Raw genomic sequence first — 286,844 nt, 5'->3', positions numbered from 1 at the left:
TGTGAATCATCTGTGCTGGCTGTAGTTGCACATGGTCGTAGTTTTAGTTGGTTTTTATTATTTTATTGAAAGGCTGGATGAAGCTGAGGCGGCGTAGATCTTACACGTCCAACTGGTGACATGGCTCCTGATGTTTGAAAGGATTAATTTAACTGCCTTTTGACCAATATGCCTAATATATTTTACTTCTGTTGTTGTTCATTATTACTATACTAAAGTTTTTTATATATTTTATAGAGGTGGATATGTATGTTCAGGAATTTTTTTTGAAAACAAAAAAAGCCCTGAGTTTTGAAAAGTGCTTTCTGAGCCCCACTAAATTTATTCAGTATAGAAATGTCCATTATTTTGCCTAACTTTTAACAGTTTAATGTATTTTTAAGGCCTGTAAATCACAATTTAAAAAATCTCTGTCAAACAAAGACAACAGTGAATGTTATAATGCTGTTCTGAAATATTAAGTCATAAAAATGCTTTTATAACTTACCAGTCAGACGGCACCAGCAAAAGCAGAACAAAACAAACATGTGAAACATTTTCTTCACCCGTTCAGTGTCTGATCTAATAAAACTTTCAGATGAAAACACTCATCTGTGTGAATCCTCCCACAACGAGTCTGACCCTCCTAGTCCAGTACAGCCTCTAGTTACATTAAAAAGTTTTTTTCTAGCTCTTATTACAGTTTTAAAATCTGGTTTCACAGACAAGGCTTAAGTCTAGTCCCAGACTAAAATACATGTTTGACCTGTTTTAACTGAAAGCACCTTGCACTGACATATCTTAAAATATTGTTTTGTCTCAAGACGCACACTAATGTTTTTTTTTATAAGGCACACTTATAAAAGCTAAAAGCTTTAATTTAACTAAGGGCTAATCCTGGCTTATCTAAACCCTGTCTGTGAAACCAGGCCTAACTGTTTTAACAGTGGAAAAATCTCTTTTTTCTCATTTAACATTGATAATGTAGTTGAATTTTTTAAGTAGACTATACATAAAAGGAGAACGTTGTGTGAATCTCCTTGGATTAGGAACGTCAAATAGGTTTTATAGTTCAGTTGAATAATCAATTATTGTGTATATGAAAAAAAAAACCAGTTATAACCGTTTGACCATCTCTCATTGCCAGTCTCATTGAGGTGTGACTCTTGCAGCTCATCTATCGAGTCAAACTGAAACTGCTGCGGTCGGTTTTCTTCAGAAACGTGGTTTGATCTGTTGGATGGACAAAAAGCTTTTGCACGACAGGGGCCATTTGTTTCATCTGTGTTCAGTTTGAAAGAGCTTTTTCCTGTCCTGCTGAACCTCACAGTCTGACTTCCTCTTGATAAACCTGCTTCACAGAGTAATAAAGTACTGAATCAATGCATCAAAACTAAAAGCAGGGAAAGAAGAGAAACAGTTCGGCATTCTTCATCCGGCCAATTTGAATTATTACCCATCATGCATTTTTAAACTAAAGATTAACAGCTGACTAAGGATTTTTGCTGCTTGATCAATTACATTACACTAAATGAGAACATTTTGTCACAAATTCATTTCATTATGCTCATCAAATGTAAATGTTAAAATCAGTTGTTATTTTATGCACTTTTCAGTAAAGTTAATGACTTTTTATTGTTTAATATTATGTTGGCGATTTAGAAGAGTTTCTGTGATGTTTTTGTGCTTGGGTTTAGCTGTTGATAACTATACCAGACACTAAACCTTTCCCTGGCTTGTATATGACTGGGACTGGTATTGTATGTAAGTTTTGTTTTGAAAGTATGTTTTGTTTTGGTTTTTTTACACAAAAATGCAAATATTTCCCCCCCAGAATAATATTTCTAAAGCCCCGATTTCAATGATAGAAGATTGCTGAGAGCATGTAGTTACAACATCTACCAGCAGGTGCTAGCAGGATAAAGATTAAAGAGATTAAAGAGACGCTTCTTCCTGGACAACATGGTTTAATGAATTACACATGTTATGGTGAATATCTAACTTTGACCGTCAATATTACTAACTAATGGAGTTATGCAGTGATCTTATACTCGTTTGTGTCTGTGACAGCTTGATGTTTAAATTCATCCAGATGTCCATAACCAAAATAATAAAATGCTAAGTTATACTATAGCTACATTTAGATTAAAAGTAAACTACAACCTTTAACTGTTTAGTTAAAGTGGTATGAAATAACATTTCACAGCACTGCACAAACGGACAACCGGTCATTTTAAAATAGTAAAAAAAAAAAAAAACAGTGGTGGCGGTCTTCTTATTTTAAGAAGGCATGATATGATGTGGAGAGAAGGGTTGTTAATTAAACTAGATCTTTTAGGAGTAGGAGGTAGGGCCTATAGGGATTTCCTATATGGGCGCTCTATGGGTGAGAATTGGGGAAGAAATATCTGGTAGCTATTTTGTAGAAAATGGCACCCCTCAGGGTAGTGTTATTAGTCCTTTGCTCTTCACCGTCATGTTAAATGATGTATTTTCAGATGTAGAGCTTTTAGATTTTTTTCATTTCATACTATAAAAACACTATTTAATGAGATCTTCTTTACAGCAATAAAGAGGCAGATGACATGGGAATCAGTACTTTACCTTGCAGCAAAAATGTTAACTTGAGCACAATTCCAACTTGTTTTTTCTGCTATTCTGTAGTTAATCTAGAAGCTAAAAATATAATCAAGATGGGATTGTATCAAAGTGTACAGCAGTACCTAGAAGTAATGTATGATGACACAGTACAAATATTTACAGATGCATCCAAAGAACCAGCAGGTAAAACGGGGGTGGTTGTATACATTCCTAAATATAATGTTATAATACAAAAAAGAACCTCAAACCACCTCTCAATCTTCTCTGCAGAGATGATGGCCATCATAATGGCACTACAGTGGGTAGAAGAAGTGAAGCCATATAAATCTGTTATTTGTTCAGACTATATGTCCTCCCTAACTAGCATCCAGACTGGGAAATCTGCATGCAGACAGGATCTTTTAGATGAAGGTCATCAGATGATTTTCAGGATAACTCAACAGAAGCTAATATTACAGTTCACTTGGGTTCCAGCGCACACAGGTATTGAGGGCAATGAGAAGGCAGATGGGTTGGCAAAAGAAGCACTTAAAGCAGAACAAGTAACTCAGCAAATCAGAATTGAAAACAATAATTAAAGATGGTTGTAGTATACTTGAATAACATGAGGAAACGTTTGTCTGCTTGTGAACCTTTACTGAACAAGGCAACATCGACGTACATCTAGCTCAGTCAACACCAGTGAACATACTGGCCAAAAACACATATATCCCACCAACAGCCACGCCCTCCCCAGGCTCTTAGCCTCTTAAAGGAACCTCACTATTTCCATAGTCAGTCAATACATTACACCCCTTTTCCCCAGTCCACAAAGTCTGAAAATCTTCTTGGAGGGCGATGCTCTCTTACAGGGTACCTCCGAGAATGAGGGGAATCAGACATGCCCTCAATTCCACCTCCAGTAAGGTCAACATCAGGATTTCCCACATCTAACGCAGGCGGCGGTAACTCAAGCATTTCAGCCCCTGTGGACTCAGGCAGATGGACAGTATAGCCATCTGGCTCAGGGCTTGATTGGTCGGACAAGGGTGCTGTCCTGTCCAGCAGCTGATCAACATGTCGTCTGTGCATTTGCCCATCACCCGCTCTGACCTTGTATGACAGGGGACCTGTGACATCCACAATGATTCCAGGCATCCACTTAGAATCTCTGGAGTAGCTTCTCATGTACACCAAGTCCTTAGGTTTAAACTCTCTGACTGTGCCAGGACATTTTTCAGCATTCAGCTCCTGTCTGCGAAGCATATCACCATCATGATCAGGGTGCAGACGATCCAGGGCAGTGGTGAGTCGCCGATTCATGAGCAACTCAGCAGGACTTTTCCCAGTTGATGAATTGGGTGTGACGTGCTGTGACAACAAGAAACGAGCGAGTCTGGTCTGCCACTCGCCCTTGGTGATGCGAGACAGGGCCTCCTTGGTTGTCTGCACCATGCGTTCAGCTTGACCATTTGAGCTTGGGTGATAAGGTGCTGTAGTGACATGTCGAATGCCGTTGCGCTCGGCAAATTCTTGGAATTCTGCAGAGGTGAACGAAGCACCATTGTCTGACACTATGACGTCGGGCAAACCATGTGTGGCAAAAAGCAGTCTCAGTGTGTTGATGACGGCCGATGATGACATGGAACTCATCAGAGACACCTCCAGCCACTTGCTATGTGCATCAACCACGATGAGGAATATTTTGCCCTGAAAAGGGCCTGCGAAGTCAATATGCAGCCGGGACCATCTTTTTGTTGTCCACTCCCAAGGGTGAACTTTTGCCTTAGGAGGTGCATGACGTGACATCTGACAGGTTTCACATGCTTTAACAGTCTCCTCAATGTCTCGGTCCATGCCCGGCCACCACACATAACTCCTTGCGAGTCCCTTCATGCGTACAATGCCCGGGTGCGCGTCATGCAAAATAGCCAGTATTTCTCTCCTCGCCAAGCAGGGAACAACCACACGGCTTCCCCATAGCAAACAGTTCTTATGTGCAGAGAGTTCATGGCGGCGCAAAAGGAATGGTTTGAACCGGCTATCCATTACATCAGCCGGCCACCCATGCAGCACCCAGCGCATTACTTGTGCCATGACAGAGTCCTTTAGTGTAAGGTTAGCAATTCGCTCAGCATGCATGGGTGCTTCTGGCACCATTTCAAGTAGCAACACTTCCAATGGTGGTGGTGTAACAGCATCAGATGCCGGCAAGGGTAAGCGACTCAGGGCGTCAGCATTGCCCATTTGTTTGCCCGGTCGGTAGCACAGCTCATAGTCGTGAGATCCAATGATCAAACTCCAACGCAGCATCCGTGGTGAAAGGACGGCAGGCATTGGCTTGGAATGGTGCAGGAGTCCCAGCAGGGGTTTGTGGTCTGTAAAAATCACAAAATGGCGGCCTGCGAGATATTGGTGGAACTTTCTGACTGCAAAAACAACTGCCAATGCTTCCTTATCAATTTGGGCATAATTCCGCTCAGTGGTGGTCATTGTTCTGGAAGCAAAGCAAATGGGTCTCTCCTGGCCGTCACATTCCATGTGGAATAATAAAGCACCAAGCCCATAGGGTGAGGCGTCGCAAACCACTGCCAAGGGTTTCTTTTCACCATAGTGCACCAGCACTTTATCCGTTTGCAGCAACTCTTTTGCCTGAGCATATGCCATCTTGTGCTTCGCTCCCCACTGCCACGTAGCAGACTGGTCTAGAAGGCGGTGCAGGGGTTCCAGGACGGTGGCCTTATTGGGAAGAAAACAGCTGTAAAAGTTAAGCAGCCCCAAGAATGCCTGAAGTTCTGTTTTGTTCTGTGGGGGCGGAGCATTTTGGATAGCTTCCACTTTCTCACGGGTTGGCTTGATGCCATCTTTATCCACTCTAAACCCCAATAACTCCACTTGAGTAGCAGCAAACATGCTTTTCTCTTTTTTTAGTCGCAGCCCAGCTTCAGCGAGGCACTTCAGTACGGCTTGTAGCCGTGCGTTGTGTTCTTCCATGGTTTTGCCCGAAATCAGGATGTCATCCAGGTATGGCTGGACTCCTGGAATTCCTGCGAGCAAATTGTCCATAAATCTTTGAAATATTGAAACGGCCGTTGACACCCCAAATTGCAACCGTCGAGCCCGGAAAAGCCCACGGTGAGTGCTAATAGTCAGTAAGTCGGCTGTGTCATCATCCACTGGAAGCTGCTGATAAGCTTGTTTCAAATCAAGTTTAGTGAAAACTACTCCTCCAGCTAGCTTCGAGAACAGCTCAGATGCTGTGGGTATTGGGTACACGTCAGGCTTAACAGCTGTATTCACAGTACAGCGGTAATCACCGCAAATCCTCAAACCCCCATCTTTTTTTGCTACAGCCACTATAGGTGTGGCCCACCTTGCATGGCGAACAGGTTCAAAGATTCCTTGAGCCACCAATTTGTCCAACTCCTCGTCCAGTTGGGGCCGTAAAGCAAAAGGAACTGGGCGGTCCTTAAAGAACCGTGGAGTAATTGTGGAATCAATGTCAATAGAGATCGGGGCGGTCCGGCAAACCCCAATGTCCTGAAAAACCTCTGAATATTCAGTCAATATTTTTTCTATGGACTGCAGCTGTACACTGTGCACTCCTTCCACTGATATTCCCAGGGCATCAAACCAGTCCCGTCCCAACAGACTAGTGCCCTGGCCCTGGATGACGAACAAAGGCAGTGTGTTTCGTGTTCCTTTGTACGTTACCTCCACAAATATTTTTCCCTTCACTTCCAAGGTTGCCTGTGACCACTGCTTAAGTATTCCATTGTTTGCATGTATTTCAGGGGGTTGGAAGGGCCACAATGAGTGATAGGTATGCTCACTAATCAAGGAACAGGCCGCTCCTGAATCCACTTCCATTGTGTGTGCTTGTTTGTTCAATATAACAGTGGCCAGATATGGCCTCTGCCCCCCTCTTTCTGCTTTAGTAGTGGTGCTGTAAACAGAGTATTCATTATTTTCCTTGCGTGTTATAATGTTGGTGTAACGTTCTTCTGAACTGGTTGCATCCTTGTCATTACCATGTTTAGTCTTTGCAAGAAGACTTTAGCCCAATTTAATTATTATTATTTTATTTTTTTCTGGAGGTTTGAGCTGAGGTTGAAGCTGGAGGAGCTAAACACGCAGCACTAGCTAAAGCTTGGGCTCTGATCTCCTTTTTTTTCCCAATATACATTTATTTATGACTTCCCAATGTGATCACACCTCAATCCAGTAGATGGCGGTAATGCACAAAGATTGCAAGCTGCCAATAAAATTCACTGAAGAAGAAGATAAGGTGTTTTTCGGATATTTTTTTTACTATTTAAAGTCGCAAACCTTTATGAGAGATGTAGTTACGGAGCTCAGGGACAACATGTGCTGTTCGTGGTTGTATATAGCCTAACCGGAATAAACTAATTCAGTGGCTTAAACGTGAGTGTTTTGAACATAAGCCTAAAACTAAATCAGAGTGTTCCTGCCAACGATTGTACAGTTTCCATCACCTCCCAAAACCTCGACGAATCAAAAATAATATGTCTGAAGAACTTAAAAACACCACCAAAACACTTGTTTGTGTGCTCGTTTCACATCGTGGATAAGAAGCCAACACAGCATAACCCGTACCCAACGCATAAGGTCGTTTACGACGTTCTTAAATAACACCCGACTGACTTTATCACTGTGTAGATACTGATATGCCTCTGAGCTTTTCAAATTGCTCACAGGCTAACGTTACTGAATCTACAAAATAGCTAAAAATGCTACCATACGTGATACGGCCAGTCGGCCACTTCTTCACGTCATCCTCCCAACCTACCGCGGATGGTATAAAGGTACTCTTATTTCACCCTTTTTTATTTCGTTGAGGTTGTGTTCCCACATCGCTATATCTTTAATGACTGTCAACTAATGAATTAATGAGTGTCACGTCCATAGACAGTATGGTCCATAGACAGTAAAAGAAATGGACACAGCGACCCCATTGGAACTCAATTGAGACAAGTGAAGCCCATTTTTAGCGATTTCTTAGCACTTCCTTTCCTGACGCGCAGACTCAAACCGTGCAAAGCGTTACACGGACCACGTGAGCATCCCGTCTGTCTTCAAGTAGCTGTGCCAAGAGAAATCGGAATCATCCCCTTCCGAATCTTGCAGAGACGGAGAGTGTGAGTAGGAGCTGTCCATAAGCTTGGAGCAGGAGCAACTTTTGCTAGGTATTCTGATTAATTATTTTGTCATTTTGCCTCCACGTTCCCCCGATTGCCCGCGAGCTTCTCCTCCTGTCCATACGGTAATCTCTCTACTGTGCGACAGAGAGTCGCGTGGTTATGACGCAATCGTTAGCCTACTTTTACAAAAACTGCTTCTACGGGGCCATAACATAAGCTACAAGGTAATGGAGCATTTTATACATTGTCGTGTTTCTTTAGAAATAAATAATGGACAAATGGAGTCTTTAAACGCCTCAGATGTAAAGTTATTCGCTGTCAAAGTGACGCCAAAATGAATGGGAGTCAATGGGATGCTAACTGCAGGTGAAGTTCTGCTACAAGATGGCGGCACGCGGCCGACTTCAACTTCCGGTCGAATTCCTTCCCCCCTGGTATGGTCACGTCCCACTTGTTTACTTCGAATCGGAAGACGCGCCCACTTTTGACGCAAGGCCTCATGGGACGTGTTGTTGTAAGTTATAATATTTTCCAACAAGAAAGTAGAAAATGAATGCAAGTTAAGGATATATAACAGGGATATGGCACGAGTAACATCAGTTAGATTCTCGGGAATGTGGCTAGATACTAGACTTACAATATATATAAGATAGTGAATAGGTGTAAAAGAGTGTTAAATATAATGAAATGTATGGCAGGACAAGAATGGGGAGCATATAGAGGGGCACTTCAAACAGTATATAGCAATGATAAGATAGATCACAGTTAGAGAAATTGGATAGAATTCAAGCACTGGCATTGAGAATTTGCTGTGGAGCATATCCAACAACACCTATAGCAGCAATGCAAGTTGAGATAAATTAAATGCCGCTTAATATTAGAAGACAACAGTTAATGGCTGTGTATTGGACAATTCTTAATAGTCAGAATGAGGTACATCCAACAAGAAAAATATTAGGAAAATGTTGGGAACAAGGAATTAAGAAACATAAGAGTTTTGGGTGGGTGGTAGAAGACGATATTAAGGAGATGGGGATAAACAATTATAGATGTGTACCAAGAGTAATATATCCGCATACTCCTATATGGATTATTCCTCAGCCAGTAGTAGATTTAACATTACTGAAGATAAGACAGAATGAAGGAAATAATGAGATGGAAGTAATGAGAGCAAATGAGTATTAAGAATAACGTATGGAGATAATATACAGATTTACAGATGCTTCTAAAAAAGGAAGTAGAATAGGAGTGGCAGTCAATGTGCCAAAGTTAATGGTGAAGAAAAAAGCTAGAATTACTGATCATTTGTCAGTATATACTGGTGAGTTGATGGCTATCCTGCTAGGAGTACAAATAATTAAGGAAAGGAAAATTAAAAATGCAGTCATATGCTCAGATTCTTATTCAGCAATAATTAGTATTGATAATCAAAAGTCAGAATCAAGACCAGATTTAATCATGGAAATTCTTCAAAATCTCTTTGAATTGAACCAAATTAAAATAGAGGTACAGTTTATGTGGGTCCCAGCTCATGTGGGAATTAAAGACAATGAGGAAGCAGATAAATTAGCTAAACTAGCAGTAGATGAAGAGATGGTAGAAATTGAGTTACCACATAGTTTAAAAGAAATTAAATCAGTAATAAAAGAGAAAATGAGTAAAAAGTGGCAACAATATTGGGATAATGAGAGTAAAGGGTGACATTTATATGCAATGCAAAAGAAAGTGGGAAAAGGTAGAAAAAGAGGGAGAAATAGAAGGGAGGAAAGTATAATTACAAGACGGGTGGGACATACCGGTTTGAATAAAACATTACACTTAATATCTAAGCATCCAACGGGTTTGTGTGAGAAATGTGGACAGAGTGAAACTGTAGATCATGTGATTATTAAGGAATGCTTAGGAATGTTTCTGATCCAAGCTCCAAGCTACCGGGGGATGGCAGTAATGCACTGTTAGCCAAAGTGCGGTTGCCAATAAAACGAAAAAGAAGAATAAGAAGAAGACGTGACTAGGTCACACAAAGCTAAATGCATCTTTGCACCTTATTGGAAAACATCCATCTGGAAATTGTGAGACATGCAGTCAACTAGAAACTGTGGAACATGTGATGTTTGAATGCACTAAATACTCAATACTGGCTTTAAGGAATGGACTGGAACTTGAAGGAATTAAACAAAAGGACATTACAACTGTTTTCTCAAATAATTCTGGAAAGATGGTACTTAAATTAATCTCATCTTTTTTACGACAAACTGGACTGAATTCAAGGATTTAAGTAAATGAAATTAAGATACAGTAGGTGGCGATAATGCTCCAGATGGTTGCACGTTGCCAATTATAAAAGAAGAAGAAGACGTGTTGTTGTTTTTTTTAAGGAAAAGTGGCGAAGATGAAGCTTCTCTTTAGTTGGATCTTATTGCTCTGGTGTTTACTCGACCATGGTAAGACATTTAGGCTTATTATCTCTATTCCGGCCAACGAAGAAACCGAAAGTGACTTTTATATTAATTCTAATCTCTTTATATTATACAGAAAAGCCTTTATTGTTTGTATTTCGCTGTTCGTATTTTTGCTCGACCATGGCAAGACATGTATTTGTTAAAATCTCACTTCATGTCAGCGAAAAAAACACACAAAAAACGAAGTACGAATATGTGACGTGTGCTGCTTGAAACAAAGGCCCAGATTTGGTGAAGCGTGATTGAACAAAAGGCAAAATACAGAAAGAAAGAAAGAGAAAGTCGTGTCGAAAAATATTAAATATTAACCACTTTTATGGTCATATCTTAATGTGGTGACAAGTAGCACAATTTTAGTAAAGTTCAAAGTAGAAATATTTAATGGCTAATGTTAATAAATTTAAAAAAAAAATTGTTTTACATTTACTTTTCTCCCCATACAATTAGGTTACGTCGTGAAAAACGGTTTTGTTATTTTGAGATCACGAGAAAAATTAGTCGTGATCACGAGAAAGCAACTTTTGTGGTCTCGAGATCACGAGAAAAATAAGTCATCGTCACGAGAATACAACATGGAAAATCATTATAATCCATGGCCTGGAGAACAACAGAAGCAGTTAAAGCAACACTACCTAAGTGCTGTGAACAGTGAAGTCCCTGTTAGTCCAGCAGAAAACCCCCTTAAATATCTTTAGATTATGCTTTTGTTTATTGTAGGCCTACTGAATATACTTTTGTTGAATGATACACACACTGAGGACAACTGAAGGACTCAAACTATTAGGCTAAAAAAGGTGAAAAAACTCACTGATGCTCAAGAAGGAAACACAATGCACATTTTATTTTGTTTAAAGATCTTTTTTATTCAGTACTGCCCTTCATAAGCAATGTGTATTTGCATGTTTCCCAGAAGACAAAACAAATACAATTTTCCCTGATCACCCATTTCAAAAGGGCTCTTTGTGCATTGTTTCTTTCTTTAGCATTAATGAATGGTTCCAGTTTTTGTAATAGTTGCGTACGAGTCCTTCAGTCGTCCTCAGTGTGAAAATCTGGATCTCAAAATTATACAGTCACTGCTGGAAAGGTTTTAAATATGCGAGAGATGCTGGGAAATTAATTTATCATTGATCATCCTGGTAACGATACGTCAGGGGTAGTCAAACTGGTTCTGTACTGGTTCTGTTATTTAAGTTATTTCTACTTGTGGACTATATGTAAATGTTTTTGTTTGGCGTTTAATGCACTGTTCATTTCTTTTTCAGATTTTCTCTGTGTTGTTTCAAATGGAGTGTCGGTGTCAGTGATGGAGGGAGATTCAGTCACTCTAAACACTGGTGTTGAAATAAAACAAGAAGAAGATATAAAATGGTATTTCAATGACATTTGCATTGCTCAAAACAGCAGAGATCATAGGAAGATCTGTACAGATGATCATTATGAAGATGCTGATGAGAGATTCAGAGACAGACTGAAGCTGGATCATCAGACTGGATCTCTGACCATCACAAACACCACAAACACAGACTCTGGAGTTTATCTACTTGAAATCATCAGCAGCAGTATCATTAAAAAGACCTTCATTGTTACGGTTCATGGTGAGTCATTCTGTTTAAAAGCAAGTCTTGTACTTAAAAAAATAGGATAGGCAATTTTTTTTCATCAGCATTTTTTGTTATACTGGTTGAAACTCTCTTCACATCCTGATAGCAATCAATAATAGAAGTGGTCTAAATGTTAAAACATTTACATATATCTTCTGTGGAAGTCTCAGGACCAAAAAAATGTTCTTCCAGTCATTGCATTTGGTCCGACCTTTCTGTCAACATATGTAAACCTCTGCGCACCTGCTCACGCAGACATCACACGTCATCAGTGCATTCTGTAAAGCTATGCAGAGTTGTAGTCAGTCACCGGGTGCCACAAACAAACATCACAAACAAACAGCAGCCGCATAAGATCGTCAATAAGACTCATGAATTTTTGTCTGATGAGTGAATGTGTAAATCAATGATGTTCTTTTGCTGTTTGTACTGTATACAGTTACATTATGAATCAAGACATACATCCGGAAAATATTCACAGCTCCTCATTTTTTCCACATTTTGTTATTTAAGTCTTATCCCAAAATGTATTCAATTAATTTTCCTCAAAATTCTACAAATAATACCCCATAATGACAACATGAAAGAAGTTTGTTTGAAATCTTTGCAAATGTATAAAAAAAACACACAAAAAAACACGTACATAAGTATTCACAGCCTTTACTCAATCTTTTTTGAAGCACCTTTGGCACCAATTACAGCCTCAAGTCTTTTTAAATATGATGCTACAAGCTTGGCACACCTATTTTTGGGCAGTTTCTCCCATTCTTCTTTGCAGAACCTCTCAAACTCCATCAGGTTGGATGGGGAGTGTCGGTGCACAGTCATTTTCAGATCTCTCCAGAGATGTTCAATCGGGTTCAAGTCTGGGCTCTGGCTGAGCCACTTATGCCCCTTTCATAGAGAGATTCCGGAAAATACACGGATAAAGTGACCCGGATTTGACTCTGGTTCGTTTGATTTTGCTTCATTCACACTGCCTGTGATTTTCCGGAATCAGAGAGTGCGTTCACACACAACCCGTAAAGACACGTGACATCGATTTGACGTCTCAGCAGCATCTTAAGTGGTGCATTTTTTTTTTTCTCTGATTCGATCATAAACTTGCACATTACATACCGTTTCACAGCTGGTGAACGATCCCGGCTTAAGCGTCATCACTACGACACGGTATTATTACGGCTTTTGTTCACACAGCGCGCGTTCCGGGACTGAACACGGCAATGTTACTAGGTCCCCAACCAGGCATCGATGCCGGCATCAATCCAGGGTCGTGTTTGCGTTCACACAGAAGGCGTTCTGGCAATTTGCCGGGATCATCGCGCTGTGTGAAAGGAGCTTTAAGGACATTCGCAGAGTTGTCCCTAAGCCACTCCTTTGTTATCTTGGCTGTGTGCTTAGGGTCGTTTTCCTGTTGGAAGATGAACCGTCGCTGAGGTCCAGAGCGCTTGTGAGCAGGTTTTCATTAAGGATGTCTCTGTGCATTGCTGCATTCATCTTTCCCTCAATCCTGACTAGTCTCCCAGTTCCTGCTGCTGAAAAACATCCCCACATCATGATCCTGCCACCACCATGTTCCTCCAGACATTACGCTTGCCATTCAGGCCAAAGAGTTCAATCTTTGTTTCATCAGACCAGATAATTTTGTTTCTCCTGGTCTGAGAGTCCTTCAGGTGCCTTTTGGCAAACTCCAGGTGCGAATGTCATGTGCCTTTTACTGAGGAGTGGCTTCCGTCTGGCCACTCGACCATATAGGCCTGATTGGTGGAGTGCTTCAGAGATGGTTGTTCTTCTGGAAGGTTCTCCTCTCTCCACAGTGAAACGCTGGAGCTCTGTCAGAGTGACCATCGGGTTCTTGGTCACCTCCCTGACTAAGGCCCTTCTCCCCCGATCACTCAGTTTGGTCGGTCGGCCAGCTCTAGGAAGAGTCCTGGTGGTTCCAAACTTCTTCCATTTACGGATGATGGAGGCCACTGTGCTCATTGAGACCTTCAATGCTGCAGAAATGTTTCTGCACCCTTCCCCAGATCGGTGCCTCAATACAATCCTGTCTCTGAGGTCTACAGACAATTCCTTGGACTTCATGGCTTGGTTTGTGCTCTGACATGCACTGTTAACTGTGAGACCTTATATAGACAGGTGTGTGCCTTTTCAAATCATGTTCAATCAACTGAATTTACCACAGGTGGACTCGAATCAAGTTGTAGAAACATCTCAAGGATGATCAGTGGAAACAGGATGCGCCTGAGCTTGTCATGGCAAAGGCTGTGAATACTCATGTACATGTGATTTCTTTTGTATTTTATGTTTACTAAATTTGCAAAGATTTCAAACGTCTTTCATGTTTTCATTACGGGGTATTGTTTGTAGAATTTTGAGGAAAATAATGAATTTAATACAGTTTGGAATAAAGGTGTACCATAACAAAATGTGGAAGAAGTGAAGCGCTGTGAATACTTCCTGGATGCACTGTATCTATGTACCCACAAACAACAGGAAAGTGCTGTGAATTTCATTTATTTTAATTTTGGCTTATTATGAAGTATTGTTAATTTCTTCTTCAGGTTTGTCAGGTGTTGATGAAGACAGAGTGTCAGTGATGGAGGGAGATTCAGTCACTCTACACACTGATGTTTTAACAAACCAACAAGACAGAATTAGATGGTATTATAATGACATTCGCATCGCTCAAATCAATAGAGATCAGAGTAAGATCTGTACAGATGTTCAGTGTAATGAAGGTACTGAGAGATTCAGAGGCAGACTGAAGCTGGATCATCAGACTGGATCTCTGACCATCATGAACATCCCAGACACAGATGCTGGAGTTTATCAACTACAGATCAGCAGCGGCAGCAGCGACACTGAAAAAACCTTCAATGTTATTTTATATGGTGAGTCATTATGTTTAAAAGCAAATCATATACATTTAAATCACATCATTAAAGGGACTATGTGTAGCTTTTTAGTTATTTTATTATCTAAAATCAATATTTGTATTAATAAATATGCCCTCAGTGGTGTACAAATACCTATGCCAATGATCAGACTAATCCTCGTAAACGAAGAATTTATTATCTTTATATACATGGGACGGGTAGGTCCACGGAGGCTTCCATGTAGTTCCGCCATCTTGAAAAACTATAATAGCAGAGAGGGACAAAAAGTACTAGACCAACGCGTTTTCGTTCAGAGCCAGCGTCACGTGACTGAAGCCAGCAGAAGCGGAGGAGCAGAGCAGAGAGAGGCGCTTGTCACTGCCGCGGCAAGTTTAAAAGGATGCACTGCACGGTTATTTATACACCGTTCATTCATACATACATATGAGTCACAGGATGAGTCCTCGTCATCGAAAAAGTCCAAAATAGACCGTAAAAGGAAACGTGACCGGAGATTACAAAAACAAGGGTTAATGTCGGGATAGCTAATGCAGGAGAAAGCTTTCAAAAGAGACCCTGAAGTTGCCTGCTTTCTTCTCGACAGGCAAGTCAATGTTACGGTCTTAATTACAAGCTTTTTTTTTTTTCATTGCTTGGTTGTGTACTTTATTATATAGACAGTAGAACATTTATAGTTAAAAGTTAAACAGGCTCTTTGATGAATAGCAGCTATTGAGTAACTTAAAGTAACGTTAGAGAAGGCTCTGATGATGATGATATCTAACAATGCTCGTACTTCAAAAAATATAATGAGTAAAGAAGGCATTACTACTAATTACCATAGTTAATGTTTTTCACAGTCAGTAATTCATACTGTAACATTCTTTTTTTCGTTGTTTCAAGTTTCAGTTTGTTTTAAATAGCAAACCTGTTCACCCGAAGAAAAACTCGAAGTGCTATTATAAGACATCCTGTCATAGCTTTTTAGTACATAACGGCTACCGTAGATGCAACGCGCATTTGGAAAAGTGAGGCGCTGGAGAGCATTATTCGTTTGAATGCAAAATACAATTTCACCACTAGATGGGAGAAATTCCTACACAGAGTCCCTTTAATGTGTTTAGTGATATTTTTTTGCTGACATTCAGGGGTGTGTTTTTTTTTTTTTTCTCTTTACCTGTATATTAATTCAGATACATTATATAGATAATTTCTACAAAAACACATTTACTGTTAAAGTGGAATTTGTAGATTTAAATATGAATTACTGTGCATGTTGCAAAGATATCTTGTGTAATACAATAATTAAAATGATTAAAATAGTTATAGATCATTATTATAAAGGATTATTATTATTTCCATCTAAATAATGTCATAATGACATTTTTAATTTGTCACTTAAAAAAAAAGTACAGCAAGATGACACGCCATCTGTCATGTGTGGACAAAAAGTAATGGGGAGAAACCCCTATTGTAATAAATGCTTCATTGACTTCATCATCATCATCATCATCATCATCATCATCTTGCTTGTTCTGAATCAGATCTGAAGTAATTAGTATCTCTACTTGTAGTCTTTTTATTGGATAATTTTTTTTCTCTGAAGTTATTAATAACATTATTACTTTTACTTCTACTTGAGTAATTACTTCTATAAGTACTTGTACTTTTACTTGAGTACAGATTTGGTTACTGTGTCCACCTCATGTGTTTATAAGCACAAAACGTGGATAAATGTTGCTTTTCAGAAAAGTCAAAGCATCTTTTATCGCTTTCATATCCACAGTTCTCTGTTCTCAGTTCCCCAAAAAACAAGATCCTGCAATCATCTGTTGGTTTGTGTTTCAGGTGTTTCTGCTGCTGAACGAGATAAAATGAAGAGAAAGTCAGTGAATGAGGGAGAATCTATTATTTTATATACTGGTGTAATAAGAAAACTGAATGATTCGTTGACGTGGTATTTTAATGACACTCTCATCGCTGAAATCACTGGAGATCAGAGTAAGATCTGTACAGATGATCAGTGTAAAGAGAGATTCAGAGACAGACTGAAGCTGGATCATCAGACTGGATCTCTGAACATCACAAACATCAGAAACACAGACTCTGGAGAATATAAACTACTGATCAACAACAGCAGATTCAGCATCATTAGGAGCTTCAGTGTTTCTGTAACGGGTGAGTATCATTTAAAAGAGTATGAAAAATGTCTCTTTTCTTATTCATGCATCCTCGTTTCCTTTCCTCATTTCCTTTACTCGCGTCTCAGGAGGAAGCATCAATTGGAGTATTGAGAAGCACCTGCGGTCTTCCTACGAGTCCGCACTTTTGTGACGTAACGCTAGAGAGAGAGAGAAGATTCTCAGAAACGAAATAAGGTTTGGGCGCTTTTTTGAAGGGAATAAATCGCTAAAGGGGTCTGCAATGTCGCTTAGTTGGCAACAGGGCCGGCCCTGACCAATTTGCTGCCCTAGGCAAGATTTTACTTGGTGCCCCATGCATCACAGCCCATTTCACCCCGTCATTGTGTTCATGATTATTTAGCATATATACAGTATACATACATACACATACGTATATATATATATATATACACACACACACACACACACACACACACACACACACACACACACACACACACACACACACACACACACACACACACACACACACACACACACACACACACACACACACACACACACACATTACAGCCTAAACACAAATACCAAGAGCATTACATCTAACATTCAAGTCCCCGTTATTTTTTTATAGCACGTTTTACAATACGGATTTAATGTGAAGTTGTGAACTTTGCTATTTTGAATAAACCTGTAAATAAATATCATTACTAATTTTGGCAAATAAATTTAAAAAATGCCATATACAGTACAGGCCAAAAGTTTGGAAACATTACTATTTTTAATGTTTTTGAAAGAAGTTTCTTCTGCTCATCAAGCCTGCATTTATTTGATCAAAAATACAAAAAAAATAAAAATAATATTGCAATATATTATTACAATTTAAAATAATTGGTTTTCAGTTTATTATACTTTAAATGATCATTTATTTCTGTGATGCAAAGCTGAATTTTCAGGATCATTACTCCAGTCTATCACATGATCCTTTAGAAATCATTCTAATATGATGATTCATTATCAAAGTTGGAAACAGTTCTGCTGCTTAATATTTTTCATAACCTGTGATACTTTTTTAGGATACTTTGATGAAAAAAAAAAAAAAAAAGAAGCAAATGTTTTAAAAATATAAATCTTTTGTAACAACAATATACACTACTGGTCAGTAATTTGGGGTCAGTCTTTTTTTTTTTTTTTTTTAAATAAATCAATACCTTTATTCAGCAAGGATGTGTTAAATTGATAAAAAGTGATAGTAAAGAAGATTTATATTATTAGAAAATATTTTTTTATTTTGAATAAATGCAGTTCTTTTTAACATTTTATTCATCAAATATATTAGGCAGCAGAACTGTTTCCAACACTCATAATAAATCAGAATATTAGAATGATTTCTAAAGGATCATGTGATAGACTGGATGTCACATGTGACACTGAAGACTGGAGTAATGATGCTGAAAATTCAGCTTTGCATCACAGAAATAAATGAAATTTAAAGTATAATAAATTGAAAACCAATTATTTTAAATTGTAATAATATATCACAATATTGCTTTTTTTCTGTATTTTTGATCAAATAAATGCAGGCTTGATGAGCAGAAGAAACTTATTTCAAAAACATTAAAAATAGTAATGTTTCCAAACTTTTGGCCTGCAGGCTACTGTATCCCCCCCAAAACTGCACAACTGTAGAGTAAAACACTAATAAAAAAAAAGTGATAATAAAAAATGCGTCTTAAAACTGACATGATTGTTACAAAATCACACTGTCTGGGGCCTCTGGAGAACTCAGAACAACTGCTAACATAAAGTTTAAGGTAAAAATAACTGCTATGAAATTATAGTATCTTACTCCTATGCAATTAGATAAACTGTTCATTCATCACTTTACCTCTGTCTTTATCCCCTTTTATCCTCTTCTCTTCTTTTTGGCACTGTATCTATCGCAGACTATGCTCATTTATAATGTGTCATGTAAATGCGGCCATCCGTCATAATCAGGAAACTTACACCGTGTCTAGAACTGGCGCGAACTGCCAGGCCCGTTTCTACGAGCCTGAGTGTGTTAACAAAAGCAATGCTGTCTACATTGGATGCGGCGTCGCGCACGCTACACAACAAATTACCAACAACTGATCGCGCGCGCGCGCTCTGTGTCTGACACACTTTTTGAGTCTGACTTTTTTTTTTGCTTTATTTGGTAGTATTTCGAATTAATGGTTTTAAAAAAATTATATATTTTTTTTTAAATGTAAAAAAAAAAAAAAAGCACTTGTTCACTCATTCTGGCGCCCCTTTGGATGAGTGGCGACCCTAGCATTTGCCTATTCCGCCTATGCCGCGGGCCGGCCCTGGTTGGCAACACTGTGTATCTCCATTTCTCCAACTAGGGGTTGGGCCACGGGTCAAACAGAAAATACACGCTGCGTTAATCGTGCATTTAAAAACATTAGCGTCCCGTCAAGAAGCTACTATCACTATTCACTACCTCAATCACACATGAGCACACAGGCCTTTATCATCTATACACTCTCACCGTTCTTCTCAGGTGTACGCTGGTCTGACACAGGATCATTAATACTAACTCAGAGTATTACAGCCTCACCCCGAGGGCGGCTCTATAGTCTTCCAACACTATCACTGTCTCTGCGGTGGTCTTTTGAGCATAGAACCTTCTATTACTACCTCAATCACACATAGATGTTCTGCTGTTTTCTTTTGAGAGTAAAATCTGTTTCTCAGCTGTGCAGCATATACCTGACACGACTCCCAAGTTGTTCTTTGTAGAAATTAAGTTTTATTCACAACTGGGAGATCACTGGCCAGAACAACCAAGTGAGTCTCCTGAATGGAAAGATACATGTACATTTATATCATACAGTTGAGTAAAAATCAGTGTCACTCAAGTCGTCTTCACTGTGATTTGTTCTGGTGATTGGTTTGTAATGATCTAAACTAATTATTTGACTGATAGTTCTACTGTGTTAAGCACTTTTTGGTTAAGTATATATGGCCTTTGACCTGAGCATCCTTAGTCTGCATTTCTCTATACATTTAATGTTGAAAATACTCATTACATAATATATTTCTATCACAATATATACACACAGGGGCAGATGTAACGAAAGTTACTTCCAAACAAAGTCCAAACAAAAAGATGGCAGTTAACTGAAACAAACAAAAATGATAAAAATGATAAAAATCTTCCATTAACAAAATAACAAAACAAAAAACAAAAACACTAAGGTCAGCAGGACGAGATGTTATTATGGCTAATCAGGGCTAACTAACCCTGATACTTTAACCTACTTTCACTTTCACTCATTTAGCCTCCACCAAACAAAAAATTGTCACTGAAATAAGGCCATGAAACCCATACTGATTATTTCTTCACAAGACTTTTGAAAATTGTATCACGTAGCCTAGAATATTTGCTCCAAAACTATGTGAAAATCATCCTGACTGCTCATTCAGATAAGACAATATATTGATTTAAAATTTGTAAGACGTGTTTTGTGTAAGAAAGCTTTATGCGAGTAGGCGTAAACACATCCTGAATATGTATGGGTTTTCACACCTGAGAAAGACAACGACCCTCCCCTAATGGCTCTATTAGGAGCTATCAGGCCCTATGCCCTGAGCAACCTTGCACAAAGAATGAGGAGATTTAAAAAAGAATGGCTTTTAGATTGTTTGGATTTATTTACAACACAACATAATCCAAAGATGCACAACAAATGACAAAAAAGCACACTATTGAAAACAATGATCCAAAGACATAGCCTGGCAAGCCAGACCTACATCAAGATGTTGGGTCTGGCAACTCACCATAGACACGGCTCAATCCGAGGGGCGGGATAAACGACTGTCTTTCAAATTCCCTCTGCACGCAATAGGACAGCACTTCACCCAACCAGAGTGTTTTCCCAACAACTGAGCTTGTTGATAGATTCAACTTTTGCCATATCTGGCCGGCAAAACTACGAACATATCTTCCTTTTTTTTAAGAATGACTTAAGTGCCGTTTTTTGCTCTTTTCTCAAAGAAAAACCTAACTCCAAGTCCTCCAGAGTCGCGAACAAAGCCGATTCGAAAGACTGTTCTCCTGCAGCCGTCATTCTTTGTTTTCAAGTGGCAGGTAACCGTCGCAACTCTGTCGTCATTATGTTAAGCCCGCCCCGACTACTCTATACACGACGTGATTGGCCTGACCCAATTTAGGTTTTTGCAGCTCGAAAGTCAATGGAGAGTTGCTAGACTGCCCTGGCTGCAAAATACACTTTGCTGCCGCTAGGGTGCGTCTAGATTTCTAGGCTACCAAAGACAGAGACCTTTGTGCCATTCCTAAAAACATTGTACATACCTTTCATTTCCAAGGTGTTTGATTTCCACTTTACCATGTTCATGTACAGAGACTCATGAGAATGTTGAAGTCAGCAGGACTCATCCCAGTAATAAATAAATAAATAAATAAAACTGTGAACATACTGATGCTGCATGATTTTTGGGAGTAGATTTTAGATTTTTCTGGTTAAAATTGCTTTTTAAAATTCACAGAAAACACACACACACACACACACACACACACACACACACAAACACACAAATGTTTCCAACAATATATAATGAACAGGTTTGTTGTGCCTTGTAGGCATAGGCTATGCACAGTGCTGCATAAAATAATAATAACAATAACCTATAGCAGCCTTTAAATCTTTCAAAAGCAACATTTCAGAGTAACAGCTACGCTAGATAAAAATATATTGATTATCATATGTTACTTCAAATGTTTCCATTCGTTGTGATGACATGAAATGAGATTAGAGTAAAAACATGATGCCTTGTGTTTGGTGCGTTTTGCTTTTCAAACGCACCGCACGCTCCACATTCAATCGCAGAGCGCGCTCCAAAATATGAAACATTATGGTTACCATGTTATACATATCTACGTTTGAGCAGATATCCACAAACACAGTATTTAACAGTAAACATGGGTCTACATATTATAATATTCACCATATATCTAGCAACAGTTCAACTGCAATGTGAAGTTTATGCAACAATAACATAAACTAATAATTAAGAATTTCTTACCTTACATCTTTCTTGTCTTCAAATCGCCGCCGCCTTCTAAGGTAAATCCAATGTAAGCTCACGGCGTGTCTTCCAAACTCGACGAAAAGCAGAGACTTTTGAAGTTTGGTGCTTTGTTTTTGAGGTAATGAGCTCGTTCGCGTTCCATGTGGAGATTTGCATGTCAATCTCTTTTTGCGCGCGTGGGCGTGGTCAAATTAAAAATAATGAGCAAGGGTTTGAGATACTGGACATCTTGTTGGTTTTATACAAATTACTTAAACAGAGAATATTTGTTTTCAGTTTGAATCGGATCATTTAAAAGTACACACTTAAATGTTTATAAAGATATATGGGTCATAAATGTGTGACAAGTATTCGCTGAGTTTTGTTTCAGTTTATAGACGTGCTCAAGAAAAAAAAGTTCACCGCGACGGAGAGGCAGAAAGCACACCCTGTTTATTTATTTTACAAAAGCACAATGTTTTGATTTGATTGTAAGTGGACATATACAAAAGTAGACATATCACAGATTATTTTTTCATATTTCTTTTTTCTGTATGACCATAAATGACGGAGTAATTTAAGTTTATTGTGCTACTATGTGAAGAAAATCCAGCGCCAGCGCGTTTGCCGACCCCAGCGGGTTAAAGCAACACTTAAGAACCTTTCCTCTTCGGTCCCCCTACAGGTTGGAAGCGGAATTGTCCATTGCCACTCTCCTAAATAATTTAGCCTACCGCAGCTTAATGTTGCACGCTCGCTGTTTATCCAGCACCAGCTTTGGAATGAACGATGTCCACAGACAAGGTAGTGTATGTTGCTTTATTTTATGAAAGTATGATGCATTGCGAAGAAATGAAGAAAAACAAAATAACTATTGTAACGCTTGCCGTAAAGCATGTCAAATTTGTAGCTTCTTATGTCTCATTCGAACTACAGAACGCTACCCGTTCTGGCAAACTTGCATAGTTTGGTTATAGCAGATATAGGGCTGCAAAGTGAATCCAGAAGTGCCTTTCACCCTGTTACGACTTGATGAACCACTGAAACGATTTTGGAAACATAATTTTAAGGTAAAAAAAAAAAGTTATTTAGTGTTGCTTTAAAGCACAATATAATAAACTGCTCTAACATACAAAACAAAGAGAGAAACTGAATGAAATCAAATGAAAGATCCCCCTTCGAATTGGATCATGATGCTGCAGTTCAATTTCTTTTGGAAAAGCACAGAGTGGGAGACTGAAGCACCGCCTCTCCCTTTGTTTGCTGACACATGGAATGTGGCCTTTCACTCCATGGACCAGCAGTGTATTCCAGAAAGCAAGGTTAACTTACCCTCACATATATCCTGAACTCTTGGTTGATTAACCCAAACCTTGCTTACTCAAGGTATGCTGGTTCCAAAAATGCATCCTGGAGTAAGTTCATCCAACTCAGAGTATGTTCATGGTTAACACACCAGACATTCACAACAGAGTGATGAATCGACGAGTCACCATGGAAACAGACACTAAGAAAAAGTCTAAATACCTAAACTAGACTAAACTGTCTGTGCTTGCAAAGATAGCATGGCTGTTTAAGTTTATTTTGTATGTTTAGTCATTTTGCTTTCACATTGCTGGAAAGGTAAGATATGTCAAATACATTTTTTATTATAGAAATATATTCTGTATAGAGGCATAGAAAACATCCTGTTGTCAATTTTTTTTTTTTTTTTTTTAATCCATTTACCTTTGTTTTAGGAACCGAAAGTTGAGGTTATCCGCTTTGCTTACCCATAAACATACCTGAGTATGTCACATAACCTGCTTTCTGGAATACCCCCCTGAGGAATAGGACTCAGGTAGAGTTAAATGGCAAAGTGTGCATCCTTCTGTACATTCAAGACTTTAATAAACTGTTAACTTGCCCTGTGTTTTTTTTTTTTTTTTAATCTTATAAGGGGATTTAAATAAAGTAACAAAAACATATCAAATTAAACTTAAAAATAACCAATTTAAACCATGATAGAGGCCAAATATGTGTGGGCTACCCACCCGTCACAATAGTTTTAGGGCGTAGTATAAGTAGGCAAATTGGGATGCAGGATTAGACATCAACAGTCATCATACAAACCTCAACAATGGTGACAATCAAAAAATATTCAAATATAAATAGTAAAAGATTTCAGCTGCATAATTTATTTGTGCTGCAATGCATGCTGGGAGCCATGAAGGAGTTTTGTATGCTGGCATGAAGCATATCACCATTGTTGAGTTTCATATGCTGATTGTTGATGTCTGTGAGCATTTAAAATAACACCTTAGTTAAGAACTTCGTGCTCACGGGACATTTTCATTCAGAAAATCTGATATTCGTAATAGCATCTCATGTTCAGTAGCAGAATATTTAAACAAATTAATAATGAAACACTTCTGATCAGTGATTAGACTTCAGATGTGATCAGTGAATCAGACAATTTCCTGATGATGTCACTATTAATTAACAGTCAACATCATCTGAAAATCTGTCTTAAATTCTTCCCAACACATTAAATGTGTTTTCTTGACATATTAATACTGTGTTCAGAATCAAACATTATGAGAACATTCATCAAATACTAATGATAATACTGTATGTGGTGATTACATGAACATTGTTTTGAAAGCGCTCAATTCTACACTTGCTTAACCTTTACATATATTTAAGAGAAAAGTTAGGAAGAATAACTATTGGACAGGAAACAAAACTTTCTCACATTCCAAGGATGATCTTTTAAAACAGATACACAACCTTATTCATTTAAAGTTAGTTGTCATTCTAATGTTTAAAGGATGTTCCAAGAATGTTTTCTCCCAACATGAGGACATTTAAAAAACTTCTAAAAACAAGACCAGAAGACCAGAAAAGTTGCACGAACATTCTATTAATGTTTATTCAGAACTTTGAGAACCTTACCAGAATGTTAGCCAATATCCCTGTTAACTGGGTTACGTCTTTCTATATAATAATAATATATATAAATAATAAGGTGCAAGTGTCAGTGAAATGTTTGGTAAATTGATTATCAGTCGATCTCTTGTAATAATGACTGACTGTCTGTCTTTAGCTGTTCCAGATTCAGGTCCGTCTGTATCCAGAAAAAGTGCTGGTGTTGTTGTTGCTGTTGTTCTGCTGGTTCTAGCTGTAACTGCTGCTGTGATTTACCATCGCTGCAGGAAATCTACACAAGCAGGACAAAATGGCAAGTATTTCATACAGCTGATCTTCCATAATGTAAATATAAGATTTATTGTACATAAAGAATCTTTAAAAATATGTTGAAGTATGCATTTTTTATTCTAATTGACCAAAGTAAGAGTTTGATGTTATTGTTCAAACAGGAAACAGAACAGGGCACGATGATCAACATCAGGTGAGATACTGTGAGCTCTGAATCTGTCTGTCTGCAGTGAATTGACAACAGATTAATATCCGTGAGAACTGAAAAAAGGCCCTAATGACATGATTTCAAACAAAATTTGTTGAACGAAGTTTGTTGTGGGAGTTCAAAACATCTTGTCAAATCAAACTTTCCGGCTCTGGCAAGTAAACACCTTCGAACAACCATTATAAGTGGGTGTGTCTCCGCCTTCTTTGAAGTGCAAATCTCCTTGTTCGTTTCTTCTGTTCAGCCCGTCAAGGTCAGACGTCTGCAAGATAAAGTATGAACACACTGGAGAGCAGCTTTAAAATATGATTCCAATCGGAAGGGACACTGACACTGTTATTCATGTTTAACACTGTTAAGCTTCTGCTTTAAAGCAATACGTTTGTATAAAGAGTTAAATAATAAACGTGACATGACTTTACTGGAGTGCTGAGCTGGTGCAAACATTACCACATTTCTATGATCCGATCTTTCTTAAATGTTGTTTTCTCACCGCTGTCATTTTTGTTGAGTTTTTTTGTTAATTGAGCAGTAAGTGCGCATCACATATTTACATGTTCATCTGAACGTCACTCTCAGCAGTGTGAAAGGCTTCAGGATGTTCACTAACAGTATATAGCTGGTCATGTACTTCAAACCTTTTTTTTTTGCCCCTTAGTGAAGAACGGAAAATAACTTAGGTGGTGCATGTCTATGTGTGTGTGTGGTTTTATACAGAATTTATTACATAGAAACAGCAATAATTTGTGGGTTTTACTTCAGAATGAAGAACAGGGGCCTTTACATTCACAAACATCAGAGATAAAAACACATTTCTGTGTTTGTGTGAATCATCAATCCTAAAATTTGTTTTACCTTCTGTGAATCTGCTTCTTTCTTTCAGGAGGATGATGATGCAGAAGAAACGGCCCTTAATCAGAGGACTGAGACTTCACTGATGGATGATGATAATGGGACGTCCCATAATGAGACTGAGACTCCACAGATGGATGATAATAATGAGACTGAGATTGCACTGATGAGTGAGACTTGAGACTAATAGGATTTCACAGTAACATTATTTATTATTTTACGCTCATGGTATGAGTAGTCGGTACCAATAATGGTAACTTGAAGCTTCTAGTCAAAACAAAGCAACTCATCACCAGCAGAGTGCTTGAGGATTTCCAGTGTGTAACTGGAGGGATTCTTACAGCTGCTAAAGGATCCAGGCAGAAACAGTGCAGGATTATCTCTGTTTCTTAATAGTGTTGCTGTTCCTTCAATCATTAGCAGCAGCGTTTACACTGTAAGACCCAAAAACACACTGATCTGATTTGATCAGATTTGTAGTAATATCATACTGCAAGATGCAAGTGCTCTTCACATAACGTGCACATTTGAAGGCACCTGTTGGTCAAAAACAGTAACTGCAGTTACTGAATTAAATTTTTACTTCTGATACTGTAGAATGACTGTTAAGGTTACATCTTTTCAATTGTAGCATTTACATCTTGTCAACACAGAGGAACATCCATGATGAAAACACCAGTATGTTGCCCTTTGAATGATTTTGTCTTTACACCTTATTTAGCTGCTTTGTAACCTCTAAACTGGAGTTTTAGCAACGTTCACTGTCAAAAATAATGCTTTGAGTTTTGCTTTCTTTGTTTGTGGTTAAAGAAAAGTTTAAAGGAGAAGTTCACTTTTGAAAAAACTTTTGCTGATAATTTACTCACCCCCATGTCATCCAAGATGTCCATGTCTTTCTTTCTTCAGTCGAAAAGAAATTAAGGTTTTTGATGAAAACATTCCAGGATTTTTCCACATATTATGGATTCCATTGGGACCCAAACGGTTCAAGGTCCAAATGACAGTTTCATTGCCGCTTCAAAGGGCTTTAAACGATACCAGACGATGAATAAGGGTCTTATCTAGCGAAACGATCGGTCATTTCAAAAATAAAATAAAAAGTTGACGTTTTATAAGCACAAATGTTCGCCTTGCTCTGTTCTGTGATGCGCGTTCGTGACGTCACGTAATACGCAATTACGTTGAAAAGGTCAAGTTTGATGTGTTTACAAATGTGCGGAAGGAGGACCATATAAACATTTTCAAATGTATTTGTGTCAGTTTATCGTTTAAAATGCCCATTTCGTGTGCGCATCCTGAGTGTTTTAATATTAAAAAGCCAAAAAGAACATTTTCTTCAATTTTTCAAGCGTGACCTTTTCAACGTAATTGCGTATTACGTGACGTCACGAACGCGCATCACAGAACAGAGCAAGCCGAACATTTGTGCTTATAAAACGTCAACTTTTTATTTTATTTTTGAAATGACCGATCGTTTCGCTAGATAAGACCCTTATTCATCGTCTGGTATCGTTTAAAGCCCTTTGAAGCGGCAATGAAACTGTCATTTGGACCTTGAACCGTTTGGGTCCCAATGGAATCCATAATATGTGAAAAAATCCTGGAATGTTTTCATCAAAAACCTTAATTTCTTTTCGACTGAAGAAAGAAAGACATGGACATCTTGGATGACATGGGGGTGAGTAAATTATCAGCAAAAGTTTTTTTAAAAGTGAACTTCTCCTTTAAGGTTGAAAACCTGCAAGGGCTGATCCGTGAAATATTACCATTGTTTCGTTGATAAAAGTCTGAGAAACTCAGGAACTGATCCTGTAAAAACTGCACTGAAAGACACTGTGGATTTAACCAGCTACAAAATGACAAATATCTGTTTATGTAATGTATTGTTATATATATTCCATAACTGTTACTGGCTGCTGTGTAGCTTTTTAATGCAATTACGCATCTGAATGGTGTTTTAAGCTCATTTCACAAATTTGTGTTACTGATAAAACACTGATTTGTTGTTGTTTTTTGTTATAGATTTCACGTTTTCTGAATGTTTTCTTTGTACTTTGTTGTAACAATTTACAACGATTTTGTTACTTTGTGCCTTTTATTATTTATTTGAGTTTTTTTATAGTCAAGTTCCTGCTTTTCACGTAAGGAGAGTGATCGAGAAGTGTGGGACATTCAAGGTGAATGTTCACTACTTCACATCTGTCTGTTATAGATGTTTTGTTCATGTCTGTGTCTTTCAGTTCTGTTCATGAAGCATGTTCAGATGTCCTATGTTTGTTTAAAGTTGTGTATTCTTGATGTGCTTGCATTGTAGAATATTATCACAGTGTGATGGAAATGATCGCCTTCGTTTGAATTTTCTGTTCAGTTCGGTCTCTCCTGCAACGTCCCTGAAGAGCTGCAGAAAGTTTACTAGAACAGGTAAAGTATGTTTGACCCCAGTTTAAATGTCACTATGGAAAAGACTTCTAATTGTGCGAATCTCTCTTCCTTTCTCATGTTTATCAGAGCTGTTTCCAGAGGCACTGTTCAAAGATCTCACTGTTAGTTTTTCCTCATCTTTTAAAGCTGACCCTAAAAAAACATTACTTTCTTACAATGTAAATAAACTCAATTTATTTTGATATTTTCATGTGATGAATGCTATTAAAATGTGTTTGCTCGACTTGAAATGATTTTTGAGTTTATCAGAAGTAGCTAAGCTAACATTGAATCATTTGTAGATGGATCATTGTGAAATGTGGTTTTTACTCAACAAGGACTAAACTTTCACCTTTAACATTTTAAGATTGAACCTAACCAGCTGTTCAACTCAGTTTTTTATTTTTTGTACTCATATCAGATGTTGCAGGCTGATACAGGAATGAACACTAGATGGCGCTCTTATGAGAAAACTAGATAGCACCTGTTCTAGTAAAGTATACCGTATACTCTGAAGAAGATCCCATGTAAACTCTCATTAGGGTATTATTAGTAGACTGTTATGGTTAGTAGAATAAGTTGACGTAGGCTACTACTTGCAAAGTTACTTAGTCATATATAGTCTCAGAATATATTAGACAGTCTACTACTCTACTGAGAGTTAATTAGTTGATATGTTGCAAAGTAACATAGTAAAATGTCCAAAGTGAACAACTAAGATTAAATGTAACCAAAAATAAAGTAGACTCAAAATACAAAAGGCTATGCAAAAAAGAGGTGGACAGTAACAAAGTACATTTACTTGAGTACTGTACTTAAGTACACTTTTTGAGTATCTGTACTTGAGTATTATTTTTTCTGGAAACTTTTTACTTTAACTTCACTACATTTGAAAGACAAATATCATACTTTTTACTCCACTACATTTCTGTCAAGGTCCTTGAGTAGAAAGTAGTAACGTCAGTCAGGGGATGATTTTGGTTGGAAATTAAAGTCGGGTTGATGCCAGAACCCAACTGATGTTGGGTTCTGACGTCAACACAATTTTCGTTTTCAACCACAATACGTCTGTCCAACGTTGGAGATTAAAGTCTGCGTGAACCGGAAGTTGCAAACAACTTTTCTCCAGTGTTGTGACATATTTCCCATTGAAAAGGAATATTGAACAGAGGGCAGGGTTTTACTCTAGCGCTCCACCTCTCCATCTCTGCTCATAACAGACTAACGGTTTGAGGGGAGTGGTTAAGCGTTTCCCAACCCAAGCCGTCAAACCTACATCATCAGAGAATAAACGCCATTCCAGACCGGAAGTCACTCATACTAATACATATGGTTCGTCCTATGTCATTGTATGTCCATGTCAAATAAAATCAATTCAATTCAATTCAAGTAACTTTTCAGACTTTGATTAAAGATTACGACTGCAAACTATTTTTTTTCTGTGTATTAACTTGTACGGATTAATTTTTCATCACAAGACTAGTAATATGCGCTAACAAAGTAATAGGGTCAATTTTGATTTCAGTTGGACTTTAATGTCAATCTGGCGTTGTATTCTGACATCAAACTGATTTTCATTTTCAGCGTTGGGTTTGGTCTTCTAAATGTGAATTTTTTCATTGTTTTGGAGCACACTAGCATATAGATAACAGTAAGGCTAACATATTTATACTAAAAGCCAAACAACTTTAAATAGGGCACTATTTGAGCGAACAGCCATTTGGGTGTCGACGTTATTGAGTGCACTTATTCAATCTCACATTCAATCCCACTACTGGAACTCTGTTCTAGAAATAAATTTGATATTGATATAAGGGTAGCTAGACAGGCATAGATTCAGAGGCATAAGGTAGGCTACTGTAAGTATTACATACAACAATGTAACACTAATAAAACAACACATTGACATTTTCTTTTCTTAGTTTTGATACTTCTGTACTTTTACTCAAGTAAAAATCGGTCTTTACAACATTTACTTGTAACGGAGTAATTTTTGACCAGTAGTATGTACTTTCACTCAAATAAGAAAGTTGTGTACTTTGTCCACCTCTGACAAAAATAATGCCTCTCAATCATTACTAATTGTCCACTAGAAGCATATTCTACTACATTCTACTCATGTTACTTGACTTCTTGATTGTGTTCAGTATGCTGGAGAGATTTTTCCAGTCTTTAGCTACAGCAGACTTTCTTTTGCTTTCATTAAAATGTTTACAGCAAAAGCAAACTGTAATGTCCTTGCTAATTGAATAAACAAGCCATGATCTGTCCAGTTTGTCCCAGTTAGCTAAGGACTGTGACATTATTTAATGAGCCTCTGAAAATCACCTGTTCCCTCTGTGTTTTGGAATAAAATATGCCTTGGTTTGAACTGAAGTGTCTTTAAGTCCAGGTTTTTATCTATACTGCTGGCCATTTACTGGAATTATGACATATTTCCTCACCTGTAAAATGACTCCCTGCTGTTCAATCTGTCCCTCATCAGATAGTTACAGCTAAGCTGTCTGCCTCCAGTACTTTACTAGCAATGTCCATGCCTTCACTGTCATTAGCATGGTCGCTAATGCCTACACTGTCATCTTGACTTCCAGAGATGAATAATTTCAAAACAGAGATTCTCTTTATTTCCGCAGTTCTTGTTCTCTTAAAAGTCATCATCTTTTGCAAGTTGTATTCGTTTTGATGACATTTTAATGTATTTTTTAGACTATGTAGACTAATTGAAGTCGCTCTAAAAGTGGGGGCAGGACTGGCACTTCTAGGTAGAATGAATGAAAGTAAATTCAGGATGATGTGAACACTACAGTGTTTTCCAAACTGTACCTGAATCCGTATAAAAATACAGTTCATGTGAACTGATATGAACGCATTCTTACTAAATCGTGAAATTTAATTATGATTCAATAAAAATCTGTGTTTGTGTGTTCTCTCTCACTCTCTCAGACTGACACACTGCAGACAGAGAGAGAGTCTCATTTCTGCTCAGCATCAGCAGAATTTGACCCCCACGATCTTTAGGACATTTAATAGATAGATCAGATAGACGCAAGTGCCATAACGACTGTGTGAATTCTCACTCTGAGCTGAACTCATAAGTTGGCAGCCCTGGTTTTTATCATAACATTATTTGAAAAAACTGCAAAAAACAAATTAATTTGCTAATGCTAACTAACTTCTTCACAGGCTACACAGCATATTAGTTACTAAACTAAACCAACGTCCCAATTTCAAGGAAAGTCTGTGTACTCGGCAGCCATATTTGCAATGCCTCAGGGTGGCTATGTGGTGCAGGGATGACACATTTTTGTAGGCCAAAACCCAGAAGCGAGTTAGCATTTTAGCACTTCCGGTTCTGTCGTCCCGAAATCGTGTTTTTTGGTTAAATGCTGTCCGCAAAGGCAGGTCGAGAGACGTGAATGCTGCTCTGCAGAGCGCTGTGGTGACTCTGATAAAGTGGGTCGGAGAGGGGTCTTGGGTCTATATGTGCATGTGTCTGATGTGTGTTATCTGTCTGCACGTCGTCAGTTTCCTCTCTTCTCTGCAGGTTTTTTTTCAATGTGTGAGAAAATGGACTTGTGGCGTGAGAAGTCTCAATTGCATGAGTCTCACTCTGAATGCATAAGAGTTGCGGGCTGGCTCTGGTGGTGTGAGTGACTGTGCAAACATGAAAAACAAGTAATCGGAGCTATCTTTTTACAGAGAGCCAAAAGCTACAGAAAATATAAGCAAAACGGATAGCTGCAATTCACAGAAATAACTGAAACATGCCTGAAACAGGGCTTTGTTAAAATTGCCTAAACTTTTTTTTATTGGTTTGGTTGATAGCAAAAACAAGTAACTCTTATCATGGTCATTTTATTATTAATAATAATAATAATAATAATAATAATATATATATATATATATATATATATATATATACTAGCAATAATATTAACCTCAACATCAATGCTTTTTATGCATTTTTTAAGTTTACATTTTATTCAAAACGTGGCCATATTTCTACTAAAATAGACTCAGTTCAAAAAGTCAATACGAATTTTTTTTTTTTTAAGAATTTTACAAATTTGACACCTGAAAAATAACACAGAAGAGGCTTAAGACAGCAAATATTATTTTGTTTAATTTTAAGTACAGTTAAAATACATTATCGATCAAATCAGTACCAAAATGGGATGTCCTCATTCAACTAAACACAAATGCACATACTCATGAACACAGTTAATGTTGTTTTATGAATTATCATCTGACTGTGGGGGGCGAAGGCGTATATCATTGAAATGGATATTTTCACGTCACTTGGCTTTACAATCAGCCTGCATGCTTTAAGTAATTTAAATTATGTAAATGATAACTTTCAATGAATATGGAAAGCCTATTTTCAGCCTTATCTACTGTAAACTTCCTCACTATACAGGGGCTGTGTCCAAAAACTTTTTTTATTTTTGAAGGCAGCATAGATCTATCCTTCACTGCCTTTGATATCCCACAATCCTGTGCTTTTATTGAGCTAAAAATTAAAGATGGCATCACAAAGTTGCAGTTGGAGGTCAGTTTGTGTGTAAATGTAAGTTTTTCACCAACACTTTCCACTTATGATGTCATTTCTTGCATGAAATTATTTTAGTATTAATTAAATATTCGCTTAGTTCTCACCAAAGCTCTCTATATTTTGCTGTCGATCATGAAACTGTTACACTGCCTCAGAAGTCTGTCCGAAATCAGTTTTGTTAGGTGCCTTTCTACACAAACGCTGCCTGCAAAGTCATTGCCTGATAGGGCAGTGATGCAACAAGTCACTGCCTAAGCTTTCAATGATTTATCAGGAAAAAATTGGGTCTTGCCGATACTTTTTTGTTAATGAAAAAAAATTACATCTGCATTTCAAGCTTAAGCTACTGCTATTGTGAACTCAAGTTGCTGCTAAATGTGCATTTCCAAGAAACAAACATATAAATGTTATATGTGACCCTGGATCACAAAAACCGTCATAAGTCGCACCGGGATATATTTGTAGCAATAGCCAACAATACATTGTATGGGTCAAAATTATAGATTTTTCTTTTATGTATCCCAATAATCATTAGGATATTAAGTAAAGTTCATGATCCATGAAGATATTTTGTACATTTCCTAACATAAATTTTTTGCACCCTCAGATTCCAGATTTTCAAATAGTTGTATCTCGGCCAAATATTTTCATATCATAACAAACCATACATCAATGGAAAGCTTATTTTTTTAATGACCCAATTGACTGGTTTTGTGGTCCAGGGTCACATATGTGCATTGCCAAGAAACATAAATATATATTATTTTTGGTGCCAAATCAGGTGCTGGTGCCACTGGTCTCAAATGTCATTCTGGAGCCCTGTTTATATTTATATATAAAAAAGGGTGTGAGAGATCAAGGATAGTTCTTCTTAAAAAAAAAAAAAAAAAAGTCCTCTTACTAGAGCTACAAATAATTACGGAAACTAGCAGAGCTTATCTGCAGGATCACAGCATGAGTTTATGAGGTCATGGAGACATATACCCTGACCTTTATCATCAATCTTAGAATTTCACATACATAATAAGATCGCACAATAATATCACTGTTTGATCCGAGTGAATCTTTTATCTGTCAGATTCAGTATTTTGTTGTAAAACTTTTGTCTATAGCAGATGTCAAATGGTTTCATGTGAGCAGCAATGGAAAAATTCAACCGCATTCTGTTCACCCAGACACGCTATTCACACCTCAGAGACACACACAGACATCAAACACAAGCGTCCGGCAGTAGATACGTGCTCATGCACAAGATGTTCGGCTACACTCTGTACCTATAACGGCAAGGTTCACTCCTTTTACAACTGTTGCATATGTGCATCTACACTTTGCACATACACACATGGTCTCTTAAGCTTTTAAGAGTTAAACATGAAAAAGCTCCAATGGTCCATATGATTTAGATAATTTGTATTGCAAGGCATATTCTTTTATAGGAGAGCATTTAATTGATCAATCTTTAGTTTTTACGTATCGCACTATCAAACCCTTCAGGATGATCCTGCTGCATGTCCGGGTTGGATTTCCTCATGAAACATGATGATTCTCACAATCCCAAAACTCAGCACTGACTCAGAGTCTGAGGCCGTTGCAGGAGATTCACAGTGAAAGCGATGAGACGGCAGCTGATCTGATGGAAAAATAACGATGATTGATGATCATACGGCAATAGCTGCATACTCCACATGATCCTCCTCTTCAACATTCTGTAAAAAAAACACAAATAAGAGATGATAATAATGATAAACAAAGAAATGTGTCCCTCTTAGAAAGACCTCATAGTCAGACAGATTCCTTGTTGTAAGCATGTGATTTTTATGACTTTATATGAATATACAATGCTTTGAAGTAATGCCAAATTGGAAACTAAAACCTGATTTTGCTGTTACAAGATTTAATCTAGATGTCTGCAAAAAAAAGATGCTGCCGTTGTGTTATAAAGCGGATTTGACAATCATCATATGATGTAAAAAGCGCATTTTCTTGTTAACTGTTGTGCAAACCATCAAAAAAGATGCATTCTTATGACTTTCATTTCCTGAATGCTTCAGTTTCCTGTCAGATGGTTTAACATTGTGAGTTTCTGGTAAAACAAACAAACTCTGTCCACTGCTCAAATCAAAGACAATGTTCAATCCAGGCACATGAACAATACCTCCAGTGCCATGTTGGCTTCTGACTAAACAAGTGCCCTTTTTGCAAGATTTCAATTTATATTTAATTGCATTTAAGTTCTAATTTTGCGTGACTGCACAAGTCTTTTCTGCAATGAAGAGGCAAAGTCTTCACAGTCCCCTTAAATTTGTAAAATATAACTTAATTGTTTAAATTTATGTAATATTTTGTTTTTTGGAGGGGGAATTTTAAGGTATTAAATTATATTTATGGAATAGTTATGATAATTTATTACCTGTTAATCACTTTTTGAGCATAATTCTTTAGAGCACAGGCTTAAGTTTGGTCACTTGGCAGAATATTGCTAAAGTGAAACAAGTTAAAAAAGTGGAACTAAAAAAAGTTTATTGTTATGAAAAAATAAAGATTTTTTTAATTTTATATGAAACATATATTTTATATTTTAACATGTTTTACTGTAAAATTGTGAGAAAATCAAAGCCTTAAATCTAAACAAGTTGTGTTCCAAATTTGCAGTTGATATCTTGAAAATGAGCTTTCAGCTTTTATCAATGAGCTTTTATTTGGGCACAGTACCAAAAGTTTCCCACTAGATGAAATCCACTTCCCATTAGTTTCCAATGCGCTAATTTTTAACACAGGAAAAGTACTAGTGTGAACATTTTTTTCAGGACCATTTAACATTTTTCAAAACATGTCTATTATTCATAAAAAATAAAAAAAATCACATAGCAAGTGCCAAAATCTTTCGTACCATTCTGATGAAGTAAAAAAAAAAAATATATATATATATATATATAATTTGATATATATATAAAAAATGACCAAACAGCATGTTCTATGTTAAATATCATTCACTGACTGAAAGTTGAAGTCTATAGTGTTGATAGTAAGGTTTACATATCCTGCACTCTTTCAGTCTTTCTTATTTACTTCAAAAATAAATGACTTTGGCTTTTTTTGGAACTACGTTCTTGGTCAGAGCAGATATTATGTGCATTTCTGGTACTGAATAATGATACATTATTCATAAATATCTGATATAGTTCTGCTGTGTGAGTGATAGATCAGAAATGATACAGATACTTAAATGATACAGACTCATGACATAAATTAAACACATAATCTTACCAATATATGTGCGTTTCTTTTGTGGAATGTCGGATGAGCGTAAGTGATCTTTCTGTTAAGAGTCTGAACTGTTTCTACAACAACAATAATATGCATTAAAACACCACAAAACACAGACTTAGCTATATCTGATTCTTTGAAACAATATTAGAGCTGTCAGCTAAAGTACTTCCAGGAAGGTTTTGATCGCCAAATATTATTTTTAAAGGTCCTAACAGCAAAATAACCAAAACCCACCAACACATTGACCAAGCCAATACATAATAAACAATAGGATAAAAAAATTCTAACTATTTCCATCTTTTCCCCCACTAAATGACCTTTTATGGAAATCTCTCTCTTTGACACATACTGTACTGAAACATACACATGCACACAAACTTTACACCGTTGCCCCGCAATTTACTTTTCGATAATATATTTTTCAACTGAAAACCCTGCATGTCATTTCTCACTAGTTGTAAGTAACACTTGCCTACTTGATCAGTTGTTCTACATTTCTTGCAGATGCAGAAGATCCCAACGACTGCAGCAACAATCACCAGAGATCCAGCAGAGATCAGGACGATGTAAAATAAGGGTAGGCCTTGATCTGTAATGGACAAAATGGAAGTGAATGTGTCTGATCTTCAACAGAAGACAGAGATCAGGTCAGTAAACACACACATATATCATCAGTGCTGTGGTACCTGCACATGTGTGACAGAGTGTGTTGATGTCCAGATGTGTGGTCTGGTTGCTGATGGGATTGTTCAGCACACAGCTGTAGGTGTTTTTATCCTGATATTCCACCTCCAGAGGTAGAGAGAGACTGATGCTGAGATCACACACACTGATGCTGGACAATACACTGATTCCTTTGTACCAAGAGAGAGTCGCATCACACACATTCAACACTGAACACACCAATGAACAATTTGATGAAGATGAAGAGCAATTTGAAGAGTCTCTGCTGATGACAGGAACAGGCAGACGAGCTGGAAAACATGAGAGAATAAACAGATATGGAAAAATATACACAACAATATTATTGTCAGTTCATGTGTTGAATGGGTGTTTATATGGTCCGTCATCTCAAACAATAAAATTATCCAATTCAATATGTAAAAATAAAACAAATATATGAAGGTCAGGAGAAATGATCTCTACTCACCATAGACAGAAACACTGAATGTTTTTGATGATTTTTTCTTTCCCCTTATCTCTACTTGATAAACTCCAGCATGTTCAGTTGTGGTGTTTGTGATGGTCAGAGATCCAGTTTGATTGTCCAGCTTCAGTCTGTCTCTGAATCTCCCATCAGGAACATCATCATATGTGGAGAAGATTCCGGTCTCTTTGCTGATTTTAGCTATCAGAGACTTTTCAGCTCCATATTTCCACAGTATATCTTCGTCTTCAGGTATTTCAGTAACATCAGTGTTTAGAGTGACAGAATCTCCCTCCATCACTGACACTGAATCACCAAACACTCCTGATGAACAAACAGATTTACACAGATTAATGTTTTTGATGGTTTCCTGAATCCTGAAATCAACTTTAGTTGTTATCATTTACATGTGAACTGAAGAATATTCACAACAGCAGCAGAAACACAACATGAAAGGTAAGATATGTGAACCTTTGATCTAAAATCAGTGTGTAAAGTCACATGTCCATTATTTTTCAAGACCATTCCAGACCTGGATATTTCAGTGCAAAATCATGAATAGAGACCTGAATTCAAATTGAGAAGATCTCACAATATTCAAGACTCGTTTGACTATGAAAATAGTCAAGTAAGCAGCAGCTTTATTACTCCAGAAAGAAATTAAACCATAAAAAATATTTGTATAACTCACCAATCAGACTCGAGCAGCTCAAACAGAACAAAACAAATGTGTAAAACATTTTCCCCAGTAGTTCAGTGTGTGATGAAACTATGTGCTATAAACACTCAGTCTATATGTGTGAATCCTCCCACGACACAGTTTGACCCTCCTAGTTTCACACGTTGTATTTGCACATGATATGTTATAGTTTACCTGGCCCATATTAAGACTTTAACTGTATTTATGGGTGAAAATATTCTTTATTTTTATCGATTAACAAACTTTTTGTAAGATTGTTGCCTGACTTTGTTAAATGGCTAAATAGAAAAATGTTGTGTGAATTGTGTATAATCTACATGTCATGATGAAATAGTGTATCTCTAGTGATTTTAAAATGGTTGATGGTTGTGTATATTTATTCAATTCTCAATTTTAGTGAAGGGAAAAACCAAAGTAAAAAGTTAAAACCATGTATATGGTCTCACATTACTAGTTTTACTGACATTCATCTTCTGAGTGAAAGTGAAACCTGCTGCGGCCGGTGTTCTTCAGAGACGTGGTTTGATCTGGTGGGTCTACAAACATCTTGTGTGTGGGCATTCGGTGCAAGTGTGTTTAGTTTGTAGGTCAGGGTCCTTCCTTCCTTCTACTATGAACAGCTTTTGAAAGACCCCCTGTGGTGAATAGCAAGTTTTGTGTGTTGTTTATATGTGGTGCTTTTAACATGCTTCAAGACAAACCATGTGCAAATTCATAGGTCAACACCATGTGACCAGTCCTGTCAACGTGGGTGGTCAGGGGTTTTCCTATCACTCCTATTATGCTCTGTGGGCTTTTCGACACAGTGAGCACAAATATACCTTTAACAAGGGAAAGGAAAAATATAGTGGGTGAATATGATATGATGTTATGATGAACTATGCCTTTCTCCACCAACTTTCTATATGTTTCTAAGGATGCCGATATTTAGAAGACAGCTCTCTGACTCTGAAATAAATAAAGGGTGTAGTTATATTTTGTGATGGTTTCTGTTTCATCTTCAAGGACCTTTAGGGTACATTTACACGACAACGATCTACTAAACACAGAAAAGTTTTTTCTTTGCATTTTTTACCTACAGACAGCAATGTTGTCAAAACAATCCTCATTCACATCAATCCACAAAATCGGCTAAAATGCTATATTCTGCTGCCAGGCCAGTAGATGGCGCTGTCACTTTGTAAAGAAACACTATGGGCCTATCCGCTTGTTATGTCCAGGTCCAAATGTGCTCTGCCTCAACATCAAACGGTGGCTTATATACACTCACAACGATGCAATACTACAGTGATTCATCTTTTATAAATCGTTAAAATATTCGTGTCTTGGCCGTCGCGAGCATGGAGACTGTAGTGTACACCGGAAGTTTGTAAATTGTTAACTTAAATGTGTAATATGATAAAAAATTGGCTGTTGAGGGATAAAGGGATAAAATGATTGAGTGCAGGGGAACTTTAAGTCTTTTTAATCTATCTATCTAAAAAAAAAAATATATATATATATATATATTTTTTTTTTTTAAAGATAAGAAACTGTGGCTGTGTCCAAAATCGCTACCTATTCCCTTTTATAGTGTTGCATGCTTAGTTAGTATAATAATCTGATGTTTAGTTAAAGTAAAATGTTTGTTACATTAATAAGATAGAACGAATGCTTGTTACTTTAAGGGTTGGGAACGGAAGTGACGTGAAGGCTTGAATGTTTTTTTGCACACAGTTCGGTGATGTGAACGAGAAAACAGAAACAATAAAGAAGTGAAGTAAGCTCAAGGTCAAGTCGTATTTACAGACATAACAGATAGGGCACTATTTAAGGGGACAGCCCTTTGTAGTGGTGTCCGAAATCATAGTGGATGTTATCGAGTGCAATCCCACGATGCACTGCAATGTACAACTGATAATTGATGTGCCTCAATCAGCTTCCTAGTTCAGTAGTCACTGATCAGGGAGTCTGCTATTTTAAGGGCTGTCTGAACTGCAAAATCCTTCCAGTGCACTGAATATTCGCTCCCTAAAAAGTCCCACAATGCACCGTGAAAACCAGGAAGCATCGATTCTCACTATGTTCCCTTAACGGAAGTTCTGAAGCGCGAAACATGAATCACGTGAGCCAACTCACTACACATAACCACACGCGATAGATGTTTTCAAAAACTATTATTTAATTATATTTCAGCATAATCATACATCGCTGGACAACTAATGAACATAATTTACTGTCTGAGTAGGTAGTACATTTGAATTTAAAATGTTCACACTGGATGATTTTAGCTCAGATTTTCACTCGCCGACAGATTTTGCGAAATCGCCGTCAAATGGCAGAAATCGGAGGCAAATTTGTGCTTGTTCACGCGAGTGACTAGCCTGGCTAACGTCAGACCAAGTCTCATTTGAGACTTGGTCTGGGAACCACATGTTCATTTGTGCCGTTTATTGGGCACTATGAATGTCTATCAAATGCACCTGTACGTAGCTCATAGCCAATCGCTTCAATTATACCAGATGACGTATGTAGAGAAACAGAAATTCGACGAGGAAAAAGATGATGGGTCAAAGATTTATTTGTACACGATGGCGTTTAGCGAATATTACCGTTTGTGCAAGATAAACATGAGGGTAGAAGGTAACGTCGAGTCTGATGCCATGTTGGATCCATAGATATAAACAAACTGCTTCAGTGTCGTCATCGTCTTGCTGCTCCCTCCCCGTTCTGTGATTGGTTCCCTTTTTCAGGGGAAAATCTGGTCCATGGTGTCCAGGCTGCCTAGCAGCGTGAATAAAATCACGCTGCGAGCAAGGCAGTATGGGGAAACCCAGGCTAGCGAGTGACAATCACGCAGTGTGAACGATCAAAGACGCGATCTGAGAGAATCAACGATGTGTTGTCGACGTCCGTGAGATATTTGGCATGTTAATATCTGGACCTATCTGCGTTTCAAAAAAAAGTTGTTAAAAAAGTACACTCTATATGAATATGGGTAGTATGAATGAAATTCGGACATAGGCTACTACATCCGCCATGTTGTTACTGTCATGTGACCAACCAGTGTGGGCCTTGAAAGTGGGAACATTGCAGTCTAAGGGGATCAGATTCAGAAAGCTCTCAGATTTCATCAAAAATATCTTAATTGTGTTCCGAAGATAAACGAAGATCTTACGGGTTTGGAACGACATGAAGGTGAGTAATTAATGACAGAATTTTAATTTATGGGTGAACTAAACCTTTAACATTCAGGGCCGGAGCACGCTTCTGCCGTTTACAATGTGACTATGCGATGAAGAAAACCGGAAGAAAAGTGCTTTCGCTTACAAACTGATGAACAGATTTATCATTTATGCTGCGCAGTAATTTTCACTTGATTGTGCTGCATGTATCTAAAGATTATTACAGAGGCAGCTGACTTTGATGGAGCCCCACCAAAATATTCATCCAAACATAGACCTCTACATACAGTGAATTAATAGTAAATTATAAATTTGTTCAGCATTCTGCAACAAATATTTTTGGGATTTTCTTGACTATTTTAAGTCGTAATGTAAGCAGGATATGTTAAAATGTAGCACATGGATTCGGCAGGCATGTATTCATGATTCTATTATTCATGAGTCTCTACAGCGCCCCACAAATTTCCAATGTAAATATGTGGTGAAAAATGGAACTGCAGCGTGGTCTCATAGAGAAATATTGGGGCAGATTTCAGACTGCCCCGCTTATTTTCACGTGACGTTACCTCACTTAGGCCAAATCTCGCTCCAGACCAAGACGATAGTATATCAGTCGTTTCAGCATTAGGGAATGTTCTGTATATATTATTTGTAGGTTATTTAAAAATAACCTCACTGCAATGTTCTTAGAACATTATTTTATGGTTGTTAAAAATGTAAACTAAAATGAACGTTGGTTAGTTGGTTCCCAAAACCAAAAAAAATTACCAAACGGGAACCAAATATCTACGTTCTGTGTTTGTCACTGATGTTTCACTTAATGTAGAGGAGAATAAAACTGCAAATTTTAAAATAAATGCAACATTTTTAATGAAAACTCAATATAATTAAATTATTTCTCACCCATTTGATCAGGGATCTACTGTATGAAAATATATGATGATCATTATTTGGTAATATAGCCTATGTAAAAGGAGGGGGCAATATGTGACCCTGGACAGCAAAACCAGTCACATAGGTTTTTTTTTTTTTTTTTTTTAAGATTTATACATCACCTGAAAGCTGAATAAATAAGTGTTTTATTGATGTATGGTTTGCTAGGACAATATTTGGCCGATATACAACTATTTGAAAATCTGGAATCTGAGGGTGCAAAAAAAACCGAAACATTAAAAAAATCGCCTTTAAAGTTGTCCATATATATTTGCGATGCTGCTGCATTCACTCACAAAAATAAATGTTTTATATATTTACGGTAGGAAATGTACAAAATATCTTCATGGAACATGATCTTTACTTGCTATTCTAATGATTTTTGGCATAAAAGCAAAATCGATAATTTTGACCCATACAATTGTTGGCTATTGCTACAAATATACCCGTGCAACATGTGACTGGTTTTGTGGTCCAGGGTCACATATATGAATCAGGATGTGGTGTGTACATGTTCATTAACTTAAAGTCATTCATGAGACTCATGTATGTTTTCCTGATGAGTGAATATATAAATCAATGATGTTCTGCTGTATTACATTATGAATCCAGACATATTTATGTTATCTTTATGATCTGTAGAAGAAGAAAAAAAAAATGTCACAGTACTTTCCTGCATGTTGTGTATAGCCTATATTTGTTCCACTATTCAAAAAGTAATTTATAATTAAATGTTAATTTCTTTTTCCAGGTGTTTTCATTGCTTGGACAGATGTGGAATCATAAATAAACCAAAGACTTCTAACAGCTATCACCATCAGCAGCTATTAGACTATATTAAACTCAACATGATAAAAAAAAGTGATTATTTAATAAGATTTAGTTTGTGAAAAAGCTATATCCTTATATTTAAATATATAAATATATTTAAAAGAAGTTCAAATATGTATATTTATTCAAATTAACCATAGAACCTGAATAATAATACTGAGCTTAGTATATTTGCTCAAACAGGAGGTGAAATAATCAGGCTTGTGTGTTATTTTGCTTTTATTATTGGTTCTGGTTCCTCTGAGTGCAGCAGCATCTATTTATAGCGCACTCTATCGGAAAGTCACACTATTCTGAGATGTGATTTCGGTAACGCTTTAGATTACAGCCCGGAAAGTACTGCGTAATTAAAATGAAAGTACAGTGTAACTTTTGGTAATTACAGTGTACCTATAAACTACTTACGTGTAAGTATAGGGGAACAATATGTAAAGTCTTGGGAATAAAGGTGTAACAACCAGGAAAATACTGCATAATTAAAATGAAATTACAGTGTAACTTTCGGTAATTACAGTGTACCTATAAAGTACGTACGTGTAAGTATAGGGGAATAATATGTAAAGTTTTGGGAATAAAGAGGTAATAACCAGGAAAATAACAAATTATTTAGGCAAATTATTTAGACTAAGTATTTCATGTAGTTACAGGGTAAGTATGACATAGCGGGCTGTAAATTAAAGTGGTGCTTCTTACCCTCTTGTTTCATGTAGTTACAGGGTAAGTATGACATTGCGGGCTGTAAATTAAAGTGGTGCTTCTTACCCTCTTGTTTCATGTAGTTACAGGGTAAGTACAATAAAAACACATGTACACACACACAATCTGATATCACTTGGAAAACCTTTATTTGAAAAACAACTTATTTCAAAACAGATTTACAACATATTACACTTCTTATTCTTTATTATTTTTTTTAAATCAACTTTTCATTTCAAATACTAAAGTCCTGACAGAAAGTAGCATGTTTTGTCCTTTTTTGTTTCTCTTGCATGGCTTCCTCCTCCTCTTGGTCCTCCTCTTCTTTTTCTATCGTTCCACTGATTAGCCTAATCTTAAGAAGGAGTCTTTTTCTATTCTGTATTATGTATTAAAAGAAAATACAGTACACCCAGAAATGTTCTCATAATTTACTCATCTTTTCGCTACCGACCAACTGTCACCAGCGAGTGCATGAGAGTCGGCTTCATAGGGTCGGCTTGAATGGCTTCGCGTTTGGTGAAGCTTTAAGCGTTCATTGCATTCTCGCGGGAGTTTGATGTGAAACTCGCGCGAGAACTAGTGTCTCTGTTCTTCTGCATGGTTTGTTTTTCATTATTATTATTATCTATTATTGTTTGTATTTTGTTGTGAGCAATAATAAAAACATTAAAAAAAAAAAAATTCAACATTCGGTTTTTCGGTGCGCCCACGTCACGCTTTACTCAACCCTCTCATGAACGTGCAGGTGACAGTTGGCCGGAAGCGATAGTCTACAGTTTAAAATTTTTAATATTTGGTATTTTTCTTACAAACGCTTATCGTTTCACTTAAGAAGACATTGATTCATCCATTGGGGTCGTATGGATTACTGTTATTGTTGTATGTGCTGTTGTCAACTTTTAGGAACACATGAGCTTGCATTATATGCATTCACAGAGATTATTTATTTTTCTAAAAACTTTTGTTTGTGTTAATCTGAAGAAAGAAATTCGTATACATCTCGGATGACATGAGGGTAAAAGATGAGTAAATGGTGAGGACATTTCTGTACTGTATTTTCTTTTAACACATAATACAGAATAGCAAGAGACATGTCATGGGATTCTTTCTTAAGATTTATCAGTGGAAAGAAAGAAAAAGAAGAAGAGGAACAAGAGGAGGAGGAAACCAAGCAAGAAAAAAAAAGTGCTGTAAATCCGTTTTGAAATAAGTTGTTTTTCAAATAAAGTTTTCCGAGTGATATCAGATTGTGTGTGTGTACATGTGTTTTTATTGTACTTACCCTGTAACTACATGAAACAAGAGGGTAAGAAGCACCACTTTAATTTACAGCCCGCAATGTCATACTTACCCTGTAACTACATGGAACAAGAGTATATTTATCCAGCATTTAAAAAAAAAAAGTTGCAATAGTTTTACTTGCCTTGAAACTTAATCAGTGCACCTTTGCAATAATAACAAATTAGCCTACTTTATAAATGCACTGATATGTACCCTGTAATAAAAATAAAAAAAAGCCTTTATGTATTTTTATACACTATTATTACAAAAACTCACTAAATTGCTCCCAAAAGTAAGATTCTAAAATACTTAGTCTAAATAATTTGCCTAAATAATTTGTTATTTTCCTGGTTGTTACCTCTTTATTCCCAAAACTTTACATATTATTCCCCTATACTTACACGTACGTACTTTATAGGTACACTGTAATTACCGAAAGTTACACTGTAATTTCGTTTTAATTACGCAGTATTTTCCTGGTTGTTACCCCTTTATTCCCAAGACTTTACATATTATTCCCCTATACTTACACGTAAGTACTTTATAGGTACACTGTAATTACCGAAAATTACACTGTACTTTCATTTTAATTACGCAGTACTTTCCGGGCTGTAATCTAAAGCGTTACCGTGATTTCTGCTTCGGACACCATGCTTCTACTGAATTTGCTGAAATATTCAGCAGAGCTTAATGTGTGTGAGACTGTCATAGATCACCAGACGCTTTAATTCAGTTTGCTTTCATCAGTTTTTAAAGTATTTTAATTATGAAATTCTAAAGTAAATTTAAACTGTATGGAAGGGATAGGTTTAGAGTTGGTGGTAGGTTTTTAGCTATAACCAGACTGCAACATTTCAGCCCAGATCCGGCCCACATCTGGTACACGCACGTAGTTTAATTAATTTTATGCTTTACAACTAGCTGTTATTTCATACTTCATGAGTTTCGAAAGCAATACAAGCTAGTCTTACAAACATTTCATACATAAAACATAAAATAATTTTCTTATTTTTAAAAGATTATTTTAGTCAATGATATCCACAGTTTGTTTCTTCATGGGAGGCGTATGTTGTAGTAGGTGTAACTTGCAGGGGCTTGGTTTGTTCTTAAGGACACAGAAAGACCCTTCTCGAAAATCTTAGAAACCGAAAGTTTTGTAACACCGGTTTATAATATCTCCGTTGTTAAATTGGATGGTCTAGTTCTTGTCTCCTAGCAACTGTGACAGCTGACGTTGATGAGTGTCAGTAACGTGTGTCCTGGACTTTTTTGAGAGTTAATAAACTGTCTGAAAACAAAACAGGGTTCACAAACTGTCTAAATATATCCACCATAGTCCATTTATGTAAATAATAAAGAGTATAAACTATATATAATAGCATCTTAAAGGAATAGTTCACTTTAAAATGAAAATTCTGTCATCATATACTCACCCTCATGTTGTTTCAAACCTGTATGAATTTCTTTCCTCTGCTGAACAGAAAGGAAGATATTTAGAAGAATGTCAGTAACCAGGCAGTTTCTGGTCTCATTGACTTCCATAGTATATTTTGTTCCTACTATCTTCCTTTCTGTTCAGCAGAGGAAAGAAATTCATACAGGTTTGAAACAACATGAGGGTGAGTATATGATGACAGAATTTTCATTTTAAAGTGAACTATTCCTTTAAGATATAAGGCAACATTTGAATGCTTTAAAGTTTATTTTATTTTATTATTATTATTATTATTATTTGTACATTTGTATCATATAGTAAGTTGAAACCCAATATTTTAAGATACATCAGTGCAAGTTGCTTTCAGTTAAAACAGCTTAAACATGCATTTTAGTGTGCATTATATGCATTCATGTCTTGTCTGTGAAACCGGTAGTAAAAATCAATTTGCAGTATCAAGCTGCATAACGAGCTGTGTTGTAGTGCGCCATCTAGAGTTATAACTAGGAATTCACCGTTCCAAGAATGAAAGTGAACGTTTAGTGCAGCAGTGTTGAAATCACATTTCAGATGTAAACATAATAATAATCACTCAAATCATGACTTAATCATAGCTTAGTTCGTTTAAATTACAAACTCACAAGTAATTTAGTGGCAAGCAAACTCACATTTGATCCGTTATGAGAAAATCTGATCTTTTAATAGCATTTGTCAGATGAACATACTGTTATGGAAATCGTTTTTTATTCATTATTTTATTCATATTAATTATCTTTCCCTATAATAAATCATGTACTTTCCTTACAATAAATCAGGTACTTTCCTAATAAGGCAGAGAAATGTTCAGATGGCTATAGCCTGGGCTATGGCCTATAGTTATCTATGTTCAGAGATATAAAAAGAGAGAGAGCCACCCTTCTGGGCGCCACTCTCATATGATAATATGATCCCATACACTGATAATGTACAATATTTCAACAGTTTACTTAAAATCTGAAAAAAATTGTGTTACAGAAAGTTAAATATCCATGTCCAGTTCTTTTGTTTAAAAAAAAAAAAAAAAAAAAAAAAAAAAAACCTTGGTAAAAGTAGCAGGCCATGGTAATATAAATTTGCCTATTTAGCCTAATATATTTTACAAACAGATCACGTTTGTTGTGTACATCACGCTAGTCCATATAGGGAGGTTCCCAGTGTATAGGGTGGATTGCCCTAATGTGGGACACTGCCTAATGTGGGACACCTAAGGTCTAGTGTTTGTAGGTCCCCCATAAATAAATGAATGACAGTGAAGCTATGGGTAAGACAAAGCTGTGGTGTCATGTGATCAAAATCACATGACCTATCAAATGTCCAATCATATTTGAGGGTGGAGCAATCATCAAACAGGAGGCACCTTGTGTGAAGACCATCCAAAGGCCAGTGACATAGAGTTTTAACAAATTTGATATTAAGGAGTTAAATACATTTTAAACAAAGCAATCCTGCTACTTTTTAGCCTTATATGCTTATGAAATGTTTGTCCATCAAAAAATAGTCTAACTTTGTGTGTATAAACTATATATTTTATATTTTTATCAAATTTCCTAGTGTCCCACATTAGGAAATGTGGTTTCCAAATCCGGGACAGCATGATCAGCCTAATGTGGGACAGTACTTAAATGAGTCAAAAATGTGTGGTGGGGCATGGTTTGTGGGACAAACATGGTTATTTACATGGTTTTAGTCTTGTAATGCAATATTACAATTCTGTTAATGCAGGTTTTTACAGTCATGTGAATTTTTTTATTCTTGGGGGGCGGTTTGAAGGCTCTTTTTTGTGTGTATGTGTGCATGTGCAATGTGCATGCATACGTACGTGTGTGTGTGTGTGTGTGTGTGTCATGTGTGTGTAAAAGGTAGGTAGTTGACTTAACATGAAAAATAGCTCTGAATCTGAGCACAGAAAACCAATAAAGCCATTCCACTTTATTTTATGCAATGCATCTGATTAATTCAATGAAATGTATTTCAGATCACAATGGCAAAGGTGAGAAAGACAGGGACAGATTGACAGATGCAGAAAGAGATGCAGAAACTGGGAAAGGATAAGAGAAAGAAACTTAATCAGTGGAGGCAGGAAAGGATGAAAAGAGCCATAGAGGAGTACAGGCAGATTGTTGAGGATGTTGGGGTCCCCCAGCTGAGACTGTTGGCCAGGGCAGGGAATGTCCCTAAATCTACTCTCCAGTGAATCTAAAATAAAATAAGATTTTACTATTCTACATGTATCAATGTGATTTTTGGTCTTTTATCATAGATTTTTCAGTGTCCCACATTGGGGGACACAACTGTCCCACATTAGGAAGCTGCAGATTTTCTCAGACGACTTTCAATAAGAGCACTAATATGTCTATAATTTCTCTTATGAATGGGTTATCTGAATTTTCTCTTTTGATTTGATTAGAAAACCCCCTGAGGATTCCAAAAAGGTATTGGATGTGGATTTAATGTATTGTCTTCACATCGTAATATTCTACAAAAGTCTGAAAAGCAAAAAATGTCCCACATTAGGGCAATCCACCCTACTTTCACATAGTGAAAGTACTGCGTCTCCGGTGAAGGGCAGAAGAACGACTTATACTATTCTCTGAGGGGAAAAACGTGGTGAAAATAAAGCTTCTCCTTCATTTACTCGCAGTGGTCTTTTTACACGACCTCGGAAAGACATTTGTTTATCTCTCTTTCGATCAACTAATTCATTTATAATTCCTTATTATTGCTGATTAATTGAAGTGAACTGTGTTTGTCATAAAACAACGTGGACTTTTTGTAATGGTTTTAAACACGTTTGAGGGCGCGGGGACACAATCGAGTGGTGCGTTTCCCCCAACACATAAAATAAAACATCGTAAACCCTACAAAATCATATTATATGTCCAACAATTATGTTATCGTTCGCGTCAAAGGGTTAAAGAACATGACGAAGCGTCACTACGTCATCGCGCAGTGCGTGGACTAAGCATCCCAAAATATTACTTTCTCTTCGGCGTCGATGTGATGCAGAGGAGGACCACAGCGCTATTGTGTATCAAAAGAAAGATGCAATGATTTTTTTAGGAAAAGTGGGGAAGATTAAGCTTCTGTTTATGTTTCCTTTATTTCTCGTGTGTTTAATCAATCATGGTAAGACATTAAGCTAATATTATAGTCTCTCTTATCTAATCGATTTAGCCTATATTCGACAGAAATGCATTTATCATTTGCATTTTGCTGTGTGTCTGTTTTTACTTGACCATTGTAAGACATTTAGGTTTGCAGACATCCCACCCAAGCTCATTTCAGGGAGTGGCATCATTCAGTCACACAGATCAAGAATCACGTATGAATCTCAACAATGATGACATAAAATGAAAAGCTTCATGCTGCAGTGCATGCTGGGTACCAGCACAGTACAGAACTCATTGGTGCTTCTCATTTGTTATTTGTGTCCTCTGTTCCTTTTCTCGTGTCTCAGCTCCTCCTGTTTAGGATGCAAGGAAAGAAAATAAAGACAGAGGAACATCTTATTTGTACATTTTATTGATCATTCAAGCTTCACAGCGTCATCAGCTGCGCTCAAAGGATCTGGCCTTTTGTTGTTGAATTTTGGTTATTTAAGATATTAATAATAATAATTAAGCAAGACGCCCTGTTGAAATATGTGAGATGTGTGGTTTATTAAAACTGCAAAGGTAAAGCATAAGTTAAAATTATTGTGTCAGATGTGAAGGGGAAGAATTTGGGGAGAATTTTTGTGAAGAAGGGAGAATTTGTGTGAATTAGGTTTCTGGACAAGAAAGACTTCCTCATAGGAGACACGTGTGTATTCATCACCCGAAGCTTCCTCACTCCTCGATACTCGATCCTCACAGTGCAGTTAGAGAGTTGAGATGTCCTTAAGGATAGCTTTCTTTGATCGGTTTATGGGTCATGATGGGCTGAAGGACAGAGGAGTGAGGAAATGAGAAAACATCAATTTGAGTATTAAGAAGGACCCATTGACGACTCCCAGCATGCATTGTGGCATGAATTAATCATGCAGCTGAGCTGAATTGTCTTACTGTTTTATTTTATTCTTACTAATTACTTTTACTTTTGCTGTTATTTTGTTGTGATTTGAGTTGCTTGTTTTGTGATGTTCAGAGTGTATCTGTTTATCTGGATATTTTGTGGATTGTCCCCAGCTAATAGGGAACGTTCCCATAACTTTCAACGTTATGTAAAAGTTATGTAAATGTTATTAAAAATTTTCCTGAAATAATGTTTCTGGAACGTTTAGAGTTTAGAGTTAAAATACATTCTGGTAACGTTGAGTGAAAAACGTTCTTAGAACAAAGTTTTTAGAACGTCCTTGTGATGTTATTTGTTCTTGACTGATGTTCTCATAATGTTGAGTGAAAATGTTTTTCGAACAACATTCCGAGATAACAAAAATATGTTCTTAGAATGTTTTTCTAACATTCCCATTAAGTTATGAAAATGTTATTTAATGTTTTCTGAACGTTCAAAACCTCCCTTTTTTTAAAAAGTGTTAAGAACGTTTTTTTCTTGGTTTATGTGAAGTTAGAAGAACATTCGATTCTATAAATTTGGAAATGTTATGAAAACGTTATTTTTGAATGTTTTCTTAACGTTCCAAACATCTTTTCTTTTTTTTCTTTTTTTTTTTAGTATTAAAAACGTTTTATCATCTTGGAAATGTTAGGAAAATGTAAAAAAAAAAAAAAAAAATGTTTTCTGAACATTCAAAACATCCAGTTTTTTAAAAATGTTTTAAGAAAGTTTTGTTCAAACATTTAGACATAACTTTTAAAGAACGTTAGTGAAGATTATGGGAACACCCTCTTTAGGTTATTAAAAAAAAACTAACTTGCAGGGAACGTTCTGGAAAATTATCTTTAAAATACACTGTAAAATGAAACCTAAAAATAACCTGCAGGGAAAGTTCCTGAGAAAGTTCTCTTTAGGTTATAAAAAAAGAACCCACAGAGAACGTTCCTAGAATGTTCCTATTTGGTTCCCAAATGGGAACATTAGGGGGGAGGTTCTGTGTTTGTTGGGTTCTTTGTTAGCTGGGATTGAACCTCATGCATTACACTAACCAATCAGGACTTTGGAATTTCCATTCAGTAACAGCATTTCATCTGATTCTGAACTAAATTCTCTCATTGTCTTTCTATCACTCACAACTCTGTGCATGCGCTCCATTCCATGCCATCTTTACACCAAACATCCAGCGTCTCCAGACAACCGTTACACTCTAAGGTTTCTCTTCAGTCTGAAGCATCACTGTAAAATGACAGTATTTGAAACTCCGTATGAAACAATTCCTATAACATAATTGTGTGGTGATTTTTTTCTTATTATTGTGTTGTTTTCCACATGTTTTTTTTTTTTTTTTTTTGTGCAAAAACATGTAATTTTTGCCCTTTATGATTCCAGTTTGGACTGTGTACTTCCCAGAGACTCTTACAAAATTGTGTGTACTACACAGCAAAATGTGAATCTTGAAGTAAAGTCTTATCTGTTATTTTTGTAATTCAAATATTTAATGTACTTAGAAACTTTATACTCTGGAAAAATGTAAACACTCTGGACAAATGTGTCAACAGGTTTTGGTATTTAAAAATTACTTTGAAATCCAGACCTGTAGCTGTAAGAAATTAATTGCTTAAATTTTATGATTTCACATAAACATAAATAGAAACAGGGCAGCACAGTGGCTCAGAGGATAGCACTATCACCTCGCAGTAAGAAGGTCCCTGGTTCGAGTCCTGGCTGAGCCAGGAGTTAGCAGGTTCTCAGTAATTTCCTCCAGGTACAACAGTTCAAACCCATGCAGCATAGGTTACTCGATACTTGAGTGTCTGTGTGCAAACCCGGGGATGGATGGGCCAACCGTTCAGGGTGATGTGAACGTCCAGAAAACATTCAAATATAATGTTTTCAGAACATTTCCAAAATGAGTGAATGGAATGTTCTTGTAACATTCACATAAACCAAAAAAAAAAAAAAGTTCTTAATACATAAAAAAAAAAAAAACTGGACGTTTTCAATGTTTGAAAATCATTCCAAAATAATGTTTTCCTAACCTAATGGGAATGTTAGCAAAACGTTCTGACAACTTATTTTTGTTAGCTGGATCATCACTGAGATTCAAACGCTGATTTGTGATGTTTGTGTGTCTAAATGAGGTCATTGTGAATTTTGTTTTTGAATTTGAATTTCTTTAGATGTTCCTGGAGATCTAACTTGTTCAGAGTTCAGCTCCAACCCTAAACAAAAACAGCTGAAGCAGAAAATTAAAGGTGCTGTCTGTAAGAATGACAGCTAGTGGTCGAAATAGGTACTGCAGTCCAAATTCAAAATATCAGAGAGAGTTGTTTTTAGGTTTTGTGGAATCTGCCATCTTGTTTTCTGACTGCAATACGCTGTGTTTCCTGCTAACCTTGCTTCCTTGGCAAATTAACGCGGAATCTAGTGTTAATGCGGAATTTTACATATTTGGAATAAAATTCAGTTTTTGTGTGGGAGAAAAACGTATGTCTGAGGAAAATGTAGACCGGGGGAAGCAAATCTGGGCAACACAACCCCTCCCGTCATTTCAGCTTCCCCTTCAAAACAATGAAATCATGGCGAAGCGGCTCTCCACGGCTCTGCTTTTGTCGGCGGAAAAATTAAGAAACTCAACGCTAAGCCCTCAGTACCGAACAGTTCCCACGTGACTTTTATGTGTCAGTCGAACTCTTGTTTTGTAAATTTTGGCAACATTCCATTGACTGGAAGCGCAAAAATACATGCACTGACCACCTGTTATCCAAAAGCCATGTGAAGAACAAGTAGAAGTACAATGATAACGCTATTAAGGCAACCACGTCCCTACAGATGTGTTTTACTGCTGCTGCATTCAGTGAATGGCTGTTACATGATGACAAAGTCAAGTCAAGTCAAGTCAAGTCAAGTATATTTGTATAGCGCTTTTCACAATACAGATTGTATCAAAGCAGCTTCACAGTATTAAATTAAAATAATACAACAAGGTTTGTTTCTAGTGGAATTTATTGATAAAATCAAATTAGAAATCCCCAGAATATCCCCAACTGAGCAAGCCAAAGGCAACAGTGGCAAGGAACCGAAAAACTCCATCAAGTGACCTACTGGTGTCCTAAAACTCCATCAGGTGACCCAATGGAGAAAAAAAACCTTGGGAGAACCCAGGCTCAGTCGGGGGCCAGTTCTCCTCTGGCGTTTATTAACTAGAGGCCGGATTGTAATTTGAACTGTAAGATTAAAAATATTATATGAATGCCTGGCTGAAGAGATGCGACTTTAATCTAGTTTTAAACTGGGAGAGCGAGTCTGAGCAACGAACACTATCAGGAAGACTATTCCAGAGTTTTGGAGCTAAATGTGAAAATGCTCTCCCTCCTTTGGTGGTTCTGGATATCCTAGGTATGACCAAAAGCCTTGAATTAAGTGATCTTAAAGAGCGCGATGGATTATAGGGCGATAGAAGATCTGTTAAATAGACTGGAGCTAAGCCGTTTAGGGCTTTATAAGTCACTAGCAATACCTTGTAATTAATACGGAACTTTATAGGTAACCAATGCAGTGATGATAAAATCGGTGTTATATGATCATAGTTTCTTGATAGTAAGCACTCTAGCGGCGGCATTCTGGACTAACTGTAGCTTGTTTATTGAGGATGCAGGACAACCAGCTAATAAAGCATTACAGTAATCTAGTCTCGAGGTCATGAATGCATGAACTAACTTTTCTGCATCAGAAACTGATAGCATATTACGTAGCTTAGCAATGTTTCTAATGTGGAAAAAGGCGGTTTTTGTAACATATGAAATATGATTTTTGAAAGACAGGTTGCAATCGAGTATAACACCCAGGTCTTTTACTGTAGAGGATAAAGTAACAGGACATCCTACTATATTAAAGTTGTATTGCGAGAGGTTTTGTGGGCGTTTTTTTGAACCGATAAGTAGTACCTCTGTTTTGTCTGGATTTAATAAAAGAAAATTTCGCGTCATCCAATCTTTTATATCTTGGACAAAGTCAACTTTAATTTCATAACTCAGGGAGTAGGCCCTACTTGCTGTATTTTTCCTTTTTTTTGATGCACTTTAATGTACTGTATGGAAAAGATGATTCTCATAAGTACTTTATGTATAACTCTGAAAATTAGATTTTTTTTTTGGTCCTATTTTTTTTACTTGAAAGAAAAAGCTAATGGAGCACTTTTATTTAAACTTACATAAACTAATATAATTTATTTTACTGGACAGTATAAAGCTCATTACCATTCATATTTTGTTGTTACTGAAAAGTACTGAGTAAATGTGATGTTTGTTACCTCAATAAATTTAAGGTCATTCCTATTTTATTTGTGTACATTTTAATCATTAACATTAAAAGCACTATTTTTACGACTAAAATAACAGTAAAGGGTAAAAAAAAACTGAATTCCCAAAAATTAAAACGGAAAAAAAGGAATTTGCAAAAATTAAAACGGAAAAAATGGAATTTGGGAAAAAATAAAACGGATTTTATAGGGCCCTATAACTGGCTGTAGAAGTGTTTTTCACACTCTAAAAACTATTACTGGGATAAACTTAATTTTATTGGTGAAACATTTTTACACTTAAAAATATTGAGTACATTTTAAAGCTGTGAAATCTATGAAATGTACTGTATGAATTGAGTAAATTCAAGTAAAAAAATTAAGTAAATCTGAGTAACTGCATCTGGTACATTAACAAATAAAAATGAGTAGAAATAATTTAACATTTAAACATTTAAAAAACAATATTTATGAGTAGGCCTAATATTAACTGTTTTTATTTATGAGTAATATTAACTTTTTTTTATTTTCTCTAAACCTTTGTAAAATGGTAGCCTATTCCATACAACAACCAGTATACGTTACATGACTTGGCCTTTATTGTTGATGAGTACAGCAATACAGCACATTTTACATGGCTTTTAACACATAAGTTACAATATTGCCTTCATTTAAACTCATTTAAAAAAACATTTTATAAGTAAAAATTAAACATTTAAACATTCAGGTAGCCTAATTCAAGTGTAATCAATCGGTCTGTTATCCAATTTCCACCGGATCAGTGCTGGTTCTCAAGCCGGAGATGGACTCGCGCTCAGCGGGTGAACTTTGAACTTCATACCGCCGTCCTGCGTTTCACTCACAGCCGAAAGATACTGCGAGCGACTGACTCCATAACCTGCCAATAAACAAACAGTGCACAGTTCTGAGGACATTTTATCATCCAAATGAATTATATTCATTATCATTAGGAATAAAGTCGTGCGTTTATGCAAGGCGTTTCAATCACGCGAAAAGACAGGCGCGACTCTCGTTTAGGTGTCTAATTACGCCTCTGTATGTTGTTTTGCATGAAATAAAATGATTTAAAGCACAGTAATGATTTTATAGATGAAAATAAAATATACACAAACCTGAATTTCACAGAGGAAATGCACCAAATCTGCGCCGCTGAGAAGAGGACTGTTGTTCTGGAGACTGAAGAGTTCAAACAGCCCGCGCTCACTCAACCGTCGAGTTGTCGTCACGTCAGAGGGTGGGGGAGGGGTGCATTGTTTTAATTGAGTAAACTTACTCAATTTCTTAAGAGTGTTAAATATATCAATAATTTTTATTTGAATTAAGTAATATTTTAGTTTCTTGAAACAGATCAGTTTAATTCAACATTCTCAAATATTTTTATAAAATTTTTTACAAATATATTAAGTATATTATAAAGAAATAATTGGTTTGTAAAATACAAAATCATTTTATTGAAAAAAACTTGAATATATCTGTAAATTTTAGATAAAATTAACTGTTAGATTTTTACTCAATTATTTTGGTATGTTTAACTCAAACAATCGAGTAAACAATATTCAGATATTTTATTAAGTTAATAAAGTAAAAAATTTCTGTAATATTTACTAAGCCACAGAATTATTTTTTACAGTGCAGAGAAACAAGTATTTGAACTTAGAATGTTTCCTAAATATCTGCAAACATATTATGGCATTTTTTTCATATATATATGTTTTTTTTAGAGTGAAAAAGTTACATACAGCACCTTTGAGATCTTCAGGAGCCCTCAGTAATTACAGAAGTTTTTGATCAGGGTTGGATCTAAACTCTGCAGGAATAAAACATTATGTATTCAGATATATAAACATTTTCACAGTATTTTCCTGTTGTATAATGTTGTTTTGCTCATAATGAACTGTTAATTTCTTCTTCAGGTGCATCAGGTGTTGATACAGACAGAGTGTCAGTGAGGGAGGGAGATTCAGTCACTCTAAACTCTGCTGTTCAAACAAACCAACAAGACAGAATTAGATGGTATTATAATGACATTCGCATCGCTCAAATCAATAGAGATCAGAGTAAGATCTGTACAGATGTTCAGTGTAATAATGATACTGAGAGATTCAGAGACAGACTGAAGCTGGATCATCAGACTGGATCTCTGACCATCATGAACACTAGAAAGACACATACTGGAGTTTATAAACTATGGATCACCAGCGGCAGCGACAGTGAAAAGATCTTCAGTGTTTCTGTCACTGGTGAGTTATTATGTTTGAGAGGAAGTCTTGTACATTTAAATCACATCATATTTTGTGTTTAGTGATTTTGTGTTTTTTTTTCTCTTTACCTGTATATTAATTCACATACAGTATAAAGATAATTTCATCAAAACACATTAACTGATAAAGGGAAAATTGTAGATTTAAATATACATTTTGATTGAAAATGTTTAGGTTTTCCATTGGTTGTTAGATTACACAGTTGGTTTTGTTCTGGTACACATGATTGACAGTTTCTATCCATCTATTATTTCATACTCATTGTTTTTTTTTTTTTTTTTTTTTTATTCTCCAGGAATAGTGTAGAGGATTAGATGTAAAATATGTTTATAAGGAAAACATTTGAATAAATGTAGCTTTTCAGACTGAAAGTCAGGAGAGCTTGTTTTATGTCTTTCATATAATCCGTTCTCTCATGTTGTGTCCCTCAAAACAAGATCCTTTCAGCATCTGTTAGTTTGTGTTTCAGGTGTTTCTGCTGCTGAACGAGAAGAAGTGAAGAGAAAGGAGGGAGAATCTATCACTTTTGATCCTGGTGTAATAAAAAACTCAAATGATTTTATTACATGGTATATTAATGACATTCTCATCGCTGAAATCACTGGAGATCAGAGTAAGATCTGTACAGATGTTCAGTGTAAAGAGAGATTCAGAGACAGACTGAAGCTGGATCATCAGACTGGATCTCTGACCATCACAAACATCACAGACATAGACTCTGGAGAATATAAACTACAGATCAACAACAGCCGATTCAGCATCATTAGGAGCTTCAGTGTTTCTGTCACTGGTGAGTCTCATTAAGTACTTTTTCCTTTGAGCAGTTTTAGAAAACCAGTAAATGTTTTCATTGTGGCCTGTTTGAAAAAGTGAGTTTTTTGACTCAATATTTAAAGAGCAACTTGCGGGTTAAATTTATAACTGAATTAATACTTGATATTGTCTGAAGAGGTTTTTTAAAAACACATATGTAGAAATTACTAATGAAATCTAATTGGTTGTAGAGATTTTGATGAAAATGTGCTAGGCTCTGGAATACGCCTTTCCCCCTATAGCAACGCGTCATATGACGTATGCCGAGGTAAATATGAGCTCGCGTTCAGCCAGCGCTCTCATTGTGGGTGTAGTACACTGTAAAAAAATTCTAACCCTCCCAAATCAAAAATTTCAAGTGACCGATAACATCTAAATTTTTCAATTGGCCCAAGTGAAATTCTGTAAATTATAAAATTAAATTTACAGATTTTCACTTGGGCCAATTGAAATTTACAGAATTTCACTTGGGCCAATTCAAAAATTTAGATGTTATCGGTCACTTGAAATTTTTGATTTGGGAGGGTTAGAATTTTTTTACAGTGTAGTTAGAGCAGTAGTGAGCGACAGAGAAAGTTTTAGATCGAGTTTTAGAGAAGCCATAATGGTAAATTATTGTGTTTGTGCTGGTTGCACAAAATCCAGCCTGTCAGGACATCGTGTCCATCATTTTCCTTCTAGGAAAAACAAGGCTTTTCGTTCTTGGGTGCGTTTTGTTCAGGTGAAGAGAGCAGACTTCACTGCCGCGTCTGTCACCGCACACTCGGTCGTTTGTGGCGCACATTTCACTCCGGAGAAATATCGACCTGGAGATTTGTTGGAATCTAGTAATATAGTAAAAAATATATCGCTCCAGTTATGCAAATCTAGTTGTTTTATCATCAACATACACTATAGGGGTGTCCAACCTGCAAGTTGCTCTTTCAGTGCACGCATCTTCGGGTTCTCCCGCCGGATGTAGGCGCGAGGCCGCGAGCACAACATCAACTGGCAAACGCAATGTAAGCGGAACGAAACTGAGCTACTCGTTATTGTGTTTGTGTGGACCGTTTATCAGTTTGGACCAGTGCAGCGCGAGCCTGATCAAGCAACACTGTAACTGCGAGATCCAGTAAATAAAGCATTTGAATTCGCCACTGAAGTAATAACATCGCTGCGAGATCTAGTGAGAAATATTCACATTTCTCCGTTATTAACGGATCAAACAGCGCTGACGTGGAAACCAGGAATAAACATTGTGCAATGAATGAACGAACTATCCAGTGTCCACAGATCAGCAACATTCACCATGGCTTTACTGTAGTAACACTAACTGCAATCATGGAAGTTTTCCACTAAGGCCCAGTATGCATCCACCTCCCTGCAACACTGACTTTCCTCAACTGTAAACATTGCCTCGCATTTCCCACACAAGCACCTATGGAACAAAAAATGTTAGCAGGAATAAATATCTCTCTGTCTCTCGATGAGAAACCGCTAAGTTGTATCACGTAACGTTAGTCTGGGCGGATATTAATGAGCATGACAAACGCCTGATCAAAGCTTAGTTTCTGTTATTGTAAGTTCCAATATGTTCTGTCTAACATTGATCCTGGCCTGTCCCTGCTCTCTTGGCAGCCTAGCAGGCTCATAATTGTATGGCTGTGGTCCGTCAACAATTTCCTCAGCGTCCGAAATGTCATTGCGATCCATTTTTCCCTGTTGTTTGAATCGACCGCTCTCCCTCGTGCTACGTCACGACTCTCGCCCGTCACGCCCATTTTCAGATGCGGAAGTAAAATTTTCTCACAAAAACGACTCCAGAAGGCACTGTAGTGTATTTATAATTTTTTTTTAAGAAAATCTAGTTCCTACATTATTTTTCTATACATTGACTTGTTGGGTCTTCTAACCTGCAAGTTGCTCTTTAAATACAATTGAGATTGAAAGTGCATAATATCAGTCAATTTTCCTGTGAACATTGTTTTCTGTTGAGCTCACAGAGCTGATGCTGTTTTAACTGATGTTGCTCAAAAACACAGACTGCACAATTTACAAGTTAAAGGGGTGGTTGATTGTGATTTCACTTTTCTAACTTTAGTTAGTGTGTAATGTTGCTGTTTACATAAACAACATACTGTATGCAAAGTTACAACGCTCAAAGTTCAAAGCAAAATGAGATATTTGCTTTTAAAGTAATTGTTTAGAAAATAGGACTACAACAAACGGCTGGTAGGAACTTCACACATTCCTCCCGGGCTATAGTGACATCACTAACCCTAACATTTACGTAAACCCGCCCCCGGGAACGTGATTTATAGATTATCATGACAGAATATGCTAATCAATGACTAGAAGATAACTTCACATAAGATACATACATTCATCAAGTAACCATTCAGAAATGTCTCTCCATCTTTCTGACTCTGGTTTGAACATAAAAGGCTAAACATTTTTGAAAATTTCAGTGCATTTCTGTGTGAGGTAATCAATGGTATTAAATTGTTGTAGCTCTGCCCTCCGTGCCGGGAGCAGCAGCTCATTTGCTTTTAAAGGCACAGACAAAAAATTTATTCTCACCCAAAAAAAGACAACTTTAATATGTTATATACAAATATCTGTAGGGTATTTTGAGCTAAAACTTCACATAAAAACTATGGGGACATCGGAGATTTATTTTACTTATTGTGAAAAGGGCATTATACCACACCTTTAAATCAATATCATGCACCTTTCTACTGTAAATAGAAAGATGTAATTATCAGTCAACAGTATTGGTAAAATCAATTACCAGTTGATCTCTTATTAATGACTGTTTTTCTTCATCTGTTCCAGATTCAGGTTTGTCCTCAGCTGTTATAGCAGGAATAAGTTTTGCTGTTGTTGTTCTGCTGTTTGTGACTGTAGCAGTCACTGCTGTGATTTACTCTCGTCACAGGAGACATACACGTGCAAAACATTATGGCAAGTATAACATACAGCTGATTATACAAAATGTGAATATGAGATTTATTGTGCAAAAATAATCTTTAGAAATATGTTAAAGTATTTGTTTTCTAATTGACCAAAGTATGTGTTTTTCAAACAGTAGACAAGACATCAGGCAAAGATGATCAGGTGAGATACTGTGAGCACTAACTATCTAAAAAAAAATAATAATTTACAGCAGACTGACAAAGTGAATTGGTGACATCATTTCAAACAAAATCAGGCCAAAACAGGCTTTTATTATTGAGAGGGAAGTGTGAAGCACATTTTTACATATTCATCTAAACTTACTTTCAGTAACTTTTTCACTTTTCTTTATTTTAGGAGACACAGAACTTTATTGTTGACACAGAACAAAAGTCCCCTATTGACAAACCAATAAAAAGTCTCACTAATTCCCTTCATAAGCCTGAGAATCCACAGATGGATGCTGATAAATGGATGTCTGACAATGTTCTCTGGAATCAGAACCAGCCTCTGCCGACGGCTGTCCCTAAAGGGGCTTTTAATGATCAGAATGACCCTCTGAAAGAGGACCCTCCGAGAGAGAAGGCGGACAGAGAGAAGGCGGACAGAGAGAAGGCGGACAGAGAGAAGGCGGACAGAGAGAAGGCGGACAGGGCGGAGGCGGACAGAGAGAAGGCGGACAGAGAGAAGGCAGAGGCGGACAGAGAGAAGGCGGACAGAGAGAAGGCGGACAGAGAGAAGGCGGACAGAGAGAAGGCGGACAGAGAGAAGACGGAGGCGGACAGAGAGAAGGCGGACAGAGAGAAGGCGGACAGAGAGGAGGCGGACAGAGAGGAGGCGGACAGAGAGAAGGCGGACAGAGAGAAGGCGGACAGAGAGAAGGCAGACAGAGAGAAGGCGGAGGCGGACAGAGAGAAGGTGGACAGAGAGAAGGCGGAGGCGGACAGAGAGAAGGTGGACAGAGAGAAGGCGGAGGCGGACAGAGAGAAGGCAGAGGCGGACAGAGAGAAGGCAGACAGAGAGAAGGCGGACAGAGAGAAGGCAGACAGAGAGAAGGCAGACAGAGAGAAGGCGGAGGCGGACAGAGAGAAGGCGGACAGAGAGAAGGCGGAGGCGGACAGAGAGAAGGCGGACAGAGAGAAGGCGGAGGCGGACAGAGAGAAGGCAGAGGCGGACAGAGAGAAGGCGGACAGAGAGAAGGCGGACAGAGAGAAGGCAGACAGAGAGAAGGCGGAGGCGGACAGAGAGAAGGCGGACAGAGAGAAGGCAGACAGAGAGAAGGCAGACAGAGAGAAGGCGGAGGCGGACAGAGAGAAGGCGGACAGAGAGAAGGCGGAGGCGGACAGAGAGAAGGCGGACAGAGAGAAGGCGGAGGCGGACAGAGAGAAGACGGAGGCGGACAGAGAGAAGGCGGACAGAGAGAAGGCGGAGGCGGACAGAGAGAAGGCGGACAGAGAGAAGGCGGACAGAGAGAAGGCGGACAGAGAGAAGGCGGACAGAGAGAAGGCGGACAGAGAGAAGGCGGACAGAGAGAAGGCGGACAGAGAGAAGACGGACAGAGAGAAGGCGGACAGAGAGAAGGCGGACAGAGAGAAGGCGGAGGCGGACAGAGAGAAGGCGGAGGCGGACAGTCAGAAGGCGGAGACGGACAGTCAGAAGGCGGAGGCGGACAGAGAGAAGGCGGACAGAGAGAAGGCGGACAGAGAGAAGGCGGACAGAGAGAAGGCGGACAGAGAGAAGGCAGACAGAGAGAAGGCGGAGGCGGACAGAGAGAAGGCGGACAGAGAGAAGGCGGACAGAGAGAAGGCGGAGGCGGACAGAGAGAAGGCGGACAGAGAGAAGGCGGACAGAGAGAAGGCGGACAGAGAGAAGGCAGACAGAGAGAAGGCGGAGGCGGACAGAGAGAAGGCGGACAGAGAGAAGGCGGACAGAGAGAAGGCAGACAGAGAGAAGGCGGACAGAGAGAAGGCGGACAGAGAGAAGGCAGACAGAGAGAAGGCGGAGGCGGACCGAGAGAAGGCGGACAGAGAGAAGGCAGAGGCGGACAGAGAGAAGGCGGACAGAGAGAAGGCAGACAGAGAGAAGGCAGACAGAGAGAAGGCGGAGGCGGACAGAGAGAAGGCGGACAGAGAGAAGGCGGAGGCGGACAGAGAGAAGGCGGACAGAGAGAAGGCGGAGGCGGACAGAGAGAAGACGGAGGCGGACAGAGAGAAGGCGGACAGAGAGAAGGCGGAGGCGGACAGAGAGAAGGCGGACAGAGAGAAGGCGGACAGAGAGAAGGCGGACAGAGAGAAGGCGGACAGAGAGAAGGCGGACAGAGAGAAGGCGGACAGAGAGAAGGCGGACAGAGAGAAGACGGACAGAGAGAAGGCGGACAGAGAGAAGGCGGACAGAGAGAAGGCGGAGGCGGACAGAGAGAAGGCGGAGGCGGACAGTCAGAAGGCGGAGACGGACAGTCAGAAGGCGGAGGCGGACAGAGAGAAGGCGGACAGAGAGAAGGCGGACAGAGAGAAGGCGGACAGAGAGAAGGCGGACAGAGAGAAGGCAGACAGAGAGAAGGCGGAGGCGGACAGAGAGAAGGCGGACAGAGAGAAGGCGGACAGAGAGAAGGCGGAGGCGGACAGAGAGAAGGCGGACAGAGAGAAGGCGGACAGAGAGAAGGCGGACAGAGAGAAGGCAGACAGAGAGAAGGCGGAGGCGGACAGAGAGAAGGCGGACAGAGAGAAGGCGGACAGAGAGAAGGCAGACAGAGAGAAGGCGGACAGAGAGAAGGCGGACAGAGAGAAGGCAGACAGAGAGAAGGCGGAGGCGGACCGAGAGAAGGCGGACAGAGAGAAGGCAGAGGCGGACAGAGAGAAGGCGGACAGAGAGAAGGCGGACAGAGAGAAGGCGGACAGAGAGAAGGCAGACAGAGAGAAGGCGGAGGCGGACCGAGAGAAGGCGGACAGAGAGAAGGCGGACCGAGAGAAGGCGGACAGAGAGAAGGCGGAGGCGGACAGAGAGAAGGTGGACAGGGAGAAGGCGGAGGCGGACAGAGAGAAGGCGGACAGAGAGAAGGCGGACAGAGAGAAGGCGGACAGAGAGAAGGCGGAGGCGGACAGAGAGAAGGCGGACAGAGAGAAGGCGGAGGCGGACAGAGAGAAGGCGGAGGCGGACAGTCAGAAGGCGGAGACGGACAGTCAGAAGGCGGAGCCTCCGAAAGCGAAGGCGGACAGTCAGAAGGCGGAGGCGGACAATCAGAAGGCGGAGGCGGACAATCAGAAGGCGAAGGCGGACAGTCAGAAGGCGGAGGCGGACAGTCAGAAGGCGGAGGCGGACAGTCAGAAGGCGGAGCCTCCGAAAGCGAAGGCGGACAGTCAGAAGGCGGAGGCGGACAATCAGAAGGCGAAGGCGGACAGTCAGAAGGCGGAGGCGGACAGTCAGAAGGCGGAGGCGGACAGTCAGAAGGCGGAGCCTCCGAAAGCGAAGGCGGACAGTCAGAAGGCGGAGGCGGACAATCAGAAGGCGAAGGCGGACAGTCAGAAGGCGGAGGCGGACAATCAGAAGGCGAAGGCGGACAGTCAGAAGGCGGAGGCGGACAGTCAGAAGGCGGAGGCGGACAGTCAGAAGGCGGAGCCTCCGAAAGCGAAGGCGGACAGTCAGAAGGCGGAGCCTCCGAAAGCGAAGGCGGACAGTCAGAAGGCGGAGCCTCCGAAAGCGAAGGCGGAGCCTCCGAAAGCAAAGGCGGACAGTCCAAAAGCGAAGGCGGAGCCTCTGATGGAGGACACTCTGATGGAGGACACTGGAAAAGGAGAACGTTGAAAAGAACACTCCTGACAATGAAGAGAACACTCCTGACAATGAAGAAGAGAACATTGAAAAGAAAACTCCTGACAATGAAGAGAGAATTTAAAAGAAAACTCCTGTGTCCTTTTCACATGATGAACACAAAAGACACAACCAATGGATACATTGGCACATTTTTATTCATTCATGTACTACACAGTACAACACACACAACAAAACAAAACAATTTTTTTCCCCTGTTTTTACTTTTTTTTTCTCCTCTTATTTTTTTGGTATATTTACTTACAGTAAGATGTGTGTGACCATCATATGACAGTAAAATAGCACACACAAACCTTATTCTAATATGGAATTGTATTGGAATGGTAAAGAGTGTTACGTGACAGGAGGGCTTCCACTCAAGGAGACAATATGATGAACACGTCTAAGAATGTTCCACATATGGTTGAAATACCATCATTTACCTAGAAAGATTACATTCTGGGAGTCAAGACTATAAAGGAGAAAGGATGCCCTCCCTTCACTGTCACACTCTGTGCCACTCTGTGTGACTGTACGACTGCTGGCCTTTTCTTGCAAGAAAATACACCTCATCAAAGACTATTGAAAATGTTTGTCTTTGTCTATTCAGTGATAGAATTTTGTTTGCCACCACTCCTCCCTGAAGGTTCTCGAGGCGACAGTAAAGCGACTCAAATTTGGCCTTACTCGTAGCCCAGCTTCCCTCATAGTCATACCATTGACAAAGACATGGGCAACTAGAGTGGCTTGAATTTCATCTGAGACTGCTTGTCTTCTTGCCCTTCCTCCTCCTCCTCCTCCTCCTCCTCCTCCTCCTTTGGGGTGCGGCTAACTGCAAAAATAGCTTTACCTGTGTACCTAAAACACGGCTTGTGTGCTGGTAGGCTTGTATGCAGTATTACCACAAAGCCTTGCCGGTTACCACAAAGCCACAAAGCAGATGTGTGTGTACTATTCTGAAATAGCTGTTTTAGAACCTCTTTACTGGCAACACTAACAAATCGGGCCGCTCTGCTTGTGTTTAACTGCAAGTTAAGTGCAGTGTATCTTCTTTCAAATACATTTTAACACTTCTTTGTGTCTTCTTTTAAAAGAAATCATGCATGACTGTAGTCATGATTTGCAATCATGAATGTTTAATTAGCCTACGTAATTTTCTAGTGTTGCTCATAAATTGGGATGGCAGGAAAGAGGCTAGCCGCTAGTTCATTGCTCTTTTATGTCGATTTGTTGTTTAATTCTTGTCTTTTTTTCTTTCTTTCTTTCTTTTTTTTTTTTTTTTAACAAATTATTAGTTGTTTATTACCATGTACTTCATATATCTGTTTTTTTTTTTTTTTTCAGTATTCATATCATAGTAAATTGCAGTTCAAGTGGAAGATACTTTACTGACTTAACTGTTTGTTAGTTTGTTTGTATCTAAAATCTCGCTTAGGGCTCTAACAGAGTCTGGGCCGGCCCTGTTCAGACTACTGACTGTCCTTATTGTTGATGTGTGCAAAAGTGAATGTTTTTCTTTGTACTTCCTTGTTGTAAATGTGTTGTAACCTGTAATATTGTGCATTTTGTGAAGCATTTAAAAAGCATTTAGCAGTTTATGCAGTTTTTGTGCATTTACTAAATGTGAATTGATCTTTCTCTGTTCCCTTACACGCTCCTATGTATGAAATCCCTGCAGATTAATGTGTAGTGCTATTCTGGAATAAAACGGCAAACACCTGAATTGAACACTTGCATCTCAACATTTGTTATTAGAAATAAATAAGCTAACACTGAATCTTTTGTAGAGTCATTGTGTGTCCTTTGAAGCATTACAAATTTATTAAATGTTTAATTTAGTTTACTGAGTTTAGCATGTGAGGCATAGATGATGATATTTCAAAGAAGAATAAGTCAAGCAACCCAGGTGTCGGACATTAACCTTTGTATCTGGAACAGTGTCATGGTCCCAAGTTAAGCTATGATCATGTGAAGGTATGGGTGATACTGTCAGGCTGATTGGATCATTTGAATGATAGTGTTATGCTGATTCTTGATTGAATCAAATCATCCCTATGCTTTGTTTTGATTTGTCTCCACCTCCAAAAGTCCCTCCTCCTTGTAAATGTATAAAAACGATACTGTATAGAACTCAGTCAGACTTTGGTGACTGCAGCTACCGACAGCTTGTGTTCTCAATAAAGAATCCTGCTGAAGAAAGAACCAAGTCTCCTGGTCTTCGATTCTGAGTTTCCAACTGTTTGTACATTCTGGCATGTGATGTAGCGACTGAGGCAGATCAGACACAATTAGTTATTATATTGAACAAATAATCCATAATATCCCTCACCAAACAAGCAAAATATCTTCTGAACCACCCCCAAACTGCAACTAACACACAGGCAGAACCAGGTCTGGTTACAGGACACATGAAGACTGATAAGGTTTATGGCTAGAAGAAATTTGCAGAGAGTTGTGACCCTCACTGTATTCTACATATAACCACGTGAGAAATATATAAACAAGTATCCAATTTTCCCATCTCATCATTTTCCTTTTATAGGGTTTGGCCTATGTATTCATTTTCTTTTTAAACTCTTTTGGATTAATGTTTCAGATTTGCATATGGTTAAACAAAATCACATGTGTAGCAGGTTTGGTCTCTATGAACTCCAATCTTCGTCCCTCATTTGTTAATTTACATTACATTTGGCTAACTCTGTGGTGCAGGCAGTGGGTTTAATCAGTGACATTATTAGTAGATTTACTATCCGGCGTCTTTCCATCACCTCCTTAACCTGCTTCCAGAGTTTTTACACGTAGAAAAGGTGAAAAATATTACATTGTCCATTTTTCAGCCTGAATGATTATGTGAGTTCCCATGGCAACTATCGATACGGCACAGATGACCTACAATGGCAACATTTTCACTATTACGACAGAAAATCAAAAACACTGCCCTAAACTCACAAGCAGAAAGGCAGCGAGAAACCAGACCTCAGCTTCACATTCACTACCTCCTCAATGGCAGGCAAGTATTTCAATTCAGTAGAAAAATCACTCCTCTTCATAACATAATGATCACATCCAACATATGTTGTGTTTTTCTAAACTGGCACAGTACGGACTTTCCTCCATCTCGCCCATCCATTCTGCTTTTTTTTTTTTTTTTTTTACTTCCCTCAATCTGAATTTAGTGTGTCGTCAGAATCACGTGACTGCAAACAAGTAGTGATGGCAATTTCAAAACACTAGGCTTGTTTGAGATTTGTTTCCATTTGAAAGACTTGTTTATCAATCATTTTTACTTTAATTACAGACATGTTTTTATATATATATTTTTAAATATGACAACAATCAAATAACCCATATATAGATCGCACTGTCAGAGAGTTTGGGAATATAAACATATCATTTATACACATAAAAACATGATATCAGATTTTTTAAATTAAGCATTTTAAAAGAGACCAATACATCACGGTTGTTTAAACCAATGAGCATTCCGCTGTGTCATCAGCAAGTCATTTCCATTCATGCTTTTGATCAGTGCAGTCGGTGGACTTTTAGAATAAAAAAGGAAATAAAATACAGTACAAACAGTCGGACGAACAGTGGCACAGTGCTCATTCAGTAAATGCACAGAAGTGTTTTGAGTCTGGATTTGAATGTGACTACTGTAGGAGCATGTCGTAGATATTTTTTCTAAACCTAACTATCTGGGGCGTCTCCACTCGACACCAATACTTAATATCTGTGGCGTCTCCACTCGACACCAATACCTTAAACTGGGGCGTCTCCAATCGACACCCAATACCTTTATACTCTAGCTCTTGCGTCTTCAGTCGACAACTGGCCGAGTTTCTAACTAACTTGCTTCCCTAAACTAGCTTCCTGCGCAGGAATAAATCGACAAACAGACCTGCAATTGTCCTTTAAATGCTTTAATCACGGCCGGGAGATCTTCCCGAGCAGTTCTCAGGGAATCTCTCCCAAGAAGCAAGGCCGGAGGATCTCAGACAAATTCCATTGAGAATCCCACCGTAAAACACATATACAACAGTTTTTATAGAATCAAGAAAACAAATAAGACTAACATGTCACCTTCAATATGATTGGTTCAATTGGTTCAAAAGCCCAGCCTTTTCCCTCTGTCACTGGCATAAGCAAACTCTGATTACTTATCACAAGGTTTTTGCAAACTAGTCATGTCTAGTTTCAGTTCCCCTTTCTGTTATTAATACACATAGACATACACTCAAAGTCACAAGTTTTTCCACATTAAAGGCGGACAGAGAGAAGGCAGACAGAGAGAAGGCGGAGGCGGACAGAGAGAAGGCGGACAGAGAGAAGGCGGACAAGAGTTTTGACACATTAAAAGCATATGAATGTTATTCCTGCAAGAAAAACAAATGTTAGTTGATTAATTAAAGTTGATTAATTAAAATTCATTCACAAGCACATCTGATCTCTTCTGGAAGCTGGTTCCAGCTGCGGCTGCATAATAGCTAAAAGCAGAGTAGCAGACTCGCCATGCTTAGAGTGAACTTAGAGCTAGAGTGAGCTTAGAGTGGTATTTCTAGCTGATGTGAACCTAATGATCTGAGTGATCTGTTGGGTTATATTCAGTGAGCATATCTGCAATGTATTGAGGTCCTAAGTGTAGCGAAACAGCTCAAATGAGGGGAATGTATAATCAATAATGAATCATTCATAATCAATAATTAATCATACTGGTTATAAGCCATTACCTACAAATTTTAAATCACCCAAAAAGGGAATACAAAGCCCATATGTTTGTATCTCTATATATAAATAATTAACCAAAACGAATTACAATTATTTATGAATATACAGATGGGCTATATATCAAATTTGTGAATGCCTACAAAATTAATGTCACATCGAATAATTTGTTTGTCCGCCAAACGAATCATGCGGATTTTCTTATCAACTCTTAAGAGAGGCTATTCCTCAGGCCATGAGGAATAACTTTCTTGTTTTATAAGATTATTAACTTTGATCACACTTTATAAAGCTTGTAGCTAAGATCACACATTTAAGAGGTTTTTGTTCCGTGAGCAGCAAACAGAGACAATCAAGTGTATAATGGCTTTTAATAAATGAAACTATAAACATACGACTGCATCTAACAAAGAATACATATATGAGTAGTATAACGAAAGTAAATAAAGACAGGAAAAAGCAGATTACAGAGTGGCAAACATATCACAAACAAGGAACCTTTGAGAACCAGCAAAGAATCAAAATCACCTTAAGCAGGGGCAGACAACCTTAACGCATTTAAATCTTGGTAAAAAGAATACTTGCATTGATCTTTTGTTGCTGAGCAGGATTGCGTGTGTAGTGGGTGACAAATTATCTGATTCAAAATTAAGTGTCTGTATTAGTTAGCAGACTCTAATAACAAAACAGCATTTAAATTATTTACACTTTGGGGTATATATTTATATATAAACGGACCAATTGCGCATCAGAAAATCACAGGAACGGCTACTGGAGGTAGTGGATATTCACTGAAGAACACAGGAGCCAATAATGCAGTAAGTACTTTACTTTGAATAATTTCCCCAAATAAAACTAGGCCTTTCCAAAAGAAAACAATTACATCAACAAAAGGAAAATAAAAACAACAAATAAATCACATTTTTTAAATGTAAAATAATAAAACAGCGTTATCAAAATGTATTCAGGAACAGTAATTTACATTTAATATTTAAAACATTTGTAATAGCAAATTTCAATTTTCAATGAGAAACACAGCATCAACAGGCGTAAGAAGCATTAAAGGAGTCATAACCTGCAAATTTCACTTTTCCACGAGAATCAATGTATGTTATGATTGCATAATGATTATACACTGGCCGGGAAGCCGATATTTAAAAGTGAAGCGTTTGTTTACCTCAGGGTTTGTAAAATAGCCCACGTGCACGCGCACGAAAAAACGAGATTTTAATTTCAGCCCCGTCTTGACGTCAAGACGGGGCAGGATATACCATATATGGACACCACAGCAGGAAGCCCGCCCTTCCCCTCTCCCCCTCATATTCAGTTCAGTCGCGAAAGATGGAGAAACCGAGTGTACACGTGAGTTGCTCTGTGGTTGACTGCCAGAAACAACATGCAAATGTGTTTTCTATACCAAAAACGGACCAAACTATCAGGGACCAGTGGATAAAATTCATTTTTAATGACGCTGTCCCAGCAACACTTTCAACTGGCTTATTGTTCGGTGTCTGCGCTAAACATTTTACGCCGGAATCATTCACAAAAAAAAGCTCCGTTTGAAAAAAGGTACCATTCCAACCATCCGGGACTTGCCTGAAATGAGTCGTTTACTGTCTGCTGTCACCTGTGAAGGCAGACCTTAATTGATTTTGTTAGTGACCGCTTGTCTTGTCGTCCCTTTGGTGTGACCTGTGGATTCAACAGCCTGAAACATTATTGTCACCAGATAATTTTGCTCACTGAATAGCACTCAGGGTCCTTGTCCCCTGAAAAAAACATTCAACCCACGTTGCTCATGTTAACAAAACAATACAGAATCAGTTCTGTTTGGTTCAATCCATCCTGACATCCTGCAAAATTTTAATTTTAAGTTAAGCATTGCACAGGTGTTGCACCTTTCTTTCTGACACAATAATAACCCAGGCCAGGATAACTAGTCCAATTCATTCATAGCTATTGTTTTCACTGGGCACAGTCTGCCCTGCCATTTCACTCCTTTGCTGGTTTTAGACAAATAGACTGTCTAATCTGACCATTTGTTCATGTGTGTGTGTGTCTTTGCTCATGCCATGTGTGCAAAAGTCTGCATCTTCTATAAAGAAAAACAAATGTTGAGGTTATTGTCACATAGTTTTCTTTTGTCTGCTGTGCTGCCGCATGCCCTGGCGTTTCCTGTCGAAACAATTCTTGTTATTAGCACACTTAAAAATACAAACAATGCACACAGCAATTTTGTTAGGGGGAAGAATGGCTTCTTGCAGGGTTTTTACCCAATTAAACCCAATGTCCTTCCAACATTTATCTTCCCACCTGTGCGATGGCTTTAAACCATATTTGGCAACTGTTATCATCCTCCTCTTGATGCACGAGATCTCATCTCATGCATCAATTTAACATAAAGATTCTCTTACATTTATCAGACGCTTTTATCCAGAGCGACTTACATTTCAAGGTACATATTTACTTTCTTATCAGTTCTTGCTTTCCCTCGGAAATCGAACCCATGATCTTGGCGTTACAGGTGCCAAACTCTAATGTTTGAGCTACAGGAAAACTGCCAATATTTGTTCATATTTATTTGGTAACATTTGTTTGGATAAAGTTTGCTAACCCAAACGTTGTTCTTCAGCCAAATTGTTTTAAGGCAACGGCCCCTAGTTTCACAGCGTTTCTTGCTTTTCAGGCCTATTGTTTGGTCTCTCTTAAGCAACTGTCATCTACGAACATTCTCCAGGTCATCAATTGGTCAGGTCAGGTCGTGGTGTGCACACTTCGTCAACGTCAGTCGAATAACAATCTCCCCTTTTTACAATACTTAACTGTTAAGGGCTCTCTGGATAATCTGATATTTACTTAGCCTACGTGTTTGTTGCTGTCAAATCTATAACTTTTTCTCAACACATGACTGACAGCTATCTACGGCTTCACAATTCTAATTTACACATCAATACTTAAACCTGTCCAGAAAGTAATTCAAATCTACTGCACATCATAAATGACCAAAATAACAATTAACAGACAGAGCTCGATGATCAATCAACTTAAAGCTCGTCCTATGTTCTGTGTTGCCTTCTCATCAGATTGACTCACAATCCTCAGCTTACTTTCAAATTTGTCATTTGCCTTAACCCATCTATAATGCTAAAACACTCTTTCCAGAGGTTAATGACAAATTTATACACACTATTCAGACAGAATAGTTGTCCTAAACTAACACATACTGTACAAACATGAATTAACACTCACACTCATCCCTGACTATGAACTGCTCATATTTCTTATTCATATCTTTTCTCTAAAAAGATTTAAATTTTAAATGACATTTTAACCTTACATTTTCCTGTATCTTTTATCTAATGTTTTTATGGCCTCTTAACCAGTTTCAAAGCATGTCTGTTCATTATCCATCTGATTTTAGAAAAGTCAGCTGGATTGTTTTGGTGCATAATTATTACTTTGCTTCAGCTTTCTTTGGCTGACTGATAACAGAAAGGCAGACAGAGTACCATCCCAAGCAGTCTCTTTCTCTCTCACTATAAGCAAATAATCTTTTCAACAGCCTCCTAGGACTGTAACTAAAATAATCATAGTCATATTCAATCCTTCTATGATCTTTTCTAAGGTTATCTTTAGTTTAAATACTCAATTTGCCTAACCTTTGTTTTCCAGAAAATTCTCTTGACTCATCACAAGTTGTTCTCATCTTTAGCCACCACCATATCTTATAATGGTCCTTTGTCATGTCTAATGATCTACAGGAGTCAGAACTGACACATTAGTTCAATGGTCTCTGCTGGCTCCTGAATGCCCATTCAGATCAGCTCTCAACCTATAATTGTCTTTTCTTCAGGGTGTTGTCCCCTGGCATAGTTGCAGACACTTGTCAGAAAAACAAGCCATACAATCAACGCGGTTTCTGGTGAGTGGTATATAGAGGAACTCACATTTTCTGGGTCAGACTGCCGTAAACTCCTCACAGCTCATCTCGCCTCTCAATGATTTGCTGATGCTGCTGGCCTCACAGTCACCGCTCAACTCTAATACCTTTCTCACATAAAAACACCTCCATCAGGAGATGCCCAGTGTTTGTGGCGTGACTTCCCCTGTCTTAGGTTGCCCTTTTGGCCAAAAAAGGTCTTACTCGTCTCTGGGGTAAACACTTCGTACACACTTGGTTACCGCTCTTTCCCATCACAGAATCTGTGACCGTTTTCTTCAACATAATCAGTTGTTTTCTGGAGCTTAGGAAAAGGCACATTCAAGAGTCATCAGAGCCATTCGGACCTAATAGTGTTCACAGGGAGACAAGTTAATAACAACAGTATTTAATCACTTAAATTCATTAATCATCTTAAAGGTAGCAACCTGCTTAGATTATAGTCAGTGAATTTAGATCACAATCGTACATTCAGTGTACTGTTCCTTCTGTAGCCGGAGCCATCGGCCCTGTCTTATGGTGGAGGCTAAAATCAGACAAAGAAGCGGTCCTAAAATAAACTAGTCAAAAATGTCACTTCTATCATTTAAGGTCTGCATTAGGGATGGCTCGATACCACAATTTTGGTTTCGGTACGATACCAGAAACTAATACCTCGGTATCGATACTAAATCGATACCACAGGTGACAAATAACCAGCCTCAAAATTTAAGTGAATTGAAACAATTTTATTAAAAAACACTGCTTGAAACTCTGCTGTACCGAAATGTGCAAACAAAAAGTTATCAAAATGTTTTAAAAAAATTAAAATAAATAAAACAGTCAGGGAACTTACAGTAGGTTAAATTTTGATAAAAAAAAAAAAAAAAAAATGCTATAATACTGTTAGGTCAGGTTAATGAATGTTGACAATGTAGCTTAAATGTAAAGTGTTACTCTAACATTCATATTATATCCATATTACTACTATTACTCTCTCTCTTGGCTGATTCCTCAGTCGGACGCCAGAGCAGCAGTGATATGCCATTAATTTTACTATCACTAATACTAAAATTTATATCACTAATCTCTTTATTCATTCAAATTCAATTAATATATGACTGTTTGAAAGTGCAAAAATTATGAGGACTAAACTTCATTGGTTCTAGCGTGTCATGCAATCACATTTGAGCTTTCATGTTTACCGTGTCATATTAAATTGATAAGCTCTTATGTATGTGCGCTGTAAATAAAAGTCTAAATTAAATCAGTTGAACGATGGACTCTGAACTCTTTGAACAAGTCAGGATGATCAAGTGACAAGTGGTTCTTAAAGGGGTCATATAATGGTACATGCACTTTTACAAGTTGATTGTACTGAAATGTGTGTTGGCAGTGCCTGTACACAACCATCATAAAATGATAAAAATCCATCCAGTGTTTTTTTTTCAACCTGGTCTCACAGGATTCCGTGAAATGTCCACGTGCCCTTAACTCAAAATCCGTGGAGCCATCACGGAATCGCCCCAAATTCCGTGATGCGGCCACGGATATTACTCCAATGCAAGTCAATGACACTGACCTTCCGTGGTCCACACACGGATACCCGTTTCAATGACGGAGTACAGATCTCACTCAATCGACGTGCTTTCTCATTTGGAAACGCAACATTTGAAGTATTTGTGAACTTTTCCAACAACAAATGCCATAATGACGTTAACCTGACTGTTATTGAAGCTATTGCATTGTCCTGTCATCATAAAATGTCGGTTTGTTTCAGTTAGCCTAACCAAAGTCCCGTGATGGCACCACGGACCTCAACAACCTGACCTCACTCATGGACGTTGTAATGTTGCTGGCTTGTTTAGGAACTTATAAGCTTTAGGTCGACTGTGTTGCAATGGCATGTAATTAACTTGACATTTTGTCTCGTCCTGTCATCATAAAATCCAGTTTGATGGCGTTTTACACCTATTGCTCGCTTGGCTATAGTCAGATCTAAAATCTGTGATAGGAGCACGGAGTGAGTCTGTGGTGAGACCACGGATAACTCCAACACGCAAGTCAATGACACTCATCTTCCGTGGTCCACACACGGATACCCGTTTCAATGACAGAGAACAGATCTCACTCAATGGACGTGCTTTCTCATTTGGAAACACAACATTTTAAGTATTTATTTATTTTCCAACACCAAATACCATAAAGACTTTAACCTCTCTGTTATTGTAGCTATTGCATTGTCCTGCCATCATAAAAATTCAGTCTGATTCCATGGGCGTCGGAAGCAAAAAAAAAGTGGGTGGGTCCTCCCCCAGAAAAATGTTACTTACACCATTTCATGTATTCTGATGCCTTTTAATTAAACAAGTAAACTAAACTCGCATCCACGTCGTGCATTACATGCACAGATATCCGTGGATTAACCTGCTGATACCATGGTAATTTGCCAGCATTGACAACTTAAAGCTGTTATTGATGTTTGCAACGCAATATTTGACTGGAAGGGTACAACGGGCGTTTTTTTCGTCAGTTGCGGCTCGTTGAGAAATATAATGTAGCGATTTCAGCGGAAATGGAGTTTAATTCATTAGGGCATTCCTCAAGTGGAATGGATTTGACTGACGACGCTCTGAAAAGCGAACAGCTATGCGCTGAATGTAAAAGTAAGCGGGTCCAATATCATTGGTCTTAAAAAGTGGGTGGGTCTTGTCCCACCCATATACAATGGTTCCGACGCCCATGTCTGATTCTGTTAGCCAAACTGAATTCCCGTGATGGCACCACGGACCTCAACAACCTGACCTCACTCACTGGATGGTGTGATGTTGCTCACTTGTTTAGAGACTTGAAAGCTTTATGTCGACTGTGTTGCAATTTTGTCTTGTCCTGTCATCATAAAATCCAGTTTGATGGCGTTTTACACCTATTGCTCGCTTGGCTATATAGTCAGATCTAAAATCTGTGATAGGAGCACGGATTGAGTCTGTGGTGAGACCACGGATAACTCCAACGTTCGTGATATGGTCACGTAATTTAATCTATTGATTCGTGCCACGGACACGTTTATTTCGTAATTTTTCGTCTTTCGTGATTACAGCTCGATTATTTCTGCCTGTCGGCTGCAGCAGAGAAGCTGTTTAATCAACATTTATTCACGAGATCTTATCGTGGTTTATGTGTGTTTTTTTTTATGTTATTATTTCGGTCTTATTGCCAGGGAAGCTGGATTGTTTTGCTGTTTATTGATCTTTTTAAAATGATATTTTATTAGTAGGAAATCGCGCTGAAGAAGTCTCGTTCCGAACACATCGCGATATTTGGCATCAGTTCACGTGTGTCAGCTGTTGGTAAGTAGCCTAGTAAATAAATACATAAATACGCTGTCTTAATAATGTGTGATATAATGTATTTTCTGTTTGTCGATATTAATCTGCCAAATATATCTGCCATTTCCACGGAGACTTTGCGTTTCATTGCTTTCTAATTCAAAATATATGATTAAACACTGCCTGTCACGTGACGTGCTATAGGCTTAGATATTCATATCAGATTAAAAATAGTACAATTAGTTCCAAAGTTGTATTTGTAGTAGAAGCACAGTAAAAACAACACTTACCATGCTTTTACCACAGTAACATTAGTTTTACTGTGATAGGGTGTGGTAAAAGGACAGTAAGCACAAAACTTACCATGCTTTTACCACACTATTGGTAGTTTTAATGTGATACTTATTGTAAATGCACAGTAACCACAACACTTACCATGCTTTTACCACAGTAACCCTAGTTTTACTGTGATAGGGTGTGGTAAAAGGACAGTAACCACAAAACTTACCATGCTTTTACCTCTGTATTGATAGTTTTAAAGTGATATTTGATGTAAATGCATATTAACCACAACACTTGCCATGCTTTTAACGCTTTATAATGTAACATCCAATATGTGTAAGGTAAATCAGTACTTTTTCCTTTAAATAATCCTATATATTATACATAATTATATTTTCTTTTCTCTTTTTCCAGCTGAAAAGACCAAAAGGGCCTTTCGGACTCAGTCAGCCCATTATTGTTTGAGGAGAAGTAAACGGAGGAGACGGAAAGCTGCAAAGGCAAATATTCACAATGGTATGTATGTGTTGGGTTTTAACCCTAAATCAAACATTTTATCAAGCATTTGTTGTTTCTTAAAACTTTTCTCACAAAACCCATATCCCAATCAGTACAAACATAGTCTGAAAGTCTTAATAATTCACAAGATTTAACAAGTTGTCAAATTCGTACGATACTCGTACATATTTGTATACTCGTACACAATCCTGCAGCTTTTACTCCTAGTGCTGTCATTGGCTACTGCCTCAATTCCTGTACATATTTATCGCGATATTTGTAAATCAGTTGCGCCACTTCTTGGAAAGTTGTCGGATATCACACACACTGTCAGAAAGTTTATATTAATTGCAAATTGGTCCCTGTCTGTTCATGTTCCAGTGATACATGATGTCTCTCCACACCTCATAACCTACCTCTGTTTGCAAGAGTGGAAAAGCTTATCTGACTTGTCACATGACATAAGATACTCGATTATTTTGTCATAATCAGAATGTTACACTGCTGATAACTGTCCCGTTTGCATGTAAATCATTTTCGTATGATTATTGCTTGCTATTAAAGACATACTTTTATTCATAGAAATGCCCACATATCAGTGAACTTATAACATAAAAATGCTTTTAACATTTAATTATGCAACACTCTTTACAGAAAACATATCATAGTTATAAACTGACTATTTGCAAGTAATGTATTAAAATTACCTTCCTTTCTGTTTTGCAGGATTGCTTAGTCCTTTTTTTTAAAGCTCTACAATATCAAACTCAACAGCTCTTTTAGGAGCCAACCATTACAAGAGCTACTAGTGAGTCGCAGCGAATCTTGCCGTGATCAGCCCTTCCCAGGTGAAGTTTCTAGAATATTGCAATCAGTATTTACTCATCAAATGTTCTCTCCTGAATCATATGGTAAATTAACTTATTTAATACTGTCTTAATTTATGTTTCAGGAACAATAGTAATTGCACATAGAGTAAGTCGAGACTATCTTGTTTTACAGCAGAGAAGGAAGACCAGTCCTATATCAACGCAAGCTAATCGAATAAGTCCTTTGTTTCGGGTGAGGAAGGAACATCTGGTGCCCAAAGAAGACAGAAAAGTGAGCGAGTCCATTGGTATGTCTTGAATTGAAACAATGCTGTAAAATGTAGTACATAATTTGATGTTGACAATTTTACATTGTACAGGTTTTCACTTGGTTTTTGATCATGTGAAGCTCTTGAAACAAGTGACAGAAGAGTATGTTGTCTGGAAAGAAATCAAGCATCACTGGCAAAGGCTCAAAAGAGACAATGCCTTTCTTAAAAATCTTTTAAAATAGGTTGCTGTTGATATGGGTAAAACAGTTTTTGTTCAGTACTTAGCTTATATTATGTGCTCCAATATATATATATATATATATATATATATATATATATATATATATATATATATATATATATATAATAAATACTTCAATGTGTATATTATATAATGTACTGACTGCTGCTTTGTAAATTTATGTAAGGAACAGGCAACTCTGGCCCTTTGCATTCTACTTTTTGAGGTTAGTTAAGAGTTAACCTCCAACCCTAATCGAGCACATCTGAAAATTTTAACCAAAGTCTTCAGGTTTATTTCTAGACAATAGGCAGGAGGGTTTGAGGTCGGAGCTAAATCTGCAGGACAGTGGACGCTGAGGGCCAGAGTAAACCATCACTGCTTTAAATAACGCAGAACATAAGCTGACCCGACTGTCCATTAAACAACTTCATTTGAATGGTTTGTGTTTTCTGTTTTACTTTCAGAACGCCTGACAATGGGATGTTGAGACTTCTTCGTCTGGTTGAGAAAAAGCGACACCACATCAGTGATCACATCTTCTGTTCTTCAACTGAACAAACTGTTTAGACGAGGAAGAAAAACACGAACACGATAGAGACGTACAGGGAAGAGCAAGAAACCAGTTTAGCTGTGATAATGAATCATTATTTTCCAACACAATATCAAATCTGTTTTCTGTAGGTGACTGAATATGATTCTCTGGCACTAATTTTATGGCTTCAGCAGCTGTGAATGGACTATTATGATGTTAATGTATTTTTGAAGACACATTTTTATTTATCTTGAATCTCATTTGTCTTTATGCTACTTTATTAACTGTATTCTGTGTCCTCCAATAAAGTGTTGTTTAATAAAGTATGGTGACTATTGTGTATTGAAAGTGGTGTTTGGTACAGTAAATAGACATTTTTATTTGAGAAATTTTAATTTCTTATTTCTTTAGTTTAATTAATTAAAAAATAACTAGGCCTACATATAATTAATAACTTATAAATTACTACATATAATTAATGACCATGATTCTTTTACTTGGGACATAAAAAATGTAGATCTGGTTAATGATATTTGGGACAACAATGCAACAAAAGTTGCACATACTTGCATGTATGCCAGTTTGCAGTGAAATAAAAGGAAGCTATGTGAATAACAAGAGGCTACAGTGGGCTATCTTGCTATAAATACTTAACGCTTAATTGAAGATGATCCATGTTGATCATTCTAGCACATCTACAACTGCTTTTTGAATGAAAGCATATATCACTGATGTCAGGCATATAAGCAGCAATCAGGGGGTGAAAAGGAAATGTTGGCACTGTTTTTTTGTTGTTTTACTGAATGGTGCATTACCCTTGTGTAATAGTAATAGTGTGTGTAGATCTGTGTAGATTGTATGGCCCAGCAATGGCCCCCAGAAGAGCAAACAAATGCACATTTCAAATGGCTGTAACTCGAAGTCAGTGTATCAAAGAGAAAATCGGCAGGACGACTGCTTATGCTATTGTATAACAAATAATGTTGGCCACAGTTTTCAGATATATATGGAAAGCTGGCATAAAGGTTATTTTTAAAGTGCTCACAGTAAAATATCAAATTTCAGCCTGTCCCTCATATATGTCATAAAGGTTTGCGCAATGAAGATATCCAGTTGTCCATTAAATATATAATTTATTTAACATTTATTGTTTTATTACTAAACGTTTTATACTACATTACCCACATATCTCTGTCATTCTATCAGTGGAACAGGAAGCATTGTTCTGTAGTTCATTGAAATGTGCAGACATGCTTAGGGTTAGGGTTAGGATCTCGGTAAAGGAGTAATTTCTCACATTATAGAGACACTTTATAGTTAGCTTAATGTATAACTAATGTAATAATAACACCAAACCATACTTTGTAACATGAAGCGCCAGTTTATATGGGTTAAACGATTGTCCAATCACAGCGAGTCCTGCGATAAAGTCACGGCCAATACAAACCCAGCTGAATAAATGCGTCACACTTACATGCCCATTTATGGCAAATGATGACAGATCTCTTCTGGTTCCGCCTGCAGGGATAGATACCTTAAATATTTAATTAAGGCTGTTAAACATGTATTATTTCTAATTAAATTATAACACTCATATTTAAAAACAAAAGACTCTTTGTGTGGTTACCGTCCAAAAACGAGTTCACATGATCAATGACACAAATTTGCTTATTTGATTAGACTGATGCATAAATACATTTGAAAGAGAAACTTTTTTCTAAGCAAAGGCCTACAGCAGGAGTAGTTTTGCAGTATTTTAATTAAAGATAATTGCATGTAGGCCTACTAAAGTGCTTCTAACATTTACAGTGTATGTATAGTCAAAGATATATCAATTATATTCAAATAAATGTAACAAAAGCACAATGAATGGACACAATTTTGAAAGCTTATTCCAATATTTAATGTCAAACTGTTTAAAGACAAATGTAGCGCCAAAACTACTGCACAACAGTATAAAAATCAGTTAATTTAAAATATCCAGATACAGGGGCAATCTATTATAGTGACACATACATTAACGTTCAAAAAATTGCTATGATGAAGTTATATATTTACAAACCAAAAGATGAGATTCAACTTTGTTATGTGGAAATACATTTGTTTCGTCGCTTTAAAGAACAAATAGGCAAAAACATAAGCACAACATTTTACATTCTCAACTTTCATTCTATATCCTTGTGATTATTGGTCACTTTTATTTTAACTATGCAATGAATATGTCCTTTAGCAAAACACCTGATGAGCACTGACCCTTTTTTATAAAGGCATTAGGCAGAAATCAAGTACAGTTTATGAAGCTGAAAAGAGAAAACAAAATGCTTTAACAATATGGAAAAAGATAAATCACTATATTCAGTATTGGTTCTGCATATATCAAAGAGATCCTGAGGAGGAGTGGGACTCCACATGAGGACTTTCAGAAACTGAGACAGAGCAAAGGGTGCACCTCGCTGGACACATCCTACGCATGCCCAAACAACAACACCCAAACACAGTGATGAAGTGGACACCACCAGGAGGATGCAGGAGACAGGGAAGACCAAGGAAGACACAGAGACAGATGTTTCATGAAGACCTGAAGAATGTCAGTGTCCCATGGGAAGATGTGGAGAACTTGGCCACGGATCGAATACGTTGGAGGACACTTGTTGCCCAATGTGCCCAGCACAGCACTTGATGATGACGTTGTGAGTTTATCCATAACCGTGGGATATGTTTTCTGTAAAGAGTGTTGCATAATTAAATGTTAAAAGCATTTTTATGTTATAAGTTCACTGATATGTGGGCATTTCTATGAATAAAAGTATGTCTTTAATAGCAAGCAATAATCATACGAAAATGATTTACATGCAAACGGGACAGTTATCAGCAGTGTAACATTCTGATTATGACAAAATAATCGAGTATCTTATGTCATGTGACAAGTCAGATAAGCTTTTCCACTCTTGCAAACAGAGGTAGGTTATGAGGTGTGGAGAGACATCATGTATCACTGGAACATGAACAGACAGGGACCAATTTGCAATTAATATAAACTTTCTGACAGTGTGTGTGATATCCGACAACTTTCCAAGAAGTGGCGCAACTGATTTACAAATATCGCGATAAATATGTACAGGAATTGAGGCAGTAGCCAATGACAGCACTAGGAGTAAAAGCTGCAGGATTGTGTACGAGTATACAAATATGTACGAGTATCGTACGAATTTGACAACTTGTTAAATCTTGTGAATTATTAAGACTTTCAGACTATGTTTGTACTGATTGGGATATGGGTTTTGTGAGAAAAGTTTTAAGAAACAACAAATGCTTGATAAAATGTTTGATTTAGGGTTAAAACCCAACACATACATACCATTGTGAATATTTGCCTTTGCAGCTTTCCGTCTCCTCCGTTTACTTCTCCTCAAACAATAATGGGCTGACTGAGTCCGAAAGGCCCTTTTGGTCTTTTCAGCTGGAAAAAGAGAAAAGAAAATATAATTATGTATAATATATAGGATTATTTAAAGGAAAAAGTACTGATTTACCTTACACATATTGGATGTTACATTATAAAGCGTTAAAAGCATGGCAAGTGTTGTGGTTAATATGCATTTACATCAAATATCACTTTAAAACTATCAATACAGAGGTAAAAGCATGGTAAGTTTTGTGGTTACTGTCCTTTTACCACACCCTATCACAGTAAAACTAGGGTTACTGTGGTAAAAGCATGGTAAGTGTTGTGGTTACTGTGCATTTACAATAAGTATCACATTAAAACTACCAATAGTGTGGTAAAAGCATGGTAAGTTTTGTGCTTACTGTCCTTTTACCACACCCTATCACAGTAAAACTAATGTTACTGTGGTAAAAGCATGGTAAGTGTTGTTTTTACTGTGCTTCTACTACAAATACAACTTTGGAACTAATTGTACTATTTTTAATCTGATATGAATATCTAAGCCTATAGCACGTCACGTGACAGGCAGTGTTTAATCATATATTTTGAATTAGAAAGCAATGAAACGCAAAGTCTCCGTGGAAATGGCAGATATATTTGGCAGATTAATATCGACAAACAGAAAATACATTATATCACACATTATTAAGACAGCGTATTTATGTATTTATTTACTAGGCTACTTACCAACAGCTGACACACGTGAACTGATGCCAAATATCGCGATGTGTTCGGAACGAGACTTCTTCAGCGCGATTTCCTACTAATAAAATATCATTTTAAAAAGATCAATAAACAGCAAAACAATCCAGCTTCCCTGGCAATAAGACCGAAATAATAACATAAAAAAAAACACACATAAACCACGATAAGATCTCGTGAATAAATGTTGATTAAACAGCTTCTCTGCTGCAGCCGACAGGCAGAAATAATCGAGCTGTAATCACGAAAGACGAAAAATTACGAAATAAACGTGTCCGTGGCACGAATCAATAGATTAAATTACGTGACCATATCACGAACGTTGGAGTTATCCGTGGTCTCACCACAGACTCAATCCGTGCTCCTATCACAGATTTTAGATCTGACTATATAGCCAAGCGAGCAATAGGTGTAAAACGCCATCAAACTGGATTTTATGATGACAGGACAAGACAAAATTGCAACACAGTCGACATAAAGCTTTCAAGTCTCTAAACAAGTGAGCAACATCACACCATCCAGTGAGTGAGGTCAGGTTGTTGAGGTCCGTGGTGCCATCACGGGAATTCAGTTTGGCTAACAGAATCAGACATGGGCGTCGGAACCATTGTATATGGGTGGGACAAGACCCACCCACTTTTTAAGACCAATGATATTGGACCCGCTTACTTTTACATTCAGCGCATAGCTGTTCGCTTTTCAGAGCGTCGTCAGTCAAATCCATTCCACTTGAGGAATGCCCTAATGAATTAAACTCCATTTCCGCTGAAATCGCTACATTATATTTCTCAACGAGCCGCAACTGACGAAAAAAACGCCCGTTGTACCCTTCCAGTCAAATATTGCGTTGCAAACATCAATAACAGCTTTAAGTTGTCAATGCTGGCAAATTACCATGGTATCAGCAGGTTAATCCACGGATATCTGTGCATGTAATGCACGACGTGGATGCGAGTTTAGTTTACTTGTTTAATTAAAAGGCATCAGAATACATGAAATGGTGTAAGTAACATTTTTCTGGGGGAGGACCCACCCACTTTTTTTTTGCTTCCGACGCCCATGGAATCAGACTGAATTTTTATGATGGCAGGACAATGCAATAGCTACAATAACAGAGAGGTTAAAGTCTTTATGGTATTTGGTGTTGGAAAATAAATAAATACTTAAAATGTTGTGTTTCCAAATGAGAAAGCACGTCCATTGAGTGAGATCTGTTCTCTGTCATTGAAACGGGTATCCGTGTGTGGACCACGGAAGATGAGTGTCATTGACTTGCGTGTTGGAGTTATCCGTGGTCTCACCACAGACTCACTCCGTGCTCCTATCACAGATTTTAGATCTGACTATAGCCAAGCGAGCAATAGGTGTAAAACGCCATCAAACTGGATTTTATGATGACAGGACGAGACAAAATGTCAAGTTAATTACATGCCATTGCAACACAGTCGACCTAAAGCTTATAAGTTCCTAAACAAGCCAGCAACATTACAACGTCCATGAGTGAGGTCAGGTTGTTGAGGTCCGTGGTGCCATCACGGGACTTTGGTTAGGCTAACTGAAACAAACCGACATTTTATGATGACAGGACAATGCAATAGCTTCAATAACAGTCAGGTTAACGTCATTATGGCATTTGTTGTTGGAAAAGTTCACAAATACTTCAAATGTTGCGTTTCCAAATGAGAAAGCACGTCGATTGAGTGAGATCTGTACTCCGTCATTGAAACGGGTATCCGTGTGTGGACCACGGAAGGTCAGTGTCATTGACTTGCATTGGAGTAATATCCGTGGCCGCATCACGGAATTTGGGGCGATTCCGTGATGGCTCCACGGATTTTGAGTTAAGGGCACGTGGACATTTCACGGAATCCTGTGAGACCAGGTTGTTTTTTTTAAATCTTCTTATTTGTTTCCCCATCTCCTGAATCAAACTATTCGATATTGTGACGTCACAGTATCGACGCCCCTCCCACAATGGTTGAGTGACAGCAGCGTTTCAACACAGACCCGCCCTCGAGCCCTCGTGTCGTGAGTGAGCTGTCAATCATAGCCCGCGACAACCGGCGCGTTTTCATTGCTGATAGCTGGAGCAGCGATTGTGGTGTTCTGTTCTTGGGTGTAATAACGAACACAGCAGTCATTTTGATGTTCCTAAATCCGAACCGCTGAAGACACAGTGGCTGAGTTTGTTTTCGAAGGGAATTCCCCATGATCAATGCATTCAGTTTGCACGAATCATTTCACCAGGCTGCAGTATAAAGCTGGTTTTACTAAGAAGCTGCTCCTGAAAAAAGGATTGGTAGTACCAACTATTTGTGTTCCTGCTGCACCTCCAGAAGAAGAAGTGAGTGTAATGATTTATTAACCTTTATATTAATCTTTATATTAATCTTTGCAAATCGCTTGCTGCACGCTTCACGATGAATGCGGCTATTTTTACACTCAGGGTACATTACGGCATGTTTTCTATGTATGACGTTCTCAATATAATTCATAATCCCATGTTTATAATAAACAACGCGTTGGTTATTGTGTTATTTTGTTACAAACGGTGTACAGCACAGAACAGAGGGGCGGGGTGACCAAAGCTCATTATCATTTAAAGACGTATGCACTCAAACGGCGTGCTGAAAACAGAGCTGTTTTTGACCAGGAAAAATTAGTGTTTTCTTACAATACTAATGAGAATTTTTAATTAAAGTATATTACAAACTTTTAATTTAGACCCTAAAGAATCATATTAGCTTGTACAAAAATGGCATTATATGACCCCTTTAACGTTAGCCAGATTTGATGTGTTGCCTCCCGTGGCTAATTTAAAGCAGCGTTTGTAGAGTGGTGCATTGAGGTCTGTTGCTTCACCTTTCTCATTACTTTTGTAGGCAAAGTAAGGCCATATTTCACTCCTATTGCTCTCTTTATTTATTAATTTCGGGCGTGTAGAATGAGCTTCATCTGTTTGATCCATCGTGTTCCTCTGTTGTCACCGTTTGCCGGTTTTGCGTGACCCGCGTCAGTTTGGGTAGCGCACTGCCGCCTAGCGGTGAACTTCGAAACAGCAGCGCATCAAATACCGAATTGAGCAAAATTATGATATTGTACCGTTTGAAATATAATATATACCGGTATTTTTGCAGTACCGGTATACCGCGCATCCCTAGTCTGCATTATTATTTTAAAGACTTCTTTAAAATCATTCAGTTTTACTTTTAAAACATTTACAAATTGTCCTCTAAATTTGTCAAATCTGAACTGCCTGTAGCATGATTTGTTTTAGCTTTTCCGCATCTATGAATCTGTTCAACTGAAACACTGTGCTTTACACAGGCTCAGACAACAGCTTTCAGCTGACATTGAATGAGAGAGAGACTCTTGAGGCATTCAGGACTGGTACACTGCATTCTCATAAACCTTTAACTTCAGACTTTATCTGCCATCTTTTCTTTAACTGTAGCCCATCTTAAGGCATTTTTTCCATAAATTACATGTATTGTAATTTAGACATTACAAATTTCCACTCAGAATGAGTCTCTGTTGCACTGAAACTGTGGCAGTTTCAGTCACAGCACATGCCAGATTTAGATAAGCAAACCTGTTTTGGCCAAATCACATTCTTATCTTTTAAAATCAACATTAACAAGCCTTTGTTTAATCAAATGCCTTTTACACAGTTTACATTTAGCAACTGTTAATCCTGTAACACTGCTTCTGTTTATTTTATCTTAAAGAAATAATAAGAATTATTCTAGGTCTTAATAACGTTTAAAATTTCATTTCAATTTTAGTTGTCAGGTTTTCAATTGCCATAATTTAATACCTGACTTCATGTTTTCTCTAGGAGTTTATCAATCTGCTTCTATGATTCAACTTTTGAGGCTGCGCTCTCTGCTTGTGATACATTTTTTTTTATCATTATAAATCATTCATTAAATTTGTCTCTCTATATCATCTAATCAACTTTATTTATCATTTTACTTTTACAGTCATGGCATTTACAGTCACTGAATGACCCCGCTGACCGCAATAAACACTCTCTGTTATTCTGCCAACAGTCTTATCACTCTGATCTTTCTAACATCTCCACCCTACCTCACACCCCCGAAGCAGTGTGTTGAAAATGTAAACAGAGCCACCTGATAAGCAGTTGTCTGTATTTTTCTATTATAGTCTCGTTTGCAAATTCAATTACAATAGCCGAATCATAATCTTCATCATGTTAACATTGATCTACTTTCTAACCCATATTAGCACAGGCTTTTCTTTTTCAGGACTGTTCAGTTACTCTTCATACAGTATTAAAACTTTAACGTGTCATTAATTTCATCAACACTGGTTTTAAAAGCTTATTCTTCTATCAAATGGTTAGTTTGCAGATTCAACATAAATCACAAGATTGTATTATAATTATTCAGTCCTACTTATCTCTACTGTTTCACAGAAAACACAAGATTCCCTAAATCTTCTCAGTCTCTAAATTACACAGACAGCTATCTTAGCTGCTTGCACCTTCAACTCTTGTTACAAAAATATGGCAATCTATTCTTCAATACTCTTGTTTTCATATCATTAATACAATAAAGCATTCACATCGTAATTTCAATCATTATTTTATCTCTAAAATATAGAATTTTTCCCGTTTTGCTACATTTGCGTACATGATTCCTTATCTTTATATCATGTTAATCCCTGTTAATCATACTCAATGCCATATTTTATCTAAAACTCATTTCATACCATTTCAACTTAACCCTCTGAGGTCTGAGCTGTTTTCTGGGCCCTGGAGGTGTTCTGACATGCTCTGACATTTGTGGTTATTTCTGTTACTTGTGACATTTTCATGGCTAAAGTCTGATTACACTGTATTCAGCACAAACTCTGCTACAATAATATATCAGCAGCATGTGTGTAAAAGTTTGTAGTTTTGAGATAATGACATTTATGCGTGGTTTGTGAAAATACAAAAAAAAATTCTCACTGAAATAAGGTCATGAAACCCATACTGATTATTTCTTCACAAGACTTTTGAAAATTGTATGGCGTAGCCTAGAATATTTGCTCCAAAACTATGTGAAAATCACCCTGACTGCTCATTCAGAGAAGACAATATATTGATTTGAAATTTTTACGACGTGTTTTGTGTGAAAAAGCAATATGCGAAGGGGCGGATCATCTCATTAATATGTAAGGCTTTTTACACCTGAGAAAGACAAAGACACTCCCTAATGGCCCTATTAGGAGCTTATCAGGGCCCATCATTCTGACCAACCTTCCACAAAGAATGAGGAGATTTAAAAAAGAATGGCTTTTAGATTGTTTGGATTTATTTACAACACAACATGATCCAAAGAAAGAGACCTTTGTGCCATTCCTAAAAACATTGTACATACCTTTCATTTCCAAGGTGTTTGATTTTCACTTTACCATGTTCATGTACAGAGACATGTACTGTGAATGTTGAAGTCAGCAGGACTCAGTGGCATCTGGGTCCTGAAAAAAAAAAAAGTGAACACACTGATATCAAGAGAAAGGCTTGCATGATTTTGGGAATACATTTTAGATTTTTCTGGTTAAAATTGCTTTTTAAAATTCACAGAATACACACACACACACAAATGTTTCCAACAATATATTATATAATGAACACCACGTTTGTTGTGCCTTGTAGGCATAGGCTATGCGCAGTGCTGCATAAAATAATAACAATATAGCAGCCTATATAAATCTTCCAAAAGATTTCAGTAACTAAGCTAGATAAAAATATATTGATTATCATGTTACTTCAAATGTTTCCATTCGTTATGATGATATGAAATGAGATAATAGTAAAAACATGAAGCCGTTTGGAGCGTTTTGCTTTTCCAAAATATGATGCATTCAAACGCGATCGCGATCCAAATATGATACATTCAAACGCGATCGTGCTCAAATATAAAACATTATGGTTACCATACATATCTACGTTTGACCAGATATCCACAGACACAGTTACAGTAAACACGGATCTAAATATGATAATAGTCACCATATATCTAGCAACAGTTCAACTGCAATGTGAAATTTATGCAACAATAACAAACTAATATGTAAGAATTTCTTACCTTATCTTTCTTGTCTTCAAATCGCGTTCATCTTCTGGGGTAAAGCCAATGTAAGCTCACGACGCGTCTTTCAATCTCGATGAAAAGCAGAGACTGATGAAGTGTTTTGGTGTTTTGTTTTTGAGGTAATGAGCGCGTTCGCGCTCCATGTGGAGATTTGCATGTGAATATCTTTTGCGCGAGTAGGTGTGGTCAAATTAAAACTAATGAGCAAGCGTTTGAGATACTGGACATCTTGTTGGTTTTATACAAATTACTTAAACAGAGAATATTTGTTTTCAGTTTGAATCCGATCATTTAAAAGTACACACTTAAATGTTTATAAAGGTATATGGCTCATAAATGTGTGACAAGTATTCGCTGAGTTTTGTTTCAGTTTATAGACGTGCTCAAGAAAAAAAAGTTCACCGCGACAGAGAGGCAGAACGCACACCCTGTTTATTTTCTTTATTTTTCAAAAGCACAATGTTTTGATTTGATTGTAAGTGGACACATACAAAAGTAGAAATATCACAGATTCTTTTTTTATATTTCTTTTTTTCTGTATGACCATAAATGACGGAGTAATTTAAGTTTAAAGTGCTACAATGTGAAGAAAATCCAACAAAACGCGGGGGCGCGTTTGCCGACCTCAGAGGGTTAATTTGACTTAACAGGCGTTCATAAATATGAATTATATCTTTCCTTATATCTTTCCCTACCTGCCACTTCCTTCTGTATCTGTTCAATCCAACAATTCACTGTTTCCATCAGGAAAAACATTCTCTACCCCTACATGCCAGTTCCTTCTGCATCGATTCTGTTCTCTTTTATCTGCTTCTTTCCCATCCAACAATTCACTGTCCGTTCACAGTTTTACACTCATGAACAAACTTCAACAACCCTTTCTGACTACAGTAGTAACGGATAAATTGGCATTTCAGAAAATTCTGTAGGCTACTTTTGTACAATCTCATATGCTCATCATTCACAACGCTGCTCAAATCATCAGTCATAGCTTTGCTCAAAGTTTCATCAGCCACACATAAAGATGTCCAAGTTTTTTTTTTTTTTTTCATTGCAGGTAGCAGAAAGTAAATCAGCGTATGCATTCGTGTGTGCGTCCTTTACACACGTTTAACACACACACAACAACCATTCTGTTTTCCCTCGTTCTTTTCTATTGATTCTTTTACGACATTGAGTCTTATCTTACTCAAGGTTCCCGCCTCGGGGAAATACATTTACATTTACCACCATAATTATTTCTCTTTTGACAGAAAATTGGTGTATAAAAATGATCTACTTTACTGTTAGATGACCCCATTTTGTCTGAATCTCCCTTCTGGATTTCACAATTTCGACACGTGTCTTACAGTATCTGTCAAACGTCTTCAACAGACCCAGTTTTTTTTCATTACCCAAAATCGGTCGGGTTTCTGTAATTACGTTCTACTCAAAATCTTCCCATAGGCACTTTCTAGCGCTCGATTAATTTCTGATTCACTTAATTGATTTGATGTGGCTCTTCCGTCCACTTGTACGAGATTTCCTAAGGTTACAGATTTTGAATAAAACTAACTAATCAGCAATTGTGATTATCTGAATAACCTGTGGCACTTCCGTCCGTGTGGCTCTTCCGTCCACTAACGAGCTAAGTGTTGTAGAACCGATCAGAATCTGTCAGATCAATTTCTTCCCCAAAAATTTGTGATTATCTTAATCACCTCTCGCTCGTACCAAAAGCAAAACTCAGCCAATATGGCTCACTCACAATTATCAAATTACACTCAACTTCAATAAAACAATTTTGCCGTTTCTTACCCAGAGATGCTTTTCTGTTTTTCTCGCAATCGTCGCGGATTTTTTTAATCCTGGTGGGAGTTTTCTTTCACTGGCCCTGAGTGCGGGGTATTGCCTCTCTCTCTCGTAATCTGTTGAGTTTCTATCTCAAACCGTCGAGGTATAAGACGGCTGCCTGGTGCTGCCGAGGTCGTGCACTTTCCCGTCAAATCCGTTCTCAGGACCAGGAGAAGAAGCGTCCGCACAGGATCCCACTATTCTGACACCAGCTGTAATAGCAAATTTCAATTTTCAATGAGAAACACAGCATCAACAGGCGTAAGAAGCATTAAGAGGCAAAATTGTAATAATGAGAAAAGGCGTTTATTCTTTGAGGAATCTTTTCGCAACCGCAGCCACCCAGCTGTGAAACAGAAAGCCTACTGACATAATAAAACTGAGACATTTTATACAGGTTTCTGACATTCTTGACTCCTCCTTTCCCAGTTTCTGTAAATTTCCTTAAAGACATCTTATATCTCAAGCTAGTATGGACTGGTTCTACCCCCCCTGGGCAGGTCATGCTGTTCTTTGTTCCTGAGAAGCCAAAAGGCCTTCATTTACAATCTAAATGACCTCCTGCTTCCCTCAGGAGGGGCCTGGCACCCTACTATACGACATTCTGTATTCTTTGCTCGTGCCCCAGGTGTCTGTTTGTTCTTTCATGTTCTTTCATGTGTTAGAAACCCCCACAGAAACACATGACTAAATGAAATTAACAATTTGGAAAACAAAATACATATAAGAAATAATGAATTTCCATCACAACTGCTAAAGCCCTGTTACACAAAGTTGATGTTTTTAAATACGATCTACAGTTGTTTTTAATGAATCTGACAGTAGTGGACTTAAAAGACACTTCTGCTTTTTATAAAACGATGCTGAAAACATGGACAGAAAGGAACTGGTCTGACTCTGAATTCTGGATAAAAGAAGAACCTCTTTTTCATAATCCCTTATTTCAGGCAAGAGTGCTTAATTCAAAAAGCCTGAATTAAGGCTTTTGGCAAGAGCTGGATGCACTAGGATAAAGGATTTAAAGCATCATGACGGGTGGAAAAGTGCAGAGGAAATGAGTGATCTGACAGGGATCAAGTCCGTCAGATTTATGAAACATGTAATGGATGGGAATTTTTTTTTTTTTTTTTTTTTTATCTCTTCCTTATGCCTATCACCGGAACCCAGGAGAAGGGATTTTGAATGAAGAGGAGGAAGAGGAGAATTTTCCTGATCTTCCTGTTTCAGCTCGTGTGGAAGAAGAACCACAAGAGGAATCAATCCTCACTTTTAAGACTCCAGAGATACATGGTTTTAAAGAGGCTTCGAAGAAAAGTTTGTATCTGAATTGCGTTAAAGTCGAAACAAAGTGGACAGAAGTGCTAGGGCCAAACTCTTCTCCTAGAAGATGCTGGAGGTTATTGTATAAATCTCCCATTGAAAAACGAACTGCAGACCTACAATGGAGAATTATACATTGGGCAGTAGCTACAAACAGACACGTGGCGCATATTGATCCCACTGTAGAAAAGAAATGTCCTTTCTGTGATTTAGAAGAATCAACTGATCATCTGTTTTTATATTGTTCTAGACTGAGAGGGGTTTTTCAGACATTAAAAACCTGGATTGAAGAATTAGGCGAAGAGTTTAATGACACTGTTTTCATTTATGGACTGAAGTATAAGGTTTCTGAAAAGAGAAGAATAGGCATAATAAATGTTTTAATAGCGGAGACTAAAATGGCAATATGGGTAACAAGGAAAATAATGATAAAAGAAGATGCTTTAGTTGACCCAGAGAGAATGTTAAGAGGGTTTGTGACTTCAAGGATCAGAGTGGAGTTTTTTTTTTTTAAATTGACTAAAAATCTGGTTGTTTTTATGGAAACATGGGGTTTAAGTGAAGTCTTGTGGTCTATAGATAGTGAGGAAGACCTAATTCTAAATTGTTGAATATGTTGGTAGGTAATTTTTTAGATATGTTGTGTAGCAATATATTGTTGTATTTTTATTGTACAGGGTGGGCCATTTATATGGATACACCGTAATAACATGGGAATGGTTGGTGATATTAAAGTCCTGTTTGTGGCACATTAGTGGCCACCATGGTCACCACCCATCTATAGGAGTTTGCCCCCTCACATATACTAATGTGCCACAAACAGGACTTTAATATCACCAACCATTCCCATGTTATTACGGTGTATCCATATAAATGGCCCACCCTGTATTTTTATTTATTTTTGGAGTGTTTTGATATATGTCGTGATTTTGTGACAGGTGTTTGTTCAATTGTGAAAAAAAAAAAAAAAACATACCCAAAATGTAAAAAAATAAATAAAATAATAATTTGTACAAATAAATAGATTCAAATGTCTCTCTCTCTCTCTCTCTCTCTCTCTCTCTCTCTCTCTCTCTCTCTCTCTCTCTCTCTCTCTCTCTCTCAAAAAAAAAAAAAAAATCCTGTCGTCTCACAATGAATTCTGGGTTAGGCAAGGTTGTGAAAGATCCATCTGTTGTATTCTTAATTTCCTTGATCCTAAAACGAAGGACACAATTGGAGGAGCCTTTGACACAATTGCACGTGCCTCAAATCACAACTGGCTTAATGGATTATTTCGAAAAGGTATTAAAAGTTTCAATGTTAAGCATAAACTACAAAGGTTCACATTTACAAAACAATGCATAGTTTGTGTACTGTAATATGATCAATCTTCTTAGCTGTTTTTCTTGATTGATTACAGAAATGCCAATTGAACATTTGTCTCTTATTCAGAATTGTTTATTGCTTATTTGCCACACAATACAAAGTTCACCTCCTTTTTCAAGAAAATAGTAGGCTTATTTTATTTAAGTTCAACTTTAAGGCACTTTTAAAGATAGAAAATTCATTGTCTAAAAAAATATCATTGACTTCCATAGTATATATTTTTTCCTACTATGGAAGTCAATGAGACCAGAAACTGTCTGGTTACTGATATTCTTCTAAATATCTTCCTTTCTGTTCAGCAGAAGAAAGAAATTCATACAGGTTTGAAACAACATGAGGGTGAGTATATGATGACAGAATTTTCATTTTAAAGTGGAGTATCCCTTTAATACAAACTACACAATAGTAAGAGCTGAACTATTGCTTCATTTATCCAATTTGGAAAAAGTGCTAATTTGGAATTCCACCATGGAAAAAGTGGGCCGGTCTTGGGCCTGAAACTCCTGGGCTGAAAAGGGGCCCCACTCCGGCCCTGCACCTACCCGATAGAGAAACCGAGAGTAAAGAGAAACTGAGGGCATATATATATATATATATATATATATATATATATATATATATATATATATATATATATATATATATATATATATATATATATATATTTAGATGCCTATAACTATGTGCTGAATGGTCATGTAAAGATTTGTGTGTACGATCCGCAGTTCTGCCTAGCCAGCGCCAAGAAGACGACAATGTAAAGAGTGACACAATTTTAATGATATGAATATTTTCTAGAAATAAAAAATCCAGATACAGCATACTAATTTTTCATCGATTCTTGCACCCAACAACACAACAAGATGACATTTAATAATAAAAATAATAATTTAAGCTCCTTATTATGTAGCCGAATCTGTGCTGGTTTGTATTGGCCGCCTCCAGTTTTCAGTTTTTGCCTCCAGCTAGCGCCGTGACGTAACTGTGACGTCGGCGCAAAAGGGGTCTATACAATAATATAAGTATATAAGATCATTTACAATATTTCAACAGTTTACTTTAAATCTGAAAGAATTGCCTATTATCTGAGGAAAAAAAGTGGTGAAAATGTACTGGTCTTTTTACACGACCTCGGAAAGACATTTGTTTCTTTCGATCAACTAATTCATTTATAATTCCTTATTATTGCTGATAAATGGAAGTGAACTGTGTTTGTCATAAAACAACGTGGACTTTTTGTATGGTTTTAAACACGTTTGAGGGCGCGGGGACACAACCGAGTGCTGCATTTCCCCCACAAACAGGGGCGTACCCATCATTTCAAAAGTGAGGGGGACAGAATGCCAAGCGTTATACCAGATTTTTGTTTTTTGCACACCTTTGTTGACAGGTTTTTGCTTAATTGGCTTAATATGCTATTTATGTTTAAAGCAATAAAACAGAAAGAAAGAAAGCAGGGGCGATTCTAGGATTTTCAAATAGGGTATGATGTTAAAAAAAAATGTTTCGTTTATGATCTAATGCTCATTATTAACTAGTTTCATTCATTCATCCAGTAACATGCATATGGCCGGGTTTTATAATCACTGAGGGGGGATGGGGGGCGGTCCGGTCCGGTGACACGCCCCCCAAGGAAGAAAAAAAAAAAAAAAAAAAAAAAAAAAAAAACTCCTGAAATGATGACTTCTGGTGAATATTGTGGAAACTAATTGATATATTTAGATAAATATATTTAATATATTTAAAGGGGTGGTTTACTGCCTTTTTTCTTTGCTTGATTGTGTTTATGGGCTGCAATATAACATGTCTTCGTGTTTCGTTTGTTAAAAAACGCCTTATTTTTCATAAATTTCACCTTTATTGTAAGCCGCTTCCTCCTCTGTCATTTGAACGACCGGTTGACTTCCTGAGTCTATGAAACCACTCCCTCAGAAAGAGGCAATGAGCTCAGATTGGTTAGTTCGGCCGGTGTGTTGTAATTGGCTAAACTGCGTCCGGAATCTTCACGCCCATTTCCTTTACGGGCGACAGTTACATGTGCTCCTGGCCCGGTCAAATGTAATGGTGTCAATATTGCCTCATCAGTTTGAGCCAGAATCAGTACCAGAGAGCGGTGATGAAGAGAGTCAAGCAGAACCTCCGCAAACACGGCTCTTACTAAACGTTTTTGAATGGTAATTTTTTTTTAATTATTATTATTTTCTCAAAGAATTTCCACACGCTGATACTTGTTTTTTAAACATATTGTTTTATTGATAGAATGAACAACCGTTTAACTATTCACAAAACTTACCGGTAGTTTACTCAGTTTGTCGTTTTCTTTAGGTGTAGCCTATGTGATAACAGCAGCTGAAGTTTGCTGTTGCGATGATTTTTTGAAGTTTGTACACGTTTCTTATACACACAAAATAACATCGAACTAACTAGCTACTATAACCAAACATCTTTGGCATTGGTTTGCGTTCTTGATCAAATAAAAAAAATACGTCATAAAGTAGCCTAGCTATACATGGAAAATACGTTTACAAAATTTGTACATATTACAAATTCGGGTCCAAAATGTTTATACGCATCTGTCATATACTAAAGCCAGCGCTGGCATTTTTTTACATCCTTGATAAAACTAAAACATTACGTCTTAAATTATACAGGCAAATACATTTAAAATGATTAAATCTTACTTGCAGGTTGTGGCCTCTGGTTTTAAAGCTGTAACTGCTTCATGTTGAGTAATAGTTTCTTGTTGAATCCGACATTGAACTCGTGTAGATTCTGGAAGCTGTCTTCCGTAAAATGCGCAGCACAGAGAGCTAAACTACGATTGTAATTGTCAGGAACATAATCAAACTTAAATTTTAACCATTGTTGACGAACTACAGCGTCTGTAGGAAGCCTGAACACAGAAGACCTGACAGCTACAGCTCTCTCCACTATAACTCCTCCTCTTCGACAGCAGAACATGTTCCGGAGGGAGGGTTGATGTAAATGTATGGGTTAGTTACGTATAAAACCCGGGAAGTATCTCGTTGTAGTCCCATTCGAGTCGTTTTTGTAGGCATTAAACTTCCTGATTTTTAAAAGACGATATCTCTGCTTACGTTGAACTTTCAGCGCAGCAACTTTGCAGATACTGTTCATGCACCAACAGCAACATTACACAGTATTTAAAATGAAAAAAGTGAAATAGCAATCAACCACCCCTTTAATACATTGTAGCATATTATAATACAACTTATTAGGCCTATATTTATAGAATAGCAAAATAGGCCTAATCAATATACAAGACTGAACCACATAAGTGGCAAGAAAATGATATCTATGAAAAGTTTCAGTCAGGATTCAGACCGCACCATAGCACAGAAACTGCGCTCGTTAAAATCACAAATGATTTACTTTTAGCTTCTGACCAAGGCTGTATCTCAATACTAGTTTTACTTGATCTTAGTGCTGCGTTCGATACTATAGATCACACAATACTCTTAGACCGACTACAAAACTACACTGGTGTTCAGGGACAGGCATTAAACTGGTTTAGATCGTACTTATCAGACCGTTACCATTTTGTCTGCGTAAATGGGGAAAAATCGAAGATAACGTCAGTAAACTACGGTGTACCGCAAGGATCTGTGTTAGGCCCTCTGCTATTCTCAATATATATGCTGCCACTTGGTAATATTATAAGAAAACATGGAATTAATTTCCACTGTTATGCTGATGACACTCAATTATATATTTCATCACGACCAGATGAAAACGCTAAATTATCTAAATTAACAGAGTGTGTTAAAGATATAAAATACTGGATGACATGTAATTTTCTGCTATTAAATTCAGATAAAACGGAGGTATTACTTATTAGTCCAAAAAACTGCCCACAAAACCTCTTACAATACAACTTTAATTTAGAAGGGTGTCCTGTTACTTTATCCTTTACAGTAAAAGACCTGGGTGTTATATTAGACCGCAACTTGTCTTTTGAAAATCATATTTCATATGTTACAAGAACAGCCTTTTTCCACCTTAGAAACATTGCTAAGCTACGTAACATGCTATCTGTTTCTGATGCAGAAAAGTTAGTTCATGCATTCATGACCTCGAGACTAGATTACTGTAATGCTTTATTAGCCGGTTGTCCTGCATCCTCAATAAACAAGCTACAGTTAGTGCAAAATGCCGCCGCTAGAGTTCTTACTAGATCAAGAAAATACGATCATATAACACCAATTCTGTCGTCTCTACATTGGTTACCTATAAAGTTCCGTATCAATTACAAAGTATTGCTACTGACCTATAAAGCCCTAAATGGTTTAGCTCCCGTGTATTTAACGGAACTTCTATCGCCCTACAATCCATCGCGCTCTTTAAGATCACTAAATTCGAGGCTTCTGGTCATTCCTAGGATATCTAAGTCCACTAAAGGAGGGAGAGCTTTTTCACATTTAGCTCCTAAACTGTGGAATGGCCTTCCTGATATTGTTCGAGGCTCAGACTCGCTGTCCCAGTTCAAAACTAGATTAAAGACGCATCTCTTCAGCCAGGCATTCACATAATACTTACATTTTATACTACAGTTGAATCAGATTGAATGCATTAATATTGCGAACAGCAGCTACGCTAATTATTTCCCATATGCTTTTCTGTTGTTATCTCGGGACGCTAGTCCCGAGGTAAATACAGATCGTCAGCTCCAGTTTGTATCCAGCCTCTCATGGAAACTACAGATTCTCCAACACCCGTGCAGAGACGACTCGGCGCCTGTGAAGAGACGACTCGACGCTGGCGATGTTTATGCCCTAAATCAATACATGATTAACTAACAGTATTTCTCTATGTACATTTCTGAAATGCACTTTCTGTAAAGCTGCTTTGAAACAATATGTATTGTGAAAAGCGCTATACAAATAAATTTGAATTGAATTGAATTGAATAAGTTAGATGTGAAATATAAAGCCTATCATGATCATTTTGCCAACAATGAACCATGGAGTTGTTTAGTTTATAATACGTTTTATTTTTAACTTAAACAAATACAACATATAACATTCAAAACTTATCGGCTTAGACTGCATTTGAAGAAAAATAAACAACAGTTTTCTGTAGCCTTGTGCGAACTTATTCAATAGAATTAGACTTCTAGAATGTTCTAATTTAATTAGACAACATTTTAAGGAGGTGTAGTGCAAATATATTTATATAATTATACTTCCATTATAGTTAACTTTCTTTCCAGTGCAAGATAATAATATAAAAAACATAAATAAAAAAACAGCTAATAAAGAAAATCTAAAATATTGCACTCAAATACTGCATTCAAGCAATACAACACCTGTATGCACATGGAAAATCTCACAGAAATAAATAAACCTCCAGACTAAGCACATTGTGCAGCTATTTTTTCCATGTGTACTTTTTTGATTTCTTTACAATGTTAGGCTAAACCTGTACTATCTCTTTTAATATAATCACTTTCTTATGAACTATATTTGAGTTTTAAAAATCCACATGATTACATAGCCTACCATATCAGCCTCTGGAGACGTCTGACGGACAAGGAACCTTGACATCGCTCGGCCGTGTATTCATTGTCCCTCACGCACATGCACATCATGTATAGGCTACACCGTACAACGCTGCCTGATTCAAGCAGATATAGTGGCTGTTAATGCATGAAAATCCAAATTCAGCATTAACAATCAACATCTTTATTCTAATTTGAAGGCCGTTGAGTAATATATCTGTATATATATAGGGGGAGACCGGGGATGGTTGTAACAGTTTTGACCTTTCTGTCTATATCTTGAGGTACTTTGAAGTCAGTGTGTTCAAAATGTGATCCAAACTAGTTACAAGTGTCTGCTATTAAATGACATAGCTATTATCTTTGCAACACAAACAGAAAATGCATGGTTTAGTTTCAAACACGAGGAGTGAAATGTTACAATTCACCCCATAGTCTGGGTTAGTTGTAACATACCCTGGGGTGAGATGTAACATTATGATATCCACCGGGGTGATATGTAACATAATGAAATAAGGATTTTGACAAAAAAAAAATTTTGAAAGGTTTTTATTCAACACTGACTTTTCAATATAACTGATGTGTGTGTGTCACTCTTAGTCTCAGTGTGTTTGTCACTCTCAGTCATAGTAATTGAACATTATAAATTGATAAAATTATAATAAATAAAATAATAATAATAAATTGAATTGAAATTTTAAATAATAATAATTAATAAAATTGAACACTTGAACAGTGTGTGTGTGTGTGTGTGTGTGTGTGTGTGTGTGTGTGTGTGTGTGTGTGTGTGTGTGTGTGTGTGTGTGTGTGCGCGCGCATGTGTGTGTGTGTGTGTGTGTGACTGTGTGTGTGTGTGTGTGTGTGACTCTGTTGTTACTCTGTCATAGTAATTGACCATAATAAATTGAACTTGAACACTTGAACATTCTATTTGTGTAAGCATAGTTGTTACTGTCAGTCTATAGCAGGGGTCGGCAACCCGCGGCTCTAGAGCCACATGCGGCTCTTACGCGCCGCCCTAGTGGCTCCCTGGAGCTTTTTCAAAAATATGAAAATGGAAAAAATATTTTTTGTTTTAATATAATTTCTGTAGGAGGAAAAACATGACAAACATTCTTAACCCTTTCGCACGTACGATTGCATCGGTGTGATCAGAACAGTCCGTGCATGACGTGATCAACTGCTAAATTCAAATGTGCTCTCGCGCGTTGGCTGGCGCTGAGCCAGAGACAGGCGCGCTCAGCTGTCATATATCACAACTTTTCAGTGTTTTCAACCACATAATGTTTATTTTAGGTTTCAGACATATAACGTTAAGTACTAAAAAAACAATACATTTAGAGCTTGTAAAATACACACTGATGTTAAAGGAAGAGGCAATAATCCTTTCCAAGACACGTTTTATTCATATCAGATACACATTGTGTAAGTAACTTTAAAGTTTACTCTATTCTTCTCCCAGTTCACCAGCCACTTACTTTGATGTATTTCGGGAGAAGTGGATGAATTCACGTGTTGTAAATCCAACAGATCCGATTCTCTGAACTGCGAATGCGGCCATCGCGCATACAGCTCAACTAACGCGATCGTTATGGTGTTTAAACAACAAAACACTTCCACTTGCATATATTTGACAATCGGAATATCAGATATTTCATGCCATATCTAACAAATTTGTGAAAATTTTGAATAAAAAAGGAAAAATGACATAAAAGCAGATCATCATTCATTCAGCTCTGTTGTTGCTGCGGTGTGTCACGTGACACGAAATGACGCGTCACCTTGGAAACCATAAAGTGACACATTCTAAATAACGGTCGCCTTGAAAAACTTTGAAAAATATTTTAAACTTACGTGTGAAAGGGTTAAAGTTTTTCCACGTTGTAAAAAGAATACACAAATAAATAAAACGTAATACATAAAAATTATAATGAAAGTTAAACTTAAAACACCATCGTACAGCAGAGTAGTCACGTGGTGCGTCATTCACTCCAGGATGCGCTGCATGGAAAATAAACATTTAATCATGAATGCTCATTATTTGTAGGCTACTTATCATTTTGATACTAGGGGGCTAATAAAGCTAATATAGACACTTACAGCATGTGTTGCCTTCATTATAAGGCTTATATAAGGCTTTAAATTTTTTGCGGCTCCAGACAGATTTTTTATTTTTTTTCGGGTCCAATATGGCTCTTTAAACATTTTGGGTTGCCGACCCCTGGTCTATAGTATTGGCCATAATAAAATTTAATGTTTCATTGTTGTTACAACTAACCCAGAGTCTTGTTGTTACAACTAACCCAGAGTAATGTAGCCATGAACTAGCTCACCTTACAGCTAACAGGCAAAACATTAGCACTAACAACTTGCATGGAAAATATCTACACAGACACACAATAAACATAATACAAGTTTGATGAGTTTAACTACAAAGCAGAAATTCCCATAACAAAAACAAAAAAAGTAAAAAAAGTAACTTTCTTATCTCAAAATTGTTTTTTCCACTCTAACATGTGCTGTGTCTGCCACAGGGCTCTACTTTATCACATGTGGAATAAGAACTAAACTGAGCGTGTGTGAAGTGAATCAGGTGATTTGTAACTAGTTCCTGATTGGACAGATTGGAATTGTTACAACTGACCCGTGTTACAACCATCCCCGGTCTCCCCCTACATATATAAATATATTTTATTTTCACAGATATATATCTGTGAAAATAAAAGACATTACGAATAAAAAAGACTGAAAATAAGCGCACGTTTGTGCGGGTACTAGATTTCTTGTTAATTATTCAGCTCGAGAAATAGGCAGAGTTATTCATCAATGTGCAACACAATTCGGATACCACATGACAACTTACAGTGATTTTTCGGGAAAAGGGAGTGAAGAGTTTTTTGCCGTTTTGAAGTTTGAACTCATTGCGACCTCTAATGAAAATGATGGATCCAGCGCGGGTGCGAGCATGGGCGTGTCGTGACGCAAGAGCGACTGATTACCATGGAAACTCATCTTGACTCTTTGAATTTTAAATCAGGATGTATACACATTGGACCGCGAAAACCTCAACTTGTCGTGAAAACACTTGTCCTATACGAAAAACTGCGGGGGCGCATTTCTTATTTCCTATCTCCCCCGCGTCCCCCGCGTAATCTACGCCCATGCCCACAAATAAAATAATACACCGTAAACCCTACAAAATCATATTATATGTCCAACAGTAATGTGATCGTACGCGTCAAAGGGTTAAAGAACATGACGAAGCGTCACTACGTCATCGCGCAGTGGGTGGATGAGCATCCCAAAATATTACTTTCTCTTCGGCGTCGATGTGATGCAGAGGAGGACCAGAGCGCTATTGTGTATCAAAAGAAAGATGCAATGATTTTTTTAGGAAAAGTGGAGAAAATGAAGCTTCTGTTTATGTTGCCTTTATTTCTCGTGTGTTTAATCAAGCATGGTAAGACACTAAGCTTATATGTTATTGTCACTTTTATCTAATCGGTTTAGCCTATAGTCGACAGAAATGCATTTTGCTGTGTGTGTGTGTGTGTGTGTGACACCATTGTAAGACATTTAGGTTTGCAGACAGACATCCCACCCAAGCTCATTTCAAGGAGTGGCATCATTCAGACACACAGATCAAGTATCAGTGTATGAATCTCAACAATGATGACATGAAATGAAAAGCTTCATGCTGCAGTGCATGCTGGGTACCAGCATAGTGCATAACTCATTAGTGCTTCATATTTCTTATTTGTGTGCCCTCGCTTCCTTTCCTCACGTCTCAGATCATCCTGTTTATGCAAGGAAAGAAAATAAAGACAGGGGAACATCTTATTTGTACGTTATGATATTATTGATCACTCAAGCTTCACAGCATCATCAGCTGCGCTCAAATGATCTGGCCTTTTGTTGTTGAATTTTGGTTATTTAAGAAATTAATAATAATTAATAATAAAGCAAAATGCCCTGTTGAAATATGTTAGATGTGTGGTTTATTAAAACTGCAAAGGTAAAGCATAAATTAAAATGATTGTGTCAGATGTGAAGGGGAGGAGAATTTGTGTGCATCAGGTTTCTGGACGAGAAAGACTTACTCATAGGAGACACCTGTGTATCATCACCTGAAGCTTCATCACTTCTTGATCCTCACAGTGCAGTTAAAGAGTTGAGATGTCCTTAAAGATAGCTTTCTTTGATCTGTTTCAGGATGGAGGACGGAGGAGCGAGGAAATGAGAAAGCATCAATATGTGTATTGAGAAGCAGCCACTGATGACTCCCAGCATGCATTGTGGCATGAATTAATCATGCAGCTGAGTTGAATTGTCTTATTGTTTTCTTTCTTTTACTATTTTATATTATTTTTGCTGTTGTTTTGTTGTAACATAAGTTGCTTGTTTTGTGATGTTCAGAGTTTATCTGTTTATCGTAATATTATTTGGATTGTCATTGTTGAGATTCAAATGCTGATTTGTGATGTCTTTGTGTCTAAATGAGGTCGTTGTGAAGTGAACTTTCTGTGCACAATGTGTTTTTGAAATTCTTCAGATTGTCAATTATGTTCCTGGAGATCTAGCTTGTTGTAAAGTTCAGCTCCAACCCTTATCAAACAACTGAAGCCGATAATTAAGATCTTCAGGAGAGTTTGATCAGGAGATCTGAACTCTGCAGGAACATAGATCTCCAGGAACAGGATTGGGCATCTCTGCTGTTAATCAATGATGTTCTACTGCTCTTTGCTTGCATGTTACATTATGTATACAGATAGAAAAACATTTTCACAGCACTTTCCTGTTGTATAATGTTGTTTGGCTCATAATGAACTGTTCATTTCTTATACAGGAGCTTCTGGTGTTGAGCCAGACAGAGTGTCAGTGATGGAGGGAGATTCAGTCACTCTAAACTCTGGTGTTCAAACAAACCAACAAGACAGAATTAGATGGTATTATAATGACATCCGCATCGCTCAAATCAATAGAGATCAGAGTAAGATCTGTACAGATGTTCAGTGTAATGAAGGTACTGAGAGATTCAGAGACAGACTGAAGCTGGATCATCAGACTGGATCTCTGACCATCATGAACATCACAAACACAGACTCTGGAGTTTATCAACTACAGATCAGCAGCGGCAGCAGCGAGAGTAAACATATCTTCAGGATTTCTGTCACTGGTGAGTCTATGTTTGAAATCAAGTCTTGTACATTTAAATCACATCATTAATGTGTTTAGTGATATTTTTACAGTGACATTTAGAAGGATTTTTTCTCTTGTGAACATTAATACACATACAGAATAAAGATAATTTCTTTAAACACATTTTCTGTTAAATTGAACTTTGTAGATTTAAATATACACTTTGATCAGTATGACTGAACATGTTTAGTTTTTCCATTGGTTATTAGTTTTGATAGTTAGTTTTGTTCTGACCATTTTCCATCATATCATCTCAGTTCATCTTTTCATATCATCTGCATCTATTTCATACTCAGTGTTTTTTAGTTCACCAGTATAGTGAAAGTTCTTGAAAAACTGAGGCTTACACGGATGTAAATTTTCTAGTTTGTTTACTTCAGAGAGAAAAAAACAACAACTGGAGTACTTGACAAAGCTAAATCGATAAACAACGATATCAGCATACTTATTATGTACTTAAAGTGAATCAGGTTGGGGTGCCATCATTGCAATCTTTCAAAATAAACACAAAACATAAAGTAATAGTGTTTTCTCATTATTTACACTTAGTAACACATATGTGTCTATTCAGAAACAATAATAATTATTGAACAACAAAAGTTACAACAACCAGGAATCAAAGTGCAGAGGATTAGATTTAAACTATGTTTATAAGGACAAAACGTGAATAAACGTTGTTTTTCAGACTGAAAGTCAAGAGAGCGTGTTTTTGTCTCTTTCATATAATCTGTTCTCTCATGTTGTGTGTCTGTCCCTCAAAACAAGATCCTCCAGCATCTGTTGGTTTGTGTTTCAGGTGTTTCTGCTGCTGAACGAGAAGAAGAGGAGAGAAAGGAGGGAGAATCTGTCACTTTATACACTGGTGTAATAAACAACACAAGTGATGTGATGACGTGGTATTATAATGACACTCTCATCACTGAAATCACTGGAGATCAGAGTAAGATCTGTACAGATGATCAGTGTAAAGAGAGATTCAGAGACAGACTGAAGCTGGATCATCAGACTGGATCTCTGATCATCACAAACACCAGAAACACAGACTCTGGAGAATATAAACTACTGATCAACAGCAGCAGATTCAGCATCATTAGGAGCTTCAGTGTTTCTGTCACTGGTGAGTCTCATTTTGTCATTCAGTTCATTTTCCAATGAGCAGTTTTAGAAAACCATTCACTATATTTAAATCGACTTAGTAAATGTTTTCATTGTGGCCTGTGTGAAAAGGTGATCTTTTTGACTCTACATTGAAATATAATTGAGATCATCTCTATCATCTTCAAAACAGACTCACAATTTTGAAGTCTATTGTTAATAACAAGATACAGTAAGTGCATAATATCAATCAGTTTTCCTGTGAACATTGTTTTCTGTTGATCTCACAGAGCTGATGCTGTTTTAACTGATGTTGCTCAAAAACACACCAGATGCTGCAATTTACAAGTTAAATCAAAATCATGGGACTGAAAATAGAAAGATGTAAATATCAATCAACAGTATTGGCAAAATCAATTATCAGGAAATCTCCAATAATGACTGTGTGTCTTCATCTGTTCCAGATTCAGGTTCATCTTCAGCTGTTATAGCAGGAATAAGTGCTGTTGTTGTTCTGCTGTTTGTGACTGTAGCAGTCACTGCTGTGATGTACTCTCGTCACAGGAGATATATAGCAGCAAGACATTATGGCAAGTATAACATACAGCTGATTATACAAAATGTAAATATGGGATTAATTGTGCAAAAATAATCTTTAGAAATATGACCTAAGTAAGAGTTTGTGTTTTTCAAACAGGAGACGAGACACCAGACAAAGGTGATCAGGTGAGATACTGTGAGCACTAAATCTATCTGCAAAAAAACTGAATTTACAGCAGACTGACAACTGTGAGAACTGTTAAAGCCCTACAAAATTGAAAAACGAATTGGTGTGACATCAGTTCAAACAAAAACAAAACATTACATGCCAAAACAAAGTTAGTTTGGAGTTTGTTTCAGGAGTTTGAAACCGCTTGCTTTGAAATCCCATTGGTTTGTGGTGATTATGTTAAAGGTGTGACTGTTTTCTCACTGCTGTCCTTTTTGTTGAGTGTTTATTTTGTTATTGAGAGGAAAGTGTGCAGCACATATTTACATATCCATCTAAACTCGCTCTCAGCAGTGTATGCGGCGTCTGGATGTTTGCATACAGTATATCACTAGTCAAGAATTTCAAACTTCTTTTTACCCCTGAAGTGAAGCAGGAAGAAGAACTTTACTATAAGTATATCTAGGCCTGGTGTTTATCTGTTCGTGTTTTCTCTTCTTCTGTGAATGTATGTGTGGTTTCATTCAGAAATCATCACATAGAAACACCAATTCTAATTGATGTATTTAAGAGAGCGCTGCTCTTGTGTTGCTTTACTTCAGAAAGAAGAACAGGGGTCTTTACATTCAACAAATATCATAGAGAAAAACACGTTTCTGTGTTTGTGTAACTGAATCATTAATCCTGACCATTTGTTTTAACTTCTGTGAATTTGTTTTAGTTCTTTCAGATGAATTTGATCCCAGACCAAAGGCCCCTTATTGACAATTTAACGAAGGGTGTCACTAATGAAACGTCCCTTCATCAGCCTGATAATCCACAGATGGATGCTGCTAAAATGACGTAATTTAATCAAACAAAGACTTTGCAGACGGGTGACCCTGATGACATACGGCCGAACCTTCGCAGACGGGTGACACTGACAGGGCTCCCAGTGGTCAGAAAGAGCCTTCACAGATGGGTTACACTAATAGTATGCCCCTTATTCAGCCTGAGACTACATGACATTAGCAGCAGTAAAACCAAGAGTGCTTGAGGATTTCCAGTATGTAACTGTGGAAGGATTATTACAGTAGCTGATCCAGACAGGAACAGTGCTGGATAATTTTCCCCCAGTATTGCCATTTCTTTAATCATTGGCAGTTTCACTCAAGACCTAATAATGCACTGATCTGTTGTAATCAGATCCATAGTAATGTCATACTGCACACTGCAAGTGCTCTTCACAGATCATATGCACAAAACACATGAGAATTTGAAGGAATCTGTACTGTAGAAAGAGTTTTAATATCTCTACAATTTTAGCATTGGTCTATGCTAGCATTTAGCATTTGAGCTATTTCTAGTTACAAAGTGTTTTTGCAGCGTTGAGCAGTGAAGCCAGTCACAGACATTTCTGTTGATTTATTTAACGCAGAGGTCAATCAGAAGTGTTAGTCAGAATCCATTCACCACAAAAAATGCAGTTGTTTTTTTCAGTGCTGAGTTCTTCATGCTTGTAAATCCTCTCATTATAACAAACACTGCAAACATGATATAAATAAGAGATCTGTATAAATTGTGCAGTGTTAGCTTTGATGAAGCTTTGTGAGTTTGCGATGAACAGAGTGAGTGACAGCTTTTTAGTGATTCTAAATGGGGCATGAACTTTTAGTAATTTGGATTACGATGTTTACGATAACAAAGTTGACAAGAAGGTGAAAAAAATTTAATAGTTGACATTGTGTTATGTTGGACTAATTTAAACTGCTTGCATCATACCGCATTTTTTATACATAAATCCATTATAAAACACATAAAAAATTACATAACATGTTAATTGTGCATGACTATGCAGTTACCATAGGTATTAGTTTAACTATTTGCATTTGCCACTTAAACTATCCTTTGGAAAAATGAGTGAAATCACAAGTTACCGACTCTTCATGACAGATGTTTGTGTATTATTCTGAAATAGCTGTTTTAGACCCTCTTTACTGTCAATGCTAACACTGTGGGCCATGCTTGTTTTAAGCAATAAGCGTAGTGTATTTTCTTTAAAAAAAAAAAAAAAAAAAAAAAAAAATTCAGTTTTTTTTATATATACTTGACTAAAAAAATCCTAAGTGTCTTGTTTTAAAGGAAACCATGACTAGGACTGTAGTTATGAATTGCAAACATTTAAATTTGATTGCCATTTTCCAGTGTATACTCAAAAATGGGATGACAGGAAAGAGGCTAATTTATTGCTCTTTTATGTCCATTTGTTGTTTAATTCTTTTGATTATTTGTTAGTTGTTTATTTCCGTTTACTTTATATTTATGTTCATTTTTATCAACATTCATGTCATAGTAAATTGCAGTTCTTATTGAATATGCATATGTATATATATATATATATATATATATATATACAGTGCAATGCATAAGTTAATACACCCATGCTAAAGTTGACTAAAAAGAGGAATAAAAAATCATATTTTGGAAATTGAACTTAATGCCTTAATTTAAAAAATTAGGAAAAAATCCAACCTTTAAGGACACCAATTTTCTTTGTGAATGAATAATGTATCGTAAATAAATAAATGTTCTTCCTTAAAATACATGGTGCATAAGTTAGTACACCCCTATGTTAAATTCCCATAGAGGCAGGCAGATTTTTATTTTTAAAGGCCAGTTACTTCATGGATCCAGGATACTATGCATCCTGATAAAGTTCCCTTGGCCTTTGGAATTAAAATAGCCCCACATCATCACATAGCCTTCACCATACCTAGAGATTGGCATGGTTTTATTTCAGTTAGCCTAAAAGCTAGTTTGATTAGCATTGTGTATTTTAAGGAAGAACATTTATTTACGCACTAATAGAGTCTGGGTTCGGGCCGAATACCGAGCCCGGAGCCTCTCCTCGGACAGCACGTCAAATATGCATTTATTCTATCTGCCTTATTTGTAAGTGTGAACTCGTGAAATCTCAATTCTCAAGCAGCTGTCGTTTTTGTTGTTAACGAATTAAACCCAAGCGCTCGTTGGTGACGTAGATGATTACGTTGCTCATCTGTCCATCATCGTATAAAGCCCGCCCTGACAATTTGATTGGTCCGAATAATTTTTGTTCGGGCATAATAGCTCCTCAACGGAGCGAGTCCAGACCAAACTTCCCGAACAAAAAAATGTGTGGGCGGGGCTAAGTTCGGCTGGCATCCAGGCTACTAAGTTTATGGATTTTGAATTAGAATTGGCCTTTCTGTGTTTCCCTTACGTGCTCCTATGTATATCTATGAAAAACCCTGTAGATTCACATGTAGCACTATTCTGTAATAAAACCGAAAACATCTGGCTAATGAACACTTGTATCTTTTGTAGAGTGATCACTGTTTATCCTATTTTTGGTTTTATTTATTGAGTTGGTCAGTGTCTTTGTGGGCACTAGTTCATTTGCTATTGCAAGCTATGGAATGTCACATTCTGGAATGTGTTTTATTTTTTTTTTTTTACTAACATGAACTCATTTTTCACTTTTAACATTTAACATAGGATCTCATCACAACAAATCAGAAGTGACTTTAATTTCTTTTTTATTTTAGCAGTTAACAGACTGAATCAAATCTGGACAAAAACTGGATGTGCACATTTAACTAAATACAAATTTCACAAAATAGTCATGAAAACAATATTGTAATATGAATTATCATTGAATGTCACTGCAAATTGTAGAGTCCATGAGGAACACTCAGTGAATGGGGGTCGTAAAGATGGATAGGTGTCAAGTTTTCCAGAATTTTGTGTCAGCTCTGCTCAAACTTGAGATGGCATTCAGACCTATGAAGGACGCAAGAGGACAACTCATTGAACTTTACTGTTTTTATTTCCTTCTGTTTGTAAGGGCATGGCAGAAGCAATAGTAGTTGCAGTAGCTGCAGTAGGTTAATAATTTTTAAAAGAAAGATTGAAACAAAACAAATATACATTAATATAAATCACCGTATTAACTACAGTATAATCAACTAAATCAAATGCCTTGACAAATTATAAATGTTTACAAACTTAAAACACACCTTTCAATCTCAAATAATTGGTCAACACAAATCATACTAAGCTTAGCATCAATCAGTAGTGATGGGCAAATGAAGCTTTGCACTGAACCACTTAGAAGAATTGTTCTGAAAATGGGTTCCTTACTCGAAGCTTCAGTAACAGCGACCTCGCCTGGTGAAGTGCCAAGACTGCATCTAAATTATCCCGGCTAGATAGTGGACAGGAGGCTTTACGGTGCGTTTCCACTGGCGCGTTGCGAGCGGAGCGGAGCGAGCGTTTTCAATGAATTCCTATGGAAGTCGAGCTTCACGCTCGCGCAGTGCATTTTGGGATTGCCAGCGGACCGGAGAAAGCGTTGAGAGCGACCGAGAGCGTCAAAAGGTTGGGCAGTTCTCGACTTTATGCAAATATCAAGCGAAAAACGCGGTCGGCAGCCAATTGCTGAGGTTCGGGATGTGACGTCTGTTTTGAGAGTTTAAAAATATGCAAATTGTGCCGGAGTTTATGCTGGATTTAGTGCGTAAATCATGTTGTTTACAAATTAGACGCTTTGCAGTTGTTATATATATGTTAAAGATTTTAATTTGGATGTGTTCATTGTGATTATATTACTGGGTTTATAAAAGTTTATAAAACTGAAAGGAAAACTTTGCTTGGGGCATTTGGAAACAAAGCTTGTCTATTTCTAAATGTAATCGCGTGCATCGCTGATGATTATACTGTCCGTGTGTTGAAAAAAACTTACATTAAACACACTCACAGCAGACACACCCCAAAGCGGAGACGTTACAGCGTTGCCAGCGGCACTGAGCGGACTTTTGACGCTGTAGTGGTGCACGCACCTACCTACAATACTACTAAACATAATAATGACATTTTACAAATTCAAAGTTGATATTTTACATCAACATAATTTAAGTTAATGTGCATACCAGTTGCGTCTTCAAGTTTGAATTTGAGCTGAATGTGTGAAAGTCCTTGTTCAATAGATCTCCAAACTTTTTCACCTGCATGTGCCAGGGGGGCAGGGATTTGTATTATTTTGAAGGTACCCCCGGGCGCCGCCATTGGCTAGCGGAACCCCTCCTGCTGTTAGCATCCCATTAGCCGCGTTTCCACTGTCGGGCCAGGGCCGGGCCGTGCTAGTGCGTGCCAGGGCCAGTCGCGTTTCCACTGTCACTTCCGGGGCTTGATCGGGGCTTACTCAGGGCCAACGGCCAGGATTTCTGGCCCGTCGAATACCTTGGGCCAGAGCGGGCCAGCTCGGGCTAGAGGAGTGGTTACGAACAGAGGCGGAGTATACCTGAGTCGAGAGACGGCAGCGCCGGATGATTCTGTCAGCATTAAAGACTTTTAAAATAATTTAACTCGCGTTCATGTTTGAATGCCTTGTGTTTGTGATGCAAAAGACTATGCGCGCTAACCGTTACCATAGTAAACATAGTAAACGCTTGAAGATACGCATAGTAAAAAAACATACGCTTGAAGAAATCCGACCAATCATAAAGGCTATCACAGTCATGTTTTTATTTTATCTGTCAGTAGCCCACGTCTCGTCTCTTTATACCGGACTATCATAAAATAAAGCAACTTTTTTTTCGGGAGCTTCCTCTGTGCAGAAACGAGGACGTTATAAAATACATCGTTGCTGAACTTGCTAAGCTAAGCATTCAGTGAACAACGCTTCAAGTTCGGGAAAAAATTAAAAAGTTGTGGGCGCAGTACAAGGCGATTAAAACGCACAATGGACAAAGCGGTGCCCAGAGAAGGAACTTTCCATGGTTCGACTTGATGGACGGTGTGCTGGGTCACCGTCCATCAGTTAGTGGAGAGACAAGTCGGGACACTATGGCAGCCGCGGACGGTGAGTTAATACATGCTATCTTCTTAAAATCTAAGTTTTCTAACTTCCTGCCTGAATGAACATCATAATTCCCGCTGAAATGGGTGGGGTTGTATGACGTTTGATCCAGGAAGGCGTGTTAAGGGCGGGGTTTAGGGCAGCGCTGCAGGGCTAATGGCCCGGCAGTGGAAACGCAAGCCCGGTGCTTGAGGCCCGAGGCCACTGGCCCGGCTCGGCTCGCTGTTAGCCCTAGCCCGGCCCTGGCCCGACAGTGGAAACGCGGCTATTGACTCCCATTCATTTTGGCGTCACTTTGACAGCGAATAACTTTACATCTGAGGCGTTTAAAGAATCCATTTGTCCATTATTTATTTCTAAAGAAACACGAAAATGTATAAAAGGCTCCATTACCTTGTATCTTACGTTATGGCCCCGTAGAAGCAGTTTTTGTAAAAATAAGCTAACGATTGCATCATACCCACGCGACTCTCTGTCGCACAGTAGGAAATTACCGTATGGACAGGAGGAGAAGCTCGCGGGCAATCGGGGGGACATGGAGGCAAAATGACAAAATAATGAATCAGAATACTTAGCAAAAGTTACTCCTGCTCCTAGCTCATGGACACCTCCTACTCACACTCTCCGTCTCTGCAAGTTTCGGAAGGGAATGATTCAGATTTCGCTTGGCACAGCTACTAGAAGACAGACGGGTTGCTCACGTCACATCTACGTCGTCAAGCTCAGTGTGAGTCTGCGCAGTACGCTCGACCATCAGGAAGTTAGTGCCTCTAATTGACTTCACTTGTCTCCGTTGAATCCAATGGGGTCGCTGTGTCCAGTTTATATACTGTCTATGCATGTGCTCTCAGAGGTGCACCACTATATTGTTCCCCCCTGGAAACACAACTTCTCAGGTTCCAGCTCAGCCACCACACTGCACTGTCCTCTTCAGGAGTTTCTTTACATGGAGGAACTTGAAGTGAATACTCATTTTTTCTTGACGAAATAGTAGGTTTTAGCCAAAGATCTAACGGCAGGTGTTTATAAGTGAAAAAAAAAATAACAACAAAAAACTAGGAACACAGGGAACAAGGGAACAGAAAAACAATCAAACCATAACTTACAAAAACTGACAAATCAACAAGAGAAACACAAGGGCAATACAGACTAACAAGCTTAACAGAGTAACCAGATAATAAATCACACCTGGGGGATTATTTATTGTGTATTTAGTTCCTGTTTCCTTGTTTCCATTGCTGTCTTGTCAGTTTCCATTGATACACTTGTTTATCACCATGACAACTAATCAGCTTTACCTGCCCCTCATTAAGCATCACTGCACAGTTTATTTATACCCTTTGTGTTTCAGTCAGTGGTTGTTGGTCATTAGTTATCAGTGTTACCAATTTATTGTTTAAATATATTTATTTTGTCACTATATTTAATGATTTCCCCTTTTGAGACAAATCTGACAACTTATTGGACAAACCTTATCTAGATTGCGATACTCATTTATGTTTATATATATATGTATATCAGTTAACTCACCATTATGACGTCATATAGCGATCAGTTTTAGCAACTTTCCATTGAAAGCAGTTGTCAACACTGTCAGCTATGTTTCTGTCCAAAGTTGCGAATTTAACTCGTGCGTTAAATTGGAATATCACACAATACATTTGCAAATAAAGCACCGTTTCCATCCAGTGAGTCGAAGAGAACTAAATCGTCACTTCCTGATAAACTGGCGCTAAAATCACTAAGAAAATTAAGTGCAAGAAGCCACTGTATATAGTTACTGTCATATGTAATTTCTTGCATCTCAGAGTGCACAGAAGAAACGTAATAAACATGGTAAAACATTGTTTAACTCTCTGGGTGGATGCCTGCTCTTTGGGAACACAGTTGAGTGAGACATTTCTGTGAGGTAACTGTACAGAAACACTTTGACACCTGACTTTCCTCAGGCCTTTCAAAATGACTAAAACAACATTTCAGATGCTGTGCAACTAGATCTGCCCGCTGGTTTGTCCAATTATGTCATCCTATCGCACAATTCACATTACTTTTTCGATGCGCATCCTGGAAATTATTCGGGTAAATGTGTTTCCATCACATTTTATGCGCATGTTTTGTAATCGGATAAAAAATTTATCAGACTCAATTGCACATTTGTAGAATTTATGCGCATTTGTAGAATTTATACGCATCTTGGTGTTTACATCAAACAACATTTTTGTATGTGATATTCCAAAAAGCACATAAAATAGGTGGGTGGAAACAGCTATATTGTCCTTATACAATTATTCAAAGTTACAGTACTAAATAAAGACTGCTTGCTAAGATCTTCACCTTTCCTTGTCCCTGATATACCCGTGACAAGAAAACAGGAAGTTTAAGAAATGTTCAGGGACAAACAACGAGAACAAATGACAGGAGGAGGAGCAGCAAGGGGGTGAAGGCCTATATCACTGAAGTGGATGTGCAGCCTTCATGTTTTACGTAATTCAAATAATGTTCAATGAATTTCAGCCTTATCTACTGTTATCTAACCCATAAGGAAAAAATGTATCCGGACAATTTTTACTGGGGTTTACAGCTACTGTTTTTGTTAATGAAATAAATGTACATGTCATTTAAAGCTCAAGCTTCTGCTAAAAGTTGCTTCATCTGTAAAAGTTGCTGGCACTGGTACCAATACTCTCAAATCTTATAGTCTGGCACCCTGTTTAAAAAAGAGGTATGAGATCAAGAATAGTTCCTCTTCAAAAACTCCTCTTGCAAAATCTGGAAATAAGTACTGAAACTAGCAGAGCATGTCTGCAGGATCACAGCATGCGTATGTGAGTTCATGGATATACTGTATAATATACTGTATATAGAAATGCATACCCTTGAATATCAATCCTGATATTTCACAAACACATAGTAATATCGCTGTTTGATTTTAGTAGATATTGTATCTGTCAGTTTCAGTATTTTGTAGAGCTGTTTTGTCTATGCAGAAGTGAAATGTTTTCATATGAACACGAATGGAAAACAAAACACCCTTCACCCATAGACTATTCTCAGCCGAGACACATCCCAGACAGCAACATAGTGTCGACATTAAAAAATTACTGTCAGGATTTACTAAAGAGACGGTGTGGACAGGGTTATTTGCATAGGCAGTTTCCCTTTCAAACGCAACATTTATGGGAGGAGAGTATTTAAATGTATTATGCAAGGTCATTTTGTGCTAGTCGATTGGTATTTGCGCCATTATTTACAGCAACAAAAAGCATTCTTTAACCAGACGGTAATATGCGCTGCAGCTCTTGGTAGATGTTTAGTAAATCTGACCCATGGTCTCTTTAACGAGTCAAACATGAAATTGCTCCAATGAACCATACAATTTAGATGATTTGTATTACAAGGCAAATTCTTTTTAGGGGATAATTTCTTTCATCAATCTTTAAGTATCACATGTGGTGATTCTCACAATCCCTAAACTCAACCAAAGACAAACTGAGTGCGATGGCACAGATCTGATACAAGAAAAACACTGAAGCTTGATCATGTTTTAATGGCAAGAGGTGCATACTCCACAAGATCCTCCTCTTTAATATCCTGTGAAAAAAAAAAGAAATACAAGAGATGATTATAGGCTACTAAAAATACATAATGAAGTGGGACCCTCTTAGAAATTAACTCCTAGAAAGACACTTGACTATATTGACAGTATAGTGAAATAATGTCAGGTTGGACATTAACAATCTGATCTGATATGTGATTTTGCTGTCAGATGGTTTAACAGAGTGAGTTTCTGCTAAAATAAACAAACAAATGTTCAGTCCACTTAGAAGAACTTAAAATCATTTTGTGTTGGGACTAAATGAACCACTTATGATGAAATAACTAATTGCATTGTTGATCTACTGTATACTTCCCAGCATGCTTTTAGCACTGCATTAGGAGAGTAAATGTTGAAATAAAGGAAATGTTGCCTCAAAAATGTATACAAATAAATTACATTATCTTTTCTGGAACTATGTTTTCCTATAGAGCAGCTTAAATAAGGAATCTTACCAATTTCTGTGTGTTTCTTTTGTGGAATTCTGTATCAGCGTAAATGATCTCTTTATCAGGAGTCTGAACTGTTTCTACAACAACAATAATAGATGCATTAACAACAAGACACAATCTTAACTAGATCTGTTTATTTTGCAACATGTTATATAGGGCTGTCAGAGTTAAAGCATTAATGTGTGCAATTAAATGTTTGAAACACACGAGATAATCAATGACCAAGAAAACCAAAACTGAGCAGAGCAGAGAAACATGAACTAAATAAAACAGAATATACAAGTCCCCAAACGGGACAACAACAGTGCTGAATGCTTCATTCTGATTGGTTAACGAATATTGTAATGTGTCCTATTATTTTCCAGTAAATCCAGTTAAAGTAGTTCCCTTTCATGGTCACTACGAGTTACATCGTGACGTCTCCGTTCCCTACTCAGGGAACGAGGGTTACATACATAATCGAGACGTTCCATAGCCTACAATAGCAAATGAATAGTGCCCACAAAGACACTGACCAACTCAATAAATAAAACTAAAAATAGGATAAAAATGTGAAGCTATTTACATGTTTCCCCACTAACACACACACAGACAGAATACATATTTTTGATAAAATATTTTGAAACTGAAAAGCTACATGTCGTTTGGGTTTCACTTGCCTTCTTGATCAGTTTTTCCGGGTTTCCTGCAGATCCAGAAGATCCCAAATCCAGCAACAATCATCAGAGATCCAGCAGTAGAGATCAACACTATCAGAGACACTGAGACTGGAGGAGGAGAAGAAGAGAGTGTATCCAGCTCTGTAATGATGAAGAAAGAATTGAACGCATCAGTCCGATCTACAACAGAAGACAGAGATCAGGCCAGTAAACACACACATATATCATCAGTGCTGTGGTACCTGCACATGTGTGACAGAGTGTGTTGATGTCCAGATGTGTGGTCTGGTTGCTGATGGGATTGTTCAGCACACAGCTGTAGGTGTTTTTATCCTGATATTCCACCTCCAGAGGTAGAGAGAGACTGATGCTGAGATCACACACACTGATGCTGGACAATACACTGATTCCTGCGTACCAGGAGAGAGTCGCATCACACACATTCAACACTGATGAACACACCAGTGAACATGATGATGAAGAACAGTGTGAAGAGTCTCTGCTGATGACAGGAACAGGCAGACGAGCTGAGAAACATAGAGAAATAAACAGACATATGAATAAGTCCACACAACAATTTTCAATCCAGTGTATTGAGAGTTTTTACAGTCTGTTACCTCAAACTTTAAAATGATTCAGCAATGCAATATGTTGATGTATAAAACAAGTGTAAAAGACAGGACAAATGACCTCTACTCACCATAGACAGAAACACTGAATGTCTTTGATGTCAGTTTCGCTCCCCTTATCACTAGTTGATAAACTCCAGTATGTTCAGTTCTGGTGTTTGTGATGGTCAGCGATCCAGTTTGATAGTCCAGCTTCAGTCTGTCTCTGAATCTCCCATCCAGAACATCATAAAATGTAGAGGAGATTCGATTCTCTTTGCTGATTTTAGCTATCGAAGAGTTTTCAGCTCCAAATGTCCACAGTATGTCGTCGTCTTCATGTATTTCAGTAAGATCAGAGTTTAGAGTGACAGAATCTCCCTCCATCACTGACACTGACTGTATTTCATTTGTCTTAGTGCCAAACACACCTGGAGAACATAAAGAGGTTTTGATAGTTTATAAATCCTAAATCATCTGTAGTTTTTATTATTTTCATGTGAACTGAAGAACATTCACAACAGCAGCAGAAACACAAAATGAAAGGTGAGATATGACAGACAGACGTGTGTGTGTGTGTGTGTGTGTGTGTGTGTGTGTGTGTGTGTGAGACGCTTTGATCTTTATTTGTTTTAAATGTATCTGCTGTACAGCAAAATCAAGTTTAAAAAGTTTACTTGTTCTAGATATTTCATGAGACACTTAGACAAGTATAAAACAAACTCGCTGTTTTATCACTGTCTCTCATACTCTCAGGGTCCCTGCACATTTTGACTGAGTTTTGTAGCTGTATTTATAAACTTGTATTTTTAGAAATTTATTTTTCAAAAAAGCAAACACCATCGCACACCTGTAGGTGATAGGTGCGTGGAAAAAAATACCATGTGGGTAGGTCAAGAAATTAACAAAAAACAAGGATCTCCCGCACACTATCCGTACTTGCTAGTAAGTATTTAGAAATGTGTTTTTAAAAGTATAAAAATTGCCTGATATTTGAAAGCAATTTTTTAGCTTTCTAAGCCTCCATGCAGATCATAAACTTAGACATTTACATTACTTTGCATTAATGTTACGTTCCACCCATAGGATAGGGGAAGCAACATTAAAGTTAATGTTAACTAAAATTTTAACAAAACAAAAAAAAAAATGTTTGGCTCCAAGTTACATACCAAAAATAACAGAAATGTGGTACAACAAGGTTTATTGGTGTAACACAAGTATCGGAAGTGTTGACTTCAGGAATTGGAAAAGCCCCAAACTCTATCTATATGGACCCAATCCACACTTACAGTGCTATGCATAAGTTTAGACACCCATACTAAAGTTGACTAAAAAGAGGAATAAAAAATCATCTTTTGGAAACTGAACTTAATGCCTTAATTTAAAAAATTAGGAAAAATCCAACCTTTAAGGACACCAATTTTCTTTGTGAATGAATAATGTATCGTAAATAAATAAATGTTCTTCCTTAAAATACAGGGTGCATAAGTTTGGACACCCCTATGTTAAATTCCTATAGAGGCAGGCAGATTTTTATTTTTAAGTATTTAAAAAAAATTTTTTTTTAGGATACTATGCATCCTGATAAAGTTCCCTTGGCCTTTGGAATTAAAATAGCCCCACATCATCACATAGCCTTCACCATACCTAGAGATTGGCATGGTTTTATTTCAGTTAGCCTAATAGCTAGTTTGATTTGCATTGAGAGATGATCTTATGGAAAGTATCCCATGCCAATCTCTAGGTATGGTCAAGGCTATGTGATGATGTGGGGCTATTTTAATTCCAAAGGCCAAGGGAACTTTATCAGGATGCATAGTATCCTAAAAAAAATAAATAAAAAAATACTTAAAAATAAAAATCTGCCTGCCTCTATGGGAATTTAACATAGGGGTGTCCAAACTTATGCACCCTGTATTTTAAGGAAGAACATTTATTTATTTACGATACATTATTCATTCACAAAGAAAATTGGTGTCCTTAAAGGTTGGATTTTTCCTAATTTTTTTAATTAAGGCATTAAGTTCAGTTTCCAAAAGATGATTTTTTATTCCTCTTTTTAGTCAACTTTAGCATGGGTGTCTAAACTTATGCATAGCACTGTACCTTAAAGGGATACTCCACTTTAAAATGAAAATTCTGTCATCATATACTCACCCTCATGTTGTTTCAAACCTGTATGAATTTCTTTCTTCTGCTGAAAAGAAAGGAAGATATTTAGAAGAATATCAGTAAACAGACAGTTTCTGGTCTCATTGAATTCCATAGTAGGGAAAAAAAAAATACTATGGAAGTCGATGGGACCAGAAACTGTCTGGTTACTGACATTCTTCTAAATATCTTCCTTTCTGTTCAGCAGAAGAAAGAAATTCATAAAGGATTGAAGCAACATGAGGGTGAGTATATGATGACAGAATTTTCATTTTAAAGTGGAGTATCCCTTTAAGTAAAGAAAATGGAAAGAAACAACCGAATAGTTCCCTGACTCCCACTCTACTTTTAACAGGAGAAAATCATTACAAAAATAAAAAAAGGCACCCACTCCGACTTCCAAGTTAAGTTTGGTCCATTTTACAATATTTACAAGAGAAACATCAGATAACAGACAGTTTATCAGTTGGGTTCAGCCACAAAAAGTGCCTACATCAATGTAACACTATTTATACAAGCTTTTAACAATAAAAATAAATAAAATGGGTTAAAAGTTTTGAAATAAATCACAACTGAACAGCAGCAGCAATGTACAGAAACAACAAACGAGTCCAACCAGCAGAAAACAAGTCTAGCTTCAGTGGAGATCAGTGAGGCTTTATACTCTTCTCTTCCTTGAAGACCAATCCCAACCGAGCAGTCATCAGCAGAGCTGATCACCCTTTTAACATTTTATTTTTATGACATTTGTAGAGATGGAAATGTCATTGTCTTCAACAGAGACCTGAATTCAAAGTAAGCAAATCTCACAATATCCATGATCCATGCTATAGCCATCGAAAAAGCTATAGCCATCGAAAATAGCAGCTTTTTCACTAAATTAAACCCCAAAAATATATTTATAACTTACCGATCAGACAGCACCAGCACAAACAGAGCAAAGCAAACATGTGAAACATTTTCTTCTGTTGTTCAGTGTCTAATGAAACTATGTGCTGAAACACTCATGATGTCTGATGTGAATCCTCCCACAACAGTTTCACCCTCCTAGTTTCACACACTGTATTTGCACATATAATGTTATAGATCATCTGGCCCATATCAAGACTTTAACGCTTCGTAATGGATTATTATTATTTTTATTTTTTTTACATTTAAAATACTCTTTGTAACTGTCCGACTGTTAAATGGCTAAAAGTAGAAGAATATTGTGTGAATTGTGTATAAACAACATTTCATGGTAAAATATAGCCTAACTCAAGTGATTTAAAAATGTTTGCACTTATTTGCACATTTATTCAATTCTCAGTGTACAGAATAAACCCGTCTGCCATCTCACAGTATCGGTTTTACTGAAGTTCATCGTCAGAGTCAAACTGAAACCTCTTGCCCTTGATTCCTGTCATCAGACACTCTTCACACTGTTCAACATGATCTGATTCACTGTTCAGTGTTGAATTATTAACTGTTTATTCCAGAATAATACAACACATAAATCTACAGGTTTTTTTGTAGATATACATAGAAGTGTGTAAGGGAACACAGAACGATAAATTAATATTTTGAAAATACATAAAAAATGCATAAACTCAGCAGCAAAAACATGAATCAGCATCTTTATAAAATGCTTCACAAAAGACACAGTTACAGGTTACAACACATTTATTACAAGAAAATATAGAGAAAAACATTCACTTTTGTCAACAATAAGGACACTGAGTGCCTGTACAGGGCCGGCCCAGAATCTATTAGTGACCTAAGTAAGATTTTAGATTGAAATTTTACAAATAAATTTTAAATTTTACAAATAAATAAATACATATGTATATTTCATATGAACTGCAATTTACTATGATATTATTATTAATGAAAGTTAGCATAGATTTGAAGTAAATGGAAATCTGGATTCTGTAAAAAAGAATCACATACATTAAACAACAAATCAACATAAAAGTGCAATAAACTAGCCTCTTTCCTTTCATTCCCATTTTTGAGCAACACTGGAAAATGACATACAGTCGGCTAAGTAAACATAAATGACTGCAGTTCATGACAACAGTCCTAGTCATGGTTTCTTATAAAATAAGACACTTGGGAGTTTTTTGGTGAAGTAAAAAAAAAAAAAAACCTTCCAGTTTGAAACAAGCATGGCCCACTGTGTTAGCGTCGCTAGTAAAGAGGTTTTAATACAGCTATTTCAGAATAGCACACAGACATCTGCCATGAAGAGTCGGTAACTTGTGATATTACCTTTTTCTAAAGGATAGTTCAAGTGGCAAATGCTAATAATACTAATAGTAACTGCATAAACATGCATAATGACATTCGTCTGAGGAGTCTTAGTTTGATTATGGGACGTCCTTTTAGCAGCATCTATCTGAGGGTTCTCAGGCTGAAGGGACATCTCAGTGACATCCTTCAACAAAGGACGTTTGTTCTGTGAGAAAAGTCACCTGAAATGAAGAAAACAAATGAACAGAAAGTAAAACAAATGTTCTGTCACGGTTCATAGATCCATGTGTTCATTTTGCGTATCTGTCTGGTGTGTCTGTAGGTGTTGGGTCTGTGTGTGTGGTGGCTTGTTTGTTTCCTAACCAGCTGATCACTCAGTCAGTCATTCAGCTGTCTATATCTAGCTGGAGTGAGATATGCTTGGTGTCGGTTCGTCACTCTTGTTTTGTTCTCCCTCTCAGTTCCTGTGTCAGAGTCCCAAGCTGAGTCATTCCTGCATCTCGTCTGTGCTTCCAAGCAGTTCGGAGATCGATCTAGAGTTTTCTTCAACTAGCTGTCCGGTCTGAGTTTCCACACTGAGTTTGATTCCTATCTCTCTCTCTTTCGGATCATTGCATTGAGTTCGCCAGTCTATGACTGTGCTTTCCTGAGTATTTCGCTGTCCTGTCTGTCTCATTAAACTGCTATACTTGCACTTGTATCTACGACTCTCCTTCTGACATGTTCAGGATTGATGATTCAGATACACACACACACACACACAGAAATGTGTTTTTCTCTCTGATGTTTGTTAAATGTAAAGACCCTTGTTCTTCTTTCGGAAGTAAACCAGAACAAGAGCAGCACTCTCTTAATTACATCAATTAGAATTGGTGTATCTGTGAGATGATTCTGAATGAAACCACACATAGGGGAGCGCGGGGCACAACCTAACGCGGGGTTAGTTGTAACACGCTTGTTTTAAATACTTCCGCACATGCTTGGATGACGAAACTTTGTGTATTTACTAGTTGCCATATCAACACTATATATATTTTAAAAAAATCCGCCAAATTTTTATTTTTTTGGAAGATATCCATAGACATTTATTAACCTCTTAAGTGTCACCGGCCCACCGGTGGGCCCAAAATCATTACATATTTAAAACAGTAATATCCTATCATAAACATAAACTAATCTTGACAAACTATATATCATTTGAAAGCTTACAAACTCTAGTTTTCATATTTGGTGAATGATTTTCAAAATAAATTAGAGAGGAGCTGTAATTTATCAATTTGCAACAAGAATATTTTCATATTCCAAAGGCGTGTTCAGACCTTTATTTTGAAATAGCAATGAACATGAAAAATCATGATAGAATGGTTGAAACCTCAGTTTTTTTTCATGCCAAGAGTTCAAAAGATATCATCCATTCAATTATTTTAGAAAAAAAGATATTAAAATGTTTTTAATAACGCATATGGAAATGGAGGCGCCCTTATATGGGCAGTAATGGAGTCTGGTTGTCACCTAGTGAAAATGTTTGGTACTGCGCCCAAACAAAATCTCACTGAAAGCTCATTTTTTGAGATATCAACCTAAAATTTGAAACACAACTTATTCAGATTTTTGGCTTTGATTTTCTAGCAGTTTTTGGGTCGGCCAGGTTTTAAAAATATACATTTTATATAAAATATGAATAATTAAATTGTTTACATTGTACATTTTCATAAACTCAAACTTCTATAACTTTTTTTTTGATTCACTTTCTTAATTTATTTCACTTCAACAAAAATCTGCCAAATGTCTTCTTTAAAACAAGACCAATTTTACGTCTATACTCCAAAGCATTCTTTAATTACAACCATTTAAAGTCGAAATGTGCATTTTCATGTATATTTTAAAAAAGGGGGGTGACACTTAAAGGGTTAAACCATAGCAAAAGTAAATTTCTTAAGTTAATTTTTCATCTCTATTTTTGTGTTTATTTAAAATTAGACAAATCTGATATTATTTTAATCTCCAAGATGTTATTTAACAGTTGAGATAGTTATTTAATGCTTCGCTAACTAGCAGAAGACACTAGCCGGGTTTAAATCCCAGTTGTGCAGGCGAGGGCATGTTGCCACACTGCGTTACAATGTGCCCCTATTAGAAATATGCTATTATATTCTATACTTTTATTAATTTTATTGAGAAAACGTGAGAAAAAGGTGAATAAAGACTGAGGGCCCTATTTTAACGATCTGAAACGCAAGTGTCAAAGCGCAAAGCGCAAGTAACTTTGTGGGCGGGTCTTGGGCGCTGTTGCTATTATACCGGCGGGATAAATGACTCTTACGCCCGACGCAAATATAAAAGGGGTTGGTCTGAAGTAGCTTCATTAGGTGTGGTTTGGGCGTAACGTGAAATAAACCAATCAGAGCGACATCTCACATTCCCTTTTAGAACAGGCGCGCTTGTTCTAAAGCGGATTCCTATTATAACGGCGGATTTGCCAGGAGCACGCCGGCAGCGGTTCACAGTCGAGGAGAGCAACTCTCGTCAGGGACGTTGGGGATGGAGAAATTTAACCCACCCAAATTAACTTCGGTTAAAAAGGCGTATGATAATTTGGGTAAATGTGTAAGCTAGATGTATGCTTTTATAATAAATTGTCTATCTATCTATCTATCTATCTATCTATCTATCTATCTATCTATCTATCTATCTATCTATCTATCTATCTATCTATCTATCTATCTATCTATCTATCTATCTATCTATCTATCTATTGTAATAATGTATGATTTACAAAAATGAAAACTGCTGCTTCTGTGTAGATGAGAGAATCAAAGTGTATGCGCGTTGTGCACACGCTACATTGATTAAGGCCAAGCATGCGCCCTTAAAATAGCATATGAATAACAAGTGCAACGCGCCACTGACTTTAAACTATTTTTTCCAGGTTAGTGGCGCAATTGTTTTCTAAACCTGCAAAATAGCATGAAGGAATGTTTGCACCGGAACACGCCTCCTTTTTTGCGCTGAACCGCCCAAGTTCATTCCCTAGTTTAGCGACGTGCTTCTGTGGAGGGAAAAGCGTGCTTTGCGCGGGTGCAAAATAGGAATGATACTGTACATGCGTCGGTGTACAAAGTCAATTGCGCTGGGTGCAAGATAGGGCCCTGAGAGTCAATGTTCAGAAATTACTAATTATTTATTTGTTTTGAACTATGTTGTATAGCTGTGTTTTCCTGTGTTTGTAGTCAAAACTCAAAAATTTGTTTATATTTAATTATTAAAAATTGCCATTATTTTATATGAAAAAGTTTTTAATTGTATTTTATTTAGAAAATATTTTAGTTTGTTTTGTATATTTTTTGTATATTCAAACAAAAACACATAATTGTACAAGACATGTGGGAAATTAATGTGGGAAAAAATAAATACTCTGAACCATAAGTAGATTTACACAAACTGAGAAAGTCAAAAAGCGTTACTTTGTGCCCCGCTCTCCCCTACATTCAGACAGAAAACACGAACAGATACACAGTGTTGGGAAGGTTACTTTAGAAATGTAACAGATTACAAGTTACCCTATTTATAATGTAATAAGTAGTGTAACTATTTCAATCACTTTATTACATTTTATTACTTTTTAGCTTAGATGAATATGTTTGAATAAATGCTCAACAAAAATGACAGCACCAATAACATAATCACCACAAACCAATGGGATTTCAAAGCAAGCGGTTTCAAACTCCTGAAACAAACTCCAAATAAACTTTGTTTTGGCCTGATTTTCAATTTTGTAGGGCATTAATAGTTCTCACAGTTGTCAGTCTGCTGTACATTCAGGGTTTTTTGCAGATAGATTTAGTATCTCACCTGATAAGAACTGCGTGGTGTATTGATTGCTGTTTGAAAAACACAAACTCGTACTTTGGTCAATTAGAAAACAAATATATACTTTAACAAATGTGAACCTGGACCACAAAACCAGTCACATGGGTCTTTTTTTTTTTAATTGAGAAACTAAAGAAATAAGCTTTCCATTGATGTATGGTTTGTTAGGATAAGACAATATTTGAACTATTTGAACATCTGAGGGTGCAAAAAAATCTAAACATTGAGAAAATCGCCTAAAGTTGTCCATTTATGTTCGTGATTGTGCTGCATTCATCACAAGAATAAATGTATTATATATTTACGGTAGGAAATTTATAAAATATCTTCATGGAACATGATCTTTACTTAATATCCTAATGATTTTTGGCATAAAAGAAAAATCGATCATTTTGACCCATAGGCCTACTGTCAGTATATTCTGTCATGTCTGCACCTTCTCGTTAGTCCCTGATTAGTTGATCTTCCTCCACCTGTGCCTGTTTAATTCCCTCATTATATATTTATGTATTTATACTCCCTGTTCTGTTCAGTCCTCTGTCGGTTATTGTTTGTGTAAACGTGATGTTACTCCTGAGTTTACTATTAAATACCTGGATTCTCTGAATATCCTTCGTCATGCGCTTTCTTCAGCCCATGGACGTTACACATACATTGTATTGTTGGTTATTGCTACAAATATACCCGTGCGACTTATGACTGGTTTTGTGATCCAGGGTCACATATTTCGAAAAAAAAAATTTGCACAATAAATCCCATATTTATATTTTGTATAATCAGCTGTATGTTATACTTGCCATAATGTCTTGCTGCTATATATCTCCTGTAGTGATATTATATCACAGCAGCTACTGCTACAGTCACAAACAGCAGAACAACAGCAGCACTTATTCCTGCTATAGCAGCTGAAGATGAACCTGAATGAAGACAGACAGTCATTATTAATAGAGATCATCTAATAATTGATTTTACCAATGCTGTTGACTGATGTTAACATCTTTCCATTTGCAGTAGTAAGCTCCATGATATTGATTTAACTCATAAATTGTGCCATGGTGTGTTCTTGAGCAACATCAGCTGAAACAGCATCAGCTCTGTGAGATCGACAAGAAACAACGTTCAAAGGAAAACTGACTGATATGATGCACTTTTCTTGTTATTAACAATAGAATGTTGAGTCAAAAAGTTCACTTTTTCAAAACAGGCCACAAAGAAAACATTTACTGGGTCGATATAAATAGTGAATGGTTTTCTAAAACTGCTCAATGGAAAATATACTTATAGTCCAGGCGTTTTAAGCCAAAATGGGGGTCAACCGTGAACAAATTGCAACAGAATCAAACTCAACTGATTTTGTATCCTCAATATGTCCTGAGTAAGGAAAAAAAAGCCCCGAAGAATCCCATTAGGGGAAAGTTCCGAAAAAGACCCAAATATATCCTATTCATACGCCTATTCATTATTTTTCTCACGTGAATAGGGTAAAAAAATGAACCTTTAGATATCACCATGAAAATTACTGAGTTGATTACTTATATCAAGACAAACAAAAAATGTATTACAAGTTTTTTTAAATTGTTTGTTAACATGGACAAACGGTGCTTAATCTAATTACAGATGTGCTAATTTGCATAAATACCACAACAGATCTAAACATTGGGTCTAGCCAGGTGAAAATGTCTTGTTGAATCTTGTTGACAAATAACAGTAAAATACTTAATGTTAAGGTCTGAATGGAACCCATTTAGGCTACCCATGAGCATTAATACATAGAGGCAGGAAGAAGTACTTTAGAAACCAGCCTTTATTAATTATTATTGCAGAGATGGGGTTTGGGGCTGGTTCCGTGGGACTGTTTCTGGGGATTTACTTTTTATTTTACTTACCTTTTGTCTTCTGCATTCTCCTTACCATTGTCTCCTGTTCTTGCCTCAGATTCGTCCCCCAGAAACAGTCCCACGGACCCATCCCCAAACCCCATCTCTGCAATAATAATTAATAAAGGCTGGTTTCTAAAGTACTTCTTCCTGCCTCTATGTATTAATGCTCATGGGTAGTCTAAATGGGTTCCATTCAGACCTTAACATTAAGTATTTTACTGTTATTTGTCAACAAGATTCAACAAGACATGTTCACCTGGCTATACCCAATGTTTAGACCTGTTGTGATATTTATGCAAATTAGCACATCTGTAATTAGATTGTGCACCGTTTGTCCATGTTAACAAACAATTTTTAAAAACTTGTAATACATTTTTTGTTTGTCTTGATATAAGTAATCAACTCAGTAATTTTCATGGTGATATTTAAAGGTTAATTTTTTTACCCTATTCATGTGAGAAAAATAATGAATAGGCGTATGAATAGGATATATTTGGGTCTTTTTCGGAACTTTCCCCTAATGGGATTCTTCGGGGCTTTTTTTTCCTTACTCAGGACATATTGAGGATACAAAATCAGTTGAGTTTGATTCTGTTGCAATTTGTTCACCCTTTTTTCCTAAAACGCCTGGACTATTAATGACCAAATGAGACTCACCAGAGACAGAAACACTGAAGCTCCTAATGATCCTGAATCTGCTGTTGTTGATCTGTAGTTTATATTCTCCAGAGTCTGTGTTTCTGGTGTTCGTGATGGTCAGAGATCCAGTCTGATGATCCAGCTTCAGTCTGTCTCTGAATCTCTCTTTACACTGAACATCTGTACAGATCTTACTCTGATCTCCAGTGATTTCAGCGATGAGAGTGTCGTTAAAATACCACGTCATCACATCATTTGTGTTTTTTATTACACCAGTGTATAAAGTAACAGATTCTCCCTCCTTTCTCTCCTCTTCTTCTTGTTCAGCAACAGAAACACCTGAAACACAAACTAACAGATGCTGAAAGGATCTTGTTTTGAGGGACAGACACACAACATGAGAGAATGGATGATATGAAAGAGATAAAACACGCTCTCTTGACTTTCAGTCTGAAAAACAACGTTTATTCACGTTTTGTCCTTATAAACATATTTTACATCTAATCCTCTATTCCTGGTGAACTAAAAATACTGAGCATGAAGTAATAGATGCAGATGATTATAAAAGATGAACAGAGATCACGTGTACCAGAACAAAACCAACTGTCAAAACTAACAACCAATGGAAAAACTAAACGTTTTCACTAATATTGATTAAAATATATTGACAACGTTCACTAGTGTTTTGAAGAAATTCTTTATACTGCATGTGATTTAGTATACAGGTAAAGAAAAAGTAAAAATATCACTGAACACATCAATGATGTGATTTAAATGTACAAGACATGCTTTTAACATGACTCACCATGAACAGAAACAATGAAGATCTTTTCACTGTCGCTGCTGCTGATGGTCTTCAGTTTATAAACTCCAGAGTCTGTGTTTGTGGTGTTTGTGATGGTCAGAGATCCAGTCTGATGATCCAGCTTCAGTCGGTCTCTGAATCTCTCAGTATCTTCATTACACTGAACATCTGTACAGATCTTACTGAGATCTCTATTGATTTGAGCGATGCGAGTGTCATTATAATACCATCTAATTCTGTCTTGTTGGTTTGTTTGAACACCAGAGTTTAGAGTGACTGAATCTCCCTCCTTCACTGACACTTCAACTGTATCAGCACCAGACGCTCCTGTAGAATAAATCAACAGTTCATTATTAGCCAAACAACATTATACAACAGGAAAGTAATGTGAAAATGTTCATAAAGATTGTGTGTAGGGAAATATGTCTGGATTCAAAATGTACCACAATTAAACAAACAGCAGAAAAAACATTATTGATTTACAGGCCCTGTTCATGGAGATCGAGCTTCCTGCAGAATTCAGATCCAATCCTGATTAAAAACCCCTTACCAGTCAGGGATCACTGGTGATCCCAGATTATTTTAGTTCAAAATATGTTTGAGCTTATATATCTCAATATTAATAACAGTCTGGTTAATTTTGAGTCTTGAACTATAAACTCTCAAGTGTTGGCTTTCTAAATGTATGTGTGTATGTTTCTATTCAGAATTACTTATGAGCAGTAACCTTTTTATTTTGGGCATTTCATGTATGCAGCACTTGCCAAAATTGGGGGTGACTGGGAAGGGGTTAAAAACTCCTGTCTGTAATTATCAAGGGCTCATGAAGATCTTAATGATCTGTTTAGTAGTTTTTGACCATGGTTGGAGCTGAACTTTACAAGAAGTTAGATCTCCAGGAACAGAATTTGGGTCTACAGCATGAGATCCAGCAATGTTGCGACAATCTGACAAATTTCAAAAACACATTGTGCACAGAAAGTTCACTTCACAACGACCCCATCATTAAAGACATCTCAATTCTCGAACCGCACTGCGAGGAGGCGAGGCACGAGGAGTGAGGATACACAGGTGTTTCCTATGCAGGAGTCTTCGGCTGCGTCTGAAAACGTAGGCAGTGATTTATTGTCTCGTTGCTCTATCAGGCAATGACTTGCAGGCAGCGTCTGCACACGAAGGTTCCTCGCGAAACTGATTTCAGACACACTGCTGAGGTAGTGTTATGTTTATCAGTTTTCAGACGCAGCACATCTTGTAGAGAAAGCTGATGCAAGCTATAAATTCTCCTCCCCCTTCACATCTGTCACAATCATTTTAATGTATGTTTTACCTTTGCATTTTAAATAAACCACACATCTTATATATTTAGCTGGGCATCTTGCTTTATTATTAACTATTATTAATTAAATAACCAAACTTCAACAATATAAGGCCAGATCCTTTGAGCTGATAACGACGCTTGGGTGATTAAGTATATTCCATACAAATAAGATGCCTGTCTTCATTTTCTTTCCATGCATCCTTCCCTCGCATGCTAATGTCGATGGAGCTGAGACGCGAGAAAAGGAGTGAGGATGCACAAATAAGAAATATGAAGCACCAATGAGTTCTGTACTGTGCTGGTACCCAGCATGCACTGCAGCATGAAGCTTTTCATTTCATGTCATCATTGTTGAGATTTATACGCTGATTCTTGATCTGTGTGTCTGAATGCCACTCCCTGAAATTAGTTTTTACAGTGGGATGTCTACAAGCCTAAATGTCTTACAATGGTCAAATAACAACACCCACTGTAAAAAAAAAAACACACAAAAAAAACAAATGATGAATGCATTTCTGTTGAATATAAATCGATTAGATAAGAGAGACTAAAACATAAGCTTAATATCTTACCATGAATGATGAAACACACGAGAAATAAAGGCAACATCAACAGAAGCTTCATTTCCACCACTTTTCATTTAAAACATAATTGCATCTTATGATACACAATAGCGCAAATGTGGTCCTCCTCTGCATCACATCGACGCCAAAGTGAAAGTAATATTTTGGGATGCTTATCCACGCACTGTAGCGCGATGACGTAGTGACGCTTCGTCATGTTCGTTGATCTTTACGATCACATAATTGTTGCAAATATAATATTATTTTGTAGGGTTTACGATGTTTTATATGTGGGGTGAAACGCAGCACTCGATTATGTGTCCCCGCGTCCTCAAACCGGTTTAAAACTATAACAATGTCCACATTGTTTTGTCACAAAAACATATCACTTCAATTTATCAGCAATAATAAATAATTATACATGAATTAGTTGATTGAAAGAGATATAAACAAATGTGTTTTCTAGGTCGTATAAAAATAAAATCACTGCGAGAAAATTAAAGAGAACCTTTATTTATTTATTTATTTTTCAGACAAGTGAATGCAGATTCCGATTGAATAATGTGTCGTTCCTCTGCTTCACTGGAGACGCAGTTGTTATACTAGTCAAAGTAAAAGTAATGGACTGGGACCCCTAGGGGATGTAGGCTAGGGTGCATGATGTAGACAACGTGACATTCTAAAACGCAAACGTGAAAAGGTTTAACATTGAGTAAGGGGAGGCTGCAGACCTGGAGCCGGTAGATCTACGCCCCTAGCAGTTTTACGCCCCTGGCAGTTTTACGCCCCTGCTGTTCCTGATGCGTCCAGTAGGGGGAGGCTGTACATTGACACGAATTGATTGAGGTATAATAAATAATCCGCTAAAGTTATTGTTGTTTAGCAATGATGCAACATTTATTATTTATAAACGAATAGCTTGATAGAGCTAGGTAGTTATCAATTCATTTCTTTATATCAATGGATAGGTCTATCATTTATTTCGAGAGACAAAAAGTTCTGGACGGTCAGGTTGATGTTCTGTCTGGCTTAAATTTATAAGTTATAGCTTACCACGTGTAAGTTTAGCTGCCCCTAGTCTTCTCTACTCACTTTCAAAATTAATTTTCTTTTGTTGCCCGTCTTTATCTTGCCTCTTCTGGTAAGACTCCTTTACTTTCTGGTTTGAGTTGTTTCTTATAAAATGAGATGATCTAACTATCTCATTTATATCTAAATATACATTTTTCTTAAAATAGCGTACTGATCTGGATTAAAATGTAGGCTGTGTGCACTTAAAGTGGGATTTATCATACTCTGTCTTTGCCAAGTAACTTGCATGATGCATCCCATAAAGGTGTGTGTTTGCTTTAGCTATGGAAATCTCTCTCTCTCTCTCTCTCTCTCTCTCTCTCTCTCTCTCTCTCTCTCTCTCTCTCTCTCTCTCTCTCTCGAAACTTTTATAAACTATAAACACCCATCTCTTTTTTAACTGCATATTCCAAACCAATAGCTTCTCTAGTAAATAAATGACTTACAGAGACATACAAGGACATGTTTTTAATGTCATTTTTTAAATTTTCTCTGCACAGTCCATCATCAGTGGCCAAAAGAAATCAAAGTGTCTTGACACTTTTTCCAAAAGTGTTCCACCAACAAGTACCTGTGCCGTTGTACTTTGAAGATCAGGAGCAAATTGATGCAATCCACACTCATCTGACATAAATTCTGGGCAACACACACACACACACACACACACACACACACACACACACACACACACACACACACACACACACACACACACACACACACACACACACACACACACACACACACACACACACACACACACTGTGACTAGATCAAATTCACCATGGATGTCCTTTTTATATTTTTTTAAAGTTTAGCTTTTTTTTTATGAAATACACACATGAAATGCAAATTAAAAAGGCAGTTTGTGTTCTCGTAACACTTTCTTTTATGTGGTCTGTGACTCATGGGGTCAGTGATTCTGCTGCGGGTCTCCAATAAGTATTATAGTTTATCTCAGTTGCTTTGGTGCATTTCTCAGATCACACCTGAAATCACATCATCTTTCACTTGTGCACATCATAAAAGCAATTTCTCATTTTATACAAATTGCAAATGCTTTGGTACATTCATGCAATTCATAATGTACAACTGTCTGCTGTTTCCTACATTATCAACTCTTTATGTCATGTTGATCAAAATATAGGCCTATTATGCTATTTCTCTGTTGAATTGTCATACTCAAAACATCTAGGCATTAGTTCCTTGCATAAGTCATTAAATGCAAAATGGCTGACTAGTTGTCATAAACTGTTAAGCATGTTTTCAATACATTTCTATTACACTTTATTTTGTAAATGTGTCCTGAACTGATGAATTGCGGAGGTGTATTTAGAATTTCACTAATGAAGGAAAAAATGAATTGATATAATGAATAATGATGCTACAAAATCAAATTCACCATGGATGTCCTTTTTACATTTGTTTGTTTAATTTTATTTTATTTTTTTATCAGTGAGCAGAAGCACTTTGACAGGAGGATAGAAAAACAGTTAAAGCAGAGTGGCAAGCCATAGGGGAGTCATCATAATTCATAAATGGTGTTGATAAATAATGTTTTTGTGAACAAAAATATTGTCTCTTTCTTATAAATGGCCCTTGGAATTTTAGAAAAGGGATAAATTGTGTTTGTCTTCATAAAATGCTATGTAGGACACTGTTTTGTAGCTGTATGATGACTAAGTGAATAGTACAGCAGATATTTAATCGAGAATCCACATGATTACACGGTGCTGTATGTCTAATGGGCTAAATATGTTTAATATCTAATTGTAACTTTATATAAATTCACAACAACATATTTCACTCAGTCTCCTGTATAAAAACATACAGTGAATATTCTATTATTATTAATTAGTATTATTATTATTACTATTTATTCAATATTAATGTATTCAATATCTAATTGTAACTTTATATAAATTCACAACAACATATTTCACTCAGTCTCCTGTATAAAAACATACAGTGAATATTCTATTATTATTAATTATTATTGTTATTATTACTATTTATTCAATATTAATGTATTCAATATTCAATTAACTATTCTATAGTAGGTCATATATCATTACTTGTCATCTGATCCAACTATGTGTGTTATTTTTTAATTCATGAAAACAAATAGTCTTCTGTATAGGCTGAGTGAAGCCCAACCTAATATCTAGAGATTTTTTAATCCATAGTGCAGTGCAGATTTATACTAAAACGTTTAATATTTAAATTAACAAAAAACACAAATTCGGGCAAAATCTATGAACTGGACGGTTATTATTGTGTAAGTTTTGAGCATCGATTTAATGGTGTTATTTCGCAGCATATCCCCCTACTGGACGCATCAGGAACAGCAGGGGCGTAAAACTGCCAGGGGCGTAAAACTGCTAGGGGCGTAGATCTACCGGCTCCAGGTCTGCAGCCTCCCCATATAGTTAACATTAGGGGAGCGCGGGGCACAACGTAACACGGGGCTAGTTGTAACACGCTTGTTTTAAATACTTCCGCACATGCTTGGATGACGAAACTTTGTGTATTTACTAGTTGCCATATCAACACTATATAGAAAAAAAATTCCGCCAAAATTATATATTTGTTTTGAAGATATCCATAGACATTTATTACACCATAGCAAAAGTAAATTTCTTACTTAAGTTAATTTTTCATCTCTATTTTTTGTGCTTATTTAAAATAAGACAAAAATGATATTATTTTAATCTCCAAGATGTTATTTAACAGTTGAGATAGTTATTTAATGCTTCACTAACTAGCAGAAGACACTAGCCGGGTTTAAATCCCAGTTGTGCAGGCGGGGCATGTTGTAACACTGCGTTACAATGTGCAGAAATATGCTATTATATTCTATGTTTTTTTTTTGGTTTGTTTTTTTGAGAAAACGTGAGAAAAGGGTGAATAAAGACTGAGAGTCAATGGTCAGAAATTACTAATTATTTATTTGTTTTGAACTATGCTGTATAGCTGTGTTTTCATGCGTTCATAGTCAAAACTCAAAAATTAGTTTATATTTAATTATTAAAAATTGCCATTATTTTATATGAAAAAGTTTTTTAATTGTATTTTATTTAGAAAATATTTTAGTTTGTTCTGTATATTCTTTTTATTAGATCAGATAACATTTTAAGCTGTCATATGTTATGTTACAATGTGCCCCTCACATGTTACAATGTACCCCACCTATGGGGCATGTTGTCACATTTCACTTCCATTCTTTCGGGGTATATCAAGAAAAAAGTATATACTGTATTAATAAAACAAAAACACATCATTGTATAGACATGTGGGAAATTAATGTGGGGGAAAAAAAAATACTCTGAACCATAAGTAGATTTACACAAACTGAGAAAGTCAAAAAGCGTTACTTTGTGCCCCGCGCTCCCCTACTGAGACAGTGGAATTAGCAGACCAAACCCTGTAAACAACATCATACTAATAAAACAAAGCCTACTATGTACAGAAAAGCAAATTAGCCCGTAATATATGCAACGCGTTTAATTACACGTGGCTCAGACAATGACATTAGCAGACCAAACTCAGTAAATACCATACTAATAAAGTGTGCTGTGTACAGAAAAGCAGATGAGCCCAGAATATGAACGCAGCACGTTTAATTCACATGGTAAGTCTTGGTAAGACACATGCATTTTCTGTAAAGCAGCATTGAAATGTATATTGTATATTGTGAAAAGTGCTATAAAAATTACGTGAATTGAATTGAATATATTTTATACATTATAAATAGGGTTGATTTTAGTCCATTATGTCCATTATAATTAATGATTTAACCTCACCTACCAAAGGGGGCATTCATTATTTCCTCAGCCTTTAATTTCAGCGAATTTGTCACAATCAAATCTGTTTAATCATTTCCCTCCACACCAATATGAGCTGGAACCCACACTGTTAAAAATTACCTGTAAATTTTACAGTAAAATACTGGCAGCAGGGTTGCCAGCCAATTACTGTATTTTTTACAGTAGCGTTTCTGTAATTTAATTTACAGAATTTTACTGTATTCTCTGATTACAGTAAATTTTGAATTGTTGTATTTTTTTTACAGTAAGCTACAGAATCTCTGTATTTGCTATATCTAGAGGAAGTATGTAAAATGGAGTGTATACAATATATTTTCCTTATTTCTGAATATTAAATGACTGGCAGCTGAATTTTAAATGTAAATTATTTATCAACTGCATAAGCTTTAAACAATTGTTTTTAAGTTTTTAAATACATAAAATGTTGTATAATGCACAACTTAATTCCCCTATTACTTCACAAAAAAAAAAAAAATCAACATACTAATCTTGAAAAACAGGTCAAAATTTATTTAATTTATATCTTTAAAATCTGCATGAAAAAAGTCATAAAACAGTGTATTTTGTATTATTTGGATTTCATTTTTATTTACAAAATTTTTTTTTTTTTTTTTAAATGGACATGAAATTAAATATTTTTAAATGACTTGAAACAAATTAGCCATCATGGCCCTTCACACAAAGAAGAAATACGCAAACGACATACATTTAAAACCACTATAGTTGACCAACATGATCATAATAAAAAACACAAAGACACTGATTAATTTTCACCACTTCATTACCAGACCAACATGTCCAAACAACAAGGCCCCAAGTGAGTCCAACAAACTTCTGATCAAAAATGGAGAACAATTCAGCTCCAGAATGCTGTTCCATCACAGGATGCAAAGAGTGGCTAGAAACATTGAAAAGAACAAAGAGGACAGTATATTAGATATATATTACAAAACATAATGACACAGTCAGAGACAGATAGAGGGATGACAGATACAGTTAAGCCCCTTTCACACAGAGATTCCTTGCATTTTCAAGTCACTTTGTCTGAAGAGACGTCCTGAACATGCCTCCAGTGTGCCAATGCAGACTAGCATCACGTTGCCACTTTTCAGGGAACAGGGTTACAGTCAAGTAACCTGAGACATTCCCTAGCAAAAGCTTCTGTCTGGAACCCTCAAGGTTGTGTAGTGTGTGCGCACAAACATGAGAAAGGCCTCAGTCATGAGCTTGGGATGTCGACTCAAGGACATGTGAGCCCAGAGTAACATAAGCATCCAAACTATAAAATCTGATAAATGTGTGTGGAGAGGACCAGCCTGCCGCATTACATATTTGTTGCAAGGGGGGTGCCTCTTGCTAAAGCCCTGGAGGGTGCAACTGCCCTGGTAGAATGAGCCCTAACCCCTAGAGGCAAAGCTCGACGGCACACCTCATAGGTTAGAGCAATAGCATCCCTCACTCAGTATGACACTGTTTGCTTGGTGGTGGCCATCCCCGGGTTGCAGCCCACATGGAAAATGACGCCAAATGACGCCACTGGCTTAAGTCATCTGCATCTAAAAGCTTTGACCAGTCTAGGGGCAGAGTCTAAGCAGCAGGATGATGAAATTGACAGAGCCTGCAAATCCCCAATTCTCTTTAGTGAAGTAATGGCCATGCAAGTGTAACGGGTTGTATATAGTTGTTAAATTCCTGCATAAATGGGGACAGCGCCATCTGCTGGCGTCACTTGGTATTGCGCCACGGTGCTAAAAATAGCGAATTCTGGGTAATCCACAGCAGAACTTTTGATAACTGCTGTGGTAAGTCGCATGTTAAACGCTGCAGAGACAATAATAGCCTAAATGCTTTAGATCTCACTGCACAATGTTTTATTTCACTGTATTTTTGTTGTGATGTAACTAAGAGATGAATGCCATTTGTTTGACGTCGAGTGAGTCATTAGTTTTAGAGTTGAATGTTAAATGTAGCATATGTTGCATGGCTGCTGCTACTGCTATTCCTCCGTCTGATTTACTGTGTGTTGTGTAGGGCTGTTCCATTCTCTGTCTGCGATGTCATGCCTTTCCTGATTCGTTTTGGTTTCCCCTTGTGCAGGTAATATATTGAATTTGATGTTTATTTTTGTTGTGTGAAAAATGTATGTTATAACAGCAATATTCCGGTTGAAAACATTTTGCTGTTTTATATACTGTGTTTTCATATCTAGCAGAAATGCTTTAGAAGCTGGAGATTTTATTTATTTTATTTTCTTTTACATTTTACTGTGGAAAAGACAAAGAATTGTGAACATGTATATTTGTACTTTTGTTAAAAAAAAAAAAGAATCATTCCACTATACGATCACATTTGAACCAGTTTAATAAAAAAGAGCAGAACTTTTGATAACTGCTGTGGGCTGTTCCATTCTCTGTCTGCGATGTCATGCCTTTCCTGATTCGTTTTGGTTTCCCCTTGTGCAGATGCTCCACATACACAACGAGATTGATACATAGAGGACCGTCACATTGGTGCCGTGACTGTGAGTGAGTGGACGTCTGCCTGCCATTGACGGACCGCTGTAGCTGTGGCTTCGTTCGGACATCGTGGACTGTAGTTCCCTGAAGAGGACATCTTTATGTTATCCTTTGCACATTAAAAAGGACTTTAAATGCTCTGATTTTTTTTAATAATTTTGATTATTTTGGGTCAGTTTTCTCTTGTTAGTTGATCTGTTTTTTTTCCTGATCTTATTGTTTTGAAGTGTAGTCATAATGAGCGAAACAGGACTTGATTCGCCAGCTCGTACTCCAGCTTCTGTTGGTAGGGGGAGAGGTGTACTGCAGATACCTGCTTCCTTTCTTGGTAGTCCTGTTGTTGGCAGTAATGTTGCATTAGGAGTGAATAGGGTTGACTTTTCAATTGGCCCCCCTGACATTACTGATATGCGTAACCCACATAGGCAACCAGTCACTAGTTCAACACCACACACTGAACATGTTGCCCCTGATTTGTTAGATCAAGTAGGCTCAATTGCTCTAATGATTGGAGAACAGATAGCCGACAGTATTATATCTCGTCTTAACCCACCGAGCTTGGGGTCAGACACACAGAGCAACCCACATACTGGCAGTACCACTCTGACTCGACCTTCCAACACTGTTGATATATCCCAGGCTCACTTAGTCACACACAGGAACGTCAAAGAGCCTCCTTCCTTCAGAGGGGATGGATCTGACTCAGTTGACATAGAGGAGTGGGAAGATCTGATGAGGGCTTTTGTTAAGAAGGGAAATATGAATACTGCCGAACATGTTGAGGAGATACTTGTTCATCTGCGGGGCAGGGCAAAGGACGTAGTAAAATTTTGGATTAGGAACAGCGAATCTGACACCCAAACCAGCCCCAATGCCATTTACAGTCTCCTCCGTAAGCATTTCAGTTGCAGTCAGTACTCACCAGTTCCCCTCTCTGACTTCTACACCACTTTGCCTAATGAGAATGAAGAGCCTTACGATTACTGGTTGAGGCTAAACAAAGCAGCAGATGTAGCCTCTGAATGCCTGATGGAGCAAGGCAAATCGTTTGATAATCCAGGAACAGAGATTGCCCACATGTTTATCCGCCATTGTCCCAGTAAAGATTTGGCCCTGACCTTTCGATCCAAGTCCATTGACAAGTGGTCTGCCCATGAAGTGCAAGCTGTGTTAAATGCCCATAAATCAGAGTCCAGCTTCAAACCTGCTAGCACGACATGTTGTGGAAGGACTGATAGAACAAATTTTTGCAAAGTTGATGTTAATGCAGCTTCTGTCGCTTGCAAGGACTCTGGATCACAGCAGTGTGGATCTACAGAGCAGGCTAATCTAGAGAGAGTGATCGACATGCTAGAGAAAGTTTTAATGCGCAATTCCTGCATACGACAGCCTAGCTCAGGTCGACGCTACGCCAGACTCCCAAGGATTGATGGTTTAGACTCCTTACCTTGTGCTATCTGTAACGATGGAGCTCACTCTGCTCTAGTCCACTGCCGTGAGCATCGCTTGTGTTTTCAGTGCCTGTCACCCGGCCATGCCCGACGCAACTGTCCTGTGCCACGGGTTACTCTACCTCCGTCCAATCAGGGAAACTAACAGATCTGCGCGAGGGGGAGGGCAGCGTAGATCTAATTAGTCAGCCTCCTATTTGTGATACTGAGGATTGTGAGTCTGTATATGAGGTACAAAAAAGTATTGTCCCTTCTGACAAGACTGTTATTTTTCAATGCTTACAGCACGTTCCCATGACTGATAGTCTGTTCTATACCCCTGTGTCTGTCGAAAATGGTCCAACACTGAAAGCACTGATTGACAGCGGCTCTATGGCGTGCACCATAAGCGAAGCAGCAGAAGCTAACTTGTTGAAAGCCAATCCTACCCTGATAAAGACTCCAGCAGATAATGTTGTCGTTGTTGGATGTGGAGGTCATAGAGTTAACCCCAAAGGGATATATGATGTCACAGTCTCCGTTTATGGATGTAAAATGATGATCTCTGTTCTGGTTGTGACAGGTCAGACAGAAGAACTGATTCTTGGCAGCAATGCTATCAAACCGCTGTTGACTTTACTGAGGACCACCGTCGGCTACTGGAAGTTGATGAACATGCCAAGTGGAGATGGAATAGATGAATCCTTTCAGTTTTTGTCTTTACTTTCCAACACAGAGAGGTGGAAAGGAGATATTGTGCCAGACAAAGTGGGTACCGCCAAACTTAAAGGCAGTGTAACATTACAGCCACAGAGTGAATATCTAGTTTGGGGTAAACTCCCTAGCAAGGCCATGGTATCTGTGGGAAGTACTGTAGTCATAGAGCCCACCCAATCTAATTCCAGGCCTAAACAGATCTTGGTCGGCAGAGTTATCACACCACTATTTGGTGATGGCTTAGTCCCAGTTAAACTAGTTAACCCCACTAATCGCCCTGTTACACTGAGAAGGAATGCAAAAATCGCTGATGTATCCCCATGCATTGCAGTAGAGGATTTCACAGAGGTTGAAAGTGTCCAGTGTAACATCCAGTCAAGTGCGCAGTCCTGTCACATCTCCGAACAACCACTACAGTCGGAAGAGGAGTTGACCAACATTCTGAGGGACTTGGGATTGAACGATTTAGACCTAAGTGCATGTGAAGTCTCTCTCGAGTGGAAAAACAAACTCCTCAGCATCATCACAGCTCATGAGTCTATATTCTCAAGGAATAAGATGGATTGTGGCCTGGCCAAAGATTTCGTGCACAGGATCCGTCTGGTTGATGACAAGCCGTTTCGTCTACCTTATCGTAGGATACCACCAAGTCACTACGAGAAGCTGCGGACAGCTCTGAATGACATGGAGGAGAGTGGCATAATAAGAAAGTCTAACAGTGAGTACGCATCACCTTTAGTAATTGTGTGGAAGAAAAATGGTGACCCCAGGATCTGTAATGATTTCAGATGGCTCAACGCCAGGACAGTAAAAGATGCTCATCCTCTCCCACACCAGTCGGACGCACTCGCTGCTCTAGGTGGAAATGCCTTCTTCTCCACTATGGATCTGACATCCGGTTTCTATAATGTGCCATTACATGAGGAAGACAAAAAGTATACAGCATTCTCATCACCATTCGGACTCCACGAATACAATCGCATGCCTCAAGGCCTTACAAACAGTCCCGCTACATTTATGCGCATGATGATGTCGATTTTCGGTGACAAGAACTTCACCAGTCTGTTGTGTTACCTTGACGATCTTTTGGTCTTTGCTCCAACAGAACAGCTTGCACTCGACCGATTGGAGATGGTGTTTTCTAGGTTGAAGACTCACAATTTGAAGCTTTCACCAAAGAAATGTAATTTTCTAAGAAGGTCTGTGAAATTCCTGGGCCACATTGTGGGTGAAGACGGAGTCTGTACTGACCCTGAAAAAGTTCAGGCCATCACTGGTGTACAGGTGTCTGATTTAATGGATTCCGATGGCGTCACTCCTTGCCCTAAGAAAATTAGATCATTTTTGGGTATGGTGTTGTATTATCAACATTTTATTGAGAGATGTTCAGCCAAAGCGAAGCCCCTCTTCAAGCTCATCTCCCAGCCGGACACGCAGTGCTTCAAAAAGAGAAGGAGGCATCCTAAAAAGAAAGTTGTAAATGTTAAACTCACACTATCAGATTGGACTGAGGAATGCAAATGTGCATTTGAGACTTTAAAGCATGACTTGCTTACAAGTGTAACGTTAGCTCACCCTGATTTTGATGACCATTTCATATTGGCCGTAGATGCGTCTTTCGATGGGTTGGGAGCAGTACTCTCCCAGATCCCCAGAGGCAGTGACATGGCGAGGCCAGTGGCTTTCGCGAGCAAGACGCTTTCACGCTCTCAGATGAACTACCCCGCACACAGGCTTGAGTTTTTAGCCCTAAAATGGGCAGTATGTGACAAATTCCATTACTGGTTGAAAGGTCGTCATTTTACAGCTTGGACCGACAACAACCCACTCACATACATACTCACCAAACCAAGACTCGATGCATGTGAGCAGCGTTGGGTAGCGAAGCTGGCATCCTATAGTTTCGATCTGAAGTATGTGCCAGGAGCTAAGAACATAGTGGCAGATGCACTCAGCAGGGAGCCTTTTGTCAAGTCCAGTGTCAGCCATCGCCTTGTGACAGAGCCATACCATGCTTTGTTAAATCAACTGAATGGTGTGATGGACGAAACAGTTCAAGATGCTTTCAGATGCACAAACAACTGTCAACTTGTGAGTACGGATGTTGAACCAGGCTTTGATCTCTCCCACCCACTTTCTCAGGGCAAGTTTACATCTCAGGAAATCTCCGCCCTCTTGGATGCACACTGCTCTGGTGGGACAAGTCGTGTTATGGGGACAGGGGTCATCCCTCATTTGGAGAAAGAGGATTGCACCACTGCTCTGCCTAAAAGCACTCTTCGGACTATGCAGGAGCAGGACAGCACCGTGGGTAGAGTGGTTTACTATGTCCAGAGACACAAGAGACCTGACAAACGTGAGCGTGCAAAGGAGCCTCGTAGTGTAATCAAGCTGCTCAAGCACTGGAACAAACTCACACTGCAAGATGGTATGCTATTTAAAGTGAAGAGAGATCACAACATGAACAAGCAGCTCTATCAGTTCATTGTACCAGATTGCTTAAAACAACAAGTTCTTCATGGCATACACGATGCCGCAGGTCACCAAGGACGCTCACGTACACTCTCACTGGCCAGACACCGTTTTTTTTGGACAGGTATGGCGCATGATATTGTGCATTATGTCAGAAACTGCAAACGTTGCATTGTTGGTAAGACGCCGGAGCCTAATGCTCGTGCTCCTTTGGAGAACATTCACACCACAGAGCCCATGGAATTGATTTGTATTGATTTCTGGTCAGCAGAACAGGGAGATAATAAGTCTGTTGATGTTCTCGTAGCGACGGATCATTTCACAAAGATGGCCTTTGCTTTTCCTTGTAAGAACCAGTCAGCAAAACAAGTGGCCCGCCGTTTATGGGATGATATTTTCTGTATATATGGCTTCCCGAAGCGTGTGCATTCTGACCAGGGGGCTAATTTCGAGAGTAAGCTCATCAAGGAACTGTTGGATATGGCTGAGATAAAGAAATCGCACACTACCCCTTACCACCCGATGGGTAACGGGATCACAGAGCGTTTCAACAGGACCTTGGGGAGCATGATTAGAGCCTTACCCCCCAAGTCCAAAGCAAAGTGGCCCCAGTCATTAAGAGTGCTGACTTTCTGTTATAACTGCACTGTCCACGAAACAACCGGCTTTGCACCATTTTACCTCATGTTTGGGAGGATTCCCAGACTTCCGATTGATGTAATGTTTCAACATGTTCTAAAGAATGATCTTGTCATTACCCATTCAGAGTTCGTGTCCCATCTCAAAAGAGACCTGAGTGAGGCAGCAGAGGTTGCCCAGAGGCACAGTTCAGCCGAACAGGCTCGTCATGCTAAGCTCTACGACCGCAAGGTAAAAGGCTCTCCATTGACTGTTGGTGACAGGGTTTTGTTGGCAAACAGAGGCGAGAGAGGAAAACGGAAAGTTGCAGACAAATGGGAGTCAATTCCTTACGAAGTGTTGTCAGTAAGATCGGCAATCAATGTCTATCGTGTGAAGGACACAGTTACTGGCAAAGAAAAAACAGTTCACCGGAACTTGCTCCTTCCTGTCAGTTTCCTGTTGAGAGACGATGAAGTTGACCTGTTGTCTGATTCCCTGTCAGTTGAAGCTGGAAGTGATCATGGTGATGCTTTGCCTCATGACCAACTTGACAGCGATGAAAAAACATTACAGTGGATTTTGCAGTCTGGAAAGAATGCTGGACTTGATGAGGTTGTTGTCGAGTTACCCAGTTCATCTAATGCAGTAGGGAATACTCATGTGGATGATGTTGTCGACGACAGTCATGGATGTACTGTTCGGGACAGGGATGTGAGCCAGTCCTCATTTGTAGATGATCAGTCTGCCCACAGTCACTCCATTCAGCTCCCCACAGACTCACCAGCTGATGCACACTCACATGTTCCCAGTAGTGTAGACTCAGAATCAGTTGAGCCTGTAATTAACCAGCCAAGGCGAGGCATGACTATGACTAGGATTGGTAGGACCATTAAACCTCCAAAGAGATTAATTTGTGAGATGAATGACCAGGTTGTGGAAGATTCAAGATCTTCAGTGAGTTCTTTTGTTACTCTTATGAGACATGTTTTTGCAGTGTAGCCTGAGACTTTATAATGTGCCTTTTGAATAATTCTGTTCCTGAGTGTAGACAGATACTCCATTTTTCTCTGGAGTTTTTGAGCTGTGTCAATTAGGAGAGGTGTAAACGGCATCTCTTGTGTCTATGTTAAGGTTTAGGTTTTGGTACCAGCCTATCCTTGCATATCTCTGTAGGAGGAGTTTTGTAACTGACTATAAGGCAGTAACGCTCAATGTAATTTTTTTTTCTCTCTTTCCCTTCTTTCTTCCGTTTTCTCTGTTTTGGATGCGCTTCCCTGATTTAGCAGAAATTTAGGGGGGTGTATGTAACGGGTTGTATATAGTTGTTAAATTCCTGCATAAATGGGGACAGCGCCATCTGCTGGCGTCACTTGGTATTGCGCCACGGTGCTAAAAATAGCGAATTCTGGGTAATCCACAGCAGAACTTTTGATAACTGCTGTGGTAAGTCGCATGTTAAACGCTGCAGAGACAATAATAGCCTAAATGCTTTAGATCTCACTGCACAATGTTTTATTTCACTGTATTTTTGTTGTGATGTAACTAAGAGATGAATGCCATTTGTTTGACGTCGAGTGAGTCATTAGTTTTAGAGTTGAATGTTAAATGTAGCATATGTTGCATGGCTGCTGCTACTGCTATTCCTCCGTCTGATTTACTGTGTGTTGTGTAGGGCTGTTCCATTCTCTGTCTGCGATGTCATGCCTTTCCTGATTCGTTTTGGTTTCCCCTTGTGCAGGTAATATATTGAATTTGATGTTTATTTTTGTTGTGTGAAAAATGTATGTTATAACAGCAATATTCCGGTTGAAAACATTTTGCTGTTTTATATACTGTGTTTTCATATCTAGCAGAAATGCTTTAGAAGCTGGAGATTTTATTTATTTTATTTTCTTTTACATTTTACTGTGGAAAAGACAAAGAATTGTGAACATGTATATTTGTACTTTTGTTAAAAAAAAAAAAGAATCATTCCACTATACGATCACATTTGAACCAGTTTAATAAAAAAGAGCAGAACTTTTGATAACTGCTGTGGGCTGTTCCATTCTCTGTCTGCGATGTCATGCCTTTCCTGATTCGTTTTGGTTTCCCCTTGTGCAGATGCTCCACATACACAACGAGATTGATACATAGAGGACCGTCACATAAGTAACCATCTTTTGAGTCAGACGCTTGTCAGGCACTGACTCTAGTGGATCAAAAAGGAGTCTCAACTAGCCCCTCAAGGACTATGGCCAAGTCCCACGAAGAGATTTTTGCTCTAACGGAAAAGCCTCAGCCACCTCGCTCCACGGATGAGGTGGGCAATCAAAGGGTGTTTCTCAACTGGAGCCACATCAATCAGAACTTGGCTGACTGTACCAGAAAGTACTGACTGTAATAGACTACCTCTCTCTCTCTGGGAGGGGAACATATTCTATGACCCCTTTTCCCAGAAGAGTTTGTAGCTCTTTGTGACGGCAAATGCACTTGCTCCGGGATGTTAAATGTTCGGTGTCCTTGGAGATAGCAACAGAACATTCAACATTTCACTGGAAGCCGCTGTCCCCCGAAATACCAAAGGTGGAGGGGCTCACTAGAGTCTCTTCCAACTGGAGCATAGTTGTATAACCACGTGCCCTTGCACCCACGATAGTTGAATAAGTCAATGTCGAGAGCACAAAGACGTGAAGAAAAAGGTCTGGAGTCTTTAGCCTTCTTGTTTTCTCTCTCTTTTCACACCGAGAAATTTCTGCACACTGACAGCTGGAACCCTAACTTCTAACAAAGTGGACAGATAGAGAGTGTAGCGCACACATACACAAAACGGTCTCTGAAGACAAAGACACCTGAAAGTGCACCTCTTTCCCGTATTTGTATAGCCTCTCACAAGTGCGTATTCCAATGACGTCATCGTCAGAGGTTATTCAAAGCCCCGTTATTGGGGTGTTTGCCACACATACTTCACAACAGTTCAAGCAAAGATGTTTTCCCTTAGCGCCGTCAGCGCAGCATTGAGAGTAGCTTTTGATAGGAGGATTATGCTGGTGCAAATGTGATACCAACACTATTGTGGGTGTTGGTTTACACTATACTATACTTATTTGAGCTTCGGCTCTACAAATGATTCAAACATCAAACATCATACAAGCTACATCCTGATTTCACTTGTAAAAAAGCATCCCAGTAGAAACTGAGTACAACCTTTATTATGTGAAAGTGTAAATAATAAAATATAAAAAATACCAATATATATATATATATATATATATATATATATATATATATATATATATATATATATATATATATATATATATATATAAAATACAGACTAAACTTGAATGGCAGTGTTAAATAAGAAAAAAAAATTCTATTGCCTTTGTGCCTCGATGTGAAATAGTTTCTCATCATGTTTCTGTAGATTAAAAAAGTTAAAAGTTGCTCATATAGAAGCAGAACAAGAAGAAACTCTTCACATACAAACTAACACATTCACTGTATAGTCACTCTGACATATAATATGTCTGTAAAAAAAAAAAAAAAAAAAAAACCAGCAGCCAGGTTTCAGTTTGCCTCATAAGATGAACTTCTGTAAAACTGGTACTGTGAAATCATACATGGTTTTAACTTTAACTTACATTAAATACATTTTCTACTTTTTCCCATACACTATAATTGAGAACTTAATAAATATACACAACAATTTTAAATCACTTTCTATTTTACAATGAAATGTAGTTTTTATATGACATATGTATATGTAACGTGTACGTGTGTATGTGTGTGTGTGTGTGTGTGTGTGTGTGTGTGTGCATTAGGAAGGTCAGACTCTGTCGGGGGAGGATTCACAAGCTTGTGTTTGTTAAGATCTGTTGTGCGTTCATTGATAGTCTTATTAGATCAGGCGTTTCACTGAACAGCTGCAAATGTTTCACATGTTTGTTTTGTTCTGTTTGTGCTTCTGCCGTCTGATCGGTAAGTTATAAACATATTTGTGAAGTTTATTTACATATCAGAGTAAAAAAAACCCTGTGGCGGTTCAAATTAGACTATTTTCATCCACTGTGATCAAATCTCTCTTGTTGTTTTAGAAATGTTGTTTTCAGTGATTACAAATGCAAAAACATTTCTTGAAAAAAAAAGAAAAAAAGAAAATCATTCAAATATTTTTATTATTATTATGCTGTAATCATAAACAACTACAATGTAATGAGAATTCAGTCATAATACATTTAATATAGCCATATAATTAAACTTGTACTTTCAAGCTATAATTAATTTAACATTAATTTTTATTTTGTTCTACGGCTAAATCTTTTTAAACACATTAAAGATCAAATTATTGATTCACTCACATCTGTGTGTTCATACTATTCATTTAGTTTGTAGTCTCTGCTGATGTTAAAGGTTACAAACTGATCTCATGCAGGCTTTCTAATCCAACATGAGCATTAATCTGAAAACCTGTTCATGTTCATCAGGAGTGTTTGCAGCCGAAACAAATGAAATACAGTCAGTGTCAGTGATGGAGGGAGATTCTGTCACTCTAAACACTGATGTTACTAAAATACATGAAGACGACGACATACTGTGGAAATATGGAGCTGAAAACTCTCTGATAGCTAAAATCAGCAAAGAGAACCGAATCTCCTCCACATATGATGATGTTCCTGATGGGAGATTCAGAGACAGACTGAAGCTGGACAATCAAACTGGATCTCTGACCATCACAAACACCACAACTGAACATGCTGGAGATTATCAACTAGAGTTAAATGGAGCGAAACTGACATCAAAAACATTCAGTGTTTCTGTCTATGGTGAGATCATTTGTCCTGTCCTTCAAATTATTCTTATTAAATTAACTTCTTCAGTACCAAATGTTTAAACATGTCCATATTTCTCTTTATTCTCTCATGTTTTCCAGCTCGTCTGCCTGTTCCTGTCATCAGCAGAGACTCTTCAAATTGCTCTTCATCTTCATCAAATTGTTCATTGGTGTGTTCAGTGTTGAATGTGAGTGATGCGACTCTCTCCTGGTACGCAGGAATCAGTGTATTGTCCAGCATCAATGCGTCTGATCTCAGCATCAGTCTCTCTCTACCTCTGGAGGTGGAATATCAGGATAAAAACACCTACAGCTGTGTGCTGAATAATCCCGACGGCAACCAGACCACACATCTGGACATCAACACACTCTGTCACACATGTGAAGGTACCACATCAACTAATGTCAGCGCTGATATTAGTATTTATTGATTGAGCTGATCTCACTTTGATGTTTTTATTCCTCAGGCTCTGTCCACTGTTGTGGTCCAACTGAAGCTGTGATCCGATTGGGCCTCTCTGCTCTGGTGGGCGTGGCTACTGTGATTGTTCTACTTTATGACATCAGATCCAGAAGAGCTGAACAAGATCAAGCACATATTTACACATTGGGACAGTAAATGATGATGTCATTTCTCATTCTATCTTAAACATTTCTTCAAACTATTTCAATCAGTATATTAATCTTCATTTATTTTGAATGGCTTTATATATGAATCTGGTGTTATTGATGTTTATTCATTGGCATCTTTATCAATAAAATGTTCCCACTCTGAGGTACAAGAGTCTCCTGTAAATTTCATTATGTTATTTTTCGGATCAGCAAGAAAAAGAAATGGGGGGGGGGGGGTTGGGGTGTAACTTTGCTTTCCATTTATTACTTAAAACTCACTTTAAGCACTCCGACACCACAGCACATGTTTCATTTCATAATTTTACTCCAATATGATTTGTTCTTCACATGTATAACTCTCTGTTATTATGTAAAAGTAAGTTAGGATTCCTTGATACTTCCGTTTGTTGTTAATCTCATGAGGTTAGATATAACAAAACTAGACTGTCTAGTTCCGTTTCCACTTTTGTTGTATTCAGACACACTAACTCTGACCCAAGTGTTGGGGACTTAGAGTTCAAAAGCATATAAATGTTATACTGCAAGAAAAAATGTTAGTTATAATTAATTTCAAAATTCCTTAACAATTGCAACAGGAATTAGGAACCGACCTGTGATGGCGGCGACACAAACACATTCACTCACAAACCTACAGTACATGTGTCTCATGGATGTCTAACTTTAATGCACACCATTCAACGTACATCCTAATTCATACCCTGCTCCCATATACGTGTACATTAGGTAAGTTGTATAGAGCGAGAGTGCATCTACTGGCTCTATGTTACTGAACAGAGGACCCGGAGACAGAAGGACAAGTGATAGAGTTTAATTTTGCAGCAATGGGTAGACAAACAGGAAAATGGCCAACACAAGGGAGAGGAGAGCACAGGACACAGACGCTGGAGGAGAACGTACTAGGAGATGATCGCTGGAGGTACACGGGAGATAAAGACTGTTTTCTCAACGCTGTCATTTTTGTTGAGCGTTTATTCATACATATTCATCTAAGCTTAAAAGTAATCAATTGTAATCTGTTACATGACTTCACTTTAATAAAGTGATTGAAATAGTTACACTACTTATTACATTTTAAATAGGGTAACTTGTAATCTGTAAACTATTACATTTCCAAGGTAACCTTCCCAACACTGTGTATCTGTTCGTGTTTTCTGTGTGTATGTATCTGTGGTTTCATTCAGAAATCATCTTATAGAAACACCAATTCTAATTGATGTATTTAAGAGAGCGCTGCTCTTGTTCTGGTTTACTTCAGAATGAAGAACGGGGGTCTTTACATTCAACAAACATCAGAGAGAAAAACACATTTCTGTGTGTGTGTAACTGAATCAGTCCTGAACATTTGATTTACTTTCTGTTCATTTATTTTCTTCATTTCAGATGTGTCCCGGAACTCAGAATTCAATGAAGGATGTCACTGAGATCAGCCTGAGAATCCTCAGACAGATGCTGCTAAAAGGACATCCCGTAATTGGGCCAAGCCTCTGGCGACGGGTGTTGCTGATGGGACGTCCCTTGTTCTGATTGAGACACTACATGACATTAGCAGCAGTAAAACCAAAAGTGCTTGAGGATTTCCAGTATGTAATGGTGGAGGGATTATTACAGCTGCTAAAGGATCCAGACAGGAACAGTGCAGGATCATTTTATCTCCCAGTATTGGGAAAATCACTCAGGGCAGGGGTGTAAGTTAGTCAGTTTTTGTTCAGTGCCGATTTCTTCTATCCTTTAGAAAAAGGTGAAATCACAAGTTACCGACTCTTAATGGCAGATGTTTGTGTGTTATTCTGAAATAGCTGTATTAAAACCTCTTTACCACTGTGGGCCATGCTTGTGTTAAACTGCAAGTTAATCACAGTGTATTTTCTTTCATATAAATTGATCTATATATATATTTTTTTTTTTAAACTTGACCAACAAACTCCTAAGTGTCTTCTTTTATAAGAAACCATGACTAGGACTGTAGTCATGAATTGCAGTCATTTATGTTTACTCAGCCTACTGTATGTCATTTTTCAGTGTTGCTCTAAAATGGGGATGAAAGGAAAGAGGCTAGTTTGTTGCACTTTTATGTTGATTTGTGGTTTAATTTTTGTGATTCTTTTTTACAGATTTGTAAGATTTCCATTTACTTCAAATTTATGCTAACTGTTATTAATAATCATATCATAGTAAATTGCAGTTCATATGAAATATACATATTTATTGATCTAAAATCTCGCTTAGGGCTCTAATACATTCTGGGCCGGCCCTGTACAGGCACTCAGTGTCCTTATTGTTGACAAAAGTGAATGTTTTTCTCTGTATTTTCTTGTAACAAATGTGTTGTAACCTGTAACTGTGTCTTTTGTGAAGCATTTTATAAAGATGCTGATTCATGTTTTTGCTGCTGAGTTTATGCATTTTTTATTCATTTACAAAATATGAATTTATCGTTCTGTGTTCCCTTACACACTTCTATGTATATCTACAAAAAAAACCTGTAGATTCATGTGTAGTATTATTCTGGAATAAACAGTTAATAATTCAACACTGAACAGTGAATCAGATCATGTTGAACAGTGTGAAGAGTGTCTGATGACAGGAATCAGAAGGCAAGAGGTTTCAGTTTGACTCTGATGATGAACTTCAGTAAAACCGATACTATGAGATGGCAGACGGGTTTAACTACTTATTTCCATTATTCTGTACACTGAGAATTGAATAAATATGCAAATAAACACAAAAAAAATGTAAATCACTTGAGTTAGGCTCTAATTTACCATGAAATGTTGCTTAAACACAATTCACACTTCTACTTTTAGTCATTTAACAGTCAGAGAGTTACAAGGAGTTTTTTAAATTACAAAAATAATCCATTAAGAAGCGTTAAAGTCTTGATATGGGCCAGATGATCTATAACATTATATCATGTGTAAATTCAGTGTGTGAAACTAGGAGGGTCAAACTATCGTGGGAGGATTCACATCAGACTGAGTGTTAGAGCACATAGTTTCATCAGTAGCTGAAAAACGGAAGAAAATGTTTCACGTGTTTGCTTTGTTCTGTTTGTGCTGGTGCCGTCTGATCGGTAAGTTATACATTTATTTTTTGGTTTAGTTTAGTGAAAAAGCTGCTATTTACGATGGCAATAGATACCAAATGGATCATGAATATTGTGAGATCATTCTTTGAATTTAGGTCTCTGTTGAAGACAATGAAATTTCCAGGTCTACAAATGTCCAAAAAAATAAAATATTAAAAGTCAAGTCAAGTCAAATCAAGTCAAGTATACTGTATTTGTATAGCGCTTTTCACAATACAGATTGTATCAAAGCAGCTTCACAGTATTAAATCAAAATAGCACAACAAGGTTTGTTTCTAGTGGAAAAAAACGTCCATGTTTGGTAAGGCTGATCAATAGTATTATTGATTGATTAAATTTAATTAAATATCCCCAACTGAGCAAGCCAAAGGCAACAGTGGCAAGGAACCGAAAAACTCCATCAAGTGACCTAATGGTGAACTAAAACTCAATCAGGTGACCCAATGGAGAAAAAAAAAAACCTTGGGAGAACCCAGGCTCAGTCGGGGGCCAGTTCTCCTCTGGCGTTTATGAACTAGAGGCCGGATTTAACTGTAAGATAAAACATATTATATGAATGCCTGGCTGAAGAGATGCGTCTTTAATCTAGTTTTAAACTGGGAGAGCGAGTCTGAGCAACGAACACTATCAGGAAGACTATTCCAGAGTTTTGGAGCTAAATGTGAAAATGCTCTCCCTCCTTTGGTGGATCTGGATATCCTAGGTATGACCAAAAGCCTTGAATTTAGTGATCTTAAAGAGCGCGATGGATTATAGGGCGATAGAAGATCCGTTAAATAGACTGGAGCTAAGCCGTTTAGGGCTTTATAAGTCAGTAGCAATACCTTGTAATTAATACAGAACTTTATAGGTAACCAATGTAGTGATGTTAAAATCGGTGTTATATGATCATATTTTCTTGATCTAGTAAGAACTCTAGCGGCTCCATTTTGGACTAACTTTAGCTTGTTTATTAAGGATGCAGGACAACCAGCTAATAAAGCATTACAGTAATCTAGTCTCGAGGTCATGAACGCATGAACTAACTTTTCTGCATCAGAAACTGATAGCATATTACGTAGCTTAGCAATGTTTCTAAGGTGGAAAAAGGCTGTTTTTGTAACATATGAAATATGATTTTCAAAAGACAGGTTGCAGTCTAGTATAACACCCAGGGGTGCGTTCTCCGAAACTACCTTAACGCTACGTCGTTCTTAAGTTGTACCTTAAGAAGTACCTTTTCGTTAATACGTGGTTTCCGAAACCTTCTTAGTTAAGTATACCTTCTGTAAGTCATACGTTCGTAAGGTTGGTCTGGACCACTCTTAGCTTTACCTTATCACTGTTGCAGGTCTGTATGAATATAATTCAGAAGTTTTAATACACCCAGACAGTGTTCAGTTAGGCTAATTCAATTGTTTTCATGCAAAGAATAAAATTGTCATTACAATGATTGTTGTTAGAATTTTAATTATATTATTATATAATACAATTTTATAAATTTATTTTAATTAAAGAGCGCTTTTAAAGGCCAGTGAAAGCATAGGCTAGCCTACTGTTAAATCCTATTCGGACGCTAATATTGTTTCTCATGGGCTCGTACGGTATTTTAAACATTTACAGGGGTAAGTCGGTTATTTTAGTGCCGTCCGAATCCATAATATCAGTGTTTTTTCTCACCCAACCCGTGTAAAAATCCCTGTCCAAATTAGTACCTACTGTTTTTTGACAAACAGGTCGTGTGGTAATTTAATTGCTGTCTGAATCCACATCTCCGAGTTTACAAAAAGAGATTCAAAATCCACTGTTTAAATCCTTTTTGATCACTGCCGAGCACCGTACGTGACGTACACTTTTATTTACTGAAAATGCTGGAAAGTATTTACAAGAACAATATTTCATCGCAGCTCCACCTCAGCGAACAAAAATGGGAAAGAGAAGAAAGCACATAAAAATTAAAATGGTTATTATGGCAGCAATATATAATAGCCTATAATTTTAAAATATGTAGGCAAGTATAGGCTAGTATAGTTTGGATTATTTTTTTAAATATCCCATGAGTCCTAATAAATGCAATTTAAACTATTTCGGAAGTGATTATTTTATAAAGAACACCACTTTCTAGCTTAACGCAGGGAAACAGCCCCTGCACGAGAGAATAATTGATTCTCGAGCCATCGATTTCAACCAATTCAGCACCCTCGCCACGGACAGCGCCGGGTAACGTCGCACGTAAGAAGGTATATCTTAAGCAGCTTCCTAAGGTATGGTTCGGGGAACACACCTAGAAATGGTATACCTTCAGTTAAGTTATACCTTAAGAGTCTTCGTAGCGCGCTAAGAGACAACGTTATCGGAGAACGCACCCCTGGTCATTTACTGTAGAGGATAAAGTAACAGGACATCCTACAATGTTAAAGCTGTATTGTGAGAGGTTTTGTGGGCGGTTTTTTGAACCGATAAGTAGTACCTCTGTCTTGTCTGGATTTAATAAAAGAAAATTACGCATCATCCAATCTTTTATATCTTTAACACACTCTGTCAATTTGGATAATTTAGCTTTATCATCCCGCCATGATGAAATATATATTTGAGTGTCATCAGCATAACAATGGAAACTAATTCCATGTTTCCTTATAATATTTCCAAGTGGCAGCATATATATTGAGAATAACAGAGGGCCTAACACAGATCCCTGCGGCACTCCATAGTTTACTGGAGTTATGATCGATTTTTCTCCATTTAAATAGACAAAATGGTAGCGGTCAGATAAGTATGATCTGAACCAGCTTAATGCTTGTCCTTGAACACCAGTATAATTTTGTAGTCGATCTAAGAGTATTGTGTGATCTATAGTATCGAACGCAACTCTAAGATCAAGTAAAACTAGTATTGAGATACAGCCTTGGTCAGAAGCTAAAAGTAAATCATTTGTGATTTTAACGAGCACAGTTTCAGTGCTATGGTGCGGCCTGAAACCAGACTGAAACTTTTCATAGATGTCATTTTATTCCCAGTTGAGCGGACACAACTTTTTCTAATATTTTAGACATAAATGGAAGATTTGAAATGGGTCTATAATTTGCTAGATTATGTGGGTCAAATTGTGGTTTCTTAATGAGTGGTTTTATAACTGCCAGTTTAAATGTTCTTGGAACATGACCTAAAGATAAAGATGAGTTAATAATATTGAGGAGAGGCTCTTCCACTACAGGTAACACTTCTTTCAGTAGTTTAGTTGGTATAGGATCTAATAAACATGTTGTTGTTTTAGATGAAGTTATAAGTTTATTTAACTCTTTTTGTTCTATAGTTGTAAAGCACTGTAATTGTTCTTGCGGGGTGATAATTGAGGCTGAATTATAAGGCGCAATTGAAGATTGAACTTTTACAATTGTGGTTCTGATGCTTTCTATTTTCTCAGTGAAGAACTTCATAAAATCATTACTACTAAACTGTAACGGGATATTTTGTTCAGGTGACGTCTGTTTATTTGTTAGTCTAGCCACGGTGTTAAATAAAAACCTTGGATTATTTTGGTTGTTTTCTATTAGTTTGCGGAGATGCTCAGCCCTGGCCGCTTTTAGGGCCTTTTTATAACGTGACATACTGTCTTTCCACGCGATTCTAAAGACCTCTAAATTAGTTTGTTTCCATTTACGCTCTAAATTACGGGTTTCTCTCTTTAGAACATGCGTAGTATTGTTGTACCACACTCTCAGAAAAAAAGATACAAAAGCTGTCACTGTGGCGGTACCTTTTCAAAAGGTACACCTTTGTACCTAAAGAGTGCATATTAGTCCCTCAAAGGTACATATTGGTACCAAAAGTGTACATATTAGTACCTAAATGGTACATATTAGTACCCTTTTGAAGGGTACTGCCCCAGTGACAGCTTTTTTTCTGAGAGTGCATGGTGCTTTACTTTTCTCTCTGACCTTTTTTAATCTAATGGGTGCAACAATATCCAATGTTCCAGAGAGAATGGTGCTCATAGTGCTAGTTAGTTCCTCTAGTTCATCTGTTTGTTTGGGTTCAGGCAGCAGCTGAGACAGATCAGATAAGCAATTTGAGAAATTATCTATGGTGGATGGAAGGATTGTTCTGCCTGGTCGATAACGCGGCGCAGCATGACATATTACAGCAGTACGTAATATGAAAGTTACCATGTAATGGTCAGTGACATCATCACTTTGTGGAATGATATCTAGTCATGGAAAGTAATGGGAATCTCTAGTGAATGTAAACATCTCAGTTTATGATCTGCATGGAGGCTCAGAAAGCCAAAACTTTGCTTTCAAATATCAGGCGATTTTTATCCTTTAAAAAATAAATTTCTAAAAATACAAGTTTATGAATACAGCTACAAAACTCATTAGTCAAAATGTGCAGGGACCCCGAGAGTATGAGAGATGATGATACAAAGGGTGTTTGTTTTATACTCGTCTAAGTGTCTCATGAAATATCTTGCACAAGTAAACTTTTTAAACTTGATTTTGCTGTACAGCAGATGCATTTAAAACAAATAAAGATCAAAGTGTCACACACACACACACACACACACACACGTCTGTCATATCTCACCTTTCATTTTGTGTTTCCGCTGCTGTTGTGAATATTCTTCAGTCCACATGAAAATAATAAAAACTACAGATGATTTAGGATTTATAAACCAACAAAACGTCTTTATGTTCTCCAGGTGTGTTTGGCACCAAGACAAATGAAATACAGTCAGTGTCAGTGATGGAGGGAGATTCTGTCACTCTAAACACTGATCTTACTGAAATACATGAAGACGACGACATACTGTGGACATTTGGAGCTGAAAACTCTTCGATAGCTAAAATCAGCAAAGAGAATCGAGTCTTCTCCACATATGATGATGTTCCTGATGGGAGATTCAGAGACAGACTGAAGCTGGACGATCAAACTGGATCTCTGACCATCACAAACACCACAACTGAACATGCTGGTGTTTATAGACTAGTGATAAGGGGAGCGAAAATAACATCAAAAACATTCAGTGTTTCTGTCTATGGTGAGTATAGAGAGCATTTGTCCTGTCTTTTAAGCTTGTTTTATATCAACGTATTGAATTGTTGAATCATTTTAAAGTTTGAAGACAAAAATATCAGGATAAAAACACCTCTGTCACACATGTGCAGGTACCACAGCACTGATGATATTAGTTGAAGTCAGCGCTGATATTAACGTTTATTGATTGAGCTTATCTCAGTTTGATGTTTTTATTCCTCAGGCTCTGTCCACTGTTGTGGTCCTACTGAAACTGTGATCCGATTGGTCCTCTCTGCTCTGGTGGGCGTGGCTACTGTGATTGTTCTACTTTATGACATCAGATCCAGAAGAGCTGAACAAGATCAAGCACATATTCACACATTGGGACAGTAAATGATGATGTCATTTCTCATTCTAAACTATTTCAATCATATATTAATCCTCATTTCTTTTTAATGGCTTTATATATGAATCTGATGGTATTGATAATTATTTATTGGCATTTTTATTAACTTTGCTTTCCATTTATTACTTAAAACTCACTTTAAGCACTCCGACACCACAGCACATGTTTCATTTCATAATTTTTCTCCAATATGATTTGTTCTTCACATGTATAAATCTCCGTTATTAGGTCAAAGTAAGTTAGGATACCTTGATACTTCCGTTTGTTGTTAAGCTCATGAGGTTAGATATAACAAAACTAGACTGTCTAGTTCCGTTTCCACTTTTGTTATATTCAGATTTCAGACACACTAACTCTGGCCCAAGTGTTGGGGACTTAGTAGTAATTAGGTAAGTTCTATAGAGCGAGAGCGCATCTACTGTATGTGTATATTTCATACTACACTTTTGTTTCTAATTTTGTGTTGCTTTATTATTTTCATTGAATGTATTATTTGATGTGCTTTTTTTATTGCAGAAACCACCCACAAGTAAACAAACATCTAGATCAAACTAAATGACTCGTGGATTCACTTGAGTAAATCAATGCTTGGGAAAGAATCTGCCGTGGAACTCACTCTTTCTTCCGTCTTATATACTTTATGATCGAGGTTGAGGACTAGCTTATACACACAAGTGCATCTATATACCTGCACATCCATCTTTAACACCAGTTGATGTTCTCTAGTTTGTGCCACTTTAGTCCATTTCTAAGTGGGAACTGCTATAGATTTGTCTAATAATTAGATATTTATGACAGTAATTTATTTGATTTTAAAAATGAAAGGGCTTGATAAAGAGGGGAATGAGAGATTTTTAAGTTCCTTGAACCAACGTTTTTTGTTATTACTTCTCTGAACTGTATGTATTAAAAGTATGCCTGGTTCGGAATATTATATTTTAACTGAATTTGGTCTTAAGCAGGCCAATTATTCAATAACCTTTTGCAAAAATAGCAAAACAAGAACAGTAAATGACACAAATGAGTAAAGTAAAGGGTGTGATTAATATTTAATAATGGACAGCAGGTGAATTCCTATGATAAACTAAAAACTAAAAAAGTTTCTTTATACTATGATATTGGTAAATACAATTCCATTAAAACAACATTTTATACATGTCAAGTCAAGTCAAGTCAAGTCAAGTATATTTGTATAGCGCTTTTCACAATACAGATTGTATCAAAGCAGCTTCACAGTATTAAATTAAAATAATACAACAAGGTTTGTTTCTAGTGGAATTTATTGATTGATAAAATTAAATTAAATATCCCCAAAATATCCCCAACTGAGCAAGCCAAAGGCAACAGTGGCAAGGAGACGTTGGAGACATCACAATAATACCAAAAGATATGATACAAAAAGTAAAAACAGAGTCAGACGTATCCTGTCAGAGAATTAACTCAATCAAAAGTGTGAGGTATTGTCCTGTATGAACTCTAACATCAATTCCACTAGATACAGTATTTGATCATAGTTTTTTTTTCGACATTTTTATGGCCTCCATCTTTGATTTCTGAAAGGAAACAAAGACACGATCAGGAACCTGCAGATGCAACATACATAACTATTTCTATGAAATCATTTTCTTCAGATGCTAACATGGAGCAGCAAGAGGAAGACATCAAACGCCCCTTTTATAACAAGCTCTGAAAGGCTTTCATGATAGCCATGCTGTCATCTTAGCTGATAATGATTGTCTTTCACACAAAAGCAACAGCAACGTCTACAACAACGTCTACTTGTTGTTTCATGTCTACAAAGAAACAGTGCCTGCTAAAGCTGCATTTCAGCTCAGAATAATGATAAACCACAGAGCAGCTGCAGCTCGAGGACACACTTCAGCACAGCTAACATGAGTTAACACTGCTTTCTTACTTTCTACTTGGTAGTAAAACTACTGTCCTACTTTCTTTCCAAAGACAATCAAATTATATAAAAATTAAGTTGTATGGATTATTTTAGAATAGCATACCAATTTACAATTAGAACTGTTTACATATGATTTCAACCAAAAGATTGTTTAAACTGGGAGGCCAGAGATAGATCACAGACTGGATTTTGACATGCATAATGAAAATAGTCATAACAATTCATTCATGGTGTGTAAATTAAAATCTTTTGTAAGTGGATAGCAGCACATCTAATATAGAAATGGACTGTCCATAAACTATAGACATGTCGCAGTGCAACTTCATAATGTTACTGATTATAACAGGAGCACCCACATAAAAGGCAAAGACAAGACAAGGCAAGTTTATTTATATAGAACATTTCTTACACTATGGCCATTCAAAGTGCTTTACATAGAAAGGAATAAAAATAATCCCAAAATAAAAGCAAGGAAAATTAAAACAGTTATTCAAAATGCTTTATGTAGAAAATAAGCACAAAATATAAAAGCAAGGGAAATTAAAACAGATATAAAAGGAATGAATTAGAGTAAAATGAATTAAAGTAGTAAAAAGATGATCTCATCTGGCAAAACACCAGAGCATCTTTCAAAGCATCTTTCAGTTTCTTCAATTAAGTGGTTTATGTTTCTCTCTTACCCAATTCTCAGTGCCATTTGAGTTCAGATTAGAATCAAAAGGAAGAATACAGCAGTCAGTCGGACGTACAGTGGATACTCTGAGATTTTCCCATGATGGTCAGTCTTTTCTGTGGTTTTTCCCTCGGCACGCCAATATAACTGTAGACGTCTCTAGAAAGGTCCATTTTCACCTCAATTGAAAAAGGTTAGCACTCACATCTTGCTCACAAATTGAATCATCCAGACCCTCGGGGTTTCCCCCACTACAATACTGTGGATTAACTAAACCCACCAGACTAGTATCCCCGTAATCTGGACTAGTATCCCCATACTAGTCACCACAGTGTTTCTTTGACCATCATGAGTAAATCCCCCTCAGGTACCTTTTGACAATTTAGACAGTTATGAAAAGAATTAAAAGAGATAAACTGGCAAAAAACTGGTGTATCATATTTTGTACAGCTGATTGCTGTACTGTGAGATTATCCCATGCGGATTGTACTGTGTCTGTGGGTATATTTCGACGTGCCCAAAAAATCGATTTCACGTCTCCAATAGACCCGATTTTTCCCTAAACACAGGAGGAGCTCTAGGACCGACTCCTCAGGTTCACTGCCCCATCAGTCCGCACCCAAAAAAAAACCATTTGTTTAGAAGCTCTAGGAATGGAGGATGCCTAAGTTACACAACATCATATTTTTAGTCTTCAGGAGCTGTTTGTTGTGGCGTGTGGTAATAGAAAGCAAGTGTTTTAGGAAGTGTGTTCCTCTTTAAAGACATGCTCAAGCTCTGTTATCTGCTTTGGGGCAGAGCACATTCATTCAGTTCTCAAGAAAGAAGTTCAGAAGGGGGAAGTTTCCCATTTATTTCCCATCCCATCTCCTCTTGCCAGTTCAAGTGATCTGTTAGATTCTGCTAGATTCAATCAGAGAACTTGTTGATGCCGAGATCCAGCTCTGAGGAGCTTGATGTGATGGTAGTAGGCCGTGATATTGAGATTCCTCCATCAGCCCTGCATATGGGGAGTTACTTGATATTATGGCCATTCATCTGGTATTTCAATTGTTTTTTGAGTTTTAATAGCTGTTGTTGCTTGGTTTTAATGCTTCCAGTTGGTTATAACATGTTAATGACCGGGAAAAGATTCAATAAAACTAATTTCCCCCTATAACGCATTGTCAATAATGCGTCAATGTAAGAGCAATTACAAAGAGCAGTAACGTGACTGCAGACCCTTGACCCAATCTTGCAATGTTCAAGAAAGTGAAACCAGATTTCAGCATCAAGATCTTGGTCTTCAAATTAGGAAGACCAAGATCTGATCATCTTCTGTCTGATAATTGAACCAGATCTGTATATTTTAAGTTCTGTGACATACAAACAGATGGACCAACCTGGTCTCACTGCAATTGATAGATATTTTGTACGAGGTGGCTAATTCGTAAGAATTTATACGACCTCACTTGTATGAATTCGTACAATTTTTGCTAAATCGTACATATTTTACGAGTTGCCCAAATCACACAGAGTACGCACCTGTCGCCATGAGAAGATTTATTTTTTCTTACCAGATCCAGCTGTGTGATGCTTTCACTAGAAACCTCTTATGACAACCTTAGCTGAGTCTATAGAGACTGATGAGAATCACCACATGTAGCACACATTAAAAACTATTGATGACATGATATACAAACTTCAGATTTTTATTCTCAGCAAGGTATTTAACCATTTTGGACTGGTTTAACTTTGAGTATTATTTGGAAATCCCGGCGGACACACAGCAGGATCATTCTGAGGGGTTTGAAGTGAGATATTGATGGATTCGTGAAGGGCTAAATTTAAGCATTTTCAAGATCGACTCTTAAAGCCTCAAAATTCCAACTGTGTATTTACATCTCCCTTTTCTCTTTCTCTCTCTTTATGCCTGTACATAAATGTGGTTTGACCTGATGTCTGGACAAATATAGGTTCTGCATGAACATTTGGCATTACTGTAAGTTAGTATTGTTTCAAACAGGAAGCTTCAAAGCTCCATGTTTTGATTTTCCTAAACACCACACTTTCTTTCCAGTCAAGTGAATGCTTCACTTTGCTGAATGCTGACAGGGTTATGGATGTTCAAGTCGAATTTACAGGGCATTTTCCCCCCATTAGTTTAGATGAATAGTTTGACTTCTGCTTTACACAAAACAGTTTTACCACATAAAGTATGCCTACTGAATACATCAATGCTGTTTGACAATTCCAAGGCAAAAAACAAAATAATAATTACAGATTTTGTAACTGCAGATTTTGTCAAAATTTTGTTGTTACAGAGCATTGTTACAGAGTTTTGTCTTTGTGTGTAAGGTTCTGTCATTTTGTGACTGATATTAAATTTACTCAATATTAAAAGGTTATCTCACCCTCATGTCGTTCCAAACCTGTAAGATTTTATTATTAGAGAGCAACAGATAATCAACTCAATACCATTGACTGATATTTAGAGCTTTCTTTTTATTTTAGTTTATTTATGTTGATTTAATTGATAAATATCCATGTTCCATGTTCCATGTTCCAGTCCTGAGTTCAGTGTGCCATTGTTTGACCTGGATTTCCTGTTTGTTTCATTAAGTAGTGCTTGTGTGTGGATTCTCTCTCTGCTTCGTGGTTGCCTCATCATTACAGAACGACGACCAAAGATGAATCCAGCAGCATTAAAGGGGAATCTCCAGACAAGTAGGCGGCCACGCCTGATTCTGGTTCCCAGGATGGCCGCCGCCATGTCGCCTGAGTGTCTCCAGCCAAGAAGGCGGCCACGCCTGATTCTGGTTCCCAGGATAACTGCCGCCACGTAGCCTGAGAGATCGTCTACTGCAAAGATGGCCGCCGCCACGCCTAAGAGATCCTGAACCTGAGCCCTCATCAGAGATGGCCGCCTCCACGCTTCCTGAGTCTCTTTCTGTTCCTGAGACCGCATCTGTTCCTGAGTCTGAGCCTGTTCCTGAACCTGAGCTTCTTCACATCACGTCTGCCGAGCCAGAGACTGTTCACGTCACGTCTGCCGAGCCAGAGACTGTTCAAGTCACGTCTGCCGAGCCAGAGACTGTTCAAGTCACTTCTGCCGAGCCAGAGACTGTTCACGTCACGTCTGCCAATGATTTAATTGATAAATATTTCTTTCTGCTGGGTTTTTCAAGTAAATGCATCAGAGCACTTTGAACTCAACAGGAATGTGTTAATGTGTTAATAACATTAGACTTATGAACAGCAAGTCTAATGTTTTTGTGATATTCAGTGGTTCGGAACGACTACAGTCAAACTGCCAAAGTCACGTGATTTCAGTAAACGAAGCTTTGTTACGTCAGAACTGAATGGTTGCCGCTACGGTGCGATGATCTCTGTGAACCCATGAGTGTCTCTATATAATTTGTATATATTTGTTAGCATTTGATAACACATTTTTATAATAAAAATAAAGAGTTGTAGTCAATGGTCTCTTGTACTGATTAACCAGGCTCTCCATATAACAAACAAAACAAGACGTTTATGATAATAATAACTAACTCAATTAAAGACAGACTTCTTTGGTTTATTAGATTAAAAAATACATATTTTCACAGAGAGTTACTGCAGTGATAGTAATTCACAACAGCAGAACACACCAGGAATGTTTGTTTTTTACACAAGTCTCATGGGTAATTTTGAACAATAGTGTACATCATACAACCCACATCCTGATTCAGATACGTATCATAAATGTATATATGCATCACGTGTGTTTAGCTTTTTATGTTTTTAATTCATTTGTGGTTTGGTTTGCTTTAAGTAGCTACTCTTGTGGTTTTCCTGAGCTGTAGATTTTTCTGCTTTGCAAATAGACAAGATCTTCAACTGTCTCCCTCCAACCCTGACAGAAAGATTTTCTTTTTCAGTCACTCTAGACACTGATCTTAAAATAACCCAACACAACACTATTAATGGTATTTTAATGACACTCTCATCACTGAAATTGTTACTCACTAGGTCCACACGTTTGTTTTTATGAAGATTTAAGGTCGGGTTTTATTTCAAGAACACTCGCAACACCCAGATACAGTCTCGGTAACAACATCGACAACAATGCTCATCCTCAATCGTCTCGCAGTACTCTCGCTCTTCTTTTTCCAATCTCGCAACCTTTTCAGATCTGCCTTCTCCAAATCTCGTCTGCCAAGCTTTTACTTTAAAAGTCACAGACGGACAATATACATACATCCTACTGTACAGATAGAGCATGAAAAGAACAGAAACATTAAATATAAATAAATACAAATAACAATACCTCAAAGAATACAGAAAAATGAAACAACAACTATATATAGATAATATAATAGATAGAATATAGATAACTTGTTTAAACACTGAAATTAAATTAAATAGTATTTAAGATGAAATAAATGGGGAGGGGTACTGCCTTACAAAATCACTGGAGATAAGAGCAAGATCTGTACAGATGTTCAGTGTAAAGAGAGATTCAGAGACAGACTGAAGCTGGATCATCAGACTGGATCTCTGACCGAGCAATGAGCATATTTTCTAATATCACACCTTTAAAACTATAACCTAGTGGTATTTTCCACCATATTTAATTCAAAATATAGCTTTTGCTATCAAACACACACACACTCAGACACGCACACACATATATAGCAACACTGATACTATAAAATCATAATTTAATATGAGATTTTCTTTAAAGAGTTTAAGAGTCTTTTCTGAGTGGTTTCTGATATAATAGGTTTATTGTAGTAACAATCACTAATAACTGCTGGTGAAAGTTTAGTGAATCAGTGATGAAATCATTTTTAACTCAATGATTCATTGTTATAGTTTAGTCCACGTTTATTTCTGAAAACACACAAAAAAAAAATATTTTAGAGACACGCAGATTCCATCCGCTAGAGTGAATCGTGTTTTAATAATATTGATCACATACAGTAAACATTCAAAGACTCATTCATACAAAGTTAATGCTATTGTTTCATTTAAGAAAATTGTTTATGTGGGTTTTAATTCAATGAACTTTTCCCATTTCCATTCTAAAGATAAGGAAACCAGAAAGAAAAATGTCAAGTGCAAGGCACAATATTTGTCTTACTAAAACAACTTTTAAAAAACTCTATATGTTAGGAAAACTACAACACTTGTATCAACTTCGAACTGATTTATGGTAAAAATTACTTTTCTTAAAACATTTACCTGACAAAATAAAAAAAATAAAAAGACACCTCTACTGATATGCTACATATTTACAATGAGCAGATGAAATACAAATACAAAAAAGTAACAAGAGATCAAGTGTGCTACCAAAAGAAAGCGGACAAGCTGAAGTTACTAATAAAGTCAGTGAAGTAATAAAGTAAGCGCATTGTGCTGTAACACTCCTGCTGACAAACATCACATCTAGTATTTCTCAGGTTTAACGCCATAGTAAAAAAAAATAATGCAGCCTGTATAATATATGGGTCCAGTTACAGGCATTGAAAAAATATATGCTCCCTGTAAAGTTTTTCACCATAAGAGCTTTGTCTCCAGAGCCGCTGCTAGACATGCTCTGCTAATGCTATTCAGAGTTGGTCAACCATTGTTTTCTGATCATAACCAAGGGTTAGTGTTAGTGGTTAAAATAGAAACAATATAAGGGTAGATTTCCAGTTACAACAACAATTCCAGTAAAAACACTTGCAAAAACAAGACCTTTTTCTAAAGTAATTTTGCTTCTTGAGGAAATGTATCTTGATTTAATGGAGTACAAGACATATATATATATATATATATATATATATATATATATATTATTTTAATCTTGGTGAGTTATTTGTGGAAATGCAGTTAGTTCTATCTGTGCGGATTTAAACAGACATGAAATAATAATTCACATGCCAAATCACTCACTGTTTCAGTCTGGATCACTGTAGCTGCTTTAAACCTCTATACTGAAAAACATCAAGCACTCGCTGATCTTTTGATAGTAACATGTTAGTTATTTTATTGCTCATTGTCATGATTCCTGTCTTGTGTTCCCCTTGTCGTGTGTGGACTTTTGTTATGTCCTGTGCCATGTTTTGTAGTCCTTTGTAGATTTTCTTGTTTATTAGTCTCCCCAGGTGTTTCTGATTAGCCACGCCCCCTTGTTTTCTTGTTTAGCTTGTTTGCCTGTGTATTTAAACCTCTGTGCTTCAGTTGTTGTTTGTCGGTCGTTGTGGCTATTTCCATGTTCCACTGTTTGACCTGGATTTCCTGTTTGTTTCATTAAAGTAGTGCTTGCGTGTGGATTCTCTCTCTGCTTCGTCGTTGCCTCATCATTACAGAACGACTGACCAAAGATGAATCCAGCAGCATTAAAGGGTAATCTCCAGCCTAGTAGGCGGCTACGCCTGATTCTGATTCCCAGGATAACTGCCGCCAAGCCGCCCGAGAGATCGTCTATGGAAAAGATGGCCGCCGCCACGCCTGAGAGAAAGTCTCTGGCAAAGATGGCCGCTGCCACGCCTGAACCTGAGCCCTCAGCAGAGATGGCCGCCTCCACGCTTCCTGAGTCTCTTTCTGTTCCTGAGACCGTGTCTGTTCCTGAGTCTGAGCCTGTTCCTGAACCTGAGCTTGTCACGCCTGCCGATCCAGAGACTACTCACATCACGTCTGCCGATCAAGAGACTGCTCACGTCACGTCGGCCCATCCAGAGACTGTTCACGTCACGTCTGCCGATCCAGAGACTGTTCACGTCACGTCTGCCGATCCAGAGACTGTTCACGTCACGTCTGCCGATCCAGAGACTGTTCACGTCACGTCTGCCGATCCAGTGTCTCCGGACACGATGGCTGCCGCCAAGCCAGTGTCTCCGGACAAGATGGCCACCGGCGAGCCAGTGTCTCCGGAGAAGATGGCCGCCCCCACGCTGTCTGTTCCTGTTCCCGGGCCGGTTCCTGAGCAGTTCCGCTCCACCACCCTCCTGGACTGTTTTCCTGAGGAACGTCTGGAATCCGCTCCTTAAGTGGGGGGGCTATGTCATGATTCCTGTCTTGTGTTCCCCTTGTCTTGTGTGGACTTTTGTTATGTCCTGTGCCATGTTTTGTAGTCCTTTGTAGTTTTTCTTGTTTATTAGTCTCCCCAGGTGTTTCTGATTAGCCACGCCCCCTTGTTATCTTGTTTAGCTTGTTTGCCTGTGTATTTAAACCTCTGTGCTTCAGTTGTTGTTTGTCGGTCGTTGTAGCTGGTCCCATGTTCCTGTCCCTGTCCTGAGTTCCGTGTTCCACTGTTTGCCCTGGATTTCTTGTTTGTTTCATTAAAGTAGTGCTTGCATGTGGATTCTCTCTCTGCTTCGTCGTTTGCCTCATCGTTACACTCATATAGTGCATAATGCTAAGGGGCAGATTTACTAAACAGGGCAAATTAGTGTGAGTGCAATTCCAAAAATGCACAGATTTGAGTGGAAAGTTCTGCGCATGATCTACTGACGCAAATTAAACAACACAGACCCAGTCAGATTATTTCCATGAAGACCAACACAATCTACCAGCTAGTTAGTTACCATTAGTTAATAATGGCGCACACACCAGTACATTGACGAGCGCAAACCTTAGTAAATCACCTTGAGTGATTCATTTAAATATTCTCCTCACATAAATTTTGCGTCTGAAAGGGAAACTCCTACAAAACCATATGCAATAATTTAGTTAGTTTATCATTTAAATCATTCAAAATTTTACTGGTATTAATAACGACTAGTGAAATCTAGGATTCGTGACACAATGACTCTGTGAGCGATGAGAGTTTCACCTGATCCTCTTCTCTCCATCATTTCCTGATTCTCTTCAGTGTGCCTCTCAATGAAAGTATCTAATTGAGTCTGACTCTGATTTAAGGACGTATCCTCCTCCTCAAAGGACTGTCATTCAGATCACATGGTGAGTTATCACAAGTCATCATTCTCCTGTAAGAAAACACAGATTCACAGAAGGTTAAAGGTGAACTAAGTAACTTTTTTACCTTAACTGAACAGCTTCGGAGTCATTGGAATGGTTATATTACTTATTTCGGGTTGAATGGTGGTCGTTTCGCACCCCCCTGGTGCCCGTGAGCGGAAAATCCGCACTTGCAACTTTGAGACGGCGGGGCGCCGGCCGCCACGGCAGGAAGTATCGCGTGATATCAGGTCTCGCGATGTAAACAATTGCTTTACGGCCAAAAGAAATCTGCTAAAATGCTGTCATTATTGCGCTCCCTCACGCTGTCCGAACCCGAATGAAGAAGACGTTTTAAAGAATGTCCCATCTGCTTTGATGTCGTTGATCTACTAGCCTCTGGTGTCTGAGAATCACCAACGAGTTTTTACAACAGTGTTGTCAAATATCTATTCCGAAGCTGTGGGGGGAGCTCTAGAGAGAAACCTGCGAGCAAAAAGCGAGAATACAGCGAAGAAATCCCGAAGCTACTGAGTGCTGCTTTAAAGTGATGAGAAGGATTGATGTTTCAGTTACACAAACACTACAGACTTGGATTTTTTTTTTTTTTCTGTTGTTCATACAGAGGATTTCAGTTCATAAATATTTAACACCATCTTAAACTGCATTACATCTTTTGTACCACAGTAATAGAAACTTGAAGTATAGTGAGTTCAATATCACATTTAAATTGCTTAGTTAACTTAAGTTAACAGTTAACTTAAACTGTTATATTGGTGTTTTAGAATAAGATGCTAGCTATCTGAAAAATATTTACACTTTATGTTATCTGGCAGTTATTAGTGTTTTTGATTGATTTGACTGCCTCACCGGTGAATATCTGCTTCTGTAGTGTTAAATAGAAAGGATAATAACTAATTAAATCTCATATATCTTGCTAAATCAGCTGTATGTAATACTTACATTCTGTGCTGCTGGTGTATAGGTCCTGCTGTGTCGATAGTAAATCACAGCAGCAGTTACAGCTAAAAACACCAGCAGAACACCAACAACTATTCCTGCTACAGCTCCTGAAGACAAACCTGAACCTGGAACAGCTACAGAGAAACAGACATTATTACGAGACAGTGAATGATAATCCACCTAGTATTTACCAATATCTTAGATGGATATTTAAACCTATCTACTTTATTCATCAGTTATTTACGGATTAATGGCTTCATCTGTTGTCTTTAGAAACAGCAGCTAAAACAACATCAGCACTGAGAGATCAACAGGAAACAAAGCACTTTTTTTAGTTCACGAGTTCACTCTTACATCAATTAAACAGAGTAAAGATTATGCGTATTTGGCGTGCTGTCCGGGGGCAGGGCTCCGAGCTTGGAATTTGCCCGAACCCAGAGTACTCCCTTTCCCCCCCAGACCCAGAGTACTCCTCCCCCTCTCCTGTTTTTTTTTTTTTTTTTTTTTTTAAACAGTCCAGTGCCCATTTATTGGGTTGATTTAAAATATTGAACTGTTCATTTAATTCCTCAAAGGAAAATGCATTGAATGGCTGATTTATACTCACCAATGACAGTAATATTGAATCTCTTCACTCTAGTGATGCTGAATCTGCTGTTGTTGATGATGATCTGTAGTTTATATTCTCCAGAGTCTGTGTTTCTGGTGTTTGAGATGTTCAGAGATCCAGTCTGATGATCCAGCTTCAGTCTGTCTCTGAATCTCTCTTTACACTGAACATCTGTACAGATCTTACTCTGATCTCCAGTGATTTCAGCGATGAGAGTGTCATTAAAATACCACGTCATCACATCATTTGTGTTGTTTATTACACCAGTGTATAAAGTAACAGATTCTCCCTCCTTTCTCTTCACTTCTTCTTGTTCAGCAGCAGAAACACCTGAAACACAAACTAACAGATGCTGGATCTTGTTTTGAGGGACAGACACTGTAACGGTCACCAGCTGGAGTGCCCTTGAGAACCACCAGAGGGCACTCCACACCCGACTATTGTCACTCTCTCACTAACTACAATTCCCATAACTCACTGCCCGGACTAATTGCATTCACCTGTGTCTCATCATCCTTGTTAGTTTCAGCCTATTTATTCCTTGTTCATTCATTCAATCATTGCGAAGTTTTGTTTAGTGTCACACTGCAACTCTGAGCGTTTTTCCTGGTTTTCTTGTTTCTTGGTTTTCGGATTTCTTGCCTGTTCCTTGGATTACTCTCTTGCCTCTGACCCCTGCCTGTCTTGTTTTGTTTTTGTTTGTTTGTTTGGACTGCCTACCTGTGTTTTGACCCACTGCCTGTTTATTGGATTACGTGTCTGGATGGCCGAAACGTCTGAAACGTTTTCAATACTGATATATATATATGTAAATCTACAACATTTTCTAGTGTTTTGAAGAAATTCTTTATGCTGCATGTGCATACATTTAAAGAAAAAACACAAATATAACATTAATGATGTGATTTAAATGTACAAGACATGCTTTTAACATGACTCACCATGAACAGTAACATTGAAGGTCTTTTCACTGTCGCTGCTGCCGATGCTGATCTTCAGTTTATAAACTCCAGAGTCTGTGTCTGTGATGTTCATGATGATCAGAGATCCAGTCTGATGATCCAGCTTCAGTCTGTCTCTGAATCTATCAGTATCATTATTGCACTGAACATCTGTACAGATCTTACTCTGATCTCTATTGATTTGAGCGATGCGAGTGTAATTAAAATACCATCTAATTCTGTCTTGTTGGTTTGTTTGAACACCAGAGTTTAGAGTGACTGAATCTCCCTCCTTCACAAACACTGAAACTGTATCAGCACCAGAAGCTCCTGTAGAAGAAATCAACAGTTCATTATTAGCCAAGCAACATTATACAACAGTAAATGAATGTGAAAATGTTCTTAAAGATTGTGTGTAGAGAAATATGTCGGGATTCATAATGTAACAATTAAACAAACAGCAGAAAAACATTATTGATTTACAGGCCCTGCTCATGGAGATCGAGCTTCTTGCAGAGTTCAGATCCAATCCTGATCAAAAACTCCTGTCTGTAATTATCAAGGGCTCATGAAGATCTTAATTATCTGTTTCAGTTGTTTTTGACCATGGTTGGAGCTGAAATTTACAAGAAGTTAGATCTCCAGGAACAGAATTGGGTCTACAGCATGAGATCCAGCAATGTTGTGACAATCTGACAAATTTCAAAAACACATTGTGCACAGAAAGTTCACTTCACAACGACCCCATCATAAAGGACATCTCAATTCTCTAACTGCACTGCGAGGAGGCGAGGAACGAGGAGTGGGGATACACAGGTGTTTCCTATGCAGGAGTCTTCGGCTGCGTCCGAAAACGTAGGCAGTGACTTGTTGTCTCATTTCTCTATCAGGCAATGACTTTGCCAGCAGTGTCTGCACACGAAGGTTACTCGCGAAACTGATTTCAGACACACTTCTGAGGCAGTGTTATGTTTAATGATCTACAGCAAAATAGAGCGAGCTTAGGAGAAAACTAAGTGAATATTTAATGACTACAATGGTAATTTCTCGCTAGAAATGACATAAGTGGAAAACGTTGATCAAAAATTTATATTTACACACAAACTGATGACCAGCCGCAACTTTCAGACGCCATCTTTATGTTTCTAGCTCAACCTTCACAGAATGGAAAGCACATGATTGTGGGATATCAAAGGCAACAAAGGATAGATCTATCCTGCCTTCAAAAATCGATCAGATGAAGGAATCTCAGGAGATAGGAAGTGAAACTAACATTGCATTCGGACGTCTGATGCCTTCCGACCTTGAAATGTGTCCTCCGAAAGCAGCATTTATCAGTTTTTGAAAGCTGATAGCTATTCTCCTTCCCATTCATATTTGTCACAAACATTTTAATGTATGTTTTACCATTGCAGTTTAAATAAACCACACATCTTATATATTTAGCAGGGCATCTTGCTTTATTATTAATTATTATAAAAAATAAAAAATATAACCAAACTTCAACAATATAAGGCCAGATCCTTTGAGCGCAGCTGATAACGCTGTGGAGTGACACTCGTATGAGTCAAATAACAACACCCACTGCAAAAAAAAAAAAAAAAAAAAAATGTGAAATGCATTTCTGTTGAATATAAATCGATTAAATAAGAGAGACTAAAACATAAGCTTAATATCTTACCATGATTGATGAAACACACGAGAAATAAAGGCAACAGAAGCTTCATTTCCACCACTTTTCATTTAAAACATCATTGCATCTTTTGATACGCAATAGCGCTGTGGTCCTCATCTGCATTGACGTCGACGCGAAAGTGAAAGTAATATTTTGGGATGCTTATCCACGCACTGTATCTATAGCGCGATGACGTAGTGACGCTTCGTCATGTTGTTTGATCTTTACGATCACATAATTGTTGCAAAAATAATATTATTTTGTAGAGTTTACAATGTTGTATTTGTGGGGTGAAACGCAGCACTCGATTATGTGTCCCCGCGCCCTCAACGTGTTTAACCCTCTACTGCATAGTGTTGCCCCCAGGCAACGGAAAGTTTTCTTAAGCCCTATGTTCAGTACATTTTTCTTTAAATGATTGCAACCAATTAGAATGTTTCAAAAAGTATCAAAGAACAGTCCAATAAGGTTTGGGAGTCACTATCAAGCACCATTTGAAGGCGGGATGTCCTTTTCTGACACATGGTCACAGGAGCACATAGTGTGAGATGAAAGCAAGATTTTTTGCTTTAGTAATCTTATTTAAAATGACATGAACTGTACATAAAAAATATGTGTGTGTATGAAGGTGTAGAGAAGCCTTTTGGCAGGTTTTGTGAAGTTTTTATTTTATTTTGCATGTTCACAAATTTGTTTTTTTCTTTTTGTTGCCTCAGGGCAAGTGTGATAAGGGGTAGCCTACTTTTCAAGGATGTCTTGGACAATACCTCACAATGGCAAATTAATGTGTTACAAGTATGCTAGTGCACATTTGCTAATTTCATTCGTTTTTGTTACACACACACACACACACATACACGCACAAATTATGTTGAAAAGTCAGTCTTGATTAAAACGCTTTCAAAACCCATTTTTTGGTTACATCTCACCCCAGAGAATGTTTAACCCTATGGGGTAAATTGTAACATTTCACTCCTCCTGTTTGCAACTAAACCATGCATTTTATGTTTGTTCTGCAAGATAATAGCTATAGCTCAAACTTGTAAGTTTGAATCACATTTTGAATGAAAAGCAACATGAGTCAAACACAAGAAGCGTTTATGAACCTTATTTTGTCCAGCAAAAGACACTTAATAACTAGTTTGTTTTACTCCAAACTCACTTCATAACATCAGTCGAGTGTTTGAAATAGCATTTTAATTAGCATTGATTAGATTAGTTTAATTAAAATTGCATTATAAATATACTTTATTATTATGGAAATAACTGAGGAGGCTTGAAGAACACAGATAAATCATGTATTGTTGTAGTTGTGTGTTTATTACATTATGTTTAATCATTCAAAGCATTTCTTTCTATCTTCTTTTTATTCAGTTATATGATGTCCATATACATATGATGTATAAATATGATGCCCATAGGGGATTTCCTGTAACAACATGTGTCATATTACTTACTATTACTGAGGCATATTTGGAGTTTCTGCACAAGGGCGCAAAACCCAGCAAAACAAACCTGTTATTTAAAAAAAAAAAAAATGTTTTATAAAATTCATTTTAAAGTGCAAATTGCAATTTAAAAATGATTTTTTTCTCCAAATCATGCAACCCTACCCAGCAAAGAGAGAACGTTGGCACATCGTACCCAACCTTCTAACAACGTTTTTAACAACATGGCCAAAAAGTTGCTAAAACTACGTTGAGTGGTGAAGGTTGTTACGGAGTTGTCACAATGTTGACATTAAACCACCGTTGAACTTGAGGGCCATTGCTTAAGGTTGTGACAAGGGTGTCTGGACAACATATGTACTCGTCACTGCCCTGAAGCGCGAAAATCAGCCTTTTAAATTTCAACCACCTGTTGGGCCTTCTCATTCTTCATCGATCAAGGATACTTGAGTTTTGCTTTTAATTTACCTCAATAAGATACATCATTATTCAAACACAACTTACAATGTCCTTGTCTAATATGACATTTATTTGTTCTTTCAAACTGGAGGGACAGAACAACGTTAGCTGATAAATCAAGGAGTTTGTGATCTTGGGTAAATTACAGTATCAGTTTATGCTAATGTAAGCTATGTTTATTTTAGTATTCAGACATCCTTTAATCCTTACCATTAGGAAAAGTGTTGAACATCTTCTGGTCAGGTATGACAATTATTTCAACTATATGCCAAAAGTTATAAGACATAATGAAGTCAAAATTTCTTTGATGAGAAAATTGACATTTCAGCACTCCTTGAACAGACAGCAACTTAAAGGTGCAGTGTGTAATTTTTAGCGGCATCTAGTGGTGAGGTTGAAAATTGCAACCAGCAGAAGTTACGGGCCGACAGGAAAAGATGTAGTCGTCTGAGACAGCAGAAAGTAGCCAGTTAAGCAAAGTGGTTTCTTTACAAAGGTAAATTAAGAAATTAGATTTACTTAATTATTCAGTAAATCGATATGTTATTGTGAATATTATTGTCACTTGTTCATCATTGTTTCAGTGTTTTATTCGCTGACTTTAGCTAGCTTCTTTGCACACAAAACATAACATGGTAAATGGGGGATAACTAGCCTATATCTAGCATAAAAAAATTAATTGTCAGGACGTCGTCTAGCAGTTGATGAATGTTGCGCAACAACATTGCTACAGCCCTGTCACGTCTTACTATTGGCCAGCATCACACACATGACCAGCGTCGGCCAATAGTGAGCCTACGTTCTTCTTACCAGAACCAGGAAGTATGACCATATTAGCCCAGTTCTGTCAACACTGCACTGGCTCCCTATTAAACATTGTATACATTTTAAAATATTGCTGTTTACTTACAAAGCACTAAATGGTTTAGCTCCGCAGTACTTGAGTGAGCTCTTAACGCATTATAGTCCTTCACATCTATTGCGCTCTCAAAATTTCGGCTAGTTGATAATACCTAGAATATCAAAATCGACTGCTGGCGGTAGATCCTTTTCCTATTTAGCACCAAAACTTTGGAACAGTCTTCCTAACATTGTCCGGGAAGCAGACACACTCTGTCAGTTCAAAGCTAGACTAAAAACACATCTCTTTGACCTAGCATACACATAACACACTATAGACTTCTATAATTCAATGTTAGGCTGCATAGATTAGGTCAGCCGGAACCGGGAACACTTCCCATAAATCCTGATGTACTCGTTACATCATAAGAAGAATGGCGTCTATGCTAATATTAGTCTCTCTGTTTATCCAGAGGTTTACCGCAGTCCACCGGATCCAGGCCGTATCCAGATCTGATGAAGAACCTGCGCCTGGACGCGGCGACAACACAGTCCTGAAGTGTCAACTAGTCTCTCCCCTGTGAAGGCCTCCCTTTATCTCTGTACAGATAAAGCGTTGTCGGGATAATTCCGGTTCATGTGGCAACGCGGAAGCGATAAAACATTTGTATTATAAATTTTAAGGCCAGACAAGTAGTATGTTGAGGGTTGATTTGTAGGGAAGGACTATACGCCTGTGCACATATATTCAAACGCACATACTTATAGACTGAACTCGTAATACGCATGTGCACGCCATCGCCGTTCTCACTGGTTCGCGTTTTTGAAGTTTGCGCAGAAAGAACTTAAGAGTTTTCTGTTAAAACAGTGTTCTGTTAGCAGCCCCTAAGTTAATAACTAATGCTCGTTGTGACGGAAGTGAATCAATCAAACTAACTTTAGCTGGATAATTACTTTATTCTAGAGCTGCTATAAAGCCACAACACTTTTTTAAATTTCCTATTATCTCTGTAAAGCTGCTTTGGAACAATCTACATTGTTAAAAGCGCTATAGAAATGAAGATGACTTGACTTGACTTGACTTGACTACATTCTGACGTACAACCCAGATGCGCTGCGCTGTTACACTACGTGAACTCACTCAGAGGCCCACACAGAAGAAAATTAATAGTTGAATAAAGTTGTTATTTTTGTTGTTGTTTTTTTGCGCACAAAAAGAATTCTTGTCGGACTACTTTAAAAATTGTCTTAAAATTGTCTTTCTGGGCTGGCAATTTTCAATTACAATAGAAGCCGGAGGAGTGAGACAGCTCTCAGATTTCATCAAAAAATATCTTAATTTGTGTTCTGAAGATGAATGAAAGTCTTACGGTGTTGGAACAACATAATGGGTGAGTAATTACCGACAGAATTTTCATTTTTGATTTAAATACACAGTGATAATGACAACATAACGAACAGGTGTGATGATTAAATGAGTGTCCATGACAACTGGTGACAGGAAATGAGGAACAAATGAAACATAGGAAACACAGATAACTGATGAATACAAGCTAAAAGTCCATGAGAACTAAACTAAACACATATTGTGACAATTAAAATACAAGTAAAGAGAAAAAAACATCTCTGAATGTCACTGCAAAAATATCACTTAACACATTAATGATGTGATTTAAATGTAAAAGACTTGCTTTTAACAAAGCCTTACCATGAACAGAAACACTGAAGTGCTTTTTTAAACGGATTCTCCCACTTATGCTGATAATCCTTAGTTCATAAACTCCAGCGTTTGAGGTTCTGATGTTTTTGATCCAGTCTTATGATCCAGATTCAGGCTGTCTCTTATTCTCTCATTAAACCAAGTATGACACTTAAAACCTTTACATGTCCTACTCCCGTATCCATGGATTTGAGGAATACGACTGTCATTAAAACGCCATCTAATTATTTCTCTTCGGACTCGATTAACACCAGTGTGTAGAATGACTGAATCTTCCTCCATCATAAACACTGACACCCCATCTACTGACACCCCATCTGATCCAATACCAAACAAACCTGAAGAAGAAATGTTAATTAAGAGTTAATTAACAGTTAATTAAGAGCCAAATAAAATCATACAACAGGAAAGTGCTGTGCAAATGTTTTTCTATAGATCATAAAGACTGAGTAGAGAAATATGTCTTGATTTATAATGTAACATGCAAACAAACAGTAGAAGAATAAATATCTCCTCATATCCTATACATTCAATGATACACAAATGATGCCAAAATGTATACACAAATGTATACACTGAAGAGACAGTTTCTTAATATGGAAAGTGGATTGTACCATGTGTAAGCATGAGTTATTCATTCCATTTTAAACATAAGCAACATGTTTTCTACTTACAAGGAAGTTGTAAGTCCCTCAGTGGTGTATTTAAGCTCAATCCTTACTGTACTAACTCCAGAAAAAACACTGAGAAACACATAGACCTGGCATGAATACAACATCTTCTCAAGTTTCTCTCCTATGCTGACATATGAAGAATGTTTTTCATGGTAAGATAACTGGTGTCCGGTCCCGTGAATCAAATAATAATGGGGAACAGGCTTAATTCCAAGTCTACACGGTCTAAATGTATGCTTATAAATATATGTCGTCTTTTGAAGGCGTATGACCATAAAATGTTTGTTCAATCATTGTGTTCGGTCCGAATGGTCCTATAGCATGTGTTCCCTGTCAGTCAATGTGTGTTTGCATACACACTGCCCATTCAGGCTGTTTGCACGGACATAAGTCATCAGCGCGTTCACATACGCTGTCAGACAGAGTGAGAATGGCAGGCAAGCAGCAACAGCCTAACTTTTCTTCTGAACCGACAACAATCTATCTATCTCTTAACATTCACAGAGGCACACATGTAAAGTCAGAATTTTGACAAGAAAATACACAATTACCACTTATGTGGGGTTTAATGGAAAAGTAATGTACGATAGTATAATATAATTTTTGATAATCATATTTCACTAACATTCTTTTAAAGCAGGATTAACATTTGAATGAGAACAAAATGTTCTAGTACTTTGCCAAAGTGTAATAACGGGTGCAGATTACAAGACAAGATAGCTTTCTGAAAGTAAATATATATATATATATAAATATATATAATCAAAAGTTTCAAATGTACTTCTGCCCAGTAAAAGAGGAGGGGGTTTACTGAATTGCATTTATGAACAACCAATCATATTACAAAAAAATATATAATTAAATCATGCCACCTTTGCCATGCACACCTATATAACTATATAAACTGCTGTACTCTTTTTGTCATGAGGATTTCCTGTGATTGGAACGAGGTCCTCAGGCTGTGATTAAAGCACATTCAAAGGCATTATCTGAAGTCTGTCTGTTTACTGCTGCACAGCAGGTTAGTGCAAAACTAGAGACCTTATTCATGAGTGAAAGTGTTCATAGAGAAAGACGTCGTCCGACTCAGGAATGAAAACCGGAGGATAATCTGGATTGGTCGTACCAGTCGTAGGTGTCTGGTAGACACTTGGACCATGGGTGTCTGGTCTATGAGACACCATTACTTAAGTCACAGGAATTTCTACCACAGTACCAAGGCCAAAAAAGTGAAAAAGTATTGTCACTAAATGAGACTCACCAGTGACAGAAACAGTGAAGTGTCAAATGATGTTGCTGCTGCCACTGTTGATCTGTAGTTTATGTTCTCCAGAGTCTGTGTTTCTGGTGTTTGTGATGGTCAGAGATCCAGTCTGATGATCCAGCTTCAGTCTGTCCCTGAATCTCTCTTTACACTGAACATCTGTACAGATCTTACTCTGATCTCCAGTGATTTCAGTGATGAGAGTGTCATTAAAATACCATTTCATCAAATCATTTGTGTTTATTACACCAGGCAAAAAGTGACAGATTCTCCCTCCCTCACTAACTTTCTTTTCATTTGATCTTGTTCAGCAGCAGAAACACCTGAAACACAAACCAACAGATGCTGGAGGATCTTTTTGCTAAAAACAACAAACTATAACATGGAATAACTGTGGATATGAAAGGGATTTTCATGCTCTTTATTCACTTTCAGTAAGCAACATGTCTCTACAACATGTTGTGTTTATGAACATATTTAGCATCTTTTTTCTTTTCTTTTTTTTTTACATCAATTCCTCTTCACTTTGGATTAAGAGTTAAATATGATTTATAACACGTGTATAAAAACAGAAAATAAGAAAATATGATCAGATATTGTTTGAGAAACTAGCAGATTAACAAAAACACACCAATGGAAAAACAAAACAGGTTAAATAATAGTGAACAAAATTTGTAGTTAAATCTACCATATCCCCTTAGAAACAAATGAATGTGTTTTTGAAGAAATTATCTTGTACAGTGTGTAAATTAATATGCAGCTAAAGAGAAATAACACCTCTGAATATCACTGTGAATAAAAATAGCACTAAGCACATGCAGTTTGCAGTTTAAATGTACATGACTTGCTTTTTAACATAAAGACTCATGAACAGAAACACTGAAGCGCTTTATACTAATCATGCTGCTGCTGTCCTTTAGATAATAAACTCCAGAGTCTGTAGTTGTGGCGTCTGTGATGGTCAGAGATCCCGTCTGATGATCCAGCTCCAGTCTGTGTCTGAATCTCTCAGTACACTGAACATCCATGTGGAATGGGAATCTTCCATAGGTTCTTTCCCCGTTAATGGTCAGAGATGCTGGGATAAGCTCCAGCATCCCTGTGCTTTTACAGTGGTTAATCCATCTGGACCATAGATATAAGCATTGCTCTTCACTGAGCTTACTAAGATCTATAATTATTTTTTCCCTGAAAAGGGTCCAAGATGCTGGGATAGGCTCCAGCATCTTTGTGATTTTACAGTGGGTAAATATCTCTGGATGATGTCTGGACAATGGATAGAAGCATGGCTCTTCACTGAGCTTAATAAAATATTCAGGAACGTCAGCTATGCTACTGGACTGAAAATACCAAGTCCATCTGTCTCGTTGGTTTGTTTGAACACCAGTGAGTAGAGTGACTGAATCTCCCTCCATCACTGACACTGACACGCCTTCTGATCCAACAATGTAAAACCCTAGAAGAAGAAATGAACAGTTAATTATAAGCCAAATAACATTCTACAACAGGAAAGTGCAGTGAAAATGTTTACCCATATCAATACTTAAGGAAATTGTGCTATTTTCCAAGACATGGAGATAAAATTGTTTTTTTGTTTTTTAAACATATCGTCATTATTTTTAATCCTGCTATTTTAGTCTCCCACATAAATAGCTGTACATCTACAGGGACACATTTTCAAGATTTTGGCCATAATGTTTTACATTCACGACTCTGAAACTGATCTGGGCTGCGATTGAAACTGCTACGTTCGTTTTTGGTCCATGCAACTCTTCACAATTCCATTTTCAGACAATACAGTGCAAATGCAAACATTTCAAAAAGTGAAAGCACACATACATTTTAATTTTTTCCGGTTAATTCATCAATGAATAATTCTCCGTTTCTGTCCTTTTTTTTTTTCATTTTACTTTTGCTAAATTTTTTACTCCAAAAATTATCATTTGAATAACCTAAATTAAAACTAACTGATTTTCTTTCTTTCCTTATGTCTTTTTAGAAGAAAAAAAATCTGTCTGATGTAAAGCAAATATAGGGGAGAGCGGGGCACATACACTTTTTGACTTTCTCGGTTTGTGTAAATTCACTTATTATTATTTTTATAAATATATACAAGATACAATGAAATACAATTAACTTTTTTATATAAAATAATGGATTTTTTTAATAATTAAAAATAAACGCCAACACACCGCAAAACACAGCATAGTTCAAAACATAATAATCATAATAATTAATAATTGGTTAACATTCACTCGCAGTCTTTATTCACCTATTTCTCATGTTTTCTTAAAAGAATTAATACAAGTATGGAATACAATAACATAGTTCTAATAGGAGCACATTGGCAGTGTGACAACATGCCCCCGCCTGCTCAACTGGGATTTAAACCCTGTCTTCTGTTGGTAAACCTGACCAGCATTACAGAACTATCTAAACTGTTAAATAACATATTGGAAATTAAAATAATATCAGATTTGTCTAATTTTAAATAAACACAAAAACAGAGATGAAAAAAATTACTTAAGACATTTATTTGTGCTATGATTAAATAAATGTCCAGTGATATCTTCAGAAGATAATTTTTTGTAAATTTTGGAGCATTTTTTTTTCTCTCTACATAGTGTTATGGCAACTAGTAAATACACTAAAGTTTCGTCATGCTACTAGCATGTGTGGGAAGTTTTAAACCATGTGTTACAACTAGCCCTGCTCACCCCTAACCGATAAGTTAGCCTACTAAGAAAAACTACGTCAAGTTTGTTTTTATCGTTGATAGTAACATTAAAGTCTTACCAAAATCACACACACGTAGGCAGAACGACAATAAGAGCAAAATCGAGGCGACATGCTTCATTTTAACAATTTTTGGAAATGTGCTCCGTGTTAGCCTACTCCATTTCACTAGTTAAAGTGAAAGTAATAATTTAGGAGGCTCCCTATGCACTGTGGCGCGATGACGTGGCCAGTGTTGTGTTCCTGTGAAAAACTGTTCTAGTGGGTGGAGTAATCATGAATATTCATTATATTCCCCCTGTTGTGGCAGGGAACTACACTGCGACCTTTTGAAATGCCATTGCGACCCTAATTTTTAATGGGTCGCAAATGTATCACTGATTATTTTTGTACCTATGTTTTAGGCAATATGCTCTGATTTACTATGAGCATTTATTAAAACAGAAATGTGTATTTTAAGAATACGTTTTATAACGTGCTCTGAGCATTCAACACATCAAGTTGGCTTCAGCCCCGCGACCGTTACTTAGATTAAAACGTACCATTGTATCAGTGCTGCGCGAGCTCTCTCTCACACACACAAACGGACGCGCGCACACAGAGAGAAGATAATTGTAAAATGAAAATTGACGGGCTATAGTTTACATTTTGTTCTTGCTTGTTTTTTTGTTTTTTCTGTCAAAATGTCAGAAAGCATTTTGTATTATCCATCCGTGTTTTTAAAATTCGTTAAATGACGTTTTACAACACAGCTAGCCCTCTTTATATGTCGGATTCGTCTAACTTAGCCTACTTGGTATTATTTTTAGAATAAGTGATTCGTTACGCTATTATTGGACTCATGTCTATTCATTGTCAACTGTTTTCTATAAATATGTTTGTATTGGCTAACATTTATGCAGCTAATGCGTGTCCTGTTTAAAATGTGCAATGTTCAAACGCAAAGACAGCACGTCACAAATAGAAGCTCTTTTCCCTGTGCTATTTAGTATCATATTTGGATATTGGAATAATAAATTAAGTAGCCTATCTTAATTATACACCTGTTTTTTGTTTTTTGTTTTTTTTACTGTTTTCTAGGGGTTTCTTCATTTTAGACAAGTTGACCAGCACACATTATATGCAATGCAATGCAATATAATGCATGTGTGTCCTATCTGTGACATATTTTGCACACAGGTAAAGGTGCCCAACATAAGTCATTTCTAAAGTAAAAAAAAAAAAAAAAAAAAAGTGTTTTGGAAAATATCTCTTTATTTGATAATCAGTAAATTTGTTTTCTATACAGAGATATCGGTATCGGCCATATCAGCAATATTAATATCGGTTATTATCGGTATCGTCCACAATTTTCACATAGGTGCATCACTACTTAAGAGTTCAGGAGTCTGCCCATCTGTGCCAACCATAGCATGTTGAAATCCATTTTGCACTTTATTGTGTACTGTATTTTCTATTGCAGTAAATCTATCCCAACCAATGTTAAAGAAAACAAAAACAAGAAGGCATGTGGTTTAAAAGATGGCAAGTAAAATAAAAAGCACATCTGTATGCAATACAGTTTCATTATTGTTCATTATTATCCAGAGCGGCTTACTATAAATAATTTGTGCGACCAAATCATGTTTTGCGCCAGTAACTGAAAAAGTTAGTAGCGCAAGTGCCACCAGTGGAAAAGGTTAGTGTAGTTCCCTGTGTGGGTGTGGCCTTGAAACAACACGCAAACGAGTGGAACTGAAAATATCAGTGCACGCTCCTCAAATCTTAATTTGTTTAACGGACTATTTCAGGATAAGTCAAGTCAAGTTTATTTGTATAGCGCTTTTCACAATACAGATTGTATCAAAGCAGCTTCACAGTATTAAATTTAAATAATACAACAAAGTTTGTTTCAAGAGGAATTTATTGATTTAGGTAAAGGATTTAATAAAAGAAAATTACGCGTCATCCAATCTTTTATATCTTTAACACACTCTGTCAATTTGGAAAATGTAGCGTTTTCATCACGGCCGGATGAAAACGCTACATTTTCCAAATTGACAGAGTGTGTTAAAGATATAAAAGATTGGATGACGCGTAATTTTCTTTTATTAAATCCAGACAAGACAGAGGTAATACTTATCGGTTCAAAAAAACGCCCACAAAACCTCGCACAATACAACTTTAACATCATAGGATGTCCTGTTACTTTATCCTCTACAGTAAAAGACCTGGGTGTTATACTCGATTGCAACCTGTCTTTTGAAAATCATATTTCATATGTTACAAAAACAGCCTTTTTCCACCTTAGAAACATTGCTAAGCTACGTAATATGCTATCAGTTTCTGATGCAGAAAAGTTAGTTCATGCATTCATGACCTCGAGACTGGATTACTGTAATGCTTTATTAGCTGGTTGTCCTGCATCCTCAATAAACAAGCTACAGTTAGTCCAAAATGCCGCCGCTAGAGTTCTTACGAGATCAAGAAAATATGATCATATAACACCGATTTTATCATCACTGCATTGGTTACCTATAAAGTTCCGTATTAATTACAAGGTATTGCTACTGACTTATAAAGCCCTAAACGGCTTAGCTCCAGTCTATTTAACGGATCTTCTATCGCCCTATAATCCATCGCGCTCTTTAAGATCACTAAATTCAAGGCTTTTGGTCATACCTAGGATATCCAGAACCACCAAAGGAGGGAGAGCATTTTCACATTTGGCTCCAAAACTCTGGAATAGTCTTCCTGATACTGTTCGTTGCTCAGACTCGCTCTCCCAGTTTAAAACTAGATTAAAGTCGCATCTCTTCAGCCAGGCATTCATATAATCCTACAGTTCAAACTTCAATCCGGCCTCTATCCAATGCCAGAGGAGAACTGGCCCCCGACTGAGCCTGGGTTCTCCCAAGGTTTTTTTTTCTCCATTAAGGCACCTGATGGAGTTTTAGGACACCATTAGGTCACTTGATGGAGTTTTTCGGTTCCTTGCCACTGTTGCCTTTGGCTTGCTCAGTTGGGGATATTTTGGGGATATTTAATTTAATTTTATCAATCAATAAATTCCTCTTGAAACAAACTTTGTTGTATTATTTTAATTTAATACTGTGAAGCTGCTTTGATGCAATCTGTATTGTGAAAAGCGCTATACAAATAAACTTGACTTGACTTGACTATTTCGAAAAGGTAAGCTAAGGAAGTTTCACTGTTAATCATTAAATCCAACCGTTTACATTTTCAAAACATTTTTATTGTGTCAAAAACAGTCCCTCAAGGATTAAATGAGCCAATAACTGAGCAATTCTTTAAAAATGTGCCATTGTGCAAAACACACACACACAGGTTATCTAGAAAGCAGGTTATGTGATACCCGGGTATGTTTAAAGGTGACCTATTATGCCATTTTCACATAATGTACGTATTATACATCTCTGATGTCCTCAGAATGTGTCTGTGAAGTTTCAGCTCAAAATACCACCCAGATTTATGGTATAGCTTGTCAAAGTTGCACCTTTTTGGGTGTGAGGGAAAACCTCCCGGATATCTGATAGGAGAATGGTGATGATTGGAGTGATTTGACAGCTGACCGCGTCAGCTGATCGCGGCCTATGCCTACGTGGCCTCAATATTTAATTTTGCATTTAAAATATTTTTGGTAACACTTTACTTGAAGGGGTGTGCATAAGACTGACATGATACCTTCATAATCATGACATATGTCATGAATACGAAGGAGGTTTTGCATGTTTATGACAACTGTCATTAACTGTCATTCGCTCAATTATGACATTTTTAATGCAAATATGACATTGTTTGAGATGTCTTTGTTATGACAACTTGACATAAACCAATACATCATAACCTGTCCGTGTCTTTGTCATGAAAACTTGACATTACCAAGACAACATAAATATGTCATAAACATGACATAGCAGATTAATTATCAAACTTAAGAAACTACTTAGCTTTATTGATTGAATTTGTCATTAAAATGATATTTTAATGACAAATTCAATTTTTGAGGTCAAGAAACATATTCATGACACAGTTATAATGGCCTCATGACAGCCAATGTCAAAACCAACCACATAACAGTTTAATGTATTGTTAACCCATAAAGTGGTTTCTTAAGTTTGATCATTAATCTGCTATGTCATGTTTATGACATATTTATGTTGTCTTGGTATTGTCAAGTTGTTATGACACTGACAGGTTATGATGTTTTGGTTTTATGTCAAGTTGTCATGACAAAGACATCTCAAACAATGTCATATTTGCATAAAAAATGTCATAATTGAGCGAATGACACTTAATGTCATACACATGCATAAAACCTCCTTCATATTCATGACATACTGTATGTCATGTCATGATTATGAAGGTGTCATGTCAGTCGTATGCACACCCCTTCAAGTAAAGTGTTACCATATTTTTAAATGTAATTTATTCTTCCCTCTTTCTGAAAACATCTTGGCGATACGGCAGCCATCGAGTGAGTCAGCCCTGTAAACCTGTTGGTCAGTGGAAATATGCACGCGGTCTCATCCAAGATGATGTCCCACTGGCAGAGGCCTTATTTGAACCAGCAGATTATCTAATTACTTCTCTGAACTGTATGTATTGAAAGTATGCCTGGTTCAGAATGTTATATTTCAACTGAATTTGGTGTGTTAGATTTTTAATAGATAAGATAGTGAACTATCTTTTAAACTAACCATGATTCTAACATCTAAACTTTACTTCCTTTTTCAGGCCTATTCTAACACTCTGAAACACAATGTACTAAACATTCTGTTCTTTCTAAGAACAGGACTATGGAAAATTCTGAAGTGCTGACCATGACAATATCAAAAATATAATGTCTGTAGTATGTCATGATATATTGAGCAATCAACTGAACTCTTAAAACTTCCCACTTATTTTTGATGATTCAAGATCATTTTGCTTATGCCAGTAACAGAGGGGAAAAGGGTGGGGGCTTGCTTTCCCAATTGAACCAATCATATTGGTAGAAGGTGACATGTTAGTCACGATGATTTTATTTGTTGTCTCTATTCTATAAAACATGTTGTTTACGTGTTTTCTGGTGAGATTCTCAATGGAATTTGTCTGAGATCTCCCGACCGTGATTAAAGCATTTAGAGGACATTTGCTATAGTATAAATATTATAGGACGTGGTTAGGTTTAGGGAAAAATCCCCCACATTGGTCAAAGGTTTTAAGCAGGCCAATTATTCAATAACATTTAGCAAAAATAATAAAACAAGAACAGTAAATGACACAAAGGAGTACATTAAAGGGTGTGATACATTTTTAATAATGAACAGCAGGTGAATTTCTATATGATAAACTAAAAAGTTTATGTATGCTATGCTATTGGTAAATTACATTAAAACAACATTTTATACATCACAATAACACCAAAAGATGTGATACAAAAAGTAAAAACAGACGTATCCTTTCAGAGAATTAACTCAAACCAAAAGTGAGAGGTATTGTCCTGTATGAACACTAACAACAATTCCACAGATACATTTTGATCATCGTTTTTTGGGGACATTTTCATACACAGCCTCCATCTTTGATTTCTGAAAGAAAACAAAGACATGATCAGGAACCTGCAGATGCAACATAACTATTTCTATGAAATAATGTGAAATAATTCACTAATATAGATATTAAACTGCTACTAGAGAATAGATTCTAACATGGAGCAGCAAGAGGAAGACATTAAAGCTCTGAAAGATTTTCATGATAGCCATACGGTCATCTGAGCTGATAATGATTGTCTTCACACAAAAGCAACAGCAACGATTGTTGTTGCATGTCTACAAAGCAACCAATGGCTGCTAAAGCTGCCTTTCAGCTCAGAATAATGATAAACCACAGAGCAGCTGTGGCTGGGAGGACACACTTCAGCACAGCTAACATGAGTTAACACTGCTTTCTATTTCAACTTGCTAGTAGGACTAATGTCCTACTTTCTTTCCAAAGACAATCTAACAATATAAAACTTACGTAGTATGGATTATTTTAGAATAACAAACTAATTTGCAATTAGAAGTGTTTACATATATTTCATACAAATATTATTTAAACTGGGAGGCCAGAGATAGATCACAGACTATATTTTTACATGCATAATGAAAATAGCCATAACAATTCATTCATGATGTGTAAATAAAAAACTGTATTGTAGGTGGACAGCAGCACATCTAAAATTGAAATGGACTGTCCGTAAACTAAAGACGTGTCGCAGTGTAACGTCACAATGTTACTGGTAATAACAGGAACATATAAAAGGGCACCTAAGTTACACATCATCAGCTTTTTTTGTTTTCAGGAGCTGTTTGTTGTAGTGTGTGGCAATAGAAAGCAGGTTTTAGGAAGCTCAAGCTCTGTTATCTGCTTTGGGGCAGAGCACATTCGTTCAGTTCTCAAGGGAGTTGAAGGCGTTCACTGCGAAAAGATTTACGTGAATTAGCTCCACTCACGCTTATCCTTTTTCTCGAGAATAGAGGATAGAGTAGCGAGCATCTGCACCCCTCAGTTCGTTCATGGGGGTCACAGGTTGAGCTGGCAAAGAAGTTCAGAAGGGGGTTTCCCATTTATTTCCCATCCCATCTCCTCTTGCCAGTTCAAGTGATCTGTTAGATTCTGCTAGATTCAATCAGAGAACTTGTTGATGGCGAGATCCAGCTCTGAGGAGCTTGATGTGATGGTAGTAGGCCGTGATATTGAGATTCCTCCGTCAGCCCTGCATATGGGGAGTTGCTTGATATAATTGCCACGTTGAATGTGACTTGCACTCGTGAATAGCAGGAAGTCGCTTGTGGCCTGATTGGATCAGCGCTTCATCTGTGAGCCTTCAATTCCTTCCCGATCTTCACACTAAGATGGAGAGGGTCTGGAAGAAACTATAATAGGCATGCATTTTTTCCCTTTCAGCATTAAAATGATTCTAATGTGGAGGAATTATGTGAACAGGGTATGTGAGGATGCTCCCTATGGAACAGACGACAGCTAGCTATCTCTCACAGGGTTAGGTATCCTCACTGAGGGCTCCGGTCTTACCATCAAAGCCATGTCAGACCACCTTGCGGCTCGTGGGTAAGGAATATGGGGCAGCGGGGTAGGCTCAGGGTTGAGGAAGCAAGACCTCAGGAAGGTGAACACTCATAGACATAAATGAAACCTCTTCTTTTCAGTTTCCTGTGTCAATCACTAGATTGGGGTTGGTAAATGATGCATGAAATTATATTTCTCATCATTCCAGTATTTTGGCTTGGAGGTGCTGGAGTCATTCCTTGTCGGGCTTGTGTTGGTTTTAGCAATCGTTTTTGAAAGGAACAGAGTTAGAACAGGTCACATTTATTTTCAGAACTGCTCTCTCTGTCACCTGATACATATATTATGCAAACAGTAGTATAGTGTGCCCCCCTGTGGGTGGTTGCTATAATCGACGTGAAGCTTGATGAATGGGGTTGCATTGGACAAATGCTTTTGTCCCACACTACCATTTACAGTCCTCTCCAATCATTCAGATTGAAGGGTTAATGCATCTCTTTACTATAGTCTGTCATGATGTCAGTTTGTTTTGATTCCTGTTCTTGTCTGTGTTTGTTTCATCTGGTAATTAGGTCAGGTCTAGTTGGTTGTTCTGTTCTTGTTCTTGTTCTGGAAATTATTTTGTGAAGTTTGAGTTTAATTTGGTGGTGGTGGCGCAATGGATAAGACACATGCCTTTGGTGTGAGAGACCCGGGTTCGAATCCACTGTGAGACACCAATGTGTCCCTGAGCAAGACACTTAACCCCTAGTTGCTCCAGAGGCGTGCGACCTCTGACATATATAGCAATTGTAAGTCGCTTTGTATAAAAGCGTCAGCTAAATGAATAAATGTAAAAATGTAAATGTAAATTTTGAATAAAGCTGCTGCAGTTAGATCCTGTTTCATGTCTGCTGCAGCCACCATGTAACAGAAGAACTGACAACAAAATGGATTTAGCAGCAGCAAAGTTGTTCAGACTGCGCCAGGGAACACGCTCGCTCAAAGACCACGCTCGCTTTTTGGACATTTCAATTTCCAGCAACCTGTGATAGCTCCAGCCCCTGACCAGAGTCCTGTGATGGATCCAGCCCCTGACCAGAGTCCTGTGATGGATCCAGCCCCTGACCAGAGTCCTTTGATGGATCCAGCCCCTGACCAGAGTCCTGTGATGGATCCAGCCCCTGACCAGAGTCCTGTGATGGATCCAGCCCCAGAGTTCAGCCTAGAGCTCTGCCCAGTGCCCGCTTGAGCCCCTGAGTTCACTCCCGCCAATGAGCCCGCTCCAGAGTCCTCCCTAGCCCAGAAACCTCCCAAGATTTTTTTTTTTTTTTTTTTTGGCTATACATCCCCAGCCACAGTGGCCAAGCCTGGCTCCCATGGCAAGGCCACGAAGGCTGAGCCTCCCTGGCCCCCTGAACTGTTGGCGCAGTCCTGACTCCCTAAACTCCCTGAGCCACCCCGGAGGCTCTGTCTCATGAGCAATGTCTCATTCCCATTCTTAGGGAACCTGGTTGATAAATCATTGCTTTTGATACATTTTAAAAACATTTTCTATGTGCTAATAAACGTTGACTTGTAAAAATTTATTTTTTAGGCCTGCAAATTTAAAATAGCCCTTTAAAAGTGAAAAACAGTACACAGCCACCCTCGTCTGTTCACTGACCATCTGATGGTGCACACAAAGCTTTGATAAGACTAACTGAATGAAACTTCTTGCAACAATGTCATAAATGGTATTACCATTTTTGGTGTTGTTGGCTTACTCGATGCTGAATCAGTTCTGCCTTCCTCCTGGGTCTGAACTGCATTAACAATAATCACAGATGTGTTAAAAAATATGTGTCTTAAAAAACATAAATATTTGTACAGATTAATTGCTTGCTCTCATTACCTGTTTTTCTACATTTCTTACAGATGCAGCACATCACGACTGTAACAACAATCATCAGATATCCAGCAGCAGCAGCAGAAGAGATCAACACTATGTACAATAAAGGTAGGCCTTGATCTGTAATGGACAAAATGGAATAGAATGTGTCTGATCTATAACAAAATCTGAGAGCAACTCAGTAAATTAACACTAATATCATCAGTGCTGACGTACCTTCACATGTGTGACAGAGTTGAGTGATGTTGAGATGTGTGGTCTGGTTGCTGATGGGATTGTTCAGCACACAGCTGTAGGTGTTTTTATCCTGATATTCCACCTCCAGAGGTAGAGAGAGACTGATGCTGAGATCACACACACTGATGCTGGACAATACACTGATTCCTTTGTACCAGGAGAGAGTCACATCACGCACATTCAACACTGAACACAGCAATGTACAATTTGATGATGATGATGATGAACAATCTCTGGTAATGTTAGGAGTGATGGGATGAGCTGGAAAACATGAGAGAATAAATAGAAATATATTAAATGATTAAACATTTCAATATGTAAATAGTTAAAGGAACATTCAGAGTTCAGTATGAGTTAAGCTCAGTCAACAGCATTTGTGATGCATGATGTTGATGACTTCAAAAATATTTCCACTTGTCGAGCAGAAAAGCAAAAATCTGGGTTATAGACTGAGACTTTTAAATTGGAAGTAAAGGGAGTCAATCTGTACACGTTAAAATACTCACAACACAAAACACTAAACGGATTGTCGATTAAGCTTAACTTGTACTAAACCCCAAATATCCCTTTAATAATACATGAACGTTTTAACAAACATCTCTACTCACCATATACAGAAACACTAAATGTTTTTGATGACAGTTTTGCTCCACTCATCTTTACTTCATAGAGCCCAGTATGTAAAGTTGTGATGTTTGTGATGGTCAGAGATCCAGTTTGATTGTCCAGCTTCAGTCTGTCTCTGAATCTCCCATCAAGAACATCATCAGATGTGGAGGAGATTCCAGCAGGTCTACTGATTTCAGCTATCAGAGAGTTTTTAACTCCAAATTTCCACAGTATATCATCGTCTTCATGTATTTTAACATCAGTGTTTAGAGTAACAGAATCTCCCTCCATCACTGACACTGAATCACCAAACACACCTGAAGAACATGAACAGATGTTCCTCAGATTAATGGTCATGTTGGTTTACTAAGCATCAAATCAGCTGTTGTCAGTAACTTTTAAAAGTGAACTGAAAGAACAGGATCAGAGACATAAAAGAGATTGAAAGGTGACATACAGACTGTCAAAATGTTTGTTTATTTTTTATGTGTTTTAAAGCTATATGCTTGTAGAGCAATTTGAAGGTAAATGAAAATTTAATTACAGTAAAACTACAAGTTTAATTCTACTACACACTTTCAATAGTTTAATATTTTTATATTCGGCTCATTATAACACACTCACAGAGACCTGAATCCAAAGTAGATCTCACAATAATATATATTTGATTTAATTTATGTTACAAGAAGTGCAAATGAAAATACTCTTAACTATTATAAACTGTAGCAGCAGCATTATTACTGAGAAACGGACAGAAATTAGGCCATACAAATATATTTGTTACTTACTTATCAGACGGCAGCAGCACAAACAGAACAAAACAAGCATGTGAAACATTGTCTTCAATTGTTCAGTGAAACGGCTTACCTAAAAAGACTATCTACTGATAACCATCATCTGGTATGTGAATACTCTCACGGTTTGACTTTCGTATTTCACACACACACACACACACACACACACACACACACACACACACACACACACACACACACACACACACACGCACACACACACGCACACACACACACACACACACACACACACACACACACACACACACACACACTGAATGTGTGTTAAGAACCTATATATGAATCATATAACTGTTCTTCTGACATTTGTTAAGACTTAAAATGTTCTTTATATGGCAAAACAATCTTTATCAAATGGAAAACATTTGTTTAATTTAACACTGATAGTTTCTGAAAGGTAGTTTCTGAAAAAGTAGAAATTGAATATTGCGTAAATATTGGATTATTCAACATAAGTTTCATGGTATAATAAATCTTATGGATTTTAAAATGGTTTTATAATCATAGACCATCCACCATCTCACATGGTTGCCAGTCATATTAAAGTGTGCCACGAGCAGCTTAGCTTCAAACTGAAACCTGCAGTGGTTGTTCTTCAGCAATCTGGTGTGACATCTTTGACAAAGATCTTGTGCATCACAGTGGCCATTTTTTTATCTGTGTTTAATTTGTATGTTAAGGTTTTCTTCTCGTGCTGTGGTTTTAAACCTCATAGTCTGACTTATTTCCTACAAAGAACAGAAAAGAGAATGCATATAAAATATCTGACACATTAGCAGTAGCTACTAAACAATTAACTTTTATGTTGTCACGTGTGATTGCTTTACAAACAAACTTTAATAAAATAAATCAAACAGGAAACACACAGGAGCTCACAAGGAAACAATAGAAACAACCATGTAAAACAACGATGACACCGAACAAAGGACTGTGGGAACAGAAGGCTTAAAGCGGTGGTTGATTATAATTTCACTTTTTTAACTTTAGTTAGTGAGTAATATTGCTGTTTGCGCATAACAACATCTGCAAAGTTACAACACTCAAAGTTCAAAGCCAAGAAAGATATTTGCTTTTAAATAAATATTTTTTCTACACTAGACTACACAACATTCCTCCCGGGCTAGTGACACCACTAACCCTAAAAATTACATAAACCCCGCCCCCTGGAACAGCAGTCCATGTTGAGAAGAGGAAGAGTTGTTGTAGTTGAGCACATTTGTGAGTCTGCTAAAGCTGTCGCATCCATCTTTTTACATGCAATATAGTACATAACACAAATGCAATAGCATGTCACTCTGTATGCATCTTACAACAGTACCCACATGATCAATTTTATAGATTATCATGACAGACTATGCTTCAAAGATTTGAAGATCACATCAGCAACATAAAATCACCAACCAACCATTCAGAAACGTCCTATTGCATTCTACATGTTGTCATGAGTCTCTCCATCATTGTCCCTCTCCAGTTTAAACATAAAAGGCAGTTTAAACATTTCTGACATTTTAGTGCTTGTCTGCGTCGGAGCTGCTGATACACACTAGCTGTTGAAGCTCCGCCCTCCATTCCGGAAGCAGCAGCTCATTTACTTCATTTAATTTACGTTTTTACTGACCCTCAAAAAGGGACAATTTTATTATTCTATAAAAAATATCTGTGGGGTATTTAGAGCTAAAACTTCACATACACGCTCTGGGGACAACATAAACTTATTTTACATAGAGTAAAAAGGGGCATTATACCACCCCTTTAAATACACAGGGAGTAATCAACAGAACTAGAAACAGGTGCGTAACAATCAGTAACATATAAACTTATTAGGAAAACAGATGGGCAGTCAGGCAAGGAAAACCAAAACTAAAACACAAACAAACCAAACATGCAGGCCCGGGGTGGGTAATCGGGAGAATCAGGAGAATTCCCGGTGGGCCGCTTCACTTTTGGGCCGGTCGAGGATTATTATTTTTTTTTTCACATTTGTCACGTTAGTTACATTAGGCTACACACGTTCCGCATTCTGACACCGCAGTGCGCAGCCTCTGCATGGGTTGTACCATGTGAGGGAGTTCTCCCCTCCCCTCCTATAGAGTTGGTTGGGTCCATAGCCCGTCCTTTCCAAAACGTTTTCTCAGGTAGGCTACCGCGGCACCGCCGGCGCCTACCGATAGCTGGGCCGGCCCTACCGTAACGGTACGCGTCAGGGAGGATGGATGGGAGGAAGAGGCCAGGAGGTATGGAAGCTTGTTTCCGCCACAGAATAAAACATTTTAAAAGATAATTGCGACTTTTTATCTCACAATTGCGAGTTTACATCTCGCAATTCTGTCATTATTTCTCAGAATTGCGAGATATAAAGTCAGAATTGCGTGAAATAAAGTCGCAATTGCGTGTTATAAAGTCAGAATTGCGAGATATGAAGTCAGAATTGCGTGAAATAAAGTCGCAATTGCGTGTTATAAAGTCAGAATTGCGAGATATGAAGTCAGAATTGCGTGAAATAAAGTCGCAATTGCGTGTTATAAAGTCAGAATTGCGAGATATGGGGCCCTATTTTAACGATCTGAAACGCAAGTGTCAAAGCGCAAAGCGCAAGTAACTTTGTGGGCGGGTCTCGGCACTGTTGCTATTTTCCCGGCGGGATAAATGACTCTTGCGCCAGGCGCAAATCTAAAAGGGGTTGGTCTGGAGTAGCTTCATTATTCATAGGTGTGGTTTGGGCGTAACGTGAAATAAACCAATCAGAGCGTCATCCAACATTCCCTTTAAAAGCAGGTGCGCAAGTTCCTTTATGGATTGCTATTATTATGGCGGATTTACCAGGCGCACGCCTGGAGCGGTTCACAGCCGAGGACACTGATGTTCTTGTAAGAGCAGTGAAAGACAGAGAAGTTATGTTGTATGGGGATGGGAGAAACCCACCCAAATCAGCGTCGGTTAAACAGGCGTGGGAGGAAATAGCCACAATTGTTTCATCAGCTGGCATCCCCAGGACGTCGCACCAGTGCCGCAAGCGCTACAATGATATCAGAAGACGGGGGAAGTCCAAGCTTGCCAGCATCAATCGGGCACGCCGTGTAACGGGAGGTGGATCTGCCTCTACTCAGGACCTGACGCCAGCAGAGGACATCGCTGCGTCCACCCTCACCGCTGAAAGCGTTGAAGGATTTGGGGGCTTTGAAATCGGCACCCAACCAGAAACGCAAGCAGTCCAACCCCAAGGTACACAAGTTCACATACATTAAGGTTTCTTATGAAAATATTTTAATCGTTATTTACATGAAAAAAATGTAACGCAGCCACACAATAAATAAAAACAATGTAACAGCTTCGCAGGAAGACCCTGGCCTCGCGAGCCGTGCGCACGGGCCATCTGAGGAGAGAACAGCGCAACCATCAATGTCCAGACCCACTACACGCCGTGGCAGCATCGCTAGACCGGAGGACCACCCATTCCTGCAGCTCCAGCAAACCGGATTTGAAATGCTGGAGCGGGAGCTGTCTGGGATGCGGCAAAGTGTGAATGACCGTCTTGACCGGATGGCGATGTTGCTGCGGCCTCTCGGGTGCATCTCCTCAAGCCTGGAGAGGATTGCTGCAGCCATGGAGCGTGGCCCTTCAAGTGCACCACCACCTCCGGTTGTGCCTCTTCCTCCTCCTGTTGTGCCTCTTCCTCCTTCCCCCACTCCATCTCCGTCCACCCGTTCCACCAGGCGCACATCGCGCAATGCCATTCCCGGACCCTCAGGTGTCCAATCCCGCCGTGGCGCGCGTCGCAAAACTACCAGAGGAGGGAAAAAGAAATAAAGTTTTTCTGATTAAATATTTTTAACCTCATTTTCCTTTCTTTTTTTCTTTTTCTTTTCTTTTTTTCTTTTTAATTACTGTTTGCTATTGATTTTTCTTTTTGACAAAATATAATGAAATGTCACAAATAAATAGCCTACTTTTGAATGTTTTGGACTCGTTCTCTCTGAATCACGAGTATGGTTATATTTTTGCAATGTAGTATAACATTAGACCGAGATAACTTTGCTTACCTCACTATAGACGATGCAGCAGCTCTTCTGCCAAATAAGCTCTCCTCTCCCTTGCTGCTGCAGGGGCATTTGGGTTAAGTGGCATCGGCACATGCAGTTCACCATCACGTCTCCTTAAGTCCTCTAATATTTCCTCATCTATGTCAACAACACAACCTTGATTTATGGAAATGTTGTGTAAAACACAACACGCCACAAAGAATGCTGCGACTTTTTGAGGACTGTACTGTAAAGTGCCTCCTGATCTATCCAAACACCTGAAGCGCATTTTCAGTATGCCGAACGTTCGTTCAATTACACTGCGTGTTTGTGTGTGTTTTCAATTAAACTGCATTTCACGAATTGTTGCTGGCATCAAAAATGGTGTCATCAGCCATGTCTTTAACGGATACCCGTTGTCCCCTAACAGCCACCCATCCAACGGGGGATTCCCCTCGAAGATGGCAGGAATGGCAGAGTTTGCCAGTATGAATGAGTCGTGGCTCGAGCCAGGATAATTCGCAAAGACATGGGTGATTTTACTATAAGCATCGCAAATGACTTGTACGTTGATTGAATAGGTTCCCTTGCGGTTGATGTATACAAGTGCGTTATCTGATGGGGCACGTAGCTGCACATGGGTGCAGTCTATAACACCAAGGACACCAGGGAACCCATACTTCGCACAAAATGCCTGCTTTGCTCTTTCCTGGCTGTCAGGTGTGACGGGGAATTTGATGTATTCCCCAGCATGTCGGACTAGACCTGATGTAACTGCATGTATAGCCGAACTTATGGCAGATTGTGAAATGCCTCCAATGGAGCTAAGGGGGTGCTGGAACGACCCAGATGCATAGAAATGCAATGCCGCTGTAACCTTTACTGCAACGGGGAAGGCATAGGGACAGGGTGCATCAGTCCCCAGCTCATCTGCCAGGAGATGGCAGATGTCTGTCACAGCCTGGCGGGTCAGGCGTAGCTTACGTATGCATTCCTCCTCACTGAGGGAGAGATAGGTCTGTCTGGGCCGGTATACCCTCTCCCTCCGGCGTCTAATTCTTTGTGCCAAGACATACTCCATCTCACTATGCAAAAGAAAAAAATATGAGCAAGCTCAACTTAACTGGTAAGTTGAAGACTAAGGTTTTTAATGTACTTACATTATGGTAAAGGTGATTTCACAGTCTTCCGATTTTTTTTTCCCCTGGTTCTTGACGGACAAACCAATTTGTCAGATGTCCTTATATACATATGTCTTGCCACTATTGGGCAAACAGGTCTGATCCTTAATTACTACAATTAGCCTGAAAAATTTGTAAGCAAGATTTATGCCTATTTTTTCACATCTTCGTGCACACCACAATGATTTCCGTCATCTCATGTCATGTGATAATATTTTTTTATTGTAACAATTTATGATTTGCAAAAATAACTGTTGCATCTGTGTAGATTACATAAGCAAAGTGTATGCGCGTTGTGCACGCTATACATTATGGTCAAGCATGCGCCCTTAAAATAGCATAATGAACAACGCGCAACGCGCCACTGACTTTAGACTAGGTTTTTTCTGGTCAGTGGCGCAATTGTTTTATGGAACAGCAAAATAGCATGAGGGAACGTTTGCGCCGGAACACGCCTCCTCTTTGCGCTGAACCGCCCCGGGGAGCGCAAGTGTATTTCTTAGTTAACCGACGTGCTTCTGTGGAGGGAAAAGTCCGCTTTGCGCGGGTGCAAAATAGGAATGATACATGCGTCGGTGTACAAAGTCAATTGCGCTGGGTGCAGGATAGGGCCCCTGAAGTCAGAATTGCGTGAAATAAAGTCGCAATTGCGTGTTATAAAGTCAGAATTGCAATATATAAAGTCAGAATTGTGTGAAATAAAGTCACAATTGCTTCTTATAAAGTCTTAGTGAATTATTATTTAACCTTTACGTTATTTGTTGAACCATGGCATTAATACAAACTACACAATAGTAAGAGGTGAACTGTTGCTTCATTTCAAAAAGTGCTAATATTTGGAGTTCCACCATGGAAAAAGTGGGCCGGTCTTAGGCCTGAAACTCCCGGGCTGAAAAGTGGCCCCACTCCGGCCCTGCAAACATGTATCTTACTTTACACCCCCGTCCTTAGGAAAGCATGTCCTCGCGTTGTAACGCTAAAAAAGGGATGGAGGGTGGGGGCTCTGGAGGCGAACGAAGAGCTAACCTCCATGGTGGAGATGATGGAGGGAGGTGACAGGAGGAGACTGCCTTCACATACGGTCCGAGCAGAACCTGGCGACCGAGCGACAGAGGTGGAGATGGGAAAAGTGGAGATCCAGACAGAGCCGAGGAGATGATGAAACCAGGCAACATCGAAGGACCTGGAGGCCAAGGTGGAACCGTGGTGACGAGAGGCTGAGATGGAGTCAGGGTGCTGGAGGACTGAGGCAGAGCTGTTAGGACCGAGGACCAAGCTGGGGTTGGAGGAAAGGGGGAGCCCGACAGAGCCAAAGAGGTAGAGGGATGAGGCGTACCGGAAGGCTTGGAAGTCTGTGGCATAGGCAGAGCAACAACTGACCAAGGTGCAGCCGAAGGAACGGGGGAGCCCAGTGGAGCCGTAAGAACTAATGTCCCAGGTGGAGCTAGGGTGACCAGACTTCCCGAAAAATTCGGGACAGTCCCGAAATCTAAGCTGTTATCCTGAATCCGGCCCTAATTATACTAAAGCAAAATCTTGAGTAGTTATTATCTGAGAAAACATTAAAAACTGTCCGTGGTGGTTGAGTCGTCCTGCAGCCAGCCCCCGCCGGCTGCTCATTGGCTGCAGCATCTTTTTTTTTTTTTTTTTTAGTTCTACAAAGATAACGTAGGCGCGAATTATATGCATTGATAAGAGAGCGCAAGTTGCAGCAGCTGCGAGGACAGTGAATGTGCAGGCAACCAGTCGTAAAGAGTGATTGGTCGCGGCACTGTGTACAAAAAAATACTTCGGCCTAATGTCTGATGTTGGGTTACACAAAGTAAATCATCTACACAATTATTTAGTTTCCTTATTTAATGGCCGACAGTTTAGTTGTAATAATAATTTTGGCATAAGGCTTATTAGCGTTAGGCTATAGCCTGAAAGGTCTGATTTACGCACTGTTACAGTCATTGTTTTTTGTTGTTTTTTTCACAATGACATTTGAGTTCATGATTTTAATGTTGTTGGGTTTTTTTTGTGGCAGACAAGACTAATGACAGACTGTTGATCTTTGAATGAAAATATGTTTGTTTCAGGTTTGAAATTCATTATCTTTTATTATAGGCTATGTAGTCTAATATCATAGTAGTCCTAGCCCACCGCACTAACAGAGCAATCACCAGGGTTTGTTTTATCTGACTAAACCAAGCCAGTCTGACCATCAAGTGTGAACACACCATATTGGATATGAGTCCCTTTTAAAAGAATGTAAGATGGTCATTTAAAAAAAAAAAAAAAAAAAAAAAAAAAAATCAGATAGCCTGTAGTCAATAAATCGGAATTGGGCATCAAGTCAGCGTAAATATGCTAATCAAATGAGGTCATAGGTGTATATTTGGGAACTTCTTCGCCATTACATGTGCTCAAAAAAACAATAGTGGTATTGAATAACCCTATCTAAATAAACTTGATTTTTTTGAGACCCAACAAAAAAATGGATGGAAACCACTTTCGGATGGGATTAACAAATGTAATTTGAACGTCTTGTTCATAATATTAATTTTCATATGAAAGTCCCAGAACCTGAATTGCACGAACGTTATATCCGCCTTAGATCTTGTCTGATACTACAGTAGCTACTGTATACTTTTCCTCCCCTCACCGCCTACTCGCGCGCCCACATTTCTCCGACGATCCACTGACAGGACGATCACTCAGTAGTCAGTAGCCTTTAGCCTATACAATCTCTAAGTCTTTCATGACAAAACACCAAAGAAGCGAGCGTGCTTGACGTGTCGTTTATGATGTAGCCTACGCTTTGGTTATTCAGCGGCACACCAATAAATAACTTTAACTTGGGTGCCGTCGACAGAGTAGGAAATAACGCTTTGTATTTATAGAGAATCCGCATTCATTTCAGTGAAAAAGTGCTGAAAATGAATGTCTTTGTTCTGCTCACATTGAGTGCATTCATCGTTCCTGGTAAGACATCACTTTCACTTAGCCTATAGTAAACGATAAACAAATGGCGCTTGTCATGCATCATTTTAGTACGTTAACAGATTGTAAATCACTTTTTTTTTTTCTAAACTATTGCTGTTTTAGCTAAGAATTTAGGATGAAATCGTTATAGTTTTAGACATTTTAGAAAGTTATGTTTTGTGCAGAGACAAAAAAGTACAGCGTTTAAACCTAAAGTTTTATAGGCAGTAGTAGTATGATATATTCATCATGGAAGTCTATAATGATCTCTACTTGAATATAGAAATGCACAAATATAGTATGTGTGAGGATATGAATCAGGATTGGTTGTATGATTTTAGTTAAGGTCGTTCATGAGACTGCATGTGAACCATTATGTTTGTCTGAAGAGTGAATGAATCAATGATGTTCCTCTGCTGTATGTTTGCATGTGATACATTATGAATCCAGACAATTTTTTTGATCTGTAGAAAAGAAAAAAAGAAAAGAAACATTTCATGGAACTTTGTCCTTCAGTTTGGTTTACTCAAAAGTGATTTATAATGAACTGTTAATTTATTCTCTAGGTTCGTATGATGTTGATAAAGATGTGTCAGTAATGGAGGGAGATTCAGTCACTCTAAACACTGGATTTATAAAAGGCCAACAAGAACGAATTAAATGGTATTTTCTTGACAGTCGCATCGCTGAAATCACTGGAGATCAGAGTAAGATCTGTACAGATGATCAGTGTAAAGAGAGATTCAGTGACAGACTGAAGCTGGATCATCAGACTGGATCTCTGATCATCATGAACATCAGAAACACAGACTCTGGAGAATATAAACTACTGATCAACAGCGGCAGCACAGAAAAAATCTTTAATGTCACTGTTCGTGGTGAGTCATTTAGTGGATGCTTAAAAGCCAGTTAAGGTTTGAATTGCATCCTTGTTATTTATTGCAGAGACATTCAAGACAAATGCATTCAAGTACAGTATATGTATAGATGTCATTAAAAACATAATTGATGTTAGAGTGGAATTTGTAGAGTTAAGGTCATTAAACAGTTCAGTTTGATTTAAAATGAAATAATTTCCATTGGTGAGTTTTTAGTGTTTCGTGTTGGTTTATGTTTCAGGTGTTCGTGCTGCTGAACTAGATAAAATGAAGAAAAAGGAGGGAGAATCTGTCACTTTAGATCCTGGTTTAGTAAAAAACCCAAATGATGTGACAATGTGGTATTTTAATGACATTCTAATTGTTGAAATCACTGGAGATCAGAGTAAGACCTGTACAGATGTTCAGTGTGATGTTCTTGACGGGAGATTCAGAGACAGACTGAAGCTGGATCATCAGACTGGATCTCTGACCATCACAAACACCTCAACTGAAGACTCTGGAGAATATAAACTACTGATCAACAACAGCAGATTCAGCATCATTAGGAGCTTCAGTGTTTCTGTCACTGGTGAGTCTTAGTTGGTCATTCAATGCATTTTCCATTGCAATTTTAGAAAACAGTTAAAATATTTTTAAGTTGCTTTGAGTTAGTATTACATAATTGAGATGAGATCATCTCTATCACCTTCACATGTGTGAAGTTACAAATGATCATCTTGACACTTAGATGTGTTGTAGGGTTGTTTCTGACACGTGAGATCTGAACAAGACAAGCTTCCAAACTTTATCACAAAGCTTGTAGATTTCATTTTAAACTCATAGTTCCGATGGCCAAACACATACATGACTAGTTTCCTCCTGCACATGTCCTGACACGGTCAAAAAATGTGCTTCCCTCCATTACAAACCTGACTTGTCTTACTTTCTGGTTAATTAAACCATGGCTTGTAGCTTTAAAAAATACTTGTGCTCAGTTTAAAAGGATGTTTGCCGATTTGATCTAGCTTAGTATTTGTAACAGTGTCATTAGTATATGTAAACGAACAATGTTTACACTTTCTTCATGTTACCTGTTACAAGATCTCGTATTACGGCATTTTTGCCAAACAGGTTGGTTAATGGTTGTTTAAGTTCCATGCATTTTTGGCAAATGTGCTACAGTCCTATCTGTATTTTCTATATATGTAGCACTTATTTAAAAAAAAAAAACAAAAAAAAAAACAATCACTGTGGCTTGAACCACTCGGTGAATCCAGTCATATTTTTCTTTACCGACACTCTTTATGACCCATAGAAAAACATTTTCCACGGCACTTTCCTGTTGTTAAATGTTATCCCAATATTTCAAAAGTGGCTTATAATGAGATGTTCATTTCTTCTTCAGGTGCGTCTGGTGCTGATGAAGACAGAGTGTCAGTGATGGAGGGAGATTCAGTCACTCTAAACACTGGTGTTGAAATGAACCAACAAGACAGAGTTAGATGGTATTTTAATAGCAATCGTATAGCTGAAATCATGAAAGATCAGATTAAGATCTGCACAGATGTTCAGTGTAAAGAGAGATTCAGAGACAGACTGAAGCTGGATCATCAGACTGGATCTCTGACCATCACAAACACCAGAAACACAGACTCTGGAGAATATCAGCTATCGTTGAACAGCCGAAACAGTGGCACGAACTTCAATGTTACTGTCAATGGTGAGTCTTTAAATATGTTTTATACGTTTTATATATATTGTGTTCATTTGTATTATAGCAGTGACAGTCAGAGTGACAAAAATCATAATTGGGTATTCCCTTTGCTGATGTAATCATGGTAATAAATATTCATTATTAGAATTCACATTTTCAAAATTCAAATGATGTCAGTGTAAATAGATATTGATACTATTTGCATCAGGTTTAAATAGCAACATTAGCATCTTGTTACACTAAGTGAAAACAGTGAGAAATGCTGTGCATGCAATGTGTTAAGGTAATATGCTATTTATACTTAAGGTTACATTTCTGAGCAATAGTGGGAGTTAAAGAACACCTGTTCTGCTTTTGTCCCAAGTTCAACTTTCTTTAGTGTGTAATGTTGCTGTCTGGGCATGAAAAATGTCTGCAAAGTCCCAAAGCAAGTCCCTCCAAAGGGCGACTGTAATAGAAGGAAAGAAAGAATAAAGTCAAAACAGTGATGCTACTGCGGTGATCACTGGAATTTCAGGAGTGTGTCATGAAACAATAATTCAGCAGATTTACTTCCTGTTGTCATTCTGGAATGAATCTGTGCTACTGTTAACATCAGCCATATGAAGGCATCTCAGACATTACAAATATTTGATTCAGGTGTGTTTTGTTGTCTTGTTTCAGTATCCTGCCAACAGAGAGCAATTTGTTCAGCTTTTAGGCGCAGCCTTTGTTGTTTATAATGAGTCAGTGAACAAAACTCTTCTGTGCAGTTTAAACAAGTCTGATTCGCTGTTGTGATCTTGTCTGTGATTGGTTACAGTGATCAGCAATGCAAAAACTGTTGTTAATGAAATGCTGTTGAAACAGAAGTGCATCTGGTAAACAGCCGTAATTGTGGCTGTTAATTTACATAAACTATATATATATATATATATATATATATATATATATATATATATATATATATATATATATAGACACTTTAAAAGCATATTTGCAGTTAAAGTGGAATGTTTATCATTATCTCAGTTGGCATCATTATAAAAAGATGCATTTTTATCTTGATGAAGATTACATAATCTAATGCTGTCTCAGATCACCTTTTCACCTCATTTATCATCTGTTTAAATGAGGATTTGATGGGAAATTTCTATGTAAATTACAAAAACATGGATTAAAGTCATGTCAAGTCATGAAAAATCATCACTTTCATATCCACGGTGTAAATTTTTTCCTCCCCACACAAAAAGATCCTCCAATCATCTGTTGGTTTGTGTTTCAGGTGTTTCTGCTGCTGAACGAGATGAAGTGAAGAGAAAGTCAGTGATGGAGGAAGAAAATGTCACTTTAGATCCTGGTGAAATTAAAATCACAAATGATGTGATGACGTGGTATTTTAATGACACTCTCATCGCTGAAATCACTGGAGATCAGAGTAAGATCTGTACAGATGTTCAGTGTAAAGAGAGATTCAGAGGCAGACTGAAGCTGGATCATCAGACTGGATCTCTGATCATCACAAACACCAGAAACACAGACTCTGGAGAATATAAACTACTGATCAACAGCAGCAGATTCAGCATCATTAGGAGCTTCAGTGTTTCTGTCACTGGTGAGTCTCATTTAATAATTCAGTGCATTTTCCCTTGAACAGTTTTAAAATACAGTTCAATATACTGTATTTACATCAACAAAGGTAAATGTTTTCAGTGTGGCCTTTTTGAAAAATAGAGCTTCGGCTCAATATCAAAATATAATTCAGATAATCTCTATCATCTTCAAAACAAACTTACAATTTTGAAGTCTGTTGTTAATTGCATGAAAAGTGCGTAATATCAGTCAGTTTTCCTGTGAACATTGTTTCCTGATGATCTAACAGTGCTGTGATGCTGTTTTAACTACTGTTGTTAAAAAAAAAAAACCTCCAGAAGATGCAATTTATCCGTAAAAATAAATCAGTATCATAAAATTGATTACCAAAGTAGAAAGGTGTAAATGTCAGTCAGAAGAATTGGTAGAGTTGATTATCAATTGATCTCTAGTAATAAAGTGTGTCTGTCTTTAGCTCCTCCAGATTCAGGTCTGTCTTCAGCTGTTACAGCAGGAACACGTGCTGCTGCTAGAATAGGAATATGTGCTGCTGTTGTTCTGCTGGTGGCAGCTGCTGTGATTTACTGTCTCCTCAAAAAACCAAAAGGCAAGTATTACATACAGCTGATTGTTCAAAATATATGAGATTTATTGCACAAAAAGAATCTTTAAAAATATGTATACTATGTATTTTTGTTCTAAATGACCAAAGTAAGAGTTTGTTGTTATAGATCAAACAGGAAACAGGACACAGCGAGATGATCATCATCAGGTGAGATACCGTGAGCTCTGAATCTGTCTGCAAAACACTGTGAATACTACAGATTCAGATCTGTGAGAACTGTCATCGGTGTGTATCTGTTTGAGTTTAGAAATCATTTTATAGAAACAATAACTGACTTCTTTAAGAGAAGCTGTTCTTGTGTTGTTTTACTTCAGAATGAAGAACAGGGTCTTTACATTCACAAACATCAGAGAGAAAAACACTTTTCTGTGTTTGTGTGACTGAATCATCAATCCTGAACATTTGCTTTACCTTCTGTGAATCTGCTTCTGTCTTTCAGGAGGATGATGTTAGAGAACCAGTGTCCCTTAATCAGAGGACTTAGACTCCACAGAAGGATGATGATAATGAAACTGAGACTGCACTGATGGAGGATGATAATGTGACATCTCCTAGTGAGACTTGAGACTTCTGGGATTTCACAGTAACATTATTTATTATTTTAATTTTAATTATTTTAACTGAAAGGGACCATAAAGAGAAATTGGGAAGTGGAAGATGCCAATAGTAGTCAATAGCAGTCAAATATCACTGTTCACTAAATTTCTACTCAATACCAATTTTGAACACAGCAACCCATCACCAGCAGTGAAACCAAGAGTTCTCGAGGATTTCCATTGTGTAACTGGAGGGATTATTACAGTTACTAAATGATCCAGACTCTCTTTCTTGACAGTGTTGCTGTTCCTTCAATCATTAGCAGCAGCATTTACACTGCAAGACATACAGTAGGAATCTTTACATGCACTTATATGTGTCAGTCAAAATGAATCCAAATTCAATTTCAAATTATTAAAGTTCTGCTTATATGAAGCCCAAATGTTACAATCCCATTCACATATTCTTTTACTTGTGCATGGACAGTTTTCACAGATGTGAGGACACCTTTCCACAGTTATTAACATCATAAATCTGCCAAAGTTTTATATATTTATAGAAGTCTAATCACTGTATAATTGCCGTTTTTGCCTTGATGACATATGATAAAAGAAAACTGACATGTATGTCATAAGTCTCCTCCACTTACAAGTTCATATGAACATAAACACATCACAGGACTCCACATGTACGCATGGTACTTTTGAATCAGATTGTGAAAATTCATCAGATTCAAGTACATGCTTAGTTTTCTACCTTTTGATCGGGTTATTTTAGATATACACCATCCAATCTAAATTTCTTTTGGATCCATTGAGGTGTGTACAGAAAGGTTTTGCAATCCAACTTAGCCATCAGTCCGATTATTGATTATTTGTGTGAATTTAAACATGATCTTGACATATTAAATGTTGTGTTTACATTAATTTATAACTGTCTGATTTGATTTGATTTGATTTGATAGACTTTATTACTCCACATGTACCACAATTCCTCCACATTACTCTGTGAAGACAAGATGGATATTTCTAGACTGTAAGAGCCAGTGAGCATCTGAAGGAAACTGTTGAACTGCACTGTGGATTGAGGTAGCTACAAAATGCCAAATATGTGTTTTTGTTATTTTATTGTTATATCTTATGTTTACTGGCTGCTTCTTAAGCCTTTTACTGGTGTTAAGCATTGGAATGGAGGTCACTGACAAAACAATGCTTTGTTATTATAGATTTCAGATGTGTGCTACTATGTGTTTTTCTTTGTAGAAAGAGATACATTCTTCCTTTTGTAAAGCATTTGAGATGCTGATTGTTTTTTAATGCCAAGTTTGTTTATTTCATGTGATGACGATGGAAACTTCACATTATCTGTCTATTTCCCTCCATTTCTTGTCTGTTTTGGTTTTTACAACATGTTAAACTGTGCTGTTTTAGTGTAATTTTATATAATTTAATTGAATTATTGTGTTTTGCTGATGTGTTTGTATACTGTGTGATGGAAATGATCGCCTGCTCTTGAACAGGACACAGGCAAGTACAGTGTGTGTGACCCCAGTTTAAATGTCATCTTAACAATGGAAAAGTCCTGTATTGTGTAAATCTCTCTTTCTTTCTTTCTCATGTTTATCAAAGCTGTTCAAATTCACTGTTCAAAGAGCTCAGCAACTGCTACTGAACAAGAAGAACAATAGGATTTAGAAATGTCATGGTGCCTATGTTTGTAGTACTAGTGCGCCAAACTCCTCAAAATCCTGAAACACGACCTCAGTGAGAGACATTAATGTGTGCCTTCGGCTCTAAGCGAAACATCTTCAGACTCTTTCTGTTTTCTTTAACTTTGCATTAGCCATAGTAAAAAGTTTAGCTTATATAAACACAATTTCAACTGCATGCTAGTCATGCAAACAGACACACTACTGACACACCAGTAATTCATGCAGAACCTGTTTGTCCACCAATAGATCAAACCACATTGTTGCACAGTAGTAAATAAATGAAACGTATATGATGAGTAGCCTATTTTGCATATATTTTGCACTAGAAAAATGCTTATTTTGTCTACATTACACACTACAGTCAAGGCAGCTTATTTTCACTTTAACTAGTGACCCAGACAGCAACATAGTGTCAGGCCGGAAATTTGTACTTTTTTTATTGCACTTTCTACCAATGATAAAACTTTGCTAGGTTATGTGTTGTGAAGGAGGGGCCTTGAGTTATTTTATGAAAACGGTTTATGATTAGGCCTATAGGTCTTTTCAAGTTGAGATTGAATGTAACGCATTACAGTGACGTTAAAATATGCATGTTAGGTATGGAAGTGGCAAATGTTGAGTTTTGATATAGGGTCACTAGGCTTGTTTTGCGCTATTTTTGATCGGCTTTTGGGCTGGTTTTGTTGCACAGATGCTGTCCAGTAGTGTGTTTAATGGTTTTAGCATGCCACTAATAAAAGGAAACCAATTACCAGTATAGTCCAACAATTTCCATTAAAACCATTACAATTCCCATTGTAATCATAAAAGAAATTTCAAATTCAGTTTGCATTCAAAAGAAAACAGATAAATTGCTTAGGCAAATGTTTTGTAGCAAAGCATGAGGTTGAATAATTAGATTTTTAGAAAAAGAGTACAAGTACCTGACTTAATGTATTAATGAAATAGATCTGACAATTTAACAAGAACCATCTGAACAAAGCATTTCACAAGCTATGAGAGAGAGGTCCGTTTCAGACAAATAGATTCATAAGATATTGACTTCTTTGATGCTGTGTTGTTGGTTTGAGTTTCAGGGGTGAGCGAGATCACACTCAAACCTGCACAGATGTTCAGTGCAAAAATGGTAAAAAGAGATTCAGAGACAGACTGTAGGTGAATCATAGGACTGGATCTCTGACCATCACAGACATGCGATTCACAGACTCTGGAGAATATAAACTACAGATCAACAGCAGCAGCAGTGAAAAGATCTTCAGTGTTTCTGTCACTGGTGAGTATCATTTGTCGTGCAGTAGCTACATTTTCCTATGCAGTTCAAAGTTTTTGTTTTCACTGTGGCCTGTTTGACAAATTCAGTCTTGACTCAATATTAACATGCACTTCAAATGACACATTTTTCACAACAAAAATGTGTTTTCAAGACTGAACTTCTTCTTGACATGAACAACACAATATTATTAGTCTTGGGCTGTGTCTGAAATATAGTATGAATGTAATCAGGAAGTACTCCAGATGGCGCCATTTATCATTTCACACAATATCACTCAACACTGAAGTAGAATGGTGTAATTATCAGTCTAAATATCGGAAAAAATCAGTATCGGTTGTATCTCTTGTAATAATGTCTGACCTTGCAGCTTCGAGTCTGTCCCCAGATACTGAAAGAGCAATATATGCCGGTGTTATTGATATTTATGTTGCTGTTTGTGTGGCTGCTATGATTGTGGCTGGAGCAGAACAGAATCACAAGTAGGCCTATTACATACAACCGATTTAACAAACAATATGTGATTTGATTGTACTAAAATATATTTTACTAATAAAAGGATGTGGAGTGAATTTTTATTCTAATCAACCAAAGTAATGTGTGTCTAATTGAGTTTGTGTTTATTGTTAAAACAGACATCAGGATAGGCCTACAGCACAATAATCAGGAGACTATATGTGCATACTATCAGAGATTTAGATCTTTTACATTGCAGAAACGCTTCTGAAATGGCATTTAGGTGTCTTTACATATACTGTTAAATGCTGCTCAGAGGTGGCATAAATGGATTTAAGGTATCTTTACACAGCCGAGTTAAGGTTGCACTGTGCCTGCTCAAATTTTTGTGTAAAGGCACAATGCAGCAAAAAAAAAGCCAGACTAAATTATGCCTGCTCTGACCCACCTAAGCCCTTTGTATAACAATGCAGTTCGAATTGCTGTGTATATGCATCTACGCCATCTCGAGCAGCATTAATCAGTCTGTGTTATGACAGCTAATTGCCACTTCAGAAGCGCTTCTGTGCCACCTTGTGGTTGAGGTGGGTCAGAACAGGCATAATTAAGTCAGGCCTTTATGCGGCATCATCATCCAGATTCTTCCTGAATATTTTGATTATTTTCATAATGCTTCAGACATGGAATTAAAAAAATGTTGATTTACTGCCGTACAGAAGATGATGTGGTGTAATACTTTGTTTGCGGGTGTTCTCAGGGCTTTATTCCAAAGATAACTTTAGGAATATAGCAATAAAACCCTCAGACAAGTTCTTATCCTCTTTTCTCTCTTTATTCACCCTTTCTCCTCCGCTCTCCTCTCTGTACCCCCGTCATAATAAAAGTCCTCACAATAACATTTTTTAACACAATTTAAATATACTGCTGAATTAACATTGAAATATTCAGATTTAACATCATAATTAATCTTTATAATGTGCTAACCTTTAACTCTTACAGTAGTGTATCAGACTGAAGATACTTTAAAAAGATATTTTTGTGTTTAAAGCTGCAGTAGGGAGCTTTTAGAAAACATTGACTTGGCCTGAAAATTTGAACAAGCACAGCTTACAGGTCACTCCCCCTCGCTCTCTGCTGCGCTACAGCCCTCCCTCCACAGCTCCTCCCCCACAACGAAGCCTGCAGTGAACGCGCAGGCTAGTAAGCAGGGCAATCGACAGCGGATAAACAGTTATCGCACATTCACTGGTAGAGACGAAACATCAACAATATGCTTTACATTGACTATAGCCTGCCCATACTTTGACTACAAACTTGGTCCTCAAATCATTACGTATTTTGCAATACATGTAATGTAACTTCATAACGTTGCACTCTTTCTATAAGTTATAAATAGCTAGCAAGATAATATAACGGTAACGTTACAGTATGTAAGTAATTATTCTTGCGATATGTAGGCCTAATGCTAAATAAGGTTTGCTAGTACATTATTTCAGCAACATGACAAGCCAGTGAATTAGCAGGTTTCAATTGTTGCTTTGCACAGTGCGTGACATTTTATCTATGCGGCTAGAGTTTTGACACTGAGTCAATGGGCTCCGAGCTCCGACGGGCTTGTTCCCAGCAAACACAGAACGTTGGCACAACGTAGCCAACCTTCTAACAACGTTTTAACAACATGGCCAAAAGGTTGCTATAACTACGTTGTGTGGTGAAGTTGTTACAGCATTGTCACAATGTTGACATTAAACCATCGTTCAGGGCAAGGGCGTAGATTTGGTTTGAACATTGGGGGGGTTGAAGTTTGGGTATGCCCCCTTTTCATGTGATCTTGGTATAAATATTGGGGGGGTTGTAATGCATAGATTTAAATAATGGGGGGGTTATCTCCCCCCAACCCCCCCACAAATTACGCCCCTGGTTCAGGGCCATTGCTTAAGGTTGTGCCTAGGGTGTCTTGACAACCACTGGACTACATAATGTACTCGTCACTGCCCAGAAGCGGGAAAATCAGCCTTTTAAATTCCAACCACCTGTTGTTGGGCTCATTGTGTTCTCATTTATCATCGAGCAAGGATATGTGAGTATTGCGTTTAGCCTAACAGTTACCTCAGCTATCAAACACAACCTACAGCTTTAATTTCTAATGTGATTAATGAAGCATCGCTCGCATTGTTTAGTTTTTCGTTTGATTTTTCCGCTATTTAGTCTCATTCGTTTCTTTGCTCCTCTGGATTTGTGGATATGTTTCCCCGGTGACACCTGCTCGACTACTGTCTGCCATACAGACCCGGTTTTGTTCATTAAATGTTCTGATCTGCCTTTGCTTTTCATGTTTTATTTATTATACTTAAAATAAATGTGTATTTGTTTATTTCTTTCTTTTTTTTCACAAATGTATAACTTTTGGAAGTGCAATTTGATTATATGCAATTTTAATAAAGTTGAATTAACGAAACCTTCTGTCATTTTTACTCTTTAAAGTGTAGGCTACACTTGCAGGTGTTGATAGCCCCATTAAATAATATAGATAAACAATAAACGATAAAAAGTATATAATTATCTAACAAAATACACCATATCAAATGTTGTCAGAACGTCGTCTCTTAGGGCCCGTCCACACGGAGACGCGTTTCGCTGTATACGTATAAATTTTTTATCGTATTGCCGTTTCGTCCACACGGATCCGGCGTTTTGGGAGACTGAAACCGCTATTTTTTTAAACCGGGTCCCAAAGTGGATAAATCTGAAAACGACACCCTCGCGGTTTCGTGTGTACAGCCAATCCGTATATTTTGTGAAACGATGATGTCATCACATCACGTGTCGTCTGTATCACGAGTAACAGCAACAACAATAATGGCGGACTTATATGATTGTATTCGTGCTGCAGAAGCTACTTTTTTTTTTTTTTTTTTTTTTTTTTTTTTTTTTTTTCTTGTTATGAAACTATTATTTTTTTTTTTTTTTTTTTTTTTTTTTTTTTTTTTTCTTTATTGAGATAACAGAAAGGGGGGAATACAGAGACATTTGAATCCGTAAAACAAAAAGATTAAAATTCTACATCTTACATCACATATCAATCATGTTACTAATACATTAAGTATTCTTTTCAACAGTTTAGATGTTTTTAGAGCTTTTCGATTGTTTTGTATTGAAGTTAGAGAGTCATAAAAATTCTTCAGATCAATGGAAAATAGTCTACCATTTGGTACAGTCGACATACATCTTGCTTTATGTATATGATATTTTCCAAATAGAATGAGAAGTTTAATTATTTTATCCATTTCTAATAAGCCAGTATCACAATCCATAAACAAGACCATTACATCAGTTATTGTAACAAACTTATAAAATAACTCAAAAATAAACCATGAAACTTGGGACCAAAATAATTTAGTATAGTTACAACTGAAAAATAAGTGTACAATTGTTTCATTTTCTTCTTTACAGAAACTGCATAATGGCGAAAACCCTTCTTTAAACTTACTAATAAAATCATTACATGGATAATATCGGTTTATTATTTTAAAGTGAGTTTCTTTGACTTTATTAGGAATTACATATTTATTTATATCGGACCACAAATTCTTAAAACCAAGGAAGTGGTAATCCTGTTTCCACTTTACCATTGCCTTAGGTGAAGAACTTTTTTCTTTGGTTAAAATTCTTCTAATATATATATTATTAAATTTTTTATCTCTAATGGAAAGGCCCCCAACAGTCAGACTAGGAAGAGAGCCAATTACAGGATTATACACCTTTTCGTTTTTTATAAGATAAAGTAGTTTCGGGGAGATACAATGAATAAGTTTAAAGTATTCTTTAGAAGACACATTTGTCCCAAGATAATTAACAAATTCGTTGTAATTATATAGGTCACCTGATTGATTTAACAAATCTGTAACAAAAATTAAACCTTTGTTAAACCAATCGTTCCAAAAAATGGTTTTGTTTTTGAATAATACATATTGGTTATTCCAAATAATACAGGAATGGGGAGAGAAATTGTGTTTGTAAATTAATTTCCATGTATTCAAAGCTTGTTTGTGAAAGTTAGACAACTTAATTGGGAGTTTAGTACATTTAAAATCACAAGCAAGTAGAAAATTAAGACCACCACATTCTTTGAAGACTAAATTGGGAATGAAAAACCATGGAAGGTTATTTTCACAAAGACAATGTTTGATCCAATTAATTTTAAATATATTATTGATAGTGTCAAAGTCTAAGGCATTTAGTCCTCCTTCTGATACGCTTCTAATTATGGTTTTCCTTTTAATATATTCTGTTTTGTTTCTCCAAATAAATTTAAATACGATTTTTTCAACTGCGGCACACATTTTAGAATCTACATAAAGAGATAACGCTGGATATACAATTCTGGAGATCCCTTCGGCCTTTGAAATCAATACACGACCATGAATAGATAAATTTCTTTGGAGCCAACAGTTAAAGATATTTCTTGTTTTTTGTATTCTTTGCAAAAAATTCTCTGTTAGTCTCTCTGTGTCTGACTTACTAATTACAATACCCAAGTATCTGACTGATTGCTTAACCTGTATTCCAGATATACTTGAGTCTTCAAGTTGGTGTACAGCCATTATCTCACTCTTAGATTGATTCACAGATAGACCTGATGCATCAGAGAACAATTTGAGTGCCTCCAAAATAACAGGGACCTGATCTTTGTTTTTCAAAAATAAACAAGTGTCATCAGCAAGTTGACTAATAGTTAAAGTGAAATCTCCCATCTCAATACCTTTGATTTGAGAGCAATGTAGAGTGTAAAGATTCAAAGTTTCGGCTACTACTAAAAATAAAAATGGGGAAATAGGGCATCCCTGTCTAATGCCTCTTTGGATAACAAAACGAGAAGATGTACCACTGGATAAAGAAACACTACTTGAAATATTTTTATAGAATGTGTGCACCATATTTGTAAAAGTTGGGCCAAAACCAAAATGATCAAGAGCTTGATACATAAAATTGTGCTCTACTGTATCGAAAGCCTTACAAAAATCTAAAAACAAAATAAGAGCTTCCTCATTTACCAAATCTGAATAATCTAAAAGGTCTAAGACCAGTCTAATATTGTTTGAAATTTTTCTTCCCTTCATAAATCCAGACTGTGTGACAGATATGATTTCCTCCAAACATGGTTTTAACCTATTGGCGTAAAGAGATGCTAACAATTTGTAATCCGAGTTAAGCAGTGTGATTGGGCGCCAGTTATCTAAATGCAAAACGTCTTTATTTGGTTTTGGAACTAGTGATATTACTCCCTGTTTCATAGATTCTGTAAGTTCTCCATTTGCTGCACACTCATTGAACACATTCAACATAAACTCTCTAATTTCTTCCCAAAAACATCTATAAAACTCAAACGGTAAACCATCGGGTCCTGGGCTTTTGTTAAAAGGTGTCTTTTTAACGATATCATCTAATTCTTTCAATGACATCTCCTCTTCACAAAGGTTTTTGCTGTTTATACTTATACTAGGAGTGTAAGGCTGTATCCTGTTAAAAAATAAATCACTTGAATCAGGATTAAAGGATGATGTATATAATTTTTGGTAAAAATCTGAAACAAATTTTGAAATTATTTTGTCATCTGATATAAGAGTGTTATCAATATACAAAGAGGAATTTTTTTTTAGTTCGGCTCGTTTTTTTTCCAAATTGAAGAAATATGCAGAGTTTTTTTCTCCGGCTTCTAGCCATTTGGCCCTAGATCTAATGAAGGCCCCTTTAGCCTTTTCTATATAAAAGGAGTCTAATTTTTCTCTTAATAAGTATAAACTTTCTTTCTCTGCATCATTTGGATTGGCAAGACAAGAAATGCGGTTAATTTCTTTCAATATAAATTCAAATTGTAATCCTTTTGATTTTAAAAGATCTTTACTAAATTTAATAGAAAACTTTCGACACTCATATTTAAACAATTCCCAGTTTAAGGTATGAGAAATATTAGTTAGTTTTTTTAAAGAATCAATTATGCCTTTAATACCCAAACAATAATCAGAATTATTTAATAAAGAGCTATTCAATTTCCAATATCCTGGTTTCCTAAATAAGTTATAATTGATGTCAGAAATTTCTAACTCGATACCTGCATGATCAGTTAAAGGTGCATTGGAAATAGAACAGGATTTAACAGAAGAAATCAGATTATCAGATATCAACCAAAAATCAATACGTGATTTTTGTGTCAAATCAGATTTAAACCAAGTGAAGGAAGGGGAAGAGTCATTATGTAAGAATCTATGAATATCTACCAACGAGAGACTGGAACATATATCACTAATTATTTTGTTAACAGTAGTAGTGCCATATTTTGGAGGAAATCTATCATAGCATAAATCAGGAGCCTCATTAAAGTCCCCGCCCATAATTAGTGACGTAGATGGGTATTTTGTTTTTAAAGAAAGTAATTTGGAGGATAAATCTGTAAAGAGACAACTATTAAGACTGGATCTGTTAAAGCCATAGATATTTGCTAAAACAACAATATTTTCCCCAAACTGGATAACAATAATTAACCACCTGCCTTCATTCGAACAAAGTGTTTCAAGTACAGTGTAATTAAAGTTCTGATTAAATAAAATCATAACCCCAGCAGAATTATTGGAACCATGACTATAGATAATTTTACTCCCCCACTGATTCGACCAGAAACTTTCGTCTTTCACAACTGAATGCGTTTCTTGTAAAAAATAGACATCTCTGCTTTTTGATTTACAGAAAAGAAATAAAGCTTTACGTTTGGTTAAGTCTCGGATTCCCCTAACATTGAGTGAAAAACAGTTCAACTTAAATGACATAAAACAAACAACAAGAACGTGTAACCAAAATCTAGTGTTTAGTAAATAAAACTAAACTCCTAAATGGATTAAGGTAGAAAAAAGTGAGTGCAATACTTATCCAGACCTCCTCACTGTAGTAAGAACGAGTTTAACATTTCTCTAATCTAGGTTGGAACCCTAACAAGAAATAAGTTCCATGAGGATGAAAAACCTCACAGAATGTTATAGAGACACGGTAAAGAGTCACTTATATGTTGTCAACTGTAATTTTCTTCCCGTCGATGATGGCAGCTGAACCCTGAAACCCTGCACGTTTACCTTCCAGTCTAGCTTGGTTCACGAGTGGCCACAGTTTGTTTCGAGCCTCCCTTGCGCGTTGTGTTAAGTCCTCCGTTATCCTGATATTCTTTTGTTTGAGAATTTCGGAACGCTTTGCGTCGGCCCAGATGAGGTCACGGTGCGTGCGAGAGATGAACTGCACAATAATACGACGAGGCTGATTGGCTTTCTTCCCAAGCCTGTGGGCCACGTCGATTGATGACTGGAGAACATCTGCTAGAGATGGTGAAACAAAGCGCAATATTTCCATCACAGCCATCTTTACATTCTCACCTTCCACTTCAGGGATACCAGCAATCCTTAAGTTCCACCGTCTTTTGTATGCCTCCAATTCATCCAGCTTTTCCCACAGTTGTTTGTTTTCGGTCTTTAGCGATGTAACTTGATCCTTCATCACACTGGAGTTTGTAACGGCAAGATCGGCCTTGTCAGAGATCGCGTCCATTTTAGTTCCGAGTTCAGCGATGCGGTTTGAGTTACAGGAGACAGAGTTTTCAATCGCCGTTAATTTCTCTAAAAAATCGTCTTGTTTTTTCCCTAGTTTCTCAATTGCTTCCAAGAGAACAGCATTTGATGGCTCTGTAGTATGGCGTCGCATCTTCGATTGTGGGCTCTTTGTGGGAGTAACAGGTAACGTTGAGAGAGCAGATTTATCCTCCTGCACCGGTGGCGACGTGTAATCATGCACACGTTTTACTGCTAAAGCGTCTTCCATATGTTGCAATGAGGGAAATAAATATTATGACGAGACCGAATTGTTATAGGTCTAACCGATAGAAAGAGCAGTCACTTCTCAAATAGCAACTAACATAGGCCTACAGGTTAATTTCCAAAAAAGTGCGTATAGGAAACATCCATCATCTTCAAAAAAAAAAAAATCCCGTAGTAAGGGTTCTTAATTTCGTATTATTTAGTGCCGATTTTACTCACATGAGGACAGGTTAGGTCAAGAATTGCACATAAAAGCTTAAGAGCAACTAACAGCACGACTCACACAGGCGCCATCTTGGCCCTCTTGTAATGAAACTGCAGAAGCTACTAAGCCTACTAGCTTTATTACAGCAAAATCTATTGCTTCTCTGCAACTGTGGTGAGCAAAAAGCGATAATCTTTGTCTTCTTCTTGGTTCGTATACAGCGCGCAAGGTTATGCGCATGCTCAAAGTTAGTGATGTGACATTTGAACCGAGGCGTCGGAGCTTGTGTCGAGAAAAAATGGGCGTGCCAGATGAAGCCGCGATTCGAGGCTTGTGTTGTTAACGTGAAAATCACGTGACTGATGACAAACGAGGCCTCGGTTTGTGTGGATACGTCATCGGTTCGGTCTGAGTGTCGCTTCTGGATAAAAGGCGGTTCGAAACTCGCGCCACCTTGTGGGTGTTGTCAGTAGTAGTAAAAGCAGTTGTAGTAGTGTTAAAGAGTCAGAGAGTTAGAGAACTATCATTGTTATGGCTGTATATTATTACATTATCAGGTTAGAATAGTTATAGTATATTGTTATTATTAATTATAGTAGGCTTAGCTATATTATAGTCTTGTTATATTAATTAGATAAGATTATTTGGATTGCTCTGGATTCTTTTATTTGGATTGTCCTTTTGGATTTGTTTGCTTTTTGTGACTCTTCCTTTTTCCTGGAAATTGGAGCCAGCAAGAAAGAGGGAATCCTCCCCTGTCTGGGCTCAACAGAAGCATCAGTATCCTCATTTATACCAGCTGGCACTGGCATTTTTTAAATAAGTGTGTTACCCCAACACACTTGAAATAATTCTGTTTCTCAATAAAAATCGATTGTAATCCTTCCTTCCAGACTATTCTGTTGCAGTTTACTTTATTACACTCCCTCCAACATAAGCACTGCACTCAACACAGTGTCACTGTTGTTGTTCATACTGTCACTATCCAAACAATTAATGAATATTTAATTAACTGTGTGTGTGACTCTGCACAAGTAAATTCAGACAGAGAAAGATACATATTTTATATTATACACAGTAATGGACAAATGTCTGCTCATGTCTTTTTATTATTGCAAATGAAAGGTTACATACATCAACCGCGAGTACAAAATAAATAAATGCATATTTTTATTTATACAAATATTTTTCTAAAATATATATATTTTTCTAAAAAATATATTGTGTATAAAATTGGGGTGTCCATGTATAAAAAGCGAGCTCCTTGACAAAAAAGCCAATAGACATATTATACTGTTTATTACGGTTTTTCCAATCAGATGAAACCTAATTCATGATGATTACTGCCAGAGAATTTAATGACAGTGTAATTGAAGGTTAGAATGTCAAATCATTTAACATTTGATTCCATGTATAAAATGGTGTGATTTATAAATGTAACCTCTAAAATGATTCAGAATGTCACTTGTGTAAGCCAGTGACACTGGTTCAGAATGAATGAATTTGTCTGCTATTTCTTTGCACAGTAGCTAGGTGTCACTAGTGAGCAATGCTGAATGAAGCTTCGAGTAATGAACCTTTGGCTGAAGCAATGGGCTGCGAGGTATCAGTGGTTCAGGAAGCCTCATTTTGCCATCACTACTCAAAGTCTTCTTCTCCGTGTATAGTGTATCTCTGTGGCAGAATTACAGCGCCCCCTACTGGTCTGGCATATATACTACACCGTTTTCAGTCGTTTCGTGTGTACGCAGATATTTCTTGAGACGACGCCGTGTTTACGGAATTTTTTTTTAGAACGAGGAAAAAAAAAAATCGGATCGGGAACGCACTGGCTTCGTGTGGACGTGGCCTCAGTTGCTGAATGTCGCGCAACAACGTTGCTACAGCCCTGTCACGTCTTACAATTCTACGTTGTTACAATGTTGCGAGCACGTATACAGCGACGTTGCCATAGCAGAAATGCAACGTGCCAGAGACGTTGCCACAACGTAAATGTGTTTGCTGGGTTTATCGTCATCGGTCTTTTTCCGTTTACCTGTCTTTGTTGTATGAGCAGGTGCCACTCGAGAAATTGGCAGTTTTGGTTGTTTTTTCCCTCATTAGGCAAGGCAAGGCAAGTTTATTTATATAGCACATTTCATACACAATGGCAATTCAAAGTGCTTTACATAGAAGAAATTAAAATAAAAAAAGAAATAAGAATAATTAAAACAGTTTAGAAAAATAAAATGAAATACAGTACAGTACAGTCGGACGAACAGCGGCACAGTGCTCATTCAGTAAATGCATAGCTAAACAGAAGTGTTTTGAGTCTGGATTTGAATGTGACTACAGTAGGAGCACATCTGATCTCCTCTGGAAGCTGGTTCCAGCTGCGGCTGGCATAATAGCTAAAAGCAGACTCACCATGCTTAGAGTGAACCCTTGGTATTTCAAGCTGATATGATCCTAATGATCTGAGTGATCTGTTGGGTTTATATTCAGTGAGCATATCTGCAATGTATTGAGGTCCTAGGCCATTGAATGATTTATATACCAGTAATAATACTTTGAAATCAATCCTAAATCTAACTGGGACCCAGTGTAAAGACCTGAGGACTGGTGTGATATGTTCATATTTTCTGGTTCTGCTCAGAATCCTGGCGGCAGCGTTCTGTATGAGCTGCAACTGTCTTATGGTCTTTTTGGGAAGGCCAGTGAGGAGTCCATTACAATAATCCACCCTGCTTGTGATGAAAGCATGCACAAATTTCTCTAAGTCTTGTCTGGAAACAAAGCATCTAATTCTTGCAATATTTTTTAGATGATAGTATGCTGATTTAGTTATTGCTTTGACATGACTACTGAAACTAAGGTCTGACTCTAGTGTCACACCAAGATGAAAGCACAGCTGCGGCACACCGGCAATCTTGATTTTGAGCAATGGTACACAAGCTTGATTGACACTGCTAAGACACTCCTCCTGGCTCTGATTGGTTGTTTCTGACCGGGAGCGGTGTATTTCTGCAAATGGCAATAGGACCACTGGGAGGAGCCAGAGGAGCTTGATTTTTTCACAGATTATCTGTCTCATATTCTACTGTCAGGACATAATGACAGTTTTAACAAATATGTAAAAAATACATTTTTACAAAAGTTACCTACTGCAGCTAAATGTTTTTTTACAGAATTTGTATGTGGCCCTTTAAATGCAAATGAGCTGGTGCTCCAAACATCCTGTCAGAGAATGAAAGGTGTGAGGCAGGATCCTGTTGAATTCCAGTAGATATGGTTTTTGATCATCGTTTTTTGGGCATATTTTCATACACAGCATCCTTCTTTGTTTTCTGAAAGGAAAAATTTATTGAATCAGGAATGTTGCTGATTAAAAATATATATATATATATTAGCAGACCAACTTCTCTGTACAAAGCTTAATCTACTAATACTAACCATTTTGTTTTGTTTTGAAAAAACTACTACTACAGGTCAGATGCTAACATGGAACAGCAAGAGAAAATTACATCAATCATAACTTAAATCATCATACTGATTAAGTTCTGCAGCGGCATTGTCATGACAGCTTCTGCTCTGATAATGACTGTCTTTGCAACAGCAAAGTCACTTCATGCATCACGTCTACAACCTGCAACCAATGTCTGCTAAAGCTGCATCAGCTAATGATGAACCGCAGAGACGCTGCAGCTCGAGGACACATTTCAGCACAAGTGACAGGAACAAATGTATGCCCTATACTACTTTCTCAGAGATCAGCACGTCAAAAATAGAAATGGAAAAGTCTGACATTTAAAGATGTGTCACAATGCAACTACACAACTTTAGAAGTGATCTAGTTAAGTCAAATGATACACACTGCACACCCCCGGTGCAGACACAAACTGCAAGACGAGCAAGACTGATCATGGTTTAAGACTATCGGTTTTAATTTACTATTGAAGAGGATTACTGCAGTCTTAAGGGGATTAAATACAAAAACTTACACTGAGGTGCAAACAAATACATAGGCTTAGTGTAAACAGGTACTTAAGGTTCCTTTAATGTACACTATATAACTTATGTCACTTTAGCGGTTAATAAACAAAACTGAATGCCTTTTGAGTTATGCAGGTACTGGGCTACTCCGCAGCTGCTGGCGTCCTGATCATTCTAAAACAGTCCCATAAACACTCATTATAGACGTACCGTGTGATTCAGCATAAAACAAATGCACAGTTTGGAAAATAGATTCATCAATTTTAAACAAAAACGTGTTACATGGTGTACGTGTACCTTTGATCTGCTCCCTACTGAAGGTACTAATGATGACAGTCGAGTCGATAAACCAGCCACATTTGTTAACTGAACGTCATAAGGCCCTTTTACACGGAGCGAGATTAAGCGACGCAAAAGTATGCGATGACGCTCTTGAATTGAAACAATAGATCCATCTATTCACAACAAGCATGATCAATTGTGGAGCGACAAAGCAAGAGTGAGTTTTTTCAGACTGTCTATTTACACTAAGTGCAGATATACCCCCTTGTTGGCAGAGGCTTTTTTTTTTTTTTTTTTACCAGTGTGTCTATCCACTTTAGATTGCAGTTCGAAGTTATTACAAGCAATCTATTGATGGTTTAAAGTGGGTTTTGAGCAAAAACATAGTAATAATCTCATAAATTGTGATGTGTATTTTGATGCTAATTATAGCTCTAATGCACCTGTTACCCAACTGTGATTTTATGATTTATTTGGTCAAAATAATTTTCCTAAGGTAGTTTGTGTTTCTGGTATCAAACTTTATCTTAATTTACTGTTGTATGTCATGCAGTGGATGAGGTTAAAGTCAACTGGAGAAATGTAGGAGAAAATGCATTCTAGGTCAGCGCCACCTATCATGCAGGATTAAATTACGCAAAGATGAACAATTGTTTCGCGTTCAGTGTGAAAGCACTGTTTGACGGCGATTCACTTTACTGTATATCCTAGTGCTCACCCCTGTGAAGGCCCCCATCCCCTTCCATTACCTCTCTACAGATAAAGCGTTGTCGGGATAATTCCGGTTTGCGTGGCTATGCGGATATGAAAAAAATTCTGTATTATAAATTTTAAGGCCAGATAAGTAGTTTGTTGAGGGTTGATTTGTAGGGAAGGACTACACGCTTGCGCACATATTCAAACGCGCATACCTATAGACTGAACTCGTAATACACATGTGCACGCCATCAGCGTTCTCACGGGTTCACGTTCTTGAATTTTGCGCAGAAAGAACTTAAGAGTTTTCTGTTAAAGTTTTCATGTTAGTGGCCCCTAAGTTAATAACTAATGATCGTTGCGATGAAAGTGAATCAATCAAAACTAACTTTAGCTGGACAATAATGTTATTCTAGAGAATCTCTGAGAATCTCTGTTACTTTAAACTATCATCAATGTAAAGCCGCTTTGGAACAATCTGCATTGTTAAAAGTGCTATATAAATGAAGATGACTTGACTTGACTTGACTCACTGTGAAGAGGCCTTTTTGCTGTGCACAAAACTTCAATCAACAAGCTTCAATCAGACTAACTGACTGCAACAACTTCTTGCAACATAGTTATGAATTATCTTACCGGTTTTTGTTTTGTTGGTTTACACAATGCTGATTCAGTTCTGACTTCCTCCTGTCTCTGGACTGCATTAACAGTAATACACATGTTAAAAACGACCATTTATAATTCCATTAATAATATTTCCATCTCAAAAAAAGATAAACATTTGACCTGTTTTTCTACATTTCTTGCAGATGCAGCACATCACGACTATAACAACAATCATCAGAGATCCAGCAGAGATCAACACTATGTACAATAAAGGTAGGCCTTGATCTGTTATGGACAAAATTGAGCCATTAGTGTGAGTGAATCTGTCCGTCCGACCTACAACAAACACTACCAAACATTAACACTCTATAACATGCTAGATCAGCTTAATTAATCAATGTTAATATCACCACCAGCATACTTGCACATGTGTGACAGAGTGTGTTGATGTCCAGAAGTTTGGTCTGGTTGCTGTCGGGATGGTTCAGCACACAGCTGTAGGTGTTTTTATCCTGATATTCCACCTCCAGAGGTAGAGAGAGACTGATGCTGAGATCAGACGCACTGATGCTGGACAATACACTGATTCCTTTATACCAGGAGAGAGTCACATCACTCACATTCAACACTGAACACACCAATGAACATGATGATGATGATGATGATGAACAATCTCTGGTAATGTCAAGAATGGGGCGAGGAGCTGGAAAACATGAGAGAATGAGCAAAAATAATGACAAATCTAAACATCAAGTCTTATTTTTAGTGTAGTGTGGTAACAGTCAGTGAGTGCTTCCATCATCTCAAAATATAAAATGATCAAACATTTTAGTATGTAAAAAAATAATAATATATATTTCCATTTGGCCACCAGAAAAGCAAAAGTCTGGTTTAAAGTTAGGTACTGAATGGGGCCGACTTAAAATACTTGTTTCAATTGCATGTTAACATTATTTTAGTGAAAATGAACTACTAACTTTTCTGTGTGAAGTTATATCCAAAACTTACTTTTCATGTCAATGCAATGACAAAAAACTGTAAAACGACTGTAAAAATGCTCATTTAACAAGAGGATTTAATGTAAGTGGTTTTGAGTTTTCTTTTATATCTTCCAATCATAATAATTCCAACAATAACAAACATTCCAGCCATTTCAAAGTAAAATAACTTGCTGTAGAAGTGTTTTTCAGAGAAACGAGTATGTGAACTTAGCATGTTTCCTCAATGCAAACATATTATGGTATTTTTATGCTTTAGTAGAGTGAAAAAGTTACATAAAGCTCCTTTAAATGATGAAATATAATGATCTCTACTCACCGTGGACAGAAACATTGAACGCTTTTGATGTCAGTTTCAGTCCATTCAACTCTAGATCATAAACTCCGGTATGTTCAGTTCTGATGTTTGTGATGGTCAGAGATCCAGTTTGATCGTCCAGCTTCAGTCTGTGTCTGAATCTCCCATCAAGAACATCATCATATGTGGAGAAGATTCGCTTGTCTTTGTTGATTTTAGCTATGAGAGTGTTTTCTTTTCCAAATGTCCACAGTATGTCGTCGTCTTCGTGTATTTCAGTAACATCAGTCTTTAGAGTAACATAATCTCCCTCCATCACTGACACTGACTCACCAAACACACCTGGAGAACATGAAGAGGATCAGATTAAGGCTTCTGATGGTTATCAAAGCTTAAAGGAAGCAATAGTTTGGCAAATCACAATTTTAAAATGTCCTGGGAAAAAGAGGCCTGACTGCAAAGCAGATCACACAATATTATCTCAGTTTGAGATAACAGCAAGAGAAAACATAGTAGATTGTTCTGCCATTCTGAAATATTAAGCCATAATAATGCTTTTATAACTTACCAGTCAGACGGCACCAGCACAAAAAGAACAAAACAAACATGTGAAACATTTCCTTCACCTGCTCTGTGTCTGACCTCAAACGATTGCTGAAAACACTCAAGCTGGTGTGAATCATCCCACGACAGAGTGTAACCCTCCTTGTTCACACAACCTGAACGCATGTTATATAGCCTATAGTTACATAAAAATGTTTTTTCTGGCTCTTATTAAGAATTGAACTATATTTTAAAAGTGGAACCATTTTTCTTTTTGTCATTTAACATTGATTATGTAGTTGTTTGATATATCACATATTAAATACCTAAAAGCAGAAGAACGTGTGTGAATCTTATTGAATTGCATGGGTAAAAACAGCTTCAAATGCGTTTATGATAAAACTTAATTATCTCTATATAAATTATTGTGTATATGGAAAAACAAAACAGAAATGTTAAAACGTCAGCATTCTCTCATTGCCAGGTTTACTGAGGTGTGACTCTTGCAGCTCATCTGAGTCAAACTGAAACCTGCTGCGGTTTGATTTTACAGAATCCTGATTTGATCTTTTGTGTTGAACAAACTGTGTTTAGTTTGCAGGTGAAAAGCTTCTTCCTGTCCTTCTGAACCTCACAGTCTGACTTCCTCTCTAGACAAAACTGCTCTACACTGTAAACTATTTCCAGGATTTCACAAGATATAACTGTAATATTTCACAGTTAATTACATTATTACCACTTCACAGGCTTTAACTGTGATATTTCACAATATAATACCGTATTTAGACTTTTACTGTGAAAATAATGCAGGCGCGGGGCTTTTACAAGAAACTACTGTGAATTCCGTCTTTTTCCGAATTTAGTGCATGTATGTGAAGGGCTTTTGTTCTGCAGCTTAAAGTCCCACTCCGATCATATTTTGAGCTATTTTTAAACATTCTCAGTGGTCTTTAAATGATGATTATGCCGTTTTTAGCCAAAATCACAAAACCTGTGCCGTTTTCTGGGACTTCTCTTCAGCAGAGCGGCAGTAGCTCATTAGCAATTCGCCTCTGCGTTGTGGGCGGAGCCGTTGGCTGAAGCGAGATACATAGGCAGCAACAGCCTCTTTCTGTCTTTCTTTCTGTCAACACAGAAAACATTTCATCACTGGATAGTTTTTTTCGTTTAATTAAAGTGTTGTTTTATGTCAGCTGAATGTCCGGAACGCTTTTCAGAGAAGATAAGGCAACTTATTTAGCACAATTCACACCCAGCGGCAATTCAGAAAAAGAAAAAAAAATCTCCGAATGCTCCACATGAAACTTTGGTCTTCCGACCTTTTACCGCCGTGTCGATTTATTTTGATTAATATGTGCGAGGGAGAGAGAGCAAGACAGCGCTTAGTTTGGAGACGGTGAGGTCTTGTTTACATTTTCGCCTGGCTCCGAAGACAGAGAGTGCGCGCGCGCGCGTCCGGGTCTCTCTCTCTGCTCGTTCTTTCAGTTATAAACATGTCCTGTCACAAGCGCAGCAGTTCATCTACATTACTCACCGATCAAATAAGACTTTGGCGGGACAAAAATTCACTTTGGCGGGCGCTAAAACAAGTTCAATGCAGGAAAATTCATGCGTGAATTTAACTGAGTAGTACATGACCATGCACTCGCACAAATGCGACCACATAAAATTTTAACTCGCACAGTCTCAAAAAATGGTCGCAGTCTGGAACCCTGGAACGTAATCCATTCATCTCTCACAGCAACATGTTTTGGTAAAGCATTAAAGCTAATACCAATATCTCTCCTCTTAGCATTGCAACCCGCTACCGCACATAGGTATTGATCCGCCATCGTCTTCTCTACTCCTCAGAACCTGAGCGGGCGGGGCGGAGGGGAGTATGAGCTTGTGGCCCCGCCCAGTGGAGTTACTACGTCACAACTCCAGTCTATTTTAGCCGGCATTTTAGCGTCTGCTACTGATTCACAGCCATTTGAATGCAGAAATACTCAGAAATACAACTTTGAGCTTATTTTTCTCAAGATATGTCCACTAGCATAAGAAAAATGCCACAAGAACATGTTAACACCTAGAAAAACATGATTTTCATCAGAGTGGGTCTTTAAACCTCTTATTATAAAGGTTTCCAAAGGTGGTTTTCACAGTGATTCAACACGTTATTCCATAATAATATTTATGTACACTGTTGGAAAGGCCGAGTCATGTGCGCATGCGCTACTTACTGTCAGTCATCATCAGCAGAGAGCGGGAATGTATGAGCGGGACTGTACAAGCAAGACTGTGTGTGTGCAAAGTGCGTCAATAAATATTATGTAAGTTGACTGTTCACCTAGTTTGGTGATCAATACTTGTTAAGGAGCTGTAAAGCCTTGATGTCATACTTTCATAAAGTGATGCATGTTTAAGAGAGATGAATCCGTTAATCGCGTGAGGTTGAGGGCTCGTGAATGTGCCGTTTATGTTCGATATTACTTGCAATTTATAATATTTATATTGCACCCAGTGTTTGATTTGTACATATGTATGTGTGATCGTTAGATTAGTATTTGAAACTCTTGTTATTAAAACCTCAGATTTGGTTTCGGTTTTGAATGTCATGCCATTTCTGACCACCGGGTGGCGGTGTTGCATATTTTCGTTGCTTGTATATTGATTTCTTTATTTAATATAGAATCGAACCTGATAATTCTTTATTTGAGAAATGTAGATTTGGAAGTAATGTTTGTATAATAATACTAGAGACATTTGTTAATATATATCTTTATTTATTTCCCTTTGTAGACCACAAACACATACATCTAAATACTTTAAGCAACCTGTGTACTGCTGTTTTGTGCATAGCCAAAACTGTCAACAATAAACCTCCTTTGCATGGAACTGATCGAATCCAGTGTGTTCTGATCGACACCCCATGAGGAAAGCTAGAAATAATAAATCATCACCTATTACAGTCCAATCCTTCTATCGAATATACACAATATTTACAAACTAAACAGGGTAACTAAGTTTTTTGTATAACAGGAAAAGTTTTTTGTTTGTTTGTTTGTTTGTTTGTTTGTTTGTTTTGCAAAACATCACATCAGCGATCTACAATTGACCCTTCGCTAAGCCCCGCCCTCCTTAGTTACTGTTGCTGCTACGCCTGACAAGCTTTCGTGCCTGGCATGTTTATTACAGTATGCACCGGTGTCAGATATTCCCAATGAGATGATTAGTATTTTTTGGCAAACAGGTAAAATATCTGAGAGAGCAAGACAAAAGGGACTGCAGTATGCATTCGAGGGATATATCCACGACATAATATGCAACCGATTAAAGAATAATTTCATCAAAATTAAAGTTAAAGCCTATAGGTCCCAGCGCAAGCAGCAGCCGCCTTCATACGCTGACCATTCAAATGGGAAACACAAATTGAGGAACAGCTATGTTCATGCACAGCAGGGTGAGTGAAATTTGAAAATAATCTAATATTTATAACAGCTTATCCATAAATCTTGTGGAATAAACACAAGACATTAGCCTGACCACTTTGCAATAAAAACATTCTCCCGCTTATATTTTTAACGCGCCAGGCAGAGCCGCCTTAACCCAATGTTAGGCCCCGGGGCTGAGAGGTTTTGTAGGCCCCCCATCCCCTCGATTTATAGAGTCTCATTTTTTAAAAAGTGTAAAAGCCTATCTAGGTAATCTACATCACAAAATGCATTAGTTTCTTTCGAGACCTACAACAGTGAGTTTTTTTTATATTGTTTTTAATTTTAATATTGTTATTAACATATCACTGAGCACTGCTGCAGTTCATTTTACAGTTTCCCCTGCATTATGTTGACTATTAGGGACAAGACAATTTATTATTTGTCAAATTCGGATGACGATTTAGTAATTTATGACAGTATGAGTGAGTTTAATTTGTAGATTGATCGATCGTTAATCTAGTAAATGATTTAATCCCTGAACACTGCTGTGTGGTAATATAAAAACACTCTCCCAACAGCATACTGTTTCTTTTGAGCCTAATTCCTAGTCAAATTAAAATTATATAGTTGTATAATATCACTTGTGATGGTGTTTTGTATAGATGTGGCCAGACGAGCAGTCTAACGCCTCATTCGCGCCGCGGGACCTCTAGACGCGCGTAAACGCGTCTTTGCATTGACATTGAAATCACTCGCGCCAGACGCTCTATTCGCGTTTGGTGTGAACGCACCATAACAATAACATTAGAGCGACAGCACTACCCGTCCACAAGCGACTAGCGACATACAGCGACAAAATCTGACAAGTTAAAACAATATGACCTTTTCAGCTCATCATGAACCCGAACATGGGAGGCCCCTGAACTTGGGACGTATGCCGTGCATTAATGCGGCATTGGCGCCAGGCTACTGTTTACACGTTCAACTTTGCATACCAACCTTTTCCCTGGAGATCTCCGGCAAGCCCCCTGATGTTCCCTCCTTAGAACACCGGGACGGAGTTCATGTTTAACTATGGCGGAGCACACGGTAGAACAAGGAAAAGAAGAAGAGAAGAAGGTAAAAATAAGTTATATCTTTGTTGTATGCAACATAATGTTATACGCTTATACAAAACGTCTCTAAGTATTTTGTAAGTTAATATTCAACCATACTATTGATCTGTCATTGACACCAATATATGAGAACCGAACTGAGCTGGATAATGACATTACGGTTTTCTCCAGAATTGCTATATAGATTAATTAACGTTAATGAATTAATAACTTTTTACAACAGAAATTAATCAACACTGAATTTAGGCTACTTCAGCTGGATTATGACACTATTTTGTTCAAGATCTGCCGAGACTTTGTTGCATTATTTTCCTAGTATCCCTGTAAAGCTGTTTTGAAACAATCTGTATTGTAAAAAGCGCTATATAACAAATGTGACTAAGTGAGAATTGTGACGAAGGCACTTGATGATCTTATTATATTGTTTGTTTTTTTTGCGTGTAAAATATTGTTATTTTGCAGTTGGATTGTATCACTTTGTTAGGTTACATATTTATGGTTTGTGATTTAATTTGTTGTTGGCATTATATTTTACAGAATTTGTTAAATTTTCTGACCATGAGAATTTCATTAATTGTATTTTATTTCACCTACAGAACCACATAACAATTCAGAGAGGTTTAGCGCTAACACCTTTGGAGCAATGCACAACATCCTGCAGAAATTTTCACTGCCCTTTTTGTGATAGCAGTATTTTTAAACCGACAAGACGGGACAAATAATCACATTAAAATCCACTTTAAAAAGGCTGTTGTTCACAGTAGCACCTCAGTGCAGTACACGAGATCCAGGGGCGGAGTTGGATCCAGATATAAGGGGTGGGTTTAGGGATTAAGGGGTGGAGATGGGTGGGTTTAGGGATCAGGATCCAACTCCTCCCCCTCCCCCTGGATTTTGTGTTCTGCAGTGAGGACCATCTTGTTGTTCATGGAGGTATGAACATTTGGAGTTATTTTTTAGTATACAGTGGCAATAGATATTATTTTACATTTATGCATTTGGCAGACGCTTTTATCCAAAGCGACATACATTGTGACTTAATGTCTTTGATTTTGTTTTATATAATTTATTTATTATTTAGTTCAATTTTGTATTTTTATTTAATTACTATTATTTATTTGGAGCAGGTACAGCTAGTGTGTGATTCGTTTGATATTAAAAAAATATATATATATATATTTGTTTTTTTTTCAGTTCATCATATAATTGTGTATGGTCTATGAAAATAATTGTTGGTTGAGATATAAAAATTATTTTCAATTAAATCAAATGTTCAAACGCTCAAGCTTTGTTTCCATTGCATTATTATTTTTATTTTTTTAAGCTTTGTTTAATTATATTGTTAATAATTTGACTCAACAAAACAAATGGATAAAGTATAATTTTAACATTTGTTAATAGTAGTATATTGTCTTTAGTTAAAAGGACAAAACATAATTCTTATCTTTTATACTATTTTCTAGAATGATCATTTTTATCAAGCTCATATATTTAAGTTCAATAATTTCACTTAAATGGCAATGCAAATTACCTATTAATTGTCATTTAAGTGAAATTACTTAACTTAAATATACAATCTTTATAAAAATTATCATTCTATAAGAAAATTTGAGATGGCACTTAGAGGCTTTTGCATCTGAACTCTTTATATATAAAGATATATCTTAAATATATCTTTTCAATTAAATCGTTTTTTTAAAAAAAATCTTTAAAATACCTTTGTTTTAAACTTTGAAACGTTCCAAAACACGGAAGTAGCGCAATGCCTTGCTACGTCCACTTCCGGCATCAGACTGTGGCTGCGTTCCAGTCCAAAATTGTCATGCCCTTCACTTGCTATCTTCCCTCCGTCTTGTTCACTCGGATGTACGTCATTGCGAGTGCTCACTTCTGGCGGAAACTGATCACTTGGAATCAGCTATGTAGTTGATTTATTATTTACATTTGTTTTCCCTTTAAGAATTTGTTTAATGCAGCATCCAAATATATATATGGTGTTTGGGTTGTTTTCAATTGAAAAAATTGAATTAATATATCAGAGTTGTTTGTTGTGGTGGTGATTAGACGAGATATGTGGTGACGTCACAATCGTACTGCATTGTGGGATATATAGGTGCCTGAAGTGTACATATGAAGTAGACTCGCTCCCTCGGTCCAAATCGAGGGAACGAGGGTCTGTCCATCTAAACTTCCCTCGTCCACTTCACGAAGTGGAACGCACTTCAAAATGGCGGCGGGGATTCCCCCGATGACGTAGGGTTCTGCAGTCTCTCGTTTAGTTTCACTTTAGTCACCAAATGCGGGAGAGCGAGACGGTGTAATTAACAGATTCTGCGTTGTTTTTTCGGACGAAAAGTGGTGAAAATGAAGTTTCTGTTTATTTTGCTCTCAGTGGGTTCATTTTTACTCGATCATGGTAAGACATTATTTGTTACAGTCTCTCTTCCGGTATATCAAAGCGAACAAAAAAGCTCGATGGTGTTTTAAGCCCCCGCTAACCCTACCCACCCCCTCGCTGCCTGGAAGGCGCCGTTGGGGGCTTAAAACACCAAACACCAACAAAAAACGTGAGCAGTTTCACTTTGTACAAGTTCTGTTTGCTTTGTTGTTGTTGACGGTAATTTATTTTATTACATTTCTTTCCTTTATTCTTGCATTGTGTGTTGAGCTCGTGCATGGTAAAGCATTTATTGGATACAATCTTTCTTTAGGTCGACATAAAAACGAACAACACATGTGACGCAGTTTCAAATGTGCTTGCGCTTATAGTATGTGAACACATATAGTTATAGTTTTCGACACATGTTGTGCAGTAACACAAACAGTAGTATAGTAGTATATTCCTGCAACCAAGAGGGTGAGAGAAACAAGTAGCATCAAGCTAATGTTGCATGATACAATATACAATATAATACTTAAAGCTCACTTTAAACCACCATCGAGTATTTGTATCATATTCCGGTCGCGGTTTAAAATGGTTTTAAGTCAAAAAAAGATGTTGAAATATGTTATATTTAGCATTTTATATACAGCTAATGGCTACACCCTACTTAGCAATACTGTAAACATTCTTTAATATGAAAATACCCAAAATCGCACACAAACCACATATACTCGAAATCGTGCATTTATTAGCTTATTGTTTCAGGTGAAGACATGTGTCTTTAGCTTTGTTATCATGGAGGTCAGAATGCACACAGAACATAAGGAAGTGTACACCGGAACGCGTCATGCAGAAGGACAGATGATTGACAGCTGTACAGCGAATGAGAGAGCGCTGATATCAAAACTGACGCAATCAGGAAGAGGAGAGAGAACGTTTGAATTCTTCAGATTGCATTATTCAGTGTAAAATGAATAGAAATGTTATATAAAACATGTTTTCAGTCAGGTTCCAAAAGTCACACGTCATGCAAATTTGAATCTGGGTAAAAAAAAAAAAAAAGAGCACATATACGTTTTATATTAATTAGTTTAAAAAAAACCTCTAAATTCTGTCATCACTTACCCTTCACTAGTTCCAAACCATTTAAAAGTTTAGTTTATCTTCGAAAGAAAAACAGATATTTAATGAAACCTGAGAGATTTATCCGATAAATTATTCACCTAAACTGAGAGGTCCTCGCTGCAACCTGTAGCACGATGACGTAACTGGATCAGATCCAACTACTGGACGCTTTTACACGCATGCGCGGTGGTGTGTTTTGGTGACGTCATATATGCATGCGCACTAGTAGATTGTGATTGGTGTTGTCAAATGGAGTGCATTCTCCAGTGACTACAAGGAGATATATCGAGTGCCATATAAACTGACTAGTTGCCTTTGTTGTGGGGACTTATTTAAAGACTTCCCGCCAGGCTATATTGGAGATGGAAAGGAATAATTTGTGCATTTTACTCGACCAAAGACTTTGAAGGTTACTGCTCAGCAGACTGCTTCATCTGTGACGGCAATCAATCACTATAGCCCCAAGGACAACTATTTATAAAGTTAAATATAAATGGTCACTTGAGTGACAACTGCTTGATCTGACTGCTGTGATCAGTTTGTATATTAAACTTAAAATCTTATATATATATATATATATATATATATATATATATTAGGGCTGGGACAACGCGTCGAAGTCATCGATGACGTCGACGCAAAAAATACGTCGACGCAAAATATGCGCGTCGATTCGTCGACCTGTTTTCATTTCTCTAAAAAACGTGTGCAAATTACTTCACAGTGTGTACCTTATGTGCGCTGATACGCGATGGCCATCATTCTATCCAACAGTATATAACCAATCCAGGGGTTTTCCTGCATTGAATTTTTTTTGGGCGGCCGCCAAAGCCTTATTTGATCGACAGGGCGCATATAAGTACGAGAGAGAGCCCCGGCCGCGCGCGCGCGCACTCACCGTCTTCAAACAACACGAGCGCTGTCTTGCTCTCTCTCTCTCTCTCTCTCCCTCGTGCATATTAATCAAAATCATTAGACACGATAGAAAAAGGGTGGAAGACCAAAGTTTCACGTGGAGCATTCGGAGATTTTTTTCTCTTGAATTACCGCGGAGTGTGAATTGTGGTAAAAAAAATAAACTGCCGGGATAATCACACAACGCTTGCCGTAGGCTACACGTCCACTAATGACACGTCCGATTCGCGAACCAATGACTCATTTGAACCGATTCACTTTAATGAATGGTTAAAACAACTGATCTGTCCAACACTGAACTCACGAGACGTCTGAATCGGTGTAGGCCTATAACAAATCGGTAACACTTTACAATAATGTTCCATTTATTAAATTCTAGTTAAGTACTTTTTTTTATTAGTTTTTTTTTAAGAAAAAGGTGAGTGGCAGAGTGTATTACTATACGTTGTTGTTATTTTTATGTGAATGAAGAATTAAAATATGCACTTTTTTCAGTAAGCTAGGACTATGTGTTTTCAACATAAATGTTCAATTCTGTTGGTTCAGGAAGGACGCCATGACAGGCTGCTGGCTCCCACTGTTAATTTTTATTTATTTTTTGTTGTAAAAGCACTCTCTGTATTAGCTTAAACCCCCCAAGTTTACATTGGTTACTGTATTCTTTCAATTGCTCTAAACAAGTATTTTGGGTGACCTTTTTATTTTTTTATTGAATGCTAGACATCAAGTTGTTGTTATTTTCATCTGAAAGAATAACTTTTTTTCAGTAAGCTAGGCCCTATGTGTTCAGTAAGCTTGTTTCAGTAAGCTAAGCTAAAGGTTTTATTGAATGCTACCTCTGACTAAGAATGCATTACTATGCACTTGTATAGTCTTTTATTTTGGAATTTTAAGAGCAATAAACATATATTGCAATGTTAAGGAATTCATGTTTTTTTTCATTCAGATATGTAAATTAACATGTATAAATTGCTATTAGTCAATTAATGGGGATTGGGGAGATAATCGATAATCGAATCGAATCGAAATCGAATCGGACTGGAAAAATGAATCGTTAGATTAATCGATGCATCGAAAAAATAATCGCTAGATTAATCGTTTAAAAAATAATCGTTTATCCCAGCCCTAATATATATATATATATATATATATATATATACGTACGTACATGTCTTGCAGACACTGAACAGCAACTTAAGAGGAACCATATGTACCGATCACTGTGGAAAAATGAGACATTAAAGAAGGAACTCTTACCAGACAAAATATCATCAAGCACTTTTTTTTATTTTTGACATCTGACAAGAATTATTTTCTTGATACTGTTTTTATATTTGCACTTTCCCTTTAAGTTGTTTACAGATCTTATTGTATTGTACCTTTAGGATTAACATTACAGAGACAATTACTTGACTCATTTTTGCTTCCACTCAACAGCAAATATGACCTGAATAAAATAAAATGGCTTAATTTTAAAATGTTCTATATACACACATTCAAAAAAAAAAAAAAATAATACTGTGGTGACGACATGCTATTAATCCATCAAATTTAGGTTTAAAATTATGTGATTTAAAATGTTGTAAAATTAACTATTTTGCATGTATATAGAGAGAAACTAGGATAACTTAAGCATCACATTTATGTAAATACTTATTCATCAATAATTACTTATTACTATATATCAGTACTACTACTACAAAGGTTAGAACATCATTTCAATACAGTATTGAGCATACATGTCACTTAAGACCAGCACATGTGCATTATAACCCAGAGATCGGTACTGCGCATGCGTCTGTGACGTCGCCAAAACACACCACCATCCAGTACGTATGGGATCTGATCCAGCTACGTCACTGGCTACAGGCTGCAGCGAGGGGTGTCTCAAAACTGTTCATGTTTCAAAAAGTTAATCGCAAAAAATATAACCTAATCCATATGAATCGTGTTGTTTCCTCCATGTCCTCTAAAAAGACACGATCGCGTTATATAATTTAACAGTTTAAATGTATCTAATCACATTCAAGTAACATATGCAGAGATGACGTACGCACAACATATCCGATAAACTGAAGCTCTGAGGTGCGAGGCGATCTCATTATCATAAGAACCAATCAGAGCCGTTCAACGTTCAAATATAAAAAATGTATTATCTTTAAATATATTGAAAGTATATTAGCATCATGCGTTTACCTATTTGCACAATACAACTTTTAACACACTTTAAAATAATTGTACTTTAGTTTTTCTAAAAATATATTTTCTAAAAATATACTTGAAGTGAAAATTCAGTTTATTTATTTTTTAAGTGTAGCCTATTTATTTGCACTTAATTAAAAATATGTTTTGGTATATTTTAACTGTGTACTGGAAATGATAATTGTAACAATACATTGAAAGTATACTTTCAAAATACATTATAGTATACAATAGTATTTTGTACAAAGTATTATTTGTCTATTAATGTGCATTTGTTATTGAAGACAAAGTGTGCAATTTGTAGGATCGGCGCTGATCTCAGGAGACATGAAGTGAAACTAACATTGCATTCGGACGTGCCTTGATTCCTTCCAACCGAAGGCAAGCTTTTATCAGTTTTCGGACGCAGCCATAGAGTTGTCCAATAGTTAGGTTTAGGGTTATGGTTGCTATTCTAGCCCCATCCATTAGGTCCAAATTACATTCACTTCTTTTCGCTGGACATCTAGCGAGGATAAGCTGGATAAGCTCCACCAAATGACAGTTCTGCGGTAACAGAACAACTGAATAAAAGAGTAAAAAAAATTATTTCAAATTTGTCTCACAATTCTGACTTTTTTTCTTGCAATTCCAAGTTTATATCTGACAAATCTGAGAGAAAAAAACAATCTGAATTGCGATATTATTCTGTCTTTTTCCTGCAATTCTTTCCTCAGAATTGTGATATAAACTCAAGATGATAACATGTGACATTCTATTCGGAGTTGTGCACTGCAAAAAAAAAACCCAGTGATAATTATTGACGCTAAGATATATAGACTATATATATATTTGAATGGGATATATAAATATATTTAAATGGATGAAAGATATAGAATGTTCAAAATGTTGGCTTGCTTATTGAAAAAAAAAATCATGGAAAAACATATTGGAAAAGCTCAATGTAATTTGTTGTTTGGCAATACATAAGGTCACAAATTTACATGATATGATGCATGTGTGGATCAATGATGTTCTTCTGCTGTTTGTTTGCATGTATTCCATTATGAATCCACCAGACACAATCCTATATTTACAATCTTTATGTTCTGGAGGGAAAATAAACTATTTTGCAACACTTTCATGTTGTATAATGTTGCTTGGTTTATACAGTAATACACTGTTCTTTTCCTCTCCAGGTATTCTTGCTGTTGAACCAGACAGAGTGTTTGTGATGGAGGGAGATTCAGTCACTCTAAACACTGGTGTTCAAACAAACCAACAAGAAAAGATTAAATGGTATTTTAATGACAAACTCATTGCACAAATCACTGGAGATCTCAGTAAGATCTGTACAGATGTTCAGTGTAATGAAGGCACTGAGAGATTCAGAGACAGACTGAAGCTGGATCATCAGACTGGATCTCTGACCATCACAAACACCACAACTGAAGACTCTGGAGTTTATAAAGGACAGATCATCAACGGCAGCAGCATTCCGAGGATATTCAGTGTTACAGTCAATGGTGAGTTGTTTAAAAGTGTGTCTTGTGCATTTCAGTCACATCAGACAGAAGCATAGGTATTTGATTACTAATGTGTTTAGGTCAGTGCAGTCAGGAAGGGGTGAGTAATGTACAGTAGCTGCATGAAACCATGCAGTGCAGTGGTTGTACAGTAGGCCTACTGTGTTACCGCATCTGTTTGAACCAGCAACTGCAGTCAGTATGTTATCTGAGTCAAGTCCTCATTAAAGTCCCCTTGAACCGGAAGTTGCAAACGACTTTTCTCCAGTGTTGTGATGTATTTCCAAGTGAAAGGGAATATTGAATAGAGGACGGGGTTTTACTTTAGCGCTCCTCCTCTCCATCTCTGCTCATAGCAGACTAAAGCCTTGTTTATACTCGACGCGTCCGCACAAGCGCGAAGGTGCGCGCGGCAAAAATGACGTCATTGCGGTGTGGGCGGTCGTGCGCGTTGGGTTCGCAAGACCCAATTTCGCCTGGCGGTGTGCGCGACATTTTTTGTAACAACGCGCGCGGCGCCGCATCCGAAGATGAACGACTTCGAGCCGAATCTGGCCGAGCTCGAACTTCTCACCACACCGGCACCCAGTTTGCACGTCTAAATTAGTTGCTTACATTTAACAAAAGAGCATACAATAGCATAAAAAGCGTTTTTAATGAACATAAAGGTCCATGTTTAATAAAAATGTTCACGAAACTTAATGAAATGTTTAGTGAAATTAGAAAATATAAGAAATTGTTAATTTATTTATATTGTATACACATTCTCATATCCATATATTTTGTTTTATTGTCACTAGTAATAATCTCAGGGTTTACTGGGTTTTACACGATTCTTTTTGAAGTGTGGAATTGGTGGCTGTGTACTAAAATAAACATTGTCACGTGTGTATAGCTTCTTCTTCTAACCGCTGATTCCTGATGGTTTAGAGCAGTGGTTCTCAACCTCTCCTGCAGGGACCCCCTGACAGGCCATGTTTCTGTTTTAACCCTGAAATGGCACACCTGATTCAATTAATTAAAGGCTTAATGAGTAGTTGACTAATTGATTAATTGACTAATTCCTACTCTTCCTACTCTAATAACTATTCATTAATTGAATCAGGTGTGCCATTTCAGGGTTAAAACAGAAACATGGCCTGTCAGGGGGTCCCTGCAGGAGAGGTTGAGAACCACTGGTTTAGAGGATAATTACTTGAGTCGCTCCCTATCGTTTCAAAGAATAGTACAACGGCGAGCGCGTCAAGTATAAACGCCTCGTCCGTTTGGGGAGGTGCGCGCGCAGTCTGCGGAGACTCGCGCTGCGGAGCCAGGCTAAAGTATAAACAAGGCTTAACGGTTTGAGGGGAGTGGTTTAGCGTTTTCAACCCAAGCCGTCAAACTGACATCATCAGAGAAGGAACGCCAAGTAACTTTACAGATTTTGATTAAACGATTTAGAGATTTGCAGATTTAGATTACCATGGCAAACATTTTTTATCTGTGTATTAACTTGCACGGATTAATTGTTCACCACAAGACTAGTAATATGCGCTAACAAAGTAAATGGGGTCAATTTTGATTTTGTGTCGACTTTAATCATAATTTAAGTAAAAATCTTCTCTAAGCACTCTATGGGCCCTATTTTAACGATCTGAAACGCAAGTATCAAACACGAAACGCTAGTAACTTTGTGGGCGGATCTCGGGCGCTGTTGCTATTATACCGGCGGGATAAATGACTCTAGCGCGCGACGCAAATCTAAAATGGGTTGGTCTGAAGTAGCTTCATTATTCATATGGGCGTAACGTGAAATAAATCAATCAGAGCGACATCTCACATTCCCTTTAAGAGCAGGCCCGCTTTTTCCATGGCGGCTTGCTATTATAACGGCGGATTTGCCAGGCGCACGCCAGGAGCGGTTCACAGCCGAGGAGACCGACGTTCTCGTCAGGGCCGTAAAAGACAGAGAAGTGACACTGTATGGGGATGGAGAAACCCACCCAAATTAGCTTCGGTTAAACAGGCGTATAATAATAATAATGGGTCTCATTCATGAAACATTCGTAAATATACGAGTAAATATCTGGGCCCGTATTCATAAAGATTCTAAGAATCATCTCAGAAAACTCTTAATTTAGCTTAAAAACTTTTACGTAGGAGTCTTAGCTTAAGAGCGATTCGGGACTGATCTGAGAGCAACTCTGAGTAAGGAAAAGACAAAAACTTTCATCTTAGTGAGGAGGCGGGGTTGACCCCGTTGCTATGTATGACACAATCTTTTGACGACTGTGATTGGTTGGTTGTCCAAGAAGGGGAAAAAAAGTGATTTTAAGTATAGGGTCTATTCTAAGCCTTCACTTTGAAATTACATGCGTAATTTTTCCTATTTGACCGTTCTCACACACACACACTCACACACACACACACACACACACACACACACACACACACACACACACACACACACACACACACACACACACACACACACACACACACACACACACACACACACATTATATATGTGTATATAAATCCTTTTTATTTTGATTTACCATGCTGTTAATTTCCTATAAGGTATTTGCTTGGCTTAGAATGATAAAAATTGTTCCACTCTTTCCAATTACACTGATTGCTGGCATGTCTATTTAAGTGGTGGTTTGAATGTTGGTTTTAATGTTGGTTTTAATGTATCAAACATGGAATTTTCCCAGTTGCCAAATATCTTAATGTAGTGATTACTTTCATTTCTGGCGCTATGGCATTTCTGCGCTGTGTCGGAGATATTAGCGCGTCTCTAATAAGATCTGTCACAAACATGATCCCTGCACGATCTAATCTATAGCATCTTATTAACTCACTGTCATCCACTGTCTGCAACACATTTCTTCTCCCTCTTCTTTCTGCCATTTTCTCCTCTGCTAAAGAAACTCTTAAGCCTCTTAAAAGTCCTTGTCCGTGCTCCTAACAATTTTGACCTTAAGACCTCTTTTAAGGGTTAAGATGCTTTCTGAATTACTTTTTTCTTTACTAGGATTTTTTCTTTAATTTTAAGAGTAAACGGCCACATTTCTAAGAATTTTCTTAGAATTTTGTCACTAGGAGCTACTCTTTGCATTAAGATTCTTTATGAATACGGGCCCTGAGTGATTTGCGCGTAAAGAGACCTTCCCGAAAACTCTTCTCCTGATTCACAAATACTTTGTAAACGTCAGATGTGATAGTGAAATGTGTGTGTGTGTGTGTTAATAATTCCAATCAGTCGTAAATGGGACGCGCGTGCACGCTCATTCTCAATTACTATAAATACCGCCCATTAAATCCGACTGACAACTATATATGTGCATCATATTTTGACACCAAACGAAGGATTTCAACATGTCTTCTCAAAAGCGAATGAAAAAGATAAATTTCTCAGATGCAGAAATTTAAGTTTTATTATCAGAAGTTCATTCAAAACCCCACATTTTATTTTCAAGCGTACATGGCGTATCAGGTCCTAAAAAAAAAGGAAGCTTGGCAGCATATTACAGATGCAGTTAATGGAGTTTCATCTGTTAATCGAACCGTCCCAGAAGTGAAAAGAAAATGGTTCGACATGAAGCTTGACTGCAACACTTGTGACTTGCGTTCCGTTTGCAGATGCTATTTCTGGCTCTCATAATAAAAGTAAAAAGAAAAACTGTATGTAATTACTTTTTCAAAATGCTGTGTAAATATGTACCCGATTAAGGTGAATTAAAATGCAGCCTTATTAATGAGCAAAACGTCCGGATGTTAAACGCACTATTTACGTGTGGCTGGGAGCAGGTGTAGATTTCTTTCGTACCAACTAACATTTGGAAAATGCCAGAACCACTATACACACGATTTACACAAAAATTCGTTCTGCTCGTGTTTCATGAATGAGACCCAATGTGTGTAAGCTAGATTTATGTACGGTGGCCGAGAGAGCTCAATGCGCTGCAACTGAAATTTTCTATTTGCACATGCAAATAGAAAAAACTAAACAAACATGCAAATAAAAAAAAAACACCCACAAATTAAGAAAACATCTTCATCAGTTTCACAACACACATGTGCTCCAAATACTCACAACACAACCAAATACAGAAACGCGCTGCAAAAGTTCACAACACAACCAAGTACAGAAACGCGCTCCAAATAACACAGACCAGAACAGAAATGTTTCCAGGGGAACCAAATAAGTGACGAACCCAGCTGGGACACAAAACCAGCAAAGCAAGCAGGCTGTAAGTGCAGAGACGGCTCTGCAGCTTGATAATATTGGCTCTGCGTGAGTAGTATTTACAACAGTAACGTTAAATACAAGGACTCCACAGAGACTCTAGGGGTCGCTGTTTTACAAAAACGGAAAACTGCATAGTGTGCATTAATTAAAAACAGTATATGGTAGATAATTTCTTCAAAAATAAATATACTGTTAAATTGAAATTGTTGATTAGATGTAAATGTTGTTCAACATGGTTTTTGTTTTTCCATTAGCGAGTTGTTATTTTTATCAGGTAGTTTTGTTCTTGTCAATATGTCAGTTTCTCATAATATCATCTGTTTAAATACATCATACTCAATGATTTGTTTTAGTTCACCAGGAGGAATTCAAACAACAGGATTTGATGGAAAATTTTCTTTATGATGGAAAATTTGGACTAAAACAAGTCCAAAATGTGGATAAACGTTGCTTTTCAGACTGAAAATCAATAGACGATAATTTTTTTATTGCTTTCATGTTCAGTTGTTTTTTGTTGTGGAGTTTATTCTCTTCAGCAAAAAATCCTCCAGTCATCTGTTGGTTTGTGTTTCAGCTGTTTCTGCTGCTGAACGAGATCAAATGAAGAGAAAGTCAGTGATGGAAGGAGAATCTGTCACTTTGTACACTGGAAAAACAAATGATTCAACATGGTATATTAATGACATTCTCATCGCTGAAATGACTGGAGATCAGAGGAAGATCTGTACAGATGTTCAGTGTAAAGAGAGATTCAGAGACAGACTGAAGCTGGATCATCAGACTGGATCTCTGACCATCATGCACATCACAAACACAGACTCTGGAGAATATAAACTACAGATCAACAGCAGCAGATTCAGCATCACTAAGAGCTTCAGTGTTTCTGTCACTGGTGGGTTTCATTTAATCATTCAGTGCATTTTCATTCGAACAGTGAAATACTTAAAATCCACAATGTAAATATCAGCCGGCTTTCATTTAAACAATTCATTCATTCACTCTAAAAAAAATGCTGAGTTCCCTGTTTGGGTCAAATATTTTTGTTCATATTTGACTCAAACATGGGTTGAAACAAGTGTTCGAATTAAACGGTTAAAAATCACATGAAATCCAATCTTTACAAATCCGTTTCAAGCCACATTCATTATGTGGCTTGAAATCCTATTTAAATTGCATTTCTGGAAATCCATCTCAATCTGAACAATATGACCGGATTTTGCATGGTTTGTTATACTTTCTCACAGCACGTAAAACGTAAATGTCAGACGTTGTTATGAAACATGAAACATGGTGAAAGTTGCAGCCGAAACAATGCTGTGTTGTTGCAAAGTATCGAACGATCAGAAAATGACAATATAATGGAGACATATTTTGAAACCGGAGGAGACTAAAAAAAAGCTGCAATGTTACATTACAATTACATGCAGCTTCCGTTTCTGCCGCTGCTTCAGAAGAGGCATAGTCTAGCGTGACGGCACTGTAAAATTTAACAAGGATAACATGGCTATTGCAAACTGTTGCAGTTGTTGTTTTTGACGTATGCCTACCAACGCAACGTCATTGCCAATGACATAGAAACAAATGCAGATATTACGGAAAACGGAAGAGCTGTACGGACACACAGATTAGATCTGAACAGTTGGGATACACAGTGTGGACATCAATAATTTTAGATCAGATTCCAATCGGATACACAAATAAACGTATTTAGACTGACAGTGTGAACGAGGCCGAAAATCAAAATCAGGTAGATTAAAAAAAATATTTCAATGATAAGAAAAACACAATTTCACATTAATACAAAAATTAAATGACAATACACAAGAAACAAACTGAATCAATAAAGATTTACAAAACCAAGACCAAACAAAAATAATTCAAAATAGCTGATACATAATAAAATAATCCTAACTGATTTGAATAAAATTAATGGATAGTCACAAACAAATTTAGCAAGACTAAATACAACACAAAATAAAGTTGTTGTTTTTTTAAACATGTTAACATAAAAGCTGTGTAAACACTATAAATGTGTCCCATCAAGTAATCAAAAGTTCTACACATTTGCAGTCTTTATGCCTACTTGAACAATAGGTGTTTTTGTGCTTTAGTCTGGCCCAACCAGACATTAGTGTGTGGAGTTCATGTAAATAGCCTCTTCCAAAAAGAGTTATGTGGGACACTCTTTTTGTCATGATTCATATATTTAGTCGTCTTTGTTATCGTTGACAAAAAAAGCCTTTATCAATGAACATCTTCATTAGTAATGTCCTTAATTAAATTAACGTGGTTATTGAGTAGGTTACTAGATTTAAAATTATTTGTTTCGTTCAGAATGGGTTGCTAGCTCTAATCAAGAGTTAATTTTTCTAATTAGATGGCTAATTACAACTGTCTGATAGTGAGCTATATAGCATTGTGCAAGATATGACTTGCAGATCCAGATTATAATAACCTAGTGACTGTTGTGTTTTAAGATAAACGCTTATTCAGTATCAGTAAAATAGGTATACACTATCAAAATAAAGAGAATTTATATCTTACCATCATCATGACATGAAAATGAGGAACCACTCTGCCAGTTTCACACAGCAACATTGCGGTCTGTAAATTCCCTCAGAAAACAGCTTGTGACGCACTTGTGTGTTTTTCAGACGCAAATCTAATTTGGAGGAGCTTCTTATGAAATAGAGTGGCATTTGATTAAAAAAAAAAAAAAATTTGTTATAAATTACATCATATGTAATTTCTAGGTTTCTAGTGTTAATGAAAAACCAGGGGACCATGGGTCATTTTTTGGGGGGGCCTTATGGGGGGTACAGGACCCCTCCCAGTCCACTGGTTGAAGCAACTCAGCATTTTTTAGAGTGTTCATCCATTTATTTATTCATTTTTGACCCTGGACCACAAAACCAGTCTTATGGGTATTTTTTTATTTTTTTTATTGAGATTTATACATCATCTGAAAGCTGAATACATAATATTTCCACTGATGTATGGTTTGTTAGGATAGGACAATATTTGGCCGGGATACAACTATTTGAAAATCTGCAATCTGAGGGTACAGAAATATTGAGAAAATCGCCTTTAAAGTTCTCCATTTCTATTGGCGATAGTGCTGCAACCATTCACAAAAATAAATGTTGTATATATTTAAGGTGGGAAATTTACAAAATATCTTCATGGAACATGATCTTTACTTAATATCCTAATGATTTTTGGCATAAAAGAAAAATCTATAATTTTGACCCATACAATGTTTTGTTGGCTATTGCCACAAATATTTTTAAATTTTAAATATTTTTTTAAATTTGTGTGTGGGATAGTAACAAGCAACTTGCTTGTTGATCTTTAAGACCTATATGTTTGGTGATAAGCTCAGACACACAAGCAGGAGCCATTCCATGCACTGCTTTAAAAACATCCTGCAGGACCTTATATTTGATCCTGAGTGAGGTCAAAACAGGAGAGATGGCTGGTCTGGCTGCCACATTCTGAACTAGCTGCAAGCATGAAATAATGGCAATATTTTTCTGCTTTGTGTAAGATCAGCTATCATTAAAGGGATAGTTCAACCAAAAATGAAAATGATCCCATAATTTACTTAGCCTGGTAATACCAGGCTCTGCTATTTCACTTTGCTTCGTATACAGAGTCTGGAAGGGCATAATAGAGAAGTGTTTTCTCTCTCGCGGGGGGGCGCTTGTCTGAAGTTTAAAATCATTGGTTACCCGTAAGCCAATCACATAACGTTTGGTTATGGCGTGTGTTATGCGCATGCTCAGCCGCATCTAACTTCCACTGTAAACGCATGTATGATGCAAAAACTAAACCATCGAGCGAAATACTGGAGTGAACATGGCTGTGAACGACTTTTGGAGATTATGTGAAGTAAATCTACGCATCCACGGTACAATCAGCGTCTACGTCACGGCTCTCAGCCCGCCCTCTGTTCGTTGATTGGCCCGGCTGTTTTCAGGCCGGTGGAAAACTGAAAGATAGGCTGCTATCTCAGACTGACTACAGAAGCGAAAGGAAATTGGCGGAAGTAGGAAGTCTGACGTAGTCAGGCTATAATTTACTCACCCTGAAGTAATCCTAGGTGTAAATAACATTCTTCTTTCAGACAAATACAATCGGCAGTAAATGGCTGTTTTGAAGTCCATAAAAGTGCATCTATCCATCATAAACAAACAAACAAATAAAGTTTTAAATGTTAATATTTTTCTTACACAAACTCATTGTTTAGCTTCAGAAGGCCTTTATTAACCCCCCGGAGTCGTGTGGAGCACTTTTATCAAGGATATATGAATTTTTATGGACTTCAAAACAGAAACGGCCATTTACTGCCAAACTAAAGCTTGGAAGAGCTTGGACATTTTTTTAATATTACTATGATATTATATGTCTGAAAGAAGAATGTCATATACACTGTACAGCAACTTTAGGATGAATTGAGGGTGAGTAAATCATTTCTTGGTAAACTATCCCTTTAAGTAAATGTGAAGTAAAGTTGGAAGTCGTAAGTCCAAAGAGAGTGGCTATAGGGCTGATAAAACATACAAACAAAAACCGATACAATAAAACATACAACACAGAGCGATGCCCAGCCAACATTATACACTGCGCCATGTTACTAGTGCTGGGCGGTAAACCGGTTCAAACCGAAAACCGGTTTATATTTTCGTTACGATATTGATTTTTAATAAACCGCCATACCGGTGTATTTAATTATACAACGTTCGGAACGAACGTTACGCTGCGCCGCGCGACACTGTTTCAGACGGACCCTTTACAATGTTGCACTTCTAAGCAGCGACGAGTGAGGGTAAACAAACAGCAGTGCTCTGTTACGTTACAGGGACGATGGATGCTGAAGAATTAGTAGAACACGACACAGAAGAACTTGTGTCAAAAAGAGGAGCCGGGTCTGTTGTTTGGAGGTTTTTTGGTTTCCAAAAATCCGACGTCGACCAAACTGCTGCTAAAATTCTCGCCAAAGGCGGCAACACGAGCAATTTGAATTTGCGCCAGCACCTTAGCCGCAAACACGTCTTGGAATATCAAGAACACTTTATATTTATTTTATATGTTTGTTCTGGTTTCGAAGCAATACTTTTGAAGGAATAACTAATGCAAGTTGCATAATTTTGTTTTACTACTTTTTTTTTTATAGACCTCAAAAGCAATGCAAGACAAGTTTTCTTTTTATATTTACTTGAATGCACGTAATGTTCCTGGGCTTGTACTTGAACTAGCAAAAGTATTCCAAGTTGTTCTAATTGTGTTGTTCAAAATAAAATATAAAAATAAAAGTTCTGTATTTTGACTGCAATTGTCTTTGCATTCTGATTCCTCACTTCATTAGAATCATGAATGGCTCTTATTTGTAAACAACAGCATAATTTTCTGGGGCCATGCAAATCTGTATTACTAGTGTGGAATTATTCTACAATATTCACTAATGACAATAAAATAGACCATCCTAAGTCAATTTACTGCAGTAATTCCTCTCTCAACCAGTAGAAAATGCATTGAACACCTGACTATGCAAAAAAAAAACGTCATAAACCGCAAACCGGCATAATTTTGAAAAAAACCGTGATATCAATTTTTGGTCAAACCGCCCAGCACTACATGTTACCCATTCTTGAAACAATGCTGGTTCATGTTGATCTCACAGTACTGTGATGCTGTTTCAGCTGCTGCTGCTCAAAAACCTTCCAGATGGCAACATTTATCAATTAAATCAATTACATATGGCTTTATACTTTAAGTAGAAAAGTGTAAATATTAATCACAATTATTGGTGGAGTGGTTAATCAGCTGTTCTCCAGTAATAATGACTGTCTCTCTTCATCTGTTCCAGATTCAGGTTCATCTTCAGCTGCTGCATCAGGAGCTGCTGCTGTTGGTGGTGGTGTTGGTGGTGTTGTTGGTGTTCTGGTGGTTGTGGCTGCAGTTGCTGCTGTGATTTTCTATTGCCGCAGGAGATCTACACCAACAATACAAATTGGCAAGTATTTCATCTAGTTGATGGTACAGAATGTAAATAAGAGATTTATTGTACAAACAGAATCTTTAAAACTTTGTAAAAATAAGTATTTTTGTCGTTATTGTTCAAATAGGAAACGGAACACCATGCAGTGGTCATGATCAGGTGAGATACTGAAGCTGTGTGCAAAGACCTGTGAATTGTCAATAATGTGTCTGTTTGATCTTTATGTTTGAAAGTATGTGTGGTTTCATTCAGAAATCATCACAGAAACACCAATAATAATTTACATATTTAATGGGATAGTTCACCCCAAAATGAAAATTCTGACATAATTTACTCGCCCTCATGTTGTTCCAAATCTGTTTGAGTTTCTGGCTACCGTTAACTGTTTAGTCAACATTCTTCAAAATATCATCATTTGTGACCAAAGAAACTCATACAGGTTTGGAACAACATAAGGCTGAGTAAATGATGAAACGTTTTTCATTTTTGGGTGAACTATCACTTTAAGAGAGTTCTGAATCATTAATCCTGAACATTTGTTTTACCTTCTGTGTATCTGCTTGTTCCTCATTAATCAGAACGACACCCCTTTGTTGGCTGTTGCTAATGGGACGTCCCCTCATCTGGCTGATGCTCCATTGTTGGCTGCTGCTAGTGGGACCTCAACTCATCCGGCTGATGCTCCATTGTTGGCTGCTGCTAGTGGGACCTCAACTCATCCGGCTGATGCTCCATTGTTGGCTTCTGCTAGTGGGACCTCAACTCATCCGGCTGATGCTCCATTGTTGGCTGCTGCTAGTGGGACCTCAACTCATCCGGCTGATGCTCCATTGTTGGCTGCTGCTAGTGGGACCTCAACTCATCCGGCTGATGCTCCATTGTTGGCTGCTGCTAGTGGGACCTCAACTCATCTGGCTGATGCTCCATTGTTGGCTGCTGCTAGTGGGACCTCAACTCATCCGGCTGATGCTCCATTGTTGGCTGCTGCTAGTGGGACCTCAACTCATCCGGCTGATGCTCCATTGTTGGCTTCTGCTAGTGGGACCTCAACTCATCCGGCTGATGCTCCATTGTTGGCTGCTGCTAATGGGACATCCCCTCATCCGGCTGATGCTCCATTGTTGGCTGCTGCTCATGGGACATCCCCTCATCCGGCTGATGCTCCATTGTTGGCTGCTGCTCATGGGACGTCCCCTCATCCGGCTGATACTCCATTGTTGGCTGCTGCTCATGGGACGTCCCCTCATCCGGCTGACGCTCCCATCAATGACTAATGCTAATGGGACGTCCCCTCATCCGGCTGACGCTCCCATCAATGACTAATGAGACATCATTAAGTGTCACTGAAAGGGAACATGACAGACTTTCGCACTGGGTAGTTCTAGGAACTAGCCACCAGAGTGGTTCCCCGAGAACTAATCCTGGTTCCTGGTTGCATTCGCACCGCCAGTAGGAACTCTGAAGTGACGTAAGCCGCACTTGTCTTTGTGACTTTTATTTTTTCGTTGTGACAGTGCTGAGAACCCCAGAACCTGGGCTATAATCTGTTTACACAGGTTTTTTAAAAAGGGCAGGTGCTAGTGTTTCGCGTGCGTTCGGCCAATCAGTGTACACTAATGTCACAGATAGATCCTATAGTGCTGGTTTAGACCCTAAGTTGGAGCTAAATTAGTTTCTAGAACTAAAATCATTCCAAGTTCCTGCTGTACAAACATGCCAAAAAACAGGTACTTCCGCCAATAGTTCTAGGAACTATGAAAAGGTTCCTCTAGTGCGATAGCCCCTATGGAGAATAGGGATGTGCCTGAAGTTTAATACCATTTTTGGAAAGTGAATGATGCTTTCTACCGAACCCCAGTAGAGACAAGATAAATGTAAAAAAATATGAGATGAGAGGAAAACATTATGCTTATGCATTCTCTCGCAATTGTATAGGTGGGTAATTACATATAATTTGTAAGCATCAGGAAGCCACTATCAATATGCGGGGTATTAAATCACGGTAACACTTTAGAATACTGTTTCTTACTTACTGCATAACTAATAGCGCTTTTATATAGCGCTTTCATATGTTCTACTGTACACCCAAAGCGCTTTACAATCATCTCCTCAACCACCACCACCACTTAGATGATGCAAAAGCAGACATAGTACAAAGGCGCCAGTGCGCACACACACACACACACACCAGCTATAGGTGGAGAGGCGAGAGAGTGATAGAGCCAGTTCAATGGATGGGGATTATTAGGAGGCCATGATTGCCAAGGGCCATTGAATAAATTCATGTATTTGGCCACATTCCCTCCAATGGCATTCTATGCTTAGGAAAACATACACACACAGTACTGTATATAAAATATAAAAACTAATTTGAGGTTAGTTATGACAAGGCACTTTAGTGGGGTTCATTTCTGAAGTTGAATTCTTACAGAACACACTCACAAAACCGCACAGGCAAAAACCTCTTTAAAATGTATATGTATTTGTTAAAATTGTATTTTCATAATGCTACTACTATTAATAACATTAGTAAATAAGGGCCACATCTCAATGTAGTTTTGTAAGACAATGTAGTTACCACTTAGTTATTTTTCTTGAACCTTAATTAGTAGATAATTAATAGTAGTTCTTCAGGATGTATGACACAATTCATTAGTTATAGATTAACTAACTGATACTTAACACAATCATAAAATTATATTACATACTGATCAGTTAATACATCTTCCATAGCAATTAACAGTAGTGACTTAAGTGCTAATAAAGAATTACATAGTTCTTTAGTTATTCCTTATTAGTTATGCAGTAAGAAAGAAACAGTATTCTAAAGTGTTACCGAAGTCACGTTTGAATGTGCGTTTGCTTTCTGCACATTTTTACAAGATTAGATATGTTAATGACACTCAGGATCCCAAATACATCACAGCATTCTGTCAGTCATCTCTCCTTACTATTTTCGCGTAATAAAGTGAAATCTGGTGTACTGTAATTTAACCGAAAAGCACAGCAAGCCTAAACATGTCACTTTTTTGCCATTTTCTGTGCTTTTCTGAATTCAGAATTAGTCTTCGGGCACATCCCTAATGAAGAAAAAAGGGGGAGTGGAAGAAGACCCGCTATAAATCGCATTGCTCAAATGGGAAATAGTGTCACAATAACAAAATATTTGGAGTCGGTACTAATACCAGTGAAGTTTCTAGTCCAAAGTAAATCACAATGCCAGTAATGAAACCAAGAGTGCTTAGCTTTAGGATTTCCAGTGTGTAACTGGAGAGGCTGCTAAAGGATCCAGACAGGAACAGCTCAGGATATCTCTCTTTCTTGCCAGTATTGCTGTTCCTTCAATCATTAGTAGCATTTACACTGCGAGACCCAGAGTAGGCATGTTTATATGCACTCAATTTGGTCAAACTGAATGTATTCAGTATTTTCAGATTCTGGAAGTTCTGTTTGTGTAAGCTCTAAACCTTGCAGTCCAATATTTTTTAAAAGCACTATATATTTTTTTATATATATATATATATATATATATATATATATATATATATATATATTCTCTTGTGTGAAATCATAGAAACGCTAGATTTTTTATTTATTTTGCTATTGGTCCAAAAGGGAACACAAAACTTATATTTGTTGTAGTTTCCGAGTTGACAATTTCGGAGTACCCTGGAAATGTGGAAAGGGTCCATTACATGAATTCAGAACAAAACTTCAGAACATTTGCAGTTCCCTGTCGCCTCGTTTAGAACTGGAGAAAGTCGCCATGATAATGTAACCAGAGCTTGCACAAGTACAATTGCCATTTTTGCCTTGACAGCATATACCTGAAAAGAAAGCTAGCACACAGTTCTGTGCAGAAGTCTTAGGCATGTTAGTATTTTCACACTAACAAAAAAAAAAAATGGTTATAAAACAAAGGTTCAAATAAAGCAAAGTTTGATCCATGAAACATCAGGATTGTGTCCTTGATCAAACTCAATCTCAGGAACTGAACCTGTAAAAACTGCACTGACAGACTTGATTTGTGAATTGTAGCAGCTACAAAATGACAAATATGTAATTTAGTAATTTATTGTAAGATTTATTACATAATTGACTGGCTGCTGCACGAGCGTTTCAATGGTGTTAAGCATCTGAATGGTGTTTTAAGAACATTCAATTTTTTTACTTGTAAAATAAATATATATATATATATTTTTTTTTTATTTTTTTTTTTTTTTTTTTGCCAAGTTTTGTATTTTCATGTGAGGAGTAACACTGTATAGTTCCTGCTTAAAAGATCAATAGGATTTGGAAATATCATGGTGCCTATATTTGTAATGAGAGTTTTATATTAGAAAAACTGTATAATAACAATAAACAATAAAAACAAAAACAATAACTGTGTGCCTTGAGCAGAATATCTTCGAACTTTTTCTTAAATGAAACGCATCAGCCAAGGAAAAAGTGTATTGAACTTGAGCCTGTATGCTATTTTCTTAAAATGGAAATTAACTTTTTTTTTGTCATGATTTTAGTTTAATCAGAAATAACTGAATAACTGTGTTTATGTACATTCCACACTCTAAACTTTTAACCTTTACTTAAACTAATTAGCTGTTCAACTCATGAATTATATTAGATGTTTATATTACATGTAACAGTTAAATGCTAGAATGAGTTGGTAAGTCTAGTAAGAGCTCATGGCTATTTCACACGCTCCTGCCCACACGGTCACGGTACGAACATACTATTAAAACGTATTTTTTGACAAATACTTTGCATTACAAATCTTTACATTAACTGGCTTTTTATTAATGCAATACAGTGAACGATAGCCATGTTCTGTTTCACAGTGTGTTACATTATTGTCAGTTCAGTGTTAGTGATTAATTTACAGCAAAACAAAAGACATTATTTTTGTCTTACATTTCATAATAAACTCAGATAAGCGCAGTACAGACTACAGACCCTCAGTTTATTTTCGTGAATTGGAATATGTACAAAGGATTGTCGGTGATTGAAGGCCGTGAAGGATACAGATACATCCTTCAAAAGAGGCCTATGAAGGACACGAAACGAAGGCTGCCTTTCAAGGATCCTTCAGACGGCCTGCAGCAACGTTTGATGACGAGGCAGTCGAGATGCAGCCTTATGTTTGAGAAACACCCACAGAGACCCAGCTAGCAATTTTGCTTTTAAAAGACATCTAATAGCCGTCCAAACACAGCCGTCTAGGCTAAAACCAGGCAAAATTTGAGCTGTCAGTGAAAATGTAATGGACGTCTAAACCATAGCCCAAGAATAGACTAGTCATCAATTATATAACAAAGAAATGAAACGAGTGAAGAAATTAAACTAATTTGCTTAAATGATGGGATATCATACATCTTGCAAGTTATTTTGGCAAAAACGACATGTAACCAAATTCAAGGTTTATTTTGGCTAGAAGTGGGTTACTCATAGCCGGATTATATCGGGTCTATTGTTAACCTGGACGGTGAAATGTCAATGCAATCATTTTATTTACTGGTTTGATTATTGAAGCCATGTGATTCCAGAGCACAACTGTACAGCACAAACGGTTTGCTAATAAATCCTGCATTAGCCGTGTTTTTCCAGTGTTGAGAAACAGGAAATATAATGTCCTCCCCGGTGACCAACATTTGAACTGCCTTGATCCTCTCTCAACATATTGAATTCACAATGAGCTAATGTATTGCTCACACTCTGGGTATCATTTAGTATGAGAATGGTGTGATGCCACTGTGATCATCGCATGATCTCACGTGTTGACTGGGTAAGAACACATTTACACATAGTTAACCAAATCAAAATGTATTTTCATAATGAATGAGAGTTACATAACAGCTTCAAATCTGTTAATAGTCTACTGCAAAAGTCAATTAAATACACAAGAAGTCTATGCAATGAACATGTTTTAATTATATTTATCAGATAGTACACAATGTTTGTTTGATATGTATATGTTTTGTTATGTTACATTTTAAAGTAAATTACAATATATATGTTATACGACCCCCGTCGTTGCCTTTCTTTGATGATAGGGAGTTCCAAATGAGTGATTATAGTCAGTGAAGTCCACTTCAACAGATATCCTGTGCTCAGGGAGTAGGGAGCAGTGAACACTGCTTAGGTACCCTGTCAGTCAAAAAACATACCTTATAACTGCATTAGCAACCATATCCGAGGGAACATATTTTATCAGGGGAGCTGGGGCCGGGGCTTGATATTGCGTGGTGGTGCCGTGTTGGGGGATTTTAAAGGTAGGGTAGGCAATTTCGGAGCGGCTAGCAATAATATATGTAAATAATATATCTGTCACTCCCACTGGAGCCTCATCAATAGGTAAACTGCTGTTCCGGAGCAGGTTATATTCAGAAATTAAGTTACTATTGCTATACTGACATACCCTGAAAGTTACATAAGTTTTTGAAACAGAAAGTGGAGGTTATCCACTTATACTCTGAGTAAAATTACCTGGGTATGTTGCATAACCTGCTTTCTGGAATGCCCTTGTTAAAAAAAAAAAGGTAGGGCAAAAAGATGGGAATTTTACCTGGGCACAACAGTTACAGACACAACTAGACCTAAACGGCTTTCAGTTTGCTCTTATACAGAAGAACGCAGTTTTAATTGTGTATTTACACAAACAAAAGCTTCTATTTCCACAGAATCAGCATTCTGTGACTCTATGGTAAAATGAGGGTCTTTATTTTGCTCTCAGTGTGTGCATTCGTGGCTGGTAAGTGCATTTATTTGTTACAATGTCTTTTCCAGCTAATGATAATGAAACAAAAAGCATGCAGTTGGAATGTGACGCAGTTTGAATTTGAATGTTTTAGTGATTTTTAGTTATTGCTGTTGTAAGTTTCTGAGGGTTTAGGATGAAATTGTTAAAGTTTTATAGGCTATATGTTTGTGATGTTGATGTGAAATTTATCCCAACCATTCATCATGAATCTTTATTAATATTTCAGAGGAACAGTCAAAATAATTTGAAGCAGCATATTTGGGGGATATTATTGGATCAGGGAAGGGAAAGCAGATTGTTTTCAATAAAATATCTTCTAATCATCTGTTGGTTTGTGTTTCAGGTGTTTTTTGCTGCTGAACAAGATGAAATAAAGACAATATCAGTCAAGGAGGGAAAATCTGTCACTTTAGATCCTGGTGTAATAAACAACCCAAATGATGTGATGACGTGGTATTATAATGACATTCTCATCGCTGAAATCACAGATCAGTGTAAGATCTGTACAGATGATCAGTGTACAGAGAGATTCAGTGACAGACTGAAGGTGAATCATTACACTGGATCTCTGATCATCACAGACATCAAAATCACAGATGCTGGACTCTATAAACTGGAGATAAACAGCGGCATCATAAAGAGATTCAATGTCACTCGTGAGTATTATTTAGTCAATCAAATAATATTGAGTGTACTGTCCCCCAGCCAGCGTATAACCTTCCTGGGAACAGTTCTCGACTCTGTTCAGAGGACAAAGGAAGGTCTAAACTAATTTGTTCTAATACTGGATAAAAACTAATGTCATAGCAGAGGGGTTGAAACTTATGGCAAGGACATTTTTCACCTCACTTTACTGTTATATAATTTTGTTTGGCTTAAATTTCACTCTTCAATTCTTCTTCAGGGGTATCTGCTTCTGAAAGAGTCTTCGTGTCAGTGATGGGGGAGATTCAGTCACTCTACACACTGGTGTTCAAACAAACCAACAAGAGAAGATTATATGGTATTATAATGACATTCGCATCGCTCAAATCAATAGAGATCAGAGTAAGATCTGTACAGATGTTCAGTGTAATGAAGATACTGGGAGATTCAGAGACAGACTGAAGCTGGATCATCAGACTGGATCTCTGACCATCACAAACACCAGAATCCCATACTTTGCAGTTTTTAAGCTCGAGATCATCAGCGGTGACAACACTGACAGTGTTCTTTATGGTTTTTTTTACACTGGTGAGTTATTGAGTGAAAATCAGGTTATGTTTAACTCATATAATTGTAACATTCAGACATTTACAAGTACATTTACAGCTTGCATAATTTTTTAACACATGAAAATATTCAGTATTATTCAAAATGTAATAAAAAATTTATTAAGCTGGATCATCAGACTGGATCTCTGAACATCACAAACACCAGAAACACAGACTCTGGAGAATATAAACTACAGATCAGCAACAGCAGATTCAGCATCAGTAGGAGATACAGTGTTTCTGTCACTGGTGAGTGACATTTAATAATACAAATAATTTTTATTTAATTTTTTTATTATATATATATATATATATATATATATATATATATATATATATATATATATATATATATATATAGCAATCAAATGTTTACTAATGTTATTAACATAAAAATGCATTAAGTCAATTTTGATTGATTTTTCCTGTTGCGTTCTCTGTGTTCTGATGCTGTTTTAGCTGCTGTTGCTTAAAAACCCACCAGATGGAGCTATTAAACATACAATATCATACAACTGATGACAAAGTAGAAAAATCAAAGAGACCAGTAATATCAGTTGCTCTTTATAGAAATAATGACTCTCTGTCTTTAGCTGTTCTAGATCCAGGTGTGTCTCCAGCTGCTGTAGCAGGAATAGTAATTGGTGTTTTCTTTGCGGCTGCTTGTGTGACTGCCTGTTGCGGAAGGAGCTAGAAAGGTAAATATTAGAAATAGACAATTTAACTAGATGGAAATTTAAGATTTATTGTGAAGACATTTTTTACAAAAAAAAAAAGAATATATATATATATATATATATATATATTTCTAATTCACCAAATAAATTATGTGTTTAATTGAATATTTTATAATTATAGGCTATAAGAACAGTACATTCTCCCCCAAAATGCGTATGACTGTAAATATTGTTATTGTGTATTTTTAAATCCATATATAGCCTCTTTTTGTCTTTAAAATTATTTCATTGATCCTTCTAATTCACCAAATAAATGATGTGTTTAATTGAGTATGTTGTTATTGTTCAAACAGACATCAGGATGCAGCGCAATGATCAGTACTATGTGGCCTAAATCTGTCTCTAAAATCTGTAAGTACCATTTAAGTTTCATGTGTGTGTGGTTTCATTTCCGATATCATTACATAGAAAAGTGCACTGCCCTTATATGTTTTAAGTTTAAAATGAAGAACAGTGACATTGATACAGTTCATAATAACAATCTAGACACACAGGTTACAGCTCAGTCTGATATCATTATGAATTATTATGAATTTTCTAATCGTCGGCACTTGTCAAGGAAAACTATACTAAGTATGTAAGTTTAATAAGTTTTACTCACAGATGGAGCAGAGAGAATGCTACCTTGGTATCCATTTTCAGGCCTCCCCATTTAGGTCTCTCCAGACCTGGAAAGCTTTTCTAATATTAAAGCGGGTCCTAAAGCTCTTGCCTCACCATAACATTTTTTTTTTTTTTTTTTAGCTTTTCTCTTTTGTAATGTCACTCAGCCATCTCTCTTTCTACAGTCTTTCTTGAAATCTTCCTCTTGCTCATTCTCTCTCCTCCCCCATCATGAGTGGGCACACCCCCAACTGCTGATTGGCTCACGCTCTCTCTCTCCTCCATCATGACACACCCCCAACTGCTGATTGGCTCACTCTTCTCCATCATGAGTGGACACGCCCCCAACTGCTGAGTGGCTCACTCTCCTCCATCATGAGTGGACACACCCTCAACTGCTGATTGGCTCACTCTCCTCTCTGCCATTTTTATATGTAGTTTATGCTGTAGTTTATATATAAAACTAAAACTAATTGTATTGTACATTTTATTACTAAATGTATATGCAGTAAGGTCCAAGATTTTGAAATGACCATTTTGTAGAATAGTACTTTATGATGGTCCTGAGAAATATGATGAATTGTTTTTGTAATCATATACATCGTATCCACCTTATTTTGTAAAATGTATGTAAACTGTAATAGGATAAACGGTTTTTGGATGTTCGGGGGTTAATTTTGATGCCGATGTACTTTGTACCTGCTGACCTGCAAGGTGAACGTGATTTCACCAAGTACCACATGTTCCTGGATCAACATCTTTGTTGATCCTGGGACAACTCTTCAATCAACCAATCAGATTTGAGGGACAAGTTTACAGTTTATGTCAAGTTTAGGCTTAGAACCAGGGTGAGGTGCTTATGGGTGCAGGTGCAGGTGCAGGGTGCAGGTGACCTATGCAGCAATAAACTTCATCTTTGAGATCTTCATCATCATAATTTTTTTCTTATGGTAGCATTCAGAATATTTCATCCAGTTTCTTATTCTTCAAGACTGAGATTCATGACACCAACATATGAAGCTGGTCATACGCTGATTTATTTTTAGATTTTTTTCAGATCTACTTGTATCTACTACTCAGATCTAAAATGTATAGGAGAGTGGGGCACAACGTAACGCTTTTTGACTTTCTCAGTTTGTATTGTAATGGAAAAATTAGATTTTCATTGATTTTCAGTAGACATTGCAAAGAAATGCCATATGTTTTTATCATCTATAATCTGTGTGGGTACAGGGAACTTTCTGTGATTAATGTATGCTTATACACCTGGGGTGCGTGAGCGAGACACTCGAGAAGTGACTGGGCCTCTGACCCCTGAGATCAGAGGTCATTTAGTCTGGGGGTGGTCTTAGGAGCCTAATGGCACACATTAAGGCTAATAGCAATAACAGCCAAGGAGCCTTTTGTTTGTGGAATGTGGAGGAAAGCTAGGGAAGACCTTTGAGATAAAACAGTATAAAAGCTGTCCTGCTCCTCTTGTCTGTGTCTCACTCACTCCACAGTGTAACTTCTGTGTGGTTGACTGGGCCTATTCTTGCAAGAATAAATACTTTTTAAAAGACTATTTGATTCAGAGTGTCTCTTACGCAGTGATGATGATTTAATAGAAATTTTGCCACAACAGTATAAACCTAATTAGGGTTATAGTATTTATATTTTCTTGCATTAATTTCACACGTCTAGTACAATTATGTGGTTTTGTTTCATTAATACATTGTATACTTTTTTCTTGATTTACCCCGAAAGAATGAAAGTGAAATGTGACAATATGCCTCATAGGTGCAGTGCATTGTATCATAACCATATGACTAAAATATTATCTGATCTAATAAAAAAATATACAAGACGAAATAAAATATTTGCTAAAAAAAAATAAATAAATGTGTTTGACAACAAACACACAGGAAAACACAGCTACCCAGCTAGTTCAAAACATAATAATAATAATAATAAATCAATTCTGAACATTGACTCTCTGTCTTTTTTCACCATTTTCTCATGTTTTCTCAATAGAATTTATAAAAGTATAGCATATAATAGCATATTTCTAATAGGTGCTCATTGTAACGCAATGTGACAACATGCCCCGCCTGCACAACTGGGATTTAAACCCAACAAGTGTCTTCTGCTAGTTAACGAAGCATTAAATAACCATATCAACTGTTAAATAACATATTGGAGATTAAAATAATATCAGATTAGTCTAATTTTAAATAAAATAAAATAAAAACATAAGTAATAAATTTACTTTTGCTATGGTTAAATAAATGTTTTGTTGAAATGAAAGAAATTATTTGAGATTACTGATTATAACTGAATTTAACCAAACTGTAAAAACAATGTTTTACTGAAGCATAACTGTCATTAGATATGACCTGATTTCTCCAGCAAGGTAACATTTCTTAATAATTTTGATATAATCTTTTTTTTTTTTTTTATGATGATGATGATGATGATGATGAAAGTCCTTTTCCACCTTGATGTAAATACAGTTGGGTGAACACATTTTAGTTGGTTTTGGTCAAATTAGTTCACACTAGTATTTTTAACTTTATTACATTTAGTAAAAATTTTTATGTTGGGCCAAACAAATTTTTAACCCTCTACTGCACAAATGGTGATGGTACATGAAAAAAGGATTCCACATCATTTATTGGTTCATTTGGGAACATTTTATAGATGAAAAAATATATATCTTCCCCACCCCAAACCAAAATATTCACACACGTCAAGCTTCACTCATGGAGAGCCACTGTCCTGCAAAAGAAAAAGGTGGACGCGTCCAGGCAAAATTTTGGGTAACGCTTTAGATTACAGCCCGGAAAGTACTGCGTAATTAAATTGAAAGTACAGTGTAACTTTCGGTAATTACAGTGTACCTATAAAGTACTTACGTGTAAGTATAGGGGAACAATACGTAAAGCCTTGGAGATAAAGGTGTAACAACCAGGAAAACACTGCGTAATTAAAACTAAATTACAGTGTAACTTTTGGTAATTACAGTGTACCTATAAAGTTTTGGGAATAAAGGGGTAACAACCAGGAAAATAACGAATTATTTAGGCAAATTATTTAGACTGTAAGTATTATGTAGTTACAGGGTAAGTATGACATTGCGGGCTGTAAATTAAAGTGGTGCTTCTTACCCTCTTGTTTCATGTAGTTACAGGGTAAGTACACTCTAAAAAATGCTGGGTTATTTTTTAAACCCAAATGCTGGGTTGAGCATTTTGACTATGTTGCTGGGTTATTTTCTCCGTAATCAGCTGACAATGACCCAGCATTTGGGTTTGTTTTGGAAAATTTGACCCAGCGCTTACCTCCTCGCGATCGCGCGCTTTTGTCCACACTGTTCAAATCACTACGTCAACAGGAGGACGAGAGGTTCAAGCAGGAGCGAGCGTAAAGGTGAGCAACCCTGTTTTATTAAAACTATCCTAATGTTAAATAACGTTAGTCAAAGAAGTCAGAAAATCAACAAGAAGTTATGTTGAAATGAAATATGAATTATTGACGACGGACCAAATGCTCTCTAGATTTTGCGTCTGTCGAACTAGCGACCGTTATGCTAACGTTACGTTACACATAACATTCCTTATTTTTACACGGTCTGTCATCAATTATTCCACTTATAACACGGTCACAATGTCTAAGTACAGTTGTTGGTGTCTGTTTTATCTCCAGAAATGTTGCGGGTTACTTGACTCGGTGGTGTTGCATGGATGCAGTGTAACAGCTAACGTCACTGGCTAGTGGCTGGATATGCTAAAGAAGCTGTAAGTCTAACGTTACCTATTATTTAACTTAGTCATTTTCAAAAGGTAGCTTTACATAAAATATTTTATTACAGTATGTTCTCTGTGTTTGGGTGTGTGCGCCTTAGTTCAATTTGGCTAAGCATTTCTGCAGAAAACGGTGATGTCATCGTCCAGCTCAGTAAAGTTACTGAGTAGTGATAATTCTTATCAAAAACTGTCATTGTTCATTTTAAGTCAGTTCAGTGTTGCTTCAGTTACGTTCAGAAACTATGTAAAGATAATCAAAGTAGTTACTGAAGTACAATTTGGTCTTAAACCGGCTCTGAAAAAAAAGAGTCATTCAGTTCAGTTCAGTTCTCATCTGATATTGTCAGTGCAATTAAATCAATAATATTGTTGAAAATTAAGTGCCCCTAACTAAGCAAGCCAGAGACAACAGTGGCAAGGAACCCACACTCCATCAGGTGACCTAATGGAGAGGAAAAAAAACCTTAGGAGGAACCAAGCTTATGTATTAAATAGCCTAATACAATTTATTATTTTGGTTTGTCATGCAATTTAGTTCACAATCATTAAAATAACTATGATGATCATTGAATCGTGAATGAATAAAAATAAAATAAAAAAACTGCCAGGAAGAATAAACATTAACAACATTTATTTATTATTTTTACTTATCTTGAAACTGCAATCAAATAAGTCAATGGGCACAATGCCCTCAGGTGATTGTTATAACGATAGACTAATACATTGGAATGAATAAAAAATATTCTATGAAATATTTACAGGTGATTTTATAAAATATTTTTTTAATTATCCACAAAATTAACATTTCTTCTGTTTACAGTCTTGTGAATTAAGTAAGGGTTAATGCCCGACGAGGTGTCCATTATCAGGTTTTAATGGACGACGGCGAGGCGTGAACCGTCCGACGCGCAGCGGCCTCCGCCGAAGTCCATTAAAACCTGATAATGGACACCTCGAAGGGCATTAACCCGCTTATACCATGGTTCCTTACGAAAGAAATAAATTTTTAACCAATTAATAATACTTTAATGTGTTTTAGAGTAAAAATCGTGAGGGTTTTTATTTATTAAGTCGAGCGCACTATTTAATATCTCCCGTATACAGGCGTTGCCAAGCAACGTGGCCACAGCGACCCGACCGCAGCAGTTGATCAGTGAGTTTGAGCCAGCGCAATCATTTAGAACTGTCATCAGGCAAATTGACAGGACGCCTTTCCTAGGTGTCCATTATCACTTTTTAACCAGGGGGGTAATCGAGCTCTCGATTTCCGTACCACCCCCGGCGGCCGCCATTGGCTAACAAGCCTTCACCTGCTGTTAGCATCCCATTGACTCCCATTCATTTTGGCGTCACTTTGACAGCGAATAACTTTACATCTGAGGCGTTTAAAGACTCCATTTGTCCATTATTTATTTCTAAAGAAACACGACAATGTATAAAATGCTCCATTGCCTTGTATCTTACGTTATGGCCCCGTAGAAGCAGTTTTTGTAAAAACAGGCTAACGATTGCGTCATAACTACGCGACTCTCTGGAAATTACCGTAGAGACAGGAGGAGAAGCTCGCAGTCAATCGGGGGGACGTGGAGGCATAAAGTCCGATAAAGTCAAGGGAGAAGCCCATAGAGAATCGTAAAGTTTCTCCTGCTCCTAGCTCATGGACAGCTCCTACTCACGCTCTCCGTCTCTGCAAGTTTCGGAAGGGAATGATTCAGATTTCTCTTGGCACAGCTCCTAGAAGACTTACAACTGTCAGACAGGCTGCTCACGTCACATCCACGTCGTCAAGCTCAGTTTGAGTCTGCGCAGTTCGCTCGGCAATCAGGAAATGAGTGCTTCTAATTTGCTTCACTTTTCTCCGTTGAAACCTATGGGGTCGCTGTGTCCAGTTTATATACTGTCTATGTTTTTAACGGACACCCTGCAGCCAATCAGAATCGAGTATTCACCCAGACCATGGTATAACAATAGTTAATGAAGCTGTTAAAAATTATTTTGTCTATTTATTTATTTTATTTTTTAATTAAGTAATGATTATTAAAATGATTTATATATATATTAAATTAACTGGAGCCAGCATTGTATAAGACATGCTAACTTTGTAAAGATATTACTAATCAGATGTTTACTTCTTTTCTTTTACAGCAATGGACATTTTTGTTCAACAAAAACTTTTCAAAGAAATTAAGTTTTTTGAGGAAAACATTTCAGGATTATTCTACACAGAATGGACTTTAATGACAACCAACTATCCCAATGTTCAAAGAAGGTTCAAATGTCCGTCTCAATGCAGCTTCAGAGTCTCTACACAATCCCAGTCGAGAAATAAGGGTCTTATCTAGCAAAACCATCGGCCATTTGTGGTTTAATAGTATATCAAGGTTTTTTTTTTTTTTTTTTTTTAAATGACCGATCGTTTTGCTAGATAAGACCCTTATTTCTCGACTGGGATTGTGTAGAGACTCTGAAGCTGCATTGAGACGGACATTTGAACCTTCTTTGAACATTGGGATAGTTGGTTGCCATTTAAGTCCATTCTGTGTAGAAAAATACTTAGATGTTTTCCTCAAAAAAACTTAATTTCTTTTCCACTGAAGAAAGAAAGACATGGATATCTTGGATGGCATTGGGGTGAGTAAATGATTAGTAAATTTATATTTTTGGGTGAACTAATTCTAATTAAGAAAGAATTAAGAATCTAATTAAGACGATATTTAACTAATTTAAGACTGCTCTTATGAAAACCTAAGACACTTAAATAATTATCTGTGTCTGATATTGTCTTTCCCTCATTTAGTCTGGAACCAACATGGTGCTTTACCTGGAAAGGCAGAGAGAAGCAAAACCCTTCCCGTTTGTCTTGGAGCTTGGAATGGCTGGACAGTTTTTTGGTGAATGGGGAAACTCTGGAACAGTTGACTCAGTTTTTTTTTTTTTTTTTTTTTATCTTAATCTTTTTGTGAAGATAATTTTTAGCTTGGCTATTTTACAGTTTATAGGTATAGAGTTTCATGTTTTTATTTTGCTACACAGGACTAAATGATTGATTATTTAAAATGAATTGCAATGTATGTACTTACTGTTTATACGCAGAGATGTGCCTCCCATTTTTGCTGCACAGGACTAAATGATTGCTTATTTAAGTGAATTGCAATGTATGTACTTATGTGTTTTTTATTGCATTCTTTGTGAAGAGAATCTTAAGCTATAGACTATTTTACAGTTTATAAGTGTAGAGTTTTGAATTTTGAGATCTTACCATTTTATAATCTTTTAACATACCAACATTTTAGCACAAATGATTTTTGTGGGCCTCCATTTATGTTGCAGATGTCTAACAGTTTTTTAACATGAATGTATTTATGATTATATTAATTTCCTGGAATAAACACTTTAATTGAATCAATAAACAGTAGTGTTATTATTGTTATTAATATTTTTGTATTTTTGTATTCGTTTTTTTATTATTACTATCTAAAATGAATAACCTGTAGCATGGGGGTTGTTTGACCCAGCACTGATTAAAAACAACCCAGCAGATGGGTTAATGTATAAAACCCAACCTGCTGGGTCAAAATAACCCAGCATGTGTTCTGTCCAATATTTACCCAGCGCTGGGTTGCCAAATAACCCAAATTGGGTTGTTTTTAACCCAGCATTTTTTAGAGTGTACAATAAAAACACATGTAGGCCTACACACACAATCTGACATCACTTGGAAAACCTTTATTTGAAAAACAACTTATTTCAAAACAGATTTACAACATATTACACTTCTTATTCTTTATTATTTTTTAAAATCAACTTTTCATTTCAAATACTAAAGTCCTGACAGAAAGTAGCATGTTTTGTCCTTTTTCGTTTCTCTTGCATGGCTTCCTCCTCCTCTTGGTCCTCCTCTTCTTTTTCTATCGTTCCACTGATTAGCCTAATCTTAAGAAGGAGTCTTTTTCTATTCTGTATTATGTATTAAAAGAAAATACAGTACACCCAGAAATGTTCTCATAATTTACTCATCTTTTCGCTACCGACCAACTGTCACCAGCGAGTGCATGAGAGTCGGCTTGAATGGCTTCGCGTTTGGTGAAGCTTTAAGCGTTCATTGCATTCTCGCGGGAGTTTGATGTGAAACTCGCGCGAGAACTGGTGTCTCTGTTCTTCTGCATGGTTTGTTTTTCATTAGTATTATCTGTTATTGTTTGTATTTTGTTGTGAGCAATAATAAAAACATAAAAAAAACGAATAATAATTCGACACTCGGTTTTTCGGTGCGCTTACGTCAAGCTTTAAATTTTCAAGCGTAAACTTACTCAACCCTCTCATGAACGCGCAGGTGACAGTTGGTCGGAAGCGATAGTCTACAGTTTAAATTTTTTTAAATATTTGGTATTTTTCTTACAAACGCTTATCATTTCACTTCAGAAGACATTGATTCATCCATTGGGGTCGTATGGATTACTGTAGTTATTGTTGTAAGTGCTGTTGTCAACTTTTATGAACACATGAGCTTGCATTATAGGCCTATGAATTTACAGAGATTATTTATTTTTCTAAAAACTTTTGTTTGTGTTAATCTGAAGAAGGAAATTTGTATACATCTCGGATGACATGAGGGTAAAAGATGAGTAAATGGTGAGGACATTTCTGTACTGTATTTTCTTTTAACACATAATAAAGAATAGCAAGATACATGTCATGGGATTCCTTCTTAAGATTCATCAGTGGAAAGAAAGAAAAAGAAGAAAAGGAACAAGAGGAGGAGGAAACCAAGCAAGAGAAACAAAGTGCTGTAAATCCGTTTTGAAATAAGTTGTTTTTCAAATAAAATTTTCCGAGTGATATCAGATTGTGTGTGTGTACATGTGTTTTTATTGTACTTACCCTGTAACTACATGAAACAAGAGGGTAAGAAACACCACTTTAATTTACAGCCCGCAATGTCATACTTACCCTGTAACTACATGGAACAAGAGGGTAAGAAGCACCACTTTAATTTACAGCCCGCAATGTCATACTTACCCTGTAACTACATGGAATACTTACAGTCTAAATATTTTGCCTAAATAATTTGTTATTTTCCTGGTTGTTACCCCTTTATTCCCAAAACTTTACATATAATTCCCCTATACTTACACGTACGTACTTTATAGGTACACTGTAATTACCGAAAGTTACACTGTAATTTAGTTTTAATTACGCAGTGTTTTCCTGGTTGTTACACCTTTATTCCCAAGACTTTACGTATTGTTCCCCTATACTTACACGTAAGTACTTTATAGGTACACTGTAATTACCTAAAGTTACACTGTACTTTCATTTTAATTACGCAGTACTTCCCGGGCTGTAATCTAAAGCGTTACCCAATTTGGTTGTGCTTTCGGTATTTTACACAGATAATGTCATGTCCACAAATAGATGTTGGATAGCACTGTGTGCACAACTGACTTTTAAGGCATAGACAAGCAGAAGTGCTAATGAGCAGTATTTTACCGTTTTACTACTGTTGATTTTGCTGAGCGGCCATATTGGATTCAGTCGGGGATGTTGCGCTTTGTCTGGGTTGTTGACTGTTTTCTGTCCAGGCATTGATGCACACAAATTTTTTTATTTTTTTTTTATGTCATCTGGTCGTCTTCAGGATGTGGGATCTAGGTTTGATAGCAACGGTTATTTCTGAGAAACTTGATAAGTTCTACAGAAATATTGCACTGCAAGATCGAGGTCAAGAACAATCAAGTCAATCTTAATCCAAAGTATATGGCATTTTAATATGTCACATTCAAACAATACGTTTTCTGACCTGTGTACCGGAAAGTGGTCACTTTGGTATGTCAAACATCAGCATTCATAGTATTATATTTTTATAGAAAAACTGTTTTGTGTGCATTATATCAGCAGGAAAGGGGAACAAAAAGGCCACTATTGCACAAGCTGTTTGTCCAACACAATCAGTTACCACATCAAACCACATTTCTTTCCAGAGCAGCAAGTTTCATTTTGACTCCCAAACACAGTTTAATTGTTGAATGCATCTAGTCAATCACAGTCTCAGCAAAAACACAATAGGATTTTTATTTATTTTTTTAAATCCATTTGTTCGTGGCATGATTTTATTGCCTTCATTATCACCAGGGCCGGCGCTAGCCATTTGGGTGCCCTAAGCACTAACCACTTAAATACACACATAATTTTCGTCGGATCAACATATAATAGGCCTCATTGAACGACCACTTAAACCCAATATTAACATGCTTTAGACATATTTTATTTGTTATTTATACTAGTACCCTATTGTGATGATTTTTCACGACCCAGATTTTTTGGTGCCCCCCCAAGCACTTGGTGCCCTACGCGCAGTGCGTGATGTGCGTGTGCGGAGCGCCGGCCCTGATTATCACATTAAAAGGCCATTTACACTACACCATTTTCAACTAAAAACGGAAAGCTTCTATGTGTTTTTTTTATGCGTTTTGGACGTTCAGTTATTCAACAATGGCATTTTGGGGGCCAGAAAACACAAACCTTTGAAATTGATACCATTATTGTCTATAATTAGCGTGTAAACTACAAAACGGTTATGTCATGTGTCTATAAGTCTATAGGCGCGTAGTGTTTATTCACAAAGTGGCATTGCCATCCACTGGCCTGACAGCAGAAAACAGCGTTTTTAGTCGTTTCCGCTGATCAAAATGGGGATCGTTTTGACAATGCTGTCGTCTGTACGAGAAAAATGCAAAGGATATACTTCTCCATTTTTAGTACAGTGTTGTTGTGTAAACGTATACCCTAAAAGTGGAAAACTGATTCATTTTCCTACATTTAACTTTACTACACTGCAGCTTTTATTGCAAAAAGCAACAAAAATGTATCTCCCCAGACAGCAACATAGTGTCGGCCCAGATTCGGCCCACATCTGGTACGCATGGAATCCAGATGTGTACCAGATATGGCCCGGATCTGGCCCGACACTATATGTTTCTGTCTGGGTTTAGTTCAGTGTGAAAGAAATAACACTGTTATCATGACAATCAGCAGTCGTCCTGTTTTCTGCAGGCTCACAAGCATCAACGATCTACGTTTGAGCACATGTCACATTATTTAGCAGGATTGCGACAATACAACAATAAACAGTCCAGATGTAAAGTTGTCCATTTGTAGGGATTGCACTTTGCAAACGGCAAAACAGTGACTTGTAAGTGAAATCATTTCAGCCAAGGTGTTTTAGCAGGAAACTCTCTTACATGTCCACCATTTTGCATGATCAGATTTGCTGTGGTATCTGTGGAGGGAGGAGAAAGAAGACGCGCAGCGGAGGAGATCCGGCTTGTTTTCATCGACTGCAAACCACAGCGCTTTCAGAGTTTAAAGCTTGAGCACCTTGGGTGATAGTACTTCAGATCCCTGAACTGCTGAGGAAAATGTTCGACAGATCAATTTTGTTCTGTTTGTGCTGTTGCCGTCTGGTTGGTGAGTTACAAACATACGAAGATGCGTCTCTGAGATCTATTTATCTTAAAGGATCTCATTTGAAAGCCAAAATTGGAGTTTCCAGAGTTTGCAATTGTTTCAATACCACAAAGTTCAGTTAAAGCTTAATTTAGATACCTTTAAGATCCTTAATCTGCACAATTGACTTGTTTTTTCTTTGTTCTCCAGGTGTGTTTGGTGACACAGATGCAGTGAAGTCAGTGTCAGTGACGGAGGGAGATTCAGTCACTCTACAGGCTGACACTGAACTACAGACCAATGATGTGATCATGTGGAACTTTAAAACCGACGGGCCTCAATTAGCGAAAATCCACCGCGAGACCAACTACATCTCAATAAAGGAAGATGTTCCTGATGGGAGGTTCAGAGACAGACTGAAGGTGGACAATCAGACTGGATCTCTGACCATCACGAACACCAGAATCACAGACTCTGAAGTTTATCAAATAACCATCAGCAGCAGAAAAACACATACCAAACATAGATTCAGCGTTACTGTCTACGGTGAGTAGAGATTTACAAGTTGCGCTGTGTTTTGTATGCTATGGACAGTTGCAGGAAAGCTACATTTCTCTTTACTCTTTCATGTTTCTAAGCTCGTCTGCCCATTCCGGTTATTATCAGTGAACTCCTACCAAGTTCATCATCAGGATCATCAGAGTCCAAATGTGTTCTGCTGTGTTCAGTGGTGAATGTGAGTGATGTGACTCTCTCCTGGTACAAAGGAACCAGTGTATTGTCCAGCATCAGCGTGTGTGATCGCAACAGAAGCCTCTCTCTACATCTGGAGTGTCTGGATGATTCCTACAGCTGTGTGCTGAACAATCCCATCAGCAACCAGACCACACATCTCAACAACACTGATCTCTGTCAGCCATGTTCAGGTGTGTTAGTTATATTACTAATTATTAACATTGGATGCCTTATTTGTTTTGTACTGAATGTTGTTGGTCTTTGACAAGTGTATCGTGTGGTTTTTTTATTTCCTCAGATTGTGCTTTCTGTTGTGATGCTTCTGAAGTTGTCGCCCGATTGGTCCTCTCTGTTCTGGTGGGCGCGGCTACTGTTTTTATTTTAGTTTATGACATCATCACATCCAGGAGAGGTGAAAAGGAGGCACGTGTTCATAATGATGAGTGTGCGTAACAAACAAAACAATACAATTCATCTAATTAGCTCACTAAAAATGAAAGATTACTTTAGTCTGTGGGTTTATTCTTGGTTTCACATCCTCAGTTTACACGACACCGTTTTCAACTAAAAACTGAAAACCTTTTAATCCGTGTTGGCCGTTCATTTACACAATAAATTTGGGTGCCTGAAAACATACTTTTGAAAATGGGTTTCAAATGGCAAGTTTTTTTTAAAAACTATACTGTTATTGTCTCTGTGTAAACTACAAAAACATGAATTTGTGTAAATGCTGACATCATGCTCATGCCTATTACATGTTTAGTCTATAGGCACATAGTGTTTCTTTACAAAATGACATCTCCATCTACTGGCCTGGCATTAAAATACAATGTTTTTGCTGAACCGTGTGAACAGGGATTGTTTTGAAAATGTTGTGGTCTGTGCGCGGAAAATGCAAATGGTCAACTTTTCCGTTTATAGTACATCGTTGTCGTGTAAAAATACCCTTGGATCCACTGATTTGGATTTATTTTATATTCATTTTTCTGGCTTGTTTTACCATGTTTTTTTTTTACTGGTTGATCTTCATGGAGTTTCTTTGTTCATTATTATTTTTAATTTAATAAAACTTACAGTTTCCAACACTAAAACAGTCATTATTTAAATATATGTAATGTATATATATACAGTTTTTGGTCCTCTGCTGGTCTGGGATGTTAAAAATTTGTGTAAAATATTAAGTTCTCCTTTTTTATCCATAGTCTGCTTTCCATGGTCCATAATGTTTGAACGAAACAACAACAGCGTGCAAATAGACATTGCGAACTACACAGTTGTCCGCGTCAGTTTGGTTACTATCAGAGGGCTCTGGTTCATAGCTCTGGTTGCCATGGCAGCACGAGCGGAAACCAGAGACAACACGGATATGACGGCATTGACGGCGACAAAACGGAAATAAAGACACGGTCCGTGTCTTCGAATTAAAATATTAATTTCTCTGGATTTAGAAGTTAATTGGAACTGTCGGGATAATGTAAATACACAACTTTAAAAAATATATAACATAGATATAGTGATTTTTTATATTTTTAAATAAAAAAAAATACATATTGTGCCTTTAAGTGTTTTTATTAATTTCATTTTGTGTACTGTTACTTTATGAGGCATTTGATAAAAACCTGGGATTTAAAACCAACAGGAGGAATTCCTTACCATTTACGTGTCTTTTAGCCTATGTGTGTGTGTGTGTGTGTGTGTGTGTGTGTGTGTGTGTGTGTGTGTGTGTGTGTGTGTGTGTGTGTGTGTGTGTGTGTGTGTGTGTGTGTGTGTGTGTATATATATTAGTGGTGACTCTTGCTAACGCGAGACTCTTATCGCGCGATAAAAAAAATATCGCCGTTAATCTATTCTCCAAGTTGGGTTGGGAGATGGCTCTATACTACACAAGCTATGATGACGCAATCTACCCGCGGCCGCGAGGTAAACCCGGCTGCAACGCATATTCGTCGTCATCTTAAGTAAACACGGCTGAAAGTGAAAGCTAGTGAAAAAGATCGGTGCAACATCCATTATTTGTACTTGGTTCGGGTTTAAGCCGTTAGACGAGCAGCAGTAAACTATATACAGAGTGTGTGGGGTAACAGTTCGGTAAGTTAACACACGACTAATCCGTTCGACCACCTCAAATTCAAAACGAAACATGATATCACTGAATACCAGCGCTCGCGTATTATTCCCATTCCAATATATCTTAGTGGTGTAGCACATAATCTCGATTTTAAGAATCGTTGTTGTGTTTCTTTTTAACTGAAAAGACATCAGTTAGACAATATTCTAATTTTAAATTTGGGGTTTCATAAGCTCCAAGCCATAATAAACATTAGACCTACTTAAGTCTCTGCAGCTAGTGTACTTACATTTTATTTATCTGCAAAATGATGTTGTATACTTACAGTTTTGCACAATATATGTTCTCAAAACTACATACACCCTTTAAAAAAAAAATACATTTAGCAGTTGTTTAGTATGGGTCTGTGTAATCTGTTCTGAAATGGTTTTATTATAATATACTGTATATCGTTATCGCAAGAGGCTGCAATGTATATCACAATATAGATTTTAGGCCATATCGCCCATCCCTAATTGATAGCCTATAGTAGTTGATAATAACATAGGCCTACCTAATGTTGCCTACGGACGGTAACAGTACAGTAGTAACCTTTTACAGTCTATGAGTAGAACAGCTTTCTCAAGCAGTTTATGATGCATTTTGGAAACAGGAGATGAGCCCCTGGTCTAATGCGCCACCTGGCTTGAGAAACCCGTTCTCAAAGACTTACTTTTATAGTCATTATTTGGGTAGCACACATATTCTGAATGCCTTCGGCAGAATTCAAATGAGCCATTTTAATCTAGATTAATCTAGATTAATTTCAAAATTAATCTAGATTAAAATTTTTTATCTATGCCCACCTCTAATATATATATATATATGTGTGTGTGTATATGTTTTTTTTTATTAAATGGCAAATAAAATCAATGAAATAATTTTAAAGGCAAAAAGAGGCTATATATGGATTTAAAAATACACAATAGCAATATTTACAGTTATACAGATATACACATTTTGGGGGAGAATGTATTGTTCTTATAGTATATAATTATAAAAATACATTTATTTTGACTAAAGGGATTTTTTGAGTTCCAACTTACTCTTCCAGTCAACTTGTATCAACTTATTTTAGGCTGAATTAACAAGTGTATTTTCCACATTACACCACTGAAATGATGAATCCACTGAATTTAAACATTTGAATGTTATCCTGCATAATCACCTTATTGTGTTTTCAGGCCTCTAACTGCCAATAAAGGTTTTTTATAACAAAGATGGGTTTTAGCATTTTGAATAGGTTATAAGACAGGGTTCCTCAACTCTTGTCAAGCTTTGTATTCCACTGTAACAATATGAAAAAAGACAACATACACTGCACATTTGTGGTCTGTTCTCTCGATAAGTTATGGAGTGTGATTTTTAACACTTTCTGATGGACTAAACTTTCCCCTTTAATACATTTTAGGATTAAATATTTAACCTTTACTAAAGTTTTTCAACTCAATCCTTAACAATATGAACACAGTGTCTAATCAACTAATTTTTATTTAATGTATTTATGTCAGTGGAGCTTATTTTCATCTTTTCGGAAAGGAGAGTTCCTGGTTAGGACACTAGATGGCGCTCTAGTGATAAACTATACACACACAGCAGGCTATTTATAAAAGTAATGACACTGATAAAAAAAATTAAAAAACTAGTTTACTGTATCTACTTTACAAAAAGAATAACCAAGTTGCCTTACAACTGCTGGCTTGTTTTCCTTTATATATATATATATATATATATATATATATATATATATATATATATATATATTATAATTGAATTTTTGCATTTAATACAAAAGCAAAGTCTTCAACAGTGCTCTATTACTCTATTAAATATAGTCTATATGAAATACAGTTTTTAGCTGTCATGGTGTGGGATGCAAACATTTTGGGTGAAATAATGTGTGTGGTTTTTTTTTTTTGGGGGGGGGGGGGGGGGGTATCATTTCAATTTGTGTACTGTTTCCTAATGTGACATTTGAAAAAGAAAAACTGGGATTTAAAACCAACTGGAGAAATTTCTTCATATTTGCATAGGCTTATCTTTTATGTTTTCAAATGGCAATATGAAATGAAATAAATCATTTTAAAGACACAAAGAGGCTATATGGTGATTCAAAAATGTGCAATAATCTTAACAGTTGTTTTTCAATATAATTATCAAATGAAAACAAAGAATGTTTGCATAAAGTTACAACCTTCACTTTTTTTTCCAGTCAGCTTGTTTCATCTTAATTTAGGCTGAATTAACAAGTGTATTTGCTACATTAAATGATTAGTTCACTTCAAAATGTAAATTTTCATAATTTACTCACCCTCAAGTTGTTCCAAACCTGTATGAATTTCTTTCTTCTGCTGAACACAAAAGAAGATATTTTGAAGAATGTCGTAACCAAATAGTTGACTTGCATAGTATTTTTTTTTCTCCCTATGGAAGTCAATGGAGTTCATCAATTTATAGACATTCCTTAAAAAGTATGATTTTATGTTAAGATTAAATTTTAAACATAATGCTATACTTAGGCTATATATTTATATAGGCTACACACACATATTGACTATATATCATAAGGTATATGTCAGTAAAAGAGCAAGAAAAGGTGCGTTATAACTTATATAGCGCAAACTGCGAGACCCCTTTTCAGTTGGTAAACATGGTGACGTTTTTTGTGGGCGGAGCTTAGGTGGAGGCAGAACGATCCCTCTGCCGCTTCACGTACCCACGTACGTTAGTTTGCAAGTTTTGTTAGCTTGTTTTTTAACAGTGACTGGAGAAAATCCGATTTTGTCTTAATGTGCAAGGTCACTTGCTGTCCAGGACCGCGATTGTTGTTTACAAAAGTTAATTTTAACGGACGGAACCAGATTGGCTGACCCGGCATACACGCTCATTCAATGAATGGACGATCTGACAGGATTAACGTCAACGCTACCTCCGGTTGAGTGGCCTGACTTCTACACCTACCCGATAGAGAAACCGAGGGTAAAGAGAAACTGAGGGCATATAAATCTTTAGATGCCTATAACTATGTGCTGAATGGTCATGTAAAGACTTGTGTGGTACGATCCGCAGTTCTGCCTAGCCAGCACCAAGAAGACGACAATGTAAAGAGGATCTTTGGATTGTGGATGACAAGAAGTGGCCAGCAATTGTATGGCCTGATATATATATATATATATATATATATATATATATATATATATATATATATATATATATATATATATATTATCTTATTCAGACACTAAGTGTGTATACAAGAGAAATGATTAGAGCGTATGTAACGGGAGGATAACACTGACTGTCTGACAACTTGTGAGGGTGGGTTAATGTCTACCAGGTGTACATGTGTATCTGCAAGTCTTTGGTTGCAGGTGTGTCCAATGTTACTGATGAACCAGTGGTACAACGCGATTGGCAGATCTACTGAATATAAGAACCTGCATGCAGTCTTTTCGGGGGTTCCTTGACCGTAAGAGAGACCGTAACGAGACAAATTTCTCGTGTCCTGGAAATCGTTGGGGCTGGGATTTGCGTGTGTGTGTCGCTGTCATCACCGCACTTTTAGCGCCTCCTTCCCTTTGCACTACGAGCGCCAAGTGGGCGGTATGGCAAGCCGCCGTTTTAACATTTAATCATTTAAACCGACTAGTCTCTATTTTCATGCTACTAGTACTATTATCTACTAGTATCTATTCCATTAAGTACTAGTACTTATTCATTAGCTACTAGTGCTTATTCTTTAGGTACTAGTGCCTATTCTTTAGATACTAGTGCTTATTCGTTAGGTACTAGTACTTATTCAATAGATACTAGTACTTATTCATTAGATACTAGTACTTATTCATTAGATACTAGTACCTATTAAATAGATACTAGTACTTATTCATTATATACTAGTACTTATTCATTAGATACTAGTTCTTATTTATTAGATACTAGTACTTATTCATTAGATACTAGTACTTATTCATTAGATACTAGTACTTATTATTAGATACTAGTACCTATTAAATAGATACTAGTACTTATTCATTAGATACTAGTACTTATTCCAATAGTGACTAGTAACTATTCTTTTGTTACTAGTAACAAATAAAAAAATTTGCCATTGACTTCTATGGGGATCTGTCATTCAGATATCAACTATTCAGTTCTGACTAGTATGTATTCCAATTGTGACTAGTACATATATATTAGATACTAGTAGTTATTTATTAGGTACTAGTACTTATTTTTTAGATACTAATAACTATTACTAGATACTAGTATGTATTCAATAAACACTAGTACTAAGTCATTAGATACTAGTACCTATTAAATAGATACTAGTACCGATTAAATAGATACTAGTACTTATTCATTAGATACTAGTACTTATTCATTAGATACTAGTACTTATTCATTAGATACTAGTACTTATTCATTAGATACTAGTACTTATTCATTAGATACTAGTACCTATTAATTAGATACTAGTACTTATAAATTAGCTACTAGTACTTATTCAATAAATACTAGTACCTATTTAATAGATACTAGTGTTTATTCCGAATGTTACTAGTAAGAATTTTTATTTTACTAGTCACAACTGCTTTTTTACTCGTCTTATGTTATGACTAGTCAGAATGGCCACTGGATAGTTCAATTAAAAATCTTACTAGTAAAATAAAAAATCTTACTAGTAACATTTGGAATAAATACTAGTATCTAATAAATAGTTACTAGTATCTATTGAATAAGTACTAGTAGCTAATTTATAAGTACTAGTATCTAATTAATAGGTACTAGTATCTATTGAATAAGTACTAGTATCTATTGAATAAGTACTAGTATCTATTGAATAAGTACTAGTATCTAATGAATAAGTACTAGTATCTATTTAATCGGTACTAGTATCTAATGAATAAGTACTAGTATCTAATGAATAAGAACTAGTATCTATTGAATAAGTACTAGTACCTAAAGAATAAGCACTAGTATCTAAAGAATAGGCACTAGTACCTAAAGAATAAGCACTAGTAGCTAATGAATAAGTACTAGTACTTAATGGAATGGATACTAGTATCTAAAAAATAAGTACTAGTAGCATGAAAATAGAGACTAGTCGGTTTAAATGATTAAATGTTAAAACGGCTTGCCATAGGGCGGGGTCCTGCGTGACTAGACTGTTGGCTGCGTTCGATGAAACTCTGCTAAATGCATGATACAATTGTGATGTTTTGCTTATGTAAACTTCTCTCGGTCTAGTGGGATATGGGCTGCTCGCTTAGGTTTTATTTATCAATTGTTTATATGTGAATTGGTTTTAAATACTGATCAAACCAATTTAGTTATATCATTATTCCTTAATGTGTGGGGTTTGTTTTTGAAGTGTTTACACCGGTTTGAAACTTGCTGTTTGCCCTTGCTGTGTAAATCTCACGTGTGGCTGTGTGCTGTTACATATGACTTTATTGGTGTGATTTGTGTTATCCCTTCTCATTCGCTGTCTAACCAGGGCGCCAGATTGTGACATTATTCTTAGCCCTTGAATTGAAGCAGTCATATCTAATGTTTCCACTCTCTTGATTATGCATACAATTGTTTAGCTTTTTAAATTGTGGTATAAATACATTTTTGTATTTTTATAAGACTTTTTGGTGTACGTCTGTTACTTGTGTATAACAAGGGTAAAATTCCTGCGTGTGACTGGACTATCACTTTACACGTACAAATCCCTTGATGCATACAACTACGTGCTATGTGGTCATGTGCAGCTCGTCAAATTATGAATAGAAAGAATATAACATACAACTTCCTCCAATTCTGTCCCACTCTTCCATTTGCCTAGATTTGGAATTACTTGCAACGTGTATAATTTAAATGAGAAGATAAAACACAACAGATAGGCCTGCATGTAAATAAATTACGCAACAACTCCTTGGCATTTTGACTTAACGACAACACCACCACTATGCTACTAGCCTAAACCCTTTACTCCAATACGAAGACCGCGGGTCTCCTGGTTGCGTGCGCAAGCAGTGTATGGAATTCCAAAGCTGCCAATATAAAAAAAAATATATAAAAAAACATAAATAAATATACAAATAAATGTAAAAAATAAAATAAAATAAAAAATAAATATACATAGAAAAGCAAAAAAACGAAAATAAATAATTATTTATACATTTATTTCCTTATTTATGTATATATTTATTTTTTTCCATATTTATTTTTTTATTCTTTTATTTATTTATACATTTATTAATTTCTACATTTATTTTTTATACATTTATTTATTTTTACATTTATTTATTTATACATTTATGTATTTCTACATTTATTTATTTCTTCCTACATTTCTTCCTGCGTAGGGTAATGAGGAGGGCGTGGTTTACCTCAGACATAGCAATCGAGCTCAGAGTAAGCGAAGGCGAAGGGTTGAGGCCACAGTGACACGCCTTTTAAAATGCAATGGTCTCGTTTCAAAAGCAATGGTCAATATGCTTGCGTCGACTTCAATGTAGCCTATATGTGCCCTGCTTCCTTTCCGTGAGTTCTGACCGAAAAATGGAAAATATCAAGCGCTTCCGTTTCAGAGTCCCTGTTTCATGTTTCATGTTTGTTAGCCCAGGACATTTTACAAATCCAGACCAAACGATGTTCTACGGCCATGTCCAGAATAAAGAGTAGCCTATCCATGTCACACAGTAAGATTTAGGATTTTGACCATATACCTCGCAGTCACAGACCGTATCAACGTCAGTGAGCTTTATTGTATTTCGCCACAGGGTGTCACTGTGGCCTCAACCCTTCGCTTACTCTGAGCTCGATTGCTATGTCTGAGGTAAACCACGCCCTCCTCATTACCCTACGCAGGAAGAAATGTAGGAAGAAATAAATAAATGTACAAATACATAAATGTAGAAATAAATAAATGTAGAAATGAATAAATGTATAAATAAATAAAAGAATAAATAAATAAATATGGAAAAAAATAAATATATAGGCCTACATAAATAAGGAAATAAATGTATAAATTCGTTTTTTTGCTTTTCTATGTATATTTATGTATAGCCTATATATATATACATATATATAGGCTATATATACTCTTTTTTTTTTTTTTTTTACATTTATTTGTATATTTATTTATGTATTTATTTATTTTTAGTATTGGCAGCTTTGGAATTCCATAGCAGTGATGACGTCGGCGAGAAATCCATGTATTGGCCGCCTCCAGTTTTTCCCTTTGTTTTGCCTCCAGCTAGCGCCGTGACGTAATTGTGACGTCGGCGCAAAATGGGTCTATACAGCCTGCTATTTGTCTGTGCAAAAGTTTTTTTTTTTTTTTTTTTTTTTTAAACAACTTTGTTTGAACTTGTCTAGAAAGCGGCTCACTTGTTGGCACATCGCTTGAGGATCTTGTTTTACTTCTCTCATGCGTCATTGCAGAGAGGGAAGCCGTGCGGAAAGGCCTTTATTATGGTTTGTGCGTGTAAATTATAGGCTACCTCCGGCACGAGGTAGCTACTCGGAATTCATCAGACTTAGAAGGAGGTTAAGAAGAAATGCATGTGCATACGCACGTGTGGTTGAATTAGGCTGAACGTTTTCGTGAGAAGTTCAAATGTGCCTAAAATACAAAATGGTGCGCAATATTATTGTTCCTAAACGACTAACTTTTATATCAGATGTCATTTCTTGCATAAGAGTGTAAGGTTATATTGGTTGTGGAGATCCCCCCTTCCATATGTAAAAGTGCTTTGAGTACCGAAAAGCGCTATATAAAATTATTGTTGTTATTATTATTATTATTATTATTATTATTGCCCCATCATTAAAAACATAGCTAGCTATTGATAAATTAAACAGCATGCTGTTTAAAAAGTTTGAAGGACAAGGTTATACTTGAATATGTATCTTAACCTGTGCTTCTTGCAGTCTTGATATGCCTATGGGTTTAAATATATCCTCTATTGGGTTTGTTTAATGAGGTTTAAATGTTTAAGGCATATTTAAGTGTAAATATGGAAGGCATATTGTTTGTATACAATCATTTAATTTTCTTCTTTCACCTTTTTTTCAGATTGATTTATTGGAGTGGTGAGCGATAATAATTATAATTATAATAATAATAATATTTCTCAGTGTTGTTCTCTTGTTCCGATTTTAGGTTATGTTTGTAATAGTTGAAAACTAATAAACACATTTAAAAAAAAATTAAAACTCGATTGTACCAGTTTTTGGAGTCAAGTTTTGACATGCATATAATGAAACACGCAAGCGGCAGCAAATTCCTTTACTTTAGGGGAGACCGGGGACAGTTGCAACACTTTTTGCATTTCTCTCAATTACTCAGAGACTATTTGGACTAGACCAACCAAATTTGTATATATTAAACTTGCATCTGTCTGCTAATTACCCATACCATTTAAAGATGAATATATATGACATATCGTTCACAGTATTTATTTGAATGGAAGAAGTCAGATGTTGCAACTGACCCCGACCCAGGGGACGGTTGCAACACAACCCAGGGACGGTTGCAACATGTTAAAGATACCTTAAATTTCATTAATTAACTTAAGCTTTTTGTCTCATTGAGCAAAGAATTCTGAAAATATGAACTGTTTTAGGCCTACTATAATATTATAGTATTGTTTATTTCAATAATATTATTGTAGCCTATTATTTATTTATTTAGTCATATTTATCAAATAACAGTTATTGAGTTTTGTTTTTTTCATGTGTAGAACATAGGCCTACATAGATTCAGTGTGCAGGTGTTACAGATGCTATTCAATCTCTCCATATTTCAGTGTCAGACAGGAAGAATTGAATAATTTGCAATGCAACAAACTTAACTAAACTTAACTCAATTAAACATGCAATTTATAACTTGTTGCAACCGTCCCCAACCCTATCAGCCATGACAGAACATCATATGCCTGATAGACAGACTGACTTTGACACATGCTAACCATGTCACTTAGAAGTAAACAAAACAATAATTCAAAATAAGTAAGTTTTGATTAATTCATACAAAATGTCAGATATGACAAAAATATATCTCATGAAAAAATGTTTACTTTCACACCTCCAAAACTATTTTTGATCAATAAATGCAGCAGCAGATGTTGAATATGTCTGCTGTCTTCTTGGTGGAGGGAGGGTCTAAATGTGCAGTATGAGTGTCATCTAGTGATGTTACATATGACACTGAAGCTTCGATGCGCGTATCACACAAGCGAAACAATAGGCTTGTTTGAGACGCGCCTTGCCTCGCCTGAAATGTATGCGAGAGTAGGCGGCTGCAGTGAGGGGAGGAGTGAAAAAAGCGCAGGCAAGCCGGACAGATCTCTCTTCTCGTAGTGGATCTGACCATTGCGAGATCAAAGATGGATATCGCGGGATTCACGCTCGTGCAGTGTTGCTAATAAACTGGATGTAATTCAAGTTCTGTTGCTTTTATATGAAAATAAATAAAATGAACAAGATTTTTTTTCTTTAATACAGACATATGTGTTTTTATTTATTTTCTTTTTTTATAAAAATTAAATTGCATAACCCAAAGAGATCGCACTGTCAGATAGTTTGGGAATATTCACACATAACATATACACATAAAACCTGATATTAGAGTTTTAAAATAAAACATTTTAAAAGAGAACAATACATCACAGTTGTTTAAACCAATGAGCATTAAGCTGTGTCGTCAGCAAGTCGTTTCCCATCGTGCTTTTGATCAGCGCAGTCGGTGGAGAGCAACTGCGCTCGACTGCAGAATCCGACACGTGCGCCTTGCGCTCGCGAGAGATTTTTGACATACGTCAGCATGACATCAGAGCCAGGCGGACCGCACTCGGACACATTTCTAACCGGCATGCATCTCGCGCTGATCACCGGTGATCGGTTCTGCGCAGATTTTTATGGAACGCCGTTGGGGACAATACTTATTATATGCAACGCGTGAAATTTGGACGCATTAACACGCACAGTTTGTACGCGTCAATACGAAGTATATGTTCGGGTGTCGCGTCTGACCGCACAACAGCCAATAGCGTTGCTCTATTTAGGATTTCATTTGCATTTGTGATGCGATGGCACGTTGCTGTATACATATATAAACATCAGACGACATTTCTTTCCGTGAGGGATGATGTGCTGTTAGGTAAGCAAATACCTATGCAAACGTCACACGTAACATTTGTTCGTGAATGAGATCGTAATTTTACGTTGGCATGTAGCCTACGTAGGCAAGCGTAAAACTTTAGAGTCAATGATGCATTTATACGTTGGCTGTGATGTCAGTGCTGTGTCATGCTGTGGCATCTCATCCCGTTTGTACTCATGCAGGTTTTTTTGTCTCCGGTAACGTGGAAAAGTGGATTGCTCTCTACGATGGCTCTTAGAATTTTTTTATTAAACTGTCAAAGAACTTTTACAGACTGCGTTCAGTTGGCATCCTCTTATAACAGGATGTACAGTGCTTAATTTGTAAAGTGGGAGGTCCCAGAGCGCAGTGGATCCGGCGACTCAAAACGGGGGTTGGAGGTAACGGAACAAAACAAAACAAAAAATAAATAAATAAATAAATTACACTGCCTACGTAGCTTCTCTGCAAGGACAGCGCCAGATAATTTTTAACGCATGTGCTGAGTGGGTGCTAGATTTGACGGAGAGCCGCGCAAAACTTGGCCACTAAATATTTAATATTCAGTTATGTTAATGATCACAATTAAAGTTTTAATTTTATTAAATTGAACAAGGGCAACTTTCAGCATTCAATCAAATAGGCATATTCTAAAAGATGTAGGCTATTATTAATAATAATGTTATTTCAACACAATATCTCGTTATTTCGAAATAATATGTGTGCATGCATCTGTAAATCCGGTGATGCGTGTATTGATTTTTATTAATAAACAAGTGTTTTCTCTAAAAGTGTCGACTCGGCTGCAAAGATGAAGTTGACGATCGCCATCTCCGTGTGAACGCGCTTATAGAGAGAAATGCACATAATAAGCCTAATGGATTACATAATCAGAGAGTAGCCTTTTTCTTTTTTCGTTTTGAATTATTTCGTTTAAAGACATTTCAAGCTTTGTGTATTTGATGTATTTGTCATGTCTGTGTGAGGCATACACTGAGTTTCGTTAAGTTAGGGTGTGCTCTAGTTCACGTGCAATAGTGAGCGCGCGGGCGCCTCCGTTATATTTGTTTCGTAGGCCTATTGATTAAATACAGGCAATTGGTTGATGAAAAATTGATTAAAATTAAGATACAATTTATACAAAACGAAATTCACTTTAAAGAAAGGCTTTCTACAAAACAACTTCAACTTCAACGGTCAAAATCATGTCTGACCCGCTCCATGTCTCATATTGCGCATCTTACTCGGTCGTGCTGTTCACTTTTCATAAATCAACATAAATAAAAAAAAAAAAAAAAAACATTATAATATTTTAACAAATATGAAACTAAATACGCTTTTTTAATGGCTAAAACAGTATAGTAGGCCTACATAGTTTCTATTTGTACAAATTTCTGCACATTAATTTAATTCTGAATTTTGCACACACAAGTTGAAAGGCATTTGTTCAAATCAAGTTCACGGATAATTGTGCGTGCATTTATTAATCATTATGATACTAAAATCCTAACAAATAGGCTATGCTATGTACAAAAATCAGAAAAGCCCAAATCAGAAAAACAAATCAAATGAGCCCAGAATATGAACGCAATTACACGTTAAGCATTTTCCTCCCATAGAAACCCATTATAAGAACGCTTAATGTGGCTTAATGCAGATTAGAATGTCCCCTTATTATGTCGAAATAACGAAATATTATGTCGATACTAGGCTACTGTGTCCACCGTGGTCTCCTTTTTGATCAGCGGAAACGATTTTTGCTTGTTTGGGATCTGACTGGCCAGCGTATTTGAAAAAGTTAAGCAAACTTTCCTGTCTTTTTGACATTTTTCCCCTGCGTGAAACGATCGAGGCTAACAGCAATCTCAACTCGTACAACAAACGCGCAAGTCATGTGTCACAAACATTGAACACTACACAAACAGTATTTATTTATTTATTTTTCATTTAGGCAATTAATTTTAGTGACACAGTAGGTGCCGGATCCAATAAAAAAGGTGCCGGATCCAATGTCGGAGGTGACGGAACATGTTCCGGCGTGTTCCGGCTCAAATTAAGCCCTGTGTAGCCTATAACATATGTTAACATACAACACTGGATACGGCCATATCAGGGTTTAATAATTAGTGAGGTCCAGGGTGGGGTGTCAATAATTATACATAATAGTGCCAATAAATGCCATAAATCATTCAACTTTAATAAATACAGTGAATAATAAAGTTAGCAAAGGCTAAATACTAAATACTGTGGCTATTGTTTTTTCAAAATGACTGGAGTAATCTCCGAGTGGGCCAGCATCAATCAGGGCCGGGTTTCCCGATAACGATGTATCTTAGCTCTTAAGAGCGCTTTCTACGTGCAAGGTTACGAACGCTCGCAGCAATTCCACGAGCGTTTCCCAAAAATGCACTTAACATGAACGCGCGAGAATGCGCTCTACGTGCTACTTAAGAGTCGCTGTCCATTCGTGAAGTGCTGAAACATAACCTTATATGGAACGTTTAACCTAATAATTGTCATCTGTTGTGGATTAGCAATCAAGACAAGTCTATATAAAGCACCTACAGGCGGAGGCACTGACAAAATAGCTAAAAAAAATAAATAAAAAAAGATTCCTTTCAAAAAGATGAAATTAATGTCCTTTTAGAGGAGATAGAGTGAAACAAAGATGTAATTTTTAACAGATTAAAAGGATTTCTTTTATTTATTTTTTGTTCATTCATTTAATTTTGATTAAAATTATTAGATTAAATTATTTCTATTTTTTGTTTTGTTTTCTGACCTTTTTAATTATTTAATTTATACATTAATTTAACCAACAACAAAAAAAGAACAATAAAGTACAATCAAACCTTATATTATAATCACATTGCATTTGAATAAAGTTAAAGGTGTAATCTGCCGGTTGTCCTGCAGGTGTCCTCATAAATCTGTCTTCTTACGATGAACTTGGTGATGTACGATTACTCCAGAGCACTCGTAGATCTACGAAGATTTTCAAGTGCTACTTAAGCTACGATGCTTTTGGGAAACAGACCGTAATATTAAGATCAGTCGTACGATCGTTTTTACGATCAACTTAGGCTTACGATGCTTTTGGGAAACGCAGCCCTGGTATGAGAGACTCTGGAATGCTCCTTGAAGTCGGGATGTCAGTTTGACTGGAAATAATTAATACACATATAGCCTAGGCCTATGTATACTGTATAGCCTATGTCAGATAAAAATAATCTAATAACAACAATATATTGTAACAATCACAAATTTAACAATTATATTATAACAATAAGGCAAATACAAAAGCAGAAAACAAAGCCAGTAGCCTATGACAATTTACTAATCTTTATTCAACATTTAAACACAGACACAATCATACGACACATAAACATTACAGAATCACTAAGGCGGACCACGTAAACTGTGGGGCAGCCAGTCCAAGTCCAAGTGTAAATAGCAACAGTTGTGGATTCAGTAGACATTTAGATGCTATTTACTTATAAATAGTGACAGATAACGTTACTATTTGCTCATCAGTATTGTTGTGCATTAAACATCCTGCAATATAACTGACAGTAGATTATTAGATTTATAAAACAATATTAAAATCATGGCAACTTATTGAGATATTAAAGACTAGAGCTACCCCTAACCTTACCCTAAATGTAACTTTTATGAATTAAAATGAATTTTAAGTCAAATCATTTTTATTGAAAACAAATGCGTTTAATAACTGTAAAGTTATAAAAAAAAAAGCGCTGTCAGTGGGAATAGAACCCCGGTCTCCCTTTACACGTTACGCCACAGAAACCGCTGACTAAAGAGGTGACTTTTTCCACATATAGGGTAGACTGGCCTAGTGTAATTAGTTCTGCCAACAAGTAGGCTATTTGCAGTGGTCCAAATAGACACCTCGAATGCATTAACCAGAGGGGAAATATGGTCGTTGGATCACAGAGACCACTCACTTTTCCTACAGGACAAATTCCTTTAACGTTACAAAAGAATATAATGTTAATGCAGTCATTGAATGTATTTAATCATTGACTCTAAATTATCACCAGTTTAACTAAAACAGAAACATTTGTATGTCGCACATCAAATAAGACTCAGAAATATTACACGTTCAAAAATGTCATGTTTACACGACGAAAACGTTCGTCTAGAAACACGTAACAAAAAATACATGGCCATAAATGTTGCGTTAAGGCGATACAAACGATCGTGTCTTTAAATAACATGACAAAAAACTTCGCGTTTAGACGTACAAAACGTTCGCGTTTACGCGGACCAAAAAGACGCGTACAAACTGTGCGTGTTAATGCGTCCAAATTTCACGCGTTGCATATAATAGGTATTGTCCCCAACGGCGTTCCATAGATTTTGCTCATCTCAAACAAGCCTAATTTCTAGTGAAGCCCCGTATCGGGGTGTGTATTGGTTTACTAGAGTCACGTGATCGATGACAAACGAAGCCTCACTTTCTCTCCAGTCACGTGCGCGTTTCGCTTTGGGTGTCAGAAGGCTCGAACTCCAGATATTAGGCTTGTTTGAGATGCGCCTTGCCTCGCCTGAAATGTAGGCGAGAGTAGGCGGCTGCAGTGAGGGGAGGAGTGAAAAAAGCGCAGGCAAGCCGGACAGATCTCTCTTCTCGCAGTGGATCTGACACCTGCGAGATCAAAGACGGATATCGCGGGATTCACCGGATTCACGCTCGTGCAGTGTTGCTAATAAATTGGATGGAATTCAAGTTCTGTTGCTTTTATATGAAAATAAATAAAATGAACAAGACACCCAAAGTACTTATTTAATTCCATTCCAAATACATGTTTATCAATATTTTTTTCTTTAATACAGACATATGTGTTTTTATTTATTTTCTTTTTTTTTATAAAAATTAAATTGCATAACCCAAAGAGATCGCACTGTCAGATAGTTTGGGAATATTCACACATAACATATACACATAAAACCTGATATTAGAGTTTTAAAATCAAACATTTTAAAAGAGAACAATACATCACGGTTGTTTAAACCAATGATCATTAAGCTGTGTCGTCAGCAAGTCGTTTCCCATCGTGCTTTTGATCAGCGCAGTCGGTGGAGAGCAACTGCGCTCGACTGCAAAATCCGACACGTGCGCCTTGCGCTCGCGAGAGATTTTTGACATACGTCGGCATGACATCAGAGCCAGGCGGACCGCACTCGGACACATTTCTAACCGGCATGCATCTCGCGCTGATCACCGGTGATCGGTTCTGCGCAGATTTTGCTCATCTCAAACAAGCCTCTTATTTAACGAGTCGTTGCCTCAGTCTGGTTGATGTGTTTGTGAGGAGAGTGCTGTAGCCTACTTTGAAAGTTAAACAATATATTACATTTAAATAAGCAAAAAAAAATTTCGATACTTAGGCTATTATTTTTTGTTGTTGTGTCTTTTTGTTTTTGTAAAATCTTTGCACTTTTTGGTGATTTTAGATAATTTGGTGTTGGTATTGGGGTTTAGGGTGGGATTAAGGGAGAGGGGTGTTGGTGTTTGGTGAAGGGTTTGTATTTAGAGCAATGGCAACATCCAAAAATATAAAAATAATTAAAAACTTTATCAATTTTCTGTCATTCCATACAGTTGATTAAGCACTATCAGTAACAAGTGTGTTAAGCACATTTAATAACAGATGATCCTATC

General features: G+C 37.3%; 9 protein-coding genes and 6 long non-coding RNA genes across 24 annotated transcripts; 7 read left to right on the top strand and 8 right to left on the bottom strand.

Moving 5' to 3' along the window:
• Window positions 1–10,068: 10,068 nt before the first annotated feature.
• On the top strand, window positions 10,069–27,611 carry LOC309476046 (uncharacterized protein). The gene is made up of 8 exons (XM_082139180.1): window positions 10,069–10,165; window positions 11,449–11,781; window positions 14,352–14,681; window positions 16,515–16,844; window positions 24,972–25,106; window positions 25,246–25,277; window positions 26,176–26,547; window positions 26,617–27,611. Exons 1-7 carry the CDS (start codon window positions 10,114–10,116, stop codon window positions 26,323–26,325), a joined length of 1,362 nt encoding a protein of 453 aa, XP_081995306.1. The 5' UTR covers window positions 10,069–10,113; the 3' UTR covers window positions 26,326–26,547; window positions 26,617–27,611.
• Window positions 27,612–27,754: 143 nt separating this feature from the next.
• On the top strand, window positions 27,755–28,768 carry LOC309476543. 2 transcript variants are annotated; one of them, XR_014198255.1, is made up of 3 exons: window positions 27,755–28,321; window positions 28,513–28,565; window positions 28,653–28,768. It is a non-coding gene; the product is annotated as an uncharacterized lncRNA (long non-coding RNA). The 2 variants fall into 2 exon arrangements; XR_014198256.1 differs by having other exon boundaries at window positions 28,459–28,768.
• Window positions 28,769–32,670: 3,902 nt separating this feature from the next.
• On the bottom strand, window positions 32,671–37,356 carry LOC309476783. The gene is made up of 4 exons (XR_014198361.1): window positions 37,074–37,356; window positions 36,860–36,976; window positions 36,385–36,458; window positions 32,671–34,823 (listed from the first exon to the last, which is right to left on the bottom strand). It is a non-coding gene; the product is annotated as an uncharacterized lncRNA (long non-coding RNA).
• Window positions 37,357–56,853: 19,497 nt separating this feature from the next.
• Window positions 56,854–106,731, top strand: LOC309474959 (uncharacterized protein; the record flags this gene model as incomplete). The annotated part of the gene is made up of 5 exons (XM_082137578.1): window positions 56,854–57,212; window positions 104,537–104,866; window positions 105,686–106,006; window positions 106,455–106,574; window positions 106,682–106,731. The coding sequence occupies exons 1-5, from the start codon at window positions 57,122–57,124 to the stop codon at window positions 106,729–106,731; spliced, it is 912 nt and encodes a 303-aa protein (XP_081993704.1). The 5' UTR covers window positions 56,854–57,121.
• On the top strand, window positions 76,224–78,922 carry LOC309475735. 3 transcript variants are annotated; one of them, XR_014197824.1, is made up of 4 exons: window positions 76,224–76,781; window positions 77,457–77,558; window positions 78,267–78,388; window positions 78,546–78,922. It is a non-coding gene; the product is annotated as an uncharacterized lncRNA (long non-coding RNA). The 3 variants fall into 3 exon arrangements; XR_014197825.1 differs by having other exon boundaries at window positions 78,543–78,922; XR_014197826.1 differs by having other exon boundaries at window positions 78,493–78,559.
• LOC309474991 lies at window positions 81,277–84,055 on the bottom strand. Its single transcript, XR_014197461.1, has 3 exons — window positions 83,533–84,055; window positions 82,756–82,857; window positions 81,277–82,119 (listed from the first exon to the last, which is right to left on the bottom strand). It is a non-coding gene; the product is annotated as an uncharacterized lncRNA (long non-coding RNA).
• A 21,927-nt stretch (window positions 106,732–128,658) lies between the features above and the next one.
• Window positions 128,659–171,284, bottom strand: LOC309474958 (uncharacterized protein; the record flags this gene model as incomplete). The annotated part of the gene is made up of 3 exons (XM_082137577.1): window positions 170,940–171,284; window positions 129,463–129,789; window positions 128,659–128,996 (listed from the first exon to the last, which is right to left on the bottom strand). Coding segments are annotated over exons 1-3 (759 nt in total), but the record flags the coding sequence as incomplete, so codon positions are not given.
• Window positions 147,791–158,991, top strand: LOC309476189 (uncharacterized protein). 2 transcript variants are annotated; one of them, XM_082139438.1, is made up of 4 exons: window positions 147,791–147,960; window positions 148,467–148,805; window positions 149,033–149,200; window positions 149,281–149,583. In XM_082139438.1, exons 1-4 carry the CDS (start codon window positions 147,912–147,914, stop codon window positions 149,430–149,432), a joined length of 708 nt encoding a protein of 235 aa, XP_081995564.1. In that variant the 5' UTR covers window positions 147,791–147,911; the 3' UTR covers window positions 149,433–149,583. The 2 variants fall into 2 exon arrangements, with proteins under 2 accessions (XP_081995564.1, XP_081995563.1); XM_082139437.1 differs by lacking the exon at window positions 149,281–149,583 and adding an exon at window positions 157,768–158,991 and having other exon boundaries at window positions 147,792–147,960; window positions 148,913–149,200.
• LOC309476314 (uncharacterized protein) lies at window positions 168,041–177,379 on the bottom strand. Of its 3 annotated transcripts, none has more exons than XM_082139607.1 (4): window positions 177,070–177,379; window positions 169,996–170,328; window positions 169,389–169,522; window positions 168,041–168,454 (listed from the first exon to the last, which is right to left on the bottom strand). In XM_082139607.1, the coding sequence occupies exons 2-4, from the start codon at window positions 170,234–170,236 to the stop codon at window positions 168,437–168,439; spliced, it is 393 nt and encodes a 130-aa protein (XP_081995733.1). In that variant the 5' UTR covers window positions 170,237–170,328; window positions 177,070–177,379; the 3' UTR covers window positions 168,041–168,436. The 3 variants fall into 3 exon arrangements, with proteins under 3 accessions (XP_081995733.1, XP_081995734.1, XP_081995735.1); XM_082139608.1 differs by having other exon boundaries at window positions 168,041–168,451; XM_082139609.1 differs by having other exon boundaries at window positions 169,389–169,513.
• Window positions 177,380–177,400: 21 nt separating this feature from the next.
• On the bottom strand, window positions 177,401–181,972 carry LOC309476371. The gene is made up of 3 exons (XR_014198072.1): window positions 181,816–181,972; window positions 179,017–180,475; window positions 177,401–177,419 (listed from the first exon to the last, which is right to left on the bottom strand). It is a non-coding gene; the product is annotated as an uncharacterized lncRNA (long non-coding RNA).
• Window positions 181,973–187,259: 5,287 nt separating this feature from the next.
• LOC309476142 (CD48 antigen-like) lies at window positions 187,260–225,164 on the bottom strand. Of its 2 annotated transcripts, none has more exons than XM_082139361.1 (6): window positions 224,733–225,164; window positions 224,186–224,506; window positions 190,895–191,176; window positions 190,682–190,798; window positions 190,531–190,592; window positions 187,260–187,328 (listed from the first exon to the last, which is right to left on the bottom strand). In XM_082139361.1, exons 1-6 carry the CDS (start codon window positions 224,845–224,847, stop codon window positions 187,281–187,283), a joined length of 945 nt encoding a protein of 314 aa, XP_081995487.1. In that variant the 5' UTR covers window positions 224,848–225,164; the 3' UTR covers window positions 187,260–187,280. The 2 variants fall into 2 exon arrangements, with proteins under 2 accessions (XP_081995487.1, XP_081995488.1); XM_082139362.1 differs by lacking the exons at window positions 187,260–187,328; window positions 190,531–190,592; window positions 190,682–190,798; window positions 190,895–191,176 and adding exons at window positions 219,050–220,638; window positions 222,899–222,960; window positions 223,049–223,153; window positions 223,290–223,571 and having other exon boundaries at window positions 224,733–225,120.
• On the bottom strand, window positions 194,884–196,492 carry LOC309475939 (uncharacterized protein). The gene is made up of 2 exons (XM_082138920.1): window positions 196,380–196,492; window positions 194,884–196,120 (listed from the first exon to the last, which is right to left on the bottom strand). The coding sequence occupies exons 1-2, from the start codon at window positions 196,482–196,484 to the stop codon at window positions 195,773–195,775; spliced, it is 453 nt and encodes a 150-aa protein (XP_081995046.1). The 5' UTR covers window positions 196,485–196,492; the 3' UTR covers window positions 194,884–195,772.
• On the top strand, window positions 200,230–251,786 carry LOC309476004 (uncharacterized protein). 3 transcript variants are annotated; one of them, XM_082139078.1, is made up of 9 exons: window positions 200,230–200,506; window positions 201,073–201,384; window positions 201,626–201,955; window positions 202,772–203,086; window positions 204,345–204,674; window positions 247,472–247,618; window positions 247,731–247,762; window positions 248,182–248,257; window positions 248,690–251,786. In XM_082139078.1, exons 1-9 carry the CDS (start codon window positions 200,461–200,463, stop codon window positions 248,875–248,877), a joined length of 1,776 nt encoding a protein of 591 aa, XP_081995204.1. In that variant the 5' UTR covers window positions 200,230–200,460; the 3' UTR covers window positions 248,878–251,786. The 3 variants fall into 3 exon arrangements, 1 of the variants encoding a protein (XP_081995204.1); XR_014197902.1 differs by lacking the exons at window positions 247,472–247,618; window positions 247,731–247,762; window positions 248,182–248,257; window positions 248,690–251,786 and adding exons at window positions 205,128–205,424; window positions 205,717–205,818; window positions 206,828–207,058; XR_014197903.1 differs by lacking the exons at window positions 247,472–247,618; window positions 247,731–247,762; window positions 248,182–248,257; window positions 248,690–251,786 and adding exons at window positions 205,128–205,424; window positions 205,717–206,741.
• Window positions 251,787–255,949: 4,163 nt separating this feature from the next.
• On the bottom strand, window positions 255,950–257,139 carry LOC309476534. Its single transcript, XR_014198245.1, has 2 exons — window positions 256,642–257,139; window positions 255,950–256,303 (listed from the first exon to the last, which is right to left on the bottom strand). It is a non-coding gene; the product is annotated as an uncharacterized lncRNA (long non-coding RNA).
• Window positions 257,140–267,141: 10,002 nt separating this feature from the next.
• Window positions 267,142–270,038, top strand: LOC309476185 (uncharacterized protein). Its single transcript, XM_082139434.1, has 4 exons — window positions 267,142–268,205; window positions 268,395–268,730; window positions 268,823–269,110; window positions 269,218–270,038. The coding sequence occupies exons 1-4, from the start codon at window positions 268,157–268,159 to the stop codon at window positions 269,370–269,372; spliced, it is 828 nt and encodes a 275-aa protein (XP_081995560.1). The 5' UTR covers window positions 267,142–268,156; the 3' UTR covers window positions 269,373–270,038.
• Window positions 270,039–286,844: the final 16,806 nt, after the last annotated feature.

The sequence above is a fragment of the Leuciscus leuciscus genome (genome assembly GCF_965113295.1).
Source record: "Leuciscus leuciscus genome assembly, chromosome: 15".
Taxonomy (NCBI): domain Eukaryota; kingdom Metazoa; phylum Chordata; class Actinopteri; order Cypriniformes; family Leuciscidae; genus Leuciscus; species Leuciscus leuciscus.
The sequence above is the reverse complement of the archived record's forward strand: the minus strand, read 5'-3'. Positions and strand labels throughout refer to the sequence as shown.

Coding starts and splice junctions, on each gene's coding strand:
- LOC309476046 (XM_082139180.1), top strand. CDS start 10,114: ATGAAGCTTCTCTTTAGTTGGATCTTATTGCTCTGGTGTTTACTCGAC. Junction 10,166..11,448: donor CTGGTGTTTACTCGACCATG/GTAAGACATTTA, acceptor TTTCTTTTTCAG/ATTTTCTCTGTGTTGTTTCA. Junction 25,107..25,245: donor TACACAAGCAGGACAAAATG/GCAAGTATTTCA, acceptor TTGTTCAAACAG/GAAACAGAACAGGGCACGAT.
- LOC309476189 (XM_082139437.1), top strand. CDS start 147,912: ATGTTTCACATGTTTGTTTTGTTCTGTTTGTGCTTCTGCCGTCTGATC. Junction 148,806..148,912: donor ATTCAGTGTTTCTGTCTATG/GTGAGATCATTT, acceptor CATGTTTTCCAG/CTCGTCTGCCTGTTCCTGTC. Junction 149,201..157,767: donor ACTCTGTCACACATGTGAAG/GTACCACATCAA, acceptor TTTATTCCTCAG/GCTCTGTCCACTGTTGTGGT.
- LOC309476314 (XM_082139607.1), bottom strand. CDS start 170,236: ATGACGTGGTATTTTAATGACACTCTCATCGCTGAAATCACTGGAGAT. Junction 169,523..169,995: donor ATTCAATATTACTGTCATTG/GTGAGTATAAAT, acceptor GTTTCTCTGTAG/CTGTTCCAGGTTCAGGTTTG.
- LOC309475939 (XM_082138920.1), bottom strand. CDS start 196,484: ATGGTGAACTGCATGTGCCGATGCCACTTAACCCAAATGCCCCTGCAG. Junction 196,121..196,379: donor GCTGCATCGTCTATAGTGAG/GTAAGCAAAGTT, acceptor CTCCTCTGGTAG/TTTTGCGACGCGCGCCACGG.
- LOC309476004 (XM_082139078.1), top strand. CDS start 200,461: ATGAATGTCTTTGTTCTGCTCACATTGAGTGCATTCATCGTTCCTG. Junction 200,507..201,072: donor GAGTGCATTCATCGTTCCTG/GTAAGACATCAC, acceptor TTTATTCTCTAG/GTTCGTATGATGTTGATAAA. Junction 248,258..248,689: donor TCCATTGTTGGCTGCTGCTA/GTGGGACCTCAA, acceptor TGGCTGCTGCTA/ATGGGACATCCCCTCATCCG.
- LOC309476142 (XM_082139361.1), bottom strand. CDS start 224,847: ATGATTCACACCAGCTTGAGTGTTTTCAGCAATCGTTTGAGGTCAGAC. Junction 224,507..224,732: donor GTGCTGGTGCCGTCTGACTG/GTAAGTTATAAA, acceptor CATGTTCTCCAG/GTGTGTTTGGTGAGTCAGTG. Junction 191,177..224,185: donor GTTCAATGTTTCTGTCCACG/GTGAGTAGAGAT, acceptor CATGTTTTCCAG/CTCATCCCATCACTCCTAAC.
- LOC309476185 (XM_082139434.1), top strand. CDS start 268,157: ATGTTCGACAGATCAATTTTGTTCTGTTTGTGCTGTTGCCGTCTGGTT. Junction 268,206..268,394: donor GTGCTGTTGCCGTCTGGTTG/GTGAGTTACAAA, acceptor TTTGTTCTCCAG/GTGTGTTTGGTGACACAGAT. Junction 268,731..268,822: donor ATTCAGCGTTACTGTCTACG/GTGAGTAGAGAT, acceptor CATGTTTCTAAG/CTCGTCTGCCCATTCCGGTT.